Source organism: Miniopterus natalensis, chromosome 10, assembly GCF_054644295.1.
Source record: "Miniopterus natalensis isolate mMinNat1 chromosome 10, mMinNat1.hap1, whole genome shotgun sequence".
NCBI classification, from domain to species: domain Eukaryota; kingdom Metazoa; phylum Chordata; class Mammalia; order Chiroptera; family Miniopteridae; genus Miniopterus; species Miniopterus natalensis.
Genome location: NC_142090.1, coordinates 9,670,581 through 9,958,938, shown reverse-complemented (window position 1 = coordinate 9,958,938; position 288,358 = coordinate 9,670,581). Strand labels below are relative to the sequence as shown.

The 288,358-nt window shown below is 46.2% G+C and overlaps 5 protein-coding genes across 5 annotated transcripts; 1 reads left to right on the top strand and 4 right to left on the bottom strand.

Moving 5' to 3' along the window:
- Positions 1-7,453: 7,453 nt before the first annotated feature.
- Positions 7,454-52,473, bottom strand: SVOPL (SVOP like). Its single transcript, XM_087821379.1, has 15 exons — positions 52,392-52,473; positions 52,121-52,212; positions 48,107-48,205; positions 45,849-45,920; positions 42,145-42,269; positions 38,830-38,893; positions 36,289-36,414; positions 35,291-35,419; positions 27,554-27,627; positions 25,054-25,259; positions 24,323-24,434; positions 23,582-23,663; positions 21,214-21,303; positions 9,223-9,336; positions 7,454-7,585 (listed from the first exon to the last, which is right to left on the bottom strand). Exons 1-15 carry the CDS (start codon positions 52,471-52,473, stop codon positions 7,574-7,576), a joined length of 1,479 nt encoding a protein of 492 aa, XP_087677505.1. The 3' UTR covers positions 7,454-7,573.
- An 8,754-nt stretch (positions 52,474-61,227) lies between these two features.
- On the bottom strand, positions 61,228-97,469 carry ATP6V0A4 (ATPase H+ transporting V0 subunit a4). Its single transcript, XM_016222379.2, has 20 exons — positions 97,338-97,469; positions 96,842-96,920; positions 96,474-96,568; positions 93,774-93,899; positions 93,217-93,311; positions 91,721-91,847; positions 90,125-90,207; positions 89,391-89,484; positions 86,491-86,703; positions 84,306-84,456; positions 83,304-83,443; positions 80,952-81,109; positions 77,541-77,634; positions 73,171-73,289; positions 71,134-71,350; positions 68,860-68,961; positions 66,402-66,512; positions 62,700-62,817; positions 62,388-62,559; positions 61,228-61,321 (listed from the first exon to the last, which is right to left on the bottom strand). Exons 1-20 carry the CDS (start codon positions 97,452-97,454, stop codon positions 61,228-61,230), a joined length of 2,505 nt encoding a protein of 834 aa, XP_016077865.2. The 5' UTR covers positions 97,455-97,469.
- A 20,542-nt stretch (positions 97,470-118,011) lies between these two features.
- TMEM213 (transmembrane protein 213) lies at positions 118,012-123,333 on the top strand. Its single transcript, XM_016221881.2, has 3 exons — positions 118,012-118,144; positions 121,293-121,364; positions 123,164-123,333. Exons 1-3 carry the CDS (start codon positions 118,012-118,014, stop codon positions 123,331-123,333), a joined length of 375 nt encoding a protein of 124 aa, XP_016077367.2.
- Positions 123,334-138,551: 15,218 nt separating this feature from the next.
- KIAA1549 (KIAA1549 ortholog) lies at positions 138,552-250,554 on the bottom strand. Its single transcript, XM_087820993.1, has 20 exons — positions 250,390-250,554; positions 201,377-204,085; positions 198,598-198,686; positions 197,424-197,601; positions 196,074-196,204; positions 193,450-193,633; positions 192,193-192,252; positions 190,396-190,544; positions 183,005-183,182; positions 178,907-179,091; positions 172,071-172,267; positions 170,510-170,598; positions 165,102-165,307; positions 163,041-163,264; positions 161,867-162,020; positions 156,667-156,984; positions 155,487-155,533; positions 151,059-151,216; positions 146,395-146,540; positions 138,552-144,330 (listed from the first exon to the last, which is right to left on the bottom strand). The coding sequence occupies exons 1-20, from the start codon at positions 250,526-250,528 to the stop codon at positions 144,079-144,081; spliced, it is 5,793 nt and encodes a 1,930-aa protein (XP_087677119.1). The 5' UTR covers positions 250,529-250,554; the 3' UTR covers positions 138,552-144,078.
- A 23,373-nt stretch (positions 250,555-273,927) lies between these two features.
- Positions 273,928-280,632, bottom strand: ZC3HAV1L (ZC3HAV1 like). Its single transcript, XM_087820992.1, has 4 exons — positions 280,255-280,632; positions 279,035-279,170; positions 276,339-276,597; positions 273,928-275,109 (listed from the first exon to the last, which is right to left on the bottom strand). Exons 1-4 carry the CDS (start codon positions 280,623-280,625, stop codon positions 274,973-274,975), a joined length of 903 nt encoding a protein of 300 aa, XP_087677118.1. The 5' UTR covers positions 280,626-280,632; the 3' UTR covers positions 273,928-274,972.
- Positions 280,633-288,358: the final 7,726 nt, after the last annotated feature.

Below are 288,358 nucleotides of genomic sequence, written 5' to 3'. Positions count from 1 at the left end.
ATTCATATTACAGAAGGAATTTTTGCCATTATAAACTATGCTCTAAAGAGAGTTACAGAAATTCCCCTGTATGTAAAATTATTTGATTCAGACAGATTCAGCCTTTACTATATTACATAAAACAAAATATGCTTGTACAGAGATTCCAGTTATGTCATTATTGTTTCCAGTACTTCAACAAGTACTGTCTTTTTTTTCATAGGCTGTGAAACCAATCTGAAAGCGTTCTTCCAGGTAAGTGACATGAAATTTGTTGACTTTCTACTAATGACTAACGGTAGAAATATAAGCAAAACACACGCATATATCAGGGATTTCTCAAATTTAGTGTTCAATTAAATTTATGTTATTAGAGTTTGCTGGACACTAATTTAGTGTCTTCTAGGAATCCTGGGTGCTAGACAGTGCTGGACATCACAAAGTTCCTTAAGCCTGGATACCCCCACAGCAATTGAGAGTTCCTGAAATTTGGGAATGTGCTTGAGTACCAGGTTTGTCATTGGTTGACTGGTTTTAATTATAAATTGCTGCTGTCAGCTTTGGAATTTTTTAAATTATTCTCATTTTCAGTTACAGTTGACATATAGCATTATGTTAGTTACAGGTGTACAACTTAGAGATCAAACATTTATGTACCTTATGAAGTGATCCCTCCCAATAAGTCTGGTACCCACCTGACACCATACATAGTTGTTACAATATTATTGACTATATTCCTTATACTGTACTTTACATCCCTGTGACTGTTTTTATAACTGGCAATTTGTATTTCTTAATCCCTTTACCTTTTTGACTCATCCCACCAGCACTCTATCTGGTACCCATAATTTGTTCTCTGTATCTATGAGTTTGTTTTGTTTGTTCATTTAGTTTAATTTTTTGGGTTCCACGTACAAGTGAAATCATATGGTATTTATCTTTTCTCTGTATTACTCATTTCACTTAGCATAACACCCTCTAGGTCCATCATGTTGCAAATGGTAAGATCTCATTCTTTTTATGGCTGAATAGTGTTCCATTTTATATATGTACCACATCTTCTTTATCTAACCATCTTATCAGTAGACACTTAGATTGCTTACATATCCTGTTATAAATAATGCTGCAATGAACATAGGGATACATATATCTTTTTAAATTAGTATTTTAGATTTCTTTGGGTAAATACCCAGAAGTAGGATTGCTGGGTGATACGGTTCTATTTTTAACTTTTTGAGGAACCTCCATACTGTTTTCCACAGTGGCTGCACCAATTTGCAACCCCACCAGCAGTGTAAGAGGGTCCCTTTTCTCCACATCCTCACCAACACTTGATTTATTGATAGCCATCCTGATAGGTGTGAGGTGATACCTTACTATGGTTTAAATTTGCATTTCTCTGATTAGTGACATTGAGCATTTTTTCATATGTCTCTTGGTTATTTGTCATTTTTAGAGAAATGGCCTCTTAGGTCCTCTGCCCATTTTTAATTGTTTGGGGGTTTTGGTATAAGTTCCTTACATATTTTAGATATTAACCCCTTATCAGATGTATCATTGGCAAATACCTTCTTCCATTCAGTTGGTTGTCTTTTCGTTTTATTTCTCTTGCCTGGGGAGTCTTTCTCAAAAAAATACTAAGAGTACCCCAGCAGGGTGGCTCAGTTGGCTGGAGCCGATACGTCTCCTGGTCTTAGTTGAGTGGCCTTATGTAGTAGGTGTCCTGCAGGTGCAACCTCCCTAGTCACCCGAGCTGAGACTCCAGGTGCACCCCTGTGTGGGCTCTTCACACCCTTCTGTTTTAGTTGAGCCTTGGTAGCTATTGGTGTTGCCATGGGAGGGATTTACCCCCAGGCCAGTCAGCTGAGAGGATGGGCTCAAACTACGGCAGAGGAGCATCCCTCCCAGCTCTGAATTGCCCCTGCATGTGTTCCTGACCTGCCTGTTCTGTGACCTTGTTTCTCCTACCAGTCTTGTCGTGGCTGCTGCTTTATATTCTTAGTTGTAGGACTTCGGTTGAGCTAGTCCTTCAGTGGTTCTCAATGACTTCAGATGGCTCTATGATTTAACTGTAGTTTTGATGTCATGGGAAGAGGCCAGCACAGCATTTACCACTACCTCCATCTTGACCAGAATCAGCTTTGGGATTCTCAGTTGTGATTTGTGGTGGGTTGTCTAGCTGACCTTACAGGTATGGCCAATACTTTGCCTTAAAATTTTCTAATAACTACACTAACATGGGTCTGCAATCTTAAAAATGATTAAATAAGACAATTTAGGTGATAAAAACAAACTTTATTTAAACAGTCTACGTTGCCAAGGGTCCAGAGAACTGCAGCCTGGGGCAGAAGATGGGAAGCTTTTACAGGATAAGCAAGCAATGAGGAAGGAAGCTGGAGGCCTAGAGCTGCCTTGCCGTTCTGGGCTGGGCTTGCTGGTTATAGTGCAGTTCTGGTCAAGCAGAGAATTTCCAGGGACACAAAAGTTTTGGTCTGTTGATGTGGCACCCCAGGCAAGAGGGACTCTTTCTTGGGCCTAGAAATTTATCTCAACAGCCCCCACTCCATTTTGGCCATCCTCTTGACCACTCAAGAAGTTTTTGTATTTTTTTTTAAATGTCTTAGTGTGACCCTGTTATTGCCTCATTAGGTCTCAGTGTAATATTCAGAGGAAACGGTGTCAGGCTAGTATTCTTGGAACTGGTTATGTTCTTCAGTTCTCTTGTGTAGTTCCAGTTAGAGAGAGATGGTCTGTTGGCTGGCCAGTAGCTGCCCACATTATTTAAAACTTCTGAGAGAACACAGTGTATTTGGTAGCAGTAATTATTAATGCCCATGGCTTGGAAAGTGTTCTTGAGCCAGGGTTCCCATGTCCTGAACCAACTAGAATCGAGTGAAGAAATGATCCCAAAGAGGATACTTCTCTAAGCCAGTTATCCTGTTTGTGTATTTTGTGTAATTGTCTACTTTTCCAGAAATATTTATTCCGCAAGCTTGTTCTAGAGAAACTGAGGCATTGGAAATCAGAGTAGTGTGTGTTGGAGGCTGGATTACCCTCTGTAATGAATGGCCTGAGATATGTGAACAGTGGCATTATCTTGCTAGGGTAGGGGAAGGCAGAAGGTTGATAGAATTCTAATACCTTTATCATGTGAAAATTAGGGAGAGGATGGTCAGAGGGAGTGGAGAAGTCGTTCTTGAGCCTAAGTCTTGGGAAGAAGCAACCTACCTCGATGCTGGCTACTTCTCTTCATATTGTTTGATTTTGAGGCCTCTATTGTTACATAGTACCAGAAGTCAGGTGGAGCCTTTCTCAGTTATGAAATACAGTGGTACCTCGGTTTTCAAACACACCTCGGAAGTCGAACCTGCCTCGCGGCTTCTGCTGAGGGCAAGATCCTGAGGCCTAGCTGTCATCAGCTGTTGATCCCTTGGTTTTCGAAAGTTTCAGAACTCGAACGGTCTTCCAGAACAGATCACATTCAAAAACCAAGGTACCACTGTACGCACCTAAGATTTGGCAGTGGTCAAGAGTACTTGGTAGGGTCTTTTCCATATATCTTACTTTTGCCAGTGGATCAGAGTAAAGCAATAACTGTAAATCACAGTAATGGAATTGACAAGGAAATGAGGTTATTTCTTTGACATAGGACATTTTAAGATAACATTTTACCAGGATATACCAGGTTTTTAGGAATTTTATGCATTGCAGGAGCCATTTAACATATACCCATACAAATATAACCTAAGGTTAAATAAACATCACTTCTTATTTGACCATGTTTCCTACGTAATTTAACATATCAAATAAGCTTCATTGGTTTAACATTTCTCTTTTTACAGTTGACTCTTGAACATGGGTTTGAACTGTGAGTCCACTTATACAGATTTTTTTTCAGTAAATACTGTAAATGTATTTTCCTTATGAGTTTTTTAAAATAATGTAAGCTAGAGAAAAGAATGTTAAGAATATAGTATATAATACATACAAAATATGTGTTAAGCAACTGTTAATCGGTAAGGCTTCTGTCAATAGTAGACTATTAATAGTTAAGCTTGGGGGAAGTCAAAATTTACAGATTTTCAACTGCATGCTGGAGGGGGGAAAATGGATTAACAACCCCTAATCCCCCTGTGCTGTTCAAGAGTCAGCTGTATAAGGGGCGAGAATAAATCATTTTGGCATTTGTCCAAACATTTCAAGTTAGTTCGAGGTCAAAAAGACTTTACAATTTGATTTGGGGGAATTTTGTTAAAAATATCCATTTAAGCAAAGTGACTTTGAAGTAAATACAGAAAGTCAAATAGTTGTTACAAAAAACATTTTAGCTCTCAAAAGTTCTGATAAAGATAACATGAAGCACAGTGAGTTAATTTTGGTAAGATAAAACCTTTGCTTTCCAGGCAGATTACTTAAAAGCTAGAGAAAAATCTCTATTTGCAATTTCTTATTAAGACCATACCAATAATATAAGGAAATTCTGTCCTTTTTAACAAAGCAAAAACATTCTAATTTTGTACCAGTGTGCTTTTTAAAAATTTTTTTTCTCTTTTTTGATTTTACTTTGCACCAGTGTACTTTTGATATTAAAATTAATTTTTTAAAAACTTGAATCCATTCCAATCTTAGCCAGCTTGATCACATAGAAAATTCCTTTCCCATAAACATCATACAACTTTTAAAAAATATATCCATTCAGGTTTTATCTCCTGTTTTGTTTCTCTACCAGGCACTGTGGAGATCTGGAGAGCTGACTTTGGTAAGAATTCTCACCAGATTCTGCTCATTTTCCCAGCATCCCATTTGCAGGCTCCGTAGTGAGTAGAGTTTAAGGTAGAAGTTGTAGCTCTGATATCAACCAGAATTTAGCAAGGTTTTTGTTTCAATTTCCCCTTAGCTGTTTAACGGATTCACATCAGTTTTGGGGGAGCCCATCTGGGGGCCCTCCTTTGAGCGTTGAAGTTGGTATGGGATGGATTTCACAGAACCTTCAAGGACACTTTTCCAGTGTCCCAGTTGATTACAAATGACATGCCATTTTTAGGGGCAGTGTTTTGATGATGGCTTTGGGGCTGGCAGGTCCACTAACTTGGTGGACTTCTGTTCATGGTCTTCAGAGTGGAAAGACGATTCCAATAGACTATAGCTATAGCAGACTGAGTACTCAGGCAGAGGAGGGTAGGAGGAGTCACATCAGTCTTTGTGTAGGTACTTCTTGTGTCTTTAATTTTTCATTTAGCCTTTTGCAATGAATCTTTCAATGAAGCAGTTTTGGAATTTTGAATACTTTGGGGGGTGTTCTGCATACCAATTAAAACAGGCATTCCATTCTGATTGTTGATTTGGAAACCCCTTACTTTCATGTGCACTTCTTACGTGAATGATCTTTAACTGTAACATTCGCTATAATGGCCATTGTGATTTTAGGTTGTTGCAATAAGAGTTTGCCAGTTTTGTAGATATATAGTTCTGAGACATAAAATAAGCGGGTATGCCAGAAAGTGGAACACGCAATTCTTTAACACTTTGAGGATACCACCCTAGCCTGTTGAGTGGACTGAAGGGTCCCAGGTTTGATTCCTGCCAAGGACACCTACCCCGGCTGCAGGCACATGCAGAAGACAGCCAATTGATGTATTTCTCCCTTCTGATCTCTGAGAAGCCGTGGAAAAATTATCCTCAGGTGAGGATTTCAAAAAAAACAACCTGAGGATCCCATTTCTTTATCTAAGCTGGGCTGGGGCTTGCGTGGTATTTTACATGTACCTTGTTGCATGGAATTTCACTTGAGATTGGCAGGTGAACTAATTTCAATCTAATCTGTTCCATGACCAACTTATCCTAGCACAGAAGGCTTAAATTTAGGTGGTGAGTGCTCTAACCTCTTAGAAGTTTTTGACCTGTGCCCACCAATTTTTCAGCTTTGGCTTCTGAGATTCCTATTAGCAATAGATTTATTTTTCCATTCCCAAGAAGATTTCTTTAAGTGGCAGACACCCTAATGGCTTTTAATTGTCTGGTTTATTATGCCTACTTTGCTTTAACCAACAGCACAACAAAACCTAATTTCTTAACGTAGTTCATTCTGTGGACTTCCCTCTAGGCTTTATGAGTTTCCTAACAGCTACCACTTCCTGCAGACTCCCAATAGAACTGTCCTGGAACCTTTCTGGGAACGATATATATATTTTTAAATAGTGTTTAGATTGGAGAGCTACACACAAGGGAGTGGAGCTCAAATCCAAGAGGGACTTACCAACGGCCCTCGGCTTTGACAAGAGGAACAGTGAACTCAGGGCTCAGCGCACCCCTCGCCTGTGTGTCGTCCTGTCTCACAGGCCATTAGTAGTCAGCTTCCATCCTTGTCACCAAAAACTGTTTAAAGTGATCAAAGAGGACAATTCAGGTGATCCAAACAAACTTTAACACTTGTGGGCGGCAGAAGGCGGGAAGCTTTTAAAGGGTAAAGTATCAGGGACAAAGTCAGTGTGGAGCCGAGTTGGCCTGGGGTTTGGCTGGCCAGTTCCAGTACACTTCTGGGCAAGGCATCCCTAGGACCCAAAAGTTACTCAAGTTTGAGTTGCTGATGTGGCACCCTAGGCAGGAGCGGCCTTCATCTCGGGCCTAGAAATTTATTTCACCAAAATTCAGCCTATGGGTCCTGCTTTTACACAGCCTCGGAGCTAACAACGTCTTTTACATTTTTAAAGGCTTGTGGAGGGGAAAAGCAACAGAAGATATGTAGCTCACTAAGCCTAAAATATTAACTGTCTGGCCCCTTACAGAAGAGGCTTCCTTGCTGAAAGCCATGTGTGCCTGTGGCTCAAATAGGAACGATTTGCACCCCGTGGAAGCGGGGGAATAAACCCTCTCGTGTGGGGTTTGCTAGTGCAGGGCCACCAGTATGGCTGCAGAATGGGGGCGAGCCACGCGTCCCCAGTTTCCGAGGTCTCCGCAACAAGTCTGAACAGGAATAAAAGACTAAGTATGCATGTAAAAACCTTAGGCGTTTCCACAGACAGTGCAGGATGTGGTAAGCTTGCTGCGCTCCTCATTTGCTTCATCACATAGGAATCCGATTCCCCTGTAAACTAATGGAATTAGAGTAGAAACAGTGTGTGGGGGAAATTGTTTATATTACAAGACTCATACTCATTTAAGCATGTCGTTTTATGAATAAGCAATTTTCATTAATAAACTATGGAGGCCACAATTTTAATATGCTCGTTTATATTGTAAATTTGATGACTATTTGAAGGCTTTGATGATACCGTCCCAAGTTCTTGTCTTAGCTACAAAATTTCTAACTTTTGCTGTAGACCTCATGGGAGTATATATGTGTTTTGTCTGAGAATTATTCACCTAAAGGTTGAGACTTGAGTATATTTCATACAAGTTCTATGTATATTGGCCCTCAGGAAGAAAGCAATATGCAGTTAACCCACCTTATTCTCGTGTGCCTTATTTTTAAAAACTAATCAGTTTCTTAATTACCAAGTAGCAGAAATAAAACCAGGTTTTTAAAAATGTCCCACTGTTCTTTGTGAAGACAAAATGTGTTTTTCTTCTTTGGTAGACATAGGTTTTCGCGTCTTCATTTAATTTGCTGGAAAAGTAAGTTATTTAATAGATCAATACATTTAGTAAAAAGTCTCTCCATTTATACTCAGCTGTCTGGCACTAGAAACTAGTAATAAAGGCGCTTTAATAAACTTATAAAGAATTTATCTTTGTACCTGACAACAATGTAATGCTTGCTGTTTAATTCAGTTATTCTAGTGCAATGCAGGCATCATTCAGGGAAAAAATCATGTTATAAATATCCATTTTCAGGAGTTTATTTTTTAGTTTACCAGGCTCATCAAAATAATTCTGAAGAAGAATTACTATTAACCAGGTTGGTTCATCCAGTCAAATTGTTGGGGGTTAAATTTTTTTGGCATGTTTTAAACATTACTAGTTTTATTGTGAGTCACTAGACAGTTTCATATGTTAAGTGTTCACGAGACTGCAAGATACAGGCACCTTTTAAGATTTTTCCAAAGACATAGCCACTCAGTGGCTCTTTGTGCCCAATTGTATTTATTGAACATACATGTTAAAGTTGTAAGGAAGATATATTTAAAAGGCTTATAAACAGACATAAAATGATGCCACCACAATGCTAAAATCAAGTCCCAGTCAACAGAAGAGGGAGTGTTCTTTTCAAGTGGATATGGCTTTAATTGGAAATTCATACAGCACATTAGATGGTGAGCCTGGTTTCCTTTTATATGTGGTGTTACTACTTAAGTCTGGAAAATTAGATAAGATTTAGCATCACTTAATTTTGCAATCTGTTTTAAATTCCAGTCCTACTATTGGCTTGTTCCTTTATACAAGTTACTCAACTTGCCTTAGTTTCCTCATTTGTGTGAAGGATGCAATAATCCCTTTACATAAGATGAAAAGGTATCATATGAATCATGGAATTTAGTCTCTGGCTTCAAGCATCAATAAATGGGTTACCTTTCTAGGTATGGAACCCAAGCACAGCCTTAAATTTGTAATTACATGACAGGTTATCTAATCAGTGATTAAAATACATACCTTAAAGGTAAGCCAGGGATTTAAAAGCGTGGACAGGGCCCCCTTGCGTTCCAGCCACAAGCTCTGTGTTTAAGGCAGGAAACGTCAGTGCTGGCACCTGTGCTGTGATGAGAGGCCCCGTTTTCCACACCTTTGCCCGCGGGAGCAGACCTTGCACTTCGCGAAATCCAGGAAGCAGCCAGTGTCTACTGACCCGCGGGTGTGCCCAGCGGGGGGGGGCACAGCTGAAGCTTTGACGCTTAGCACGGGTGGCCGACACCAGGGGAAAGGGAGCTGGACCAGTGCGCACACACCGGTCATTCTCAAGGCAACAAGCAGCTCCTCCTGCCCCTCTGGCCGCCTTTAGTTCTGCGGCAATGCTTACACCCAGGTGGGAAAGCGGGACGGGGCAATGCTGAGGCTGCAGCAGCTGTCATTCTCCCTGGGCCCGGGACCGAGCTGTAACTGCCACGGGGAGCAGAGGTCTGAAGTGGACCATCAGTTACTTGAACTTCAGTGCTTCTCACAGTTACATGGGGGAAATGGATACCCAGTTTTTCTGTTGGACACGCTAAACAAATATCTGTCAGCACAGGAATATCATCTTGTCTGCTTAAAAGGATTTCCATCTCTTAAGTTCATGTTCTTTGTTCCAAAGATCCCTGCATCACTTACCTGTAGGGCGCGACCTTTCGTCTCAATGGGGAGAGTAAATGCAGAAACGGCACATAGGACACAGACCGATGAGAAGAGGCACAGGGCCCCCAGCAGTGAGGTGCTCATCAGAACCTGCAAGTCAAAGGAGGACTTGATTTATTGTACCCTAGGCACTTCTAAACTGATCCTCACATCAAAGGGGAAAGAGGGACTCACCAGTGAAGCCTGAAAAAGGTTTTTTGGAAGAAATACAATCTCAGGGTCTCTGAAAAGATCATGTGTCTTGTCCATTATGCTTCACTTCATGTGTGACAAAACTATCTGGTGACCTTTTTCCCACAGTCAGAATGGATTTCTGCCACTCTAGACACATCCTTTGGCCCGGATCCTCTCACCCTAGTAGTGCCGAGTTCAGACAGGCCATCTCCATGTCAGTTTCTGCAGGACTGTGCCCAAAGTTAGCAAAAAGCCAAGCACCTGGTACTTGTCAACTCATCTTACAAAAATGAACTAATTAAGGAATCTAGTTATAGAATATTGCAATTTGGAGAGGCCTAGAAACTCTGGTCTAGTTCAACCTCCTAACTTTACAGATGAGCTTAGCGTCCGAGCTCAGTGGCTACTTGTCCAAAGTCGCACGCAGACTCCTGACAGCGCCATTACCGCCCCCAAGTTCCTGTAAGACAGTTTGAGAGCCCATCCTTTACACAAGGCCTGCTGCCTTCCAGTAACTCATTCCATTTGGCATGCCCATAATATTAGCCTCGTTAACTGTTTTGTAGTTGGCCTAGCAAATAACAGGTACCATTTTTTACTTTATTTCCCAAAACAGGAGTCATAAATATTGTGTGTGTGAATCCATTTATAAGACTGGGAAGCTAGCCTCAAAAAAGGGCAAGTGTGCAGAAACCAAGAGACCAGGCAGCCTGAATCATGAGCACACCATGCCAGAGTTAGGCTTGTGTCTAAATTCTGCCATTGCTGCCCCTTTTACTTTTGAACATCAAAATTCTCACCACCAAAAAAATGAATTTTAAACTGTCCCCACCTCTGGGACCCGGGGTGGGTTGAGTTTAGCTCAAACTGCTCAACCAGCTAGGATCAGGGAGAGCAACTGCTTTGTCGTCGGCTTTCCTAGAGGGGTACAGGGTTCTGCTTCCTAGCCGGGCTTGAGCACTCTAGGGGATGTTACTGGATATTCTTACAATAAATTTTAAGTTAACCCAAGTCAATTTCTACTGTTTGCAAGTGAGTAATATCTGATTATAAAAATCGTCTGGGAAGTTTGTTAAAATGCTGGTCTCAGGCCCTACTCTAGATTAACTATCAAAATGAAAGATCTGATAATCTCTACTTCTAAAAATCAGCCCAGACCAAGGACTGTAAGAACATTACCTAATAAAGTTTCAGTCCAACAAGACAATCCTAAAAGTTTATACACCAAACAAAAGAGCCTCAAAATGCATTCAGTAAAAACAAAGAAATAGATAAATCCACATACAGTCGGGAGATTTCAGTGCCCTTCTCTCAGCAATTGATAGAACTAGATACAAAATAAGCCAAGTTTTTTTAAAAAGCTATTCAACACCATCAGCATCCAGAATCTAATTGACATACAACACATTGCCCAACAACAGCAGAATATATATTCTTTTCTAGCCCGTGGAGCATTCACCAAACAGACCATATTCTGGGCCATAAAATGAACCTCAAAAGATTTTAAAGGATTAAAATTATAGAATGGGTTCAAGCTATAAATAACAAAGACAACAGCAAAATCTCAAAGCTTTTAAACTGTGTCAAGGGAGTCTCAAAAATTAAAATATATAGAATGTTATGAAAATACAGTAAGTTTGTGAGACACAGCTAATGATAAAAATAGGAATAAATGGATTAGACATGAAAATTATAACTATTAAGGGACATGAAGAATTGAGTATTTCTTAGATGGAAAAATACATTTTTATTATATAACATAATTCTCACCAAAGTAATCTGTAATTAATTCTAATGGATTTCAAAATCCCACTAGGATTTTTAAAAAATCAATTTTGGGGAAGAATTGTTTCTATCTAAAGTTAATTTGAAAGAATTAAAAAGTCAGGAAACCTGAAAACATGCGTGAGGGTGGGAGAGTCTGAGGGAGGTTATTAGCCTAAGAGGCGTTAAACTTTCAGTCATTAGCAGTGTCACTGGTGCCAAAATAGATACAAGTATCTATGGAAATTTGGTTTATTATAATAGGGGCGTAGTAAATCAGTTGAGAGGAGCCAAACAGCAGGATGATTCGTGGCCTGGGAACAACCATCTGGGCATTGTTCTGTTGCTTTTTAAAGCTGGGTCCTGACCTCAGGCTTAAGCATAAATTGACTTTCAGTGTTTTAGAAATATGGATAAACAAGTGGTGAAGGGCATTAAACATGACACAAAACATTAACTCAAGTGAAAATAATTGATAAATTCACTACAAAAATATTTTAAATTTTGTGTGCCAGTAAAATCAAAAAGCAAACCACAATATCTGTATTATAGTAATAACTGGCTAATTGCAAATCACGTAAATAATTTACAGAAAAATACAAATGGGTAATAAAAGGTGCATAGCCTTACTAAAAATGAACAAATTGCAGATTAAGATGATATAATGTATTTTGCACCATATCAAAAGAGGTTTAAAAGAAAAGGATATATCCCTTTTGGTGATAATGGATAGAAACAGATGCTCGTTTAAGAACATGTTAATATATCAGGGAATGTATAAATTTTTAAAAAAGACAATTTGACAAGATCACAATTTGAAATGTCCGATCTAAAAATTATCCAGTAGTTTTTCTACAAAATTCTGCTTTTCCCTCGACATCTGCCAGCCACTCTGAGGCCCCCGCCCTGTGGTAGAGGCCCCCTAACCACCCTGTAAAGCAGACCCTCATCACGGTCTCCTTCCCGGTCTTGTACGTTTGCACAGCATTCCTCACGTCTCACATATTAAACTGCCCCGTGTCCTTTCTCCACTAAATGGAACTTCAGAGAATCTGGGGCCTTGACTTGTGCAGTCCCCGGAGCGTAGAAGAGCTTGATGACTGTTGAATGAATGACAGTTGTTGCACACATACAAAGGTGTGTGTGTGATGTTCAGTGTCCCACTGTGAAACCAACGAGAAATAACATGGAAGCAACTTATTCACAAACAAGCTAATGACAATGGCACATGGGCGGGGCAGAGATCTATGCACATGCTTGAAAGCATGGGGCTCATCCACACCCGTGACATGGGAGGATTAAGGAGAAAAGGCAGTTGCAGTGTGGGTGTGGGTGTGTCCACATATATATATATATGGATGTGGGGGGGGTGGGTTTGTGATTGTATGTTATACACGGGCCTATCTACATACACACACACATAGTGCCAAGAGGAGTCTGGCTCCACTTGATGGCTACTGACAGCCTTTAAGCCTCACCCTTCTCTCTTCCCCTTGTTCCCCAACTTCTGGACAAACTAATAAAAAAGCCTGAATGCTCCTTCCTGTGGTGCTAGCCGGAGATTTCAATTACACGAGCCCCTGCCCTAGCATGGAACCCTCACTACCGACAATAGAAACCCCCGCCAAGCTTCTTTCCTTGCCCTCAGGCCATTTCAGGTTTGTGAGAGGCCTGCCCTCTCCCAGAGGCTTGAAATAGGTCATTAAGTAAAAAGTATATCTACACATAGACACACGCTGTAAATATGTAAAAAATAAATATGCGTATTTACATATATACAAATGCTGCTGGTACCCAGGTATATCAAGGGAGACAAACATATACCTTGAAAAGCATTTGGAAGAATATACCCCAAACTATTGAGAGACAGTGTTTATCTCTGGTGATCAAATTACAAAGAATTTTTCCATTCTTGGTTATACATTTCTGTATTTGAAGTTTTACAACATTTTTATATTCAGAAAAAAAAAATCCCAAAATGATTGTAAGTCTTGTCAATAAAAATAAACACTGAACTATGTCTGACTCAAGAAGTAAAAAGTTAATCTAAGAAACTAGTGCAAAAGAATTCATAAAAACAAAAGCCTAAATGAATAAATTAAAAACAGATGAACTGATCCAAGAGCTATTTTAGAAAACTAGTTATGAAAGTGACAAAATCCTAAGTGCATGGAATTAAGAATGTGAAAGGAAATAGTCACTAATACAGGGGATGAAAAGAGCCATAGCAATTCTACCCCCAGTTCTTTGCTTATAAATTTGAATAAGTAGATATTCAATAAAAATGTTTCCTGGCATTTACTCAAGGATATAAAACCAATAGAAAGAACCAGAGAAGAGCGACTTAAAAAGCACATCCTTGCCCAGCCAGCGTGTTTGAGTGTCGACCCTTGATCCAGGCGATCGGGGTTCGATTCCCGGTCAGGGCCCATGCCCGGGTTGTGGGCTCGATCCCAGGCGGGGGTGTGCAGGAGGCAGCCGGCCAATGACACATCATTGACATTTCTATCTTTCCCCTCCCTCCCTCTCTCTCTCTCAAATCAATAAAAAATACTAAAAAAAATTAAAAGTACATCCGTACCTTCTCAAAAGGCCCAGGATGCACTTTCATAGACCAGTTCTTCCAAATCTCTAAGGAACAGTCCAGGGAAAGAAGAAACATTTTTCATGAAATCTGGATGACAGTGAGAACCCAGGAAAGATAAAACACAAACACCAACCCGCCACCTCATGTATGAGTACTGATTCAAGATCTATAAGTAAAACGCTGGGACATAAAACTCCGCGCTTCACCTGGAGAGAGAACAGGCTAAATGAGGTCCTCGCCCCTGTCACACCTTTATCGTGATCTGAAAGCTCTCCTTGCCCACGCCTGCGCCCTCCCACTGGCCCTTCCAGGTACTTCCCTATAAACCTCTTGGATATGTAACTCCATGGTGGCATCTGCTTTTCTGAGGACCCGAACTATTTCAATAAAATAGTTGGATACAAAAAAGTAAAAATAATGCATTTTCTTTTTATAAGAAATAGCCAGTTAGGAACATCACTCACAGAATGTTCTGAGTACCCAGTATATGCCAGGCCCTGGAGAAAGGAGCTAGGAATAAAAAATTAACAAAATATATACATATCCCTGCCCTCGTGGGGCCTAAAGTCTACTGGAACGGAGAGATTTTAAATAGCCTGACAAATAGGTAACCACAATCAATATGCAATATGAAGGAACATGGCAAAGTGTCAAAAGAGCTCCTAACGGAGACTAAATTTGGGGCAAGAGGGAGGGCTTTCCTAAGCAGGGGACGAGTCAGCTAACCGGAGGCGGGGCTGGGGTGGGAGGGGTGAGGGCTTCCACAAAAGGGAAAAGGCAACCTTCGGAATGGGAGAAACTATTTGCAAATCATATCTGATAAGGGCGTAATATCCAAAATATATAAACGTTTACGACTCAATAAAAGACAAGTCATTTAAAAGCGGGCGGAGCCCCGGATGGGTAGCTCAGCTGGTTAGAGCGTCGTCCCGATACGGCAAGGTTATGAGTTCGATCCCTGGTCAGGGCACATTCAAGAAGCAACCAAAGAACGAATAAATAAGTGGAACAACAAATCGATGTGTCTGTCTGCCTGTCTCAATATTTTTTAAAATATTTTTTAAGTTACCTTTATTAAAAAAAAAAAAAAAAGTGGGCAGAGGATCCGAATAGACATTTTTCCAAAGAAGAGATACAGATGGTCAACAGGTACTTGAAAAGTTGGTTGCTCAACATCAGTAATCTTCAGGGAAATGTAAAACAAAATCACAGCGAGATATCACCTCACACCTGTCAGAATGGCTGTTATCAAAAGACAAGAGGCAACAAGTGTGGGCAAGGATGTGAAGAAAGGGGAACCCTTGTGCGCTGCTGGTGGGAATACGTGGTGCGGCCACTGTGGAAATCAGCAGAGAGAGTCCTCAAAAAGTTAGAAATAGAGCTACCATGTGACCCAGCCATCCTGTTTCTGGATATTTATCCAAAAGAACCAAAAACGTTAACTCGAAGACGTATCTGCTCTCCTGTGTTGGTTGCAGCATTATTTACAATAGCCGAGACACAGAAACAAAGTAAGTGTCCACTGGTGGGTGAATGCGTAAAGAAAATGCGCTATACGCATGCGATGGAATACTAGCCACACAAAAGGGGGAAATCCTGGCACTTGAAACAGCGTAGGTGGATCTTGAGAGCACTGTGCTAAGAGAAAGGAGCCGGGCGGAGAAAGACAAATATGTCTCACTTATGTGTGGAATCTAAAAACAAACAAAGGAACAAAAAGTCTGAACTCAGATTGATGGTTGTAAGAGGGGGTGGTGGGTGGAGAAGGAGGCAAAATAGATGAAGGGGGTCAAAAGATACAAGTTTCCAGTTACAAAATAAGTCCTGGGGATATAACATACAGCATGACATGCACAGGTAATAATACCGTATTGTATAGTTGAAAGTTGCTCAGATAGTAAATCTTAAAAATTCCCATCACAAGAAAACTGTATAACTATGAGTGGTGATGGATGTTAACTAGACTCACCGTGTGACCATTTTGTGATACATACATATATCAAATTGTTATATCAAATACCTGAAACTAATATACTGTTATATATAAAGTATATCTCAGTTAAAAAAGTATGAGCAATGATCTAATTTGCATAAATGTATATGCATATTTATACATACATATACTTAACTATATTGAAAGAGCTTCATTAAAATATTTCTATTTCTTATCTCCAGTAAAAGACCAGGTAAGTGAAATTTTAATTTTAGTTTTTTTATTTTTAGCAAAGAAGGAAAAAATCACAGCTGGTCAAAATTGCCTTTGGAAATCGCTTAAATCACTCAAAATACAATAAACACAAATACATTTATGAGCCACACTTGACACTGACAAAGACTCTCCTTGCCCAAGCTCCAGCCAGGCTCCTCCAAGCCTCTCCTGGCCTGGGCCTCAGCCTCTGTCTGCAGAGACTCGGTTCCCAAAAGCTCAGGGCCGCACCCCGGGACGACCCGAGCCCCCTGCAGGCGCCGCCTGAGATAACTCGGGCGCCCGGAGAATTTACCGCCTGTTCAGCCAACGCCCGAAAAGAGGGCCCTGTCTGGCCTCACATGGGCCAAGCTCCCTCCCTGCTTTTTGCAATTTTTCATTTCCCTGACTACCAGACCCCGCAAGCCGCCCTTTAAAACAGCCAGTCAGCCCTGGCCAGCATCGCTCAGTGGTTAGTGTCAGCCGCACACTGAAGGGTCCCGGGTTCGAGTCCATAGCTGGGTTGCAGGTTTGCTCCCCGGCCCCACTCGGGGCACGTTCGGGAGGCAACCAATCGATGTGTGTCTCTCATGTGGTTTCTCTTTCTCCCTCCCTCCCTCCCTTCTCTAAAACTCAACGGAAAAAATATCCTTGGGTGAAGATTAACAACAACAACAAAAAATGCTCAGTCACCTCTGTATAAATCTAAGTTGAATTCTGTTCACACTGGACTCTTTCCCCTATTGCAATAGTTATTACTGATCAAAATTTGTCTTTACTTTAGTTCCCAGGTTTATCTTTAACACTATAGTTTCTTGATAAATTTATGGCCCGTTAGAAATCACTTATGAACATATAAAACGGATGATCTTTCATTCCGTGAACTTGTGAAGCCCTGGGGACCATCTTCTGCACTGACTGATCGGGTTTTCATGCTGCTGGAGATAAGGGATTTGGTAGGACGAGAATCGTTGCTCAGCTGTGACAATTCCATTAGAGCTTTTTGAGACCCTTGAAAGATAAAGGTGTGTCTTGTATCCTTATTTTTCTGTGCAGAAATTTAAAGTTTTTATGCAGTCTTTTCCTGTATCTTTGCACTATACAAGAAAGGGTTTTCTGGAATCTTCCTTTTCATGTGACTAGTACATGGCAGTGTAAAATTAGGGTTTTATTATGAGCTTGTTCCACCCCTATCCTCCCCTCTTTGCCCCCCCCAAGTCACTATATAAGCAACCAGAGTGTTTTTTTTAAATGCAAAACTGACTGCCTCACTCACCTGCTTAAAACCCTTAAATTTCCTACTACCCCTAAGGAAAAAATCCAAAGTCCTCAATAGGTCTGTCTGCAGGGACATTCTCCCCGCACATCTGTCCGCTTGCTCACTACAGCCGTTTCCTATTCCTGGAATAAGCCAATACCTGTCCCATCGCCAGGTCCTTGTACCAGCTGCCATCCTACTTGAAATGCTATTTCCCTTTATGAACTGTCAACTCCCCATATTTCAGTCTCAACCCCAGAGAGCCCAGCCTAAAAGACCTGTCACCCCTCTTACTCAATATATTACCTCCAAGGCACTGTCCACAACCTGAAATTATCTTAGCCATGTGCATATTTGTAAAGTACCCAACCTGAATGTGAGTCTCTTGAGGGCAGGAGTCTCGTGCAGGTATGGTGCCCAGGGTCTGACAACATGCTTTCCCAAAACAGAAAGCCCTGACAGTAGCACTTGCCAATGCCCATGGTATAAAAACTACCACACTGTTAATTGCAAGCTACAATGTGACCTCAACCAGCTTATAACATGACATTAACAAATAAATAGAACTGGAACAATGCCAGGCACAGGGTAAGCGTGCAATAAAGGCTACTTGAATGGTGAAATGAGATAAAATAATTCAATTCTATTTTATCAATTATAGATTGTAGCTAATTGAGTCCTTTGTGGTGGTCTAACTGCCAAACTATATAAGAGGGTATCTAGAATTTGTAGAGGATTACTCCAAAAACAACTTGTCGAATGAGTCACGAAAATAGGTTCTTAAATGAAGGAATTCTTCTGCCTCCTAAGAAAGAGTCTGTGTATCCAGCTTCTTTTGAATCCCGAGAGGCTATATGATTTCAGTTAGGAGGGGCAGAGAGCTCCTGGAGAGACAGCCAAGAGCTCTGGAGGCTGTAGAAGGGGCCAGAGAAGAGCTAGTTCGGGCTGTGTTTCATAGTTTGAACTTTGAGGGGTGATGAGATTGAGGGGACGAGACTGGAGATCAGGGACAACTGCTATGCCATTGGGGACAACGCAAGTGAGGCAGGCAAAGAAGTTTTTAAGATTTAATTGATTTTTAGAGAGAGGAAGGGAGGGAAAGAGAAACATCAATGTAAGAGCAAGACATCAACGGGCTGCCTCCTGCATGCCCGGGAACCGAACCGGCAACCTTTTGGTGTCTGGGATGACACCCAACCGAGCCACACCAGCCAGGGCAGAAAAGTGGATTTTTGAAGGTTTTGCTGGGAGTTACGAATTGACTTCCCCATTGGCACCTCTCTAAGAGGCTTACTGTAAAGATTTAAACTGTTTTCAATGCTTTTATTGGATGCTGGACTGTGTTTCGATGTGACACCATGCAAGCCTGGCCACAGGAAAACAGTCTTAGTTGTGTTACCCAGACCCCGTAGTCCCCACAGCTACATGGCCATGGCTAGATGGGCCTATATTGCAAACCTGGGGTGAAGTCCAAAGCCACGTACATGCAGGAGGACCTTACCCGACGTCGCAGAACCCAGGCAGGCCCGGCTAAGGCACCGGAAGGCAGTCCCTGATCGCGGGGAAGGACCCGGTACTGGTCCCATCTGTACTTGAACCTTTAAAACTCCTATTTATTTCTATATCATTAAAGCTTCTAACTGCCAAACATCTTGAAACATTCATTTTAAAGAGATTTTTAAATTAAATGTATAGAGTCATTAAGTGTGTAAACATTTTACTAATTAATAAGCAAATACTGTAATTGGTTTAATAGCCTGTTTTAGGGCAGGAAGAGAGCCAAGTGAAATTAGAAGCTAATCTCCCAGCTGGTACCTTCCCTGTAGGTGGTGGTGCCCCTCAGAGGGTGGGCCACAGACCAACTGCCTCAGATTCACTCAGGGCACTTGTTAGAAATACAGGTGATGGTCCCATATACAGAATCAGTCTTTGGGTAGTCATGAATCTCCACGTTACCAAGTTACCCTGGTAATTCTGACACGCCCTGAAGCTTGAGCACCGTGTCCATGGGAAGGATGACCGACTAGCTCAGGAGTGACACCAAGCCCTGCTGTCCAGGGCAGCTCACCCCACCCCAAACCCAGACAGATATCCTAGCAACAAACAAAACTTTCCAGATGCTAAACCTCCCATTCCTAACCTGTAAGGAAAGCAAAGCACCCCAATCGCATAGTGATTGATAGAACCTATTTATATATATATGTATACATATATAAACTTAAATTTTTAGCAATAACAAAAATACTTTTATTTGAATATTTAGCCTTTTGCCTCGACTGTTATTGGTGGTTGTTATTAGCTAACATTTATTGAGTGCTTACTGTGTTTCAGATGTTGGGCTACGTGCTTTACATGTGTTACTCTTATTTAATGCTCAGAACAAACCTATGCAGTGGGTGCTATTATTTATCTTCATTTGTAAAATTAGGGTGGCATAGATAAATGAGTGACCTACCTGTAAAGAAGGTAAGAAGAGCAGAGCTTTATGGCCGAGGGAGACCTGGTCCCAGTTGGGGATCATTTCTGATCCGTAAACCCACCAAATGCCTTGTGGCCTCAGGATAAATACCCACAAACACCCAGAGAAAGTGTTGCCAGTGGTTGAGAACCGAGAGACTCAATCCCTGATTGAACCTTGGAAAATGAACCATCCCCTGATCTGATCACCCAGAAACAGGATTGTAGTCTTCTGCTGTCTTTCACCATCACATCCTTTTTTTGGGAAATGGTGAAAAAGTAAGAAAGAACTCTGAAAGCAAAGTCACAAGACAAAAGCTGGCCCCATTTTTCCTAAAGACAAATGGGCAAAACCCTTGCAAGACGGTAGAAAGTTCATGCTGAGTTACAGGAAATACTGTACGTGTTAGAGTCTGCTCAGCCCATGACACACCCTTTGTCTGAGAACTGCACCCCTATTTGGGGTTCTGCACCCAATTACCACATGTGGCAAGGGGGTTTCCCCCACACCACTAAGCCAACTCAGTTCTGACACCATCTCCCTGGAGGTGGGCTCAGTCCCGCAAGACTGCGCCCCACTTCAGGTGCCAGTCACAGTCCTGGTTGTCATCTGTGCTTCTACCACCTGGCTGTAAATCAGAGGTTCCCACAACCCCACCTTTGGGTTTGGTTAATGTGCTAGCGCAGCTCCCATGACTCAGAAACCTGTTTACTCACTAAGCTGTTGGTTTATAACAAAGGATATTAGAGAACATCAATCAAAAGCCAGATGAAGAAAATACATAGGGCGAGGTCTCCCACAAAGAAACCTTTGTCCTTGTGGAGTTTGGGGCCCAGCACAGTGGCACATAAAGCATTCTGGTTCCCCAACCTGAATGCTCTCCAAACCCTCCCTTGTGGGTTTTTATAGAGACTTCATTACACATGGCCATTGGTGACTAATTCAACCTCCAGTTCCTCTCCCTTCCCCAGAGGTTGAGGCGGTGGGACTGAAATTCCCAACCCTCTAATTACATGGTTGGTTCCCCGGCAACCAGTCCACATCTTTAGGTACAATCCAAAAGTCACCTCATCAACATAAGGAGACATCCTTGTGGCCCTCATCATTTAGGAAATCACATGTGTTTTAGGAGAAACCAGGACCAAGACCAAATACATCTTTCCTGTTCTAAAATCACATCATCGCAAACCCCCTTCGGCCACATCTGTACAAAACCTTCTTGGCCATGACTGATTTAGCTCAAGTATGAACAATTAACTAGCCAAGCTCCTATGTCACCCATTTCTTCCTTACCCTCCCCCATCAAAACCCAACAAAATCCAAACCCTGCTCACAATGCAGTACCTGCTGTGGACCGACTAGAATCCTGGTGCAGTAATTTAGCTTCCTCCCCTATCCAAATTCCCCAAATGAGGGAAAAATGGCACAAGAAAACTCATTTAAAACAGAAATCCTGGTTATACCCTTAACCTGAAGGGACCCAGGGTCCCTCTTCACCCACCTCCCTTAGGCCCACCCTCCCTGCAGACTTCTGGGTGTACCTGAGATATAAATGGTGCCACCATTGCTCCAATGCGACACAGGGAGCCGCTGGTCCCCATCCCCAAAGCGCGCATCGTGGTGGGGTAGACCTGGAGGGCGGGGCACAGAGCATCAGGTCAGGCCCTTCCTTCTCATCTGCATTTCCCTCCCCAGATCAGGCTTTGGTATATGCAGGGGAGGGCAAAAGCGGGGAAATTAGCACCCATTGTTACCTAAAACATACATCATAGGTAAGGACAGGAATATAATAATACAAATAATACAAATTAATAATAATAAAAGAAACTTTCACATATTCACAACTATAAATCTACTTTTGCCCACTCCTGTATATTAAACCCCAAATATTCTATAAGGATATAGAATAGAAGACATTCATTTTCTCAAGTACACAACTTTGAATTTTTAAACCATAACTATCACAAAAAGAACAAACACTTAGAGCCTGGGGAGGGGGTGGGAGCAGGGTGGAGGGGGTCAATGGGGGTTAAAAAAAAAAGGGGGGGACATCTTTAATACTTCCAACAATGAAGATAAATTTAAAAACAAAGATAAAAACAAAAAATAAAAAGAGAACAAACACTTAGAGCCTGGGGAGGGTATGGGAGCAGGGTGGAGAGGGTCAATGGGGGTTTAAAAAAAAAAAGGGGGGGGGACATCTTTAATACTTTCAACAATAAAGATAAATTTAAACACAAAAAATAAAAAAAGAACAAACACTTAGAAATTATCCTTTAAGTGAGCAAATTCCAAACTATGTGCTTAACTGAATATGCAACATTTAATTTTAGAAAAGCAAGCTCTGGAATCAGATTTCCACTGTAGAGCTATAAATGCATAAAGGTGGTTCTAGAGAAAGAAAATATTCCCCGAATAATGCTTCAAAGAAACCTTAAATAGACTGCCAGATACAGGCTGCACCCCTCACCCTGTTCCCTGCTTGCTGCAACTTTCTAACATTTATAGTAAACACTCAGTCTGTGCTCCATTAATTCAGAATTCTTACAGCAACTGGCATAAGTAAGCAAATGTTATTTAACAAATGAGATTAGAGGGGTAATATATGAAAGTGGTTTTTTGAAACTCTGGAGAATTTTCTCTCAATACATACACCACCAAAAAACCAGCTTTTGTCATTTTACTAAAACAAAGCGTGCAGCCCCTTTCCTAGGCCACATTTTGATAGCCACGGTCTGTCAAGTGCAAAAGCGACCTGCTGTCCTGCCGGGCGGCCACTGGGCCACTGCTAGTTTATAGAAGGGGGGGGCCTCCGCCGGTAGCTTGCTCTCTCTAGTAAATGAGGCTGTGACCGCACCCGAGAGCAGTGGATTCAGCTCCATGGTGGTGGTCTTTTCTCTATATAAGATTAACAAAGTCTTTTGTTCATATTTTGACAATTTAGGGAGATGGAATAGGTGATTTTTAAAATATGTATCAGGAAAAAATACAACCTTTAAATGAAGAAATTCCAAAGTGTTAAATTGAGTATTTCGAATATAGCTTTAGAAGTATAGCATATTACACACCGATTCCTAGGCCCATAAATTCACAAAATAATTTTAGAAACTGTTGTTAATGGAATTAAAAGAAGTGTTACGTATATGTCAAATATGTCAATTTCCTATTTTTACCTGGGCGGGGAGACTATTTCTCTGTGGTTTAATGTTTTGACATGTCACGTCTGTAACCTGAGGAGCCTTCTCCATTTCCAGAAATGGAAACAAAGGCAGCTCTATCGGTCCCCATAGCATTTATTTCTCCAGCTCAATGAATGACAGGAGCATTTAAATACTAAGCTTCCTCTACAGAAACTGTTCATTTCTCAGGATATTAGTTCTTTAGAGTGAAGGCTAATACGAAGAGCCTCTAGCTCCCTGGGGCCATGCCTTGCATGTAGTAGATGTATCAATTCAATAAATTAGGAAAGAATAAACTATTCCATTTCAATGTAAGCTACGTGCAGCAAATAACGATGAAGGGGGTGTGATCTTTCAAAGGAATAAAGGTGAAAAATACATTCTAATTTCAAAAGAGAAATCGGGACTTTCACATGTTAACAGTAATGGGCCCTGTTTCTTCTGGAAGCACAGTGCTATGATGATGAATTGGTTTTTATATTTTTTATATGAACGCTGCTTAGAAAGAAAAGGAGAAGGTCCTATCTTCTCAGACAGTGGCTTTCACTAGACTCAGAGGGGCAGGGGAATCTCCCAACCACATAAACCTTCTGGCATTATTTTAATGGCATGTTTTTAGAAAATCATCAGAAGTCAACAGAAGCCAGGGATGTGTTATCTATGGACGGACACCCTCTCTAAGTAGCAAGTCTTACAGCCCCTGATGGACCAACCCCTTCCCCACACTAACCTCAGCAGTGTAAATGTAGATGGTGTTGAAGTTGGCTGCCACCAAAGCCCTCAGCACGAAGAGAAAGCCAATGAGGCCGGCACTGGGGGACAGGAAGCGAGAGTTGACCAAGGGCGCGCGGAGGCCTTCCGTGGCCCCCACCCGCAGCCAGCCAGCCGCTTCTCAGCTGCCTCGCTGTGCGGTCCTGAAGCAAAGGCCTCATCAGACCTTCAGTCCTACGCCTGCCCTCTCCACTCCCCCGGGTGCCATTCCAGCCTGGCCCCACCGCCGAAAAAGGGTGCAGTTTGCAGGATGAGTGATTTATATTATAACCAAGGCCACTCTAGGGTCGAAAACTAAGAGTGAAATGAATGTTCACAACACAAGTATATTGTATGATATATAATATTACATATCACTAAACTGTCTTCACTATGGTCAGGACAATTTGGTTACCAACTAGAGTCCCGTTTCTCCAGGAAGCTTTGCATGAAGATCCTAAATATTTTGGTAGGTGAAGTGAGTACCCCACACTGATACCCATATCCTGTGATAGCTGAAGAGGGGCCGGGGCCGTGGGAAGAGGGAAGTGCCAGGGTAGATGCCAGGCAAGATCATCCTAGACGACAAGCAGCCCGTTCTCTACTCTCCTGGTGAAAGGGACTTGACCCTGAAGCCCGATGAACACTGGGGATTAGAAGACCCCATCCTAAAACCACCACACAAAATTCAATTACTGTGAAACAACCAGAGAGAAAATACCTTGAGGTGCAAATATTGAGGAGCAGGAAGAATAACGCCGTGCAGCCCATGGTGATAGACAGGCTCAGCCGTCTGCCCAGGAAATTTATGCCCAAGATATTTAGAGGATTCACTGGAAAGCAAATGACAAAGACAATTTCTAGACCCTTGGAACCAAGTGACATAGAGTCCTCCTTGTCATTTCAGAAAGAAATGACAAACCTCGTGTGTCTTCCGACCGAGACCCAGTCACACGGTCATCAACCTTTGACGTACTTTCCCGACGTGGGTCCAAGAATGACAAGCACTGGGGTATATAAAGGACATTTCATGCCCAGCATACCTGTCACGTAGACTTCCTACTGCTAGACCGATATTTCAAATATTTCATACTGTTTTTCATCAAATTCAAGGTGCCGTCGAATTTTAAGCACCATTATTTTATGTCTACTAAAACAGGAACAGAACTGCAACTTAAAATCTAACGCGCCACTGTAAGACACATCCCAATTTCAGAGATGTTGACGTGGGAAGGGAAAATGCATCTTAGAATCCATAAGGTTTAATCATTCAAAGCTGGGCCCCTCCAGACTTCCCCTCCCCACCCCAATCCACAAGGCCGCCGCCAGCAGGACTCGGGAGCTGCTCAGGTCTGCCCGGCAGGAGCCAAGTCTGTGAAGGGTCACGCTCTGTCCCCTGGGGCTCTGAGCTGACTGTCCCCCACCCGAAACAGAGAAAGGAGACACACTTACAGGCAATTTCACCAACAGTGCTGATGATCATGGTCCTGTAGTCAGAGGGGGCAAACATGTGGCAGTAGCAGGGGCTCTGGCCCTCCTCGGAGACCCCCCCGCTCACCCCCACCTTGGACTCCGAATCCGAGCCACAGACCAGGTCCCGCTCCAGCAGCTCGGCACTGGCCAGGATGACACCGTAGTAGGCGAAAGAGATGCCCAGCCTGGAAGGGACAGAAGATGGACATGAGGAAAGGCTGGTGCCGCCAAGAGCTGCAGGGAGAAGGGAGAGAGCTTCAGGAGAAGGCAGATGGGGGGGGGGGTGGGAAGGGGGGAGGAGGAAGAAAGCTGGGCTCACATATCTGGGGGGACTGGAGGCCACACAGTGGGAAACCGATTTACAAGAGCAGGAGGGGCCGGGTTAGGAGGACCCCACAGGCCAGGTGAAGGAGTTTGAAGCCCGGATTCATTTTCCGTTGCTGCTGTAACAAGTTGGCACAGACTTTGTGGCTTAAAACGTCACACGGTTCGTATCTCACAGTTCTGGAGGTGAAAGCTGTGTGGGGCTGGCGGACTCCTCTGCTCCGAGTCTCGGGCAGAAGGGAAGGTGTGGGCAGGGCCTCTCTGGGGGGAAGGACCCATTCTCCAAGCTCAGCCGGGTGGTGGGCAGAGCTGAGCCCCATGCGGCCGCAGAACGCACCTCGTTTCCTTGCTGGCTGGTCACCAGTGTCCTCAGCTTCTACCTGCTTCCCTCGGTCCTTGTCTTCAAAGCCAGCAGCCCAGGGACAAGTCCCTCTCACGCTCTGAGGTCCTCACCTTTTCTCCCTCCCAGCTCCCTGATCCCAGCTGGAGCCGTTTCTCTACTTTTAAGGACTCAAGTGATTCGATGGGGCCCACCTGCCGAATCCAGGACCATCTCCCCATTTTAAGGCCCCTGATCCTAATTACATCTACGCAGTCCCTTCACATTAGCATCTAATTAGCGCTTGGTGGAGTCACCAGGAGTTGGGGTCATCCTGGGGTCACTTTAGAATCCTGCCTCTCCCAAAGGGCCTTTAGCAGGCCAGGAGAGCCACGGAAGGCTTTTGTATTTGCTTTCTATTTTATTCCCATCTTTTAATAGATGACTTTGATGAGATAGAAAAATAACATCCAGAAAAGTTCATATATCAAAGTCAAGAAAAAAAATATCAGCCTCCCCAGAACCCCCTTGTGTCCTTCTGTTTTGCAGAAAAGGCTGTAGAAGCCATATGGGGACGATCAGGGGAAATCACATATGTTCTGAGTATTGGATGATATTAAGGTGATGGTTCTTGTCAGTGTGATCAGAGGACTGGAGTCATCTAAGAAAATGTCCTCAAGTAGTTGAGACTCTTAATGAAGTATCTGGGGATGAAATGTCAGAAGCCTGGGGTTTGCTCGAAAATAATTCAGCACAGGGAAAATGTAGCTGAATATCCATGACCGTCCGATCTGGGTGAGGAGCGAACCCGAGTTCGTCACACATCCTCTCTACCTACATGTGCATTTGGAAATTTTCCTAACAAGATATTTAAAAAGAAAACAAGCAAAATGCCCCCCCCTTGTTATTAAAGTAGCTTTGATTTGTTCAATTCCCAAATATTAACGGTATTTTAAAAATTAAAAAGCCTGAAGGGGAGACATACCAACCTATTAATAATGATTATATCTGAAGAAGGCAGATGGACCACCACTTTCCTGAACTCAAACACTAAAGATGAGTTTGGCCTATTTTCTATCTTTATATAAATGGAATCACATAATGTGTATTTTGTGTGTCTGGCTCCCTTCGCTCATTATTATCTTTATAAGATTTAGCTATGTCAAGTGTCGACTACTAGTTTTCTCATCTCATTTATTGTATAGTATTCCATTTTATGACTGCAACACAATTTATCAATTATACTGTTGATGGACATTTGGGTTGTTTGTAGTTTGGGGCTGTTATAAATAAAATAATGCTATGGACGTTCATGTAAATGTCTTTTGGTAAATGTATGTATGCATTTCTGTTGGGTAGAAGCCCAGGAGCAGAATTGCATATTTTCAACTGTCATAGATATCTCCCAACAGTTTTCCAAAGTGGCTGAACTAACTTGAATTCTGATCAGCAGTGTATGTAACAGTTCCGGTTACTCTACACCCTTCCCAACACTTGGTACAGTCAGTCTTTAATTTTAACCCTTTAGGTGGATTTGTAATGGTGAACCAGACCTCAGAGGGTTAGAAAGTGAGCTCCTATGTTCAGATGAAAAATAAAAAACTGTTCGTAGACGATTAGGATTCTTTTCTTTCTCTCCTGTTTTAAAAATTGTTATTTTACATATTTCTTTGGTTAGTGGTGTTAGTAGAAAGATAAGAGGTTGCTGGGGTGTTTTTCTCCCCACTAGCATTCAGAGTGGATTTACTTTAGTAGGCTTTCTCCAGATACTTCTTTCTTTAAAACTCATTTTGAAATAACTGCATTTTTCTTTTTCTGAAATAACTACATTCTTACCATATGACCCAGATCTGTAATGTGGTCCGTAAATATTTAGCATCCAATAGGTCTGCAAACCTTCCTCTTTTTTCCTGGGGTAATGAAAAGAGGGAGACAAAAATAGATTTAGTGGGTTAAGGCCAAACAAAGATGTCTCTAATATTTTAGAGATTAAATATTAATAAAATATCAAAAAATGAGGACAATATAGGATGTGGGGAGGAGAGATAACCACTGTGCTGAGTACACCCCACCCAAACCCATGATCATTTTTAACACATTCATCCCAGCCAGTCATGGGCAAGTACCCAAAGTCATTGAGTTTGTGATTCTAACCCTTTCACTCGCCCTCTGCTCCCGGGTGCCGGTGAGGGTATGGTGGAGAACAGGAAGATACATGAAAACCACTGTAAACTCATGGGAGATTCTTTTCATAAGAATATTAAAATGAAAAACCTAACATTTAAAAAGAGTGTGAGGCTTTTGTAAGGAAAAAAAAAGTCATAAACTTGAAAAGAAGACAGAACACCCAATTTCTTTTTGTGTCTTTAAGGTAATTAGCAAAAGTTCTTATCCACAGTCAGTACCTAGTAAATACTTTTGGATAAAAATAACTAAGGCTGGAGCTCTGGCCAGGTAGCTCAGTTGGTTAGAGCGTAATCCTGATACACCAAGGTTGTGGTTTCGATCTCCAGTCCGGGCACATGCAAGAAGCAACCAGTGAGTGCCTAAGTGGAACAACAAATTGATATTGCTCTCTCTCTCTCCTCCCTCCCCCCCTCTAAAATCTCTAAATAAATAAAAATTACCAAAAAAATAAATAAAGGATGAGTTCTATATTATTGACAGTAATGGATTTTATGTAAAGTTAGGAAAGCTTTGGGGGTTCTCAGCTGAAAACCATTAACTCCTCTCTCACAAATAGACCTGAGATCACAGGACCCCTTAAGAGAGACGAGTGTGGTCTGGGAGCCCAGGGTTTTGTTCTCACAGAGAGAGCTTGAAGGAATTTAGAGGCCTTTTGCTCCAGGAACCTGGAGGTCATTGTGGGTGGACTGAAGCAACTGACACTTCACTTTCACCAGCTTTGCATATTGGGGCCCTGGTTACTCATCAATGGAAACCTCTGATCGAGTCCTAACCTCCCACTGTCTAACACAGAATATGTGGCCCAGAGAGGTTAAGTAACTTGCCCAAGGTCACACAGCTGTTTGAAGGCAGAGCCAGCCAGGAGTCCAGGTCCGCAGAGCACCAGTCCTGAGTACTGGCCATCTAACTCTCTGCTATGTCCCCTTAGGTTTAGAGGTGACTATGGTCCCTCACCTCCCTAAGTTCACTGGAGATGCAGAAAGCTGAATCTGTAGTGAATCCCAATTAATCATACATTTTATCCTAATAAGTTATTTGGTGCTGAACCTTTGGGTACAGTCCAAATGGGTGGACTCATTTACCTCTTCCATGGTGTGGCCCTTCCTCAAACAGTCCCCGAGGCTGCAGAGGCTCCACTGCCCACAGCATCCTGCCCAGGCTCCTCTGCGTGGCTTCCGACGGCAGCAGAGTGGCCGAACCCACTGCACATCCCTGCCCCCGGTCTCAGCTGCCTCTGGCCGCCTCCTCCCTCCCCTTTCCTTGCTCAGTCTGTGCCTCACGTCTGCCCGAAAGCGGCCTGCGCGCCTCACGGTCTCCACCGCCTGCACGGCCGCCTGCTTCTCGGCGTCTGGCCTCTGCTGGGATCGATTCTTTCCCAGGTGAGTCTGTCTGTCTAACCAGGTTGCAAAAGGCTGCAAAACGCAGGGTCTCCTGCTTGCACGCCTGTAGCCACAGAGCCTCGCCACAGATGACTGCGGACAAGATCATTTAAGGGGCATGCCGGGCGGGCTGCAAGCTGGAGGCGACAGGCAGGCAGAAGGAAGGGAGAGGAGGAAGAAAGGGTATCAGGGGGTTGGGGGGATGGCCGGCTGTTACGGGAACTGTCTCCCCAAAATGCACAGGTTGAAGTTGTGGCCTCCAGGATGTGACTGTATTTGGACATAAGGCCTTAAAGAGGTAATTAAGTTAGAATGAGGTCATTTGGGTGGACCGTATCCAATATGCCTGATGTTTCTACAAAAAGAGATTAGGACACAGACAGACAGACAGCGGGCAGATGAAGTGAAGATACGAGGAGACGGCCATGCACAAGCCGAGGAGAGGGGCCTCAGAAGAAGCCAACTCTGCGACACCTGGAGCTTAGACTCCTGGCCTCCAGGACACTGAGAAAGCACCTCTCCGTGGTTTGAGCCCCTCTGTCTATGGGAAGGGAGAGGAGCGAACTGGGCCTCGGAGCTCTTCAGTCCTGGGGCGACCACTCCGCCCCACTTCGGAAGCCCACCCCGAAAGCGGTTGCAGTTGGGGCCTCGTGGTCACACAGCTGTTGTGGTTTTGAGTGAATTGCCCCTGCCAAGTATTTTTCACTTTGCCGCCAATTACTTTTTATACTATTGACAATCAAAATTTCATAGCCACCTCACCATCGTGTGCCAGTCTCTACCAAGCAGATTAGCTCCCTTGATTTAACCACAGTTGCCTGGCAACTAATTAGTCTTCCCACCACGCTTTGGGTCATGAGATGCGATGGTCAGTATCTTGGTGGGAAGGCAGGAGACAGCTGACACTGCCTTGTCGTAGCTTCCTGTCCTCTGAACCACGAGAGCTTATTTCCAAAATTCAGAAAATAAATGAGAAGAACAGAATCATCCTTAACCCTTTAGAAGAAAGCTTGGGTTTGTTGTTTCACAGTTAGGTTTTGAGGCACGTGTAATAAATTAGCAGTAACACTCCACAAAGAAAAATGAGAAGGCCTTACCAAAATGCAATTGTGAGTGGGGTTTGGGGGGATCTTTAATCCTCACAGTTTTTGCACTATTAATGAGCACACGCTATCCCACAGTAAGGTGTTCAGCAGCAGGCCAGGGGACAGGGAGATTACAGTGCTTTTGTCATCAATGATGTCCTGGGAAACCAATCGGACTGGCCCATCTCTCTCTCACTTGAGCGTAGGACACTTCAGAACTGCACACCTGGACACCACCTGACCTTCTGTGGCTACATGATCCCCAATATACTAAGATCTTGGTGGAGGGGGGTTCAAAGAGCTGTTGCTGCTCTGGACCCCTCCCCCATTAGATACAGAGCAAGATCTGGGTAAAGAACAGGATCCTCAACAACCTGGTGCAGCCACCGTGGAAAACAGACCGGGGGTTCCTCAAAACATTAAAAATAAAACTACCATATGACCCAGCAATCCCACTTCTGGGAATATATTCAAAGGAAATAAAGACTGGATCTGAAAAAGATATCCACACTCCCATGTTCATTGCCGCACTACTCGCAATAACATATATATAAAACAATGGGATATTATCCAGCCATGAGAAAGAAGGAAAACCTGCCATTTGTGACAACATAGATGGACCTCGAGGGCAATTATGTTAAGTGAAATAAGTCAGACAAAGACTATATGATCTCACTTAAATATGGAATTTTTAAAAAACCCAAACCTGTAGAAACAGAGAGTAGAATGGTGGTTACCAGGGGCTGGGGAGTGAAGGAAATAAAGAGATGTCCGTCAAAGCACACAAACTTCCAGTTAGAAGGTGCGTAAGTTCTGGGATTTAATATATAGCATGGTGACCATAGTTAACAATGCTCTGTCACGTCCTTGAAAGCTGCTAGGACAGTATGTGGCCCGAGAGGAGGGCTGAACGCTGAGGCACAGCTGAGTCCGGCAGCCCGTCGGGGCCGCGCACAGCCCCAGGCGTGCCCGGTCCTCGTGTGTTAAAGACGCTTCTTGCTGTTCCCCGGAGAAATGTTTTCTTCAACAGGTTCGCAAGGAATTCTATTAACACGGTGCCACTCAGCAAGCAAGAAACTGGCATGTACTACTGACAGGAGGGTTACGAAGCTGGGAAAAATATCTCAGAGGACAACTACAAAAATAAAAGAGCCCTACGCACAGAAATTAAAAGAGGTGAACCAGATAGAAAAGTAATAATTTTTAAAACTCCATTTAAAAAGTCATTTTTGAAAACATAAAGGAGATAGGAATAAATTTTATAAAAGATGTGCCAGATTTATATAAATAACTATAAAATCCAGCTGAGGAATATGAAAAGGCCTGACTAAGCAGGAAAATATACTTGTATCTGACCAGGAATATTCAATATTATAATATAAATACTCAGTAGTCTCTCTGTATTAACCCATAACTTCAACACAGTCCCAATTAAACTCTCACAGGGTTTTTTTTGGTGGGGAGGGTGGGGAGATCTTGAAAAAGTGACTTCAAAGTTGGTCTAGAAAAACAGGACTGAGAAAAATCGCTTGGGAAATTCTGAAAAAGAACTTTGACAGGGGGTACCCGCCCTAGACAGGAAGAATGTACTGCAACATCCTGTAATTAAACCATGACATATTGGACCAACAATTAACCTGTGTCCTTCCCCCAACAATATAAAATGCCTTGTTTAGTATATAATAAGCCCCCATATATATTTGAATCTACAAATGTATCATTAGAACACAACAGAAAATTTAAGCCCTGGCTGGTGTGGCTCAACTGGTTCCGTGGACCGAAAGGTCACGGGTTCAATTCCCAGTCAGGGCACATACTCAGGCTGTGGGTTCAATTCCCAGTCAGGGCACATACTCAGGCTGTGGGTTCAATCCCCAGTCAGGGCACATACTCAGGCTGTGGGTTCAATCCCCAGTCAGGGCACATACTCAGGCTGTGGGTTCAGTCCCCAGTCAGGGCACATACTCAGGCTGTGGGTTCAGTCCCCAGCCAGGGCACGAATAGGAGGCAACTGACCGGTGTTTCTCTCTCGTATGAATGTTTCTCTCTCTCTGTCTCTTTCTCTCTCTTTCCCTCCTCCCTCCCTCCCTCTCTCCCTCTCCCTTCCTTTCTCTCTAGAATCAATGAAAAACATATCCTTGGGTGAAGATTCTTTTAAAAAAATAAAAATAGATTCAAATATATAAGGGATGGATTATTCAATAAAAACATATGAGTGCAACTGGTGAGCCAGGCGGATGTGACAAAGCAGATCTGATCTATGTTTCTTATACCAGTTAAACCCGGACAGATCAATATTATCTAATTAAGTATGAAACCAAATTAACCCAATAGAGAGGAGAGGGATACATGAATGTTGCTGTAAAAAATAAGTTAGACACCAATAAAAAAAGACAATAGTAAAAACATTAATAAATCTAAATACAGCCTTAAAAATAACGTCTAAGTTATGGAAACTTATGAACAAAGTGAAACTAAAATACCAGACAAAAGGGATTTGGATGAGACTGGGGCAGATCAGAATTAGCATCTTTTAAGGTCCTGATATTGATCAGAAGGCAGATGAAATTACCAAATAACATTAGATATTCTAGGTATACTTTTTCAATAGTTAAGGGCTACCTGTAATGATAAAAGAAACAGAGTACATAAATCCCAAGCCAGTAGAAGGAAATATAGAGGTGGGGAAAAGATAAAGAAAGCAGAAAAGGAAAGACACAGTTAAGAGGAAATTTAAAATAACAGAAGCAAATCCAAATACATCAGCGATCACCATACATCTAAACGGATTGAACTCATTATTAACTGAGTAAAAAAAAAAAAAAATAAGCATCAGCTATATATTTACAAGAGATACATTTAAAGCACAGCAGTATAGAAGGTTATCGGAAAGGGCTGGAAAAAGATACACCAGGAAAATATTAACCAAAGCCAGTGTGGATATGTGAATGTGAAAGAAAACAGAATCTGAGGCCCGAAGCAATATAGGGATAAAGAAATACTTCAAATAATAAGATTCACCCACATACAGAATAAGCCAGTCATATACTAGGATGCAACAATAGAGCCTCAAAATATATGCAGGAAATGCCTCCCCTATAAGTAGCAATGAACAAAGCCATCACCTTACTGGGAAACTGTTAAGCAGGCAAAATCTAGACCAAGTATCATATATTTATATGATACAATTAAATATAAATATATATGTAAATATAAAATATAAATATAAATGTAAATATAAATATAAATAATATAAATGTAAATGCAAATGTAAATAATATAAATATAAATAATTAAATCCAATGAGAACACACATTTTCTTCTGTTAGGGACAGGAAAAACATGTATTGTATTTATTTTTGTATCCCAAGAGCTAGATAATGCATGTCACATAACAGGCTTTCATAAATATTTGTAGATAAGTGAATACAGGCAGGTCAGCCATATCTTCCCCACATCCCTAGTGCACTAAGTCTTGGTTCTACCCCAACCCATCCCCATCCCCAAGGTGGGTGTTATCTCTCTGCCTGAGTAATACACAGTCAGTAGATTAATACCTATTAATACCAACTCTTCAAATAGTACCTCGGGATTTTTTTCTTTTTTTTAAATTTAATTTAAGAACACAATCTTTTTAAGGACACTCAGAACATTAATAAAAAGTCACTAGGTAGGGGACAAAAGGAAAGTCTCAATAAATCCCAAATAACTGAAGACATCTTCTGACCAAAAAAAATGCAATTAAATTCAAAACAAAGAATAAAGATTATTAACAGATAGCTCACTGGTTAAAGAGAAGCTGGTAACAGTTACAAAATAGAAATAAAAATAAAATCACTCTGTAAGAAAACTTGCTGAATGCAGCTTAATGATTTATTAAAATAAGAAGGACTGGAAATAAATAAACTAAGTACTGGTCTCAAGAACCAGAGGTTAGGAGAACACACAAGCCAAGGAAGAAAACACAATGAGGAGAAGTTGATAAGACCACCAAAAAAATCAATAAAGAGAACACAACTGAAAAACAATCTTGTTCTTTGAGGTTTAATGAAACAGACAAACCTCTACTAAGACAGACCAAGAAAAACGAGAAAGGCACAAAGAAATGATATTTAAAAATGAAAAAACAAATCTCACACAGATTTCTCACAAGACACTAGGAACAATTTCTATCAATTTGAAAACCTAGATGAGTCAGACAATTTTTAAAATACATGTATTACCCAAATTGACTCAATTAAAAGCGTTAAACATAAGTAGACTCTAACCCTTAGGTAAATTTAAAATGGTTTTAAAAACTCCTTCTAACACCCCCTAATTTCCCCCGCCACTCACCTCAAAATAAATACTAGGTGTAAACTGCTTTATAGGCGAGTTTTAGTAAACACTCAAAAGAGGTTCATTCCTCTCTTGCAGATACTATTGTTGAGATGTCGAGAGACAGGTGAGGAAGGCGGGACAGGTAAGGAAAGTGACTTTGGTCAACTCCTCCAGGGGCCTGTGACTGAGCCGCCTGCAGGTGGGTGAAGCGGGTGTCTGGGCTGGTGTGTGAAATGAAAGCAGATTTCCCTGAGAGCCCTGGAACCATGAGATTTTTAAATGCCAAATTTTGTTTTTTAAAAATCATTTAATGAGGTTTATAACTTTGATGTCAAAATAAGACAAGGCCAGTATAAGAAAATTAAGTTAGAAAACAATCTCTCACCTATAAACAATGATGCCAATCCTGTGACTAGCTGGGCAAGGTGGGGTCTTATGCCCATTTTATTGATGAGGAAAGTGAAGGTAGGTAACTGACCAGGCTCCCTAGGCCATCCAGGGGCAAAACTAGAGAGCTAAGGCCCCTTCCCTCTAGCCGTCCACGACGAAGGGGATTTCTGGTGGCCCCCACCGCGGGTGAAGCCCGCCCTCTGGGCACTCACCAGGATGGGCTCCACCAGCTGTCCCTCGGGCATGTCGGAACGGTTCATCCTGGCGATGTGTTGCAGCGTAGCCAGGGCAGCCTGCGTGTTCCCCGTGGAGACATTGAAGCGAGCAGATTCGGGAATGAACTGGGCACCGGTGACAAAGAACATCAGAGTTGCAGCTGCTATGAACCCCAGGGGCACGGCTCATGCTGGCTCAACATACTTGTTAATACAACGAAATTCTTACATCCAGTTAGTAAATATTCACTCCCCGAGGCTCCCAGTGCCCCTCCACTGCTCTGTCACCCAGTCCTTTGCAGGACTCCCAGGATGTCCCCACAAGGCAACTGCCTGAAGGGTGACCATGGGCAGGCGCCTCCAGCGCCCACAGGGTGGAGGAATCAGCCCTGACTGTCGAGGCCCTTACCCCGCTGATTGCTGTGTATTTTGACACCACACTGGGCACCGTACAGGCCTCCACCGAAGCTGGGACCTGGACAATCAACTTGGCCTGCGCCCTGCCACTGGTGCCTCATACCCAGTCTAGGCCCATTGGTCCTTCCTCCGAAAAGCATCTCCCCCAGGAGCACCCCGCCCCCCATTCCCACGGCCAGTGGGCAACGAGGTCCTCCTCGTCTCGCACTGGGATTATCCTGGTACTTTAACTGCTTTTCTGCCCTCTCCTGCCCAGGCTCCAGCCAGCCCTGTGCCAGCTTCCCAGCACGTAGCCCTCCTCACGCCTCCAGCGCCCCTGGCCTGCGACGCCCTTCCTGATCTGGGCACAGGCCGGTCTTCCAGGCCTCCCCCCAGCACCCTCCCCCCAGCCACCTGCTCTCCCCCCCCTTCCCCCTCGGCCAAATTCTGCACATTCACACCTCGGACAGGCCTTGCACATGAGCCGCCAAAATGCCCTTTCCACACAGGCTGATTGATATGGATACTTAAATAAAGGAAAGAGGCGGGTGTGGGGCCAGCTGGAGGGCAGGAGGAGGGGGCCCCGGGAGCTCCCTCACCTTGAAGGCCAAGATGAGGACGATGCCGGGAATGGAGGCGATGCGGATGAGCCAGCGCCACCCGATGGTGGGGATGACCACAGAGGCCAGGCCTATGATGAGCAGGGAGCCCGCCAGCCAGAAAACCTGGGGCAAGAGCGCAAGGTGAAATCCCTCCTTCCCCGACGGGCTCCACTCTTCTCTCGGGAGATGCCCCCTCCTGCATTTTACGGCCGGAGAGGGTGAGATGGGAGGAGGGTCTTTGACTGAGGAGCCAGGGTTCAGGTTCTACTCAGGACCTGGATGAATGCAGAAGTGACTTCACTTCTCCACGGCTTCGTTTGCTTGTCTGTGAGCAGGAGTCTCAGCTAGACAGAGGGTCAGTGTCACCAAAGTTTTACAAATCTGGGACCCCAGACATTGAGGTTTTCTTCCCCTTGAATAACTAATTCTCTGATTCATAACTCAAGGTACAAAGGAAAACACTGTGAAGAGATTTTCTTCTCCTACCTTCCTGCCATCCAGTTTCTCCTCTCAGAAGGCATCAGCACTCAGTTCCCTACAACCTTCTAAAGCTGTTCTAAACATATCCAAGCCAATAAGAGTATAGTATTATGTGCTTCTCTTTGTTCACAAATAGTATAAATAATGCCTGCACTTTGCTTTTCACACTAAAAATATAGCATGGAGATCATTTCATATCAATAAATAGCATGGCAGCCGGTTCTGACCAGACCCCATTTGTTGGAATTAGGACAATTCTGAGTGTTCGGCCTCAACATAATTTCCCATCCGGAAGACAGAGTATAAATGACGACTCCATTCCACCCCACAGAGATGGGGAGAAGATGATACCATAAACGACCCTTTGGGGGACTACTTAGGGGTGACTACTTCATCGCCAAGGAATTCTGTTACAAAAAAAACAAATAAGATTATTTCAGGCAGTGATAAGCTCAAAAAAAAGAGTAATGTGATGGCGAGGGACTTGAGTGATCAGGGAGGACCTTTCTGAAGGGGCAACAGATTTCCTATCTGTAGCAAACCTTTGCAGTAGACCAGGTGACAGTTGATGGGCATTGAACGGGATTTTAGTCGTGAAATGGCCAAAAAAAAATTAACTTATGGATATGGCACACATTTTAGAGGTCAAGGGGACAGGACTGATGGACACTGCGGTTGAGGGTCCAGTGATAGGGGATGAATCTGTAGGACTTGGTGAGTCACTGACCGGGAGTGAGGGAAAGGGAAGGGTACAGGGAGGTTCTTGAGTTTGTGGCTCAGGTCACTGAAGGGACAGCATTTGCTATCAGCTGGAAGTAGGCAAGAGTCTTCAGAGGAAGATGAAGAGGTTAGTTCTATGAATGTGTGTTTGAGGAACCTGTAGGATGCTCAAGTCGCCATTGAGTAATTGGCCACCGGGGTCTGAAGTTCAAGGAGGTGCTCTTGGTGGTGGATAAAGATGTTGGGGGTCATACGCACATAGGTGGCTAAGACATTGGAGTAAATTAGCTGACCCAAAGAGACCTGGAAAATAAGACGAGCAAGGAGAACACAGGACCAGGAAGCACGCTGAGGAGTGAGTGGCAGGTGCGAGAGAAAACGTCCACAGGTGACCTTGAGGGGACCGTACCAATTACATAAATTAGACGTGAAATCCAGCCCCTAAGTAGTAAAAGTGTGTGTGTCCATCTCAACAAAGATCAGAGGAAGAACTCTGGGGGGAAGGCAAAGAGCTATTCAGTGTTTGTTAGGCTCTAATTTGCTGTTGTTGTTGCCTAAATTTAGTGTCAGAAAAATTAAAAATAAACTTAAAAGCAGTATCCAACTACTTTATGTGTTGTCAAATATATAATGCGTCAGCGGGAAGGGTTGTCTCTTTCCTGGGACCTCTGAAAGGTCAGCGCTTTTGGACAACGATGGCATCAAAGACGGTTCAAGGGCACCTAGATTGACGCAGCTTCTGGATGCAAAACCTCTCAGCAGTGACCAGCAGGGCCGGAGGGGGGCTTGAGAGCTTCCTAATCTCACCGGGACAAACGGCTCATCCGGGAGGTGGCAGGATGACATGTTCCCATGGGCACGGGTCAGTTACAGATTTGCAGACACACTGGTATCCCTGGGAGGGGAGACACCCTAAAAGGGGTGGGGGCTGTGTCCCGCCATAGAAGATGTCATCCCAGAGGCCTCCCTGGGCTTCTGTCGTCCCAATGAGATCGGCACTGCAGTGTTTCCTGGTTATGGAGGGAGGGGTGCTGTTTTCTTTTCTTTTCTTTTTTTTCCCACACTAATGACATTTTTTTTTTTTTTTTTTTTTTTTAAATTTAATTTAATTTTTTTTAAGGGGTGCTGTTTTCTACGTGCTCTGCTGGGTGATACACAACTAGACCTGGCTCAGAAAACCCTGGAAGCTCTGCTGTCAAGCTTTCCTAATGCTCTCTGGTTGGGACCGAGCAATAGGCAAAGCGCTATTCAAAGACCAACCAGCCAGCCAGAAGGAAAATCGTGCGCCTCCTGTCCCCTAGGGTCAGAAGACTGGATAGAGTTCCTGTGTTACCTTACCTGGGACAAGGGGAGCATGTAGCCTCGATATTTCGTAGGCAAAAATTCAGTCTTTATGATCAGCCTAAACAGAGAGAGGAGAAAAATTAATTTTGTTTTTAGAAAACCAAATAACTTCTTTCAACAATTGTACTTTTTCTTGTCACAGAGATAAAGAATCAGAAATCGTGGCCATTCATCGTTGTGAAATGGTAAGAAAGACGCCTGCTGTTCTCTGCCCTGGTTCCCGCCAGTGTTTGGGCTTTGGCTCTGCTTTCCTGACACGAGCTCCTAAGACCCTTGAAATTTCCCAGGTGATGGTGATGCCAGGCGGCACCCGGGGGCCAAAGGGAGGCCTCAGCCTGAGCCAGGGCCTTGTGCTGAGTGAGATGGAATTCAAGAGCGTGACAAAGACCTAGCAAAGCACAGGAAGTTTATCAAAGCGACAGCACGCACTCGAGAAGTGAGAGCAGGCGACCTCGGAGAAAGAGATGCGCGGGGGTGTCTGGGTGGCAGGGTTTTATTAAACATGGGCAAGGGTGGGGGACAGGGTGGTCCTCTGCTCTGACGCTGGTGGGGTGACTGTCTACACGGCTCGTCTTTGTCTCTCCTCTCCAGATAGCGATTTCTTTTTGGTCCTTCCAATTCCAGGACATTGGGGAGGGGGGGAGGGAAACAGGTGGTCAGTGAAGGTTGCGTCTGTGACCTTCCTTGGCTCCCTGTCCTAACTTTCCTGCCTCAGTAGGACCATCTTCTGTTCTAATGAGGTAACTCTCGGTGGGCTCCTCGGTGGGGGCTGGTCACTAGAAAGGCTAAGCCATGATGAGGAAGGTGGCACGCCCAGGCCCACCCCGTCCCTCCAGAGAAGGAGAGGGATTGGAAAACGAGTTAAGTGACACCTCCATAAAATCTCTAAAGTGTGGCCTTCAAAGACCTTCGGGTTGGTGAGCGCATCCCAACTCCACAGGGACTCAGGAACCCCCTGGGCTCAGAACCCACCCTCCTGGGCCTCTCGCCCTGCGTGTATCTTTATCTGGCTGCTCATTTATATCCTTTGAAATATCTTTTGTAATAAATAATCCTCTTGCAATAGTAAGTGAACTGTTTTCCTTGGTTCTGGCAGCCACTTAGCAAATTCTCAAACCCGAGAGGGGGGTTTGTGGGAGCTTCCGATTTGTAGCCAAGTCAGACAGAGGTTGTGGGTAAGCTGAGGACCTACTATGGGCAAGTGGTGTGTGAAGTGGGGGGGGGGGCAGGCTTGTGGAACTGGACCTTTAACCTGTGGGACCTGCACGAACTCTAGCGAGGGTCAGAACCGAACTGAACTGTAGGACATCCAGCTGGTGCCAGAGACTTGGTGGTGGGGGGAAAACAATCCACACAGCTGGTGTCAGAAATATTGTCAGAAACAGTGAGTGCAGGCGTTGAAGGAAAACAGAAGAGAGTTTTTCCTGGACAATCATACATCAAAATATCATCGTGACAGCTGGAAAAAGGAATATACACGGAGCCACTTCTAAATGGAGTTGGAGCTCCCATCCCGGAGGGACCGCCCTGCGCATCTCACTCCACAATCCTCTGGAACGTGGAAACCGTGAAAACTGGGCCAAATGACCTTTGGACGGAGCCTGGGGCAGCGTTGCATCCAAACAACTGTTTGCAAAGATAACAGGAAGGCGGCAAATTAAAGTCCATCTTCAGGTCAGTCCCTGCGTTGGCTTATCTGCGCCCGTAGGAATTCCTCCGTGGCTTCTGGGGCCGCAGGAATCCTTCCTTCTAGGCAGTAACCGTCCCCTTCCCTTTCTCATAAATGCTGCGGCCCTCACCTAACGGGAACTAGGATTTTCCCTTGGCTCAAATAAACATTTGTTGCCTGTTGCTGTGGCTTTTTATTTTCAGGTTAACAACAGCTAATATCCACATAGGAAGGCAAGGAGTAAACTTAAAAACTGCTCCTCTGTCTACTTTTTGATGCGTGATGCTATGGGATGCTTCTATTCCCAGCATTACTGGGAGTCAGCGTTGTTGGTTTCCGGTTCTCTCTTACTATTTGAGAGGTATGGGTCTATCTCTTTTGCCGAGAGAAATGTTGGACATACGTCTTCCCAAGTCTGAGTCTCTTTTCTAAAATGTACTTGGGAAATTAAAATACAACCAAGAGCAGGTAGCTCCCTCAACTAATAATGACAGTCAAAGCATAGGTTTCTAATTAAGTACGTATTAATTCTGTGAATGGAATAAATGAGCTCACATTCCAGCAGCCTTCTGTTGCAGTTATTAGCAAAGGTTTGGGGTTTTTAATGTAGGTATTTATTGGGCTACCCTCCGAGGGATGTTTTAAAGTTCTTCTAACTTGACTCCTCCAGGCGCCAAAGAACAAGTGATGCTTAACCCACGCCCCAGGGAAGAACAGTTCCTTCCCTAAAGGTAACAATTAGGTGCTTTGAGGTCTCCTAATATATTCCAAGGGAACTTGTTCCAAAGCACCCAGGAGAGAAACCTGAGGGGCCCTGTTAATTTAAGGGAGGCTCCAAACTGCTGAAAATTTAGCATCAGCCCTCTCACATGCACACACAAGATACCGCTCACTCATCCAAGGGTATCTTTCAATACGGCACACCCTGCTGTGCAAATTCATTTGACACTCTCTTAAATTACAGGGCAATCACGCTTTTAAACGGCTATTCCTAAATGTCCCAGGTGCTTGTGGTCAAACTAAACTCTTCCAACAAATCCTCAAGGAATGAATAGGTTGTGTTTGGCTTGATGTTTTTGTTGCCAACCTCCTACGGCACTTTTTGTTTAGCATTTAGTCTAACAAAATAGTATTTATTTTAAAAATAATGAGCCCTGGCTGGTTGGAGCATCACCCCAAACTCCGAGGGATGGCAGGTTCAATCCCTGGTCAGGGAGCATGCGGGAGGCCACCACCTACCGATGTTTCTCCCTCACATTGATCTCTCTCTCTCTTTCCTTTCCTCCCTCCCCTCCCTCCCATCTTTCTTTCCTCTCTGAAAAAAATCAATGGAAAGCATTTCCTCAGGTGAGGGAAAAATCATAATATAATGAGCAGCCTTAGGAACAAGAAAGCTGAAAGCTGACACCCACTCAATCCAGCCGTCTGCTGGCCTGACTATCGGTCATCGTTTTGATGAGCCAATAGCAACCAGAGAAATAAGCAATCATCATTTAAGAAAAATTTGTTTTAAAAGCTCAAAACTAATTAGCACAGATGAAATCCATAGATGTACCACTTATTGATGCTATCAGTTAAGCACAGCGTGTGTGCCAGGGCACGTGGGTGTATGTGCCTCTCCCTTGGGGTGAAGACTTTACCCTTGGGAGTGGCCGGACACACCGCAGCCCACCATCGCCCGCAGGAACACAAACCAGACGTAGGAGGGAGAGAAGGAGGTCAGCAAGGAGAAGTAGGCGCCCCACAGGAACGACAGGAACAGGATCTGAAGCAACAAAGAGGTTAGTAATGGGACCCGCCCCCAGGGAGCATGGGGGCACCTCACTGCCGAAGGCCATTCCCGTCCAGAGGTTTGCTTCTCCGGGGGGCTGGCCTGCAGCGAGCTCACTGACCCGCCCCCATCATCAAACAGCACGACCCCCGACTTTCTATTGTCCGAAAGCCCAGGCCACCCGGGGACCTGAGACCCTCCGAACCTGCAGAGAATTTTTCTGAGTTTGTTTGAGGCAAACTGATGACATCTGGCAGGGAGCAAGATCTCACATGCTCTGGGCTTCCTTCCATACATTTGGAGTTAAGGAGGGAAGGGAAGGGGGATGTCGTGGAGGCGAGAGAAAGCAAGGAGGGGAAATCTCTGCGGGTGGGATGCAGGATAGCTCTGTGCTCCCGGAGGGCGGTGGAAGGACCACTGGGGCGTTTCAAAGGGGTGGTGACCCAGATGCACAAGAACAATGCCAGGGCCTGCTTAAGGAAGTTAGAGGCCGGGGACATGCCTGCCCACCATGACCGGCCCAGTTAGGAATTTGTGATCACGTCACCCTGTGAGGTCACTTTTGTTCACTGGACATGCCAGCTTTATGAAAGCCCCTTTTCCACTCACCATTCTAAGTTTAGCCCATCCTTTGAAATCCCAGACCTGCGTAGAGAAGGCAGAAACTTGCCCTCCCTGCTCGCAGGATGCCAGGAGCACAGGAAGCCTTGTGTTAGGATGGGTATAAGGAGGGAAATTAAGGTATTTGCCTTTTCTCTAATTGTAAGAATAATACAAGTTCATAGTAGAAAGTATGGGGGGGGAAAAAAGAAACAGAAATAAAAACATTTAAATCACCCTTGATTCTCTAACCCAGAGAAAAATACCGTGGATATGATTTTATCCTATTTTTCCTGTTTGGAAGGGAAAACATTTTTAAAATTGATTTTGAGAGAGAGAGAGAGAAACATCAATGATGAGAGAGTCATTGATGGGCTGCCTCCTGCACGCCCCCTACTGGGGATCGAGCCTGCAACCCGGGCATGTGCCTTGACCGGGAATTGAACCATGATCTCCTGGATCCTGGGTCAATGCTCAACCGCTGAGCCACACCCAGCCGGGCCAGAAAACTTATATTTCTAATGGCTGTAAAATATGCCGTTGGAAACATGTACTACGCCACATATAATATAATGCATAAACCTTTCCCCTATCATTGAACGTTGAAGTGATTTCACATTTTCTATTAAAATGAGCTGGGACGGTGAACGTGCATAAATCTTTGTGCTTCTCCGATGATCTCAACAGGCTAGGTTTCTGGAATGACAACTGTCAGATGAGGATAGATGTTCTCAAGGTCCTTTTTAAAAAATATATTTTTATTGATTTTTAAAGAGAGACGAAGGGAGAGGGAGAGCGAGAGAGAAACATCGATGTAAGAGTGGATGGATTGGCTGCCTCTTGCACGCCCCCTTACCTAGGATAGATCCCTGCCGGGGGAATTGAACCAGCAACCTTTTGGTGCACAGGGCAATGCCCAACCAACTGAGCCATACTGGCCAAGGCTCAAGGTTCTTGATTCACACTGACAAACTGACGGTCAGAAAAACGATACCAATAGTATGAGAGGGCATCTATACACTTGCAGGCTTCTCTAAGAATGAAAGAATTTGATGTTTGAAATAAATTTGATAAGGAAAGAATTATATCTGGCTTTTGAGGAAATAAACAGGTGCTTAAGCTAGTCTGGCTAAAGCAGTAACCACGAGCCTCCTTGAGTTCCTCACTGAGGCCCACCGTGGGGGCTGGCCTCCACACCTTCTGCAGAATTTCAAACCCAAAGGTCAGTGATGACAGAAAACAGTGTCTGTTCTTTCAATATCCACATGAAAATGCATCTTAGACAGTTCCAAGGCCGCTTAATTGCTTCCAGACCCAACCTTATCTTTCCTATCCATTCTCTCCAGGGGCACCGCTATGACCCAACCTATCTTTCTGGTGCATTCCTTCCACTTGATGTAAAACTGTCGCACTGAGTTGCACACGCCCTAGCTGAAGCTCCGGACCTGCCAGATGTACTTCTGCTTATTTTTCTGCCTACCTGAGCGCCGCCCACCTCTCCAAAGTTAGAGCAGTTCTGGGCCTCTTGAAGCTTTGCTCCTGGGCTGTGGCCCTCAGAAAGGCCCAAATGAAATTCTTTGTTAAATTTACAGAGATTCCGTTTTCTTTTCATCGATGCTACATAATTTTGCTTCTGACAACTCCTGTGATTGAATGTTTTTCAAGGTCTCTTAACCATGTGTACTTCTTTTGTGAGAAGTACAAAAGAGCACATGCCTTTTTGTGCTCTTTACATTTTTTTTTTTTTGAGATACTTGTGTTTCCATAAGTGCCTATGATATTTATTTTGTGTACTTCAAAACAGCAGCCAATTCTATTAATGTTTTCCTCTGGGGCTTCTCCCTTTGAGTTTATGCTTCCAGGGGCCTTCCCCATGAGAAAACAGACAAGAAAAGAAGAGAGACCTGGGTTTGTAATCAGAAGACATCGATTTGTCTTAACGTTTAATCATCGCAGGTACATGACCGTGAGCTAGTGGCTCAGTTCCAATGTGAAGCTGCTATGTTTCTATGTGTATTCCCACATTCTAACATGTTCTAACTATGCACATCCACCAACTCCATACCTGAACCACAGGGACCAAGTATGGGGACAGGTACCTCAGGAAAGCTGAGAAAGTAAGAAGACAGGCCTGGAATTTGGCCATGTGATGTCAGAGGAGGGCATTTCTACACGTTTTTAAAAAACATTTTTATTGATTTGAGAGAGAGAGAAAGGGAGAGGGAGAGAGAGAAACATCAATGTGAGAGAGGAACATCAATCAGTCTGCCCCCCATACCACCCAGACTGGGGATCAAACCCACAACCTGGGCGTGTGCCCCGACCTGAAATCAAACCAATGACCTTCTGGTACCTGGGCCGATGCTCAGCCAACTAAGCCACACCGGCCAGGGCCATTTCTGCACTTTCTATCTTGGGTGTTGATAGAGAAATGTCCACTAAAGAGAAGCAGTGGTCCCCTGGCCAGTGTGGTGCAGTTAGCTGAGTGTCATTCCACGCACCGGGAGGTCTCCGGTTCGAGTCCCCACCCAGTCAGGACATGTGCCCTCGTTGCGGGCTCCATCCCCAGTAGGGGGCATGCAGGAGGCAGCCACTGATGTTTCTCTCTCTCTCCCTCTCCCTTCCTCACTCTCTAAAAAATCAATAAAAACCTATTTTTAAAAAGAGAGAAGCAGCCCAGCTGGAGTGGCTCAGCGGTTGAGCATCGACCTAGGATCCAGGCAATCGGGGTTCGATTCCTGGTCAGGGCACATGCCCAGGTTGTGCGCTCAACCCCCAGTAGGGGGCTTGCAGGAGGCAGCTAATCAATGACTCTCGTCATTGATGTTTCTCTCTCCCTCTCCCTTCCTCTCTCTGAAATCAATAAAAATATATTTTTTTAAAAAAAGAGGAAGAGAGAGAGAAGCAGAGGTGACATGGCCACAAAACAACACACAAAAGAAAATTGCAAATCACCCTTCCAGGCCAACCTACCTTCCGGCGGCCGTATCTGTCAGCCAGGAGGCCAAAGAGGATGCTGAAGACCATGTAGCCGAAAAACACCATCTGGAGGCGGGGGTGAGAAATATTGTCCTCTGAGCAGAGTTGTGCTAACCTGCTAATTCACTGCACTAAGCACCCATCCACCTCAATTACAGGTAGATTAGAAATGTGCACGCGTGGGGGCGCAGAAGGGGTTTTCACAGAGATCTCCCCTGCCTCCCTGGAGCCTGTTCAGGGCTTCCCCAGGCTGAGGCTTCCCCTTGGGGGACCTCACACCTGGAAACCCTGCCACCAGGTGGAAGAACAGGCGACTGCTTTCCCTCCCACCCAGCGGGACAGCATTGGCCCTACTCCACGCAGATGTACAACTGTGAATTTCCATTTTAGTAACTTGGGAAACTCCATTCACTCGTGCTCTCATTCCACACACGAGGTGAGACTTCCAGAAGCAGTCTCCTTTATGTTATTACAGGCAAACAGAAACTTTAAACAAATACCCAAAGCGATCATTCTTTTAGGAACACTCCTCGAATCTAATCCAAACCTACCTCTTTTCCTTACTTGTTCTCACGATGACCTGTCCTAAATAAAACTCAAGACCCTGGATATAATACAGCGGTGCCTCGGTTTCCGAATGGGATCCGTTCAGAAGCCCGTTTGAGCTCTGAAACGTTTAGAAACCAAGGGATCCGCAGCCGACAGCCCGGCCTCGGGACCTTGCCCTTAGCAGAAGCCGCGGGGCATGTTCGACTTCCGAGGCGGGTTCGAAACCCGAAGGATTTCCTCCCGGGTTTACGGCGTTCGTAACCCGAAATGTTTGTCAACGGAGACATTTGAAAACCAAGGCACCATTGTACCAGCATTTTAACTCGGCCTGAGTGATAATCTGACGTCCATGCCTTCAGCAGCTCCAACCTTCTAGAAAGATCCCTGCTTGCTTCCAGGGCAATCGAAGGCAAGGTGGTGGCTGGCATTTCTAACACGTTTTCAGTGAAGATCTGTTTCCCTCCGCTCCCGCTTTGCTTTCCCTTCCTCTGTTTCTTCCTTGCCCTTCCTAAGGGACCCTCAGGCCCATTTCTTCCACGGGGAACTATAAAAAAACATTGCATCTATTCTCCAATGACAGAAGCCATGCATTTCCTCTGGTTTTAAAAGCCAGTGGTTTCTAAATGCCAGTCCTGGGGTACATGCTTCGCCAGAACAAAATCTAATCAGTCCTCTGCAAAGTTGGTAAAACCAAGGACAATGGGACACGTTTTGCATAAATCTAAATTTATTAAACAGGAAGGGCTCTTTTTATTCTGGAATAATTTGCTTTCTGATTGTTGGTAATAGTGGGCCCTTCTGTTTTTGAAAGACGACAGTTGTTGACGGCAAGATTTTCTGCCTCCTTCCCTTCTTCTTCTAATGACCTCACTTGCCAAATATATATGTGTTTTAATGTCAATTTTTTAAAAATTATATCAGTTGGTGAATCCCAAAATTTGGGTTCCCCTGGAATTAAGTCTCTACAGTCAGGCACCACTTAGTGGTCAGGACACACTCTGAGAAATGCATTGTCAGGTGATCCTGTCATCATGCTAACCCCACAGCGGGCACGGACATAAACCCAGATGGCACAGCCTCCTCCGCACCGAGGCCGCATGGAATAGCCTAGAGCTCCCGGCCACAAGCCTGCACAGCCTGTTACTGTCCAATCAACACAAGATTAAATCACGCACAAGGGAATGTGACACAGGCCAGACACGAGGTAAACACGAGATGGACAAGGCTGCTGCTGGTGTAACACCCACACTGGTCTACAGCAAACTTACTTCCACTTTGCAGCAAAATTTGGTGTGCAATTCCTAACGCTATCCATATGGGCTCTGAGAAAGGTTGCATGTGTAACGCAAGCAATTCAGTTTGGTGACTGGTTAAGTCACTATGGCCACGCGAAGTAGTCTCTTAGTGATCTGAACTAATAGTTAATAGTTAAAGCGTATCTAACCCATGGCTTAAGTGTTACCTTCTCTAATTTGCATTTTTCTCTTTGGGGCTTTTGCTAGGAGCTGGAAATAAGCAATTCAAAGTTATGCTCTCCAGGAGAAAATAAAGATGCTAGTTGGGGCCTGCAAACCCACGAGCTTTGAAAGCCAAAAGACCAAGTGGTGGGGTATCCTTTGGCTCTCGGCCCTGTGGATGGGGAAGGGGGGTGGAAGCCCTGGTCCTCAGTTGGCTCATCTGCAGCACAGGAAACAGGCACTCACCGTGGTCACTAATGCCACCTGCCAGTTCTCCAGCTGCCATTCACAGCGGATGACAGGAGACACAACCGCTATTAGCATGATCTCCATGGCCTCTGCAACCTAAAGAAGGAGGGAAAACACCATGTCCGAGTGCCAGCCTGTCATCGCTTCTTCCCACGTCCACCTATTCATCAGCTTTCTGGCACTAACCGCTTCCTTCCCCTCCCCCATTTAGGGAGCACCCATTGCACACCCACTTCTCACTACCTGGACACTTTTAAATGGCCCCCAGACTTATGGCACATGTTCCCTCGCGATGGGGGGTTCGTGCATTTGCACTGCGACACTCTGAGGGTGTTGTGCGGAGGCCAGTCACTCAGCCAGTGGCTCGCCACCACCATCCACACCAACTAGCTTTGTTGTTTTATACTAATCATCAGGAAGCTGCCAGGGCATACCCCTTGCAAAGGATGGATTTTTCAACTAGTCCCTTATTCAACAAGTTGGGGTGGGGAGACAGGGTTCATGAAAGCTAGAAAACAATAAAGCGACAAAGACACACAATACGAGGTCGTCATCAGGAAGAGTGTCTACTTAGCACACTTCGTGTACGATGTGCTACTAAATATTTCTTGCAATAGGAAGTTTAATTATCACCCTCTGTCCATATCTTGCTGTCCGTTAGGGGGTGAGTTTATCTCCCAGGGTAATGAAGTCAATGGTAGGAAGGAATTGATGGAATAAATAGAAATAGATCATAGGAATCTGGCTCAGAATAACAAAGAAGGAAGTCAAAGGTAATTCTGAGGTTTTGTGCCTGGAGGGTGGGATGAAAAAAGGGCGTCAGGTGGAAATAAAAGGAAGGGAAGGGGGAAATGAATTTATTTGGGACATGTTCTATTGGAAGCAATAAGGCATTTGTATGGGGATTTATTATAGTACTATTTGTATATTTGTATTTGTGTAACTTAGAGATCTGGGATGGAAAAGGTACAGTGATGTGAGCTAATGTGTGGGGATTCGAAGTATATCGTAACAGCTCGGCTGCCCTCGAAGAGTATTACAGTCATGTTTGGAGTTTATACAGCGAGTATGTTTTAGCCCAAAAGGAGGTAGCACGTTTGATTCTCTGTACAAAGTTGGATTTATTAAACTTATCTCACTCGGTAACGTGAGAGCACTTGGGTCAATATTAATCAGGACTCCACTCCTGATTGGGAGTAGAATCTTAGGGAGAAATAAGCCAAAAATACAGGGTAGGGCAAAAGTTGGTTTTCAGTTGTGAGTACACGAAACACACAGTTTTTTCTTGTATTATTACTTGTTAATTATTGTGTTATTTTCCATCTGAACAACTGCCAAACCTACTTTTGCCCCACCCTGTATAATAGCCTTAGGGCAGAGGGACCAGCCAGGAGCTAGAGAGGGGGGCATGGAGGAGCAGCACCATATAAGAAGATCTTAGAAGACCTCATGGAAGACCTTAGAGAAAACCAGGACTCCCGGTCACGGACTGAGGGGTCTCTGCTGCTGTGATGCTCTCACATACATCCCGGTCCTATGAGGCCCGGAAACCCCGCTCCCAATGCCTGTGAACAAGAGCCGGCACAGGCCACGGCCAGTAGAGGCTCACCCATCACTGTCAACACCCCTGTTCTGATGAGAAGATCCTGGTCCACAAAGCAGCCCATCCCAAAACCAGGGGAGGGATTTGGTTACCACACCCAAATAAGCACTTCTCTTTTATTTTGTGTGTGTGGGGGGGGGGGGGGGGGGGTCCTGGTAAACAGCCCTTTCTAGCTGATGGGCTGGAAAGGATTGGAGCAGCCTGTAAACACTAAAAATTAAAGACCAGAAGCCATTTGACAACATCAAGTGTAAAGGTGCCCTAGACATACGATCTCCATGGATATGGACTGGAGACGGGTTACCTGTAGAGAGGTGATACAATGGAAAGGAGGCACATGGCATTGTCGTTCTAAAATAAACAATAACTAACAGAGAATGCACTTCCTTTATATGGGGGGTTTGGTTGATATATGGAGAGGTAAAAATTTTCTTCACTTTCTTTTCACTTGCTAGGGGGCTGTAATGAAAGAAAAAATTGGTTCCCGACATATTTGAAGGTAAAAAATGCAGAGAGTTTCTAATATTGTTTAAGCAAAGGGACCATGAAATACACATACTAGAAGTCAAATACGCCAAAAAAAGGAGAGATATTCTGGGTCAAAGGGGAGGAGACATGATTATAAGACCCTACTATCCACACCTACCTGTCCCTCGAAATATGGAATCCTAAAAATTCAGAGCCTAGGTGAGACCTTATTTTATAGATGAGGAAATGTTTGACACTCTACTATTGGTGACTATAAAAGTAGGGCTAGGATGTGGCCCCGCCTTTTTCTCTTTCTCTACTAGACCACCTCCTGAGAGTGCGAGGCTCTTGAGAGGCCTCAGAACTTGTCCTGTTACCTCCAGCTCACATCCTTCTAAATCCATGTAGCCGAACAATGATGGTCAGGACTCTCTAGCGTTTATCTTGCTCTCTCTCTCTTTTTAAGGGAGTGACTTTTAGAGAGAGAAGAAGGGAAGGAGGGAGAGAGAGAAACATCAATTTGTCGTTCCACTTATTTATGTATTCATTGGTTGGTTCTTAAGTGTGCCCTGACGAGGGATCAAACCTGCAACCTTGCTGTAGGGGATGGTGCCCTAACCAACTGAGCCACCTGGCCAGGGACTGGTCTCCCCCTTAGTTACCTCTTCTCCTGCCTGAAACCATTGTTGTTGCCCACTTGTCTCGGGTCTTCCATCCGGTCTCTATCATTATGCGTCTCCACAAGGCGTTCTTACCATATTTTCACTCCGCTTGCAAAAGGAGGACGCAGCAGAGGCTTCCTGGACATCCCACTGTGAAAGCCCCCAGGCTGAGCTGTCCCCCTTTTCGTCAGACTAACAAACGGTAAATAACAGAACGAGTCGCCCCAAGATATAGTAGGTAGATTACTTTGAACTAAAGGCAATTTTAGCTCCAGGCTCAAGAGAAACTTCTGGCCCTCCCTTTAACCTAGAAGAATTTGAATCTGGGGCCTTGCCCATAAAGAGATGATCAGAGATAACTTCTTTTTTTTAATTTGTTTTTACTGATTTCAGTGAGAGGAAGGAAGAGGGAGAGATAGAAACATCAATGATGGGAGAGAAACATTGATTGGCTGCCTCCTACATGCCTCCTACTGGGGACTGAACCCACAATCGGGGCATGTGCCCTGACCAGGAATCAAACCGTGACCTCCTGGTTCATAGGTCAACACTCAACCACTGGGCAACATCGGCTGGGCCAGAGATGACTTCTTTTGACTTATCTGTAGGGCAGGGCAAGCTTCTGTTTCTGTTCTTACCATCTGCAATGGCCCCTTGAGGCCTCCAAGGTACACTACCTCATCCCTAGCTCAGGATGTCACCATCCCCCTTCCTATCTGGGGTCCTCTCCCGCATGTGGGGTCTCTGACTCTCATGTATTCAAGGTTGCCATACATACATATGCATGAAATTTGGTTTTTTCTCTTGCTAATCTCTGTTTCATGTCTATGTAATAGACCAGCCAGAAGAGCCTAGAGGGTAGAGAAAGTTTGTTCCTCCCCTACACCTTCATCAGCGCCCTTAAAAGATCTGGAAATCTGCAACTACAACAGGCACCTACCCAAGTGCTTCTTATGCAAAAATGCTTAAGAATCGTGTTTCTAATTTAACTTCGAACAATACCATCATTTTCTCCTCCCTTCCCAGTACCTCACTTTAAACCTTTTTTAAACATGGGTATTGAATTCACAGAACACAGATATTCCTTTGCTGGTAACCAAACACCTGCCAAAGAGAGGTGAAAATTATTTTTGGATTGTTCACCTCACAAAGCCCCTGTTCCCTTTCACACCCCACCCTGAATGGACAGACAGCCCTGAGCTGGAGTCAGTGGGAGACTCCGTGTGGCCCGCAGTGAAATAGCTTCAGAGACTCAACCGACCTCCAAGCAGCACTCACCCCAGTGCTGCCCATGATCAGAAACAGGGCGATGTGGAAACGTCCGAATCCGATGGTCTCCACGGCATCTTCCACGGTGAAGGTCTTTGGCTCTAACGAGGAAGGACAGAGTGGAAAGAGCGGCCTCTGTGGGTGGGCAACGTGAGTGGACTATGGCTCACCCCAGAGGATGCTGGCAAACCAACTCGGTGTGATAAAAACTAGTAAAGACGGGGCAGTGGGGTGGAATTAAGCTACAGCTTGAGCGTCAGGGACTTCTAGATCACCTCACCTTTCGGCTGTGGCTCGGGGGGCCCCAGGCTCAGCTTCCGCAGGCTGATGATGGTGACCGGCTCCACCTGCTTGGTTGGCATCTTCTGAACGGTTCCGATTTCCCACCCAGCTTCGCCGATGGATGCAGGAGAGGGAGGGAGGAAAGAATTATAATTGAGTACATAGTTTTCTTTCATCTTCACAGGAAATCTGTGGAGTAGGTTTTATAATTTATCCCTGTTTTGCATATTAATGAACCTGAAACAGAGAGGTTAAATGGCCAAATGAGATCACTGGGCCCCAGGGGCTAGTCATCGACCCTGCACTGGGGCTGGGGCCAGGCGAGCTCTTGGCAATTTGACCGGTAGCATCCTTGGCCTGAGTGGAAGGTGGGCTTTGCTACAGAGAAGTGATCCCAATGGCAGACCCTCCCGCTTCCATTGGCCCTCTACTCACAGTGTAACCACATGTTACAGCGTGCTTTCTGGTGTATTATATTTTTTCTTAATTCTTACCCAGGATATTTTTCCATTGATTTTTTTTTTTGGGGGGGAGGGGGGTAGAGAGAGAGGGAGTGAAACATTGATGTGAGAGAAGCATGTAGATCAGTTGCCTCCCACACATGGGGCTGGGGATCAAACTTGCAACCCATGTATGTAATCTTGGCTGGGAATCGAACCCACAACCCTTTGGTGTGCAAGCCAACACCCTAACCACTGAGAAACACCGCCAGGGCCTTGTGTATTATTTTCATTTACTACCAACAGAAACCCATGGAGCCCTTCTTTTCATCCCCCCCTTTTGTATTTAATCCTAAAAAATGATTCTTAATCCCCCCAAATCAAAAGAAAAATAAACCAAAGAAAGCCGAGGATGAAGTTAATAAAATGTTTTGCAAACGACTTCAAGACGTGGGCATGGAACTCTACATCCCTAGTGGGATGAACAGAACTCCTAACCTGTTCTCAGTGATTATACTGTTAGTAATAAGATTGGTAGCGTTATGTTGATACTAGCACAGACTGTAGGTTCCTTTTACTGCCCTCTGCTTTTACAGATGTGCAACATTTTTCAAAATAAATAGCTTAAAAAATGAGATTCTGAAATCCCTCTTCCAATGTCACCAGCTAGTGAGCAGCAGCCAGAACTCAGGCAGCCCGTCGGGGTCATTAAAGTTTGCATTATTTGTTGCGCAGGCTCTGCCTTTTGTGTTGCATGGGCTCCTGCGGGGACTTGGAAGGATTGTCTGGCATGTTCCTCGCCCTTAGGAGTTTCTCATCTAGTTGGGGACACCAAAGATACACATAAAAACAACTATGCTGCAGTGCAGACGTTGTTTGTGTTCTTAAAACACTGTCACAGTGACAGACCAATAATGCTCAGAAATAAGTCCAGGAGACCCCTCTTCCCAAGAGACACCAGAAAAAGCATAAAAAGTTATTATTTTCAGAGTGGAGAGAGGAAAAATAATTGGTATCTCAGCCTGAAAGGCATGAACAAAGGCTGTTCTAGAAACTATCACGGTTTCCTTGTTTCCTTCCAGACATTGTCCAAACAAACACCCTTTGGAAGGGTGTTCTTTATCTGGTAACTTTTAAATAAAATAAAGTGGTTAGCAGAAAAATGACCTTTTGATTATAAAGAAGACCTCAGTACACATTGAAAATTGGGTATGACTGAATATCATGTTTCTAGATGGAAAGATTAACTACAGATTTACAGAAAAACATGAAAGCATGACCATTCGGTGAGAATTAAATAGTGGCGGTGTTTGTATGACCTTGTGACTGTACTAAAAATCACTGAATTATAGACACTGTAAAGTGGTGAATTTTATTGTATGTAAATTATACAAATTTTTTTTCTTAAAAATAGTCATGCAAATCACAGCAGCAAACTTAAAAACCAAAAGTGACTCTACTCTTGCCATTTGTAGTGTTAGAGAATGAAACAATTTAGTTGGGTGGGGAAATATTTTTTTTAATCCCAGTAAGTTCATCTTAAATTCAGTTACAACTAAATGCCCAACAGTAAATTCAGTCTTCACTCAACATATAACCTCTTCTACCAGCCAAGTTTATGACTTCTCATAGCAATGTAAACGTTTTACAATTGTGACATTCGGAAAGACAGCCTTTGAGTAATGAAACAATGTGCAGTAAGTCTCCTGCTATTTGTATTGCTTGGCAAGAAAAGAGACCCAGGAAATCTGCCACTTGCTGAGCAGAACAAGCTTTAATCTGAGGTGTGTTTTAACCTGATTATGTAGCCATATGGGTCCTAAATATCCTATATACTTCTCTCATCAGCAAAGAGGTGTTACATCCAAGATAGTGGCCTCACAGATCTCGTAATTAAAGCTGATCCCATAAAAAAATAATAAAAATAAAATAAACTGATCCCATAAAGGGAGATTCACAGTTGCGATGTCATAGTTTCCTTTTTTTGTTCTTACTCACTTTTTCTTTCATTTTTTTCTCCTGTAAATGTTTGTAGTAGACATAACCACAAATTATAAGAAAAAAAAAAATAAGATCCTAATAAATTAATGGGCAAGTCACATGAACAGGCAATTCCCAAGAGGATATATAATATAAACAAAACTGGAAAACTGTTCACCTTCTGTAATAACTAACAAAATGAGAGTAACAGAAAGCTTTAGGAATCACTATATAAGTGCCAAATGGACAAACACAGGAAGGAAAGAAGGAAGGACAGAGGGAGGGCGCAGGAAGGAAGGGGAGAGTGGGGATGGAGGAGGGAGAGAAGAATGAGAAGAGGGGGGAAGGAGGCAGGAAGGGAGAGAGCAAAAAGTCAGCAGCCATGGTGAGGCCCAGATTGAACTGGCTCCATTTCTACATCCATCTGCTCACCTGGAAATAACACCACCAGCGACCCGGGGGGGAACAGCTAGCTGGCTGCCTTCACCCCAACGAGCCTTCCCTTGGGCCTGGTTCATGGGTGGCCACTGAGCTGAGGGTGGAGGCTGTTGGAGGTGGGGGGCGCCTTCTGAGAAAGCCCTTTTCACCCCCCTTCCCTCGTCCTCCTGCCTTTTTCCAGGTCATGGAGACATGGTGGCTGACGCTCCAGCAGGGGTCCCGGGTGGTGACACAAACATGAGGGTGGAGAGTGTGGGCTGGGTCCGGCGGGGCGAGCCTGGGGCCTGAGAGGCGACGCTCCCCTACAGCCTTGGTCTACTTACCTCCAGGCGTCCTCGTGGCAAAGAAAATAAAGCTCTGGCGTGTCTAAAACACTGCTCTTTCTGGTTTCTGTTGCTTACTTGCCATTGGGTACAATTCTTTTTCTTTTTGAGGCTGCTCGAGTGACACAGTGGGCGGAACGAGGAAACCTATAACTAACCGGCCGTGATGAACTGTGGACGCCACTTGCCCCGGCCACTGGTGCACAGTTCCTAAGTGACACGCCGCCCCCAGTCTGTCCCGAGGATTACATGAGCCGGTGTTTGTGTAACAGCACAGTGCCCGCTGCAACGTCAGCACTCATGGCGGTAGGTATCGTTTCTCATCTCTGAATGGAGGTATCAACTGAGTTTCTAAAATTTCACCACAGCCACAAACCAGACGCACTCAGGGTCCGTTCTTAAGTGTCTGCGTAGCTGGCACACATACATGGCTCCAGAGGCATTCAATGCTAATATTCTGCTAACATTAGAACACCTTTGGCTCAAATGAAACCACCCAAATGGAAGAAAACTTGCTTTCTCAAATAGACTGCTCTTGTCTCAAGGGCAAATGGAAGTGGGTTATGAACCCCCCCCACCCAGGTGCAATGTGCCCATTAGACAAGAAGACCTGAAACCGCTCCAACCCCCTGAAACACTGCTATTCACCCAAACCAGTCGCCTCATCTCACTCATGAACAGCACTTGAACAAAGGGGTAATTTTCACTAACAGTACCCTGTTGTTCTATATTGCTTTATATGTGTAATTAGCATATTTTAGAGAAAGAAGAACCTTCCAAGCCCCACTTTGGAACGGCCTCGTTGATGTGGGGGTGAGGGGGTGGAGGAAAGGGGCGGCAGTGATGTGCAACTCACTCAAACTCCACTCACAGCAGCAAACCTGGCCCTTGCCCAGCCACCAGCACAGGGAAACACCCACCTTTCTAATGCCCAGCCCTTGAAGATGGTCAAGGCCCCGTGGGTTCCCAATGTCAGGGGAGGCGGCCAAAGGATGGAAAAAACAAAGATACAAGTCACCGGCAACAGAGAAAGTTCTCGTTCCTGCGTTCCTGGTTCCTGCCCTAGGGGGTGTCACAGGATCTTCAACAACAGGATTCCTTCAGCCTGGGCATGTTGGTGGGGGTGCAGAGGTGTGGATGGAGTGTCAGGACCTGGGCATTTATATCTGTGCATTTATATCTGTGCATTTACATTCCAGATCAGTCAGAGACACTCAAACACCAACTGAAAGTTAACAGGCACAGAAAGTATTCGCTTAGGACTTTCTAGAGTTTCAGCCAAGAGTTTCATAAAGAAATGGTTTCACACAAAAAAGGGACAAGATGTTTCCGAGAGAGAGACAAGGATCGTTACTGAGAGACAGAGTTTATAATCTCAGCTCTGAAATGAAATGTTGGAAAAGCTGACTTGGCATCTTCTATTGTTTGGCTTCCTAAGTCATTCGAAATCCCTTCTTACCTAGGAAGAGCATGGATGGATGGATGGGTGGGTGGGTGGAGGGAGGGAGGGAGGGAGGGAAGGAGGGAGGGGTCAGTGGAAGGGTGGGTGGATGAGTGGATGGATAGGTGGATGGATGGGTGGGTGGATGGATGGATGATCAGGCCAATTCAGGAAAACAGGGAATAACATCGAGAAGAATGCTTCACAGCCCTATCAGTTCCTTAAAAACTACAATGGGGAAGTAACCCATGACATACCTTCAAAAATGTCTAATAAAAGAACTGACATATTAGGGACTTACTCTGAAACTCAAAGGCTCAGATGGAGCTCAAGCTTCATTAAAACAAATTCTAGGCGGACATTTTATTCTACTCCACTTTGCTATACTAAAGTTTTCAGCCAGAAATAATCGGGCCACTAAACTTTGTGTGTATGTGTGTGATGTAATTTGTTTTGCAATGTCATCAATAAGAAGAGAGAAAGTTTCATGCTCCGTTTGCCTTCGGACAGGCACTCATGGTCCAACCCTCCTACCACCCCAGAGCAAGAGAAATAATCCAGAGCCATGTCGCCTGTTGGAGTTTCTTACCTCTGTATATTTCTTGGATATCTTTCCAGCTTGGGGCTCTTTTGCTTCCCCTTGACAGCAGCCAAATCCCATGTAGAAGTTGGACCACTGATGGCTTCTGGATTTACCTTCCCAAGAAACCTGGCTCCCAGGTCTTCTCCTCCCCTTTTGGCTCAGTTCTGTGAACAGGATTATTTAAGGAACAACCTTGCATCCTGGACAAGTGAGTGACATCCAGGTCACACCCCCTTCTCAGTCAGCCCTTCACCTGATCCCTTTACAAAGGGGAAATTACATCTCTATGGAAATGGAAAGAGGCTGCCAAACTTTGGAGGATACTAATATGTTGTTCTCAAGAAGGCTGGGGGCATTTCTGAAAGAGCAGGAGTCTAGGCAAGGTACAGAGGGAAGTTCTGCCTCTTCAGACCTTTACTTGCAGCCATTGCTGTTTAGAATTAAAGGGCCAAGGGTCGGGGATCCTTCTTAGTGGAGGATATTTTTAGAGAGTTGTTGAGAAGGGCAATAGTGAGCTGAGAACCTTGAAACTGTCCAGTGACCTTGGCAGCATGGGGTCAACGTCACTGAGTGAATGCCCTGTCCATGCCCAGTGCTTTACAGCCCGGGGTGGAGATCACTATCCCCACTTTGGCAATAAGGGTGTTGAACAGCTCCATGTCCTGTCTGAGGGCACACACAATAAAGTACAGGGGTTGGAACTCAAAGATATACATCTTCTGATTCCAAATGTCATTCCTGGGCTAAGCCTGTTTTAATCATTACATGAATATTTGTTGAGCATCTAACTGTGCCTTAAGTTGTGCCAGACAAGCCTGGCTGGAGTGGCTCAGGAGTTGAGCATCAACCTATGAACCAGGAGATCATGGTTCGATTCTCAGTCAGGTCACATGCCCGGCTTGCAGGCTCGATCCCCTGTAGGGGGCGTGCACGAGGCTCTCATTATTGATGTCTCTATCTCGCTCCCTTCCACCCTCTGAAAACATTTTAAAAAAAATTTGTTTTTAAAAAGTTGTGCTGGACAAGTCATGACATTGATGTGAAAGGTGGCAGGGAAGCCCCCTTGGGTATGAGCAATGACACTGCCATAAGCACCAGTCAACCCAATACACAGAGGGGAAGGTGGGGCTGAAAAAAGAGACCTGCCCAAAGGTCTCTTAAATTTTGTCAGGTCTTCTGGAATCTTGTATTTAGATCTAGATACTATGTGGAAGTGCTTTGTAAATTAAGTTGTAAAGCATCATATATATATATATATATATATACATATACATACACACACACACATACACACACATATATACACACACACGCACACACACACACATATATATATATTCCCACCAGCAGTGCTTTACAATTTATTTATATATAGTAGACTTCATTCTACCAGGATAGTTACCATAGAGGTTATAATTAACTTGGATAAAGGTCATTCAGAGTAAACAGTTGATGGAACAACAATCTTTCTTAAAATTAAATTTATTGGGGTAACATGTTCTGGGTGTACAACTCCCTAATATATGATCTGTATATTACACTGTGCGCTCACCCTGCCCCAAAGTCTAGTTACCTTCCCTCACCACCTATTTGACCCCTTCACCCTCTTCATCCCCCCACCTCCACCCCGCACCTCTCTGGTCACCACCACACTGATGCCTGTGTCCACGAGTTTGTCTTTCCATTTGTTGCTTTCTGTTTATACCCACAGAGTAAAGTCACGTGGTTCTTGCCCTTTCCCGTCTGACTTATTTCACTTAGCATAATACCCTCGAGGTCCACCCACGCTGTCACAATGGCAGTATTTCATAATTTCTTATGGCTGAGTAGTATTTTATTATATGTATGTCCCACAGCTTCTTTATCCAGTCATCAGCTGAAGGACACTTTGGTTGCTTCCATATCTTGGCCACCGTGACTGATGCTGCAATGCATATAGGGGTGCACATCTCTTTGTGAATACATGTTTTCAATTTTGGGGGGTAGATACCCAGATGAGGGGTTGCTGGGTCATACGGTAGCTCTACTCTTAATTTTTTGAGGAACCTCCAGACTGTTTTCCTTAGAGGCCGTACCAGGTAACACTCCCAGCAGCAGTGAACGAGGGTTCCCTTTTCGCCCCATTCTCGCCAACATATTTTTTATCTTATTGATGACGGCCATTCTAACAGTGTGAGCCGGTACCTCGTTGTGGTTTTCATTTGCACTTTCCTAATAACTAGTGAAGCTGAGTGTCTTTTCATGTATCTATTGGCCATGCATATGTCTCCTTGGGGAAAGTGTCTATTTAGGTCCTCTGCCCGTTTTTTAATTTGATTGTTTGTTTTTGTTGTTGAGTTGGATGAGTTTTTAAATACATTTTGGATACTAGCCCCTCACTGGAGATATTGTTTACAAGTAACTTCTTCCATTTGGTTGGTTGCCTTTTTGTTTTGTTGATGGTTTCTTTTGCTGGGCAGAAGCTTTTTAGTTTGATGTAGTTCCACTCATTTATTTTTGCTTTTACTTCCCTGGCCGTTGGGGTCAAGTTCACAAAAGCTCCTCTGAGACCAAGGTCTGCAAGTTTAGTACCTATGTGTTCTTTTATGTATCCCACTGTCTCAGTTCTTATATCCAAGCCTTTAATTCATTTTGAGTTAATTTTTATGTATGCTGTCCAACAGTAGTCTAGTTTCATCCCTTTGCATGTGGCCTTCCAATTTCCCCAGCGTATTTATCGAAGAGGCGTTCTACTTTCCATTGTATGATTCTGGCTCCTTGTCACCTCTATTAGTCTGTGTGTCTATTTGGAACGATCTTACTCTACACCTGGCCCTTAGGAGTTTGCCAGTTCAGGTGCCCTAAGAAATGACTTTGGGGATGACCGAACCAGAGAGTCAGGACAGACTGGCTGGCAGTCTCCTTTCTGGTACCCCATTTTCCAGAACTTGTCCAAGCCTACAGATCTCTTTCTCCAGTTACTCTGGCATAATGTGCTCTCAGAGCAAACAAAGCTGCTGCTGATGCCATGTTGTCACACTCCAATCCAGGGGACTGAACAGAGCAGAGAGCCACAGGGGGGCCAGCCCTCCATGCAACCGAGAGCATTGCCTGCTCTTCCTCACCCGGAGAGGGAATCTATGAGAAAGTTCCCGATCTTGTCAAGCTTAGCCCTAGACGCAGAAAGGAGGCGTTTGAGGAAGCAGGAAGTGAAGGGATTGAGTAACCAACACAATCCTTCTTTGGGAGTTGGTCATGTAACCCTATTGTTTAACTTTGCCCTGAGACGATCAACACTACATTTTACGAAATAATTTCAAACACAGACATCTTAAAGGGAAAGTGAATAGCCCCAGAAGTTTATTTTCTTAAATATAATACTTCAACTAAGACAAGAAAGCATCAGTTTAGCAACCCCTCCCCAATTTCTCAATTGTTTTAGCATCTGACAGTTAAGACCCCCAGGAGGCTGAGATGACTTGCCCATGTCTGTTCCTCTATGACCCGTGGCGTCGGATCAAATCCCAGGGCTTGGAACTAAATAACACTTGGCTCCTGCCTCCGGGTGGCCAAGAGCAATGATCCCACTGACCACCCGGCACAGGCTGATGTTGAAGACGAGGCTGATAGGAAGGTGGTGGAACCCGCAGCTACTCCTCGGCCGTCCCCTCCAGGATGTGTTTAAAGGAAAATGGAGAGAACTTGTACCCAGCCCCGACGTAGAACTTGTTCTGGAACTCCACCCTGTTGTTGGGGTGAGAAAAGGGGCATCAAACACATAGCTGGAGGCTGGCAGCTGGAGCAAGGAAGCACGTGTCAAACCCAGCGCAGGGTCAGGAGGCGTGGGGGGAGGAACCCTCCCTGGTGCTGCCCCAGGGGTCCTCTGAGCATTTTCATAACCCTTCTCTCTTCATACCGACCCTTCCTCCCCCCCAGTCCTCCAGGCCTCCGCTAGGGCCTCACAGACCAGCCCACCAGCAAAGAGGCCCTCACTCTGCACCCCTGTCCAATGTGCCAGCGAGGGGAGTGCTGGGCAGGTTAGACGTGCTCTTTCGTTTTCATCCTGATCCCAAATTTCAGGGCTGACACTATCACCGAACAACCAGAATCTTGGCTTATATTTTTATAACGTATAGAACAGATATCGCGTATGATCATTTCTGTTTATGGCGTTGGCAGAGATCCCTTCCTGATGACAGGGACAGAAATGATGCTGTCACCTGAGGCAGCGGGCGCTGCGGCTCTCAACTCAATACGTGAAGTGTAAAATCTTTTCTTACGAAGAGCAGGAACAGAGGGAGGTGAAAGCTGAAGGTGGGCTTTGTCCCGGACACATCTGTGAATGTCACGGGCCTCCTGCGTGTGCCTTCTCCCTTGCGGGACCCTCCTTCTGTTTCCACTTTCTGGAGAGTCTGGAAGCCTGTACTATGGTGTAACTCCTGCACCCAGCACCAAGGGCCAAAGGTCCCAGACTCCCTTAGCAGGCCTTCCGTGAGCCTATTTCAGATCTGCCACCTTACCAACACTTGCAGGTGTCCCTTATTTTAAAGCCAATTGTAATATAACAAATGGAAATTTAAAAGAGGAATCAATAGGAACTAACATTTGTCACAGGGCAGCCATTATATATGCACACGTACAGGATGTCAATGAACATGACACCAACAGGTATCTACACAAAGGTTCCAGAAAGGTATGTTAGTCACTCATGTCACACAACAAGGTGAGGGTTTGAATCCAGCTGGCCGGCCCAACAGCCCAACCTCCCACCCTGGAGCCCGTGGAAGGCCCGCCGCCCTGCCACGCTCACCAGTGCAGTCGCAGGGCGTGCAGGAAAGCGGAAAGCCCCTCCATGATCAGAAGGATGGCTACTGTCAGGACAGCAAATATGGCAAAGATGATGAAGACCCCGATGAGCCCTCCCCAGCCGCTCACGCGCAGGCCGATGTTCATCACCATGGTCCAGAGCACTTCGGACAGTTCTGCAAGACCCAAGAGCAACAGCACGGGTTTAGCTGGCAAATGCAGACTATTCCCAAGAAAAAAGAGCCCGAAATAACCCCGGGAAGGCGCTGTCCCAAGTGCATGCTCTGAGCACGACCCTGATGGGGGGCTCACTCACCGGCATGCGCCAGGCTGAGGGCCCAGAGGCGGAGGTAAGAGGCTGTGTTTGAAATGCAGCCCAGGCAGTACTCGATCGTGTGGATGGCCTGATGCACGAATATGTCTCCAAAGTCGAACTGAAAGAGGGTATTTTTGTTCTATTTCATTAAGTACTTTCTACACAAAAGGTAGTACAAATGATACACAGGTGAGTAAGACATGGGCTTCGCTGTTAAGATATTTCCAGTTGAACTAGGGGGAAATAAATATTAACATACTTATAGAAAGAATTAGCAGCACAAAGCAGGATGTGGTACATGTGCAGTAACATTTTGCAGAAATTGTTGAAAATGGTTCTGAAAAGAAGAGAGGCTGGTTGGTAAGGGGAGTTGTCACAGGAGGTGGTGAGATTTGTGCTGGGCCATATGGACGGAGAGGCATCTGGAAGTCAAAGAGAAGCGAGGCCCTGATCAGGCAGCTCAGCTGGTTAGAGCATCCTCCTGATACGCCAAGGTTGTGGGTTCGATCCCCAGTCAGGGCACATACAAGAATCAACCAATGACTGCGCCAATAAGTGGAACAACAAATCGATGTTTCTCTCTCACACATCAACAACGACGAAAAAGAAAAAGAGAGAAGCAGGATCCCTCCTGGTAAAGAAAATGACTCCCAGCCCTGGCTGGCGTGGCTCAGTTGGTTGGCATCATCCCGCGCACTGAGGGGTTGCTGGTTCGATTCCTGGTCAGGGCACCTGCCCAGGTTGCAGGCCCGATCCCCAGTCGGGAGCGTGCAGGAGGCAGCCGCTGGATGGTTTGCTCTCATGTCGATGTTTCTCTCTCCCTCTCCCTTCCTCTCTCTCTAAAAATTAATAAAAATATTTGAAAAACAACAAAGAAAGAAAAAGATTAATCTGGTAGCAAAATGGAGCAGTGAAGGGACAGTCTGTAAGCAAAAAAAGCCAGTGCGCTGGTTAACTTAGTGAGCCGGGCGTGAGGGGGAACAGCGACGGCCCACCGTCTCCCTCACGCACTCCGATGCCGGGGGGGAAACGGAACGACCGGCACCGTCACTGCCCTGGAGCAGCTCTCGGTCTAATAGGAAGGCCATGCAGACAGACAGTCACCACGCAGCGGTGTGGCAAGTGCCGTCATCAGGAATGCAGCAGCGCTGTGGGAACCCAGGGAAGCGCCCCTTCCCAGCAGGGGCCAGGGTCGCACAGGGCTCTGAGGCTCTTGAGTCTGAGGAGCGAAAAGAGCGGCACTGACAGAAATGGATCAACCGGAGGGGATGCACAGGTGACCCTCAGGTGTGTCAGGTGCCAGGTCACGGCTGTCCATACAAGCAGAATCTCCCCGCACACAATGGTAGAGGCGGGACACGCTCAGAAGGAAAGTCCAGGCTAGAAATGGACCCCTGGGAGGAGCGACAGCGGGAACTGGGAGGGCTGAGAAGATCCATAGGAAGAGCTCTCAGCCTCGGGAAACATCTTCATGCAGAGACAAGAAAGAAAGAAGCTGCTGCTGAGAGGGAAAGTCAGAACCAGGAGGAGCCACGTGGCTGCAGTCCAGGGTGGAGAGATGTCCAGGGAGGAACGGGGGGGGGGGGGGGGGGGGGGGAGGTGTCAAGCACATTAGTTGCTAAGGAGAAAAGGCAAAAATCACTGCTTCCCAATGTGGCGGTGCAAACAGCTAGGAGGAACTGCAGGGTGGGGATGAGCCGAGAGGGACAGGCCGGGGAGAGGGAGTCGAGGAAGAATGCGTCCTGAAGAATTACCCCCACCCAAAGAGAGGCCCGGCTTCGGCCTGGCCCCTGGAAGGCAACCTCTAAGTCCTTGTCATTTCCCAAGTGAAGGAAAGGTCTTTGCTATTTTTGGTGAGCCCTCGGGACCACATCTGATCACTGACGCGGGGGGCTGGCCACACCAGAAAGGCCAACCATGTGGTTAGAGTTGAGACTTGGGGCCCCACGTCATCAGTCCCATTCCCGGGCAGGGGAGGGCGCTGGAGATGGAGTATAACACCTGGGTTGCATCAGGTCAATCGTGCCTGCATAACGACACCCCAATAAAACGCGAGACACCGAGGCGCAGGTGAGCTTCCCGGGCCGGCGATGCTGCGCGCATGTCACCGCATGTCAACCGCATGTCAACGCTGGGAGGAAACGCAGCCCTGCGGACACACACGCTGCGCCTGGAGCCCTCCCCGGGGTCCCGCCTGTGCCTCTGCCTCTGGCTGGTTCTGATCTGTATACTTTTGCTACAATAAAACTGTAAGCATCGGACTTCCCTGAGATCTATGAGTCGGTCTATAGGTTACTGAACCCAAGGCAGTCCGCGGGGACCCTGAATTTGTAACTGGCTGGCCTGCAGTGAGGGTGGTCCTGGGGGGTCCCAAACTTGGGGCTAGTGTCAGAAGGCTTGGGCAGACTGCGCAGTCTGGGGAACTGTGTCCTTAACCTTGAGTTTGGTGCCGAGAGAGGTACAAGAGGACTTTGAGGGGCAGGCGGAGCCAAGTCTGTGTTTACCTGGCGAAGGGGGACCACCCACGACTGTACCAGGGGGAGGAGCCTACAAATGGAACCTGACGTTGGCCACACAAGGGCAGCCAGGTCACGGTGGTGGTGACCGGGGGACATGGACTGGATGTATGCTGAGGGCACAAGGTGAACACGTGATGGAGACTGTACTGGACACGCTGGGACTTGGTGAGTGTGAAGATGGAGATATGTGGGCTGGATTCTAAGACATTCCAGCAAGTCTAACGAACTTAGTGATGTCAGTAGCCACTAATATGGGTTACTCTCTGTACCTGGAGTCTTGGAGGAACAGTTGTCCATAATCCAGATTTTTTTTTTCATTAAATCTAATTGACCATCCACTAATTCAAATGAAATTTTTTTTTTAGTAATTAACATCACAAACGGAGCTACCCAGCATCCCTCAGGCCTCGCAGGACCCTGTCCCCACTCCAGAATCGGAATAGAGCCCCAGTAAACCCCCAGCCCATTCGGTCCTGGCATAGAGGCAGCAGCTGCCTCCAGTCTGGGGAAATGTGGCACATTCCTCAGCGGGGAGTGGCTGCCCTTGGACAGAAAGGGGCGGGGAGCGGGGAGGAAACAAAATAATTCCTGAATTTGGAGGAGAGGCAGATAATATTACAAAGGTTAATCAAGGAAGTCACGCCACAGCAGGGTCCAGGCAAGAGGAGGCGATCAAGCTGTGCATGCTTGTGTCCGGAGCGGGGCTGGAAAGAAACGATCCACTTTTTGCTTCAATATCCAGAGCTACATTTGGGCTCTGCTCTCATGGTTTGAGGGGCCCTGATGGGAAAGCTGCCAGGGGCCCAGTGCTGAACCAAGGAGGCATTGGTATCATTGATGGCCTCCTAGGTCACTAGATCTGAAGGCTGACGTTCACCTCATGCTCACAGATGCTGCAGCATTGGGCTAAAATATTACAATATTCCTACCATGGCTGGTTGTTCTGATCCTGCAGGCACCCCCCTCCCCTAGGACGTCCCCAGCTTCCCGTGACTCAGCAATTACAGGACTGCCACCAGCAGGGTCCCCTTGAGCCAACCAGCTGCATTGCCTAAGTTCATTCTGATAGGCTGGTTCCCACGCCCGAGTGGCTCTTAAATACTTGACTATTGTCCCTGACTCCATCCACTTCTAGAATCTGTACAAACTGGGAAGTCTTCATAGGGCGTCGAATCCCAAATACCTCTTCTTCCTGGTCCTCCTGGTCCCTGTGAGCAGCTGATCTCCTGGGAGGGTTTGAGTTGTCACCTTCAGCATCTTCAGTGGCATGTTCTTGGAGCATGGATGCCTGCAGCTGTCAGCAAGCAAGGAAAGGAAGTGCTTGACTCAGGCTTAGAATCAGAATCACAACTCTATGCCAAATAAAGGCTTTCATTAAATATTATCTACCTACCAACCATTGTTCTAAACTCTCTCTGCATTATCTCACTTAGCCTTCATAACAATCTTTTTACATAAGTATAGTCATCGCCCCATTTGACAGAGGTAAACTATAGCACAGAAAGGTTAAGGAATGTGCCCAGGATCACACAGGTGGAAAGGCTCCTTAGCAGCAGAGCCAGGATTCAAACCCAGGCAGGGATTCCAGAGCATGCGCTCTTCTCCATGGTGCTCCAGAGGTGCCAAATCAATCAGTCTTTACAGTAAACCAATTCACATACAAGAGTGCCTTTCTATTTTAAAAAAGAGTGAGAGAGAGTCATAAAACCATCCGTTGTACCTTTGACATACTTAGTGCCTTGTGACCAAAACATCCAGATTTCTAAGTACAAAATTAGGAGATTAATGACTGCTATGGTCTGAATGTTTCTGTCTCCCTCTAAAATTAATATGTTGAAATCCCAACCCCCCAAAGATGACAGTATTAGAAGGTGGGGCCTTTGGGGGTTGGTTAGGTCATGAGGGTGGAGCCCTCAGGAATGGGACTAGTGCCCTTATAAAAGGGACTCCAGAGAGCTCCTCACCCCTTCCACTATGTGAGGACACAGTGAGAAGGTGCCATCTATGAACCAGGATGGGGCCCCAACCAGAAGATGAACATACTGGAGCCTCCTTCATCTTGGACTTCCAAGCCTCCAGGACTGTGAGAAATAAATGTCTGTTTTTTAAAAGTGCCACCCAGTCTGTGGTACTTTGTTATAGCAGCCCGAACAGACTAAGACAATGACTTTTCTAACACAAATATACTTTTCTAAAACAGAACACCACTTTATAAAAAACAGCTAGGAAAATAATCTGTAGGAAAAAGATCTAGGTGCAGTCGCCATTCAGTTTGGCCTGGTTTTACCCCTGAGTTTAAATAGAATATTTCTTTCAAGTTGCTGTGAAACTTAATGTCCTATGTTGAAGGTTATTCCTAGAATGATTTCATGGGTGACATGTGGCACATTAGGCATGCAAGTATCTCTACCTTTCCTTCTTCAACGAGTCTGCAACTAATATTTGCAGGCCCCCGGGCGAAGGTCACAATGGAAGTCCACAAGCCATATGTTCAAATATTTAAAACTATAAATTAAGCCAACAAACTCTTAAATAAAATATGTTCCAGCCTCCTATCTTGATAAACAAATCTTCGTAAGAACTTGAAAGACCAGGTTCAAATTCAGAGTCTCGGGAGAGCTGGCCCTGCACAATGACATGCCACCCCCTCCTCTCCATCTCTGGTTCTGTCCCACAGCTGGAAGGCCTGTATGCGCACGCGTGGATACTCCCCCCAATGTCCACATTCACCCACACTCCCCACAGACAGCAGCCCTGTGGCCACACCAGGATCTAGTGGTGCCAGCGGTGTAGTTGAGCTTTGTAGGGCCCGCAAGTGGGCTTGGTGCATCTGGACAGGAATCCGGGGTGCCGGGTACTAAGGGAGGCTCTGGGCAAGGCTCTCCCCTTGGCTGATAGTTCCTTGCCCCAGGGTGAGGGATGGGACTCAAAGCAACATTGTCTGTCTCCTTCAAACCCTAGTTCCTCTCCCCATCAACTTAAGGGAGAAAATACCAAAGAAGAAATGGAAGGTAACTTCTCCATTTCCATCTCTAACTCTAGGCATTTCTGGTCTTACGCCAGAATTGGTTGAAGTAAACATGAATAATTTTATAGAAGCATGATACTGGACTTTGTGAATCTTAGTGACTCTTCTCAGTCAGAATACACTTTGCAGTCAGTTCCCTTAGCTAAGCATCTAATGATGTTTGAGCTAAATGCTGTCTGAAATAAAATAATTTTAAATTAGTTACTTGCAGCTTTCTAAAAACACATGTGCCAAAGGACGTGCACAAAGAGGTTTATAGAAGCACTATTTGTAATTACTAAAACTGGAAACAAGCCAAATAACTATCAGTATGCGAATGGTAACTAAATTGTGGTATATTTATGCAAGGGAGAGTTATAGCCATCACACACACATGCACGCACAAGCAGAGTTTGCAAGACCTAAGATTTAAATCTGCTTGCCCTTAACAGAACATTATTCTGGAAAAGTCAAACTCTACAGAAGAGAACACATCTGGGGAGGGCCAGCTGCCCACCTCAACACTGTCCTTCTGGCCCGGTCAGCCCAGCGCGCTCGCTCAACCCCTGACTTCTACTCCCAAGGAACCCACATTCCTGCGCATGGTGAGTGAACTGAAATGAATGACTCTTACCTGGGATTTCCGATGATTGGCTCTAAGAATAAACGGCTTAATCAGGAGCATCCACGGCACAGAAATCAAAGCCATAATAACAAAGAAAATTTGGACTTCTTGCTGCAAGATCAGAATGGCAAGATCTTATCATTTTAAGGTGACCATACAGCCTACAAAGGTATGATAAAAATGCTAAATATGGGTCACTTCAGTTGCATTTTATTTTGAAAGATCTAAAGCCTTTCAGTGAATTAATTCGCCTTCACACCATGGAATATTCCAGCTGCAGACAGAGAAATGTCAATCCAGTGGTTCCCAGTGTCCAATACTGGGAAACCAGCCAACTCCCAATGACGTTTCCAAAGGGCAAAAGCTGGAAAAGCCATTCACTGCATGTTCCAGACTAAGCGAGGACTCGGTCTTCGTGAAAAGGGCTATTAGCACATGAACTCTGGTGAATTTCAGTCCTTGGCCTAAAAGAGGAGACTTGTCTGGAAAATCCAAGTAAACGTTCATTTATACTCAAGCAGTGAGTAAACAAACCTTCCAAATATGTTCATTTAATGCTAAAGGCTAGGGGCGGTTCAAGGTCACCTCTGATGTATAAAAAGGTAGGCTACCACAAGAGAGCTTTTGGAGGTATATGTCTTCTCTGGTTAGCATCTAAAATTGTCTCTTATTTTTCATTAAAAACAAAAAGGCCCATCGCAAGGCATTTTTCAAAAATATTTTTAAAAATATGTCTGTATTGATTTCAGAGGGAGGAATGGAGAAGGAGAGGGAAATAGAAACCTCAGTGACGAGAGAGTCTTTGATCGGTTGCCTCCTGCACGCCCCCTGCTGGGGATCGAGCCCGCAACCCGGGCGTGTGCCCTGATTAGGAATCGAACCAGGATCTCCTGGATCATAGGTCGATGCTCAACCATTGAGCCACGCTGGCCTGGCACGAGGCATTTTTTTCCTCTTGTTATTTGCTGCTTCTGTAGGGAAGGAGACTACAACTAGGGATCAAACTGGTGAGGACATGCATGGCCATAGGAGAAACCTGACTGTAACTAGGACACCCAGGATGCGCAATCGCTGTCAGGTACAGGGACGCCACAGGTCACCTGGCATTGGGAAACTCACCCTAGAACTTAATGCAGAGGAATCAGAACCTACATACGTGGGCCTTCCTTCGGTGAAAAATCTACCTCCAAGCAATATTATCAGGTTAATCGCTGGGAGAGCCCAGAGGAAGAGAGCTATTTGTGTTACCAAAGAATGACTCACTGAGAGACATTTATATCCAGCTCCCATGGAACATTAGTACTTTGTAAAAATAAAATAGTCAGTTGAGAATGAAGCTGAAAGAAATGGAAGGAAGCAATGGAGTCTGGCTGCTGGGCGGTCCTGTCCCCGAAAGGGCCCAAACGAAAAACAGAGATGAAATGCCCCTCCGATGAGCCAGTGGGGCTCCCAGGGGAGCCTGAGCTCGGACCACAATTTTCAGAAAACCCACTAACCACGGGAACAGAGCGACTCCACTCCTGACCCTATTTCCACTCTCTGTCTTATACACCTTAACTGGAGTTTACCTTTAGAATAAAAGATTATTGCCCGGCCGGGCGTGGCTCAGTGGTTGAGCGTTGACCTGGGATCCAGGCGATAGGGGTTCGATTCCCGGTCAGGGCACATGCCCAGTTGTGGGCTCGATCAATGGCTCTCTCATCATTGATGTTTCTGTCTCTCTCCCTCTCCTTTCCTCTCTCTGAAATCAATAAAGATATATATATTTTTAAAAATAGAATAAAAGATTATTAAATGTTAGGGCGCTACACAGAACATTTACGGCTCCAAGCCAGTAAATTGAAGCATTGGTTTTTCTTTTTTCACAGACACTGAACAAGTCCATTTCTTTCTGTTTTTGTTTTGTTTTTTAAAATTTTTTTTAAATTGATTTTGGAGGGCAGGAGAGGGAGAGAGATAAAGAGAGACACAGAGAGAATCAATGTGTTATTCCACTTACTCAACCCTTCATTGGCTGCTTCTCGTATGTAGCCTGACCGGGGATCGAACCGGCCACCTTGGCGTATCCGGACAACGCTCTAACCCACTGAGCTACCCGACGAGTCCTTTTTGAACCCCATCGCAATAACCCTCTCGTGGATCGGAACAGCTGGAGCTGCTGCTAGGCTGGGCACCCTGGCCTGGGTGCCGAGGTGGCTCAGTCTCGCGGATAACTAGCCTGTGCGGGGCCGGAGGGCGTGAGAGCTCTGCCGCAAGCAGCGCATAAGAGAAGCCCCTTGGTACCTGATGCTCGTACAGCGGAGCGTTCGAGGCGTCGCTGTAGTTGAACATGAACATGTTGATGAAGTGGATTAGGATGCTGGGCGCCTTCCGGGACACGTGGACATCGAAGGAGCACCACTTGAAAATGATCATGAAGACCAGGTATCCAAACAGACACAGCATAAAAATCATCTCCGGAATGAACTGCAGGAGGATGTTGATGGTCTTTCGGAAGTATCTGCGGGTGGGCAACACACACACAGGAGAGAACCTTGAGAAAAAAATACCAGTAACCAGTAATTCTCCCCCAAAGCACAACATGTGGACCGCGTCCACTCCCCGGGGAAGCAGCGGGCGTGCACGGGTGGAAAGGAAAGTGCTTTCGCACAAGAGGGCTGGAGAGAGCCAAGGGCTGAAGGTCAAGCCTGCAGCAAAGGTCACGCCACACAGTCCGCTGGCGGTTTGGCCGAAGCTTCAAATGCAGGCCCAGCTCATACCGACACACTGAAAGTACACGGATGCACAAGGGCGACTAGGAAGCTTTCTCTTGAGAATGCCTAAAAATAAGGGGGGCAAAGTAGGGCCCTTGGGCCATACTGAGCCCACCGTCACCCGTTTCCATACAGCCTACAGGTTAAAAAATGATTTTCATATTTAAAATGGCTGGGAAGGGCAATCAACAGAATAATAATATTTCATGAATATATAAAATTCAAATTTCAGCATTCATTAATAAAGTTTTATTGGCACAGAGTCACACTCATCCGCTTACGTATTGTCAATGGCAACTTTCACGTTCCAACGCCAGAAATGAGTAGTTGAGACAAGAGACCTGAAAAGCCTAGTAGACTTACTATTGAGCCTTTACAGAGAAAGTGTGCCAACTCCAGCTCTAAGGCCCAAAGGAGCACAGGCTAAGTTTCGGGCCCCCAAGTTAAAATGTCAGAAAGGGCGCCCAAACCCTTTGTAAATTGCAAGAGCTAGAAAAGGAAATCCCATGGGGAAAAAAAAACAAAAAATGGGGTTATCAGAGACCTGAGGCCAGCCTGACACATATGATGCCTAATAAGGTCTAGTCCAGAAGGTACTCCCGGGGATTCTCTCTCATTGAGTCCTCATAGTGCTCCCAGATGGGCACTCGTACCAGGGTGCTTGGCATTAGTTTGCACACCAAATACCTCTGACTTTTCCGTAGAATTGTACTTCTTTGGCCTTTCAGATCTGGGATCACCATGTGACTGGCTCTGGCCAATAAAATGGGATCAGAAGTGGCAGGTGTCACTTTGGGGTGGATGCTTAAGAATCACCGTATAATTGACCACTCTCCTTCTGCCACAGCAACTGGCAGTGTCTCAGCTTGTGGCGGCCCATCAGCCCAGGTCTCAGTGTGAGAATGACAGACACAGAGCCCCCGGTGGGCATGTCTCATAGTCTTGAGCTGAGCCACTGAGACTTGGGAGTTGTTTGTTACCTCACAGTAACCTAACTCATTCTGACTACTAACTTCCCATTCTATAAAAGAAAGTCTCAGAGATGACAAGCAACATGACCATGGTCACACAGCTATGGAACCAGTACTTAAAACTTCTGATTCCAAGCCCTGCGTGGTGTCTGTGGCCCCATGCTTCCCTCACTTCCTCCCAGTCTACACGGCAGCAACCCCTACCAGCTGCCAGGTCCACACAGGGTGCCTCTGAACAGGCACTTGGAAGCTGTTCTCAAAGATTTACACCTGCAGCGGAAGCAAGTTAGAGAAGTTGTCCAGAGGGTATTTGATCAAAGGTTTCTGATCAATGTACAGAAACAAGCCTTCAGGGGCACAAAGCACTGCGGGCTTGCCAGCCTCATTCTGAACCCTCAGATATTTCTGAGATGAAAGGTGCACTCACCTTTGAGGAGACACAGAGGGGCCATTTCTGGCCACTAGCTTGTCCTAGCTCATGCCAAGAGACACAGGGAAGCTCTCCCATAGGAAGGAGCCTCGCACAGAGGGACACAGGACCCAACCCATCGTCAGTGGGGTCAGACCAACAGGAAGGCAGTGACTCATAAACTCACATGTGATTGAAAAGGCTGAGAATGACGCCAAAAGTCATCTGGACGATGCCCAGGATCACGGACATCTTCATTTTATAGGAGTTCAAGAATGTCAGCTTGTTTGAAGCCAGGTTCCAAATCTGGGTGGGGAAGGTGAAGAATGCGTGAGGCCAGAATCCAGATGTCCTACCCGGAGTGGGGACCACAGCACCATTTCCCCTGGGAAGTCGCGCTGGGAACCCCAGTCTCAAGTCTCAGTCCAGTTCCACTCATGCATTTTAGGTTCAGAAAAGGACCGCGTCCCTTATAAATGCAACTCTGGTGACATTAGTGCCAGTAAAATATCATGTGGCTGAAGGGAAACGGGGGAGGAAAACCCTATGTGATTTTTCCTTTGTTCGAAGTGAAAAGAAATCCTGAAGTATTATGAAGATCCCAGACTTGCCTCAGTTCCCTTAATAAAGGTGTAGGTCTGTGGCCCATGAACTTATCCAATCCTTCTTAATAATAAAAGCATGGCCCACCCGGCTGGTGTGGCTAAGCAGTTGAGCAACAACCTAGGATCCAAGAGATCGGGGTTCGCTTCCCGGTCAGGGCACAGGCCGGGTTGCAGGCTCGATCCCCAGTCGGGGGCGTGCAGGAGGCAGCCGATCAATGACTCTCATCATTGATGTTCCTCTCTCTCCCTCTCCCTTCTTCTCTCTGAAATCAATAAAGATATATATATTTTTTAAAAACTGCTTTAAATAACAAACATCATGTTTTATTTTGAATTTCTATAGCTCTTCACATTACAAAGCATCTTCCAGGCCCTTCTCAAAAAGTCACTCCCATAGTCAATATTTATAGCACTATGGGTAAGACATGGTCCCCGCCTTCTCTGAGGTCCCTGTCTGTCAACTTGCAAAGTGACAGACACGTGTACCTGCCTGCCCCACAGGAGAAGGACACAGAGAGCAAGCACTCGCAGGGTCGGGGCTGGCAGGGTCTCATGCTGCTTAGTGCCCCCAGCCCCCAAGGCGCATCTTCCCCACAGAAATCTTAAACCCCACTGAGGCTTCCAATCCCCACCCGCATGCAAAGGACCCAAGTCCTGGCAACTACGTCTGAAGCCTCTCCCACTTTACATCCCCAACTGCCTGTCAACCCATCTGGAGGGTCTGCCACACTGCATGTCAAAGGTAACAAAGCCACAAAGTTCTCCTCGACCCTCCTGCAGTGAGTGCCTCGGGGTCAGCACCCGCCTAGGCACAGTCTCAGTGCACAGTCCCCTGCCCTGTCCCCTGGGCGCCCACAGGGCCAGGGACCGCATTTCCCTGATTCTTTCTTTACAGTGTTCTGGGTGGCTGCCAGCTGGACGATCGCTAAGGCGGCTGCTGGGGAGGGGACAGCAGGGACGTCAGTGATGCTGCTCACACACCAGAGGGGCCTCCTCCATCCGCCCCGGGTGCCCTGACCTCTAGGCTGCAGCAGGCTTGCCCTGCACGCTCTGCTCTTCCTTCGCCCACCGGGTTGGCCCAGCCTGCAGGATCCCTCAGCATTAGGAGGGTAACCAGCACCCCCAGAGCCAGCCAAATCTGATAAACAAAATGAGCTCATGATTAAGTACCAGGCACACACTAAGCTTCTTGAATGCGTTTCTCCCATCTCACAAAACCACTAGGAGATCGAGACAGCAGTCCCCCCTTCTCTACGGTCTTACTTGCCTGCGGTCGACTGCGGTCTGAAAATATTAAGTGGAAAATCCCAGAAATAAACAATTCGTAAGTTTTCAGCTGTGCACCGTTCTGAGCAGTGTGATGAAATCTCACACCGTCCCCTTCCGTCCGTCCTGCGTCGCGAGCCATCCCTTCGTCCAGCATCTCCCCTGTACCTGCTCCGCACTCGGTCACTTAGTAGCCGTCTCAGCTATCAGCTTGACTGCCACAGTACCCCAGTGCTGTGTTCAAGTCACCCTTATTTCACTTAATAAGGACGGGCCCCAAAGCCCAAGAGTAGTGATGCTGGCAATTGGGATACGCCAGAGAGATGCCACAAAGTGCTTCCCTGAAGTGAAAAGGTGAGCACAGTACCACGAGATATTGTGAGAGAGAGATCATACTAACATAACTTTTATTACAATATATCATTATCATTGATGTATTTTATTATTAGTTATTGTTAATGTCTTACGGTGTCTAATTTGTAAATTAAACTTTATCATAGGCATGTATGTATCGTAACATAGATTCAGTACTATCCATGATTTCAGGCATCCCCTGGGGGTCTTGGAACACATCCCTGTGAACAAGGGAGGACTACTGGATAAGGATTCCCATTTTACAGATAAGGGACTTTATCTTAATTTCAGGGAGATTAAGTTACTTAAACACCCAGGAAGAAGTAATATTATAACAAATGGAGCATTTACTCCATTTATGCACCAGACTCTTTCTAGGTGTTTTACATGTGAAAATCATTTAATCTTGTTATCAGAGAAAAAGGAGTCTTGACTTCCCCCATTGCTAGTGGGAGTGGAATTCTTGGGGTACCACTGGATAAGCATTTCTGGGGGCCCCCACGGGAGGATGTGATATAGCAGAAAGCTTTATTTCCATGCAATTACATCCCTGGTTTCCAAAGTCCTATTTTCCTTTGTCCAGTCACAGAAGTAGTTGGGGTCTCAGTAGAGCTAAAATCAGAGCCAGTGTCCAGTGTTTCAGGCCAGTTAAACACAAACTGTCTGATTCCAAAGTGTGGGCTTTTAACCACTGTTATGTTCATTTATCATAAAATATTTACAGGCACCTTTAGAAAGACCTCTCAGCTCCGATAGCCAAATATTTCATGATCTGATTCAAAACAGATGCTGCACACAGTCAATAAACGCAGCTGTAGAAATTTATATTATGTAAAAGTCAAACCCTTCATTAATAAACGTAAGTGCTGACATAGGCATGGAGATGTTCTGTTTAACAGGTTATCTCTGAGAAACAACAGGACTGCAGGAACTGAGGAGGTGGGAAAGGCAACTCTTTCTTTTCATTTTCATGATATTTTGTATTATATGGACTTTAATCACCTCTATTATTATTCTATAATAAAAAGACCAGAAAATTTCAAAAACCTACGTGTTACCTGGAAAAAAAATTATTTTCGACATCCCACCTTTTCTTTCACCCTCACATCTCCCTTTCTTTCCTGACTACTGGACAGATGACAAATGGCACACAGAGCAGAAACTGCGGACCGCTCAGGCCTGAGATGTGACATGTGTCTCCCTTTGAGGAGCAGAATCGGGCAGACAGGACTGGCCACTGAGTTAGATGTGAGGGAGGAGAGTAGGAGCAATACGACTCAAAGCGAGGTCAGCCAGGCCCTAAAATCAGCCCCCTCTGCGCTCGCTAATCATGAAACTCCTAAGACCAAAGAGAAAACCCTCCTGTCGAGGAAAATAACAACTCGCATTTGTTTTTAGCACTTGGAAGCTCACAAACCAGCTTTCAAGGACTACTTCTTTTGATAAAACTTGGAATGCAAGTGCCCCTGGGCAGCAAGTATAAACAAATCCTGGGTAATCCTCTGTTTTTACAGGGCAGGGGAGGAGGGCAGACAGTGGGGGGACCCAGGAAAACAGAAGAGGGGATCACTCAAGAGATAGGAGAGAGCAGAGAACCAATGTTGGGGCCGGTGCTGTTCACTCCCACCCGGCAGCAACTAAAACTGAGGCTTCAGGTTCCCTCCCACAGAAGGAGCTGAGAAGAAAGACTGAGGGAAGGCATCTGCCAAGCTCAGTCTAGACGGCCCATGTCATTTAAAGCACAACACCACCACCTCGTGGCGGTGTGCACCGGGCCACCGTGTGTGAGTGTCTTCTGGAAATCCCTTCCTACCTAAAGGCTGTGTGAGGAAGCCCCTGGGTTTGGCTTGGCTCGGGTCCAACTGAGATGTTTATAACAAACAAAGAAAAGTTGACAACCTTTTTTTTTTTTTTTACTTAATTATACACAATAAAATAAAACCCAAATAAAAGTAAATCCATATTTTTCTAGGGATGAAAAACTGTTACCCCATTGCATTGACTAGGATGCTAAATTGCTGATCTAACACACATACTTTCCAGGCAACCGGGCCTTTTAAAGAAGCAGTCATTACCCGCCGGGGTGTAAGTGATAGAGGCAGAGGCAGATGCTTGGGGAATCGTATGGAAAATGACCCAGGGGCTGCTAGGACACTTACTTGAATTCAGCCCAGTGTGTCACAAAAACCTCCCATCCAGGTAATTCTATCTCAATATAAGTTGGTAGATTTGACAAGTTCTGGCGCTTTCTTTCCCCTCCCCCTCCCCGGCCCCAGATCTCCTTAGCAAGACATTCAACTAGTAACTATTTAAGTCAAGAGGACATTGTTACCGGATCGATCCCAAAGGGGTATGGATTCCCAGAGTACACTCCTGGAATGGCGGGGTTCAGCTGTAAGAGCGGATTTGTTTCGATCGTTTTCATACTACAGGGGGAGAGAGGAGAAACAAAAGCAAAGCCAGTGAGCAACCAAAGGCAGGAAAAAATCCCAGGGTGCCATCCGTCAAGCCAACCAAAGCCTAACTGTGGGTGCATCTCACCCATTTGGCTCACTCGGCTATTCCATGAATGGGTCCCAAATCCCCACTGTGTGCCAGGTACACCATCCTGGGCGCTGAGGCGACAGGAACGACCCGCTAACCCCCAAGGAGTTTTCAAAGCACTCCCAGCCTGATGGGGTATATACAGTAAAGAAAAAGTTTCACTACATCAGAAAAAAAGGTAGGAGAGTGGATGAAGGAGCCTATGGGAGCTAGATCCCAGCCCAGGGACAAGCCTGGGAGCTCTCCCCTGGGAGCACGTGGGCTGATCCTGGAGGAGAGATCTGGCTTCCACCCAGGGACCCTGATCTCTGTGAAACTTGGCCCTCAACAGTTGGGGTCCATGAGTGTCTTTAAATCTGTGTCCCATTTTTACCCAGAAGCACACATCTATAGAGAGCCCCAGAAATGAGTATTGGAAATGGTGAGGGACAGAGTAGTGGCAATGCTGATAGGCTGTCTGGAAACACACTCCTTCCCTCCTGCCACTGAGGGGCCAGAGGGCATTTGGTAACAGAGAGGATTAGGGAGTCCGATCATGCCCCCCAGGCCCTCCATGTGCAGGGAACACAGCTGGCCCTGACTGGCCATCTTAGACACACACAGGCCCCTGTCCTAGCAACGTGCCTCAGGGCAAATGGTTGGGTTTCACTAGCAGAGGCGTGTTTGTGTGTCCACACACCACAAAGCTGCCCCTGACGAGAGGGAACCGGCCGGGTACCTGCGGCTAAGCCTGCTGTTGAGCATAAACAATTTCGCAGAACACAGACATCAGACAAGGCCACCCTGTGACCGCGGTGGATCAAGACGAAAGCAAGACCGCTCCACGACCAGATCTGAGATTGAAACATGGACATATCAACAGAAGGACAGTATCCAAACCACAGAAATGACCGGAGATAACCTTTATCCTCTGAGAGGCCAAATCCCCTAAGTCAGTCCTTTCTGACACCCTCTTCCAAGATGCCCATTGTCCCCAGGGCTGTGCCATCTCTCTCACTGAGTCAATAAGCCCAATTTGGGGTGATGGTAGGCATGTGTCTGGTGCTCTTTGTGGCTGAAGGACATTGTGACAACGTCCCTAGTCAATTGTCAGGGAAAGTGGGCCCAAGATCTAGCTCGAGGCCGGTGACCAGAGTCAGCCTGCTGTGTATCCTTGCCACTCTGATGGATCCTACAATTTCCTTTTGCCTCGCTGCTGATGAGGTTCTGCTCTGTGCCACTGACCCCCGAGCATGTGGCTGAGCTTCCCTGAGACTGGGCTTGGCCTTGAAGTGCCTGGAATGGGGCAGAGGTAATTCACACAGGCCTAAAACAACAGCATTTTGACCCACATTTGCAGAGTGATAACAAGACAGTTGACTTGGTCCTTTCACAATCACACTCCAGGGTTAACACAATTCTGTGTTGGTAGTTTGGTGAAATTACGCTGATTTAACACATGTCAAAGTCCATCGCTGTGCTTACAAGTTTACATCTGAAGAGCAGAACTAAGTAATTCGTCTTTAAATTTCTTAAAGTTTTGTTCCTTTAGGTATCTCTTCGGGATCCTAATTGCAAAGCAAAACAAAGCAGTGAAGAACCCCACAGATGTAGCCATCTGTAATTCTGGAAAACGTTTTCGTCTTCATTTTATTGAATTACTTGTAGCATCCCTGTCCTCTACTACAGGGGACTTGGACCCAGCAGAGAAACTGGAAAGGAATGCACTGAAGCTCCATGGCCCACCCCCACTGGGACAGTCCCTCTGAGCCCACCTGTGCCTCCATCAGCATCAAGCCCTTCGAGTGCACGTGGGACAGCTTCAAGTCAAAACAAATCCTGGATTGAATCTTTTCTACTGAAAAATCCTTGGATGAGGCTGATGGCTTATTCTCCCCCCAATGATGATGTTAGCAGAGATTTCGGGAAGCAGGTAAAACCCCTGAAGTACCTTAAATAGAAACTTAGAGTCCTACCCTGCTTGGGAGAGGAAAGGTGGGAAGTGAGGTTGTAAAAACGTTCACACATCTCTGACTCCACTTCCTTCCAGTTCCCTTCTGTTCCAGGGTGAGACAGAGAAACCTGAAGCTGACCCGAACAAGCTGGGCAGACAGACATGAGGAAACGTCACCTGTGACTTTTAGGCTGTGCAAATTTGCCCTGAAATTACTGTGCTTACTATCTCAGATCTGTGATGCAGGCAGCAAAGAGCCCCAAAGATCACAGGGCCGTCACGATTTCTATTTGTTTCCTTTGCAACCCCTTATCCCCCACTGCCCTTCATCAACTGACCTATCTCTCAAACTCTCAACTCTTCCCCTCTCCTCACAAAAGTGTCCATTCCTGAAGCGTTGTGTTTCCATTCTGATGACTGTTCATCTGATTAACTGCATAAAATAACTGGATGCTTATGGGAGGTGTGGTCCATGGGGACATAGAGAGCTTCCAAGTCTCACTTTCCTGCAGCCAGCACACCTCAGCAGCCACCCCACTACCCCTAACCACCACACCTGTGTGCGTCTCCATCGCCCACAAGGCAACTACAGAGAACTCGGATAACAAAACTAACCATCTTTGTTTTTAACAAGCTGCCTGATCAGTTAAAGAAAATGCCCTTCTGCTGAGTATGCAGCCTTGAATACTGGAAAAGTTATAAAGTCCAACACCTACACCAGCCTTTCGTAAAGCAAAGCCCAAGTCCTCAATATATAGATGTCAAAAAAATGGAAGCATATACCATGCTCATGGATAGGAAGAATTAACATCATTAAAATGTCCATACTACCCAAAGCAATCTATAGATTCAATGCAATCCTCATCAAAATACCAAGGGCATTTTCACAGTAGAACACAGTCCCCTGCCAGAGCTCACAAATTTCACATCCCACCTGGTCCTCCAGGAAGCCTAGTAGCCGCTATCACTGCTACTAGGACTCCCAGTTTACACCTGCCCATCCTTGTTTTCACAGTAGTGCCTGGCACGTGGCACGCACTCCATGACATAGACTTAGCTGAGCTCAAGTTTTAAAAACTATTTCCATGAGTTATAGTTACCAGCAGTTACTAAGGAGGTGGCACAAGGTCTCGGACTCAGTTGAGGAAATGGAATTATTTGGCGCACCTCTGGGCCAAGCCAGGTGTAGACTCGCCCAGCCATGAAAACCGTCACTGAGGCCACCTGGATGGCTGGAGAGCGACCTGTCCCTGTCTGTGAACTTACTTCCACGTGCCATTTCTGAACATGGGTTGGACGCTCCAGGAAGAGCCGAAGATGTTGAAAGCCTTGGAGAAGCAGTCGTTGTAAATGAAGCCCGTGTAAATGGAGAAGATGCCCATGAGGAGGATAAGGTAGCGCCCATGGAAGAAGGTGTTCCAAATCTGGCTTGGGAGACACAGAAGCAGCTGTCAGGGGGCTCTGAGCCAGGCCCGGACGCATGTGTGACAGGGTGTCTCTTCAGCAAGGCACGCAAGCCTGTGCAGAGGGCCACACGACCAGGCGCACATCAACACCACCCAAATACCGACCGCACACACATCATGACTTCCCGGAGCTTCTACAGGTGACTCAGAAAAGCTCTGGACTGGTAGTTGCTACTGTGGAAACAAAACCTAGAAGTCTCATATTCTTGAGTTCAGCCTTGGTTAGAAAACGTAACTAAAGCAGAAACTGAGGCCTCACCTGTGAAAGAAGGGACTTAAAGAAGGGTGGCTGTTGTCTCAAGCACTTCCAGGAGGTCAGCACTGAGCTAAATTTTACAGCAAGTCAAATCTATACTCATTTTGGGTCTTCATTGTAAAGTTGAGTTTCTAAGTACATCCACCAAGAAGAGAAAGTGCTTCCCCCTAATACTGTATGATGTATAACAACCATCCTCAGAACTGCTGAGTCTTCAAATATTTATTACAGGAAACTACATCTATTAAAATGCTTGTCATACCCAGCTGGCATGGCTCAGTGGTTGAACGTCACAGTTCAATTCTTGGTCAGGGCACATGCCCAAATTGTGGGCTCCCTCCCTGTAGGGGGCGTGCAGAAGGCAGCCGATCAATGACTCTCTCTCATCATTGATGTTTCTATCTCTCTTTCCCTCTCCCTTCCTCTCTCTGAAAGGAAAACATTATATATATTAAAAATAAATAAAATAAAATAAAATGCTTGTCATGAGCCCTGACTGGGTAGCTCAGTTGGTTAGAGCATCACCCCAATATGCCAAGGTTGTGGGTTCAATCCCCCATGAATGCAAAAATAAGTGGAGCAACACATTGATGTTTCTCTCCCTTCTTCTCTTTCTAAAATCAATCAATCAATAACAATTCTTGCACCCTGGCAGGCATGGCTCAGTGGTTAGAGCATCAGCCTGCACACCAGAGGGTCACGGGTTCAATTCTGGTCAGGGGCATGTGCCTGGGTTGAAGGTTCGATCCCCAGCCCTGAGCGTGTGGGAGGCAACCGGTCGATGTGTCTCTCTCACATCAATGTTTCTCTCTTTTCCTCCTCTCTCTCTCCTCCTCCCCCTTCTCTTCCACTCTCTCTAAAAATCAATGGAAAATATACTTTCATTCCTTGGATGAGGATTTTTTTTAAAAGTGCTTGTCATGAAAAACAATATTGGTCATAGGTTAATTTATCACCAACCTTGCTTATGATTAACTCACTATGACATCACTGAACTAGCTCTAGTTAAGTCAACCTGTAAAAAGAAATTGCAGATAGTCTTAAAATTCAGAACATAGTCAAAAGCATGTTTCCATTTTGTAAAATGCAGTAACAGTGGCCATAAAGTGACACCAGCCGATTAACTTTGAAACAATGCAGACTCTTGAGTTGTCTCAACCTTCAATCACTCTGAAGGAACTTCATGGAAGGTGTTGAAACTGCAAGTGTAAAAGTGAAGGCACGGTATTTGGGAGGTCTCAGTGTTTCACAAGAACACTGGCGTGGGCTTGTGGAAAAAGGACTTTGCCATGAGAAAATATTTGTGATATTTTTTATATGTTTTTTTATTGATTTTTAGAGAGAGAGGGAGGGATTGAACCTGCGACCTTTCTGTGTACAGGACGATGCTCCAACCAACTGAGCCACACTGGCCAGGTCTGTGACATTTTTTTAAGTGAAAACAGGGAGGCTACAAATTAATATGCGCTATTTGATCCTAATTTTTGAAAATTATATATTTTTGTATAACCACAGAAAAGAAACAAGAAAGCTAATACAAAAACAATTTTAATTTTTTCTAGGCAGATGTATTTTCCCAATGAACACATACTGCTTTTGTAATCAAAGAGGGGGAAAATCAATGTTAAAAAAAAAAAAAAAAAAAGGAAAGATGGGTGCCTGGCCAAGCAATGTACAAAAAAAATGAAACTGCTAAAAGGAACTGCACCAAACCATCCAAAGGATTGACCTATGACCAGGACTTTTTATGTTGAATTTTGGCCCTTTTTTACTTTCCATTTTCCCCTTACTTTTCATAAAAACATGCTGCTCCTCTGGCGAAAACAACACACACACATTTTAAATGTCCTACTTACAATCCCGAGGAAATCAGGGGGACATCGGGTGGCCACCCACCTCGTTGTCCGTCTTCTGGGCGAGCAAGCGTCTCTCGTTGTGGACCATCCAGAGGGCCGCCAGGAGCATCACGGTTCCGTGGCCACAGTCCCCAAACATCACGGCGAAGAGGAAGGGGAAAGTGATGATGGTATAGGGGGCTGCAGGCGACACCGCGGCAGCCTGAGTCTCCCCGACAGCCCTCGGGGCTCCCCACGAAGACTCCTCCACACGCTCCTTGTCACATGCTGGCTGCCTTGTGTCTTTCAGATTCTGTCACCTCTCAACATCCACACCCCTGACACTTGCTCGGCTCCCACATACATCCGCTCATCGATGAAGAAACAGTATTATCCCCCCATTTACAGATGAGCTGAGTTTGGGAGCGGTTAAGTGACTCGCCCAAGACCACAAAGGCCAATGGGATTGAAAATCAGTTCTCTAAGTGCCTTCTGGTCTCGTTCCGCTTCCACCTTTTGTCTGTTTCTGCACCATTCGCACGGACCATATACCCCCAGCAGTTACTCACAGGACCCTCAACCGATGGGGCCCCTGCATTAGGGGTCACGAGTTAGATTGGGACTCAGGCTGGACAAGAACAGCATCATGAACTGCTTGGCTAAAGGGCATCTGGTCTACCCCTTTATTTTACAGTCCAGGCCACCAACCTCACAGTTCATGTCACTAAGAATCTGACTCCAAGTTCTGCATGTTCCCACCTCTCCACACAACTATGAGGCCATGAAGATGTCTAGAGATGACCCTCACTGAATTGTTAAGCAAACAAAAACAGAATTTGGCTGCCTAATAAGGCTACAGTTTAAGGGAAAATAGGTGAAATCCTGACAAGGAACGAATCTTCCACTAATCACCTTCACAGGGGACAATGCAGAGCATTTAAAAACCAAAGAAGATTTCAGGAAAGTTAGTTTTAAGCAACTCACCCCCTGGGCTGCCACCGTGAGGGTAAATCTTACCCAATTTTCATTTTCAAGCAGCTCGGGCATGCAACAGACCCTTTACCTGGGTTTATCTCCCGGTAATTGCCTACACCATACGCATCTACAATGTTCTGGAAGCCAGCGGTGAATTTATTGGTCCTGTTAAACGTGGGAGGCGCTGTTTTAGACTGCACTGCTGTCAGGATGGGGGCCATGGAGGAGCCGCTCAGTTCCTGCAAAAAAGAGCGTGTGGCAAAACCGTGAGGAGGGGAACCTTGGGCTGGGCATCGGCACATGGATTGCAGGGCAACTCCTGCCTTCACTTGCTGGGTGAACGTGGGATAATTACTTGACCTCTCTGAGACTCATGATCTCTTCTGTCAAAGTTATTACCTTCCTAACACTTATCTAACTTATCTTGCAGGAGAGACGTCAAGAGAGTAGAGTTCCTCCTGATTCTCTGGCGATTTCCATTCTCCTGCTCCTGGAATGCATATTTACGCCCCAGTTCTGGGGCTGGCTCTACTTTTCCTTTCCGTCCACTTACTCCCTCAAGAGTTCATCGCCTTTCCAAATTTCGTTTCCATCTTCCAAATGGCCCTGACCCTCTCCTAAGTTTCGATTCTTTTTTCATTGCCTGCCTAGGCTTTCAAACTCTCATGTCCCAGCAACCCCACATACTCCAGGACTGGATTCATCAACTTGCCCTGAAGCCAGCCTGCTCCTTCGGCAGTCTCCATTCTCCAAATTCCCAAAACTATGGGATCTGCAGACTTTTCCCTTCTCCTGATTCAATCAACCAACCTCCAAATCTTGCAAGCTGAGCTGAGCCCCAGCCTCCCCACCTTCCCCCATCTCCTTCCCAATTACTTTACACTCCAGACTACATAATCCTTCTTTTAATAAAACTAAACAGGCAAAAAGCACTACTTTAGTCATGTTACCCTCTGACTCAAAAACCTTCAAAGGCTTCCCATTACGTAGAGAATGAAACCAGGACTCTTTAGCCTCAGAATCGAGACTTCTTTACAACTTTAGCTTAATCCTCTATTCACACCTTCACCCCACTGCTTCTCCCCGGAAACCAGCCAACCCCACACTGGCCACCTCCCCTGTTCACTCGCCCAAGTAGCAACCACTCTCCAAGCTCACTCCCAGGAACCTTCTGGTCACTCCAGACTCCACCAGCATTTACTACCTAACACCATGAGGTAGGGATCGGGAGCCCCACTTTAGAGGTGAGGAAACTAAGGTACAGAGAGGTTAAGGACCTTCCCCAAGCTTACACACAGGTAGAGGAGTCCTTCCTCTCTGATTACATCTCCTGCCCCGTGAGTGATATGACCTTCTTGAGGTCAAGGACTGTGGCTTCCTCCTTTCTCTCTAACATGCCCCCCAGCAGGAGATAAAATAGTAGCCCAGTCTAAGTATTTTTTGCATATTGTTGATAATAATAGCTATAGGGCCTTCTACTCCTACCAGGGGAAATACTTTGATTCTTTCAGAGGCTGAAGAGACTGTAGAAAGAGCCCTAAGCAGCCTTGTAGAACTTTGACCCCTTCGTGATTACAGAACAACACTGTTCAGTGAAATCCTTGCCTTAGGACAACTCTCCCAAGGCTCCCCCTGGGAGTTTCTAAGATGCAAACTGGATCACGTCACCCAGCAGGGAGTAAAATCAGCTCCCTCGCACCCCTGTGCTCCTTCAGGACCTGCCCTGCAGCCTCTCCGTGACCTGCTCCCATTCCTTAGGCCGCTGCACTCTCTCTCCAGCCACTAGTCTGCACCGCACACTCCCCACCTCTCCTCTGACCACCCTGCGAGGTTCAGCGCACGCATCACTTCCTCCAGGGAGTCCCATTTGGGGAGTTACTGGACCATCATGTGGGGACATACAAGTCCTGCCTCCTAGCTACAGGACCATAGCCAAGTTACCTCCACTCTTGTGCCTCAGTTTCCTCATCTGTATAATGGGGATAAAGACAGCTCCCATCTCTTAGTCCCATCCCACTTCAAGGCCTTTACCTTCCAACCCTTCAGCCTGAAAGATGAAAGAAACTGTGACTAACTGTCAGACGCCGGGAAGATAAGGAGTTTCTGACATGTGCCCTACCCCCAGGTTACAAACTGAAGATACAAAGACAAAGGGGACCGTCCTACCAGCAAGTCACTTATTAAGTTCACATGACTCAGTGCCCTGGCGGGGGGGGGCTGCCAAGGCTAGACATGACTCATCTGGCCCCTTCCCTGCTCCACCTGCCACTCACCATGCCTTGTTCCAACGCCTTCTTGATGCGCCTGGCGTCTGCCACTGGGAACCAGATCTCAGCGATGACGCACTGCTGGGTGACATCGATGTTGCACATGTTCAGGATGTGATAGATGGCCTTCATCTTCTGCACCTTGATGACCCAGGAGTGCCAGCTGGCAGCTGCTTCTTGCAGGAGGCTCTGACGGTGACGCTCGGTTTGTGTTATAACCTGGACAGAAAACAACCCACAGAAAAACAAGGAACACTCCCAAAATGCTTGGAAATGTGGCAAAGACGGGGTTCCTCAGCCGCAGTGGCTTCCTTTGCTCTGGGCTCCCTCCTCTGGCCTGTGGCTCTCACTGGGCCTTGAACTCTCATGAGCAGTTATCTCCCTTACCAGAGGTTAAAACCCTCAGGCAAAGTTTTTCTATTTCTTCTAAATTCCTTCCAGTACTATTGTTCTGTGTTGTATCCTGTGTCCCCCAAAATAAGTTAAAGTCCTAACCCCTGATAACTGTGATCTTATTTGGAAATAGGGTCTTTGCAGATGCAATCAAGTTAAGATGAAGTCATGCTGGAGTAGGTCCGGGCTACTCCAACGTGACTGGTGTCCTTATAAGAAATTTGGACATCGAGGCACATAGAGAACGCCTGTGTGGATGGAGGCAAAGACTCAATGAAACCAAGGAAACCCAGGAATGCCAAGGACTGCCAGGAAGATGTTCTAGTTCATTAGGGCTACTACAGTAAAATACCGCAGACTGGGTGGCTTATAAACAACAGAAATGTATTCTCACAGTTCTGGAGGCTGAAGGAGATCAAGGTGTCAGCATGTTTGGTGAGGGGCCTCCTCTGGGTTGCAGACTTCAAATTCTATCCTCACATGGCGAAATGGGCAAGCAAGCTCCAGGGGGCTCCTTTTATAAGGGCACTAATCCCATTCATCAGGGCTCCACCCTCATGACCTAATTACCTCCCGAAGGCCCCACCTCCTAACACCATTCACCTTTTAGCATTGGGTTTTCAACACATGAATTTGGGGGGAACCCAAAGATTCAGATCATAGCAGAACAGGCAAGGAAGGGTCCTTTCCTAGAGCCTTCAGAGGAAGCATGGCTCTACTGTAGCCTTGATTTCAGACTTCTGGCCTCTAGAGCTGTGAGAATAAATTTCTGGGGTTTTTATTTGTTTGTTTTAATATTTTTTAATTGATCTTTAGAGTGAGAGGAAGGGAGAGGGAGAAAAACATTGATGTGAGAGCAAAACATCAATCTGCTGCTTCTTGCACACCCCCTACCAGGCAGGGACAGAGCCTGCAACCCCGGCAAGTGCTCTGACTGGGAATCAAACCGGTGCCCAGGATGACACTCCAACCAACTGAGCCACACCAGTAAGGGCAAATTTCTGTTGCTTTAAGACACCCAGTTTGTGCTGATTTGTTACAGCAGCCCAAGGAAACTAATCCACTTGTGAAAAATGCTTTACATACATAATCCCTCCAAAAAATGGCAAGTGAATTAAGGAATGAGGCGATGAATGGAGGTTTGGCCCACGAAGAATTTATTTAATGGAGTCAGTGTTTGCTCTGGTGGAACAATAGAGTAAGCCTTTTCATTCGCCTTTGCATGTGGCTACCCAGGTCACACTAAACGCAGCATATGTTTGGCATAGCTTCTTTTCCATTCTCCTCATGAAGTATTTGGGGGAAAGGGCCTTAAGAGAAACACAATCTCCTTGACAAGTGACAAAGGGCAAATAAAGAGAATTAAAGAAATCAAACAGATTTTTCTTGGAGGGTGAAAATGTCTTCTGTTAGCTTAAGAGTTTTGAAACACACACACCTAATTTCTAAAGACAGCACTGCGGATCTAGAACTGTGCTGACCAGTACATCAGCCGCACGGAGCCACTAGAATTTAAATTTAATTAACATTAAATAAATATGAGAATTCAGTTTCTCAGTTGCACTAGTCATGCCCCAAGAGCTCAATGGTCACACTGGCATGTGTGATATATATATATATATATATAGATATAGGTATAGATATAGATATCTATATAGATATATAGATATATAGATATGGGTTATATAATGTTTCCACCACCACTGAGGTTCCGTTGGGCAGCACTGATGGAGAATTTACAATATGCTGCAGGACCAGGTGCTCTTAGTGATTACTTTCAAAGCTTATTAAAGAAAGTGCTCTAATGATGTAGGTGTTGAGTGCCACCCTGGGTGATGACAGACTTTATAAGAGGATATGGCCCGGCTGGCATAGCTCAGTAGTTAAGCATCGACCTATGATCCAGGAGATCGTGGTTTGATTCCCAGTCAGGGCACATGCCCGGGTTGCGGGCTCGATCCCCAATCGGGGTCGTGCAGGAGGCAGCTGATCAATGGCTCTCTCATCATTGATGTTTCTATCTCTCTCTCCCTCCCTCTCCCTGAAATCAATAAAGACATATTTGGGAAAAAAAAAAAAAAAAAGAGGAGATGAACCTGGGGTGAGTTCACATGGCGAAACCAGACTGGCTATTTTTACAGAATTAATTGGTCGATTCAAACAACTGGGCGACTCAGCAGAAAAAGAATCGGTCAGACTGGTTGTTCAACCTAATTGGCTAGTTCGTTGTATCGTAGGCGAGGCCGGGCTGGCAACCGAAGGCTCCTTTCATCAGGCCGCGGTGGCCTCGGGCTGTGGTCAGTTCTAACTCCAAAGCATTACTGACGGCAGGGTCATGAGCTCTAGCCCGTGGAGCAGTTTCTTAACTATGAAATCTGCACCAGGAGCTGCAGGAGCCCAGCCAGCATCCCAGCCAGCGCTCCAGCCAGGGCCCCAGCACAGGGCTTATTCGGCAGCTGGAGAGGTGGCCCAGCCGCAGTGCCCCCGGGTGACACGCCTGAGCCCTCACTCACGGTGGTTAAGTCTTCCAGCCTCGTGTTGATACCAGCCAGCAGCTCCTTGCGCTCCGCCGCGGGCTCCGGGCAGGGGTGAATGGTGGCTCGGAACCTGTGGCCAGTGCATTCCAAAGGGACACGTGGTTAAGCTCAAAAGCCTCCTGCCTAAGATCTTCTTCTGCTAAGTCACCATTTGCTGGCTTCAGTGAGGCGGCCACCTTTTCCCAGAATAACCCTCCCCGTGGCCGTCAATAAATGAACCCCATGACAAGGGCTCCCGACACATGGCTCACGGTCTGAATTAAAGCTGGGGTTCTATTACAGGAATGAGCTTCATTCAAACCATAAAGCCTGTGAGCTGTTATTTAAATAAAACTGCCAGCTGAACTCGTCCCTTCCTCCCCCCCAGAATTTATTAATGCGCTAATGTGAGATGATCTTGTAACATTAGAAACAGCTTAGCATGTGGTTTGCCTGCGAGCAGGGACACGCTGCAGTGGTTAAAACGCCCGCTTTTAGTTACCTTTCAACTTTGCCTATTTAAGTTCTCTCTGTTCCTGTTTCCACGGCTACTCCAAGTCAGTTGCATTTTTTTACACTATCTTGTCCAATGCCAGAAAGTTATTCTAGATCCCTAAACGGACCTCAAAGAGGCCCCGGCCGATCGATCAATCGTGTATTCGGCATTGCACGCCTCTTGGCCCACTCCCGACCCAAGGCGCTGATGGAAGAGCCACTGCCAGTCTCCTTACCCCTCGCAGATCTTCCTGATCTTCTGCCTAAGCTGCTCTCCTTGATAAAATATGATGAACATGTTCTTTTTCATTTCTTCTTTCTGGAAAATCAGAACAAGGGAAAAATATTCATTTTGCTTTCTCGTTAGACAATCATCAGAATGTAAAATTCTGGTCTTAGGTATTTAAAAATATATAAATTTTAAACAGGAACACTTCAATTTCTCACGGTTGATCTGAGTTCATAATTCATTATGGTTGAGGGCAGGGCCACCGAGGCAGGCTGTTCGGGGCCAGCAGGGGGACCAATGAAGCCTTAAAGGGACAGCTCCACTACTGGCTACACGAGTTGGTCGTTTCTGAATCTCTTAGGTTCTTTTGTCCCTTGACCCACCAACATCAAGAATCCATTCTGATCTCTGGTCATCTGCTCAGTGGACCTTCAAGGTCAACAGGCATCTTTTTCCAGATGCTCACTTAGAAATACTCTCCCTCTACCATGACTATTCACACCAAAACACGATTATCAAAGTGATGTTTCAATGTCAAATTCTAATATTCATAAAGGAAAGTAGCAATGCAGAGGGAAAATTATACCATCTAAATGAAGGGAAGGTAGAAAATGATTTCCATGTTATTACTACAACCACATTAAATTATACCTGCCTACCTATGGCTACAGACTAGAGAAAAACAGCACGAGAGAAAAACAAAAATAAAATTAAAGTGAAAGTGGTGAGGGTTTGTGGGGTTTTTACCTAATAAGTTTTCATCTTATTTTAAATTTTATTTAACTATGAAGATGTTTTCTATAAAATAAAACTTAAAAATTAATTTTGTCTAGCCCCTACTGAAAAGATTATGACTTTTACAAATAAGCCTAGCTTCTCAGAATTAAAGTACAAGTGGATTTAAATACCAGCCAGAAGGCTAGAGGCCCTACGTAATTAATAGCAATAAATGTGTGTCCCCCAGTGAAGACCACTCTTGACATCCCATTTGAAGTGTGTGGGCTGTTGACTACCAGCATCAGCGAGCTTGTTAAAATGGAGACTCTCAAGCCCCCCCTGCAGACCCACTGAAGCAGAATTTGCATTTTAACTAGACCCCCCAGGTCATTTTTATGCTCGTGTGCACACTGGAACATGAGGCACACTGACCTAAATCAGTTTGGTTCTTTGTGATTAAGACTCAGCCTGGCCAGGTAGCTCAGTTGGTTAGAGCATCGTCACAATACGCCAAGGTTGCAGGTTCGATCCCTGGTCAGGGCACATACAAGAAGCAACCAATGATGCATGAATAAGTGGAACAACAAATCGATGTTTCTCTCTCTCTCTCTCAAATCAATTTTTTAAAAATCATGACCAAAAAAGCCAAAGAAACAAAACAGCTGCTGCCTAGTGTGGAAAGAGTATAGCTAAGTTTCTTGAAGGAATGAATTAATAAGAATCAGCCTTTGACTTGACCTTTCAAAGGTATAAAAAAAGAAGAGAAAGAAAGGATATAGATAACTGGCTTCGTAGAACTAGAGGCTCGGTGTTGGAAGGAACGAAAGCCCTCTGGTGAGGCTACAGGACATTGAAGAGAAAGTTATGTGCAGCCTGAGATACCCACTGTGACCGGATCCTCCAGAACCATGTCCATCTCACTGAACTTCAAGTAGATGTTTCCTCGGCAAACTCGCCACAGCAGCCTCTCAAAGGAAGCCATCCTCTCCCTGTTTATCACACCAGCCGTGAACCTGGTGTCAACAGTCAGAAGAGGAGACATTACTGAGGTACAGGGAGTGGGGGGCAGGGAGAAGGCTCTGGAAGACGTGAAGGTGTGGAACCACTGAAGGGCCACTTCCCCCTGAGCAGGACGTGGTGACACAGCTCCACCTGGCACTCTGCATCCCAGCCCTAATTTGCCTGAAGTCCCTTGTGACCTGTTTTCTTTGACATGGTGAGGTTTCCTTAAGCATCCCAATATTATGCATTCAATTATTTTCAATTAAAAATATGACAGACCATTCATTATAGCACTAGAGATGCTCAAAATGCTCAACGATGGTTCCTGTGTACTTTTACAAATAATGTACTGAGAGCGAAACACATACATGGATTTATATATGCCTTTACTCTTACCATCATCCAGGTATCTAGATAATTTCTGACTTAAACTTTACCCTTTAACCTTAAGATGGTTACTTTCACTGGTCTATGATTTTAAATGTTCACTGGCCTATTAATCTAAATATACTTAAATATTTAAGTTAAATATTTCAATATTTAAAATATTATTTTAAATGTGATCCTATATTGCTTTCTTTTTTTAAATATACTACTTTCTGCTAAAATATTTCCAATATTTTTTTCCATTTCAAATTCAATGCCTAGAATCTCCCATAGCAGGCCCTCAGGTATCTATTGAATAAAAAACTAGAATTGCAAAACTCAGCACTCTGATCAATTCATCAGTTCTGCTTGGACACTGTGTGAAAGCCATCATTTTGAATCAGCACACATTTCGATGGGCCTCATTACACTGTGCCACCACTACTTGCGAATGACTTGATCGCATAACTATCTCATTTCTACTCAGACTTCAAACTTCAAAGTCCAAATCTCTTTTCTTATCAAATCAGTATTTCAAAGTTAAAGAAAAAAAAAACATGTATCTCATAAGTCTGTTCCAAAGCCAGGGAACAGTTAAGAAAACCTATTAAAATGATTATCCCTGCCCTGGCTGGGTAGCTCAGTTGGTTAGAGCATCATCCCGATACACCAAGGTTGCAGGTTCGATCCCCAGTCAGGGCACATACAAGAATCAATCAATGAATGCATGAATAAGTGGAACAACAAATCGGTGTCTCTCTCTCTCCCCCTAAAAATCAATTTAAAAATCAATTTTAAAAAATTATTATCCCCACATCTTTCCCATGTGGGGACAATACAAACATTGCACTCTTTGGGCTCATTCCAGTGGCTATTCGTTCAGCCGGTCATTCATTCATTCATGCATTCATGCATTCATTCATTCTCACGCAGGGAAATCCATCACACGCCAGGCACTGAGCTACCAACCAAGGACCCGTTTCCACATAACTTTCAGAGCCGAGTTACACTAACCCCAGCTTCCCGGCCATGTACGCAGGCATCGCTCGTAATTCCAGGAGACCAGAAGTGTCCTCAGTAAAGAAATCATCAGGTAAGTTGGTTTCCGTCTGAAAGTTAAATGATCAATATTTTCATTTAAATGTATTTAACCTGCCTTAAAAGCCTCCGCACCTCAAGCTTTCTTCTGTTTTTATGGAAGCTTGAATTTTCCAGAAATAATTAACAGAATTCAAAAAGTAGAGCACTCCGTGCCCCCTCAGAAAGCTTCCCCAGTCTCTTCCTACCCAAACCCCCAATCCACTCAAACGAACTGTTCTGCTGTGTTCTGACTTCCACTTCTGCCGGGCCCTGGGGGGCCCATACCTGTTAATAAGCGTCACTGTATGTTTGCACTGAATTCAACCAGCGCCACTGACTGCACCCAGGACACTCTCCCCTCACCCATGGCCTCGCCAAGGGACAGAACGGTGGCTGGTTCACATTCCAAAGCAGACAGCTTTCAAAACCGAAATTTGAGGTTCTGGGAGGTGGGGGGAGGGCCCTTTACCAAGTAGTCCCCAAATAGTGACCTCAAAAAAGTCCTGGGTTTTCTTCAGGAGGTATTTGAATTCAGTCAGTTCTAGGAAGCTTCTCTTCAACGCCTGATGGTTCTGGTTGGCTTCCTGTAACTCCCCTTCCAGTTTTTCTAGAGCGGTCTGTAAGGAGGGACAGAAAGTCCAGACAGAAAGTCCTATGGCATTTACTGTACATTAACCACACGGGTAAGTAAATAGAAAAGAGATATTCAGGGCATCATAGTGTAGTTTGGGGCTGCATGGCCCATGCAGTCGTTAACTCATTGTGACTGCCAAGCTATGGGCAGGAGCCACAGTCTCTCTCCCAAGTCCCATCTTCATGGGGGGGGGGGGGGGTGACAAGACACTCTGGGGGACAGAAAGGCAGTTTCATGAGGAAGTCAAGGCATTTTGGCAAATTGCCTGTCTCTTCCCCATTTAAATCGCTGAAGAGGGGAGCTGAAGTGAATTTACATGTTGAGAATTCCTTCTGCCCGAATGCATTGTAATAATAACAAAATACAACAAGAGAAACCTAGTGTCACCCACCCACCCACCAGTTATGGGTTGGAGTCTGGAGAGCCAGGTACAAGCAAGAGCAAAAAGGGGACGAGGAGGGTAGGCACAGAAGAGGAGAAGACAAAAACAAAGGACAGAGCCACCTCCCTTCCAAAGTGAGCATGCAAACAGACGAAGGTCATGAAGAAATCTAGGGCCTGCCCTGTCTCAGCAGCGGGCAGCGGGCATGAGCCATCGGCCCCTCCAGGGCGACACAGCTCTCACCAAGGGACCAAGCACCCCAGGCACCCTGGGACACTATCGGTCAGCCAGTGCCGAGGACACCCAGGAATTCAGCGATGTGGGGAGGACCCCTGAGACCCTCAGCAAGAACTCCCACAGTGCTCGGCAGGGGGGGGGAGGAGACACCCCGAAAAGTCACTGGTTCGATTCCTAGTCAGGGCACATACCCAGGTTGTGGGTTCATTCCCTTGTTGGGGTGCATACAGGAGGCAACTGATTAATGTTTCTGTCTAAAATCAATAAAAATACATTTAAAAAAAAATAATCAGGAAGGAAGGAAGGAAGGGAGGGAGGGAGGGAGGGAGGGAGGGAGGGAGGGAGGGAGGGAGGGAGGGAGGGAGGGAGGGAGGGAGGGAAGGAGGAAGAAACAAGCCCAAGAAGAGTGGAGGATTTGAGAGGTAGGAGAGCAGGCTTGGTGGCCAAGTGGGACCTGCCATTGGTGAGAAGGGGACCATCCTACATTCCTGAACAAGGGAGTGGCGAGGCAAAGCAATACCGTGACAAAAACGAGGCCGCTGGCAGGAGGCAGAACAGATCGGAACGGTTAAGAAGCTGGAAGACCTAGCCAACTTCTGCCAAAACTCAGACACAAGACTGGGGTGTGAAAGTGTCGACCGGGATGACACCTCTCCCAAGAACAGGTGATAAAGAAAGTGGCAGGCGTGCTGGTGGCAGGGGAGCCGTTAACAAACAGGGCTGGTATTAGGAGGCCAGCGAGAAGAGAGAAGGTGGAGGGGACTTGATGGAGACCCTATTCATAGCTTTTTGGTTAAGAGCTTTCTCCCAAAATATCCAGGTTTTAATATGACAAGATCCAAAATATTTTCTAGGGGAGCTGCCAGTCTCCTATCTCTATTAGACTATCTAGATGTATCCTGCTGATGATTCCAACAACTTCAGGCTTCTGTTATCTTAAAAGAATTCAAATGGAGCTGAGTGAAATGTCCCCCTACCTGCCAGCCTCCCTTAGGGAACTCTTCTGCCCTGAGGATGAAAAGCTCCAATTTTTTTTATTTTTTCTTTTAAATCAAGACAGGATCAACAGGGCCTTCCACGATCTCTTCCTCCACTGCCCATCCCTTCCTCCCCTCACCATCTACACTAGAAGCTCCCAGAGGGCATGGCTATGTTTTGTTCCTCTCTAAGGTGCCTTGAGCATGGCAGGAACTGGGCGTTTTATAAAGAAAGTAGACAGAGAGAGGAAAGAAAGAGGGAGCCAGCCCCCACCAGCTATAACATCCTTGGCTAAAGGAAGCTGCCACCTTCCCACACTTGCTCCGAAGCCAGTCTGGGAGGCCTCAGCCTGGAATGAACTCAATGCATCGGACGTTTCCCACCAGATAATTAGGAAACACCCCACTGGATCCAGGAATTCCACTTCTGGGTATTTATCCAAAGGAAATGAAATCATCTCAAAAGTCTATCTGCATCCCCATGTTAACTGCAGAATTATTTACTTGGCACAGGCAGAGGGTGAGATGGGTGGGTGAAATGGGTGGGGGTGGCCAAAAGGTGCAAACTGCCAGTTATAAGGTACCTAAGCCCTGGGGATGGGACGTACAGCATGGTGATGGGAGGGACGGAGGGACGGACCCACTGTGCCAGCATAAGTCCTGTTCAGTGGCACCATACAGATAACACTTTGCTGCCTATAAGAACATTTGCCCACAGAGGAAACCAGTCTCCCTAGGGCTGCACTGGGAGAGAAAACGAGCTCTCCAGGACCGGGAGCAGTGACTCCAAAAACTGCACAGTGGAAGTTTCCTGGGGAAGGAACACCAATAAACGGAAAACCACATATATATCCCCCCCCCCACCGGGCTTCAGCAACTGGGCAATGGACCCATGAGTGGCTCTATGAGCTCCCAGGACACAGGCTTCCTGCCCCGCCTCGCAAAGCAGGGAGGAACCTACCTCCAGGGCAATCATTTCCCGAGGCAGAGGGGTCGGTGGGGACTTCTCCAGCCATTGAACCTCAATCTCATTTTTCATCTCATCTTCCAGAAAACCTGAGTGAAGAAACCCCACCAGACAGCCCAAGGTGATTATATACTCTCCTATCTAAGAAATGGGGTCAGGCACGACAGGTGGCTTTCGGCTAGCTCAGTCACCTGGATTGTCCCAGGGACCTGCCACGGTACCTGGATCCAACCTCTAACCTCCCCCACCCTACCTCCAGATCACCTTGAAAAGCACAAACAGGGATCCATTTGTTGACCAGGACCTGCGCTCCATTTACGTCCCCCCAGCTCACAGGTAGAGTAGGTAGGAAACTGGCTTACGGAGGATCCTCTCCATTGACTCGCACCTTCTGACTTCATTCACGAATTTCCTCTGGAAGCTGCTCACATTCACGTTTAACTGGAGGGGGGGACAGCACCCAGCACACATTAGAAGCAACAGATGCCATCATACGCCCTTTGGTTATTTTATTCTATGTTTTAATGCTAGAGAATGTCACTGAAATCGTCTTGGAAATAGGTATTTCCATACATACCCAAGACAGATTTCCAGGCAAAACACACCTTGATGTATCTATGCTCAAGCCCCAAATGCCTCAGCTCTGGCCTCCTTACCCTTCTAAGGGAAATAAAGTCCTCCCACAGTTAAGGTTTCCTTACTTACTTTAGCTGCATTTATTATCCAAATGAGCCTTAAAACCCTCAATGGAGTCACAAATATGATGGGACCCTGAAAACTGCACAGCCCCAAGCAATGTATCCTGGTCACCAACGCCCACTCCACCTTCCTCTGGCCTCCAAAGAATGCAGAACTTACATCTTTGAACTGAACCAGCCCAAGCTCTCCCAGCTCTGCGACACAGCAATACGCAGCCTCCACCTGGAGAAATAGTTGTGACAAACACATCTCCTCACTTCGAAACACAGACGCCATCCTCACCCAGCTTGGTCTGCAGGAGACACAGATATCGGAGGCAGCAAATGTGTGAAAACCTCAGGATAAAAACTTTTTTGTTGACCTAAATTAAACTCAACAGGGGGGAAAAAAATCCAACAAGAATCATCCACGATTTGAAAAACAGAACTTGGGGTAGTGAACACACAATATAACATATAGATGATGTATTATAGGATTGGACACCTAAAACCAATATAATTTTATTAACCAATGTCACCCCAATAAATTCAATAAAAATTTTATATTACTCACATTTATGACCCAAGATTTCCATAAGAAAGTTTCAATAATATTGTACATAATATGTGGGTATAATAAATGGATCTCACCTAGATACCCGTCAACAGGGGAATGATTAAACCGATACAACAGAACCCTGTGCAGTGGGTAGAAATGAAATAAATTTGTTCGTCCTCTGTATGGAATAAGGTATTTATCTAGAATCCATTTCCATCAAAGACCCTCTACACTGCCCTACTGCTGCCAAACCAAGTTTTTTCCCTGAAGTCCAACCTTCTAGAAGAACCATCTCACTTTCAGAGTGGGCTACTCTTCCTCATGTCATTTTATAACATATAGAGTATCTACTATTTGCCAGACACTGGGTTTATCCCTCTTATTCCAATCCTTCCATTGTTCCATTTTCCCACAGGAAAAACTCTAAATCCCTTGACCTGGCCAACAAAGGGCGGCATAATCTGGCCTCTGCCTCCCCTCTAGCTTCATTGCTCCTCACACTGCTCTGCAGACACGGAATTTCTCCCCGAGCCCCTTCCTGCCTCAGGACCTTTGTCCATGCTTTCCCCTAGATTTAGAACCTCAACCCTTTCCTCCCTGCCCTATATCTGTCATTCCTCTCGACTCAGTGTAAGGAACCTCTTCTCCCATAAGCCTTTCCAGACCACCACCAACACCCCCTGAAACTAAGCCCCCTCCTATATGTCCCCAGGATATCAATCATCTGCAGTTATTTGTACTGTCTGTATTGCCCACTAGCCAGAAAAATCCATGAGGTTAGAAATCTGTATGTTTTTCACTTTATCACCAGTCTAGCTCAACCACGTGTTTCCAGATTTATCGACTAGATGCTAAAAGAGAAGACATTTGCTTCATGCAGCCCAAAAGGCACAGCCTCCTACCCCAGCTTCTTCGGAGCAGGTCCTGGGTGAGGGCTGGAGCTGCGGCTCTCTGGTGACTCCCTTCCACCGACCCGAGCAGGGAGCCTCTGGCTGCAGCAGCCGGCCGGTGGGACCAGTCTGGCTGGGGATTCCACAGGTGGCCTCCCTGCAGTGAGTGACGCCGGGAGTGACCGGGGTTCTCCTCCTCCCCAGGGGCCGCGGTGCAGGGAGGCAGCTCTTGTTGTAGCAACATCAGCCTAGGTGAGCTGGTTCCAACCCCCTCCCGACTTCCCTGTCCCATACCTGTGCCTCTGATGACCAGGAAGCAGTGACAGTCTTGTCGAGGGAAAGTAACAGCCTCCCTTCCCCCACCCCCTCCCCCACTGTGAGAGCAGGGTTTGGGAGGAGAGCTCTTGAGGCCTCAGGGGGCCCTGAGACAGCCTTCCAATGCATGGGCCAAGCACACCGGAGCACTCCTTTCATGGTAACAATGAAATAACATAAAAACTAGTTTTGGAAAACAAAAATATATCACACTCATCCTCCCATCATCAATTAATTTCTAAAACCACTTTACTTTGAAAGGACAGACAAATCTTTACAAACACCCAACGGCTAAAATTCCACCTCCATGTGACCCAGGTAAGAAGAGACAGGGCCACACGTGAGGCTGACCCTGATCTTCCTGGAGATTACTGACTCCCCATTTGTTTGGTGGAGGGGTAAAGGGACTGAGTGAGCCAATTCCATGCATTTCTCGTGGCCCAGGGATTACTCCGCTGGGGCCGCCTGAGTTCCCATTAACCAGCTTGGCAGAGCAGTTTCTCCAAGTGGGGTGGGCAGATCCCCCGCATGCATCCACCTGGGGTGCCTGTAAAACGTATCCCTGACCAAGGGGTGCTTTCTGTTTTGTTTTGTCCACTTTTTATTATAGAAAAATTTAAGCATCTGCAAAAGTACAGGGAACAGAATAAGGAACCCCCATGCACAGACCACTTAGCATCAACAATTGTTCAATTTTATATCATCTATATGCTTCTACCTGCCCCAGATTATTCTGAAGTAAACCCCATACATCATATTATTTCTTTCAAAATATTTTAGTATGTTTCTCGAAAAGTATTTCACTTATATATGTGTACACACATGCTCACGCACACACACACAGTAGACTCTTGAATAACTCAGGGTTGGGGTGCCAACCCCTCCCCTACTCTCGCTCTCTCCTCTTCCCCTCCCCCCACCCTGCCACTGCTACTCTGCATATAGCTATAGACTCCCCCAGAACTTGACTACTAATAGCCTACTATTGACCTGAAGCCTTACCATAACTTAAACAGTCAATTAACATATTACAGGCAATATGTATCATATGCTATAATCTTACAATAAAAATAAGCTAGAGAAAACTTTTTGTCTAACCACAGTGCTGTACACCTGAAACTAATACAATACCGAATTTAAAGTCCTTTGGTTATATGAAAAAAAGAAAACGTTATTTCCTCTATTTCTCTAAAATCAATCAATAAATTTTTCTTTTTAAAGAAAATCGTAAGGAAGAGAAAATCCAGGGTGTCCCCCCCAAAATGTATACACACTTTAACAGCTGAAGTGTATACATTTGGGGGGACACCCTGTACATTTACAGTACTGTATGTATTTACTGAAAAAGGTCTGCATATAAATGGACCCACGCAGTTCAAACCCACGTTGTTCAAGGGTCAACTATATATATATAGTACCATGGTCACGCCTAAAATTCCGCAATAAGTCCTTAATATCAAATATCCTGTCAGTGTTCAAATTTCCCAGCTTGTCTGAGATCTGCTTTTTCTTTTTAAAAAAATATGTCTTTATTGATTTCAGAGAGAGGAAGGGAGAGGGAGAGACATAGAAACATCAATGATGAGAGAGTCATTGATCGGCTGCCTCCTGCACGCCCCCAACTGGGGATCAAGCCCACAACCCGGGCCTGTGCCCTGACCGGGAATTGAACTGCGATCTCCTGGATCCTAGGTCGATGCTCAACCACTGGGCCATGCCGGAAGGGCAAGATCTGCCTTTTCAATAAGGCCCTGAGATGATCCTTACGTGTGATCAAATGAGAACCACTGCTCTGAGAACACAGGGTGAAGAATCGAACTTGAGACTGGAGGCAGCAGGGAAGAGCAGGGTGCAGGCATTTTGGGGAACCATCAGCTCAGATGCAGGATTTTGGAACTGGGGCAGTGAAAGCCAGGTTTCTGAGGGGGCAGGGGGCCTGTAAGGAGGCCCTGCAGGAAAAGCACTGCTTGGGTTTCTTAAGAAGCTGAGCTTGCCCTGGCCGGGTAGCTCAATTGGTTAGAGTGTCGCTCCCATTCACCAAGGTTTCGGGTTCAATCTCCGGTCAGAGCACATACAAGAATCAACCAATAAATGCATAAAAAACAAGTGGAACAACAAATCAATGTTTCTCCCTCCCTCCCTCTCTCTCTCTCACCCCCCCAAAGAAAAAAATCGATTAAAAAAGACAAAAAAGAAGAACTTGTTGGCACCCACCCATCGCTGCAGGGCAGATCCATTCAAAAGTTCAGACTCACCTGGGCAAAGCTCCAAAGACTGAACTCAGGATTCGCAGAGCAAGAAGCTGATTAGCACTGGAAACTGCAGAAGGAAACACAAGATCAGATGAGCTCTGGTGACAGGAGGCGCCCCTGGCCAGTTAGTGCCACCCTCCCTTCCCTCCCCCTGCCCACCTCTCTTGCAGCTCTTCACCCGAGCCGGGCTTTGCTGTCTTCCCTCAGCTGGGGAGCAGTAGTCGTTCTCAAATGTCCCGGTGCCCAGGAATCACTGAGGAACATACAGAGAAAAAAGTGCATCTTGGCGGTCAAGGGCGGAGTCCAGAGCAGAACCGCCTGAGTCAGGATCCGGGGCTGCTGTTCACCACACGTGACCCTGGGGAAGCTACTTAACTGCAGGGCCTCAGTGTCCTTATCTGTGAGATCTTAGACATTTGTTTAGAAGGTGGAAGCATAGGAGACAGGTCATTTTAAAGTTTGCTTTTTTCCTCCTAAAGCCCCAAGTCAAAGGTGCAAAAGGCCAGCATACTCCGGGCCCCCAGGCAGGACTATAAACGAGCAGAATCTCTCGGAGAGGCAACTGGCATGTCCTTTGACCCGGTAGCCCCACTTGAGGAAGTTCATCCGAAAACAAAATGTTAAGAATGTGAACCAAAATTTAACTCCAATAATGTCTCCGGTAGCACTGTTTGTAATAAGTGTGTAGCTGTCAGCAACCCGAGGTCTTTCGTCCATTCAGTACGTCCTGAGAGTCTGCGGGTCACTGTGTCTGGGCTCTGAGGACAGGGCAGTACATGGAAACAAGGCGGCCCCTCGTGACACTTAGTTCCACGTGGAAGGAGACAGCAGGAAACAAGGAATCAGCCAGATACTGCAGGTTATGGAAAGTGTGATGGGTCCTGGAAAGATAGGCTTCAGAGACATGGAAGCTGCTTTAGATACGTGGCCAGGAAAGGCCTCTCTCAGAGGCAGCATTTGAACTGAGGCCCAGAGGATTGAAACAAAAAGGAAGCTGCGGGAAAGGTATTCCAGGCAGCAGGAACAGCAAAGCAAAAGCAAAGGAGTGACGTCCGCACTTGAGCTCATGCATCTATGGAGCGTCTCTGTGAGCTGGGCACTGTCCTCACAACTTCAGAATACATTTAAGGGCCTGACACGCATTAACCCACTTAACCTTCTCAACAGCCCTATGAGGTGGGTGGTATTCTCACTCTCATGTTACACGAGGAAACGGAGGCACCAAGAAGCTAAGCGATTTGCCCAAGGTCACAGGGTCACCCACAAGAGTCCATCTGACACCAGAGTCCTTGTTTATAATGACTGCAGGATATTGTCTCCTAGTATTAAAAGCCAGCCTGCTCAGGAAACTGGGAGCCCTTGTTAAATCTGAGGCCGGGGAGTGACACTGCTTGATTCACTTTTTTTTTTTTTTTTTTAATTACTTTGACTTTTCGCTTCTGGAAAGATGGAGTACAAATACATTTTCTTCTCAATAAGAAACACTAAAAACCCTGGCCTGGCCAGTGTGGCTCAGTTGGTTGAGCACTGTCCCATGGACCCAGAGGTCGCTGGTTCGGTTCCCAGTCAGGGCACATGCCGGGGGTGTGGGCTCATTCCCAGCAGGTATGCAGGGGGCAGGCAGCTGGTCTCCCTCTCCCTTCTTCTCTCTCTCTAAAATTAATAAAAACTTTTTTTTTTAATTTTATTTTTGTTTAAAATATTACACATGTCCCTTTTTCTTAAAAAAACACACACTAAAAGCCCTTAACAATCTATATAGAACAATTTATTAAGAGTCTAAAAGGTGGAGAGAAGGACCTTATAGATTGAGGTCTCTGGGTCTGTTTCATTCTGTTTTTTATTGTTGCTGCCTCATATATTCTCATCTTGACGCTACAGAAGCCAGCAAGCTACGCAAAGAAATGCTCCAAAGAAAGCCAGCTCTAGACAAAGGAAGAGGAAAGGGCAGCCCAGGAGAAAAGACGACTTTCGGGCAATGATCACACTAACACAGCCAAACATCGAGGAAAAACCTGTGGTCCCAACACCAGCAAAGCCCAAGTGGAAAGCCTGGACTTCTATCCTCGCCTAGCTGGACCAAAGCAACACCCCCGGGGGGGGTCAGAGGCGGCCAGTGGGGACCCTGATCTCCCAGCCCCACCCTGTGGTAACCAGGCACCCCTCATTAACCTGTGTTGGGCTGGTGTCAAAAGGGACAGAATCAGAACCTTCGAGAATGGATGGGGGGGGCGAGGGGAGGCTCAAAGCAGCAGCGGGCAGACCAGCAATGAGACTAGGGCAGTGGTCCAGGCAAAAGATGAAATGTTTATTTTTAATATACTGTGTGACGGAATGGAAACTACACATAGAGCACCTCTGTAGCATAAAAAAGTAAGGAAAGGGACTGTTTGAGCTGCACACAGATCAGCTGCTATTTCCACGGACACCACTTTCACTTAGAACAGCCGACCGACTGTGGTCACTCAGACCTCAGCACTTACTCGGCTGATGTTTTCTCAAAAATGACCCAAATGATTCTGTCACTTCAAAGGAAAACAACTGATGGGGTTTGTTGCCAATGATAAAATTCTAGCTTTCGAGCAACAGTTAAAAATTTGAAAAACTTATCTCTGCCACCATGAAGTTCACACCAAAACTTTTCTGATGAGGATATTTCTGGGGGCATATTTCTCAATGGGATTTTTTTTAATGTGTTATATAAGGAAATGTGACAACATTGGGAAGGTCTGCATAACTCAGTGAGCCAGTATTTTCCAAATGACCAATGCAGGTTACAAAACCATGTATGGGGAAGTGATTCAGCAAGACTGCATGATTAATCAAAGGATTTCAATGAAAAGGTCACTGATTTGGTTTCAGATTCCACACTGCAACTATGCTTTTAAAAACAACTACTTGTTACCTGGCCGGCGTGAGCGTCAACCTTTGATCCAGGAGGTTGAGGTTCAATCCCCGGTCAGGGCACATGCCCCGGTTGCGGGCTCAACCCCCAGTCGGAGGCGGGCAGGAGGCAGCCGATCAATGACTCTCATCATTGATGTTTCTCTCTCTCTCTCTCCCTCTCTATTCTTCTCTCTGAAATCAATAAAGACTTTTTTTTTTAATTACTACTTGTTAAGTTCTGGTGTAGTATCAAAGAAAAATACACAACCATCTGAAAGGGCTAGTAAAACATGTTTCCCTTTTTAAAACTACACATCTTTGTGAGGCCAGACTTTCTTATACTTCAAAAAAAAATAACATATAGTAGCCGATGGAATGCGAAAATAGGCATGCAAAAGACAATCAGCAGGAATTCTGTTAGACAGAGAGCCTTGCAAAATAAAACAATGCCACTCTTCTTACTAAAATTATTGGTTTAGAAAGTAAACTTATTTTCATAAAATATGTATTCATATCAATATATAACAGGCTTATTACAGTATTATTTTAAATGAGCTAATATAAAGTATTTTTAAATTTTCTGAGTTTTAATATCTAGTGTGGTAAATATTGGTAGATAGACTCTACCTAAACCACAGCTCCTTGGGGTTCTCAATAATTTTTAAAAGTATAAAGGGGCCCCAGACCAAAACATTGGTGCAACACTGGCCTGGGAGAGAACAGAGGGGTGTACTAGCTTGCTAGGGCTGCCTCAACAAGGTGCCACACCCCGGGCGGCTAAAACAACAGAATTTATCATCTAACAATTCTGGAGGCTGGAAGTCTGAGATCAAGGTGTCTTCAGGGCTGGTGCCTTCTGAAGGCTGTGAGGCGGGATCTGGTCCAGGCCTCTCTCTGAGCTGCTGCTGGTTTGCTGGCCAGCTCTGGGGCTCCTTGGCTTGGAGAAGCATCACCCAATCTCTGCCTTCATGTTCGCTCGTGTGTCTGTGTCCAAATCTCCCCCATAAGGACACCGCTCATAATGGGTTAGGAATCCAGCCTATTCCAGTATGAGTGTGACCTCATCTTAACTAATGACCTCTGCAAAAACCTTACTTCCAAATAAGGTCGCATTACCTGAGGTCCTGGGGTTTCGGGGGAGGGGGAGAGACACAGTTCGGTGCCTAACAACGGGAAGCAATAAAGACAGGTCTGAGCGTGCAGGACTCAAAGGTTTCAGGGCAGGGCTGAAGAGCTGAGCGAAAAACGAAGGGAGAGAACGTGTCTCAATTGTCTCAAGAATCGTGGCGCGGTCATGCAAGACGAGGACCCAGGAGCAACTGGAGGTTACCGGTGATTGAAAGATCTGCTTCAGAGGAATGAAAGGGGCTGAATTCAAAGCCAAGACCCGAGCTGGGAAGTCAGTGGCTGGTGAAAAGGAGACAGGGAAGGAGGGAACAGGGCAGCAGCTGATGGGAAAACGAAGCACCACCGGAGCGTTTTATTTCTTTTTTCAAAGGAAGAGACAGGTGCAGAGAGCATCTGGAAAATGATGTGTACTTTTGAGACAATCACTTTGAACCATACGAAGACATCTTCCATTTTTCTGCAAGTCTCCTGAGAATTCTGTATGCAACATTTTATAGCATTGACTTACCCAAAGCCAGACAGTACACTCCCATTTCTTTAATTACTGTGTCACTGACTTTTTTTTAAAGCAAGTAAGTCTCCTACTGATCATTAAATATATGTATTTTATATACTCTCAAAATCCACAACTCAATACTTTGTAGGAAATGACACAAATTTGGCATTAGGTCTTGAGAGAAACTTCCTGCTTAGGGCAGAGTCAGCCCCCTGATTATCCAAGAGGACGCTGCTTTTGACATTTTAGTGTTTAATGTCACTAAATGTTTAGATGAGACTGGGCCACAGTGCCTGCTGCAGCCACCATCCAGGTCCACGCCTGTCTCCGGGAGGCACTTTTGTGCCCCAAGGACTATGGCTCCTGTGGACTAAAGAGGGAGCCACTCCGCCTACACCCCTTCAAACTGGGCATTCCTTTTAACAAAGGGCCTCCTTTGTCCTCACATCCCTGTGCCCAGGATTAGGACAACACTGTGCATAACATGTCCAGCTGTACAGGATCAACTTACAGGAGATCAGCATAACTTAACAAATGAGAGGGGTAAGTGGAGAGCAAGCCCAAATGCCTGCGAGAGATGTGATCCAAAAATAATAACCTAACCGCAGAAGTAACAACCAGATATTCTCAAAAGAGAGGCTAACTTTTCCGAACTGAATTCTGGCCGGATCACCTTCATTCAAATAACTGATTTTACTATCCACTTCCCTAGCACCTCTCCCCCACTGGCAGGCACTGAGCCCACCACCCACAATCCTTCCCGACGTGCGCTAATAGAGAAAGTGCTAGGGACAGAAAGAAAACGGTTTGAGGTTGCTAAGAGAGGGAATTGTATATTCAACTTCACACACACGCACAATTAGATGCAACTTGTGAGCAGTAACGTCTAAGAGTTCGCGTTATCAGCACGCTGAGGTCAGTGTGATCAGCTGGGCCCAGCATCATCCCTGCCGCACCCACCCCCGCTCCCTCCCGGCCACGGACCTTCTCCGGTGATGACTCCCAGTGCCCAACGGCACCATCGGCCACCAGCCTGGCCCTCACTGTGGCTCTGCAGCTTCCAGTCCTCTAGGCCGTGCGCTGAAAGCTTTCCCGAGGCTCTCAGGCACCTGCCTTCTCCTCCCACCTCCATCCCGTCCCACCGGCTCCCACTCAGCACATGGCTACCTCGTTCCCTCCGAGAAGACCCACCAACAGAGCCCTGCAGCTTCCCTCTTCTCCACCTCCACAAATCTTGGTCTTGTCTCTCTGCTCCCCTTTTCTCCGGAGACCCTTTCATCCCTGCAGTCCCTGGCCAAGTCAGATTTCACCCTGAAGAGAACAGAATGCCTCCGAGTTTCTCACGCTCTTTCAGCTGGGAGCAGCTCCCAGTTTGTTGCCTTTTCTATAATAATATTCACTCTAAACTCTATTAAAGAATTTCTTTATAGCATGATTTCTGCCTCTGCTTTCTATATATAAAGACTTTATTAGTTTGTTTCTCTCCTTTCTCCATTTAATATAATGTATTGAGCACAGAGGCATGGACTTCTACCACTAGAAGAAAACTTCAAGATCACCTAATCCAATTCCTTTATTTAAAAAAAATTTTTGATTGATTTGAGAGAGAGACAAACATCGATTTGTTGTTCCACTTATTCATTGGTTGCTTCTTATATGTGCCCTGACCATGGATCGAACCCACAACCTTGGTGTATCGGCACTCTAACCAACTGAGCGACCCAGCAAGGGCCCAATCCCTTTACTTTAGAGGTGTGGAAACAACCCTGGGGAGGTAAAGAGATTTACCTCCTGCCAATTAGTGCAGATCTGGAAACAGAACCCAGGGCTCCTGGCTCTCAGGGTCTTTTCACGGTTTCTCACAGGACGTAATACCGCTTTCTGTGGGAGTCCTGAGGACCCCAGACAGAGGTCTTCCCCAAAGAACTGAAGGCAGCATCTCCCTGGATTTTTCCCCTTGTGTTCCCTTCCCAGAGAGCCCCTGCCATATCTCTCAGGTAGTATCATCACCAAGGTTATGTGACTTCCCCCAAGGTCACACAGGAAGTGACAACATGAAAACTGGAATCCAGAACTCCTGAGTCAGGGTGGTTGTGTTGACCCCCAAGGGGCTCTGGGCAGTGTGGACAAGAGAGAAGAGAGAAAGAGAGACAGAGGGCAAAAGAAAGTTCTAGAAGAAGCCAGAAAAGCCCAGTGGGAGAGAAGTTGGATGTTGGGAAGAGACGGCCAACAATCTCTGACTCGACTATCTGGTCCTTTTTAGTTTCATGTGGACAAAACTGGTAAAAAATACTGGCTGAGTGTTGACCACAACCATGCAGCTCATTTTCCAAAAACCTTAGCTTAAAATTACTCTTTTGAGAATACACATCTCTGTTTATCAAACAAAAAGTAAATCTGACCACAAGCCCTGTTGTGCCAACAGAAATATTTTGCACAAATGGTAAGACTGGACATTGAAGGGAGCCAGAAATTGCCAATCACAGAGTCGTGGAACTGAACAGATCCTCCCCTCCCATTGTTTATTAGCTTCACCTTAAAATGCCCTTACCTGTTTGATGTAGTAACTCACTAACTTCTCTAACAGTGAGAGCTATCCCACAGTGGAACTGGCTGCCTTAAATTAGTAAGAAAATTGTCACTTGAGGTAGCAGAAGTCCAAGCAACAGCCTTGAGAAGCAGGCAAGGTCAAATGCAGCCACACCAAACTCTTTAACATATTCCTTTCTGTGCAGGAGAGTATTCTTACTAGGTTAAGGGTTGGGCGCGATGGCCTCCAGGTGACATTCCAACACTGAGATTCTATGGTTTTTTTCTGTCTTCTAGTTGTCTCTGTGTCTTGAACATTCTTGGGTGTGTCTGTACATTGTTGCACACCTTGAGCACCCCAAAAGCACAGGTTGTCAATATGCAGTTCTCTGCACTACATACAACTTACGCTTCAGATTTTTTTAAATGGAAAAGATTCCCTGACACTGAAACTTTTCTCCAGGCAATCAAACAGGTACTATAAAATATCATCTACCTGCTCCACTGTGACTGTATTGCTTTCCTATGAAATACTCTTTTAAAAAATGTATTAACTTCATTTTATTTACTGATTTTAAAAGTAATACAGATTCACTGCAGAGAATTTGAAAGGCATAAAAAAATGTAAAGGAGAAAATGAAAACCATCCCAGATTGTATATTTTCGATATGCCCACTAACGTTGGATAGCAGGTTTTTTCAAACCTTTTTCTTTGTATATGTGTATTACAAAACTGAAATCATACTGAATATATAGTTTTATATCCTGCTTTTTCTCTTTGTATTGCATGGCAAATGTTCTTCCAAATAATTAAATGTGTATTTTATGTTCCCTCTGTTCATGAAGCTGAAAAACAAGACTTAATAACCAAAAGCTATCAAAAGACAAAATAGAAATTCTGGAACTAAAATTATACAATTGAAATTAAGAACCCAATGGGTAGTTATTATTGAAATAAATTTCAGGTCCAAGATGGAGCTACTGCTGCCCAGCGTGCAAACCGTAATTTAGTTAACTTTCATGTCCCTGTAAATGCTCCACTTGACCAGAAATGCAGTGTATTCAGTCAGCCAAATACCAAGCTGACTCTGGGCCTTTTCACCCCAAACAAGGTTGACTCTGTCACCCCAGCCAATCAGATATTTTCTTTTTGTCTCTCCTTTGTTCTTTATCCTATAAAATTTCTTTCCGTTATTTTTTGCAGTTCTCCAAAAGGAGGCTGTCCACTTCATGAAGTGTTAAAGTTTGTTGACATTACCTAAATTGTCTTCTTTGATCATTTTTTAAAATTAGGGCAGAGATGTCAAGATTTAATAAAAGATAGGGCAGAAGAAAATATCCAGAATAAAGCATATAAAAAACAAAAGAATGGATAATAAAGAAGGTGGCAGAGAACCACAGGACACAGTGGGAAAGTCTAACCAATGTGTAATTGGAATCTCAGAAGCAGAGAAAAGAACAAGACAGAAGTAGTATTTGATGGCTGAGAACTTTTCAAAATTGATGAAAGACATCAAACTCCATATTCAATTGCCTACAAACCCCAAGCAAGACAAATAAAATGAAATTCATATCTGAGCACACCAGAATAAAAGTGCTGAAAACTAAAGACAACACAAAACTCTTAGAAACAACCAAAGGAAAAAAGAGGCAAATTACCTACAAGGAAGCACCAATTAGATGGACAAAAACAATGGAAGTCAAAAGAAATAGAATGAGGCACACTTGGTGAACACCAAAGCCCCACTGAAGTAAATCCTGCTCCATAGGGGTGTCTCCAGCACAGCGGCTCTTTGGCTGTAGTTGCAGCTGGTCCTCACAGCCAATTGGCCTGGGGGGTCAATTCCTCCCAGTGACGCCAACAGCAACCAAAGCTCAACTACAACAGGACAGTGCACACAGCCCACACAGGGGAGCACCTAGAAGGCTAAGCTCAGGTGACTGGGGAGGCTAAGCCACTGGACCCTACAGGACACCTACTACACAAAGCCACTCTACAAATTCCAGGAGACATAGCAGCTCTACCTAATACATAGAAACAAACACCTGGAAGCAGCCAAAATGTGGAGGCAAAGAAACATGTCACAAAGGAAAGAACAGAAGAAATCTCTAGAAGAGGAACTAAATGAAATAGATCCAAGCAAGCTAACAGATACAGAGTTCAGAATTTTGTTTATAAGGATGTTTAAGCAGACTATTAGGGAAATAACTGAGAAAATCGATAACAAAGTACCAATTTGAAATGAAGGCTACACAAACTGAAACGAAGAATAATTTACAAGGAATCAACAGTAGAGTAGAGGACACTGAGAATCAAATCAGCAATTTGTAATATGAGGAAACAAAAAACACCCAACCAGAAGAGCAAAAAGGAAAAAGAATCCAGAAATATGAACATAGTATAAGGAGCCTCTGAGACAACTTCAAGAGACCCAACATTTGTATTATTTGGGTACTAGAAGGGGAAGAAAGAGAGCAAGAAAGTGAAAACCTATTTGAAAAAATAATTACAGAAAACTTCTCCTACCTGGAGAAAGAAATAGACTTACAAGTCAGGAAGCACAGAGGGTCCCAAACAAGAGGAACCCAAAGAGGCCCACAGCAAGACACATCATAATTAAAATGCCTAAGGTTAAAGACAAAGAGAGAATCTTAAAAGCAGCAAGAGAAAAGCAATTAGTTACCTACAAGGGAGCACCCATAGGACTGTCAGCTGATTTCTCAACAGAAACCTTGCAGGCCAGAAGGGAGTGGCAAGAAATATTCAAAGTGATGAAAAACATGGAACTACAACCAATATTGTTCTACCCAGCAAAGCTATAATTTAGAATTGAAGGTCAGATAAAGAGCTTCCCAGACAAGGAAAAGCTAAAGGAGTTCATCACCACCAGACCAGCACTACAGGAAAAGCTGAAGGGTCTTCTTTAAGAAGCTAATGAACAAAAGAATCTGACAAACTAAATAGATCCAGAGACACTGAGCAGGCAACAGATGATCATATTTCAGAGGAAAGAGGGAAGGGGGTGGAGGGTGGGAAGAGATTAACCAAAGAAGTTATATGCATATAAGCATAACCCATGGACACAGTCAATAACGGAGTGAAGGCCTGGGGAGGGGGTGGGAGCGAAGTGGAGGGGGTCAATTGGGGAGAAAAATGGGACACCGGTAATACTCTCAACAATAAAGATAAATTTTTTAAAAAAATAGAATGATATCTTTAGCACTGAAAAAAACTGTAAACCTAGAATTCTATACCTAGTGAAAATGTCTTTCAAGAATGAAGAATAAAAACATATCTAGACAAAACGTGAGATCAGTCATCACTTACTGAGGAAATACTAAAAAGGAGAAAGAAATGATTGCAGGTGGAAAAACATACATGAAGAAAAAAATCAAGAACAATAAATTGGTACCTATGTGGATAAATTTAAACATTCACTGTATAAAATAATGACTTATTGAGTTAAAATGTATATAGTTAAAATATATGACTATAATAGTATAAAAATCAAGAGTGGATAAGTAAAGTTAAAGTTCCAAACCCTTCATATTACCTGTGAAGACAGTAAGAGAATCAATGAAAAGAAAAAAAAACAGAACAATAGAGAGACGAGAAAACCAGAGAGCACTTGGTTAGGTGGAGATGCAAAACTAAATCTATCAGTAAATATATTCCACATAAATCGATTCAGTGGCCAAATTAAAGACAAAGATAGTCAGGCTGGGTTTTTAAAAATATCCTACACTATGTTTTATAAGATGCATATCTAAAACATAATAAGGGTTTAGAAAAGTTGAAAGAAATGATGGAACAAGATATAGCATCCAAAACTAAGTAAAAGGCATGTGGTATGGCCACATGTGAGTTCTTAATGAATATCAAAAAACAGAAATCACCAAAATGTGTTTGCAGACTGCAATATAATTAAGCTAGAAATCAGTAACAAAAAGATAACTAGAAAACCTCCATACGTTTGGAAATGAAGAAATATACCTCTGAGAAGGTGGAGGGTAATGAGATCCAGGGCCCAGGTAGAAGATGGCTTTGGCCATGAGGAAGTCCCAATCTTCTTGACCGCACTTCAATCCAGGCAGGGGTCACGGTACCCCCTAATGCAATTGTGGATTAAGCGCAAGCTGAATGAATCACCCTGGGAACTGTTCAGAAACGGCTCCAAATGGTGGGCTCCAAGCTTCGTTCACTTTGTTGCCTTCATTAACTCCACAGCATGATCTCAAAGTTGGACTCTGTGTGGCTCTCCATCTTTCTTACAAGGGTGCCTCTCACCATCTCCAAACTATAGACCCATAACCGAGTGGTAGCGAGGGAGGTTACCCTCGAAGGTCTAGATGTTTCAGTCCCGCAAGTAACTAGAGACTGGCATTATTTTCTGAAATAAAAGCCACCTGCAGGGAGAACCATGGACCCCGTCTCTGCTTCAAAGTTAGGGAACAGCAGGCACAAGGTGATTAGGGCCATGGCTCTCCTCAGAGTGGCTTAACTGGAATGCAAGCCCCAAGCTCAAGGCCAGTGGTCTCTTCCCAGAGATGGAGGCGGTAGAAGGGCCTATCAGACTCACAAGGGAGGTTTCCTCAACATAAAATACCCTCCCCACAGGCAGAGGCCATTCCAGGCCACGGAGGGCTGGTTTCCAATCTTTTAGCCCTGGACACACTCTTCTTTTTCAAATGAAATCACAGCAGGCCAAACAGATAAAACTGGAGGCAGTGAGGGCCCTGGAACCCCACGCTCTTGGCCAACCCCAACCACCACCGTGGAGACTGGCCGCAAGTATGTTAGCCTGGACTTCTTAAAAGTATGTGTAACCAAATACCTATCTCGACCATTAAAAAAAAGTCTTGAGAAAGTTCCCGCAGACTGTCTCAGGTAGAGCAAGGCAACTTCCTGGTACACCTTCCAAAGCAAACCTGGTAGAAAACATAGCAAGAGCTTCTCGGTGAGTTAACCAGCTACACGGGGCAATTAACTACAGATCTGCTTTGTAAAAACAGGAAAATGGCAAAGCTTGTGAAATAGTTACCACGCAGCCCTTCCTTTGGGAATTCACGAGTTACCAGAGACCAGTCCAGTCCATCCTGTCTTACGATAATAAAATCCTTTGATCTGTAAAGAGAATGCTCATTTTTTTTTTTTTCATACTCACTGAGAATATGTTTTTATTGATTTGAGAGAGAGGAAGGGAGAGAGAGAAACATCAACGTAAGAGAGAAACACTGATTTGCTGCCTCCTGTACACGCCCCACCCGGGGATCAAACCTGCAACCCAGTTGTGGGCCCTGACTGGGAGTCGAACCCAGGGCAGGGCAAGAATGCTTATCTTTTGATTGACTTGCAAACACTACCTAAAACAGTCCCAAATCAAATAACAATGTATTCAAAAGGAGAGCGCTGGCTGGGTGGCTCAGTTGGCCGGAGCATCGCCCTGTGCACCACAAGGTGGTGAGTTCAATTCCCGGTCAGGGCACATGGCCAGGTTTTGGGTTCAACCCCCAGTCAGGGAGTGTGCAAGAGGCAATCGATGTTCCTCTCTCTCTAAAATCAATTTTTAAAAAGTATTCTTTAAAAACAGAAGGAGAGAGAGGACAGGCTATTATCTTTGCCCTCTATATGCACACTGTCCAGAAGTTTTTTTCAATGGTATGATCTGACATGATGCTCTCAGCTTAGATAGGTGGACACTATTCAACCCACCATCACAACAACCCTGGGCAGGACTCTTTTAAATCTTTCTGTGTCCCAGGCTCTTATCACTTCAGAGGGACACTCTGCTTACATCAAACACATTCAAATGCGCCTAACAGCCTACACGAAATGGTTTCTGTTTAAATGACTTGTATACCTTTGCTTTTGAAATAACTACTCCTCTTGATTGCACAGTTTTGCTGTTGTTCATATTTTGGATCTGAGAACATTTTTTCAGGTCTCAAACAATTTTTAAAGACTCTCAGTGACCCCACGCACTGCTGGTATCTCCAGAGCCCATTGGATAGATCAGCCCCAAACTATGAAGCTTCCGGGGGCTACAGGGAGGAAACTGTCAAGAACCATGTTCATCCTATTAAGTAATGTCATCTCCATGGGGATTTTGGTATCAAGAGCAGTGTGCTTCTCCTGTTGTTTTGTCTTGTGAGGCTGTGAATCACAGACGTGACAGTGTGACTCTCTTCCCACTGGCTACCAGAAAGCTCAGAAAACAAGCGTGTCATTTGGTAACTTAAACTCGCTCACAGCTCCTCCTCATAGTTCCTACCCTAACTTTCTCTTTGCCTCATGTCTTCTCATTTATTTTCAATTTATTTGACCTAGCTTCATTAATGATATGTATGCTTCCTTAAATGCTTTTTCGACCAAGACAGGATATAAATAAATCAATACATAAATAGCATTCTTTTCCCCTAAAGTGCCTTTCTCGCATATTTTCTACTTGTGATGGCCCTTCTTTAAAGTGGGAGTTAACATTCACTGAGCGCTTACCATCAGCTGGCACTACATGAAGCACTTGCCATGGATAATACCTCCTGAGATGGGTACTTCTGTCCTATTGAGGCAGGACAGTAAGAAGCTAGGAAAATTCCTTGGCAAGTGGAATGGGGAAACTGAGACAGAGTGCTGAAAAACTGGCCGAGCAATCTACAGGTAGGTACAGAAGGTCACCAGGGGTGAAAGTCCCTAGCAACAGGCAAAACAATGCTGGACCTCCCCCCTAGCACGGCCTTTCCTCCTCCAGCATATCACTGGTGGTGCATTTTAGATCCACTGATCTTTCATATCACTGGTTATGTGGTTTAGACCCCTGACCTCTCCTCCCTAGGGATAACATCTAGGCCTCAGTTGTATTTCAACGCCAGGCCCAGAAAAGCAACAAAGCCACAAGGGTGACACCAGGACCAGCTACACTGACTAATGAGCCCCTGCCCTGTCATTGACCAATCAGTGGAGACCACAATCCTGAAAGGACACACCTGGAAAAGCTGATGAATATTCTATTGACCCTCCCTTAAAACCTCCCCTAAACACCCAGCCTTTAAAAACCCTACAACTGAAGGTCCCAGTGCTCTCTCCCTCCCAGGAGCATGCCCACGCCTTTCCCTTCTCTGTCTTCTAGAATCCTCTACTGGTGTGCATCTCCTAAACTCTAAGGGAGCCCACGAGACTTGCAACCAGGGGAACAATGAGCAGCTGCAGCTCATCCCAGGCTAACCCCCTAACCTGTCCCCAAGGCCCCTTTTCTCTGACTCCAGTAAGCTGACAGCAGCCCCGCCTTGGCTCACTTCTTTCCCATAGCATTTTCCCGTAACGTTTGTAGCCAAAATAGGCCCACCTAAGATCTCCCCTGTTGCTTCTCCTATCCCAGGCCCTTCCTTGTTTCACTGCCCCCAACTTTAGAAAACATACTCATAGTCACCTGGACTCGTATTGTGAAATCTTTCCTGCACAAAGTCAAGAATCCACACACTACCAGCTGGCCTTAGGCAGGCCCATTCTGGGCACGGTCCACTTTCAAGTAACACTATTACTTTTCAGATAAAGAACCCAAGGCTTGGATGTATGAAGTCACTTTCCAGGGCCACTCAGACATCAGAGGCAGGGCTGGAATTCCACCCAAAGGTGGCCCCGTGGCCACTGTCTCACCTCAGCTAGAAACCTTGCTTTCATCCTGAAGGCCTTTTCCTGGAGTCCCTTCTGTGTTTGTTGTTGTTTTTAATCGTCACCCAAGGATATTTTTTCCATTGCTTTTTAGAGAGAGTAGAAGGGAAGGAGAGAAACATCGACGCGAGAGAAACTCATCAATTGGTTGCCTCCCGCATGCACCCTGACCAGGGCTGGGGATCAAGCCTGCCACCAAGGCACATGTCCTTGGCCCGGAATCAAACCCGAGACCCTTCATTCCGCAGGCTGATGCTCTAACCACTGAGCCAAACCAGCCAGTCCCTTCTGTTGATTTGGGCCCCCAAGTGCCTCTTGATTCTCTTCCCCTCTCCTCTATCCTCAGTCCAACCTCTTAGTTCAGGGCCTTTTTTGATCTGCTGGGATTTTTGCAATAGCTCCTTAGAAGATTTCCCTGAATCCAGGCCCAGCCTGAGAATCTGTTCTGCATGCTTCTGAAATACAAAGGCGTCTACAAGTTCCTGGGAGGGTGTCCCAATTGTAGGACAAAGCCCAGTTTCCCTGTCTGCCATGCAGGACCATTACAGTCTGTCCCTGGCCTGACCAGACACACCATAACCAATCCCATGCTCCCAGGAGTCATCACTTCCCAAACAAGGGTGACAGGAGCATTCCTCGGAGGCCTTCATGTAGCTTCCTTCTTCGGCCTGGAAAATCACACACCTTTCACATTTCAGGTCAAAATGCCATCTCCATTGTAAAATATCCTCTGAGTCTCCATGAATTTCCGAGCGGGAGAGACCTCCCCACCACTCATTATTTATGTCCTTGTTTTTTTGTCAGTGACCCTTACTGGACCCTGAGCTCCTGGAGGACAGAAACTGTGTGCTGTCTTACCCACCTTGGGCCCCCCACCCCCATCCCAAGGGCCCAGCACACAGCAGTTACTCAATAACTGTTGAGTGTTCAACCAAGTGGTAGGTCTAAACTGCATTTTTGTGCACTGCCAGAAAATCAGCCTCCCTACAGCACTCCTGCCCCCCAACGCCTAAACCCAAAAAGAAAGGGCTGCCACTAATTTGCAGCTTTGGGCAAATTAGAAAAAAGTGCCTGCTCTCGGATGCCCAGCCTGAACATCACGTGCTCCGCGGGTGCTTCCCCCGAGCCTCTCAGGCCTGTTTTCGAGCCCCCTAACTGTGAAGACACCCACATTGGAGTCTTACCATGTTACAGCTCAGTTTTTTCTGCACTGCTTGGCCTCACTGCTGGGCTGTAAGCAGGGAAAGTGGGGATCATGGCTTAGCCACCGTTGAGTCTCAAATGCCTTAGGATGATGCCTTTCATAGCCACGGGGGGTTTTCAGTAAATGCTCCAGACTGAAGGCAGAGCTCCAATCAAGCTACTCCTCAGTTCAAAATCTTCACAGAGCCTCCCATCTGCCTCCTGACTGTTTCAAACCCCCCAGCCTGGCCCACCAGACGCTCAGCCTCACGGCTCTCCATTCACCTCCCCACCTCCTCCTCGGGTCACCTACACTCATCTTGCTGCGGGGACAGTGGGCTTCTGAGCACCTCTTACCTCAGGGCCTTCGCTCACCTGTCCCTCTGCCTACAATGCCCTCCTCCTCTTTGCTTGTCACAATTCTATCCATCTTTCAAGACCCAACTCAAATGCCATCTCCTCCCTGGAGCATCCCACTGGTGATGTGGCCTCTTGCTACTGAGATGCAACATACTTTGTCCCTCCCAAGTCATTCCCGAAACAATGCTCTGTTTGAAAGGCGTGTTTGTGCTTAAAGCGTTTTGAGGGCAGTTTTTCCCAGACTTTATTCAGTGCACACAGTAAGTGCTCAGTAAATACTGGGCTGACAGAAAGGAATCCAGCACTGCACCTGCACTTGGCCAAGGCAGCAAACTCACCCTCAAGGAACCAGCAGGACACAGGCCTCCCCCCGCCTCTGCTCAGTACCTGCAAAACCTGAGCTCAGGGAAGAGCTGCATAAATCGCCCCTCCCTTCCCGCCCCCAGCCAACGGAGCTTGGTCCCTTCTAGAGGTAAGAGAAAGGTGTGACAGCTGAACTTGCTTTGCTCCACCCTCTCTCTTTTCCCCAAAACAGAGCAGAAATTCACCTCTGACAGCATTGCTTTCAAGCTCCCGCGGGACAGGACACATGGCACCGGGCACTCAGCACGCCTCCCCTGCGGTGCAGGCAGAAGCCCTGCTGCCCAGCATGAAGCCCGTGCCCCCGGCTGCCCTGGTCCTCAGCCTGGTCTTCGCCTCCTTCCACTCGGCTTGCTTGGCAGGTGGGACTATGAGCTTGCTTCTTGGCCACGCTGGGAGGGGAAGGGAGGGAGGAGGGGGGAAGGAAGGAGGAGGGTTCCTTGGCTGGGGTTGGTCCTGCACAAAGAGGAAACAGTCCTTTCTCATCTGAAGGACTGGGCAGGGGTGGGGGAGAGGTTTCTTAAATTTACTCCTGTCCTCAGCTAGGACTGGGGCAGCCACCTCTGGTGTCCTCTGCCACAAAGAAAGAAGAAAAAGCGGGGTACAGAGCCTCTCCCAGCAGGGGACCAAATCAGCCTAAAATGGCATCTTTGGGGTGCTGCTTCTCAGTGCCCCGAGCTGCTGGGCATTGCAATGCTCCCTCCCCTCCCCTAAGGCCCGTGACCCTCCCTTGCCCCTCTGCTTTCTTGCAACTTTCCCGAAACCTTAAAGCATGAAAGCTGCCAGGTGCTGTCGAGCAGCCAGTCTGCCCCCCGGACGCGGGGATGTTGGGCTATTGCCTCGTGGGGGCTGCAGGGGTTGAGGCCACGCCGTCAGGCTCTCCCGGGCTGGGCTCTGAGCCTCATGCCGAGGCCTCCCTTACACTCCCGTGCTCCTGACTTTTGCCTCTGGCTTTGATCTTGCTACTCAACTCCAGAGAACACCATCTGCCCTGCTCCCTCCATCTGTCTCTGTCCGTCTGTCTGTCTCTCTCAAAACCATTCCTCACTGCACCCCCACCCCCGGCCAGCCTGTATCTGTCTCTCTCATCCTCACAGTCTCTCCTGCGCAGGTCTGGAAGGCGTGGGCTCTCAAAGCCAGTGAGCCTCAACACTGGTTTGCACAACCTACTAGCTGTGTGACCTTGAGCAAATTATTTACCCTTTCTGTGCCCCAGCCCCAGTTTCCTTATTTATAACATGGGGATAATCATGGTGCTTATATATATATATGGGGTTGTTGTAAAGATGAAATGAGGTGATGGCAGGTAAATACCTTTGAATAAACTAGCTCATGGTAAACAGTTAATGAATGTTACCATGTCCATTTGTCCAGTATAATTCCTCCCCAAATAAGACTGTTTTGCACCTTTCTGTTTACCCTACAGTGCCTTGTATAGGGTAGGGCCTCAAAAAAACTTGACAATCTTAATTGCACTGAATAGTTGGGTCTTCCCAGCAGCCTTTACTTTGGAAGTGACCCCAAGTGGGACCAGTCCCTGGCTGGCCTTGCTTATGAGGGTGATATTTAAATTCTTAGGGGGTGGAGGGAGGCAGAAAAAGATAAAGGGAGGGAAATGGTGACAGAAAGAGACATGACTTGGAGTGGTCGACACACAATAAATATATAGATGATGTATTATAAAATTACATGCCTGAATCCTATGTAATTTTGTTAACCAATGTAACCCCAATAAATTCAATTAAAAAAATGGAAAATATCCTTAGGAACTTATAACTAGGCTAATCAGTTTGAACCATATAAAATTGCTGAATAATTCTTGACCTACAGAAATGGCAATTCCATATGGTTTCACCTAATACTAGCATCCAGGTAACTCGGTTTTTTCCACTCACTTGTTCCTGACGGGGACCACTTCCATTCCAGAGTAGAGGGGAGTTGAAAGTCAGGGCCAAGGAAGTTATTTGGGTTATAAGGGACATTAAAATGTTGAGGAATCAATTTCTCCAAAACAAACAAAGAGCAAGCTCTAAGTCATTTAGCTGTAAATAATTTACAGTACCAATCAGATTGCATCAAGGTAATTACTATACTTTCGGCAGCACACTGGAGTGGCTTGGGGGCAGGTGGCATAACATTAGTCTGAGCAGCAATTTCGTAGCTTTGGCTATTTAAGAAGTTTCCTCCTAACTTGTCCTGCTATGTGACACCAAGCTCCTTTGAAGGACATGCTGACCTAGACTCTGTGGGGCCTTGAGAGTTTCCAAACCAGTTTTGGTTTTTTGCATTCCCAAGCAGCAGACTGAAAAGCCTATAATTTCCAAGAAAGAGTCTTCAAAATTGGTCTCTTGGTCTTGTTCTACCTAGATTAGCACTAACAGAACATGTGTGTGTGTGTTTGCTGACAGAAATTCTGCATATCCGTGCTATACTTCCAATATGGTAGCCACTAACCACATACGGTGATTGAGCGCTTGAAATGTAGCTAATATGATCAAGAAGCTGAAATTTTAATTTATTTTAAGGCATTTAAATAGCCACCAGTGGCTGCCGTACAGGACAGAACAGATGAAGATCATCTCTCCTCTTACTCTGCTATGAGAGGGAGTGTGGGCAATGGGTTTTCTTCCTTGGAGATCCTTATGTTCACCTCCATAACCCTAGCTCACCCCCCGAACTCTGATAGGACTTTAAGAATTCCTGATGAAGCTCCTTTTCTCATTGGGCTCCATGCTTCTTAATCAGACAATTGGAGGTGCTGCAAATTCTGGCAACCTAGACTTGCTCAATTTTTTTCCCTGATAACCATCTTGCTGAGTAATACCAGTATCTCTGTCAGAAATCAAGAATCAAGGTCAGATTTCAGTGTCTATTTGTTCAAGGTTTTGGAGGGAATTGAAAGAGGATTATGAAAAGATACTCCAGATTTTTAAATGACTAGGTTACTATATACTAGAAAAACCCTTTTCTATGCATCTATTTGCACAGAATGCCGCCAATTAGAGGTTTGGAAAGCTGCAGATAGCAGGCCCTGGGTAACTAAAAGACAATGTGAAATGGAAATAAATCATCTCAGAATGAGAATAAAAGGGGACATGTTCATTTTCTAGGGCTGCCATAACAAAGAAGTCCAAGATCAAAGTGTTGGCAGGGCTGGTTTCTCCTGAGGTCTCCCTCCTCAGCTTGTAGACGGCCACCTTCTCAGTATCCTCAGATGGCTTTCCTCTGTGTGCACATCCCTGGCGTTTCCTCCTCTTCATATAAGGACACCAGTCAGATTAGGGCCCACACCCATGACCCCGCTTCACTTTACAGTGACCTCTTTAAAGGCTTTATTTCCAAATGCAGTCATTACTGGGGGCTTAGGACTTCAACATCAGGATTTGGGGGAGACACAATTCAGCCCATAACAGGGGTTAGCTTCGCTGCATGGAACCTAGACTGAAACTTCTATAATATTTTCACAATACTCACTACTAATCTGAGACTGTTTCCTGTCTTGTCTTCCAGAAGCAAACAGTGCCAACAACTCAACCCTGACCAACCACCACGCAGGCCCTGAGACTCTGGAACAGTGCCCCAGTAAGTTTCTGCCAACTGCTTGAACCCCAGAGCTGGCCCTGGGTCTGGGAGGGAAACACTAGCCTCCTGGCTTTCCGCTCATCAGTGTGGGGGGCTGGGTGCCGTGCCGGGCCAGCCTTCCTGGGTGCTGGTGTGGTTTGTTCACGGCCTCCAGAGCTGTTTGCAGAGTCTGTCCAAAAAGCTATCTTGGCCTTGACCCCCGTCTGGGCTCACAATCTTTGGCACAGATGGCTTTAATGACCCATCCCCACGACAGGAGCCAAAGAGGCCCGGAGTTCAAAGGTTTGCAGAAGTTTGCCAGTGGAAAGGCCACAAAACTCAGCGAGTCCATTTCTGCCCAAGGCGGGAGCTTCATTTTCTTACTCTTTGCATATTTCCCTTCTCCCTCAACCTGAACACTTCTAGCCACAAGGAGGCCGGTACGTCATAAAACCACCACTATCACAAGTCTGATTAATCAAAAGGATTGCTTCATTCGAAGTCTGGCTTCCTTTAGCCTGCCCTGGCGAATGGCCAAACGTGTTCACTTCTGGGCACTTACAGAGAACACGGCTTGGGGGTCCTGCAGACACGGGCCTGAGTTCTAGTTCTGCCATCCCGTGACCTTGGGCGAGTTACAGCCTCGGGCTCTTCCTGAGTGATGGGAGTAATAGTTGCACCTATGACTTTGCGAGGAAGAAACACGGTAACGGGTAGAGCATTTAGCCCAGCGCGTGGCGTGCTGTCGTCAAGGCCAAGTCCTGGACTATGACCGCCGTTCCCTTTGCTGTGACTGTTAGAGAAGGGGGCCGCTGTGACGCTCTCCCTTCCCGTTCCCTTTGCTGTGACTGTTAGAGAAGGGGGCCGCTGTGACGCTCTCCCTTCCCGTTCCCTTTGCTGTGACTGTTAGAGAAGGGGGCCGGTGTGACGCTCTCTTCCCGTTCCCTTTGCTGTGACTGTTAGAGAAGGGGGCCGCTGTGACGCTCTCTCTTCCCGTTCCCTTTGCTGTGACTGTTAGAGAAGGGGGCCGCTGTGACGCTCTCTCTTCCCGTTCCCTTTGCTGTGGCTGTTAGAGAAGGGGGCCGCTGTGACGCTCTCTCTTCCCGTTCCCTTTGCTGTGACTGTTAGAGAAGGGGGCCGCTGTGACGCTCTCTTCCCGTTCCCTTTGCTGTGACTGTTAGAGAAGGGGGCCGCTGTGACGCTCTCTCTTCCCGTTCCCTTTGCTGTGACTGTTAGAGAAGGGGGCCGCTGTGACACTCTCCCTTCCCGTTCCCTTTGCTGTGACTGTTAGAGAAGGGGGCCGCTGTGACGCTCTCTCTTCCCGTTCCCTTTGCTGTGACTGTTAGAGAAGGGGGCCGGTGTGACGCTCTCCCTTCCCGTTCCCTTTGCTGTGGCTGTTAGAGAAGGGGGCCGCTGTGACGCTCTCCCTTCCCGTTCCCTTTGCTGTGACTGTTAGAGAAGGGGGCCGCTGTGACGCTCTCCCTTCCCGTTCCCTTTGCTGTGACTGTTAGAGAAGGGGGCCGCTGTGACGCTCTCTCTTCCCGTTCCCTTTGCTGTGACTGTTAGAGAAGGAGGCCGCTGTGACGCTCTCTCTTCCCGTTCCCTTTGCTGTGACTGTTAGAGAAGGGGGCCGCTGTGACGCTCTCTCTTCCCGTTCCCTTTGCTGTGACTGTTAGAGAAGGGGGCCGCTGTGACGCTCTCTCTTCCCGTTCCCTTTGCTGTGACTGTTAGAGAAGGGGGCCGCTGTGACGCTCTCTTCCCGTTCCCTTTGCTGTGACTGTTAGAGAAGGGGGCCGCTGTGACGCTCTCTCTTCCCGCAGACGCGGACCTCTGCCTGCAAGCGTCCCGGTGCTGCCACCTGGGAGTGGATGAGTACGGCTGGGTGGCCGCCGCCGTGGGCTGGAGCCTCTGGTTCCTCACGCTCATCCTGCTCTGCGTGGACAAACTGACCAAGCTGTCTTCAGACGAGCCCAAGGACCCGCAAGCCTGAGACGCAGGGTCGCCCCGAGGACGCCAGCCCCCCCCCCCCCCCCCCCCCCCCACTGCGGCCGCAGGCTCGGGCGGCGCCCGCGTGCTGTCTCATGAAGCCCTTTTCCCCTTCGAACTTCAGTCCTTTTAAAAGGGGAGGAGGGAAGGAAGGGGTTCCAGCCGAGGGCTGCCCCCTTCAAGAGGCACGTGGGCCTCTGAGCCCCGATAACCTCCTTTCTCGAGACAGTCTCCATGGGCACTGCTTCCTTCTGGGCTCCCAGGGTGGTGGCTCGAGAACCCTGAGCCTTGGTCTCTCAGCCAACACATCTGAAATTAAACTTACAACCTTCTCACCAAACACAGGTCGTTGTCATCTGTCCCTCACTTGAGTCAAGGGCATCACCCTCACTTCGAAATGCAAGGGTCACCTCTGACGCCCCCGCTGTGCCCACCCTCACGCCCAGTGCTTCTCCAGCTCTGTTCTGTCCTCAGCGGCACCTTCCGCGGCCACCCTGTCCCACCCTCCCTGCCAGCAGCCTGCCCTGGCCCTCGCCACGCCATCCCCGCATTATTTCGGGGTATTTCCTTTGGTTCTCACGGCCTTCGGGGGCTTTCTCCCCAGCTCGCCACTCCCCACGGGCAGCCGCCACACAGCCTGGCGCTGAGCCTTCGCAGGAGCCCAGCCACCCGACGCCCAGCACAGGGGTGACGGGTGCTGACCGGGACGCCCCTAGCTGGGTGGATGTCCCCCACGTCCCCGCCTCCCGGCCCCGCCTCCAGCACGAGGGCCACTGCTCCGCCTGGAGCCTCCCTGACCCTCTTGGGGACCTGGAGCTGCAGCCGTCACCACCTGCTCACGGTCAGTTTATCCTCCTGGGGCACAGCACGCTCCTCGTGACGTTTGTCCCGTGAAAGAACGAACGAATGAGTCCTTGGCCCAGATGAACTTACAACCACCATTCTGCATTCAGAGCCTCCATCTCTCTAGAAATAGTTAAAATAACCAACCTTCCAAAGAAGCCAGTTGGTTGGGTTCCTGTTCTCTCAGGGGCCCCCTTAGCCCGAGGATGTCGCCTGCGCTGTGAAGTCCGGCGGTGGGTCCGGAGGAGAGGAGGTGGGTTCATCAGAAGAAAGGAGAAAACAGCTCTTTCCTTCTGAAACAAGTTCTGCCCTTGGTTAGGAGCCATGTATTTATATTGGATCAACTCTAAATAATCAAAATACAAAAAAGAAAAGTGAGAGTCCCTGAAATAGGAGGAAACACAGTTGTGCAAAGGCGGCAAATGAAGCAAAGCTGCCCAAGGCCCTTGCAGAAAATCGAAATAAATTTCCCTGACAATGGAACGAAAGGGATCTCCTGGCTCACTCTGAAGGGCCAGATAGTTTTAGAACCTCAGTTGCCAAATCAGTAAAATGGGGAGGATTTTTTTTTTTTTTTCTTTTTAAAAATATATCTTTATTGGTTTCAGAGAGAGAAAAGGAGAGGGAGAGAGAGAGAAACATCAATGACGAGAGAGTCATTGATCGGCTGCCTCCTGCACACCCCCGACTGGGGATTAAGCCCGCAACCCGGGCATGTGCCCTGACCGGGAATCGAACCCGGATCGCCTGGATCCTAGGTCAGCGCTCAACTGCTGAGCCACGCCCGGCCAGGCTGGGGAGGATTTTTTTATGCCTAAGTGTTAAATAATCTCGTGAACAAAAGTGTCTGCAGGATGCCTGGTATGTTGGGGACAAATACATCAGTCTGTGTGCCACCTTTTCAGGGATTCATGGAGTTTCCACAATACGTGATTGTTTAATTCCTTAGAGACCCAGAGAGTCCATGATGAGGACACTTGGGTTTCATACCTGCAAATATTTTTGAAACAAAACAGTATGACAGAGTGGAAAGAGAACCAGCTCCAAAAAGAAAAGAAAGAAGGGAAATTAAGTCTACTTCTGGCCAATGGGAACAAAAACAAGACACTGCCTTGCTGACCATCAGTCTTCTAAGTGAAAAAATGTAAGATTTGGACCAATCAGTGGCTGCAGACTCCTAGAGCTCTCTGCGTGGAGGGGTGAGCATGAGGCCCGTCTCTCTAGCCAGAGCCCGGGTTCTGGTCTCTTTCATGTATCAGGCCCCTGTGGTGAGATTTAATTTGCTGCCTTAAAAAGCTGAGAATCCGCGCACCAGCTGGTGTCTGAGATCTCCTCCAGCTGGGGCCACGTGTAGATTCTTAGACTGCATGGAAGTGAATTGTGTGTAGATGCTCCGCCATGTCACATTAAAGTTTAGGTAATTTGTTAATTGCTTTTCTTTCATCTGCCCAAGAGGAAGGCAGACCCAATCCAAACAATCGTTCTTTTCTTTGAGACAGGAAAGAAAGATGGTTATATAACTTGACAGCTCTGCTTCCCAGATGCTGGATCTCTGATTGGTTCTCAGCATGGAATCTATTCTAGCAAAATAAAGATTTGTCAATAAATTAAAAAACCAAGTATCAACTTCCAGGGATCTAAGAGCTTCCTGGTAGAGAGCAGCAGGGCCTGCCTAATGGTAGATGTAGCTTTCATTTAAAATTTTTGCCTGTAGTAGTCATTGCTGTCCTCAGCACAGTTAGACTGCATGACACAGAGCTCATGATGTTCCAGACATCTCAGTATCAAAATGTCCTATGCAGAAATAGTAAGTGAACACTGAGGTGTGGCATAATTATCTGACTTTAAAAGTCATCACTTTAAAAGCTATTCCTTTTTATGTGCATGATACCCGAGGACAAATAAACTAAATATAGAATTTTATATGTGGAATGAAATGTTGCGCCATACAAAATTAATCAAAAACAAGTCTTAGGCTAGCTTTGGCCTCTTTTCCACCAAAATAAATGTAAGCACATTTTTAAACTTAGAGAAAGACCAGTCTAGAAATGTCTGACAAGGAACAGCTCTGTCTGTCTGAATCCTGGCATCCGTTTTGAGGTCATAGGTGTGATTCCACGGTCTTCGTTGATGAGTGGTAGAGGTGCCCTGTCCTACCTGGTGTTACAACCAGCCTTACCAGGCTCTAGCCCATTCACACTTCTGCCCAGCGTGGCCTTTCTATTACATGTATAAGTGATCAAGTCACTCTTCTACCTAAAGTCCCCCAGTGACTCCTCGCAGTGGGCAGAGTAAAATCCATACTCTTGAGATGACCCATAATATCTTCTATAATCAGATCCCCAACATTTCTCTACTTCACCTCTTGCGTATCCTGCAAGAAGCCCAGCTTTGAATTTTTTCAGTTCCCTAAACATGCCAGGCTGTCTCTATTCTCCATGCTTTCCTCCTTGCTGTTCACATAGCCTGGAACATACCTTCCCAAGAAGCAGGCTTGCAGTGAACCAAGAGGAGATTAAACTTTGGGTCCCCTTACCTGCATGCCCCAGCCACACCCACCATGAGGCCCTCAACCTAACTTTGTAATTCATTTTTTAAAGGAAGGCCCTCTAGCCCAACCAGTTTTGCTCAGTGGTTAGAGTGTGGGCTTTCAGACTGGGGGGTCCCAGGTTCAATTCTAGCCAAGGGCACTTAAAAAAAAAAAAAGGAAGGCCCTCTAAAGGTATGTGTTTTAGGCCCCATAAACCTGGACCTGCCCTTGTTCTTAGGCCCCCCTTCTCTCTCCTGATTGGGTTCATTTGGTTCACTGGGATTGATCTTCCAACTCAGGTTGTCCCTTCCTCCCTGGATGCACACGCACGTGCACATACACACACACACGAACACATGCCCACCTCAATGGCCTATGCTTACCTCCAGGACAGTACTGTGACAAGGACTCTGTCTTTGACCAAAGCTCCCCTGAGCTCACTTCTTGACTAGGCTTCAACTTTGGCCTGTAAAAACTATAGCCTCTCAACACAAATGATTTTGTCCAGCCCCTGCCCACACATTAAAAGACTTAAACACTAACACGGTTTCTAACAACTCAAGGCCATATCTCTAGGATGACCCCAGCGCCCCCTTAAACTGCCCGGGACAGCTCGGGCTGCCAGAAGAATTCACCGTTTGTTGTGACCAATGTCTGACAATTTACCGTTTGTTGTGACCAATGTCTGAAGAATTTACCGTTTGTTGTGACCAATGTCCCTTTCTTAGAGCATTTACTCAAATGTGCTCACAGTTATGAATTGAAATGTCTGTGCCTATCTATCATCTATCTATCTGTCTCCCTATCTATATCTATATCTATAATCTCTTCATCCGACCATCCATCCACCCTACAACTCAGGACCTTTAAAGTTTAAACTGTCATCAGGAAGGACAGGGCCTCTGTCCCCAGTCTCATGGGAGGGCAGATCCTAACTTTGAGGACTGCCAGCTAGCAGACGGGCTGGCCTACTCAGCCTTTACACTGACCGACTCTAATTTCTCACTTCCCTGACTCTACGGAGCCCCCACTCACACCCCAACCCCACTCCTTCACTGTCCTTGTAAAACACCCAGCCTTCTCTACACAAACCAAAGTTTGAGTTCAGCTCCCACTGGACTCCCTTCCCATGGCGACCGTATATTATTGATTAAAATCTGTCGTTATCAATTTAGTGTCCACTTCATCTTTGACAGCTGAGCTCTTTGGAATATTGTATCTGCCTTTTGTCTTTCTCACTGATCTCTCCGAAGGCAGGGACTGTCTTTAACCTCTGATTCCTTCCACCAGCACCTGGGTCCTGGGTATGCAGCAAAACTCAGTAAATGTTTGATGAATCCGTGAATCAGAGGAGACCCAGACACATGGGCTGTGCAAATAGCCACAGTGGAGCAACCGAGCTCTGAGGACAAAGGAGGCGGCTCCTGGGAAAACTTGGGGTTTCAAGGTTGGAAAAAATGTAAATTATTGTTTCTATAAGTTTATAATTATACATATTTTAAGCCCTTTGTGGAAACGAGTAACTGGCGGGTCTACCCAACAAGTTAATTCTATGATGAGAGACTAAATATACAAATGGACAAGGGCCAGGCCAGATCTAAAAATAGAACCCTGACCCGCAATCTGTAGCAACCAGCCCAGGAAGCCAACCCACCGCCCACAGCAACTTGTCCAGAAGTCGAACCACTCTCTCTGCAGCGACCAGGCCAGGAGCCAAACAGCAGCCTCCACAGCGATCGGCCCCAACAGCCAGGATTTGGTGAATAACTGACAACTTCAGTTCACTGAATTAATATCTGTGCCCACTTCCAACTTAGGACCAACCAGAGAAAGCCAAATATGCACCCCTCACCCAGCATACATGCCCGCCCACAGCGGCTCCAGGCCAGCAGCCTCCGGTCAGGGCCCCTGAAGACCTGAGGCCTAACTCTTTTCCTCTAAAAAGCTTTCCCACTCCCCTGCCTGCCTGAGCCTCTGCCAAACGTGGTGGTGGCCGACCCCTTCCTAAGGCAAGCTCTGAAAAATAGCTTCGGCTTGTTCCCATTTGGGTGGTCTTTGTTTATTTCCGTACTATTATTTGTCAACCTCTTTGTTGAAACATTTGTCCTGTTCTTTGTACCTTGAAAAAGATCTTTTTTTACCTCGGAAATTCCTCTCATCGGGTCAAAATGAGGGGAGCTGCTGAGAGGGGAGTGTTGTGGGATGAATTGTGCCCCCCCAAATTCCTGTGCTGAAGCCCTAACCCCAGTACCTCAGAAAGTGACCTGATTTGGAAATAGGGTCATTGCAGATATAGTGAAGATGGGTCACCCTCACTGAATCTGTCCTTGTATAAAGGGGGGATTCAGACACAGACAGGCACACAGGGAGAATGCCACGTGAACATGAAGACAGATCAGGTGACACTTCTCCAAGCCAAGGAACCCCAGAGCTGGCGAGCAAACCAGCAGCAGCTCAGGGAGAGGCCTGGACCAGACCGTCCCTCACAGCCCTCAGACCTCCAGAGTCCAGAATTGCGGGACAATATATTTTTATGGTCTCAGCCACCCAATTTGCGGCACATTGTTACAGCATCCCTAGCAAACTAATACAAGGAATATTTTGAAAAAAACAGCAGTTTCAACTTGAAACCAAGTGTAGCCTTGTGCTCAAGAGCTTGCAACGTATGGACCACAGACGTGGAGCAACTAGACAAACAGATTGCAGTCCCCTATGCAGCTTCCAGCCATGAGAGTGCAGGGTGACTCACCCTCGGTCCCAGGCAGCCTTCCTGCACCTCCCTTGGCCCATCACAGCTCTCCTCTCCCGCATCACACACTACCTGCCCAAGAACAGGTCAGGCGGTGGAGACCCTGCCTTGGGAAACATGACTGGAGGTGACAGATACCAGCCCCAGGGTCACACACGTCCAGTCTACCATGCACGCATACCAGCACCCTGTCCCCACCATGCTCTGGGGTCCCTGAGCTCACTCCCCACACCCAGTCCTGGCTGCCTGACACTGCCAAGCAGGATTCCGTCCCTGCCTGGCTCTGGGTGGCCAGGGAGATGACAGAGGCCAACACAGGGTGCCCTGGGGCCACAGGCACAGGTGAGAGCGTGTCAGGGATGGGGGCCAAGCCTGCTTGCTGCCCACTGGGATGGGGAAAGCCCTTCTAGAGTAGTTCAGGTTGTTCATAACTCACTCAGTTTTCCTTGAGGAATGGGCACCTTTTTAAATTTGCACAGAGGTGTCCTAAGGGCTGCTAAAACCTGAGAAAAAAGAAATGACACATAAGATGTAAAAATTGGCTTCAATTACAGGTTTGTCTGGTACAAAACACACTTGCTAGGTAACATTTGCAAACGAGTTGTTTAAATAAATAAATTGCAGCCCTAGCCGGTTTGGCTCAGTGGTTAGAGTGTCGGCCCACAGACCAAAGGTTCCCAGGTTCGATTCCGGCCAAGGGCACGTGCCTCAGTTGCAGGCTCGATCCCCTGCCCCGGTTGGGTGCGTGCAGGAGGCAACCAATTGATGTGTCTCTCTCTCATTGATGTCTCTCTCCCTCTCTCTCCCCTCCCTCACCTCCCTTTCAATCTCTCTCTGAAACAGCAATGGAAAAAATATCCTCGGTGAGAATTAAAAATAAATAAGTAAATAAATAAATAATCGTATGGGAAAGAAAGGGCTAAAGTTAAAAACAAACAAAAACAAGCTTGATTACAGGCCCTGGCCGGGTGGTTCAGTTGGTTAGAGCATTTTCCTGATACACCGAGGGTCCCTTCTCCATTATCTGGGAGACACATCCCTAGGTTGGCTCCAAGCATCACGTCCACGTCACACGGCTACAGAAGCCCTCACATGCTCTTTGTGGGTCTGTGAATATATTTCCCTGGATAAGATTGCCAGATGGAGTAATGCTGGGTCATAGAAGAAACACATTCTTAATTAAAAAGAAGTATTGTGGAATAACCTGCTTTTGCAGTCAGCGTGTGGAGATTTCATTCAGTTGTCGCAGAAATTGCAATTGACTTTTCAGTTTCTATGTCCCTGTTCCAGGACAGACATCAATCATGCCCATGCCTCACCCAAGCATAAGATACACAGCATCCTGCTGCTAGAGACTGCATTCGATTTACTGAATTCAATTCCATTTTGAACCTGAAGAAAACACTGCTATTGATTTGTATCACTTAGCATTTTTCTTTTAATGTGGTATTTTTAAAGGTTGGGCTATAAATAAAACTCCAGGTAAGTGTGCACTTTAGCTGAATTAAAAAAATAAAATTTACTGCCCTGTTCAGTCCTGGCTCCAGGCAGCTTTTTCATCTGCAGATGTGCAGGGTCATGCCAGGTCTGGAGAAATGTAGAAAAGAGATTAACTCTGCCATTGACATTTCTGGAACTATGAGTGAGGCCACAGTGTTTTTTCCTAGAAATGAACCAAAATGTAGATGCTACTGGTCAGCTCTGCAACTCTGTCCTAGCGGCGAGAACATACAATTGAGCGGGTTACAAGGCTGGGTGACAGGCATGCTCCGCGCTGGGATGCTGAGAAAACCACGGGCATCGTGACCTACGAGGTTTATACTGAGAATCTTTCAGACCACGTTATTCCATAAAACACCAGAATGTAGGTGCCAGGGATGCAGAGGTTTTAAAACATTTTTTAAATTATTTTTAATATTTTAAAATAATTTTTCCAGACTGCATACACTGCTGTAAGAGCTGTTTTTCCAGCAGACAAATGGAGCGTCCCGCAGTCTCCCAGCATCTCCAGCTGGCATTCAGGACGGCAGCCTTCCTTCCCATCCCTGGGTAACGCAGGGAAGGCACCAGCTCAACAGGAGCAAGCAAACCTCTCACCTCCCGCCTGCCCAAGGGCAGCTCCCTGTGAAGAGCCCTGGGCTGGGGGGGGTGGCAAACAACCTATGGGGTGGGAGGAATTGGCATGTAAGGCAAAGCCGATGTCCCTGATGGTCTAAGGGTGATAACATTTAAATGTTTTTTAACCCCAAGGTATTTATTTATTTAAAATATGACTTTCTTGATTTCAGAGAGAGGGAGGGAGAGATATAGAAATGTCAGTGGTGAGAGGGTCATTGATCGGCTGCCTCCTGCACGCCCCCTATTGGGGATCGAGCCCCCAATGCAGGCATGTGCCCTGACCGGGAATCGGCTGGGAATCAAACCGCCATCTCCTAGATCATAGATCGATGCTCAACCACTGAGCCACAAGGGCCAGGCTACCCCAAGATATTTAGTTTAACATTTAATGCGATTTACAGAAGTTGTTTTTACCTGCATCTGTGGATTTCCAAGAAACCCACGAAGATAATGAGTTGGCTAGTGATGTCAGTCTAAACAACTCAGCATGGATTAAAAAATATTTAATATACATATTCTCTCCAAGCTTGAAATTCTCTGCTTTAAATTTTTAAAAAATATATATATCTTTATTGATTTCAGAGAGAGGAAAGGAGAGGGAGAGAGAGAGACAGAAACATCAATGATGAGAGAGTCACTGATCGAGCCCGCAACCCGGGCATGTGCCCTGACCGGGAATCGAACCCCGATCGCCTGGATCCCAGGTCGACGCTCAACCGCCGAGCCACGCCCGGCTGGGCTGCTTTAAATTCTTATCTGCAAGACTGCCTGGGTTACTGGGACAATAGTGACTCACAGAATTGGAGCTGGAAGGAATCTTAGAAGCCAATGGGTCCCACCACCTCCTCCCTCTCCCTCTCTCTCTCTCTCTCTCTTACACACACACACACACACTCTCTCTCACACTTAACCACACCTCACAGAGGGATGGCCTGTCCTTGCCTGGTGACTTCCAGTAAATGATGTTCACCACACTATGAGAGAGCCCCTTAAAATCCATACATACGGAAAATATCCCCATCTTATGACCTACTGCTGATTATTTGTCTAATAGAAAAATAAATCAAAGGATAAAAAGCTAGCAAATAGTCTGGTAAAGTAACAGTTGTTTACAATACTTTGCTATTCTAGATCATGTAACATAATTGGGAAAAGAACCCTAAATACCAAAGGGCAAGGAAATGGTGAGGTAACATTGCTATGGGATGTTATTTAGATGTGAAATGGTAACTATGAAAGTTATTATTTAATGCTGGGGGGGGGACACAATGAGACGCATCCTAAAAATGGACAATGGCGATAAAAAACTGGCTCATGATTCTGAAAAATAATTGATAATATGGAATAGGACCCTTTCAATCTATTCAGACCATTTGCCTCAGTAACTGCAACTCTAGAAACTTATTCTAAGGAAATAATCTGAAAATTAGGCCATTTATACAGAAGCATATTTAGACACCATTATTTATCATAGTAAAACATCAGCAACAACCAAGTGTTTAACATTAGGGGAATGGTTAAATTATGCAGAAAAGACATACAGCCCTTCCCGCCATGTGAGGATACAATGAGAAATCTGCAAGCTGGAAAAGGTCCCTCTCCCTACCAGGCTGTCACCCTGATCTCCGACTTCCACCCCCAGAGCCTATCACACGCCTCACATTCAACCAAGAATGGCGGAGTCAGCAATTCCTCCGCTGAAATGTTAAAGGAGCTGGGAGTGCCAACCGCATTCAGAGAAACAAACGTAATCAGGTTGCTAAAGAAAAAAAGTTTTTAGTAAAGAAATAAACTCAGATACACGGGAGCTATAAGATAAATACTAAATTACACAAGAATTTGGAAAAATGTATATACAGACATAAAATCATGCTAAAAATAAGTCTTTAATGATAGGAGAATATATTTATGACAGTGCTAGTGAAGAAAGGATAGAAAATTGTATGTCCCTCAATGAGGTAAAATAAAATACATACATAGGAGATGTATTCCCGGCAGGAATTTTACCAAAATGTTGAGGGCTGTTTGAGTTGGTTGCACAGTAACCTTGGGCAACACTCCGGGGAACCGTGTATGTCTGAGTAGCACACGTGTATGTGTATTTAACTGTGAATTAAAAACCACCATATCTTCTGGGTTTCAGTCCAACATATAAAGAGCTTGGAACTTGTACTACCTGTAAAGCACTATAGTGTTATTTGCAAATGGATTTGGATTAGTTGTAAATGTGTACTGCAAACTCCAGGACAACTGCTTAAAAATAAAAAATTGACGTAAAATTGATATAGTAAGAGAGGAGAGAAGATGGAAGGATATAAAATGCTCACAAAACCAGAAAAGGCAGAAAAAGAGTAGAAGACAAGAAAAACAAGAAACAAAAAGCCAGAAACAAAGAAAAGGTCCATGAATGAAAACAGTAACAAAGATGCCAGACAGTAACCCAACCGTATCAATCATCACTTTAAATGTGAATGGTCTAAGCGCACCAATTAAAAGACCGCGACTACCAGAATGGATTAAAAAAACAAGAACCCAACTATATATTGTCTACAAGAAATCCACTTGAAATACAAAGACAAAGATAGAGTTAAGGTAAAGGGATGGTGAGAGATATGCCATACTCATATTAATCAAAAGACAGGCGGAGTAGCTATATGAATTTTAGAGCAGACTTCAGGGCAAGGAAATCTACCAGAGATAAAGAGAAGCGTTACGAAATGATAAAGGAGCCCGATTTCCAAGACATACATGTATATATTCTTAATAACAGAGTAAGAAAAAATGTGAGGCAAATACTCATAGAACCTGCAAGGAGAAACAGATGAACCTGCTGTTACAGCGGAGCCTTCCAACAGCGCTCTCTCAGCCACCGGCGGGCCCGCAAGCAGAGAACCAGCCAGGACATAGCTGAACTGAACAGCACCATCAGCCAGCCGGATCTAATTGACATTTATAGACGACGATATCCAACGATAGCAGGTTACACATTCTTCTCATGCTCACGTGCAACATTCACCAAGAAAGGCCACATTCTGGTCCAGAAAACACACACACTTAAAAGAATAAATGCCACCGTGTTCCTCAGTCATTATGTTCCCCTAAATAACAGGCACTATTAACCTGCATTAGGTGCTGGCCTGAATCTGAATGTATTTTACGAGCCATGGAAAATGAAGCAGAGTTCATCTTTAAACGAGCAACAAAGTTAGACAATTTACTGTGAATTAATGTTTTGCTGCCTACTTAAAAAATCCCTGAACCTATCAATCTAAAGAAATGGTAACAAATGCACTTGAAATTGTTTTTGCTTTTTGTTTTCCAGAACCAAACAGGCTGTGAGTTTTTGCAGACCTGCAGACTCACCTGCACCTGTGCTGTTCTGTTTTCCTTCCTTTGCACTGTGAAAATATCCTCTCCTCCAAGGCCAGTTTGCCCATCACACTCTGAATCCCAGCCCCCCTCTCTTTCTTCTCTGGTTTCTACATTATCAATACCCACCTCCGCCACTCCACGGACCCCCCATTGGCACACAACACTGACACCCGTCATTTCCAGTCAGCAAATGAAAATAGACACCGGGGTAAATTCGAATGCCAGGTAAGCAACAAATAATATTTTCGTGTGTGTGTCCCATGCACTATTTAAGACACGCTTAAACTAAAAAAAATCTATTCCTGGTTTATCTGACATTCAAATTGGGCGCCCTATATTTTACTGGGCACCCCTATGTCATCTACCCTACACCCCCACCTGCCAGTTACCACCTTCTCCGCCGCCCTTCTCAGCAAAACATCAGAAGCGTTGGCTGAATTCGCTGTTGTCTCCATTCCCATGGCCTAGTCTTCGCCCCCACTCCACTCGAGCTTCTTTCTCCAGCACCCCACTGAGGCTGCTCTTGTCAAGGTCACGATGGCCTCCATGCTGATTACTGACGGCCTCCCACTGGAGCAGGAGCTGGGGGCCTGTCTGTCCCACTCCCCGACGCGCCCTAAATTCCCAGGGCTTACGCCCACCGCACGTCTGTACTGAATGAACATGGTTAAGGAACGCCTTCACGCATCATCACCACCGCACAATCTAGTCACTTTTCAGCGAGTTGATTTGCTGCTGCATGAGATTCTCAACGCTGGAATTAAGATCCTTCGCAGTTATGCACAATAAAACATGTTCTGACTGGACCTCTATAAACCATTCGACTTCATTCATCACTGCCTTTCCAAGACATACCAAACGGCATCATCTTCCCCCTTGGTTTTATGGCATAACCGAACGTTATGGAGCACTTCTCAAGGTCATGGTGTCACTGTCCTCCGGCAGTTAGAAAATGCCGCCCACCCTTCCTTCCAGGTTATCTCCCGCACCAAGTCTAAGGCCCTCTCCCTGCCCTTGTCTGCTTTGAATCCAAATCAACAGCTTACTGCGAGATCAATTAGAAAGCAAATCTCCTGACCAGTCCCAATCGCCAAACAAGATTAAGTTGGCTACTTATTAAAAAAGAAAAAAGAACAAAAAAAAGAACAAAACTTACTAAAAGTTTGATTGCAGTATCTCTGATGGTGGAGTTCCAGTGGTTTTTATTCCCTTCTTTTTTGCTAATCTGCATTTGGACCAGGAAAGGTAGAGCGAAAACGGTCAGGATTAATGGGCTACATATAGTCATATGATGTTCTGACTTAAATTTGGCTCATTAGATGTTTTTAAAAACTTGATTCCTAATTCGTGTCTCACAAGGAACCCAGGCAGAACAGTACCAGGGAAATACAAAACAGCTATCCAAACACACGCAGGCTCTTGGCCTCAAAGGCAGCAGTGAGTCCTCTCGTCTCTCAGAGTCTTAGGAGGACCTGAGGGGAATCCTGAGCTCCGCTAAAAACAACGTCCCTGCGGCTCTTCATAGGTGGCCACGGTGCAGAATGACTGTTGGGGGGGGAGTTTAACATCCACTTGCACTGAAACGCAGCAACCCCATTTTAGCTCCTAAGCCATTCTTTTTAAAAAATTCTTTGTACTAGTATTTCCTTTAGAACCATCTCAGGATTTTAAAAATGCTGAAATACAATAAAATGCTGAAGGAAGCCACTTATTTGCGGTATATCATCACATCACAGAATCAAGATCTAAGTCCTTAGGCTAATGCGTGTTCAACCATCCAAGACCCAGCCACTCTAAACCTTATAATGTGAGTTTTCCAGAGATGTTGTTTTACGCGTCTGTAATGCTATCCTTTGGCACAAGTACAACAAATAATAGTTTAACTACACAAATGTGGATTATCTAGACTTGGGGCCATAATTTTTCAAATCCCCAACGCCAGAGAAAGCAACCACCACCCCTCATGAACTCCCCAGAAGGGTGTAAACAAGGAAAGTGTGGGGGATCTTGGAGGAAGAGAGTTAGCAGATAAATAGTGCACGATCCAACAACAATCAAAACATTTCATTAATCTAATTCCAGCACTGCAGAAAAAAAAAGAAAAAAAAGAGCTGTCTTCATATTTGCTATTGTTTATGGTTAACTTGCCTTAAGCTGTGCTTGGCAGGTGCAACACTGAACAGGCCAAAGAGGGTTGTCCAATTATGCCAACTATGGTTTAAACTCATATGCACGTCAGCTCCGTATTGAGGCTCCGGGCGTGGGAATTCAGCCTGACCTTTCTTCTCAGCCTTAGCTGCTCCTCGTAACTCCCTGTTCTTTTACCATTTCGAGCCTATTTACATCGAAGGCACATAGGATCCCTTAGGGGACCGAGTTGTACCAGCTGGCCTACACTGTGTTGCTTTTTGTTTTCAATCTAAAGCTGTATGAAACATAATGTAAAGATACATTAAAACGGTCACAATTACTTCCTCAGCTCTTTCTACTATCTGACCATTGTGTGTATACGTTATGTTTTTACATTATTTTCCCTTCAAGGGTTAATTTTTCTTTTTGTCAAATGTGCTTAAACTTTCAGAATAGCCTATTCTGTTCTTTACTGGTTTTCTTTTTTAAACACTTGAAACATACTTTCTTTACAGTCTCTTTCATAGTGGTCTATTTTCTTTCATTTTTAGGTTCAAATTCTCCTTCTGGTTGATCCTTGGCCCTAAAGTCTCCTTCATGAAGGTTTATTTTCAGCCAAGACATACAACTGTTAATTGTGGTTTCGTCATCAGCAAGAGCTGGCTGCCCTGAGAAGTATGGAAGGTTCTAGGTTGTGGATGCCCAGGGCAGGCTCATATGAGCCTCAGGGGTGGGGAGGAGGCTATGGGCTTTACCTGGGCCAGATTAATTTGTTTCCCTATTTTTTAAAATTTTTTCCCAATTTTTAAATAATTTTAGATTTAGAGAAAAGCTGCAAAAATAATGCAGTGTTTCTATATACCTTTCCTATAGCTCCCCCTAATATGAAAGTCCTGAGAGCCACAGCAAAGCCGGCAAAAGCAATAAATTAACCTTTGCATAAACTGGTAACCACACTATGGACTTTATTTGGGTTTCACCACTTCCCCACCCATTACCTTTTTGGTGGTTGTGTCAGGATCCTCTCCAGGGGTCCACGTTTCATTTCGTTAGGTCCCACTGTGTTTCACAGGCCCTTTGCTTTGCTCAGTTTCAAGGGGTTATTTTCTTGGGTTTCGTAAGTAGCTCCAGGTTCACACTATTACCTTTCCAGGTTGTCCAGACTTTGAACTTCTCATTTATCTTTCTAGACTGTAGAGTCCTAATCTTTTAATTCCAAAATGAATTTGCCCTCAGTGGAAGCACTGATTTGATTAGTGGGTAGTAGAAGGGAGTCGCACCAGCCAACGTGAGCGAAAACAATTCTGCCAATTCCACACACTAAATAGATGACTTTCAAGTCAAATGCTTGGAAAATGAAAGTCCTAGGTTTTCTCACCAGCAACACAAAAATTAGAGAATGGAAAGAAAAAAAAAAATCATCTCATTCAACCTGCACATTTTATGTCGCGTTGCAAAGGAAATAAACAGAAAATACCGCTTGACACCAATTCGTAGCATTTATTGACATTTCCATTTAAAATGCTAGGAAAGCTGTATAAATTGTAAACATGGAAACCAAACACTTGCATAAATTATTTCCAAAACTCTACAGCACATTAGAAAACAGTGCAGCTAATTGAAGGGTAGAAACATAACTGACAAAGAGAAGGAAGGATTCAATTACTAAATCATAGACCCATACCAAAATTTAAGTGCCCGTTTGAGACCAGCAAACCATGATTGTCAAGTTCAAGTTGCAGTACTGATGCCACGAGTGGCCTCAATGTCCTCTGCGTATTTTCGTACATTAACACTCATAATCTCGGAATGAGAGTGCAGGGAGGGTCAGGAGAATATGGACCTTGACAAAGTAGGAGGGGACAAGTGGGCATCCCAGGGCGGCTCTACTAAGCAACCTTTCCTGTAAGGGTAAGGCTAGCCCGATCTGCATGCTCCCTGGACGATGCTCTGGAGGAGAGAAAAGCTCAGTCTACTCCCCTCTTCTGAAATGAGCCCTCTGGTGTTTAGACCAACTGAGTTCGTTGGTGGAGCTTCCGATCCTCTAGCACCTCCTTCCTTCCCCACATCTGTAGGAACAGCGCAGGGGTCCGGCTTGAACTCGAGCCTGTACTATTCCTAACTCAGAGGGTCAAGTTGTGAATGCATGAAATCTGGTGGGCATGAGGCTCCAAGTTGTCCAGAACGGTTGCACGGAATCAGGGCCTACAAGACCAAAATCGCTTACATCTCTCTGGCCCTTCCCCCTTCCCCCCTTTAAATTCAAAGTGGCCCCCGGAGCAGAAAAACCTGGAAAAGCAAGCCCCCTGCATCAGGATCTACCCTGTGGGAAACTAACTTGGACTAGAGTTCCTCAGTTTCAGACATTCATTCCTTCTCACTTGCTGGCCGCCGGGTTCCTAACTTTGTTTCGTGTTTCCAAAGGCATTTCAATGTTCTTTTCCTAAATTTCAATGCTGCTGCGTGTTCTTAAGATCAACTCTCAAGTGTACCATTACACACACACAAGCACGGAGTTAGGTTCGTACCGTGAGGTTTCGGTTTTCAAGTCTTTTTAATACAAAGGAGTCCTCGTTTAAACACTGAAAATCATCTCCAAAAATATCAAAAGAAACCTGAAATGTACACACTCCTAGTTCACTACGTACTAAGTGTCGGCCTATGACATTTTATGAATATGTTACAGCAGCTGCTCGTAGAAACCCCTCTCACCCGTTACAAGAATATGTCAATGTGTTGGATTAAAGGTAAAAACGAAGTTCAAGTTACCATCCCAGAGAAATGGGTTGTGTGGCCAATGGTCTGTTTGCAGGTATGAGTGGACTTTCTCCCACTCCTGTCTGGGACGAATGCAGACAAGCAGGCTCTGGAGGCTGGCTTTGGAGACTCGCTCTGGAGGTAGAAATGAAATGGCTAAAATTCAACTAGAGCTAAAGACAGTGTGGTAGTTAAGACTAGAGGTGCCCATCCCCCTGCCCAGAACCGCAACCAGCTTTCCTTCCAACCAACACACTCATTCATGTCTAAGAATCTAGTACGAAGGGGATAGAGAAGTTTATTTAATGATTAACTCGTGAGTTACCGCAAATGCCAACCAGTGTCCGAGTGATTGGTCTGGTCACTGGAGCAGTAAGAAGCTGTGCAGTGCAGTCAGCGCTGACCCTGCTCACAGGTAAACAGAGGCTCATAAAGCACAGAATTGCTTGCTTCAGCCCACAGCCCTCAGGCAGACCTGCACCTGCGCTTTGCACACACCTCATGCCCTGAAAAGACTGATTGGCAAAAAACCCACTTAGTCTGCTGCTCAAAACCCATGTGCCACCGAAATCAAAACATACTCTGAGATTAAATAAAATTGGGAGAAAAACATGTAGGTGGCTGTTAAGAAGTCAAATGTATGTACTTATAAACTATTATGCTACACTAAGGATTCAATGTGGCCCAATGGCAGGCCACTGAGATCCACTCTGAGCACTGGAGCAGATGGTGGCGTCCTTACCGCTATTTTCATGCTTTACATCGGGTCCTCTGGCAGAGCTTGGTACACTCCCCTTCTCTCCAGAATGGATCTCTTCCTCCGTAGACTTCACAGGCCTGGTCATTTTCTCGTTATGTTTCTCCAAATGTGTACTCACACCACCACTTCCTCACCTTACAAAACTCCCTAAGCAGTGTGGTTAGGAATTCTGTCCTCATATTGTAGATCAGAATCAAGTTCACTCTCAGTGACGGCTTCACCCACTTACTCCATCCTTCCTCAGGTCCACTCTAGGCTTCCCCGCGCCATCTCACCATTTCCCCAGGCAGCTCCCCGTCTTCACTCAGGTAGCTGCCGAAGTGGACTTCTCCCCAAGATCCTGTTTCCAAATATGAACCTTTCCACTTCTTCTGCTGAGTACCTAATGCACTTGTTCACTTTAAACAAATTTTACTGACGTTTAAACCATGTTATTTATGTGTACGTCCCATCTTTTATACCCATCTGTATTATCCAACTTAGATTCTAAGATCCCAGAAGGCAGGGTTCATGTTTGACCTTTTTGGGGCCAGAAACAGCAGAAAATCAGGAGCATGAAAGGAGTTTAGTAAATGTTGCTTAAAAGTTAATGGAAAAGGAAGTGAATTTAAAGCAAAAACAGGAGAGAGGAAGAGTCACATGAGGCCTTTAGTTTTGCTATGGGTACTTCCATGTGAACTCATTCACCGGTGGGTCACAGCATTTCAGATCGTCCATCCCAGCATAATCATACAGATAATATTTTACATTTTCACAGTGCTTTGTGCACCCTTCTCAAGGGACGCTTGCACACATGATCACATCTGATTCTCACAATAAGAAATCCTAGGAAGGGGGCAAGGGAGGTCTGTCCTCTTTTGGCTGACGGGGACAATGAGGCTCAGAGAAGGGACCTGACATAGGGAGTTCATGACAAAGTAGAATCTGAAAATGATCATTTCTCCAACAGTACTCTCTAAAATACTGACTCAAATTTACAGCTTGTGATTCAAATTTACATTACCACTGGAACTTTGAAAATAGGAAAAAAGGAGAGACATAAAATTCAACTTTTCATTTTAGAGTGCTTCAAATAAATGGAACTCCAAAGCACACATGATGGACCTTCCTTTTAAGCGGGTCACATTGGCTGAGTGTCTGCAGACCCATGTGGGTGTGGTGCTCCCCATGACAGCTAGTCTGTCCTGAGTTTGGTGACTGGTAAAACTTTGGTGGCAAGTGTTTAGAGAAAACACGAGCAACCTGGGTGTGCTTTACAACCAACACAGGAGTGCTGGTGATCCCACGGGCCTGCTCACACCACACCACACCCCACCAGTTATTATATGTTCTCTTTGGTCTTGACATTGGTTTAAAAGTGTATCAGTTCCAAGAATACAGGTTGATCCTTTTATGCTAGTTTGAAAGGCATCACAATCGCCATTGCAGCCCCCTTTACAACAGAGGCCCATTTCTTCAATGTCCAAAGGAGGTAACTATTTTTCGTGCACTCTTGGTGCAAACACCGACCACACCGGGCAGAACGGGAGAAGATGGGCCTGCATTCAGTCCACTTGCTGTCATGTGACCTGAATTCACTGTATGGTGTCCATAATATAATTCTGCTTGGATGCCTGAAGTTCTTAATATATGTTTCAGGAAACCTGGTATTTCTGAATGACATGCAAAGAGAATCCTCCACTGTGGGTATTAAACCAAGACCGAGGGTCAGAAATCAAGCCCAGAAGGAGGCCTTCGCTCCCACGCTCTTGGAGCTTGTGAGGGCTGCCTGGAAAGGAGTCCCTTTCCCTAACTTAACATCCTTTAGAGACTTAAGCCCCAACCCTCCTCTTTCAGAGGCCGACAGATGAAGAGTGGCTGCAACCTCACGTCCCAGAAACTGCTGCCCTGAACTCTAAGGCTGTAGACAGGCTTAAGGAACCAAATGCAGAAACATGGCTCTGGAACAACGATTACACTGCAGAAATCGATTTTAGCTGTTTCAAGGTTCCTAAAGGTGACACAGATTTTGATTAGAGCCCCCCAATTCTGCCTGCTTATCTGCTGTTTAAAATATTAGCTGATCTAATAAAAAAGGACTCATAGTAGCAATGTGTAATCTAAGTCTGTTTTTCTTCTGAGTTTTACTCAGGTTCCAGAAAACGAAACAGCCCTTGTTATTCCAACCCTCGCTCTAACGTGGGGGCGGGGAGTGGTGACCTCAGGAGTAAACCTCGAGGGAGATGATGCCCCCGGTCAGGCCCACAGCACGTAGATGGTTTCAAGTCACTGAGCAGAGTCAAGCACAATGAAATCACACATTCAGAATGACCCTCTCCTTCCCCTTGTTCCCAAAGCTCTTCACATTTCCTGATTGAGCAGAGGGGCTGCCAAGAACTGAGTTTCATTTCTAGGTCTTGAACACACAGAGAATGTGACCACTAGGAACGTATTCGTGAATCCCAATTTGGTGGCCCTAGGAAATGGTTAAACATAATTTTTGCTTATACACCGTTTCTCATTCAAACGTAATTTGTGAGGAATTCCTCTGCAAAGCGCAGGAACTGGTTGGCCCTCCTGAAAACCTCTTTCTATAGGACTGGCCTTGAGGATGGTACCTGCTGAAGTGGGAAGCTCTCAAGAGTCCCATGTGCCCAATTAAAAACCAGCAAATACAACTAAGAATGTAAATCTAAACTTTGATATGTATTTTGAATAAACAAATAAATATTAAGCTTTCTCCCCTCATCTGGGAGGTGTTTTTGTTTTCTTTTTCCTTTCTAGAACAAAATGAAACCTTTAACATATTCTTCCATTGCAAAAGCCAAAGTCGCATTTCACAGACACAGAGGGGAAGGGCCCTCGGAGCAGTAGCACCAGAAGTAGAAGGGAAAATGCAGGGGATGGCTTCATGTGGAATCTTGGGCTCTACAATCTATCATTTGGTTTCTCACTAGTAGCTTTTTAAATTCCCGAACAGTCTTAGTATCCTTGTTGTTAATATCACTAATAAAATAAGTTCCTATGGAGAAAAAGAGGGAAATAAGCTGTTAACAAAACGTCTTCAAATCTCTTCTCTCGGAAAACAAAGCAGCAGGTTCTCCGTACAAACCAGCCTCAAACACGCCTTCCCGTGGAAATGCTGGGTGCCCTTCAGCCCTATACATTCCCTACGTGGGCATCTTTCGCCTTGAAAAAGGAGACCAACTTCTAATCCCATTAGCTTAGGTTTGTGGTTTGTCTTTCGTGAAGTGCTGCTGGCTTTTGGCCGAAAGTCCAGAAATCTCAACGGGAACCCAAGTGGTCAGCACGTTGCCAGCTTAATAAAAGCATCGTGAGCTTCACGTGACTTATGGCATCTGGCATCTTCTCAAATTGCAACTTGCTCCCTTGCTCGGGGGGCCCCCAGCCCTGGGGGCGCCGGTCCTCTTGCTGACACCCCCTCGGCTGGTCCCCTCTGAGTCTTGCTTCCACGGGAAGCGGATACTTGGCAAATGCAAGGCGAGGCCCATCAGCTGTGGAAGTTGTGCGCGGAGGTCTGTTTTTGGGACAGCCGCAGGAGCTCCTCGCGGATGGCCTTGATGAGGGACGCGGACGAGTGGCCGGGCTGGAGGTCCTCCGTGGAGCTGGTGGCGTAGGCCAGCCCCGCGCCCTGCAGCCCCCTGTGCGGGGCGTTCCCGGGGGGAGCGGAGGGCTCCCTGCCTGAAGTCCTTGGCACCTGGAACAGCGGTGAAGAATACTCCTGATGTCCCAGCACGTGTGTCTGAAAAACACGGCAGAGGGCCCTGTACTTGCCACATGAGAACAGGAGGGAAAAGTCAGGTTCAAACCCAAAAACTCAGCCCTCCTGTAGGAAAACCTTGGGCTGGAAAGGAGGGTAGTAACCGTGGCGAAATCAGTCAGGGGACAGCAGTGCAATCAAGAAGCCCTTGCACTTGACCTTAACAGGGGCCTCAGAAATACAGAATGACAGAAAGGGTACTCGGGTCAGCCACGTCTGTGTGTCTGTGTGCGTGGAGCTGAGTGGCCGCTGGGAGGACAGGAAGGGACCCCGAGAGCTGAGAAGGAAGGGAGGCTGGAGCACCCCGTGGAGGAGGAAGGTCAGAGGAGGGTACCTGAGAGCTGGAAGGGATAAGCAGGTTCTGGCAGGGGGACTGACAAAGACCACGGAAAGGGAGCGAGATCCAAAATCACTGTCCATTTTATCTGTCTGTCTACTGAGCGCTCTGTAGAGCCCTTTCTTTAAAAAGTTATCCGCACTGAAACCTTTCACAGTTTTGCTTATATGTCCATTATACAGGGTGGGGCAAAAGTAGGTTTACAGTTGCTCATCTGGAAAATACTACAATAATTAATAAATAATAACACTAGAATAAGCTCTGTGTTTCATGCACTCACAACTGTAAACCCACCTGTGCCCCACCCTCTAGAACAGGGTGTTTGGCAAGAATTATTATACTTTTCAGTGATCTTTTTTCATATTTTTTTCACTGAAAAATCTCTCTTTGCATATACGTGAGTTCTAAATCTGCGGTTCCACCTATGCTAAGAGTAAGCTACTAGCCTGGTGAACGTGGCATTCGAGCTCTAGCACATTTCACTTCTCCAAATGGGATAGGGAGGAACGCTGACGTGACCATTGGATTTGACAGGAAAATCCAAATACCTGATGAAACCAAGTTGGCACAATGAAGGCAGGAAAGGAAAGATGTCAGTAAATAGAAGGCCAACGCCCGAGATCTATAATAATGCATCTTTTAGGAAAAAGTTATAGTCTACTGTTAATTTCCCTTCATTAAGTAAAAGCATCCAGTCATTAAAGGAATTTAGCGTATTTGTTAAAAAACACGTAAATGCAATGAGGATGAGGACCAATGAAAGGTATTATTTTGGTTTGTATTTTCAAATTCATATATTTATTCCCTGTGGATATAAAATTCTTGAGAAAAAGCAAAGGAAAGCACTTGTAGAAATTACCTGTGTCTGTACTGATTCTGTGCTTATAAAGGAGGGACCAGAGTGACGAGAAACCTCCAAACTAAACCCTGTGCCTTGAAAGGCCCCAAACTGTGCGCTCATGGCAAAAGCATTTATTCCCAGTGCTCGTAACGGACACGATATTAATAAACCCACAAGAAAGCACAGCAGTGAGCCAGGAGGGCGTAAGGTCAGGCACATTTATACAGCCATCGCACCAAAGACCAGGTCCAGATTTCAGTCACCTACAGGTTCACATTCACTACTTAAAAGTCAAAATCACAGGCACAGAAAGGAGAACGGTGGCTGCCTAGAGCTGGGGAGAGAGACAAATGGGAAGTTAGGGTTTAATGAGGATAGTTTCAGTTTTACAAGATGAAAAGAGATGGAAATGGATGGTGGTGACGGCTGTAAACCAGTAGGGATGTATTAAAAACCAGGAACTAACTTAAAATGGTTAAGATGGTAAACTATGTTATATGTATTTTACCACAATAGAAAAATGGAAAAAAATTTTGAAAAATTGTTTACTTAGGTCTCTGTCCAGATTTTCTGTAATAAACACTGACTTTATTAATTTTTAAAATGTTATTTTTTTTTAAGACTTCAAGCCTAAAATCTGCTTCAAGAAAAAGTATATACTTTCCAAAAGTGCAATGCAAATACTCTCCCACTCTGGGTCGGAGGGAACCTATCATCTAAAAACTGCAGGCAAAAATACACTCAACGGGGGAAAACTGAGCGAGGTTAGAAGTTTTGGCTCGTGCAGGTTTTTATCCCCAGAGCAGAAGCAGCTGAATTCAGTGATTACGCCTGACTTCTCAGCGGTGACCCCGCACCAGATACTCACGGCCTCTCTGCGGCCCGCCTCGTCCTCTCCGTACGAAGGCCAGCCCGGTCCCCCGTACTGGCCGCCTCTGCTTGGTGGCATCTCCACTGGCTGAGCTCCGATTCTGCTGGCAATTCCCACCTGGGTCAGGTGCTGAATCTGGGAGCCTGAGGGGACAAAATGGAACAGCCTGGTCACCACCGGCAGGAGAGCGAGGCCGCGCGGGAAGGCTGTTTGGTTGTGACCACCACCCTCCCTTGGGGACAGGAATATGAGCATCGTTCAAATGCGGCACCAATTCTGTCTCCAGAGAATGACATTTCCTAAGAAAACCAGACCCTGAGCTGGGTTCACGGGCTTTCGCTTCCTTTGAATAGAGTGGCTGATGGTGACGGTCTTATTTTCTGGCTAGACATCAAAGGGTGGGAAGAAAGGGTTTAACTAAACGACCCTTCCATTCATTTCTGCAGAGGTTACAAACAAGGACAAATTTATTTATTGAGAAAAAAGGCCTCAAAGGTTTAGGAGCCGCCATCAAGAAGCCAAAATCCAGCTCCTCTTGCTCGTGGCTTTGAGACTCACAAGGAGCCAAAAACACAATACACTTTTTTTTTTTTCTTAAAAGGCAGGGTGCGTGTTTATTTTAATTCAGACTGTTAAAGTATATTTTCATTATACTCACATTGTTCCTATAACTTAGCTATATCACAGTTAAAACTTTAAAGCCACCCACCCAACCTGGTGAGGTGCACTGATGGCAAAGCCAGAAGGTTCTCTGAGCTCAGTCCTACACTCACACGTGCTGTGGCTCATGTGGCTAGGAAGACCGGGCTCGAACCAATTTATTTTTTTTCCCCATCAACTTCTGGCATATGGCAACATCCCTAATCTGCAGATTAAAGGAGGAAAAAAGTGATCTTTAAGCACTGTGAAATAAAATGACTTATTTCCAAATGCCCCTGGGGTCACCAAATTCATCTGTGATGCTCAGGCCAGTCCTATAAAGATTCAGAGATTTCAGAGGTCAGGGAGGCAGTTCTCTCCATCTTCAAGTCTCTTCCTCCTCTCCTTGTCTGATTAACAGCCTCCCTTAAGCAAATACTTTTTTTTTTTTTTTAAAGAAAAAGAGCTCCTCCGCTTTTTATTTGGATATACAATAAAAACCAAAAACCAAAGGTCAGAAAAAAACTTCCAGGCTCCTGTCAGAACAATGTACTTTGCGGGCACGCTTGTCAGTTACTGAAGATTCGTAACAGTATTAAAATGATTGGGACTATCAGTTCTGTTTGCCCAACAGACATCATTTGAGCGAATCTTGCAAAGAACATAAATGCAGCACAGTGCTCCATTATTTACAAAGATTCAGACAACTGCAGGGGGAGAAAAGAACACCTTTGTGTTGAGACCGAGACCGTAGTTGGTATCACATTTCAGACACATTATGTATCTTGCTTTGTTCACTTAACCAGGCTTCCCCATGATTCAACGTGGGACATCACGCCCAACAACCTGGGTTTGCATCCCAGCCCAGCCCTGGAGGCCCCACGACCTTGAGCACCCAGCTATCGCTCCTGCTGGGCCCCAACGCCTCGCCTCTCCAATGGGATAAAAAGAAACCTACCTCGTGGTGTTATTTCAAGGATTAAAAGAGATAAAGTAGGTCAAGTACCAAACACAGAGGAGGCAACCCAGAAATCTTAAATTCCCTTTTTCTGGCTCTTTCTGAGCTCTTCATTTTAAAAAGCTACACCATTTCCTCACTGATGCCCTTATTACTGGCTATTTAGGGAGCTCACAATTATTTGCTCTTTTGAATAATTCTCTGATAAACATCTTTGCCCAGGTAGTTTTTCTCCAATATTTTGGATATGGGGGGAGAAGGGGAGCCTAGATTCCCAGAAGTGGAATTACCAAACCAAAAGCTCATTAAGTCATTGACAAGCTGCTTTCCAAAAGTTTAATGATTTACACGAACACCAGAAATAATGTAATAGTGTTCTTCATACATTTATTTTCATATGGTACACACACATTTCTTTTGTGTATTTTCTTCCTATACTTTGGCCATTTATCTTTCCTACCCTTTGAGGTCTGTCCATTTATCAATTTACATGAGCCATCCTCTGTAATAAAAAAACCTCTTGGTCATATCTGCTGTAAATCTTCCCCAGGTACTACTATCCTCTTGCTTTTGGTAATTTTCAGACATATATATGTTTGATAATTTTACACAGTCAGAAAGGGAACTCTTCTAGTATCTTAGTATTTTTTTCATTACAAGTTTTTACACAATTTAATCTATTAGAAAGTATTCGAAAATAATTTCTTCAAATGTTTCTTACATATAATTTCTATATTCTTGTAGATTAAAAATGAACATGTCTGAATTTTCTTTGGCATACGTGCTATGCAACAATTAACAGAAGAAACAAGACTCACTGCAAGGCACAGTACCTGTAAAGTATGCGACACCCTGTAGGATGTCAGGATATGTTATTTGTTTAGTTGACAGGCAGACAGACAATGAAAAATACAAGAACTACCAAGGAGACCATGGATAATTATCCACCAATTATTGCAAATTTGGAATTGGCCTACACTGATTTTTTTTTTTTTTAAATAATATGTACTTACTGATTTCAGAGAGAGGGAGAGGGAGAGAGAGATTGAAACAACAATGATGAGAGTCACTGATTAGCCTCCTGCACACCCCCCTCTGGGGATCAAGCCCGAAACCCGGGCATGTGCCCTGACCGAGAATTGAACCTTGATCTCCTTGATCATCGGTCAATGCTCAACCACTGAACAACACTGGCCTGGCTAAACTAATTTCAAGTATATATTCTCTTCCCTCTGAGAATCATCAGTCTGTTGTATGCTTCCATGTCTCTGAATCTATCTCAGAAGGAAGGGGAGAGGGGGAAAAGAGATTTACCAAAGAACTTATATGTGTACATGCATTACCCATGGACACAGACAATAGTGCAGTGAAGGCCCAGAGAGGGGGCTGGCGGGGGGGGGGGGGGGGGACATTTGTAATACTTTCAACAATAAAGATAAATTTTTAAAAATAATAAAGGTATACATTCTCTAGAAAGTTAGAAAATAGCAGAATACATCATTTAACATGAATGGCACCTGTTATTAAAGCTTCAGTTTTCAAAAGGGAGAGTGAAGAAATGAGTGGGGAAAATAGAGTGACTGTGAGCCCTTGTAATAAAACGCGGTAAGATGAGTGGTGACAGGATTTTCCAGAGTACGCAGAGCTAGCTGTACAAGGAACGGAAAGCACTCAGCATCTTAAGCTACACAGATGCCTTAGGAACGCTGAACAACATTCACAAACACAGCATTATGCTATCAGCTAGCCATGAGATGATGTCTGGCGACATAAAGAGTAATCTGTAATTTTGGGGTACGACTGGATCTCAGGTAAACTGGTGGGGCAGACTAGCCAGCTGCCATATAGGAACCAGCTCAATCAGCCTTGTCGGGTGCTGCGGCTCTCACTGCGGGTCTGCAGGAGCTCTCTTAGCTTGTCCACTTACACTTCCCTTGGACCCATTAAGGAAACCAAGTGGAAGGTACAGCAGCATTTGAAAATCTGGGGATTTATAAGATCTCGGGACAAATCACTCCAACGTCAAGCATGTACTGAACTTGATGAGAATTTGTTCTGAGTTCAAATATTAACACAAGCCCTGGCCGGTGTGCTCAGTGGTTAGAGCATGGGCTCACGCTCCGAAGGGCTGCAGGTTCAATTCCCAGTCCAGGGCACGTACCTGGGTTGCAGGTTCAATTCCCGGCCCTGGTCGGGGCACATGCAGGAGGAAACCAATCAATGTTTCCTATGCAGAGATACTCTGGTATAAATTTTTATTTCAATTTCGACAGGTAATTAAAGTAACCTAAATACTAAAAGGAAAGAAGAGCTATGTGCAAACACTTAAAGGTCTTATAATGAATTTGTAGACCACTTTAGAAAAAGTGGTCTTTCACTGTTGAATTATTAAGAGTGGCACTGGTTACCCACAAATGACACTAAGACAGTTTTTTTAATGAGGGCTGGAAAGAGGAGCAGAAAGGAGCTACCATGGTTCCAAGTGGCTACCTGCTTCCCCGGGGGCCACATGTCTGGCAGCAGGGAGGAGATAGCAGCACCCAGGCACAGAGGCATGAAAAAATGACATGAAATTTTTAAAAGGGAAGATGATCATATTAACAAAGGTAGAAGGGAAACAATGAGGGAGGTGAGGCTCAAGGAGTAATCAGTGGTTGTACCCTCCCAGAAGTGACCAAATAAAACAAAAATCTCCACCCTAGTCACTGACCAGTAGCTTTTAGAGTTGTTTCTTACAAGCTGGAAAAGTGCTCTCTGTAAAACAAATACCTGTTTTAATGCCATAACAAGTGCTCAGACATAGATCTATCCGTTTAACCCTAAGAATTTAGAACTGTTTTCCCCAGAAGAGGTGTGCTGTGAATTCCATGCGAAGGGGAGCTTTTGAGATGCTGATTCAGGAAAGAATCAGCAGCCGGCAGTCATGGGATCTCAGCCCCTCCCTCTGTTCCCACCTCCCCGGCCTACATCTCACCAGGGTCACAGGGAAAGCAGCTCTGCCAGAATTTAGCCAAAAAGCAAGCATCTTCTAGTTCAGAAACGCAAGCTAAATAGCCACATGTACCTGTGGTGCCCCCGACAGGCCGGGGCCGGGCCACCGATGGCATGTCCTCAGAGTAGATCCCTCGGGCAGCAAATGGGGCTTCAGCTGATGCCTGTGGCTGCTGGGGCTCGGGAGGCACCAGCTCCGAAGACTGCAGCAAACCAGGGCCAAAACCGGGTCTGAAAGCAAAGCACACCAAGCACATCAGGACCACATTGCACCCTGGCCCTGGTGTTGGATCAGCTGCACCCTGAGTCCTACAGAAAAACAAGACCTATTTGGCTACTGGCCTATTGTCCATCTCCTCTCCTGAGACAGGGACTTTTCCTATTTGCTCACGGCTGAGTCTCCAGCCCTCAGATCAGTGGCCAGAATTAGCAGATGCTTGAAAAATCTCTGTCGGATGATGAAAGAAGAAATACTTTAGTTTACAGGTCGAGAGAAGGTGCAGTCAAGGGCCAGGGCTGCTCATCTCCAGCATTGAACTAAAGGGGTGGTCATCAAGTTGGCTACACGTTAGCATTGCTTGAGGGGCTTTTAAAGGCCCCGATGCCCACACTGTACCCCAGACCAATTAAAACAGAATCTCTAGAAGTGGGGCCCAGACATTGGTAGTTTTTAAAGTTCCAGTGATGATCCTGAAGTTCAAGGCAGAAAACCAGTGCTCGAAAGCAGTGCTTCTTAAGCTTACGGCCTCAGGATCCCCTTACACTCATAAAAAATAGTGAAGATTCCCAGAGCTTTTATTTGTATGTATTGTATCTATAGATATCTATTGTATTTGAAATTAAAACTTAGAAATTTTTTCAATACCTATTTCTTAAATTCACTTAAAATAACACTATTAAATGTATTACATGTTAACATTTTCCCTGAAATTAACTATATTTCCCCAAAAAAAAAATTAGCAAGAAAATTTTTACTACTTTTTCAAACTTCCTTTAGAGAAGACATGTGGATTCTTATATACTTTGTATTTAATCAGTTGCCATAAGTAAGTAGGGGGGAAAGGGAGGGATATTTTAATAGCCTTTTCAGCTAATATTCAATATTTCAGATAAACCTTCTTCTTTGATACCACACCAATACTCAACGAAGTTTCCTTAAGGGTCAGTGGCGATGTGGCATCTGAAACAATGAACTTGAACTTTCTATATTCTATTACATTAAAACCCACTGGTGGTCTGTCTTGCACTTGGAATGGATCCACGCATGACTTTATGACACTGGTCATTTGGAAAATATTAGTTCGCTGCGTTCTGAAGTCTTTCTAGATATTGATACATTCCATTTCACAGTATTAAAAATATCACACTCATTAATATCACCATTGAGCTCATCAGCAGCGTCTTTAAGGACCAGAGCGCTGTCAAGTTCACGGTGGCAGACAAAAGCCTCCAAAACTGTAATTTTATCCCTGGCAACAGATACTGTCAGGTGTTTTTCTTGAAGTGACAGGCCCACCTAGTTCACGTTTAAGACAGTGTCTGCCAAACACCCAAGTCTGAATTACGATGTCTGCTGGTTGTTGGTTCCAGTAAAAACACGGAGCGGTTAGTTCGGTTCTCAGCTCAAACACCTGAACTCAAAACACCTTCAAAATTCCATGTTCAGCAAAGTACTGTATTTGAATTTCCTCTTTTGTCACACAGACTATTAAAGACTCAAGGCTTTCAGTTTAATAAAATTAATCACTTTTACTATGCCATCAAGGACATCCTAACATAAAAGTGGCATTTTTTGGAAACGGCAATTGTGCCGCAGTGAAGACGACAACGACCTAGTACGATTCGGGGCCACTGCCCTGATTCCTGCTGAAGCACCAGCGTGTGCACCCGCCATCGCTCCCACACCTCAGTGCAAATGATGAAAAATGTCCAATGACATCTTAGCACTATCATGAAAATAGTTTTGACTTCACAGAGCCCCCTGAAAGGGTCGCAAGGACCCTCCAGGGGTCTCAGAATCCCACTTGAGAGCCACTCCTCTAAAGAAAGTCAAGAATTTACAAAGATGAGGGTCTAAGTACAATTCTTTGCAAATAACAGTCGACCCGTAATTAACAGATCAAACCAGTTCGATGAGAAAGCAGACTGACTTGCCCTCATTCCACGGTGTTATTTCTGGAGTGTATCTCAGGAACTGGCACCCAGGCCATCTATATTCCTCTTTAAATAACTGCTGCTGTTTTACACTGACCTCAGGGAGAGACGGTGACATCGCTGACCTTACAGATCTACGAGGTTAACATAAGGCGAGATCTGTCCACTGGAGCTCACCTGGCCTCATTCTGTTCTCTGGCCCATCCACCCATGGACGAGCTCTCACTCTTTACTTCATTACTGCTACTTGACACAGACGGTTAGCCCCCTCCTGCCTACATGTGCGGCTCTTTTCTCCTAAACTGTGCATTCCGGGGTTCGGTCTGATCCACACATTCTGGATTCCTTCAGCTTGGGTGACCATAAAGTTTGTCATCCAAACCAGAACACCTTGGAGAGTGGAAGTTATTCATAATTATGCTGGACAACAGGTATGAACCAGAACTGAACTGGGAGAACCAGATCGTACGGTCGCCTGTCATTAAGTACCTCCCCGGGTCACCCCGCCTGTGTTGTTCTGGGACCACAACGCAGTGCCTGGGCGGGGGAGCGGGGCTGGGGGAAATAAAACAAGCCCTTCTGAAAATGAGGGCGGATGCAGAAAACTAACAGAAAAAGTGCCGAGGAAGCATACAGCGTTCCCACTCCTGTGAGGCTCCTGGTCACTGAAGGGAAGCTGCATATAATTTCTGCGACCGTTCTCCTGCAATTCCTTCTCGGTAATAAATCAGCTGTCCACTCACGTGTAGGTCTGTTTATAGACTTTCTGGTCTATCCAACTGGTCTACGTTTCTAGCTTTACAGCAACACCACACAGTCTTAATTACTTGACAGTAATTTATAAACATTTAGAATAGTCCTAACATCTCTGTATTTCCACATAAATTTTAGATTCAGCGTGTCAGTTTCCATGGATTTAAAAAGAACAAAACAGTGAACTACTGGGGTTTTGAAAGGGACCGCAACGAACCTGTTGATCACTTGGGGAGAACTGACATTTAAAAGATACTGAGTGTCCAACCCATGAACACCTTTCTTGACAGGGCCTGAATATCTTCAGTTATATTTACTCTGAGGTATTTTATATTTTTGAACGATATTTTATATAGTATCTTTAAATTTTTTTATTTTCTGTCTGTTGCTTATAAACATAAAAATTATACCAGAATCATTGGCTTATTACAAGCTAACCTAAATTAGTACTCTTACATCTTCCCAGGCAGTGGGTTTTAACTCTATATTAGGCATAATTATTTTTATTTACTTACTTATTTATTTATTTATTTTGTTGATTTCAGAGAGAGGAAGGGGAGAGGGGGAGAGAGAGAGAAACATCGATGATGAGAGTCACTGATCGGCTGCCTCCTGCACGCCCCCGACTGGGGATGGAGCCCACAACCCAGGCATGTGCCCCGACTGGAAACTGAATCTCAATCTCCTGGATCCTAGGTCAGTGTTCAACCGCTGAGCCATGCCGGCCAGGCTAAACACAATTACTTTAAAATCTGTGTTCAGTACCTCCAATACCTGGATCCCTTCTAATTCCTTTTTTACTGTTGGCTTCTCTTTACTTTTTTAAAATCATACTTTCTTTTCTTCTCATATGCCTAGTCGTGTGTGTCTATGTGTGTGTGTGTCTGTCTGTGTATCTGACCTCATGCAAAACTATGACGATACTGGGAGGCCTAATATGGTATTATCTTCCCATAAAGGAGAGTTAACATTTGTTTCTGCCAGGCAGCTGGAGGGACATCTGGTCACCTCAATCCAATGAGGGAGTCAGACCATCCAAAGCCGAGTTTGGTCCTTGTAGGGAACCCTGTACCTACCGTTACCCCTTACTCCAAGGTATAGCCCCTAAGGGTCTGAGCGCAAGCCTCTGGGTGCTCACAAGGGCCTCTGCTGATCCTCCCAGCCCCGGGAGCCTGTCAGAAGCTTTGCTCAGCTTCTCAGCCGCCTCCTCCAAAATCAGCAGGTGCCTCCTCCAAAATCAGCAGGTGCCCCTGGGAGGGAGCGGCTCAGAAGGCAGGGCTACCTCCCGGGATTTCCCAGACCCTGGGCCCATACTGCTCCACTGCCGTTAGCTCTCTGGGTTCTGTATTTTTATTTTAAAACCTTGTCTAACTTTTCCAGCTGTCCTCAGCAAATGATCTATTCTGCCATTACTGGAAGCAGAACTTAAATTCTAACTTCTTCCCTCCTCTTCTAGTTAGGTCAAGAGAATACAACTCAGAGTTTTGCATCTGCTCATATTACATTAAAAAAAAGTTTACAAAATTAAATTTTTAAGAAAAGAAAAACAGCCTGTGCGAGGATTCCTAATACATTTTCTCCTGAGAACTTTTACCTTGGCAATGGGCCTGATGGGGGAGTCATTCCATAGTCATCATATCTCTGGAAGAAATTCAAAATAAGATGAAGATTAATAGTTAATACTTATTAGAAGGTGACAACAGCAAACTTATAAATTGAGGTTTATGGGATCACCTTTCAGGAGAATTATTTTCTCATAAAAAGTTAGCATGCTACTTGGGCATTCCACCATCACTTAACCCAGAAGGTTCAGTTTGGGGAACTGGGCTACCAGACTTTAAAACACAAACACAAACACAAACACACACACAAACACAAACACACACACACAAACACAAACACAAACACACACACACACACAAACACACACACACACACACACACACACACACACACACACCCCTTGCCCTGGCCGGTGTGGCTCAGTGGTCGAGCGTTGACCTATAAACCAGGAAATCACAGTTCGATTCCGGTCAGGGCACAAGCCTGGCTTGAGGGCTTGATCCCCAGCAGGAGGCAGCCAATCAATCACTCTCTCTCATCATTGGTGTTTCTCTCTCTCATCTTTTTAAAAAATAATAAAAAAATCAAACAGACTCATAGATACAGAGAACAGAGGGGAGGGAGCTGGGGAGGGTGAAAAAGGTGAAGGACTGAGAAGTACAGCTTGGTAGTTACAAAACAGTCATGGGGACGTAAAGCCCAGCATAGGGACTATAGTCAATAATATTGTGATAACTATGTACGGGGCCAGGTGGGTACTGGAAATATCAGGGGGAACATTTTGTAAAGTACCTGATTGTCTAACCACTATGCTGTACACCTGAAACGAATATAAAATAATACTGAATGTCAGCTGTAATGGGAAAAAATTAAGAAAAACAAAAAGTGAAAACGCAAGACTCAGAGGCTCCTGGTAGGTCTTCATCTTCATTCCAAGACCTCCTGTCACCCAGAGGACCCATCTCATCTTAGCCTCTCGGCTCGCTGGCCCGATCAACACCAATAGCATTTCATTTGTCAGCCACCCCCCCCCCCCCCCCCCCGGCACCCTACTCCAAAGACCAGAGGCAGGGAAACAATGAGAAAGTTCTTGCAATAATCTCGGTGAGAGGGGACGGTGGCCCTAACTGGCATTTAATGCAGCGGGAGGAATTCGAAAGGAGGCATCTACAGAGCTCCAGGCTGGAGGATTCCAGGAGGCCCACACTTACGCCGCTGCAGGGATTGCTGGCTGTCTGAGCCGGGCTGTAGAAGGACCCCCACTGGGCCGCTCGCCTCTCTTCCCGGGCGGGGGTGCTGCTGGCCGGCAGGCCGGCTGGGCCCCCGGGGCCCGCGGCCGCGCCGGCGGGCTGGCTGCTGGGGGCCACCAGGGCGAAGGCGTCGTCCAGGAGGGAGTGCATGGTCTGGCGGGCCTCCTCGATGGACGGCTGCGGCGGGGCGTACTGCAGGGCCGGGAAGGGCAGGGCCGGGTAGCGGCCCAGCTCAGCCGACGACGGCGTCGGCACGTCTGCCGGCAGGTCGGGGTCGGACTGCAGAGGGCACACGGCGGAGAGACGGACAATCAGACACAGGCGGCGGTGGCCCGAGCACAAAACTCCCATCGAGGGCCAGAGCGCAAGTGATCGGTTTTCACTGACGTTGAGGAAAAGGTGCCCGTAAGAATTTTTAAGACGACAGCGGAGAGGAGCGTGTTAGCTCTCACGGGTGCGAGAAGTTTGAATCAGGGATAAAGGAGAAAATGAAAACATTCAACAATCGGTCCGCCAAAACTCCTGCAACCGTCGGAGACGCAGTTCGGTGCCTGGAAGTATACATTTTTATTGAAAGCCCCTAAGTAACCAAAACTGATGTCGCAGAGTCGACTCACTGAAACAGCTAGTCAACTTTCCGGAGACGTAGAAATGAAAACTAAAGCGGTCTATTAACAATAGGAAAAAATAGCCCTACACACCCCCGAGAGTTCAAAGTCACCACCGTATTACAACTGTGTGCATACAAATAATTTTACACCTATTACGACAACGGTTTACCGCAGTAAATAGTATTTATTTATTCAGAAACTGTCTTTCAGATGGAGGTATCTCTGGATAACATGAGTCATCCAGACAGGTTTAAACATCTTCCAGACCCACTAAGAGGCAGGGGTATAAGTAATAATTAGGGTTTTTTAAAAATCTTACTTTCTGATGCTACCTTATGAGCAAAAGGCTGTCATCATATACACTTAGGTGAACAGTAAGGGGCAAAGCAGGGAACCAAGGGGAAAAGGGGCCCTTGCGGTCCCAGTGGCTCTGGAAGCCCAACCACCACAGTCGCTCCACTGACACTGAAGCAAGCAGAGGGTCTGCAGGACGGGCTGGTGGCCCCGTGCCCTCCAGGAGGAAGGGTGGGCAGCTCCTATCGAGAAGGCTCTGCTGGCCCTGCCAGTCCACGGTTCAGCTCAGCTGGCTGACCACCCGACCAAAGGGGCCACCGGAGACCCTGCCGCATCTGTGTGGACTCGGCGAGTCTCTCACAAAGAGAAACCTTTTCCACAGACACATCCTCACTCTTAGCCAACTGCCTGGAAAACGCTTTCTAATGAAAACGGTCCGTCCAGCAGACGATCAGGTATTATCCACGCCAGCGTCACCCACTTCAGGGCAGCAGCTGCTGAACTCCACACAGACAGAAAACCACTCTACAAACTGGCAAACCCACAAACAGCCCACAGACCTGTTTTGTTTGGCCCAGGCAGAGTTTTTAAAAACATACTTAGCCACTATTTTAAAAATCTGAAAATTTCCTATTAAACCTCAGATTTCTGGATTCTCTTGGCAGGATCTGAGGCTCCGACTGCCCTCCTGAGATGGGGCAGGCGCTCTCCCCTCCCCTGGTCCTGTAAGTCTGCTTCTCCAATACTGCAATGAGCCAGTAAAGGTCCTACTAAGTGACATTTGTCATCAAGGAATCCTTTTGGTTTTTAATGTTTTGTTTTATTTTTTTTATGTCTTTATTGATTTCAGAGAAGAAGGGAGAGAGATAGAAACATCAATGATGAGAGAGTCATTGATCAGCTGCCTCCTGCATGTCCCCTGCTGTGGATCGAGCCCGCAACCTGGGCGTGTGCCCTGACTGGGAATCAAGCCTCGATCTCCTGGATCATAGGTAGATGCTCAACCGCTGAGCCACACAGGCTGGGCTGTTTTTTGTTTTTTAACTAAAGAGAGCTGAACATAGTTTTTTGTTTTTGTTTTTCTATCAAGGAATCTAAGTAAGGATTCTGGGCTCCAAAGGGGGTCTCTGCTTTATCACGTAGCACTGAATAAACTCTGTGTTCTTTTTCTTTGGAGGTGAACAAAAGGTCCACATGCAAGCCCTCCCCCTATTACTGGTTTTTCTTGAGGAACAGATAGGAAAACCTGTGGTCAGCAGTGTGCCAACAACCTAACAGTTCCTGGTGGAGAAATGGAAACATGTGTCTGGAAACACATCCTATTGGTAAGTAAGAAGGTCTCTCCAGGGACAGAGGTGATGCTCCTGGGGGTGTTCCAGTAGCTGACGAGGTGACTGTATCACAAGGAAGCGAGTGGTGGGACCACGGACACAGCCACAAACCCAAACTGAGACTCCACCGGGGGGAGGAAAACTTACACACACTTGAGGAGAGTCCAGAGCTACAGTCACTGCCAATCTCACCCTTATGGTCATACTTTTAGAGAAGCTTTAACTTTGATGACAGCAAGAGAGAGATTCTCTGAAGACGGGAGGGAAGGGTCCCTTGGATTCCCACTGGCCCCAAGGGTCCTGCCAAGAAGGCCCAGAGCTCCACGACCAGGATGTCAGAGCCTCTTGTTCTTTCATCCTGTGGCCTCCTCATTTCACAGGCTAGACTGTCGGAACTTGCAGGCCAAGGCAGGTCATCTTCATTTTCTGTATCTCAACATGGAGCACAGTGTTTCACGTACAGATGGTACTCAATAAAAAATGAAAAAGGGCAATTATGTACAAAAGTGAGTACTTCTCCAAGATCCCCGAGCTGGAATTTGAATTCCAGTCTCCTGAATCACAGACAATTCATTATACTCAGTTAGTTTCCTTTGCAAAGATACATGTTCATCTATCGCTCCTCTGAAATATATACGAACCTTTTTACATTTAATCACCAGAGATGATGTGTTCTGGCGCCTATTCTGCAATCCTTTGTGGGTATTACACTCGCTGGTTGGCCCAGGAGAATCTCGGTTTATGCCTGTTATCCTTTCACTCTCACAGCGTCTGGTTTGAATGATCAATTATGTCAGAGGTTGACAAACATTCTCCAGAAAGGGCCAGACCGGTAAATATTTTAGGCTTTGTGAATCATGTAAGTGTCTGCTGCAACTAACTCAACTCTGCCCTGTAGCAAGAGCAGCCACAGGTAATATGCAAATGAATGGGCACGGCTGTGTTCCAATAAAACTTTATTTCTAAAAGCTGGTTGGATTGGCTGAGGGCCGAAGTTTGCCTAGGCCGGATTATAAACATAACCTTAGTTGTAAGAAATCCAGGAATATTTTTTTCACTTTAGGAGAACAGAGCTCTCAAGGAGATGATGATATGTTGAGGGGGGAAAGTGTAAAAGTCAAGATAATTCAAAAACACGTATGCCTAGTACACTACCCAAGAGAAGGTGAGTTCTGAAAAAGGCATTATTTTTGAAAATCCGTGTTTCAGAATTTTTAGGGAGGGTAAGTAAGAAGTGCATCTGGGGAAGATTTTCATTTTAAGGCATCTTTGAAAAACAAACCCACTGGAGAGAAGCGGTTGACAGGTGGCACTCTCCAGGCAAGGGTTTCTTCCTACCAGCTGAAGGAGGAACCCCTGCGCTTTCTGCTGAAAACAAAAAACAAAAATAAAAAGATGGTTGGGGCCACCAGGAAAGCGGCCTGATCTAGGGTCATGGATGACGGCAAGGTAGAGAAAGCAGGTTAGTCCCTGCACCCGACTCCATGGCATTGTGACGGCACTCAGGGCTGCTAAAAAAAATAAAAAATTTAAAAAGACACTGGGACTGAAAAGGGTCCCCTGCAAATTCCTTTGAGAGAATGAGCCCACTGGTCAGGGAAGTGGAAGGGGGAGAAACGCTCTTTCTCCCTGTTTGTTAGTGTCACCGCATGACTCTCCTGGGGGGCCAGGGGACAGCCCTCCCCAACAGCAAATCAAGGACCACAGACGCCCAGACAACCACCTGCCTGAAAACAGCAGTGCAAGAACGCCATCTACTGTAGGAACTGCCAGGGCTGGTTCCCGACCTTGGGAATTCATTCCCAGCACGCAGGAAGGCCTCCCCATCTCCCATCGCCCATCGCCCATCGCCCAAGAGGGCGAAGCAGTCTGACTTGTTGACCTGCCAACTCCCTGGAATCACTCCAGCCCTCAGGAGGAGGGAGGAGGGACACAGTCAGTCTTAAGGCTCCCAAAGAAAAGCAGGGCTCTTTCAGATGGTCACCAAGGTCAGCATGGTGTTTGGCACATTTGTATAACTGTATGCAGTGTCTGGCAGTGTTAGTTATTAGTGTAATTTAGGAGACAAAATATAAAACTCAAGTAAGTGGCTAGTTGCGTAAGCTCTGTCTAAAGGGATCATGTGCCCCTTCTCCAAGGACGTGCTTGTTGCTAATTCCCCTCTACACAAGGACGGCTGTGTGAGTTGCCTCCGGCGGAGGAGGGGGTCTGGTGCAAGAAGACAGGCCACACCCTGGCGCAGGGCTGCAGGCGCCCGCATCTGGCGCTCCCTGTCTCGGGTGCCTGTGTGTCTGTATCTCTCCCGGCCCCTTGGGGAGGCTGGCCCTCTCTTCCCTACTCAATGGGGTCTGTGTGTCTTAAAGCTATCAATGTCTGCCTTTTACACTTCAAGCAACTCTGTCTGTGTCCTTTCTGTTTGAAAAAAAATGTTTAATTCCGTATTTCTTAACTTCCAGTAAGCTCTCTCTCCCATTAAAATAAAAAATATACATTATGAGCAAATACAATACCTTCCTAGCACTCCAGAAACAGAAGGGAGGGACAAAACCCTAAATATCCCTCCTATCACCAAGAAACCCGAAAAAAGCTCTGGCCAGGGAGATAAAAGACAACCTTCTGGATATTTCTGTCTGTGTTCCAGTTACCCTGAAGAAGTGTCCACACTGAAGCCCAAGGGGAGAGGACTCGCACACAGAAAGGAAAAACACGCACTACGCTTCACCCCGCAGCCCCGGCTCACATGACCTAAGTCTCCGCTCCAACGAGCAGCCCACTCCCTACCCTTCCCTGCAGGCCTCCCAGCCCAGCTGCCCCGGAGCGCCAGCCACTGGGCACCGACCCCACGGGGCGGCAGCCCCCACTGTTCATCTTTCTCCCGAAGAGCCACCCAACACTGGCGCCAGGAGGAAGGGCCGGCATACGCACCGGGCAGCCAATGTAGGCGGAGTTGTGGACGCCGGGGGGCCGCTTGTAGGTGCCGTCGCTGTCTGTGGTGATGAGCCTGTCCTTCTCCGCGTCCCCGGGGCAACCGTTGACCTGGTGCTTCCGGCGGGGCTTCGGAGAACGTTTTATCCGCGAGCTGCCAGGGAAAAAAGAGGTTATCCTCATAGGAAATAGACCTTCCTGCCACCCGCTTATCAACTAAACACCAGGCATTTTTGTGAACACCTGCGACGTGCTGGCCACTGCGGCAAACACCCACTGCATAAAAACAATGTGTGAGCCACAGTCTTGGCTCCAAGGAGGCTCACCATCCTCCTGGACAGACTACAGCAACACACAAGGAACAACAGAGAACAATCCGAGGCCACACACGCACGGTGTCACTTATTCATACAGACGTTGGGAAAAGGGTGCAGTCAGTGTGAGCGACTGATTCATCGAAGGCTGCAGGGGCCTGAGCTGGCTCTTGAAGAGCAAACAGGGTCTACAGACAGGGAGGGGTGCGAGGTGTAGGCACAACCGCACCCAGGGCCAGAAATGGGAATGCAGAAGGAGGTTTGGGGGCGACGAGGCCACCCACTCACGGAGTGGCAGGTCTGTCTACGCCGCTGTGCGGTGCACAGGTGGCCCTGCCTGTTGCCTGTTACGGGCACACAGGCGACACACGGAACCATCACAGGTTCTAAGCAGAGAAAGATGAAACTGAGAGCAGTTTAAGAAAATGCATCTGTGTTAGGGGCAGGAGTCCGAGAGGCAAAGGGGAAGGTAGGACCCAAAACTCTGACGGTGGCTGTGGGACAGGAAGGAGGCATCCACCCGCTCTGACCTGGGTGAGCAGACCAGGAGGTGAGCAGGCTGAGAGGATGAGGAGGGCCCAGGCCGATGGGGAGGGGTGGGTCTCGGGAGGGGGGGGTGACCAGGAGACATTAGCTCAGGGAAGCGTTCTGAGGCCATGGAGGTCCAGGCAGGGGAATGAGAGCAGCCTTCCTGCAGACAAGTGGCCACCCACAAAGGATCAAAGCCACCCCCGGAGCCTGCACAGCCTTTCTGTGCATAAGCCTCTTGCATCTGTTTTCAGAGACGTTTCCCTTAAAAACGGGCAGGCCCTCCCAGCAGCCCTGACAGCAGAGGCGGCCGGCTCTGCGCCGGGTCCCACCTCTTCCTGGGCTCTATGAACACCGAGGGCACGCTGGCCGTGGGGTCCAGGATCTTGTCGATCTGCATCTGCGCCCTGCGGTACACCCGGTGCCGCTCCCGCGTGTCGCCCGACGACAGGTCGTCCACCACCGGGAACTCGTAGTGCCCGCGGCGCTTGGCCCGGAGCCGGATTTTGTTCCGATGGTGCTCGATCTCCGACTTGTGTCGCAGCGCCGTCTGGATCTGCAGGGCGAGGTGGCAGGAACCAGACAACAGGAATGTGCTGAGGGTCTGTGGCACCCAGGCTCAGAAAGCATTTTGGGAAGGCCTTCCTGCCACGTTCCTTGCCCCCTAGATGGCTGTCCCAAGCTCCCACGAGGCCAAAGGGTGTGACAATGGGCGAGCACACCCATACAGGGCTCAGGGGACCTGCCCTCGCCCAGCCGGCTCTAACCCCAAACTCACCCACTGTGTGTGAGGGGGAAGCCTGGTCCTGGCCCCCAAAGATAACCCAAACCTGGGAGACGGGCCATGGCAACTCTGAAGACACTAAGGGGCACTGACAACTAAATAGAGTATAGTATTTCCTGAGAGAACAAATGTTTTCCGTACCCAATAATCACCTTAGAGGCTCTTAAATGAAGACAGATTCAAAGACGTTATTTGCATTATACAACAGAATCCCCGTTTACTGACAATTATCTTGTGTCACCAAAACAAGTCCTCTGACATGAGACGCCCCCCTCCCCAAGAGAAGATCCTCACGTATGGAAACACATCACCGCTGGCTCTGTGGGGCCTGAGCTAGGTCTTGAGGAGCATGTAGGACCTGAAGAGGAGGGAGTGGGGAAAGGGTGAGGGCCAGAAACCGGAATGCAGAGGAATGCTTGGGGGCAAGGAGGCGACCTACGGCAGTGGCAGCTCTGCTGTGCTGGGGTGCAGTGCAGACAGACGGGCTCGCTGGGAATCTGGGAGGAGAGAGCAGGATGCAGGCCAAAATAAAATGGAACAATCCTGGCTGTGCCGCACACATACTTCTTTGAGACTGAGAAGGGTGGTCAGTCGCATGAGGCTCTCGGACACTTACCAGCAGGACCGTTAGGAAAGCCCCTCCTAGCCCCAGCCAGGTGGCTCAGTTGGTTGGAGCACTGTCCCGTACACCAAAAAGGTTTCGGATTCAATCCCAGGTGCGTACAGGAGGCAGTCAATTGATGTTTCTGTAGCATCAATGTTTCTCTCTCTCTCAAATCAATAAGCATATCCCCAGGTGGGAGGGGAGAGGAGGGGAGGAGATTCATTAGAAAAGGCTTTTTCTAAGAATTTCTAGAGCCTTGGCGCCAGAACAGATCTATGAGGAAGCACAAAGTCTACCATGGTTCCAAGACCACCCCAGGTTCAATGATTCACTAGGAGAACTCACAGGACTCAGCCTCTAGCCCCAGTTATTATAGCAAAAGAATACAAAGCAAAATCAGCAAAGGGAAATGGCACTTGGGGCAAAGTCTGGAGGAGACCAGGCACCAGCTTCCAAGAGTCCTCTCCCAGTGGGGTCACACAGGCTGTGCTTAATTCCTCCAGCACTGAGCTGTGGCAACACGTGTGAAAGTCCACCAGGGAAGCTTGTCAGACACTCAACACCCAGGGTTTTTAACGGGGGCTGGTCACCCCCTCTGCCTGGCATGTGCCGAAATTCCAAACTCTCAGAAGGAAAACAGATACTCAGCCTAAATCATATTGTCTGCGCAGTTTTGGCACAGCGAGCCACGCTGTTCTGCAAATGACGGGCACCTTTTAAACATTCAAGTTCCCTAAACCAACCACACTGGGTGAAGCAGGGCTTCGAAGGATAGCAGTCTGGGGTCTCTTTTCCACACATCTGCGAATGCACCTAACAGTGGCCCTGAACAGTTTCTGATCTTAAAGAAACTAAGTATAATTTTAAATTTAAAATGAAGAATACCTGTCAGCAGCTCATACCTTTAGCTATCTTCTGACACTTTAACTTTCACTCATTTTTAAGCAATAACCAAATCGGCATGAGAGCTTTTGTCTTTACGTGCCTTTTAATGAAAACAAATACCTCTTTGTTAATTTTGTTGGTTTCTGCCACTCGGTCGGCCAGGACGGGGTGGTGAGCTGGAGGTGCAGGGATCGGCTGCATGGCGATCAGCTGGATCTTACTGGGGACCCGGCGACTGGCCTCAGAGGAGCGGGAGATCCTGTCCACGTGCTCGAAGATGGAGGCGGATGAGTGCTGCTCGTTCCCTGAACTGGGCGGTGGAGGCCCTGGAACAGAAGGAAAAGAAGGAAAATAAATATATAAAGTCATCCTAAAGAAACCGCAAATAACCAAAATTATGGATTAATCCTTAAAGAATCCACAGATGGGCTCCTGACCAAAAACACATCCCTACTTTGTGGCCTATGTGAGCTTAAATTATCTGGGTTCAGGATCATCTCTTTCAGCCTCATTAAGTTACAAATATCATTAGAAAAGATTATGGGAAAATCCTTACGACACTTTGTGCCAAAAACTGCCCTGTTTTGTCTACAGGGATTTCAAAGTCTTCAGTAAGAGAGGGCAAAGGGCAGAAGGAGCCTGAAGTTGCTCAGTCAATCGCAATTTGTGGAACTTACAGCAGCTCTGATCTTCCACTCTCATTTGCAACGATTTACATTTAGCTGCCAAGGCAATTACACTAAAGACGCGGGGACTGTGGACATGCAGGCATTCGCTGATGAACAGTGAACCCTGCTGGGTCTTCTAATCTGATGCAGAAAGAAAATTAAGTTGAAGAGGCATGAGAAGAAAAAGCTGTTGCCTGGAGGAAATTCATTCCCACTTTAAAAAGAGATGACAGGCCCGACCTGTGTGGCTCAGTGGTTGAGCGTCAACCTATGAACGAGGAGGTCACGGATCGATTCCCGGTCAGGGCACATGCCCAGGTTGTGGGCTCGATCCCCAGTAGGGAGCGCGCAGGAGGCAGCCGATCAATGACTCTCATCATTGTTTCTCCCTCTCCCTTCCTCTCTCTGAAATCAATAAAAACATATTTTTAAAAATTTTTTTAAATAATAAAAAGAGATGATGAATATACTAAAAAATGGTTAAAAGGGGGAAAATTATTTTAAATAATTTTTTTTATGAGTAAAAGAGTAAATGTATGGCATGTATGTTTTACCACAAATGAATTTTTTTTTAAGTAACCAGAACCGCAAAAAGAAAAAAATTTAAATGTATAGATAGAAAAGAAACAACTTAAAATGTTAACAAACTAAATCTTGGTATAATGGGCGATTTTCTCCAATTTCTTGTATTTTCTCTAATGAGTATTACTTTTATAGTGGAAATAATCCTAATGAACTTTCATTTTAAGAAGTCAAAAAAGGAGATGGAGAGAGAGACAGATGAGAGGGGCAGAATACATGAAAGACCTCCACAGAGCTACTTAGACGCACGAAGATCACTGATGTCCCTCTGATAAGCCACAGTTACCTCCGGGAGGTCCGGATCCTGCTTTAAATTAAGTGGATGGCAAGCCAAGAGAAGGAGTGAGCACAAAGGAACTGTCTTCAAACAAAAGCCTGAGGTTTGAAACCTCAAGCGTAACTGGAAATTATGGAGGTTTCTCCTCATAAAGTTGAACAAAGCAGTAAGAAATAATAGTTGATATTTGATATAAGCAATGCACACCGATGCTATGTAAGTCTCGGTATTTCCTCTCCATTTACATTCTATTCCTTTGTTGCCCCAAGCGATTAGAAATGATATATACAGCTGTGAGTGAGCACCGTCTCTCGCCGCGAGGAGGCCTAGCTGTCCGGATTCCGGCTTTCTTCCCTATTTGTCAGTGCAAGCGGCCAGGCAACCACCACACATCTGGTGGCAGCTTCTCAAGTTGCAGGCACAAGGCCTAAAAGGAGATCATAAGCTGCACCAGAGAGCCTGGCCTTGCTAGCCTCATAAAGTGATAGCAAGCTCATAAAGTGATGGCAAATGTCACAAAGGACAGCCCGTTAAGCACCTGATACCTACAGGTGCGGTCACTTTCCTCCAGGATGGTAAAAAGACCGGGGTGCAGAGAGCTCCAAGTGGCTGCAACGCAAAGGGGGAGAAGGAAGGACGGCCCCTCCCCCTGTGCTGTCTGCCCGCCTGGGTACCACAGAGCTGCAGGCCTGTGGCTGGCTCCTGTCCACGCTCCATCCCACCCCCACTGCGGTCACAGATCCTCGCTCTATAATTCACCAACTGCAACCGCAGAAGAGGGGATGCACAGGAAACCCTCAGGCTTCCAAACTGCCCAGAGCCCAGCCCTTCTGATGGCTGAAAAGAGGGGTTTATTTAATTTGTCATATACGTATATATCTGTCACATATAGGATGTATGTGTGCATGTATAAACACACGCCCCAGTTTCTATCTATATGTTTATGTATTTTATTACTTGCTATGCATTGCACATTTAAAAAAAAAAAACTACCTGTAAAATAATGGCCAATGGAAAACAATGCATACGCAGAGATTAATGCAGTGTGAATCCTGCCTTAAGACAAGAAGGGACTTTGGATTAAAATACCTTTCTCTTTAAATATAACATAAACAAAAAAATATGATAGAAATTACAGCATCAGATAATATCAACAAAAAAGAATTACAGAGGAGCAGGTGATCTGAATAACAGGAATGCACGAGCAATAGGACATTTTTAAAGAAATATTATTTCATCACCTCTAGGTAAATACAGTCCCACTGCCTTATTTTCAATGCCTGTGACCCACGTTAGCATCCTGTGAGGCAGGGGCCACGCGCATCTTCTTCATCCTATCCTAGCACCTGCCCATCACAGGCACTTAGTAAACGTTCGCTGAGCGGATGACCAGTCCCCTCAACTAAGTTGATAAAATGTTACCTCAAAGAGGCCTCTGGAAATCTGCCCTAATGAAAAGATAACTTACGATGTCAATCATTTTGTAAATGGATGCTCCACAATTTCTTGAAAAACTTTGGTGTTACATGTAGTCAAAATAGCCGCCGTGCAATTGAGTTAAAAATCTAATTTGCTTTGCAGACTCTTTAGCAGGTGTCAAGGTAGGTGTCAGCCTAGTTCCTATGTGACAGCCTAGAATTTGGACTCTGTGGATGTCATATCAATGAACTTCTACTTACTTGAAAAATTGGCCCCTTGTTCACATGCAACCTACGGAGAGTGTCAAGAAAACACTCCACGCACTGCTGGGAATATTCCTGATACAGGAGAGAGGGGAGCATCATGTCTGGCACAGCAGGGCCGCTCCACAGGCCACCTCCACTCGGGGAAGGCGTGCGCCTCCTCCTCGACCCGGTCCTCACAGCTAGTGGCACTGATGTGACTTATTCTAAACCTGCAATGACTGTGAGCACGGTGACATTTGCATAAATCATCTCGTAGGGGTCTTTTTCAAATATTTCTTCCAAATGGTCAGCTGGGAAGGGAACCACAGCACAGCCTCAAATCGACCGAAATCCAAACAATGGTCTCTTCTGCGCTGCAGGCGCAAGGTGGGTCCTGAAAACCCCAGACAACGGCGACGGCCCTGCCACCCCCTGTGGAGAGAGGGGACGCTGGTCCCCGGGCAACACGGACGAGGGTCCCAGAACGGTCTCAAGCAACCGCCTGCCTTCACTGATCTGTATTTCAGCGTGACTCACACATTTTATGTGAATTATAGAATAATTCAAAGGCTATGGTTATAAGCTCGGAATCCTTTTACAGGGGATTTAACTGAGTTCTATGTAAGCATAAAATGCCTGTGTGGCAGGCGGCGCTATCCCTTTAAGGAAGTAAACAGAGTTTTAAAAGTGAATTGATATTTGCAATGAGAAAACCGTCTTCCTAAAACATGGAAATAATGCACAGATTCTGGTGTCTTCAGATCGGAGCTTCTAATACTCACAAGAACATCTAATCCACTTGTCCCCTCCCACTGTCACCTCTGTCCCAAAGCTGACATGCCCACTACTGGGATTTTGAATATACATTAAGAGCAATACTGATTTTTGTTAGGTGTGTAGAACAGACTTGTTGTAATCCTATCAGTAAGGAGTTAAATGTGGGAACTAAAAGCAAGACTTTCTCAGGTACACAAAGAAATCGAGAAACTCCAGAGCTGACTCTCTTTTTCAAATATTTCTTTCCCAGGATCAAAAAATGAGATTTCAATCCTCTCTCTCTCTGAAACAGTGCACCTGTTACCATGGTGCTAAGTCATTTTTAAGATTCTGTGAAACTGGATCCAAAGAAAAACCTCTTCCCTTTATTCTGCGGGGAAGATTAACATCGAAATGAAACACCTGAGAGGAGCTGGCAGGGACCTCAGAAATCAGCTCCTTTAGTCTCACAGACGCCCCAGAGGCCAAGGGACTTACTTGCAAGGTCACAAGCATGACAATGACAGAACAGGCCCTCTGGCTTCCGTCCCAAAACCAATCCCTCTGTACCGCATTTTCATACAGAGAAACTTGTGAAGAAAAATACAAGCATAGGCATTACTATTAAAAATCACGTCCCAAGGCACCCGGTTTTCTCTCTGTTACAGAAACATCCATAATCTCCAGCAAACACGAGGGCTACACTAGCACTTTTGTTAACAGAATCTATTGACCTAAGACCCAGCCACCTGTCATCATGCCAGAAAATGCTTCCAAGTCTGTAAGACCCACGGGGTTCATTTTTTTAAAGGGCATGAGGTTCACGGTTCTACCACTTAGAACGGGAGTGAAGTTCATTTTGGACCTGGCCGAAGAAGCTACAGCACCTCACTACAGACACAAAGATGCTGAAACATCCGATCACACTGGACTATCCACCAGAGGGAAAACCAGGACCAAATCATGTACACTCGGACCTACGACAAATGCACAACTTCCTGACAGCGAGGGCTGTGGCGTCCTTGAATTGGATGCTAAGGAGGTCACTGCAGCCTGGAGGCAGTTTTTGAGACGCTGGTTTTAGCCAGATTCTTCATTGTCCTTCAGGAAGGAAAATCATTAGAACTGGAAGGTAGAATGAAACATGGCTATGAGCCTCAGAACACCCCCGGGAGTCCCTAACCTCCAGCAAGCACCCCCGGCCTGTCCCACCCACCCCGCCTCAGCGCAGACACCAGCCCCTGCCAGACAGTGACCCGCGATGCCGAGGCCTTCGCCACGCGGACCATGAAGGCTCCACTGCACGGGTTATCTTTCTAAGGCCAGCATTTGAAGAATAAAACCCTCGCCTCCTGGGACCTCATCACTATCACTTGGAGCCTGGAGAGCGAGGAGGGTCACAGGCCGCTCTGTGGGCTCTGTGGGGCTCTGGGGGACTCTGTGGGGCGCTGTGGGGCTCTGGGGGACTCTGTGGGGCGCTGTGGGGCTCTGGGGGACTCTGTGGGGCTCTGTGGGGCGCTGTGGGGCTCTGTGGGATTCTCTGGGGCTCTGGGGGGCTCTGGGGGGCTCTGCGGGACTTGCCGTCATTCCCCGCGCCCGGCGTCTTGTCTCCCGCTTCCCTCTCGCTGGACTCTTCGCTTACGGTGGAGTCGGCATCCGAGGGCGAAACTCTGCAGACACGGAACAAACGTCAGGGTTAGGAAACGGAAAGAAAAGGGGGGACGGTCACGTTCATCTGGATGTGGAAGTCGGGCCTCCAGGCAAGACTGGTAGAAACGGGGACAATCCAAAAAATGATTTCATGCCGCGACATCTTCAAGGACATCCATAGCACTTGGTTACCTCCTGCAGGCAGTGTAACCACACAGGACAGGGCCCAGCAGGCTGCATTTCAACAAATGCTAGGCAACTAGGGGCCGGATTAGGGGACGGTCCCTCAGCTACCAGGGCAGTCTGGGTCTGGCATGGGTCGGGTCAGAAGATCTGGAGCTCGGGCCTGGCACAGGGTGACCTGGGTCTGCGGGATCTCTAGGAAGCCAGGGGTGTGCGGCACTCACCCCACAGAGCTCCAGGTCTTTGGAAGGAGCCTACGCTTACATCCCCACTGAGATTTGATTCCGTATCTAAAGAGCAAGGGCAGTGGGGAGCCAGGGGGCACCGGGCTAGTAAAGATCCTTCCCCAGTGGGCACCCCTCTCTTGGTGCTGCCTGGCTTAAACAGCAGGCTGACATGCCAGCATATTCTGGTGCCCGTGAGGGAGGCTGAGACGTTACATTAACCACACAGGCCATCGAGATGTCGTGACTACATGTTTAGGATGAGACTACAAGGGAAGGAGAAAGACTGCAAAATTGTACTCGCAAATCCTTAACGATTTATGCTTAGCCTGCGAGATAATTAAGCAAATAACATGTCTCTCCATAATGCAGTTTCTTTTGTAAAGATCACGTTCTAGCATCCATTAAATTCTTAAAACTAGGCCAGAACCCCCGGGTAGGTTTTCTGATGTCAGAAATTATAACATCGTTTCAAATCTTGGTATGATCACACACTTTTTCCTTCGGCGGAAAATCGGGATTCGGGGCATCGAAGCTCAACGGAAGGCTGATAACTTGAGGGTTTAATAGCCAAAGCTAGACTGTGCAATGATCTAAAGTCACCTTGACGAAGCCTGATTCTGAACCTGATCTCCTCTAACAGAGCTGTGGTCCTTGTCACAAAAAGATGTGATGAAGGTCACCTGCGGACGGTGCAATGAAGGGACAACAGGCCAGAACAAAGCCAGTACTGGGTGTGTATCATGTGCTATGTGCCTTTAAGACATTATTTCTGATATTTCCAGAGGCCAAGCATGCTCACACCAGAATATATACTCTTGAGCTGGCCAATCCCTAATCACAGGGGGACCGCCAAACCACAATGGACAGTGATTCATACTCTTAAGTGCCTTGGGGAAAGAAAGGGACAGCGTCCTTTGCTAGTCGGTTCGAGTGGCTCAAGAGCCCTTGGGTTCGCTGGCTTCGGCAGGCTGTGGCCAGTCTCCTGGGCTGCAGACCTGGGCAACACTCACCGTCAGCCCTTCGGACACTGAAAGGGAAACATGCTCCGAGACAGAGGACGATGCAGAAAGCCCAGCACGAACCTTCCTCGGTGACGGACGTTCTTGGAGGGGACTGTGGCCTTGGGGCTCGGGACGTCTCCGTTTTCCGAGGGCGTGGTGTGGTCCTTCACAGGTCCCGGCAGTGGAGCCGGCTCGTGGATGATCAGGATGTCGTCCTTACTGTGCTGGCCCAGGTGCTGCTTGGCAAAATCGAAGCCCTTCACGCTGGGGATCTGCAGCTGAAACACACAGGCGAGGGGCCACCTGAACTCCGGCGACTGTAAACGAGACTGTGCGGGCTGGCGAGGTTGTGCCTGCCATCCCACCAACCTAATACCGCAAGCATCTCTAAAACGACTCGAGCGTGCAGAGTGCCATTTGTACCTCAAGTTTACAGAAAAAATAAGTATTTGCCAAAAATTAAAGAAGGGTACAAGGATTAAATAGCTAGACCATAATACAAAAGAAATCACAAGACGATACCTGGCCCACTGTCATAGTAGCATTTTGCGATTCCAGAGAGAGTGACACGGGCACAATATTCCACAGAGAGAAATGGGGACTTGTGGCAGGACTTGGAGGACAGACAGAACTTAGAAATAAAAAGAGCGCCCAGCCAGCGTGGCTCAGCAGTTGAGCATCGACTTATGATCCAGGAGGTCATGGTTCGATTCCCGGTCAGGGCACATGGCTGGGGGTTTCAGGCTCAACCCCCAGTGAGGGACATGCAGGAGGCAGCCGATCGATGACTCTCTCTTATCATTGATGTTTCTCTCTCTATTCCTCTCCCTCCCTCTCTCTGAAATCAATAAAGACATATTTTTTAAAAAGACATAAAAAGAGGTAGCAACACAGAGTGTGTTCTGGGTTGTGTTGGGGACCAGAGAACCCTAGCAGCTGGAAAGAGATCTCATTAGCTGCCCTAGAAGGGTAGGAATATAGGGAGTAAGAGAAGACTGGCCTACAGGGGGACAACTCCAAATGCCAGCTTCTAGAGCACTAAATATCTCTAAAGAGGCAGTTTCTAAAATCCAAGCAGGACACAAAGGGACCAGGAAGAGGGCCCAACAATACCAGATGCATGGAATGACGAGAGCCGGAGCCCAAAGTCTTAGCAAAGAAGGAAAGGAAGGAATGAACCTCGCTAGAGATCAGGCAGGAAGGCCTGGAAGCCGAACAGATGCAAGTGGCAAAGGAGAGAAAGAACCAGTGACGACCAGGACGGAAGACTGCAGTGGAGGTGACACTCAGGGAGAGAGGTGACCCATGAAGGAACGATGACTTGAGGAAATAAAAATACAGGTTGTGCTTTAAACATGCTTGGGTTGAAATGGCAAAAAAAAAAAAAAAAAAAAAGCTCCAAAGGAAAGCAGCTCTGTGGCTGGATTCGGAGAACAAAAGCTTGGGGGGACTTCCAGGCTTGAGATGTGACTTTGAGAGCATCTATCTAGAAGGCGACATGTGGGGGAGTTGACATTTTTTTAAAGATGAAAATAGTCTATGAATAAAATGTTGGAGGACATCTAATAGTTTGGGGACTCAGAGAGAAAAAAGGAAGCCAGGAACAAAATAGACGCTGACTTAAAAAAAAGGGAAGAATTTGGACCATTCAATGTAACAGAAGGCAAGGGGATAAAGAATTTCTAGAAAGGAGTGGCTGACAGAAGTAATCGGGGCACAATGATAAAGGGGAAAGAGGTCTTCTGTCACACTGGCAGATGCAGGAGGCACCTGGGGACACGAGGTACCAAGACCAAATTCACAACCAAGACCCCACCAGCCTGCAACCAGAGCCTGGGCCTCAGCTTCTCCGCCTGGACTAAGACAGGAGAGGTGCTCAAAATATACGGATACGTGGACGGTAAAGGTGGGACACCACTGGGGATTGACAGTTTCCTTAATTAACAGTTTCCTTAACCCTTGCAGAGCGTAGGAAAATAAACTGCAAGCCCGAGCCCTCCGGCCAGGCTGTGTCCCACACCTACAAACAGTCCTATCAGTCAACAGACGCAGGTAAACCCACCTGAGGAGTTAGCTTAGACAAGAAACTATGTGTAGAAGCAACAGGTTTGGGCGCATTTATGCTAAGTTTAGGCACAGATGAGTAACACCACCAATGGCCTAGATGTGTGATCTCTAACGTCTTGTTAGCACTAAACAGCCAGGATTGATGGGGTAGGAGAGCAACCTGCAATCGTGACTATGCCAGCAGAGGGAGACAAAACTTACAGTAAATATAGTTTACAAAGATGTTGCTTGGAAACAAAAGGCAAAGACTGGCCTGCCTACATTTCCTAAATTAATGAGATCGTGTTTCAAGAGCAGGCGACTCCACCACACACAGGCAGTTTGTGACTGGCACACACCCCTCGGCTCAGGAATGTTGTTTCGAAAACAATAAACTCAAACCTGCTGCTCCATGGCTCCCCACCCACCCACCTACCCAGAATAAATGGATTTCCTCAATGACCTTCAATGGGGCCCCCCCCAAATCCGTGGGGTGCACACCTTCCTAGAGGCAGGTAGCCCTCTTAAGGGAATCAAATTCCAGATGGACAACCTCCATCTATGCTCTCACCTAAATGTGATTTTCCTGAGAGCACCAGTGGCCCAGGCACCACGCTGGTCCCCCTATCCAGCCTCCTTTCATAAGTGATCAGCTACTTACAGAACCGAGAGACACTCTCACCCACGCGGCCGCTTTCCCCCCAGCGGCACCTCATTTTAGCTCCACAAACAAGGTGCCTCTAAATGAAAGAGTAACAGTTACAATAATCAAGGGTCATCTAACCATCACCATCAACATCACCTTACCGATCCTGGTACACACCTTTTTGGTCTATTTCCCAGTAAGCAAGGAAATACCTCTAGCGATTGGGAAACTCTTTTTTGCAAGGTAGGTGATTTGCTTTGTCAAAACCGAAGGAGGAGCCACAGACTGGAGACCTCCTGTAAGCAAAGTTCTCCAAAGTTCCCCTTGAACAAAGGGAAAATACAAACCACACCATCTCTACGGGGCAGCCTGTGTACCCCACGTCTAGGCACGAAAGCCCTTCCCTGACAAACTCTCAGAGGGGCTCGTGTAACAACCAAATTCATGTATACGTCCAAATGCTTCACAAATGCCCAAGTACCTTATAAATGAGACTAGCAGCATCGTTATTGCTCTTGGTTGATAAGCATTAAGCAGTTAACACACACAGTCAGCTAAGAGCTCTCAGGCACCAGATGAAGCCACAGATATAAATTCAGACATGAAAGTCTGTAATTCAGCAACAGCATGTGACACATGGCACACCCTCAATAAGGCTGATGATGGAATGAATTTCAAAAAGGTCAGTGGAAGCATCAAACTTATTGGAAGATACATCCATCATAGCCTTGAAGTGCTGTTGGCTATTGTTGATTCCAACTAACATCTCTATATATACCCATTGGATCTTTACACTTCTCCCAGGCTGGGTGAGTCACCACCTCCTGCAACAATAGAAATTTGGCAACTAATCCGGGCTTAGGCACAAAACAAAAGACATTTACACACAGAAGGAAAAAATTAGAGAAATCACTGCCCCCCTCACTTCTGGAATCAGCTACTTTTGTTTCATCCCTGCTTTCTGGTACATTTTTTGTAGTTTCTTTTTTTTAAAAAAAAATCTAGCATTAAGTTCTGGCTGTATTGAAAAAACCTGAATCAGTATTTCATAAAAGAGCAGTGATTAATTTAGAGCCTTAATCGTCGCATTAGGACCCAGTTACTTCTGAGGAAGGACGTCTCTTTTGTTCCTTCTTTCTTTACTAGATCACAAAAGGGACAGGCCCCAGGGTCAGTACCCTACCAGGATGTCACCAAAAGTCAGGGAGGCCTGGTAGAGCAGGTCGGCCGAGTAACAGCAGAGATGCCCGATGAGTTCTAAAACACGTGAGCCATAAACCTAACGCGACCCAGATGGAACAAGACAGGGTGAGGTCCCCAGCCCTCGGCGAGCCTGAACCCCGGGAAGGAGCACTAAGATGACAACAGAAACCACAGAGCAAATCCCAGCAGTGTCTGGGATCGAAGAGATCCCCATTGCTTAAGCGTTTACAGTTTGGTGGCTGTGACCTGCGGAAGCTCATCAGGACCACTGTGATGTTTAATAACCAGGGGACGTTATTGCCATGTGTGCGTGTCCGCCCGGGCGCCACAGCCCGGCATGCAGGACTCCAAGGCTCTCCCGTCCCTAGCACAGCAGGTCACAGCCACCCCACATCACCTCCCAGCCAGGATCTACGGTCCCGCACCAACAACAAGGTGTGCACTGTCCCCAACAGAAGACACAAGTTTCCATGGGACCAGCAGCAGGTAGCCAACGCCATTCGTATCTTTAAATAGAACCTCTGCGGGGCGAGGCAGGGTGCAAGCTGCAGTTTTTTTGGGAACAGTGACAAGGGATGACTTCTTGGGCTACGGATGAAAGAGAATGCAGATAAAAAGAAAGACACGGGTTAGCGGTTTTTTTTTTCTTTATTATTAGAAATAAAAAAGGAGCCTGCTTCAGAATATGGCAGAAAGGCCTTTCCTTCTTATCATATTTCAGAACTAATCTCCTCCCAGACAATCTGAAGAGGTTTCCTTCTCGTTACAGGGGAAGGGAGTGTGGATTTTTGGTCACCGGATTTATTGCTTCCAGATGTTCGTAGCTCTGGGATTTGCTACAAGATTTCAGAGCGTAGCAGGGAGGCAGCATCAGGGGCGGGGTGAGCAGAACAGAGAGAGAGAAAACTGAAAGGCACCCGAAAAGGAGGGGAACTCCTCCGGGGAGACAGCACCCTTTCCATCTGCCCCAAGGAACAGGCGAGAGGCCCTTGGCTACTGCCAGGTAATCTCAGAAGCAGCGCTTATGAAGTGGAGAAATGTGTTTTTCAACTAGGTGGAGATTGTCGTTTTCTTATTGCAAACACTGGACAAGATCTACACGGTGGGCTCCTGCGCTAGCAAAACAAAGCCCGTGCTTCTGAAACGGGGAGGCAGAGCCCCCTGAACACGAGGGAAGCTCCATGCAGACGACCTTTCCTGCAAATCTGCTGTAAGAATGTATGAGCGGCTCCAAAGGACAGAGGCTCTGCTTGAAACTCTGCCCGTCTGACTTACAGCCACGTCTGGGATGGGACACTATTTCGGAAGGAGATGGAGAAAGCTTGGGGACTCTCCTGTTTTGAACTCCAGGGACGCTGTCCTCTGACAGCTTCTGGAAGTAACAGATAATGGATGGGCTTCCCCAATGAGTGTTTACATTAGGAACTGAGGGACACACGAGACCTAAGTACGTAACCGTCTGAAACTGTGCTCTCGCACCCGAACGAAAACATCTCCAGACCTACTGCTGATCTCGTTACGGTGAAATTCACACTCTGAATCATTTAGCAAGCACTTTTTTTTTTCCAAGTTTTTTCCATGCCTTTCATTAGCCTAATAACAAAACAACCTTGGCAGACGAGGTAAATAATAAATGAAGCCACATCACAAATATAATTATCGATGTATAAAATGCTCCCACTCTACTTGATAACCATACGCTTGCAATTTAATCAAGATTTCTGCATTTCTTATTCAATCCTTAAGAAAAAAAGAAGTCTCCACTTACTTTTACAAAAGTGAAATGAATTTAAAAACAGTACTTATTTTTTTATTCAGCAGGTCTAGGTTTGTAGTGCACAGACATTTTTATACCCACCCGATCAGAGTAAAATTCAAAGGTGAGTCAGGCTATTCTTTATTTCTTATCTGCTTTTTCTTACCCAGTTTTTAGAGCTGAGGGACTCCTTTAAATTTTTGAGACCCCCTAGAGGGTCTATTAACAAATAGAGCAGACTCATGGCCGCTTTCCATTCCCTCAGTCACGGCCGATCTCAAGCTGTGCTAAATGTCGGCGGGTAGCGAGTTCGCTGGCGCCTGGCATGTTTTGGCTCACACCAGGCGAGCTAGGTATTGACCGAGAATCGATATCCTTGCTCTGAAACCTGTATGTGACAATTAAATACTGCACGAACTGTTGAAACATGGCAGAGGCGAATTGCTATCGCTATAAAAACTAAACTGAATGCTTTGGAAAGACGTGGGCGAGGAGCTGCTAAAACACTGCTGTCAAATTGGGAGCAGGCGAGTTACCGAGCAAAGACTGCGGAGCAGGGCGGGCTGGGGCAGGGTTAACAGACAGACCTACAGAATCTGGCACTCAGGTTGCTTTGCTCTTGTCTAAGGAAACCCAAACTGGAAACTGCACTTGATGCATTATGGGTATTTATTATAATAAATAATACAGGGAATTCCTCTCCATAGACACACACACACACCAATGGAGGTATGCGGAAAGATCGGAAACTAAGCCCTATTCATATATTTTAAGTGAAAATGTTCATGGCGTGTGTTGGACCATCTCCGATGATTAAGTGGCCTCGGTCAAGGCGGACACGTGGCCTTGCGATAGGTGGGTGGAAAAGAAAGGAGCCGTCCAGTGAAGTTTCGTAGGAAAGAGACAGACACACAGATCAGAGAAAAATCTCCCTTCGGTCCCGTTCTCTGAAGATATCCAGGGTTAAGAGAGATCAGAATTCATACCCAAAATAGCTGTGATCTTCTAACTGATGGTCTCAAAAAACGAAATCACAGTGGAACTCAGAGGCTCTCCAAGGCATGGCTAAGCGTCTACACAGCTTCATCTTCTTGGCGTGTAGTTCACACTACAGAACTGGGGTCTCAGTAAGCAAGGGGAAGGCAAAGGGCCGCCCCCTTTAACGCCAGATTCCCCTACCAGCTCCCTCGGCGCCAAGAGCCCCAGCTCCCCACCCTGCCTGCCGGGTGTGGCTTCGGACGCCACGGCCGGGGACCTGCCCCTTACCTTCTGCCGCTGCTGAATGTTGGCCACGGTGTCGGGCTGGAAGTCCAGCTTGTCTGTGCGGCAGAGCTTCCAGTAGAGGATGACAACAATCACCATCACCACCAGCACGGGAATGACCACGCCGACGACGACCCACAGGCTGCTGCTCTGGGACTCGGGCGGCGGCCTCTTCACCCTGTCCACGGCTGCGCACAAGGAAGGGTCTCTCAGTAACCCCTCTGCTGGACAGCCCCTCTGGGCAGTGACGTGTCTTCTTCTACGAGGAACCGGGGAGGTCCCTGTCACTGCAGCTCAAGACAACTGGTTAGAGGCTGTGATCTCCTGATGCCAGGAAAGGCCACCAAGTAAACAAACACAACACAGGTTACATCAACGACACATCGGGGATCACGGTGACAGACCGAATGTGTCTACACATGGCTAATTCAATGGCAAAGCTACGTGAACTCCGGGTCTCCTGCCTTTGTTTACTCTACAAGCTCATCCTCAATTCTCACCAAAAATGAGAAATCCTAAATGTAGTCTACAAGCCCTGCCTTAATTTCCTCACCAGTCTCTCCCTAAACCCTTGAAACATGGCTTTTGATCGAAATGGCTTTACTTAAGGTCCCAGCTGTGACTTTTTAAATCACATTAAATCACTTCCTTTCTGGCTCCCCAGGGATCCTGGTGGCTGCTGTGGGTTGGGGGGTCATCCCATACCCAACGCAGGAAGACGGTGGCCAAAAAGAAGACAGAGAGTCACTGGAGTCGATCAACTCGAGGCTCCAACTCGTTTTGAAAAGTGGGAACAAGCAGACTCTGAAGATGACCAGACAAGGCAAAGCGAACTGGTCACCCTCGCCAGCACCTGCCCAGCCTGGAGGAAATCGGAGAGAACAGACTACACCATGCTGGCCAACACTGGGCCCCATCGCTGCAGCAGCCGGAGGACCGAGGTGGGCACACCGGCTAGCATCGACCCAGGGGGCTCTGATACCATCAGAAGCTGCCAGGACAGACTGGTGAGAAGTAAATCATGCAAAACCGTCCTTTAGTAAAACAGGCCAGAGCTTGTTTTAAAAAAATAATAATAGCATGGCCGGTCGTGGCTCAGGCGTTGAGCGTCGACCTGGGATCCAGGTGATCGGGGTTCGATTCCCAGTCAGGGCACACGCCCGGGTTGCGGGCTTGATCCCCAGTCGGGGGTGTGAAGGAGGCAGCCGATCAATGACTCTCTCATCACTGATGTTTCTATCTCTCCCCCTCTCCTTTCCTCTCTCTAAAATCAATATATATATATATTTTTTAATAAAATAAAATATAAAATAAAAAAATAATAATAGTTAAGTAAAATTGAATCAAACTTACTTGGAATCTGCCGCCCCCCCCCCCCCATGGCCTTGGACAATTATGGTTCAGTCACTGTCCTGCCAGTGTCCTGCCCCAGCTCCTTCCCCAGCCCCGCCTCCCAGCAGCGGCCCTCGCCCTTCACTCCCCCTGCACTCCCTACTCACCGCCCCAGAGGGCTCAGCTCTTCTGAAAGCTCAGGCTCCAGTCACTAGGCTCCAAAAACCAAAACGCCCTCCTCTCTGCCCAAACTCCTCACCCGTTAGGGCTGACTCCCAACAACCTCCCTGTGACACCACCAGTTTCTCTTTGGTCTTTTGTCCTGGCTGCGTGTGTCTTGCGGGCGGTACCTTATGATTTCTTTTGAGATGCATTTTACTACACAAACGTACCACACTGGGGTACTCGAACTACCCTGCTCTTTAATATGGTCATGGCTCTAAGTCTCTCCTATTCAAACACATCTCGGGGACCACGCTTCATGCCCTTTTCGCATCCAATAACGGTCAACACGTGCCCTGGGATCGAAAGGCTTCTGCTCAAAGACGTAACGATGAAAACGATTCTCGGTGCTGCTTTTAGTTTGGGTTGAGGCTCCAGAGAGAGTGACAGGGGAGGGGACCCAGCTCTCTACAGCGCACACTATGCAGGATGCACGAATCACAGAGCAGAGACTAGGCGGGAAACGGGAAAGGTGACGGAGTGATAGGACGTTATACTTTTATTTATTTATTTTAATTATTTTAATTTTTTTTAAAAAAATTATGTATTGATTTTAGAGAGGGGATGAAGGGGGGAAACGGGGGGGTAGGTCAATTTGTTGTTCCACTTACTTGTGCACTCATCGGTTGGTTTTGGTTTGTGCCCTGACTGGGGCTCAGACTATAACCTTGGTGTATCCGGACGATGCTCTCAACAACTGAGCTATCCCGGCCAGGGCGAAGTTTATATTTTTTAATTTGGCCTAAAGATAGCTCATTTTGCATGAAAACAACTAAAATACAGAAGGAGGGACAGAATCACACCGAGGGGCTAGGGCAGCTGGATGCTCTTCTTAATTCTAAGCTAGTAAAACCCTGTGAGAGGCACAGTGGATCGAAACGGGGCCCACAGCTGCCCTGGTGTTGGCTGGGGCTTCCAATCCCAGGGCTGTCACCCCTGAGGTTTTTAGCACGAAAGGGAGGAAAGAGAGGCGCAAAGGGCAGATGGAAGTGGGCTGGAAAGGTGCCCATACCCTACCCTACTGCAGTTCATCTTTTTAAAAGGTCAAGTGTTTATCTGGAGTGGGGCACCTCTCCGACAACCAGAAATGTCATATGTGAAAAAAATGTTAAGTACGTGCTTTATTTTTTCTCACTGCTTTGGAACAGAGCACACTAATATACAATCATATCTCAAACACACACACACCACCGACGGCTGTTTGCTGAAAGTCGCCCAGCACCTTCTATAAAATGGAGAGAGTGTGCCCATCGGCCCTCGTCCTGGTAAGTGTCCAGGGACCAGTGCAGATTTCACGAAGAATCTCCCACTGCCGAGGATAATTCTGAAGCTGTCATTTTTTTTGAAACGGCCTTTGTCACCTATGTGTTCACTCTACAGAGTTTCCCAATGTTCTCTGATGCTGAATTCCTTCTAAACATTGACTTACCCTTTATGTCGGGAGCGAGCATCCCTGAGCTTTTACAAGGACTGCTCTCAGGATCATAAAGGAAAAACAGTCACATTAAAATAGCAGTCTGATTCATAAAGGTATATTTAGAGAAATCCACCCTTCCATGCCACTCTTTTTCTTAATTTTAAATATCCAAAATCGGTTAGTTGGAAAAAAGGCGCTGAGAGCAGCCCTTGCCAGGGGCACAGGGGCCTACTATCTTCCAAAAATAATAAAGAAATATCAAAATAACCTCATTCTAAATTGCGGAGTGGTGTGAGGCTAGGGTGGGAGAGAAACAGGATTGAAAACGGTAAGGACCAAGGACTTCTTTGTGTTAAAAGACCCAGAAGGAAGCCAATAAATGCAGAGGGCACCTCCCAGCTTCCTGCGTGACTCACTGTCCCCACCAACGTTCAAAATATGACATGTAAGGTTTTGGAATAAATACAGAGAAAACATGTTATTTTACCTAAGACAAGTTTTCAAAAAGAGAAATAGGACAGGAGTGGGGGGGGGGGGGGATTAAAGTTAACTTGAGCTACTATAACTCACTCGAACGCTATGAATACAAAATACTAGGTAGGAAAAACAGCAGTGAAGGCTACAACTACCAGCAGTGGAAAGAAAGGTCTTTTCAAATCAATTTTAACAGCTAACCTCTTATGTAAGTGCCACTTAATAATATGGGTGTAAGACATACGTCTGTTACACCCCGAGAAGAATGCTTCGACTTCAGAGTTCAGTACTGGCCAGCGTGCTCCATGGTCAGAGCACTGGCCCATGCACCCAAGGGTCACGGGTTCGATTTCTGGTCAAGGGCACCTACCCAGGTTGCAGGCTCGATCCACAGCCCCAGTCGGGGCACACAGGGGAGGCAATAGATCAGTGTGTCTCTCTCACGTCGATGATTCTCTCTCTTTTTCTCTCTCTCCCCCTCCCTCCCTTTCTACTCTCTCTAAAAAGCAGTGGAAAAAATATCCTTGGGCAAGGATTAGCCAAAAAATATATAAATAAATAAGTGAATTCCAAGTTCACTGTCAGAAAAAGACTGCCCTTTGACCCCAGCACAGCACTGACAGCTACTCGGGGGGCACCAAGCCTCAGGCACTTACGCTGGGCGACGGCGCCCTGAATTCGGTAACCCAAGATAATGGCTGCTCTCTGGATGTCTATCTTGTTAATCAGATCTGAAGACTTGACTGCGCTGAGTCTTTCTCCGTGTTGATCTTCCACAAAGTAGATGAGCTGCACGGGATCGTCCTCTCCCTCCAGCCTGGACACGTTTACCACCTGGAAGATAACGGTAACCATCAGCATTTTAGAAGCGCGTGTGTCCAGCTGCCCCTTCCTCTGGGCACTCAGCCGTGAGTGTGTTAATCACTATATATTCCAGTCCTCGTGATCAGCTCCTTACCCTATCCCGGGTTCCAGAATGCCCCCGATGCTCTCTTGATGGAAAGAGGGAGGCAGTTAAAACAAAAGATCCTCTGTGCAGAATAGCAAAGGAGCTTCATCTTGCTCAAAGTCTTCTCTGAGGCAAAGGGCCAGTAGGATACACAGACCATAGGGCTGCCAAGTCCAGGAGTCTAGACTTGCTCCCAAGAAGCTCCATGATGTTATAACATCAACCGCAAAGGCGAGGTACACCCCTGGTCGCCTGGTCTATCCAATCCCTTCTTGAATCTATTAGCATTTTCTCCCTGCTCTTCTGGGATGGGGTTTCTCAACCTTGGTACTATTGCCATTTTGGTCCAGAGAATTCTTCGATGTGGGGGCCTGTACTGAGCACTGTAAGATGTTTAGAAGCAGCCCTTCCCTCTACTCATCAGCTGTGACAAGCAGAATGTCTCCAGACAGTGCCAAAATGTGCCCTAGGGGGCAAAAATCACTGCCGGTTGAGAACCACTGCTCTTGGGCTAATGACTCTCTCAAATTCTTTCATACCGCATCCCCAATAATGGATAGATCATTCAGAGAAATGATCAATAAGGAAATAGCAGATCTGAACACCATTACGGACCAAATAAACCTAAGAGACATATGCAGAACATTCCATCCAATGGCAGAATACACATTCTTCTCAAGTGCACACATAGCATTTTCTAGGGTAGACCATATTTGAGGCCACAAAAATAGTCTCAACAAATTCAAGAAGACAGAAATTTTATCAAGTGTCTTTTCCAACCACAATGATATGAAACTAGAATCAATAATAGGAGGAAAGCTGGAAAATTCACAAGTACACAGAAATTAACAACACACTCCTGAAACAACCAATGGACCCAAGAAGAAATCCAAAGAAAAAATAAGAAAATATCTTAAAACAAATGAAAATGGAAACACAACATACCAAAACTTATGAGAAGCAGCAAAAACAGTTATAAGAAGTTCATAATTATAAATGTATACACCAAGAAAAAAGAAAGATCTCAAATACATAATCTAATTTACACCTCAAAGAACTAGAAAATGAAGAAAAAACTGAGACCAAAGTTAGCAAAAAGAAGGAAATAATAAAGATTACAGCAGAAATAAATCAAATAGAGAACAGGAAAACAACAGAAGAGATTAACAAAATAAGAGTTGGTTCTTTGAATAGATAAACAAAATTAACAAACCTTTAGCTACACTAACCAGGAAAAAGAGAGTTCTCAAAAATTATAAATGAGAGAGGAGAAATTACAAAAGATACCACAGAAGCAGAAAGGATAAAAAGAGACTACCATAAATAATTATACACCAAATTGGACAACCTAGAAGAAATGAATTAATTCCTAAACTATACACCCTACCAAAACTGAATCATGAAGAAACAGAAAATCTGAACAGACCAGTAACAAGTAAGGAGATTGAATCAGTAATCAAAAAATTTCCAATAAATAAAAGCCCAGGACCAGATGGTTTCACTGACAAATTCTACCAGACATTTAAAGAAGAGTTAATGCCAATCCTTCTCAAAATTTTCCCAACAACTGATGAGTAGGCAATGCTCCCAAACTCATTTTATGAGACCAACATTATCCTGATACCAACGCCAGGTAAGGACACTATAAGAGAAGTAAATTACAGATCAATATCTCTGATGAACATAGATGCAAAAATGTCTCAATAAAATACTAGCAAACCAAATTCAACAGCACAATAAAAGCATCATACACCATGATTAAGTAAGATTCATCCCTAAGATTCAAGGATGGGTCAACATTTGCAAATCAATAAATGTGATACATCACATTAATAATTGAAAGATAAAAATCATAAGACCATTCAATAGAAACAGAAAAAGCATTTGGCAAAATTTAACATTCATTCATGATAAAAACTCTCAACAAACTGAATATAGAAGAACCAAACCTCAACATAGTAAAAGACATATATGACAAACCCACAGCTAACATCATGCTCAATAACAAAAGGTTGAAAGCTTTTCCTCTAAGATCAGGAACAAGGAAGGCAAGGGTGCTGACTCTCACCACTCCTATTCAACACAGTACTAGAAGTCCTGGCCATAGCAATCAGGCAAGAAAAAGAAATACAAGTCATCCAAATCAGAAAGGAAGAAATAAAACTGTCTCTGCTTGCAGATGATACAATCTTATATATTTTTAAAAACCTAAAGGCTCTACCAAAAACTATTACAACTCATAAATGAATTAGTAACTTTGCAGAATACAAAATCAGCACAATGGAATCAGTTGTACTTCGATAAACTAACAATGAACTATCTGAAAAAGAAATTTTAAAAACAGTGCTGTTCACAATAGCATCAAAAACAATAAAATACTTCGGAATAAATTTAACCAAGGAAGTGAAAAATTGTAAGACATTGGTGATTAAAGAAGACGCAAATAAATGGGAAGATATCCCATGTTCACAGATTGGAAGAATTAATATTGTTAAAATGTCTGTATCACCCAAAGCCACCTGCAGACTCAATGCAATCCCTATCAAAATTCCAATGGCATTTTTTTACAGAAATAGAGAAAACAACCCAAAAGTTTATATGGAACCACAAAAGATCCTGCTGACAAAGGAGCCAAGAACACTCAATGGAGAAAAGACAGTCTCTTTGATTAATGATGTTGGGAAAACTGAATATTCACATGCAAAACAATAAAACTGGACTATCTTACACCACTCACAAAATTAGTTCTAAATGGAAAGACTTAAATATAAGGCTTGAAACCATAAAATTCCTAGAAGAAAGTATAGGGGGGAAAACTCCTTAACATTGCTCTTGGCAAAGATCTTTTGGACATGAGGCCCAAAGCACTTGCAACAAAAGCAAAAATAAACAAGTGGAACTACATCAAACTAAAACGTTTCTGCATGGCAAAAGAAACAATCAACAAAAATAAAAAGGCAACCTATGGAATGAGAGAAAATATTTGCAAATCAAACATCTGTAAAGGTTTCATATCCAAAATATAAAAGGAACTCATATATCTCAAGAGCAAAAAAAATACATCTATTTTTAAATAGACATTTTTCTAAAGAAGACATACAAATGACAGCGGGCATATGAAAAGGTGTTCAACATCTTAATCATCAGGGAAATGCAAATCAAAACCACAATGAGATATCACCTCATACCTGAATGAGATATCACCTCATATTAGAATAGCTAATATCAAAAAACAAGAGATAAGTGTTGGTGGGGTGTGGAAAAAAGGGAACCCTTGTGCACTGTTGGTGGGAATGCAAATTGGTACAGCCATTATGGAAAATAATATGGAAGTTCCTCTGAAATTTAAAAATAGAACTACCACATATAACCCAACAATTACACTTCTGGTTAAATATCCAAAGGAAAAGAACTCATTACCTCAAAGAGATATCTGCACCCCATGTTCACTGAAGAATTGTTAACAATAGCCAAGACATGGAAACAATATAAGTGTCTATATATGGGTGAATAAAGAAAATGTTATAGTCTGGCTGGCGTGGCTCAATGATTGAGCATCGACCTAGGATCCAGGAGATCACAGTTCGATTCCCACTCGGGGCACATGCCTGGGTTGTGGGCTCGATCCCCAGAGGGGGGCATGCAGAAGGCAGCCAATCAATGACTCTCTCATCATTGATGTTTCTCTCTCTCTCTCTCCCCCTCTCCCTTCCCCTCTCTGAAATCAATAAAGATATATTTAAAAGAAAAAAGAAAATGTTATATATATATATATATATATATATATATATATATGTGTGTGTGTATATATATATATGTGTGTGTGTGTATATATATATATATATACACACACATACACACCTTCACACATACACACACGAAATGATATTCACCCATAAAACCAGAAGGAAATCCTGCCATCTGTAACATGGATGGTCCTAGAGAGTATCGTGTTAACACATACTATATGATCTCACCTATCTGCGAAACCTTAAAAAAAACAAACTCATAGAAACAGAGAGTAGATCGGTGGTTGCCTAGAAGCTGGGCATGGGAGAAATGGCTCGAGGTTGTCAGAGGGCACAGACTTCCAGTTATAAGTCTAGGGATTTAATATACAGCAGGGTGAACAGTTAGTAATACTGTACTATATACCTGAAAGTTGCTAAAAGATCTTAATAGTTCTCACCACACACATACACAAACCTTATTGTGGTCATCATTTCGCAATATGTATTTATATCAAATCATCACACTGTGCACCTTAAACTCACACAGTGTGGTATGTCAGGTCTCTCTCAACCAAGCTGGAAAAAATTCTCATACATTCATAATCTGCTGCATCAAGCAGTACTTTGATTTGTTCCAAAATGTATGCTCTCTCTGGTGTTCAGGGTGGCCCTTTACATTAGTACTTCAGAATCTAGAACATTTGTAAACAAATACAGCTTTCTGTTCTCCTGCCATTTCTCTCATTAACACGCAACCATTTTACTGCCCCTTCGGACTCCAGCAGAACGCTGGCTGATGTTCTGAGTAAAGGATCAGCAATGACGCCGAGCCCCCCATTTTACACACGCAGTTTGAATCTTTGCTCTCCACAGCTGTCATTGGCAAAATAGCTGCCACTTCTCTAGCCACGTGTCCAGGACCGTAACACTGCTCCGCACGCTTGACATGGCTGCTGGACTCAGGATTTCACTGTGAGCGCCTTCTTCCAGGTCACAGATAGAGATTCTTAACACAGGTTGCAGCCCGCAGCCCTGGAGAAACTGTTCTTTGTGCGTCTCCCTCCTGAGCTGGGTTCCCCTGGCCTGCCCTTTGTTTGGTGTTTCTAGGCCAGTTCCCTGACCACTTCTGTTCCCTAGCCACCTACTCCCTGCCCCCGAACGGTGCTGCACTAATTTTTTATTAGCCTTTAGAATGGATACTAACAAAGGGCTACTAAAAAGCAAGTCGATTACACCCTTGTGTCCTCCTACCTATGTGCCTATTTATTCCATTAAAATGTTCTGATACATTTTTTTAAAGATTTTTTAATTCATTTCTAAAGGGAGAGAGAGAGAGAGAAATATCGATGTGAGAACGAATTAAGCCCGCAACCCTGGCATGTGCCCTGACCAGGAATGGAACTGGCAACGTCCCAGGTGCACAGGACAAAGCCCAACCAACTGAGCCACACCAGCCGGGGCTGTTCTGATAAATTTTAGAAGCGGTTTCTTCTTGCAGGAACCATATTTCCGATTTCCAATGATATCCACCTTATTTAAAGATCCTACAAGCTTGGCCAATCTGAAAATAACAGTCAGTGAAATCTAAGTCCAGCATCCTTTCTGGATGACTCTTATCGGACTCCTCTCTGGAATCCATACAACCATGGTGTGATGGAGTCATCATTCTGGGCAACATTTTCTATTTCATTTTTAAAATGACTTGCTGACTAAAATCACATGCTCACTATAAAAATTACACGTTCATTGGAGACATTTTTAAAAGCACAAAGAAAAATGTATAACAAATAAAATTAAAGTCACCTCAAATTCAACCAACCGTAGGAAGCCGCTGTAAATATTTTAGCATATTTCCTCCCATTCATTTTTTTCATGAGTTTTACATTAATATTCGGATTATATTGCATAACATTCTTTTATAGCCTCTCTTCACTTGAAGATTTTTCTATATCACTAATTCAAAAAAATGGTAACAGCTGCACATATATTCTAACAGATATAGATTCATGACAATTTATTCACCCATTCCCCAACTGCTGGACATTTCGATCATTTTAATACTTGCACTTTTGCAAATGATGTCTGCTGAAGAGTCCTATGCCCGGCACATAAGTCCTTGTCTCTGATGCAGACGAGCAGCAGGGCACGGTTTCCAAGCAACCCATCAGATGGCACCGTTACCGTGGGGTGGCTTGGTTAACGTTCACAAATCCAATATTCCTACCTCATGGAGCTTTCCAATCGAATCTAGCACCTGGTCGTGTCGTATGGTGCTTTATAACTGTTTTATGGGCATCTATTAACCTCCGCCCAGACCCTGAGTTGCATGAAGCCAGGGTCACTGAACAAGGCCAAGCTTTTATAACTCACCTTCATTTTTATTTTTCGTTTTATATTCATGTAAATATATATTTATTTGTTTTATATTTATATTAATTAATATAACTCTCAAATTGACTAGTTCTTAAATTGCTCTGTATTCTATTGCATCTGGCAAAGGAACTGTTTTAGAAACCTAACCACCGTGTCTGTGGGAGGGGAAATTAAAAGCAATGCGTACGGGGGAAAACCTGGTGGAAGAGCTGGGGGATGACGGTGCCAGCTCTAGGCCAACTGCCAGCATCAACTCTGCAGTCTTCTCCCTCATGCCCCTAAACCACCCACCTCCTCGCCCCTGCCCTTCCGGGTCCCACCCGGTTTCCTGTCTCCGGACGCACAGCTCCAAACATCCCACTTTCCTAGCTCCACAGGCCAGCAGCTGGTAAAGGAAAATATCCGAAATAACATGAATGCACACGGAGATGGGGATAAATCACAGCCCCAGCCTCCAAAGTGCTGGGAGCCTGTGCACTTCAAAATGGGTCACTTTTCGATTCAAATGAATCTGTCATTTGTAACTTTTCTGCTCATCGACAGGGTGAAGAGCATTTTGGGTGACATGAGACCACCAGGGGTGGCGGGAGGAGGCAGGATGAGGTGCTAGGGTAGAGGGCGGAAAATTTTCCGCTTTCTGCTCTCTTAAGGTCTCTTCCAGATGAATGGTTATGTCTGTGATGATATGAGTAACATTACCATCCCATAACTGACTACATCTGGGGTATTAAAAGATGACTTTTTGAAAAATGAGGTCATCCGCTGGCATGGCAACCCAATGACACAATTATTTTCACTGTGGTCCCCACAAGGTCCATTCCTGCACCGACCACTTACTGAGGACTCGGGAAGTATTTGCTAGACTCTAGCTGATCTGAAATGCTGCCCAATTCGGTCGCCACCTGAGGCCGCATTCCACCGAAATCAGAATTCCCTGGTGGCATTCCCCATGTCGTGACAACGCCCCCGCCCCTGCTCGGGCCTCCTTGGCTACCTGCACCACGCTGTTCCCGGCAGCCACGGTGGCCCTTCTCCACACCCGCCTTCTCGTGGAAACCTCGCTCAGCAGCTGGGCCAGTTTGCGCTCCATCTCAGCTTGAAACACTTCATTCTGAAGCTGCTTCTCAACAACGCCCAGGAGGACTACATTTAAATTAAAACACACACAGGCCCAAAACAAGTTAGCGGTGGAAGCAAAAAGGGTGCGTGTATAAGAGAAATTAATACAGGGTTACTGGAAAGGGCCAATCCCTAGAGCAGCGATTTTCAACCTTTTTCATCTCGTGGCACACATAAACTAATTATTAAAATTCTGCAGCACACCAAAGAGTGTATTTTTTGCTGATCTGACCAAAAAAGAAAAGGTAATAATTCTGACTCATTCACACCAGAGTTACTGTTGTGTTGGCTGTTGTCATTTTTTTAAAATAAGTTTTTATTGATTTTAGAGCGAGAGGAAGGGAGAGGGAGAGAGAGATATAAACACTGCTGAGAAACATCGATCAGCTGCCTCCTGCATACCCCCAAGTGGAAATTGAACCCACAACCTGGGCATGTGCCCTGACTGGGAATCGAACCGATGACCTCTTGGTGCATGGGAACATGCTCAACCAACTCATCCGCACCGGCCAGGCAGCTGTTGTCATTTTTTTTTTGACAATCTAAGGGAAAAGAGGTCAGTGCTCAATAGTCAGGTATTGCATGTTTTAAAAATTCTTGCAGCACACCAGTTGAAAATCACTGCCCTAGAGTGGAGACATTAAAAGGGGGAAAAGCAAGGGAGGATCCAGGAAGTGCTGCTCATGGGTCTTATCTTCAGTTCCAAGCTCTGCGTGTTACAAAGACTGGTGGCCAGAAGTCCCAGAAACTCAGCGATGCACGGGGGCTTTGGGGCTAAGATGGCCTGCGCAAGATCAAACATTTTGTCTGCACTTATTTCAAAATTTCTGGAAATGGTTTAAGTTCATATCTTATCTGGACTCATAAACTGACTCCAGATAAGGTGCCTGTCTTCAGCCAGCTGCTGTAAACAAGATTATCTACAGAGACAATCTGCCAGATTTTCTTTTCGGCCAGCTTGGCTCAAATCCCCTCTGAGATAGAACCGCGGGCAAGTTACTTAACGGCTATGAAAACTATCTGGGAAATGAGGCCTCAGGACCACGCCGAGAGGTGGGCCCTGCACGTGGAATGTTGTATGTGAAGACGTGCAGGTACAGGAATCCACAAATGGTGACTGTCACCATTCCACTTGCTTTCTCGCCATGACCAGCTGCACTGCGCTCCTCACTCTCTGGGCACCGGTAAGCATGGTCCTACCTCTTACACTTTTGTACAACGAGGTCAGAAAGTCTTATTTGGCAATGCCATAGCTGTAAATATCCGTCCCAGGCCCGCAAGACTTTAAAAAAAGCTCCTTATTTGCTCACCAAGTTACCTTACTTGTCCTTTGAAAACCAAATAAATAAGACTTTTAGGAGAGAAAAAAAAATCCTCGCTTCAGAACCTCGCCCTGTTCTGGGTCTGAAAGCTGTCAACTCCTGTTAGGCTGCCCCGGACTCGATGCGTGAATTTTAGAGAAGGCCAGCGCTTTTTGTGCTCTAACTCAGTGGGACCCGTTCCCACCGTCCAATCTGAATTCTTTTTCTCATTCATTCTTTGCCAAGAATTTAAGGGACGCTTTGCCCTGAATTTAGGACTGAGAAACGGGAAAGGCGGGATCAATTCTTCATACGCCGGCACAGACTTTTTAGTCTAACAGTTCCCGAAACACGACGGAAGTGACACGTACCTGTTCTTACCCAAGAGGACTTCAACAGCTGCGACAGGTTGAGCTGCGGATACTGGAAGGCTACAAGGGGGGAAGGGGTAGGGAAAGAGACAAATCTGTCAAAAGCATTTTTGCAACAGTCTGAAAGGGCAGAGTCCCGGGAGACACTGGTTAAGTCACAGGCATTGCCTTTCCTGTACGATTCAGCACTAAACGGGGAAGAAACAGCTTCTCGGCGTATCCCTTTCAAGGAGAAAGAGGGACGAAAAGAAATTAGGGCTTGCTCCAGGGGCACCGCGGGACACTGCCTCACAGGACCACCCACATGTCACTGCCGCAGGGCAATGAGCTTTCACACGGTGCTCCTCAGGGCTCCAGGTTTCCCAGCAGTGACTCGGGGCCAAGCGGCCCTACGTCCTGGCTGGCGTGGAACAGTCCTGGCTACACCTGCTGTCCAGCATATTATTTTATTCACATCTTCATATACATAGTCAAAAGTTGCTCGACATAAATAACGAATTTTACCCGTCCACTGCTGCATTTGACAGTTCCTCTTTTTCATTTAATTCACATTACACTAAATACATTAAGAATCATTGGACCATTTGGTTGTTCCATTTTGGAAAAAAAAAAGTATTTATTTATGTTTTTATTTTTTTATTTTTTTATTTTGGCCTGACTTCAACTCTGGAATCTACTGCTTTTTTTATTTTGTTTTTGGTGTTGTTTTTAAGTAAATGTCTCTCTCACCCCCACCCCATTCCATTTGCACTGTGAATCTAACTGCCAGGAAGAAAGGTTTTGTATGCCTTTATTATTCTTTTTTTAGGTGTACACAAAATAAAATTCACTCTTTTGGGGGATCTAGTTTTATGGGTTTTGACAAATGCATAGAGTCATGTAACCACCACCACAATAAAGACATACAACAATCTCGTTGCCCCCCAAAATCGCCTCCTCTACCCTTTGTGGTCTAGCTTTCCTCCCACCCTTCACCCCTGGCAACCACAGATCTGTTCTCCACCCCTCTGGTTTCCCCTCTTCCAGGACTGGTCTCATCTTTAATGGGACCCCTTTCCTTAGAAACGAGAATAAATTGAGGCCCAGTGGGTGAGGAGGGCTCTGGAGGCCCACCCTGGCTTGACTGACTCTGAGAAGCTCCAGTGTCATCTGATATATATTCTGGTTTTCAGCTAAATATGCCACTTGAGAAAAAGGTCCACCAGCGAAACACCCATGGCAGCATCCCCAGCGCCGTCGGGGGGGGGGGGTACTCACGTTCGGCGATCTGGAGCACGGGGTAGCCCAGGTAGAAGCTGAACTCCACCTCGCTCAGGTTCCTGAGCAGCTCGCTCACTTGGGTCCCGTTCCAAAACCCCTGCGCGCCTCTCACGGCGAAGACGATGTTCACGGGGCCCCGGCGGGGCGCCACCCGCGGAGAGCCCACGGTGATATTCAAGATCTGAAAGGAGGAAGCCGGAGTCAGCTTCTAAATCAAGTGAAAACGTTCCGCTGAAAGTCTGACTGTGGTTTCCCTCTCACAGTTTCTCTCACCGAAATTCAAAAAGAGGGAACATTTTTAGCCCCAGCCATGTGGCTCAGTTGGTTGGAGCATCACCCCGTGCACCGAAAGGTTGCAGGTTCAGCCCTCACTGGTGTTGCTCAGTGGTTAGAACGTCAGCCGGCATACCAAATGGTCACAGGTTCGATTCCTAGTGAAGGGCATGTACCTCGGTTACGGGTTCACTCTCCACCCCTGGTTGGGGCGAGTGCAGGAGGCAACCAGCCAATGTGTCTCTATCGCATCGATGTTTCTCTCTCTCTTTCTCTGTCTCTCTCTCCCTCCATCTCCTCCCTTCCACTCTTTCTGAAAAGCAATGAAAAAAATATCCTCAGGTGAGGATTAACCGTAAATTAAAAAAAAAAAGGTTACAGCTTCTATTCCCAGTCAGGGCACATACCTAGGTTGCGGGTTTGACCCCCGGTCAGGGTGTGTACAGGAGGCACCCAAGCAATGTTTCTCTCTCACACTGATGTTTCTCTCTCTCTCTCCCTCAAATAAATAAACATATCCTCGGGGGAGGATTTAAAAAAAAAAAAAAAAAAGAGGGAACATTTTTAAAGGAAGAGTAAACGGGCTTTAATGACCTGGTTCCCTTCTGCAATACTTTAAATCCTCAGGATACCGAAGATGTTTTTTACATTAAGTGATGAACTGAGCACATGCATCTAGAGTCGTGTCCCTCCCCTCCCCCTCCCCCTCCTGATCCCACAGAAAGAGCAATAAAGCTGAGCAAAGAGGAATACGTGCACAACAGCGCTGAGAAAGGGTAAAAACCTGAGGTCCTTTAAAATGTCTGGAAAATGGAAAGGTTGGAATCATGTTGTTTTAAACCAGAAAGGTGGGACCAAGACCCAACACACACACAGGCACAGGCCACAGTGGAGCTGAGAGCCGTTCTCCCAGGCTCCACAGTCGGGATCCACAGGAACCAAGAGCCGGCTGCCCTAATTAATTAAAGGCTGTGTGCCAAAGAGCCCAGGCAATTTCCTCCCTCCTCTTTCCCTTCTAACTGCCACACCCAGGCCAACACAGAGGTGCCAACAGCAGCCACATCTCCACCCAGAATAGCCCAAAGTACTGCTCCCTAAGGACAGTGAGCTTCCTGCCTGAGAAGACCAAGAGACTTTGCCCCAGGTTAGATCCCCAAGCAAGGAGGTGGGTAGAGACTGCTCACAAGAGACAGAGGAGGAGAGACAATGAAAGAAAAAGCACCTCTGCCATGAAAAACACACTGACTTGCCCCATCCTGGGGTACAACCTCCCTACCTTGCACTGGGGGCAGGAGTCCCTGTCTGCCCGTCTCTGACAGCCCCAAAAAGAAGCTCACCGCAGACAGTCTGCCCAGTGCCCAGCGCTCCACTGAATCTCCCATCAGGACACAGGGCTGACGTGGAAACAGACTCGACAGCTGAAGGGGAAAGCCAACCAAGCTTCCAAAAATCAACCACCTGCTCCTTCATTCCTAACACCAACCCACCAACCGTCTCCAGGAATCTGCAGAAAACTAATAGCGCAAAAGCAAAGGACCAAGATTGACACAGCACCGTGGCTGCAGAGAAAATCGAGATAACTTAGCACACAGAAGACAACTTCTAAAAAACTCTAATGTCCTCAGAGACTTTCAAGGTGATATCACACCCTCATGCAAGATAATGCTTCATCATTGCAGAGAAAGGCTGCAATAAAAAAAAGAGCAGAGAACAATGAAAAAAGTGATGGCTTAAAGAAAATTCAATAGAGGGGCTGAGTAACACAATAAATGCGGCTGAAGAGTAAATTAATGACTTGGATGACAAAGTTTAGAAAATCTGTAAAAACAGGGATTTGTAAGAGATTAAAAATATAAGAAAAATAAGAAATATGAAAAGTGAATCCAAGAGGACCAAAATCTATTTACTATGAATTCCAGAAAGAGAAAACAAAAAATATGAAGGAAAAAATATTGAAGAAATATAAAAACAGCAGCAGTTTCCATACAATACATCCACAGCCTGTTCTTTGATTAGTAGCTATACTCCCCAGATTTAGAGGGACGCACTGCCTTTCTGCTATTCCATAAAAGGAAACAACAGTGTATTTAGGGCACTCCCCCCACTGGATATGCTATAAGTTGATAAGGTTCCTTTGTAGAACATTCTTGAATTTCCTGCATATGCTCCTCTCGGCTCACCGTATCTGAGCTCCCTGGTTACCCCACCCAAACGCCATGGAAAGAGATCAACCCTGATCTACAGGAACAGAACCTCCTCCACTGAAGGGAATTAGCAAGAGCACATGCACCTTCAACGATACATTATGAAGCGAGTTCCTCCGGAAAGGCACTCGGTGCTCTTCTCACCTGCACCGTGAGGTTATAGGTGCCCTGCTGGTGCTTCCTCACTTCGGAGAGAGCTATCATCAGGCCTTTCTCGATGCGCTGGGTGAAGTTGCAGAAGCCAGTATCCACGCTCGGAGGCACAAACTGGAGGACTGAAAGAAAACAGCGAGCACAGGCCCATGAATGAGGCTCTCGTTTCTCTAGCAGAGAGGAGTGAGGAGACAGAGAAACAGAACCTAAATCAACCAACAGTGCCAAAGCGACGTTATCATTTTTAAAAGGGAAAATGCTTAACTGACTGAAACATTTCACATGTATGTGAATTAGAGATGAATTCTTGAGTATTTATAGGTGAAATGACATGACATCTGGTATTGCTTTAAAACACTCTGGCTTCCTCAAAAAACGTGTGGGGATAGATCAAACAGAATTGGGAAAATGTTGATAATGTTTTAAGCTTAGTGACGGGCCCATGTGGGCTTATATGTTATTCTCACTACTTTTGTATGTTTGGAAAATGCCCATAATAAAAAGTTAAATATGACAGAAATAATTACTGCGAATTTTAGGGGGTGAGATGATATTATTGACAGATATGTATGTATGCATGCATGCAGATATGGATACGTGTATATGTGTGTATGCGCACGCATGTATTATATATGTTTAAGAATCCTTATCTTTAGAGACATAGGCTGAAATACTTATGAATGAGATGATAAGACATCATAGCAAAATAATGTGAGATATTCGCGAGATCGATCCACGCTGTCGCAAATGTCAATATTTCAGAAATAAGTCGGACAGGAAAAGTCAAGAACCAGGATTTCACCCTTGGTTATAAAACTGAAAGCAACAAATGAGCAAACAAGATCAAACAAATCTCACAGGCACAGACAACTATGTTGGTTACCGGAGGGAAGGGGGGTGGGGGGTAGTAGAGGGTAGAGGGGGTCAAACACACGGTGACAGAGGAGACCTGACTGGGGGGGGCACACAATGCAATATACGGATGATGTATCATAGAACTGTACCCTTGAAACCTATGTAATTTTATTAACCAACGTCACCCCAATAAACTGAATGGAAAAAAAACAAACAAAAAAGAAAGTAATGTGAGAGGAGGGGATGTGGATGGGGCATGGATGTAACAAGGAGTTGAAAATTGTTGAAACCGTGTGATAGGTACAGGGGGTTCATTAAACTATTCTGTGTACTTTTGTATATGCTGGACATTTTCCTTGATTATAAAGTTTTTGAAATTTTAAATATTTTTAAATCTTCCCCAATTAAAAATATATATATATATTATTTTAAAAAGAGCGAAATTCAATTTACAAGTCAGAACAACTGTGTGGTCAGTGTTCTCACCCGTTTGAACTTGGAACCTGGACTCCGGTACCAGGAAGGAGGGTTTCACGGCCAGGATTAAAGGAGTCTGGTCACGCACAAGTTTACTATTTATAAGCACATTTATGACTGATATTGCCGTGTAAACGAAAGGACCAGATGTTACCAGGAAAGTGAAGTCAGCGAACAGTTCATAAACCTATAAAAATAAAAAATGACAAAAGATAATAATTATCAAATTACTGAATCGAATTACCATCAACGAAATGAACAGGAAGTTGTATAGAGTAGAAAAATAATAAAGTAAGGTAAAAAAAATAAATAGCTGGTTTTACAGGAAGGGCTAGTGGTTCACAGACAGCCAGATTTTTATTTTAGCCATTACTTTTACACATCTGCTATCCTCGAAAACAGCACAGAATTACAAGAGCAAGGATGGCGAGAAAGAAGAGCCAACATGAGCTGAATAAGGAATTATGGGGAATTCAATGTGTTTGCTGTGTTTAACCCACATATAAAGAAATAGTCATTCTATTGAGCGGTGTTGGCCAAAAGAAATATGTGAGCCCCACATGCAATTATAAAATTTCTAGAAGCCACATTAAAAAAATAACAATAACATAAAAAGAAACATGAAATTAATTTTAAAGACATTTTACTTAACCCAAGATACCTATCATTTCAATGTAAATTACTAGTGAGATACTTTACATTCCTTTTTTTCACTAAGCCTATAAAATCCAGTGTGTATTTGGCACTGACAGACCACATCAACTCAGATGAGCCCCTTTTCACAGGCTCAATAGCCACATGCGGCTTGTGGCTCCCACTGGGAAGGTGAGGGGTCTAAGCGTGGCTTCCGAGCTCATCAGGGGAGAGGAGACACTAGCACAGTGCCCACCACAGAACATCTGGAAATGTATCTCTATCCCACTGAATGTGCAGAAACACGCATACGCACTCTCTCTAAAATCCAGTTTCAACTCTACTCCAAGTCCTTTCAGGTAAATCAAGCACAATCATTAGGGTCATTACCCCAAACTCTGATCTTGGAGGCCCTTTTTTTCCAACTCTGTCAACACATCCCTCTGATTGGACTGACTAAACCTGGCCCAGTCTGGGGTCAGGAAGGGCTTCCACTACACTGTGCCTTCACCTGGGCTCCCGAGTCAGACCCCCAGCCTCAGGGACCCACCTTGAGCTCCACGGCGCGGTTGAAGTGAATTCTCAGCACCTCCTTGATGGACGTAATGATGTACTCCTGCACAGCTCTCCTGGCCAGCACTGCAAATCAAAGACACCAGCAAATGCAGGTTAGTGTCACTGTGAACAAGGCAGGCCTTCCATTTCTGGACCCCAGGGCAGAGCCAGTGCTGTGCCGAAGTGTAGCAGTGGTTCCAAAATTCGTTTTGTAAATAAGGCCCCAATGAGGAAAAGAACATAGTGGATCTTGAAGGTACCAGGTCAAGCACACACAGCATCAGCTCAACACGCTAAGAAAGCCCTCAACGCTTTGCCTCCGCAGGTGAGAGCAGGAATCTGATTCTGTGGCCAACCCCGGGGACAGAGCATGGAGTTCTCGTGTCCAGCAAGAGTCAAGTTCCTTCAGCAACCCATAAACGTCATAAAAAATGACGTTACTCAGGTCCTGCTGCATTACTCTAAATAGTCCCCCATGACCCACCACCCTAACCTCCACCTTCTCGAACTGATCAGAGTAAGACCCAAAACTGCAACACTGGGATATGAGTCCAAGAATCTTTGGGAGGAAAAGATCATCAACAAATACCTTACAGTTTCTCCAAATATCTAGGGTTTCCCCAGAGCCAAGAGAGGTGAGAAAGAGCTTTGAGGAGGCCTGGGGTCAGGTCGGCCCTGTGTGCGAAGGGCAACCTCCCACAATGGGTACGTGTGGTCAGTGCCTTCCTAAGAATCCGTCATGGGTGCACGGAGAACACGCTCCCTTTCAGTACAGAGCTGCCTTTTAAAAGGACCCTTTCAGAGGACAAATAATCACCCCGGCCCTCTTTTCTCTGATATTGAATTACAAAAAAAAAAAAAAAAAAAGTAAAAATCTAAATGAAGATTCTAAATGAGATATTACTTCCTGTGGTCAAAAGTATCACTGAGAGCAAAGACGGCGTTCATCTCTACTTAAAAATACCATATAACAAACAACATTTGTAATACTGCCAACAATAAAATATATATATAAATAACAGTAAATTAAAAACACCATATAACAGTATGGATACTTCTGCACAACTCTGCACATTTACTAAAACTGTTCACGTGTACATTTACAATGGGTGAATTCTACCCCAAAACGCTATGAAAAATACATGGATCCCTAACAAAGGATATCAAACTCATTAAATGTATGTCATACATGAAAGCTAATCTATGCTACCTATGGTTGATATTCTTAGAGATACTTCTAAAATGGTTTCTAATTATATGTAGACTAATAAACTCTAAAAGACACATTAGAACCGTGAGTATCATAAATGTCATAGGATCCCAGAAATAAAGAAGCTTTCAGTAGTTCTTTTAATAAGCTTCTTGTAACTGACCACTTTGTAACTATTGTGTAACAACTGTGTAGGAAGAAAGAAAAGTATCTTGTCCATTAGAAACTCTTTTCTGTCCCCGCTGGACTGCTGGAATCCCAGATGAAGTTCACCACTAGGTCCCAGCCTCCTTTCCTGCATAATTACCTCCTCCCATTACACAGTCCAATCAATGACCAGCCAAGCTGAATGTCCCGGGGCTGTCCGACTGCCCCACCTGTGCGCACACCCTCAACCTGGAGGACGCTTGCTTCCATCTTCGGATGACAGCCTTTCACTCAACCTCTAACGTCACCTCCGATTCATCCCAAATAGTCACTCAGCGAGCTCTGCTTCAACCATTCTCGGTGCAGCTACAAGGCTCAGCGTCAGCCCTACTAGACTCTAAGAGCCTCGAGGGACCGAGGGACGGAGGGACAGGGCCACGTCATTCATCTCTACATCCTGGAGAGCTTCTAAAGGCCCTCCACGCACACTCCGAGCGAGCGCCACAGCTCCTTGTCACCTGGGTTAACAAATGGCTGTCGCATTTGGGGCGGGCACGGTGAGGAGAGCGAAGGCTTCAGCTGCTCCCAGCCCTCTCGGAGGCGGCAGCAGCCCCGTGGCGGGCGGAGGAAACACGGCTCACGTCCCTCGTCACTGGGCACAGAGGACAAAGCCCAAGCACCCTCCTTCTCCTTCCCACCCCCACCTTCCCTGTTCCTCCCTCCCTCGTCCACGCCGCTCCTGCTCTGCCCAGCTTCTTCCCCTGTCCACCTCCACCCCTCATCCCCACCAGAATCAACCCCAGAGCCGGCCGCTCATCAACACTGTGCTGTAAGTACATGGGCGCAGGTCCCGGCCTTCACGCACGCCTGTCATCTCCCACGGAGAACGGCTGGCCTGCGTGATCGGCCCTCCGGTCTCATGGGACAGGCAAGGGAAGGTGCCACTTGTCCGCCAGTCACTCAGGTTTGTTTCAACCGTGTCTCCTAAGCACCCACTGGGTGGGGAGATCCAAAGACACATCCTAGCAAAGGCTTCTAAGGTTTAAATCTTCTATTTGTTCTTATTGCTACCACTAACTACTACGCAGTATTTTGGGGGTGCTCCTTACATGCCAGGTACTGGGTTGAGTATTTTATATGCATTAATGCACATTTAAATCTTTACAATAACCCAATGAAGTGGGTGCCGGTATCGTTCTTGTTTAAAGTGGGGGAAACGGAGGCTCAGCGAGGGCGAATGACTGTCTGAAGGGCTCACAGGTGGCCAGCAAAGGAGTGAGGATCGCGAACCCAGGAGATCTCCGGGCCTCAAGCCTCTCTCCACTCTTTGCCACGATGCCGCACATCACACAAGCATTTCAAACAGCACCTTAGAAAGGTCACCCCAACCGAGAGAGACGACGAAGGAGGGCCTTACCAGTTGTGATCAAATAGGCATCAGGAACTGTAATGTCGCACACATACGGCGGCCTGGTGGCCACCACTGCCGGAGTAGTGACCACGGCTTCGGGAGCGGAGGTGGGCCCCGGATGAAGGGGTGCCGAGGGAAGAGCCGTGCTGCTCTCGGGGGGATTCTGACTCTGGGGTACGCTGTTCGGCACGGTGTCCGCAGCATGGTCGGGGGCGGCACTGGTACGAGACGCGCTCAGCTCCCTGGAGGTGCTCATCGGCGACTCTGTGCGTGGGAGAGATGGGCCCACAGACAGTGGGTCTGTAGGTACCGGTGAGGGGACCACTTCAGAAACAAATGAGGATGCTGGCGGCAGGGACACGGCGGTGACCAATACTGCGGTGGTAGGAACGACTTTGGAGAGAGAGGGTAAGACAGATGTGTGATCACCCAGAGCACTGATGTCGCCATCGGAAGACGCTGGAGTTGAAAAGAGAGATGATTCCGTCAGAGTGGGTGTCGTGTGAAAGGCAGTCGAGAGTGACACTGAGTGAGTGCCAGCGGTGAAAACGTCCAGGAGGGGCTCCGACCCGGAGGGCACCGGCGTGGCGACTGCAGATTCGTAGGACGTGAGCGGAGACTCAAAGGAGGAGGTAGTTTCCGAGAGAGCTGAGGTAAAGTGAGCTTCGGAATCTGTCAGCGAAACTGCTGATGCTCCAGAGAGCTTGGGAGACTCGGAGGAGAAGCCTGAGAGAGGTGGCATTTCTGAGTAACTAGGCAGAAAAGTGGATGCATTTAAAAGGAGGTCTGAGCTGGGCCAGAGCTGAGAAAAGTCAAGGTTTGTGGAATTAGGGACAGAGAGCCAAGGTGGCTGCAGATGGAGAGAGTCAGACAACGTAAGTGTCTCGACCAGGGTGGAAGAGGCCTGAGAAATGGACGCTGACAAATCGCTCGACGTGAGAGGTGGGACCGCAAGTGCTTCTGAAGGTGACAGGGCCGAGCGGCCGGCCTCCAGCGGGGGAGTTGAGAAGAAGCTGGAAGCAAACTCCCAGTGGCTTCTGGTTTCATGCTGGGAACAGCTGGAAGGCTCTCGGTCAGGAAAAAGTGAGGCCTCCACCGAAGGCTCCAAAGTGTAAGATGGGGAAAGAGTTGGGTCCCTGGTAGCCAGCGACGGCGAGTTTCCATTTGCTGAGACGGAGAAAGATGAGTCGAGGAGGACCCCGGGGCTGGCCGAGGGGAACCCAGCTGTCACACTGGACGGCGTTGCTTGAGTTTCAATGGCAGAGAAGGAGCCGGAGGACGCAGTATCAAGTGACAGGGGCAGGGAGGGGCGGCCGTGGGAAGGATACGCGTGTGTGATCACGGCGCTACTCACGTCCACCGCAGCTGCAAGGCCCGTGCTTGTTTCTGAGGTTCCCACGGACCGAGAAGACAGCGGAACCATTGGTCTTGAGGGGAAAAGTCGGTTATATTCTTGAGTATCTTCCTCAAATTCAGAGAAGTCGGCGACTACGCTGCTCGGGGGAGGAGAGATACTGCTCGCTTCCGATAGGGTCATGGTCTCGGCCCCGTCGCCCGATCCCATGTCTTTCTCCATGAGGCTGGTGGACAGCCCGTGCCGCGGTGACACCGCGGTGCAGGACACACACCACGTGTACGGTCGGAGCGGAGGCGCTGGGCTCCAGACGGGAGTGTCGTCCGCATGACTTGGGGCCACTGAACTGCCAGGCAATTGGGACGCTTCCCTGGAGCTGCCGGGAAACACGGGGTCATAGGAAACGTCGGCCGATGGAACAGGAAAGGACACAAACGCAAGAGGGGTTGAAAACAGAGCTGGATTTACGCTGAGGCTGCTGCTCCTGAAAGCAAGGGCCGCCTGTGATGCAGCTGCAGCAGGAGATGTGCTTGGAGACATGGTTTCTTTCAGGCTCCGACTCCACACAGTGGTCACATCGGGGTATCCGCCTGTACCTGGGACCAGAACATCCTTTGGAGGCACTGAGACCTCCGCCGAGGTGGGGAATGGCTGTTGGGTAATGCGATCGCCTAACGGCTCAGGCACTGAAGACGTCGAGCTAAAGAGGAGGGTTTCTATGCCCCCTGCTCCTGAAGCCACGACCTCCAGCAAAGTCCTGCTCGATGAGCGCCCATAAGGGTCAGTAGGATAAAGCACCAGATTCCTACTAGGGGTTGGAATCATGCCCTCGGAAGTAAGAAGAGTCGACCAAAAAGCACTGCAGTGCCCGGGGAACTCGGCACACGCTGTCAGTTGTTGTGCTGTGCCTGGCCAGGCGGATGTCACTGCTTCGTCTCGTGGAGAAACACTGGGCAAGGATGGCGTCGGCGCAGAGTCCAGTGTTTCCTCGGGCAACCCTGGTGGGCTGGCTGTGACGTACTGTAAGGGAGAAACCACGCGGGAGGAGGTCCACTGAGCTTCTGGCAAAAAGTTATCCATTTCATCGTCATCGATGACCACCTCGTTGCTCGTCGCGGCCACGGAATTTGCCACAAAGACGCTGTGATCTGTTGTGCTTTGGGTCAGGTCTCCTGGGCTAAAAAAGGCTGTAACAAAAGTAGCGGCGGATGGAGGTGACAGGAGGCGGAGAGAGCTGCCCTGCTGGGACCCTGGGGCAGTCTCTGGTAAGGCCACATGTGCAGTGCTGTGCACGGTGCTCTCCTTCAGTGCGAGCTCCACGGAGGGCGAGGAAAGGTTGTGCTGGTCCGGAGAAAGCTCACCTACAAGGCAAACAACAGCTGGGTCAGTGGAGAGGCCACGCAAGTCACACTGCTCACCTCTGGATTTGGATATAAAAACGTATACTCTTTCAACCAATACCCACTCACTGAGAATATCCACGATTCATAGACATCAAACAGCTCATTGGAAGCCACAAATTGCCAGCACTACTGTCAGGGTAACAACTGCAAACAGTCACACACTTGAGCTCCGGCCTTACTTAAGCTTGTGTGTATGTACACAATGGCATTTTTTTAAATGTCTTCATTGATTTCAGAGAGAGAAAGATAGAAATATCAATGATGAAACAGAATCATCAATCGGCTGCCTTCTGCACGCCCCCTACTGGGAATTGAGCCCAAAACCGGGGCATGTGCCCCGACTGGGAATTGAACCGGCGACCTCCTGGTGCATGGGATGGCGCTCAACCAACTGAGCAACGCCAGCCAGGCCACAATGGCATTTTTTTCTCTTGCTTTCTAACGTCACCAACAGAATGGAGGTGGCCTTGGGAAACTGTCTAGTCCATTCTCTCATTTATCACAGGAAAAAGAGAGGTTCAGAGAAGGTAAACTAAAATCAATTACATGCTCCCCCAGACAGAGGTGGAGCTGGAATCTGAATGTAAACCTGAACTCCCAAGCCCATGTTCTTTCTCTTCCATAGAGCTGGCTCTTGAGATAAATGAACATGACAACTCCGACAGCGTCACTCACTCCCAGGTAAGAGAGTTCAACAGTTTCCTAGTTAGACGGCCTTCCACATTTAGGCCTCGGCTACCTCCAGGCTCAGCTCTCACGGCTCACTGCTTCAGTCTCACAACTTCCTGACTATGCTCTGGCCAAAGGAGCTATCTGCAACTCCCTGAACCCAAATTCTCTCTGGCTCAGTACTTTGCACATTCTGGTCCCTCTGCCTGCAATGCTCTTCCCTAGCTCTACACCTGGATGATGGATGACTACTGGTCCTGCAGATGCAGCACAGATACCACCTCCCTCCTCAAGTTGGGTTACTACCTCTCCCCGGCTTCTACTGTCATATCCTTTTATCATGCCCCACTGAAATCAACTGTGTGCCCATTACACGGCGAGCTTCATGAGGGACGGTTGATCTGTTTCCCTTACATAAAGTAAGAGCCAATAAGCATCTGTTAAATGAATGAGTGAGTGGTGTCTTAGGACCAAGTTCTGACATGTACCGAAAGGATCCTCTCATCCTCTCAAAATTTTGCATTCTCTGTCCTTGTGACAGCTCTCATGATCATATAAGTGGTTTAGGCATCTCCACCTCTGATCCAGATACAACGCATAGAGAAGCAGGACACATGGTGGCCGAGAACCCTGGTAAAGGCCCAGGGTACTGTCCACTGCAGCACAGGCTGGGGACTGAGCAGCTATCATGACTCATAACATCCACCTCTCACTTACCCAGGCAGTCTAACAGAACACGAGTGTGTGAATTAGTATAGGGATCATCTTGAATTCACTCCTTTTATTTTTCAAAAGTAAATTATTTCTACTTTATGTTATTCCTGGCAATATGGCAGGCTAGAAAACTCAAAGCCTTCCCAACTTAGTAACAATTATGCTTAACAAAACTCCAAAAACATCCTCTTACGTGACTGAGTGAGCCTGCAAGACAATAAATAGGGGGACATGTGTCGAGCATAGGAGCAAAGCAGGAGCTGGACATTGGAGGTCATCAAATGCTGAAGTCACCAGATAGCCTAGAAGGACACTAGACCACGAAGCCTAATGCTTAGGCCATCGATTGTCAACTTTTCTCATCTCATGGCACACATAAACTAATTACTAAAATTCTGCGGCACATCAAAAAATATATATATTTTGCAGATCTGACCAAAAATTAGGTATAATTTTGATTCATTCACATCGGACAGCTATTGTTGTGTTGGCTGCTGTCATTTTTTTATTTGACAATCTAAGGGAAAAGAGGTCAGTGCCCCAAACTAAAAAGTCAAGTATTGCATGTTTTAAAAAGCCTTGTGGCACACCAGTTGAAAATCGCTGGCTTAGGCCGTGGGAGAACGAGGGACAAACGTTGGTTCTGGACAAGTGAAGAACCTAACTGAAGACCATCTCCAAAAAGTAGAGACCCAGGAAGTGCCAGAGTCTCAGGGAAAACATGACTTAGGAAGAAAATGATCCATCTCTCAAAGGACGGCAAGAAAAAGTATCTGTTACAACTCTGACTTTGTGCAAATATTTTATAAAAAGTCTCCCCAAGTTTGGAACTTATACTATTTGTATGGTTCAAAAAAGTATGTGCTGAGAATCATAATTGAAAGTGGACCAGGTCTCCAACACCTATCAGAGCTAACATAAATCATCTCCAGAAGAACACACTCTCAAACTAAGCATCAAAGTATTCTGCAGCTAGAACTCCAAAAAATTATTGCAAAATTTAAAATTAACAAAACACATGAGGAAATAAGGAACTATGGGAAAAAAGTCAAGAAACCACCCAAAAGAGGAAAAACAAAAACAAAAAACACACAAATAGTATCAAATCTGTAAAGACTTCAGATACTGGAATTATGAAATATTTTTAAAAGTATCTTAATACATTTAAAAGAATAAAGATGGGACAGGAAACATGAGTAAGGAGCAAGAGACTATGAAAAGTAGCCAAAAAGAATTGGGGGAGGGGGGGACAAAGAACATTTAGAAAGAAAAAATATATAATAATTTATATAATTTATATATATTATATAAAAATATATAATAATTTTAAAACTCGATATACAATATATAATAAACGATAAACATCAATTTAGACACAGCTGAAGAGAAATTTAGTGAACTGGAGGATAGATCTAAAAATTACTATGAACAAAGCACAGAGAAACAAAAGACTGAGAAATATAAAAAAAGAGACATTAAGAGACATGAATGATAGAATGAAATAGTCCAACATACATTTGATCAAAGTTTTAAAAAGAAGTGACAGAGGGAACTGGGTAGAGACAATATTCAAAGATAGCACTAAGAATTGTCCAAAATTAATTAAGATACATGAATCTTTCCATTCAGGAAGACCAAGAAATCCCAAGCAAGGTGAATGTTTTAAAAACCTATACCTACACACGTGATCATACCACAGACTACCAAAGACAAAAAGAAATCATAAATGCAGTCAGAGAACAGAAATGGCAATTACACCATCAGATACCTACTTCACAGAACTAGGGGCCAAGTGACATTGAAATAAACTTTAAAATGCTAAGTACAAAATACCTGACATCTTAGATTTGAATAAACAGCATTACTCTCTTAGTTAAAATAAGGACATTTTCAGATCAGCAAAAAGTGGTCATACCAACAGAAAACTCAGTAGAGAAGTCTCTCTAAACAAGAATAATTCTCAACATCACTGATAGGTTCTGCAGCTTTAAGGAAAACAATGTATCAGTTTTACCATAGGCTAAAAGTTATAAACAAGAGTTAAATTCCTACAGCATCTCACCAATATTATAACTAAATGACATGGATCAAAACAATGTTATGTGAGGACCTGCTATACTTCAAGAGGAAAGGTAATTATCCCAGAAGGAAGACCTGAAAAGAGGGAACAGAGAATAAATAAATGATAAAGGTAGTATGGTTAAATCTAAACAAATTCTGATGGTATAAATGAACAAATAATACTGTGTAATCCGTGAGGTTACAAAAGGTATAATACAGAATTAAAATAGAGTATTACAATCATAAAGAAGCTGAAAGGGGGCATCCAGAGGTATTTGTGACTCTAGCAGAGGTGGAAATCAAGAGTGAAGACAAATTCTGTGAATAGATTTTTGTGTATATAAACTAAAATTTTTGAAAATGATATTTAGCCATATGTTGATATAGGTAAAATATTTCTCGTTGGTTCCATTAGCATCTGAAAATGACAAACTTACACCAGATAAAAGCTGCTTACTTTGAAGGGTCACATTCCTTTCTATGTAATGTCTTTTAAAAATGAACAATAAAAGAAAAAGAAAACCATTTCTTAGAGATTTTAAGTTGTTTCATAGCAATCTTACTCAGCATTTGCTGTCTTCTATACAACCTGACTCTAGGATTTCTTGCCTATGTGCTTTTTGCATTTACCTGTCGCATTCCAAGCATGCAAAAGAGCAAACATGATACTGATTACACCAGGCAGAGTAGCAGCTGTTCTTTTCTACGGTAAAGGCTGAAGTTATACATTTAAGAGGTCATTAAATCAACATTCTGTCCACCTACGTAGCAGACAGATGTGAACCTTTTCCTAAGGATAAATCATTTATGTGTCTGTTTTAAAACTGCTATGACATAATTTATTTTGTTATATAACATCTGAACAGGGAGGGAGATTTCTTTTTAAATGAATCAGAAACATATTTATAAGTGCACCGGAAGACTGCAAGAGATAAAATAACAAAGAAAAGCACCATTTAGTGGCTAATTTATAAACCCAAGTATCTGATGTAAATTAGAATTCAATAAACGCAGTCTTCAAAGGACAGGGAACAGGGAAGACAAAGTGGTTAAAGGGATGAAAAATTCTGAAACTTCCAATTAAGAAAGTGAGGTGTGCCAAGCTGTGATGCTTTTTTTTTCTTGGCCAAGCCCCAGGAGAGACACAGCAGCTGAAATGCTATGGGGAATTACTTCTGGAATTAATTCAGGAAGAGGCTAGAAAGCCCAGGTGAGTCCCTCTCCCAGCAGAAAAGGCTTCGGGGACTCCAATTTCAAGCCCTGGAGATCAATTTTCAAGCTCGAAAGCGTTAGTACACAAAAGGTTTCCTCTGTGATGACAGCAAGAAAGGAACAGTGTTGGGCAATCCGGTGCTCCTCAGATTTTGCGTGCACACAAGTGACACGGGGGACCTTGTTTAAATGCAGGTGGTGTCCATCGGGGCGGGGGTGGGTGCTGAGCTTTTATGCTGTTCCCAGGGTGGGCAGGTCTGCAAGCACACTCTGAATGGCAAGTGCTGAGGCTTCTCCCGTGGAGACCACAACAACACATGCTTTCTGGGTGCCTACCTTACACCTCGCCCTGGGTTAGGTGCCTGCCACACCGTTTCACAGCAACTGAGCAGGAAGTGCCCTCCTGCCAGGCTGAGGAACAGTGACTGACATTCACAAGGCAGCCCAGCAGGGCATGACACAGTGGCTGAGCATCGACCTAGGATCCAGGAGATCGCGGTTCGATTCCCGGTCAGGGCTCATGCCCAGCTTGCTGGCTCCATCCCCAGTCGGGGGCAGGCAGGAGGCAGCCGATCAATGATGTTTCTCTCTCATCATTGATGTTTCTATCTCTCCCTCTCCCTGCCTCTCTCTGAAATCAGTAAAGACATATTTTTAAAAAAAAGAAACTCACAAGGCAAACCCACAGAATGCACAACACTCAGAGTGAACTCCAAGCTAAGGTAAACTAGGGACTTCGGGTGACAGTGCTGCGTCAATGTGGGTTCATAGCACTCTGATGGGGGATGGTAATCACGGAGGAGGCCGAGCATGTGTGGGGGCAGGGGGCACATGGGAAATCTCTGCACCTCCCCCTCAATTTTGCTGTGAACCTAAAATTGCTCTTAAAAATCATTTTTAAAATATAGATAATATTGAATGGCAGCTGTAATTTTAAAAATATATTTTTTTAAATTTTAAATATATAAAGCATTTTTTAAAAGCTTTGTAATATATAATATCACTTTTTAAAAGTCTTTGAAAAGCTTTACGATAGGCCTTGGCCAGGTAGGTCGGTTGGTTGGAGCATCATCCAGATACCACCAAGGTTGCGGGTTTGCTCCCTGGTCAGGGCACATACAAGAATCAACCAATGAATGCATAAATAAGTGGAACAACAAATCCATGTTTCTCTCTCTCTCTAAAATTAATAAAAATAAAGCTTTATTATATATAAGCTTTATTATGTAATATGTAATAAAGCTTTTTTAAAACTTATAAAAAGAGAGATGCCTATCCCTAGGAACTTCTTGGTGTTACACATGCAAGATAATTTGGTGTTTTATTGAACTTTGTCATATTTTCCTATTTAAAAATCTCCCCTAAATATAATAATCAGAGAATCATGGACTTCTCAAGCTGAATGAATCCTTTAAGACCGTGGCCAATCCCCTCCCATTGCAAAAGAGGCTCAAAGAGTTTAAGCAGACTTGCTTAAAATAGCACTGAGCAGAGCCAGCCTACAAAGGCAGGTTCATAAGTACTCAGAGGTTGAACACACTTCACACCATCCCATGTTGTCAAATTAGTCCATTTCATTAAACCTGCTAGTGAAGAAATTACATTGAAACACGTTATGTTCATTATAATGTGGCTGAGAGCACATGCTCAGTTCTGTCACTGAAACCTCTGAGCTGTGAGGCCCCACCGTCCACCTGGGGACAGCTCGCAGCTGCAGACATGGGCACTCGGAGAACAAAACACCCTCTGAGGGCTGGCCTGCAACACCCAAGGGACAGCGGAATCAAAAATCTCTAAAGAGCTTTAGTTCAAACAGAACCATTATTTTTGCTTCTTTGCTAAATTGTGGAGTTTTCAAAATGTGATGAGTCATCTCCACTCTCTGTGGATAGTGAACCTACCACAAAACAAGGGCCCTTAGAGTTCCTACGAGTTTAGAAACACAAGGCCGCTGGTCAGATCATTCAACCATTACCCGCTTTGGCAACTCTTTAGGAACTTTCCTTCTGCTTCTAGTTCTCAGGTTGTCCTAAGAGGGGACTTCAGTGACTGCCGTTATCAAAACCACCCTTCCCCATTTCTTCATTTTTCTTCCTGGTTTAGAAAATAGTGTCTTTCTTCCCTCTCTTTCTCCCACCCCAGCTGTGCACTAACTAATACCTTCTACCAGGTTACTCTTCCTTCCAACTGGTTTTATTATCAAATATCAAATAGATAAGAAAACTATAAAATTAGAGAGAACCTACAGATAGCTGTCAGAGGGGAGTGGAATTGGGGGCTGGGTGAAAAAGGTGAAGGGATTAAGGAAAAAACTCATAGACACAGACAACACCATGGTGAGTACCAAAGGGGGAGGGGGATAGGGAAGGTGGAAGACGGTATAGGAGGGATAAAATTAAAAAACAAAATTATATTTACCAGGTATATAAATAATAATATAAAAAACACCTGAATTCCCATCATCCAGTTTATAAGTATGTGTTTTTGTATATGTGTATTTGTCTGCATATACATGTGTGTGCAATATGTGTGAAGCATGTATGCAGATATTCATGCATGCATGGGAACAGAACAAGAAGACAGCGAATTCCTTTTTCAGGGTATTATGTAGTCCCAAATTTTTGTGCTCTTGCAGTGGCCACGCCCATTCTGGCCAACCATCGTCTGTCCCCAGGTTTGTTTGACAGGCAAGTACCTTCCCTAGTCCCCCCAACTTTACTGGGTATATGTATATCTTCCCTTTGTTGGATCCCTCCTCCTGATGTATTGCAGGGAATAGGCCGCTGTTCCCTGAGGAGTGTGAAATTGCAGCTTCCTAGTGAAGCTGCCCAAACGACTTGCCTATAATGTCTGGCTTCCCTCTTTGCTCCTTTCCTGTTATTAATAACTAGCTAATCACAATGGTATCACCTCCTGCTGCAGTGCAGAGAACAGGTTAATGGGGGCCAGAGGAGATGTGGAGAGATCAGTTATATGGTCACAGTAATTGAAGCTTGAGATGGTTTAGATTAGAGTGGGGTTTTTTAGAACTTTGTCACTCTGAGTGTGGCCCATAGACCAGCAGCAGCACCTGGGAGTTTCTCAGAAATGCAGCCTCTTGGGCCCATTGACCCCTACTGTATTTGAAACTGCTTTTATCAAGATCCCAGGAGATTCATATGCCTGTTAAAGTTTGAGAAGCACTAGCCTGAGATTTTGTTTTAGAAAAATCCACATGGAGATATCAAGTTTGCAAGCAGATATATGAGCCTGGAGATAAGTAAACCTGGAAAAGAGGAGAAGGTCCAAGAAGCAGGGGAAAACCAGGAATGTGAGATGACAAGAAAACAGCAAAGATGTTTAGGATTCACACAGGACTCACCTGTGTGGGTGGAATGACCCTGAGAGGTCAAGAAAAGGATGGGTGAGAAACAACTCCTAGATGTGACAGCAGATATCTTTGGCCTTCTGTTGGCAGAAGCCAGGTTGCCATGGGTTGAAGAGTGAATGACAGGTGACAAAGTGGGGATTATATACAGACAACTCTTTGGAGAGGTTTAGCTGTGTCGTGAAGGGAGGGATAAGAAGGCAACTGGAAGGGTCCAAAAAAGGTTGTTTGGTTCTCAGACAACAGATAAGAATCACCAAGGAGCTCATTAAAGATACAGGCTTCTAAAAAAAAAAACCTAAAAAAAAACACACAAAACATCAATGTAATCAAGGGAAAACATCAGACAACCCCAGAGACAGTCTCTTGGCTCTTCAAAGATCTCAAGGTCATAAAAGACTATCACAGACTATGAAGACTAAGGAGATGTGACAACCAAATGTGATGTGGGAATCTGGACTGGATTCTAGAACAAGAAAAAGTGGGGATACCAGTGAAATCCTATAAAGTCTGTAGTCTAGTTAACAGAACTGTACCAATGTTAAATTCTGAGTTCTGGTGACTCTCCTATGATTATATAGTTAATATTAAGGAAAGCTGAACAAATGGTATATTCGAACTCTGTAATAACTCTGCAACTTTACTATATGTCTAAAATTCTTTCAAAATAAAACCTAAAATAACTCAGCTCATCCGGGTGGCTGGGCCTGGGGCTCAGGAATCGGTGGGTATGTTTGCGTTTACGCCTGTTCTTGTTGTCTTGGAATCTATGCTTTGAACCAGCGCCAACGATAATTTCAATGCAAGTACAGGAACCTTTCTTTGAAAAGTGCTGGACTAGAAAAATGCTGATGGAACAGAAGATGTGAAGGAGAAGTGATGAGCCCAGATGGCTGAGAAGAAATGGAATCCAGAGGGGAACTGGCCTTTGATCCTCAGCTGGAGGAGAGACTGAGAGGGTGAGAGCAGAAAGTGGTCAACTGCACAGATTTGCTAGTGAAAAGGGAGTTGTGTCTGGGGCAGCGTGCACCAGGACAGCGGAGGGCGTGTGAAGTACACATGGAGAGCAGGGGGAGGAGGCTACCTCCAGACATGAAATCAGAAGGCCAGGCTCTACCACGGGAACTGCAGCCTGAAACCAGAAAGCAGGCTCCACACGGCCCATGTGAGGAAAAACTGGCGCCCAAATCAACACTTCAGGCTACAACTGGCTCTGGGGACTTACCTAAAGGACCATCACTAGTGAGCTCTTTGCAGAGAAAAGTATCAACCTCAGGCCGAATGACAAGTAACTGACTGCCAATCCCAGTATTTTAAGATATCAATACTATGTATTGATTTCTCTTAGAAATCTCCCTTTGGCATCCTTTGTTTCTCAACTTTTCTTAAGTCACAGACAATATTAAAATGTCTGGACTGCCATATTCCACATCTGGTATGGAATGAATTGTGTGTCCCCTCCAGACTTGTGTGTTGAAGGTCTAACCACCCCCCATGTGACTGTATTTGGGGAAAGGGCCCTTTAGGAGGTAATTAATATTACATGAGCTCCTTGAGGGTGGGCTCTGATCCAATGAACTGGCATCCTCAGAAGAAGAGAGAGAGAAAGACACCAGAGTCCGCTCTCTTGGTCACTCTGCCAGAGAAAAGGGCCTGGAAGAACACAGCAAGAAGGCACCACCTGGAAGCAGAGAGAGGCCTCACCAGAAGCCAGTCCCACAGGCATCTTAATCTTGGACTTCCAGCCTCCAGAACTATGAGAAAATAAATTTCTGTTGTTGAAGCCACACAGTCTGTGGTACATTTATGACAGCCCTAGTGACTAAGAGGACATCTGTCCGTCTTTTCTGATTCCAACAAGAGGCACTGTGGACAGAGATGATCAGAAACAATACCTGCAGGCCTCAGGTCTCACCTGGCCCACCCCAGGTTACCTAACTGCCAACCTTGTGTAACTCATTTCACACTCATGGGTCTCAGTTCCCTCTTCTGCTAATAAGGTATAGGGTTCCTGCTCTGGACCATGTGGCTCAGTTGGTTGGAGCGTCTTCTCATACAATGGAAGGTCTCGGGTTCAATTCCTGGTCAGGGCACAAACGCAGGATGTGGGTTCAATCCCTGGTCAGGGTGCATCTGGGAGGCAACTGATCTATGTTTCTCTCTCACATCGATGTTTCCCCCCGCCCAAAAAAAATCAATAAAAACATATCCTTGGGTGAGGATTTTTTTTTAAAAAGGCAGGCCAGCGTGGCTCAGCGGTTGAGCTTCGACCTAGGATCCGGCAGATCACAGTTCAATTCCCAATCAGGGCACATGCCCGGGTTATGGGCTCAGTCCCCAGTGGGGGACTTGCAGGAGGCAGCCGATCAATGACCTTCTCATCATTGATGTTTCTATCTCTCCCTCTCCCTTCCTCTCTCTCTGAAATCAATAAAGACATATTTTTTTAAAAAGATACAGAGTTCCTGAGAATTACCACCAGAAGAATGGGTGTTAAAGTGTTGACTTTCTATGGATAGGCAAGAAATATGACCCTATGCTAGTGTTCTAAGGTTTTCTCCATCAGTGCTCTGTGGTTTGCAATGGAAACAACTCTGGCTACATAAGCAGAAGTGGGGTTTGATGGAAGGATACCAGAGGGTCCACGGAATGGATAGGGCAGCTCAGGTTCAGAACACTATTGAGAGCCAAGGCCACAGAGAAGCCCTCGGGGATGTCACTACTAGGAGTGTCCACCAGACACCAAGCTGGGGCTGCCACTGGCACAGCTCCAATGGACCCTTCACTCCCCTGCTTCATGGTGGCACTCCCCCAAAATTCAAAGTCCAACTGCGAGTGTCCCCTGATCACACGTAGGTCATATGCCACATTACCCGGTCAACCCTGCAGCCCTCTGACCCTCACACAATGAAGGCTTCCCCAGAAAGGGGGAAGGTAATCCCCCAAATGACAAATGGCCCCTGCATCAGTAGTGGGGAGCTTCAGCGTTAGCTAATGAAATGTACAACTCTTCAGCAACAGGGCCAAAGTTCCAGAACATTCCAGAGAGAACAGAAGAACTGGGTCCTGTTCTATCTCAGACTTGCTCAGTTCCCCAGGAGAAATCCCTTATAACTAGTCACACCTTTCCTTTCCTTTCCTCCTCTAGAGATGGGGACACAGATAACTAGTGACTTCACTGAAACATGAAGAGAACCAATGAGTAACTTCAGGGGGAAAAAAACTGCAATCAAAAAACACTGAAATATTGGTACCACGAAGCCTTCGAAAAACGCATACTGTTAGTTAAAGCATCAGTGCAGGCTTCGTGGTAGAGTTTAGGGACTCCCTGTTTCTTCGCATGACTTTCTCATTTAAGGAGAGAAGAATATTAAAACGTCGGTTTAATTCAAAGCGTGGCACAGAGCACTTGTCGAAAGATGTTGAGCTTCACTTTGTTCTGTTTCATTCTTTCCCGAGGAAAACGCGAGCCTCTTTACCAACCTGCAGAGCAAGCCCGTCAGCACCCCGCGTAACCAAAACAAACTCAACTAAATACTCGATTCACTGAGAACAAAGGAGAAAAAATTCCCAGGCAGCCATCTGTTCCTAAAATAATTTAATTCAAAACACAGTCCCATAACAGGGAAAAGGACACCACCGGCTTCGAGATAATCTCCTGTCTCCGATTACTCCCGGGGCTGGAATGGCACACGACATCCTGTGACGAAGCATGAGGAGGCACTTTCCCCCCAGGCCCCGGAGCCAGCAGCCACCAGCCTCCACACGGGGCCCGAGCCCAGGACACAGCGACCGAGGGCCATCGTTGTCTCAGAGGGTGGGTCTAACTCCAACACACAGTACAGAGCTTCTGCTACAGGTTCGGTCCCTTAATTCAGCTCCAACATAAGCTTTTATTTTATATCAAGGGAGCAGAACACTTAAAAGGGAGAAGAGGGGGGAGGGGAGGGGGCATCCCGGCCAGAAGCGGCCGCGTGGACAAAGGCTCCAGGTCTAGACAATGCGGGATGTGTCTGTGTAACAAAACAGCAGTGGCTCCATGGGTTGCGGAGAATGCCAGCAGGAGAGCTGGCCGAGGAGTGTGAGAACGTCGGTAGACAACAGGGAGACACCCGATATTTTGAGCAAAGTGATCTTTTTGTCAAAGTTATGCTGCGGAAGAACCGGCCTGGGGCAGTGAAGCACAAAAAAGTGACCGACCTTACGCTCAGGTACACGGTGGGGGGGCCAGGGGCATGGAGGGAATGATCAGACAGGAACGGAAAAGTTGTTCTTAAGTAAAAGAAACCACACAAAGGTCAAACAGATGGTAAGACTTAGCTGATGGGACGGATGGGCCAAGAGAGAAGAAGTCCAAGGTGATTATTTTTTTATTGATTTTGAGAGACAGAGGAAGGGAGAGGGAGAGAGAGAGAAAAACATTGATCGGCTGCCTCCTGCACACCACCCCCTCCCCCCCCCAGGGGATCAAGCCTGCAACCGGGCACGTGCTCTGACCAGGAACCAAATCAGCAACCTTTTGGTGCACAGGAAAATGCCCAACCAACTGAGCCACACTGGCCAGGGCTCCGAGGTGGTTCTGAGTCATAGATTCAACTACCCACTATAGAGAACTACACTTAAGTATCTAACCAGCCCTTTAAAAAAGCCCTGATCCTCCCTCATATGCCAGTTAATAACTCATTCTCACAGTCAGCTCTTCTAGTTATGTCCCAAATCTCTTCCCTTATCACCACTCCTTGGTTTGGGCCCTTGTCATTACTTGCTCAGAACATGGCCTCACTCAGCCCCCATGAGGAGACGGGCTTTCTGGGTGCAGGAGGCACAGGGGTCTGAGACACTGGACACCGACCCTGCTTCCGTACTCACTCTGAATTCGGTTCAAGTACCAGGAGAGCCCAGAGCATCCATAAACATTCCTTCACATGACAAATAAGTTGCTTCGGTGCTTCTTGAGTGATGTCATACGCCCGGGCACAAAGGGTGGCAGGCAGCCCAGCAAGAGCTGAGCACCTCCAACATGACACTCTCCACTTGTGCACGGTGCCATTCGAGCTGTGTGACACCACCTCCCACGCATCCTGACCCCTGGGCTCTAAAGTCAAGGAAAGCTGTGTTGGGAAAGGTTGTTAACTACCTCTAGCCTGATCAAAAGTGTGTTCCTGGCCACAGAAATCAGTCCGGGCTCTGGTCTCTCCCCACCATGACCCACCCTAAACCCTGAAGCTACCTCTAGCCCCTCCGAACCATCTGGAGTTTTCTAACATGCAGACCTGATCTACCCCTATCTGTCTATCTGAAGTTTATCAAGGTTTATCACTCCAGTTCTAAGATCCTCCAATGGTTTGTAACAGCCTTTAGAAATTCAAAGTCCTCAGCTGTCACACAAGAGCCTTCAAGTCCCAGTCACTGCAGTCTTGCTGGTGTCACCGCCCCCGCAACCAGCCCACGCTCCAGCCACTCAACGCTTCCTCTGACCACCATGCTGTGCAAAGGCTGTTCCCTCTCCTGGGAATACCTGTCCCTTCTTTCCCTAACTCCTATCGTGCCCCCAGACTTCCCATTTTCCACCCTTCCCAGAGCCCTATATGTGCTTTTCTCATAAAACTTAAATTGTCATTTTGGGCTTGCCGGTCTGCCTCCCTAGCAGACTATGTACAATGAGCTGCTTGAAGGAAAAGACTGTATCTTTTGTGAGCCTGTTTCCCGCGTCTAGCTCAAAGCCCTGACATGTTCATTCACTCATTCAATCATTCATAAATCCAACAAATATCTTCTGATCGCATAAGCTAAGGGCAGAGTATGAAGTGTCAACCAAGGCAGAAGGGTCCCCGCTCATAGGCCTTACAGTGGAGGAGAGGAGACAGGCACAGTAATTATAAAATGAGATGACTAAGGACATGAGCAAGGTCTGTGACTGAGGATGACCAGAGAAGGTCAGGAAAGGTGGCTCTGAAGAGGTAATGTCTGTGCCCAGACCTGATGAGGAGCCAGGTGAAAAAGAGAGTGGGGGGCTGCTCCGGGCAGGGGGACAGCGTGTGCAAAGGCCTCCGCGGGAAAGATCTTGACAGATGTGAAAACAGCTGGAGTGCACGGCTCGGAGCCAGCAAGGGGAGCCTGGCTCGGGCGAGGCTGGCGTGGGAGGCGGGGAGCCAATGCCAGGTGGGTGGAGATGTGATTCTGGCGCTCGAGAGAGCAATTTGGGCTGAAGATACGGATTGGGTGATTATCTGCAGAAAGATGATCATTGAAGTCAAATGAGCCCATAAAGGAAGAGCGAGAGAAAAGTTCACCTCCCACTCCCTAGAGAGCTGCGTTCGTTTAAGGGGTGGCAGGAGAACCGAACATTCTGCAACAGCCAGAAGGGGCCATCCCGCCAAATAAAGTGCTATTTACATGTACTTCTTCCACAGCCCAGTTCAGTCGAGCACACAAATTATTCTCCCCCTTACTTATTTACATTCGCTGACAGTCTTTCCCAGACCCCCTCTTCTGTCTGCGTATTGGTATGAAGAGCCTACTGATTAGCAATTACCCATGGCGTTAACTCTCTAAGTATCTATAATTATGACTTCTGTTGGTTTATTTGAGGCCTCCTTGGGACTCCGGGAGAAGGAAAAACATGAAGCTAATGTAAACACCAATTTGCCAAGAAACTCACCAGCCCAAATATACAGATAAGCCAAAAGGTAATTTTCCCGAAACTGGGGTTCTAACAGTATAAAGAGTTCCATATTTGTTTTTCCTATTTAAAGTGTTTAAATGCCACCAATAAACCAACTTCAGCATTTTTAACTTTAGTATGAAATTTTCAAACATACACAAAGTTGAAGGACTAGTAGAGCCCACTACCCAGCTTCAACACCAACTTTCTGCCATGCTCGCTTCGTCAATGCCCAACTTTATATATTTTTTTTAAATATATCTTTATTGATTTCAGGGAGAGGAGAGGAGAAAGGGGGAGAGAGAGATAGAAACATCAATGATGAGAGAGTCATTGATCGAACCCGCAACCCGGGCATGTGCCCTGACTGGGAATCGAACCCCGATAGCCTAGATCCCAGGTTGACGCTCAACCGCTGGGCCCAACTTTATTTTTTTTAAAGCAAATCCCAGACACCATTCATTTCACTAATAAATACTTCAGCACCCCTGATAAGGGCTTTTAAAAATCAGAACCACAATCATTATCACAGCCAACAAAATGAAAAATAATTCCTAACATCATCTAGGTATCCATTCCATACTTAGTTTTCCTTGATGGCCTCAAAATATTTTTGTACAATTGCTGTTTTCAAATCAGGACCTACCCAGGGGAACACATGGCTTCGGTCAATGTGTCCCCAAAGTCTCTTTAACTCTGGAACAGTTTTCCCCTTTCTTTCTTTCTTTTTTTAAGCTCTCACTACTTACTTGTTAAAGAGAAAGGTCTTCTGTCCTTATAGAACGCCATAATCTATATTCGGCTGACTATATTCTCATGGCGTCATCTAACATGTTCTTCTAACCCCCAAATCTATAAACTGATCATTAAATGAAGATTGAGAGCCTTCATTAGATTCAGGATCAGTACTTTTGGCAAGAATACTTTGTAGGTGGTCCTCGGCATTCCTGCTGCATCAATCGCATCAGGAGGTGCCTAACACCTGGCTGTCCCACTCTGAGTGACACTAAACTTCATGAGGGGCTTTAGGTGGGGACAGCCTGCTCTGTCCATTATGAGGCTCCTGACCAACTCTTGCCTAAGATAAAACGGACACGATGATCCTTGCTTGCGTCCATTATGTCATTAGAGGGGTTGGTTTTTTAAAGTCTGTGTTAATTAAAGGTATTCCTAACACTCAGAGATATAATTATAGAAAGAATAATTATTTGGTATCTGAAACAATAACGTGTGTGTGTGTGTGTGTGTGTGTGTGTGTGTGTGTGTTTGAGAACCTTTCTTGAGTCACCTGATTAGGGATTCAATACAAAGATGCTGATTTCTGTACTGTCCTTTCCAAAGATTACAGATAAATTACTGGCTCTGCATGTATTAGAGTAAAACACTCTCTCTCTCTCTCTCTCTCTGATATTCCAAGTTCCATAAAGATGGTGAGTACAGAATAAAGGAAATTTGAAGACTGTGACAATGATGAAGGAGGGGAAAAGGAAATAGGAGTGTCAGAATCTTTCCAAAGCAGCACATTCATTTTAGCCCCTTTCCAAAGGAGAGATTAATGAAGTACTAAAATAACCTGAAAACATGATGCTTAAACAGCTCCAATTTCTACTTCTTCCCAAACCCTTAACTCAAGTTTCTAGAAAACAGCTAGAAAGAATCCTTTTCTTCCCCACCCATAGTCAGAGGAGTGTGAATAAATAGAATCGCTGTGTGGACTGAAGCAAGAACCCTCCGACTGCCTCCAAAGCCAGAGACTAGTTATTGCTTTCAGCAGAATCCTCTAACGACCCTGAGAAACCTCTATTAATAGCAGACCTCCCAGGGCTCCCTGGTTCCCCTGGGTTAGGTATCTGCAGCTCACAGAGCAGCGTGGGGAAGGGGGGAGCCCTGCCCTCAGATATGGTAATGAGGGAGCCTGAGCTCCCCAAAGAAAGAACAGGAAAGGTTAAAAATGTTGCAATGAATGCCACTGAGCTGTATACTCAAAAATTATTAAAATGGCAAATTTTGTTATGTATATTTTACTGCAAAAAAAAAGGTCAACTGAGAGGCTTACGAGCCAATAACTGCCACTCTGTGCCAGGCGCTCCATTACCCTCCTCACTTTGTTGCTGAAAAAACGGAGGCTCCGAAAGATGAATTGCGTAACTTGTTCGAGGCCCACAACTGGTAAGTGCTGAGGTCAGCATTTGAACCCAGCTCCGTCCCCACCAAGACCCCTTGCTCTCCCCACACCACCACACTGCCTCTCTCGGGAGGTGGGTCTTGAACTGCACCCTAGAGTTTTCTAGATTACGGTTCTTGAACAGCTGTGCTCAACGTCTTCACAATTACACAGCAAACAAGAATCTATATATTAAAAACAGCTTCCCAGTTTGAAAACTATGCTCATTGCACCTCAACACAGACCTACAAACTTGGGTTGCATTAAACATTAATTTTTTTAAAATGACACAGTAAAAATAACATCTCAGACACTAAATTCATAGGGGCACGAGGCCAGCACCCGGGGTCAGCTCTGCATCAGGACCGTGAGTGGGTGCTGCCACGGGAGGGCCAGCCCTGTACCTGGTTAAGGGTGCTCAGGCCCATGGGGAGCCCTGAAGGGGGGATAGGTGAGGGAGTCGGGAACTTTCCCAGGGATGGTCTTTCCCAGACACCGTGCTGCTAACACATTCACTCCTTACCTGCAGAGGTTAAGTTCAAGGTTGGGCCTGATGTGGGGAAAACTCAAGCAAGGAAGGCAAAGGACCTGTGAGCTCTGGGAGCCTAGAAACGGCTCCCTGGGGCCTCACAGAGCAGACGGGCAACTAAAGTGTGTCCCTTCAGGCTGTCCATCCTCAGCGCCGAGGAAGTTAAGGCAGCTTAGCATGCCTGACCCCCGGGAAAGAAGCTCGGAGATGATGACAGATCTCCTCATTTGTGACAGCGATGACGACAACGGCTCCAGGGGGCTCACTCTGTGCCTGGACGCTTCACGTGTCCCCCTCAGTTCTTACCAAGTCCTACGGGAAGGTCCTGTGATCACCCCCTCGCCCACAGGAAAGGCAAGCCCAAGGGTTCCAGTTCACCCAGGGCCTGGCAAGAGCCAGGAGCGGGACTGCGGGCTGTCTGCCTCCGGCACCTGCGTCCCAGTCGCAACATACAAAGCTACTGCCCTGGACTAAGAGAGCCGTGCCCATCGGAATCAGTTTTAACTTAAAAGCAATGTAACTGCCAGCAAGCATGGGAAAAGATGCTCAATGTCATGAATCACTAAGGAAATGCAAATCAAAATCACAATGAATACCAATTCACACCCACTAGGATGGCCTTAATTAAAAAAAAAAAAAACAACAGAAAGGAAACAAGTGATGGAGAGGATGTAACGAAGTCCTTTGGTTATATGCTGCTGCTGCACACCCCAAAGAACTGGAAGGTGTTCAAACAAAAACTCGTACAGGAGCCCAGCTGGGGTGGCTCAGTGGTTGAGGGTCAACCCATGAACCAAGAGGTCACCAGTTCGATTCCTGGTCAGGCCACATGCCCGGGTTGCGGGCTCGATCTCCGGGGGGGGCATGCAGGAGGCAGGGAGCGATGATGTTTCTCTCTCACTGGTGTTTCTATCTCCCTCTCCCTCTCCCTTGCCCTCTAAAATCAATAAAAACTTTTTTTTTTTTTTAAACTTGTACAGGAATGTTCACAGCAGCACTACTGACAATAGCCGACAGGTGGAAACCACCCAAATGTCCATCAACTAATGAATGGATATACAGAATGTGGTTTTTCTGTCCGATGAAATAGAATTCAGCCATAAAAGAGAATGAAGCACGGACACATGCTTCAACACAAACGAAACCTGAAACCACTATGCAGAACGAAAGCTGCCAGACACACACACACAAGCACATACTGTAGTTCTATTTACATGAAATACCCAGAAGCAACACTAGACAGTGGAGATGGTTACACAACATTGTGACTGTACTTAATGCCACTGAGCCGCACACTTTAAAACGGTTAAAAGAGTAATTACAGATTATGTGCATTTTACTACCATTTTTTTTTAAAGGTAATCAATGTAAGAGCTCAAATACAAAAGCTCCTAGGTACAAAGTAAACACCCTCTCCCGATTTAACTTTACTGAGCTCGTATCATCCTAAAGCTGGCTCTCCTTCAGACCAGTACAGTGATTCTCAGAATGGTCTTGCTTGAGGATCTTTTAAAACTATGGGCTTCCAGGCCTCTCCCCAGACTCTCCAAGGGGGTGGGACCCAGACCAGGAATGCACGTGTTAACTCAGCCCCAAGGCCTCAGCACTAAGACTCCCATTCTGGGTCCTTCCAGCCAATTCCCGGAGCTTCTCAGAAGGAAGGTGCTAATGACCTCTCTCTGCATGCTCACAGCCGCTGTCGGGGTGCTACCTCTGAGCTGTGAGCATCTGCTGTGTTCGGCTCTCAGCTGCATTTTCCAAGTCAAGCCCCTCTACCAGGCAGAAGGTGACCCTCACCCGGCTAACTATTCAGGGTTCTGTGCCATTCCTGGTCCCCAGAGTGGCTTATCTTGCTTCTGAGACGGGTGAGACTTCTTGGTGTTCTATGTGTGTGTGCTTCATCTATCAGCTTTATGTTATTTAAAGTACAGTTCATATTTAAAGCATGAACTCACACGTGCCACCTTGCCCAAAGACTGTGATTTCTGACCATCCTGATTTTAAAACCACATTGCTAACGTATTCCCCTGCTACACATATTAAAATTATCCTTTAAGTCAAAACAATTTTCAAATAAGATTATAAAGCGTTCTTTGACGAGAGTGGCAATTTTAAAATATATCCTCAGTGTAGGTCAACAGCAAGCTTTGACAAGAAACATGTCTGAGCTGGTTCCCCCCATCTCTGAGCTTACGAAATCTCCCTCTCCGCCCCCATCCCTCCCCCACCGCTCTCCATTTCCGAGCCTCTCCCCAGTCCCTGTGCTCTTATCTGCCTCTCATTTTCTGTCTGTCCCCAACAGGTTTCACGTAAGAATATGTCACCAAATAAGACATCATATTTATTGTTACATTTACTGAGTTTTTGTTTTTTTTTAATTCTCTGCTTTAAAACAATGGTTATAATTTGTTCTTTAAATAAAGCAGGGTTTTTTCCTGCTTGTACGTAAGCCTTGGTTGATTTCTCCAGAGGAATCTGTGGCCTCTAAGAGAAAAGGACTCTTGACTACTGACGCTATTTAAACAAGGGACACAGGGCATCCTCAGTGAGAATTTTCAACCACTCTCTGTCCTACTACAATTACTCCTTTTTTTAGGGGCAGGGAGAAAAGCCTCTCACAGACCAAAGATATTCTAACACAGAACTTTCACTTAATAAAAATAATAAGGGCCTTACAGCAGCCCTATAGGCAGGCATCTAGAGATCCCCGTTGGAATCCCTGACCCCACCCATTGTCTATAATGTCCCCTGTGTTCTGACAGTGACACCAGATGCCCCCGCAGGTGCTGCCGCCCAGCTGAGAACCGGTGACATGCGCTGTATCTTCACAGGGTGGCCCGGGGACAGCGGCTGATGAGGACAGGTGACAGCCCCCAGCCACCCCGGCAGCCCCGTCTCCTGGCGCAGGAAAAACCAAGAGAAACCCGAAACCCTCATTTTGACACGAAATCTCACCATCTTTTCATGTGGGCAATTCTTTAAACATTTCAAAAAATAAATAAATAAATCTGCAGGCCCATGAACCCATTTCCTCAGGCTCGAGCTTGAAAGATGAGTGCCAAGAAACGCTGGCCTCGACATTAAGAGTTCCTCAGGTTACCCAACGACCGTGTGTGTTCCCTGGGATGAATGCAGAGGCCCGGGGGCGCCAAGGATCTGGGACAGGTTCCAGAACTGCCTATGACACAGCAGGCTCCCAGAGACCCACGGGTGTGTCACGCAGAGCGAACAAATGCATCTGAGCCAGCCCCCGGCAGGAACGGGGGCAGCGTGTGTGAGTTCACGAGAGCAACGGACGGGCTGTGCCAAGCCACAGGCCTCTGATTAATGCCACGTTTTCCAGACAATGGCTGAGCCCATCTCATTGCAAGATCTGCACAAAAACAAGTTACCCGGCGACTCAAGCTAACACTTTGGGGGACGCCACTGTGTTCAGATTTGTGTGTGACATGATTACACACCCTAATTTAATATTTCCGCTTGAAATCGGACAAGGATTACCTGGGGGCAGGGGCCTGAGAGTGGAAGGGGGCACCGAGCTTCTGAAGGGGTCAGGCAACGTCCTGTTTCGTGATCTCAGTGGTGTTACACAGCTGTATTCCGTTTGTGCAAATCCATCCAGCAAGGCACTTAAGGGTACTTTTCTGTACCTATATTGTACACTAAGTCACAAGTAAAAGGTGTCGATAGACAGAGATGTATAAAATTTCAAAAGCTAAATTTCTATCAAACTTGCAAAACCCTTAAAACACTTCTAACAGATCCACCAAACACTCAAACTAAGCCGGTCGCTTAGCTTCAGCCACTCAACTAAGCTGTCAAAAGAGGCAAGGCTGCCTCTTAACCTTCCTCCCGGCCTCCCTGGTCTTCAGGAAAAGAGTATGTTCTGTGAGCTTGAATTTGTGTGAGGGGACGAATTCTTGAAAAGCTGAATGGAAACCACCTCTGCAATCTGAATTATACCTAATTGCTACTTAAAAGGGACCGGGGGCCCTGGCCAGTGTGGCTCCGTCGCTTGGGCGCCGTCCCGTGCACCGAAAGGTTGCTGGTTCAAGTCCAGGTCTGCACGCCTGGGCTGCAGGCTTGATCCCGGGAGGGGGTGTGCAGGAGGCAGCCCATTGATGTTCTCCTCTCACATCCGTGTCTTTCTCTCTCCCCCTCGCTCTCTAAAAATCAATTAAAAAAGCCTTTAACGGGGCCTGGACACTGAAGGACTGTATGGCACAGGAATAATCACTTCCACTTGATCGGCCAGTGCTGCCCCCACCGTCCCGTTGCCTGGCTGCAGGCAGAGGGGACCGGGCCACCAGCTCAGCGAGCTCCCTCCTCATGTGGCCACTCTGCTCCTGCTCTCCCCTGGGGCTGAAGCCTCACCCTCTCATCAGATCACCTCTCCTACTCTGCTGAAATGATCAGCACCATGTCACATGAGGTCCCCCATCACCCGCACTTCAGCCCACCTCTGCCCCAGCTCCCTATCAGTCCTTCATCCCCAAGGCCAGGGGCGCCTCTCCCCTCCGCCACCCACACCCCTTCCTCTCGGAGTATCCCGACTCCCAAACTGGGCGGCAAGGGGTGCGGGCTTCCTGACCTTCCCTCTCCAGCATCATCATCTCTCCCCTTCTCTCCCTGTAACAGTCTCTCCTCGACCCTGTGGCTGCCCAGCCCGGTTTCCCTTCCCCTTCCCTCTCCTTCCCGGGCCTTTCCTGGGATGCGCAGGTGGCATCCCTCTGCGGCTCCTTGGGGACAGGGACTGGGACGGGTCTGCACTCACAGGCTGGCCCCAGGGACTGTCTATGGCCATCTCTGCAGTTCGGAGAACAGCTCCCAGGTGAACCACCTCGCTGGCTTAACCGACAAACCCACTTGTTCGACGGCAGCACCCACTTTCTCCTCAAAAATAACTGACTTCAAATAACTACAAATCTTAAGAAAGCGCCCAAAACTTAACAAGTCACTAGGATCATTCAGGAACCCTCTGAGTTAGCAAAGGGCCAACTTGGCAAACACTCCTGCGCCGCAATGGGAAGCCCATACATCACGATGAGCCAATTACGAGAGGAAAGAGCCCGACGCAGACGTCTGCACAACAGCCGGGGCTTCAGAAGTGCTTCCCGAATCGATGTGGGAGTTACCTTGATAAATATTGCAGAAGGCAACCGCTTTGTTTTCATCAAACCGTCTGGCTCGAAGGCATAACTAATGTGTATTAAAAGAACGGCGTCTGGAATCAGATGAGCTGGACTGGAGTGTCCACAAACGCTGGGGTAATCAGCCCTGTCCCCGGTGCTTCTGTCTATGAAACAATGACAAGAATACACGCCCCTCGGCGAGTATTAGTCATTAGGTAAATGAGATAATGCACGGGAAGGGCTAACCTTGGCTGCCCGTGAGAAGCACCTGGGGCGCTGTGGCAACGACCGATGCCAGGCTTCCACTCCTAGAGCTTCACTCATCTGGGTAGAGCTGGAATTTTAAAACCTTCCCGGTGATTCTAATGTGCACAAGGTCAAGAGCCACTGAACTCACACGTGGCAAGCTTTCAAAAAATGCCAACTATTAGTGTAATGATTAATAATATGGCCTAGAAAAGTTAAGAATTCAGGGTTCTAGGTCTAAACAAGATTAGGCACGTAAAAGGCATCAGGCTAAGGCAAGGGAGTATTTTAATAATCAGGACGCTTACGTGGTAAACAGATGTGAAGGCAAGTAAAAACAAACATGCTTTCTTGCCCTGCCCTTCTCAGCAAGTAAAATCTGTAAATGAGTTCCCAGGAATAAATGAAGTGATGTTCGTGAAGGTCACTCACAGCTACGCAAGGGGAACTTATAAATTGTTGATGGGAATTTCCAGGGCCTGAAGCTCTAACCAGCTGCTCTAATAATCACCTAATGGGCTACTTTTGCAAAATATTTATACTCTAGTCTAAAAATGTATTTTTTACCCGTGGAAATTTGCACCTCGCATTAGAGGCACTAACTCTTGCTTTTATCACTTGTCACTCTGTGATAATCTTGAGATGTTTGGAGCCTAAGGAAATGTTCTAGGAGGTTCCATGAGTTGAGGTCTTTAAAATAAGGGTCGCCCTTCCTACATGAAACACTGCCCCCCATCAAAAAAAAAACAACAACAAACAAGCTGAAAAATCTACAGTGAAAAACAACAATATGAAAGAAACATGAATGAAATAAAACGAGGAAAGCCACCTTAGGAAAGAACATAGTGCTAAATTCAAAAGGAAAAGCAGCAGGATTCAGTCCCAAGACAAAAATCAACGGGAATTTAATGTGGAATTTTCACAATATGAAAATTTAAGGCCATTTCCTATAACATTTATAAACTTTCTTATCTACCTTCCACATAACACAAATATGCACACAATGGAACAAAATAAACTGGGCAAGCACTGATTTCACACCTATTGTGATTCATCCATCCAAACGCTGTCTTTTTTTCACATCCTAAGGCATCTGAAATTAGCATGCACTTACAACCAAGGGTGTGCCACGGGAAGGGGCAGCTTTTGTGTTTTTTCTTTCTCAGAGGTACAGAAAATAATTGGTCCATCACACTGTCAGCGGCACCCTAGCTTCAATGAAGCAGTGTATTAGTAATCAGCAGTAATGTACAATGTGCGATGCTTTACGCCGCCAAGGAGCTAACACTCCAAGTAGGGAGACAGGATGTGTGCATAAAAACTTAGATTAACAAGAATAAAAATGAGCTCTAATCAGGGCCAATGAATGTCGGGGAAAATGCTGAAAGGATATGAAGCAGAGAGCGGGCATTCATGCAATTTAATTCAATCACAGCAGCCATGGAGTGCTCAAGCCACGGTGCCAGAGAGGCTAATGGTGCCACAAAGAGGGACAGGGAAGGCCCCACACGGTACAACCACGACTCAGACTGTCACCACACACATGGCCCTCCTCTGAAGTACCCTCAGGCAGCTCTGCCATCTCTCCATTCAAACACTGACGAACTCCTACTGTATGCCAGAGACGGCACCAGATTCCTGGGATCTGGCCACACTGTCCCTGACTCACAGGTGCTCACAGTCTGGTAGTAAAAACAATTAAAAATAAGTCACTGTAAGCCTGGCTGGCATGGTTCAGTGGTTGAGCACCAACATATGAACCAGGAGGTCACTGGCTCGATTCCCGGTCAGGGCACAGGCCCAGGTTGAAGGCTCCATCCCCAGTCGGGGGCGTGCAGGAGGCAGCCGATCAATGACTCTCTCATCATTGATGTTTCTCTTTCTCTCCCTCTCCTTTCCTCTCTCTAAAATCAATAAAAACATTTTTTTCTCTCTATTAATCCTCACCTGAGGATATTTTTTTCCATTGCTTTTCAGAAAAAGTGGGAGAGAAGAAGAGAGGGAGAGACAGACAGACAGACACTGATTGGTTGCCTCCTGTATGCGCCCCGCACGTACCCAGGGATCGAGCCTGCAACCGAGGTACGTGCCCTTGGCCAGAATCAAACCTGAGACCTCAGTCCGCAGGCTGACGCTCTGGCCACTGAGCCAAACCAGCCAGGGCAAAACATATTTTAAACAAACAAACAAACAACATTATAGCATGGAAAATATCTACAAGAAAATGTAAACTGCATGCTGCAAAATTATATAGACAGTATAGCCCCATTTTATAAAAAAGGCAAGTCTTGACTTTTCGGTAACTGAATCCACATTCAGTTATGTGCATATGAAGGTACATTTTTAAAAGATCAGGAAGACGCTTATCAAATTGTTTACAAAACAGTCATTGTTAGACGGTAGAAATAAAGACGTTTGTTTTCTTCTAACTGTATTTCCATATTTTCCAAAATCTCAACAAATGAGTATTATTTATCATCAGAGACAAACAAACCTTTCCTACCCCAACAGAGAGGAAATCAACATGCAAGGGACTCGGACATCGATAGTACTGAGTTTAAAATGACAGCTAAGTTAGCAAGATGCACATTTGAGGTTCAACCCATGGAGGCGACTGATGAAGGCCTTCGAGAAAGAAGAGAGGATATAAAAAGCAGTTCTCAGTCACAATTCAGGTAAGGGGCTGTGAAAGATAAAGGGAAGCCCAGCTTTATAAATCCCTTATGAGCCCAGGGTGTTGAACTCAGCAAGTCATTACACATTCTGGTGCATTCAGTCGTTCATACAATCATCCATTCATTTATAGCATCGGTCCTTCCTTCAACCGCCCATTTGACTATTCAACAAAGGTTTATTGAAGGCCACACATGGTGCTAGGTGGTGAGGATACAAACTGGAATAACACACCCTCCCTACCCTCGAGAAGCCTTCGATCTAATTAGAAACAATTACAGCACTGAGGGGTCAGGGCTACAAGAGGGATGCATGTGAACGAATGACAAATAAACCATTCTGGGGTTTCTGGAAGGCTTCCTGGAGGAGATGATGTCTGGGCTGAGACTTCTGAGGGAGGATGGGAACCAGGCAAATGAGAAGAGCATTCCAAGAAGAAGGAACAACATAGGAACCTAATGTGCACAGCATGTGCAAAGGCACAGAGGCATAAAAGAAGTCGGCATGGTTCCCTTTATGGGAGACGACCGTATGGCCAGGGCGGTGTGGTGGCAGGGCAGGCAGGAAAGGGGGACAGGGCTGTTCCCCTAATACAGCGAGTATGAGTATTAGATCAAGGAAAACGAGGGCTGAACGAACCAGGGACACTGCCACCGTGGCATCTGTGGCATCACACTGTCATTCTGATCAAATGAACTTAGTGCACACACAAGGAACAGAGCCGAGAGGCCCATGGAGAAGAACACAAGCAGAAGCCCAAAGCCAAATTACAAGCCTTGGCAACCACCCTGTTAAAGCACGTACCTCTGGATCCGTGTCCCACATCACTTGCTGTCCCCTCCTCTCTACTGGCCCTCCACTCCCTCTCCTTCGCAGCCTTCCCGCCTCTGCTCATTTTCTCTCCAGGCACCACGCGCTTTGCTGTGAACATGGGCTCGTGAGTCTAAATTGGTGTGCGCACTTCCATGCGAATATCAATATATTCGCTACAAGTACACGCTATTGCCTGTATACTTGTACACGCGATGCTTCTGGATGTACTCGTGTGTCCGCATATTTTGTATTTGTCTGTGAAAATGTCTGTTACTACACATTACTGTCTTTCCTCACCTTTGCATGGGCGTCTTCCTCTAGATACATGTGCATGTTTATCTACGATTATGTGTGCACGTGTGTGTGTCTACAGGTGAAAAGCCGTGTTGTGCATAGTGGACATGTGACTCGCACGCAGGCCAGAGGAGTGGTCTGGGTTTCAGCCTGCCCAACACCCGCTCCCCCGGTCTTGCTTTGGGGAACGTTCCCTCCACCTCCATCGCGATACATGACCCAGGTGTGTGCCACCCAAGATGCCCATTCTCTCCTGGCCATGGAGCGGGCACCCACCCCAAGCCCCAGGCTCTCTCCCCAGAATTTGAATCTTGACAGAAAACTGGCTGAAATTCATCCTGCTGGTTACACCCCGAAGGAAGAGGCTTCGACCCCTACAGGCTGGATCCTGAAGGTGCAGGTCCTGGGACCCCTTGTCAGGGCCACAGAGGTCAAAAATGACATATGAGTGAGTATTTATATTACTTCCCAGCTGTGCAGTTCTATGACTCAGGGCCTATTTTACAATCTGTCACATACTTCCCATAATGACGGCTTTGCCTGGGGTTGTCTTTAAAACTGTCTCCCCCCCCCCCCCCCCCCCCCCCCGGTTCAGTTTATTGCTGCTCCACGATCCCACATCAGCTGCTCTTCCTCTCCCCGTCCAGAGAGGGCCAGCTTCTGCCGAGCATCCCCCAACTAACGTGGATCGCAAACGCTCCTGGGTCGCTCAGCAACGATGCAATACAATCTAAACAGTCATATGGCTCAGGACCTGCTCCTGTCCAGGTAAGCGTACAAGTTACACTATTCAAGAAATACAGATCTGTTTTTGCACTATGGCCAAAAGCACTAATGCAAAATTTTTTAAACAATCTTATTGTATATTAATTCTTTCCCTCTTGGCAGTTAACCAACCATCAAAACTAAAAGGTGCCCGGCTGGGCATGGCTAAGCGGTTAAGCCTCGACCTAGGATGCAGGAGGTCACGGCTGGATTCCCAGTCAGGGCACATGCCCGGGATGTGGGCTCAATCCCCGGTCAGGGGAGTGCAGGAGGCAGCCGATCAATGACAAGTCTCTCATCATTGATGTTTCTCTCTCTCTCTCTCCCTTTCCCTTCCTCTCTCTGAAATCAATAAAGATACATATATATTTTTAATTCTTTTAACTAAAAGACTACCACAAATCATCTACTGGTTCAAGGCTCTGTGTTAGGCACTGTGGAGTAAATAGGTAACTAACAGGCTGCCCACCGTGGGAAAGGGAGTGGGGGTTTACCGTGGGGAGGCCCAACTGCACAGGGCAAAGGGTCTTTACATTTATTTCCCATGAAAAGCCTGAAATTAGGACCCAGATTTTACAAACAGAGAAAATGTAATCACTGTCAGATCATTTGTGACCCTGATGTTGGTTATCAATTATTTTAGCATGAAATATGTCTTGAAAGTTTGGTTACAAAATAAGATTTATTTAAGATGGGAGAGGTTTTGGGGCTGGGTAAAGGAGGTGAAGGAATTAAGAGGTACAAATTGGTAGTTACAGAACAGTCCCGGGGATGTAAAATGTAGCATAGGGAATAGAGTCAATAATATTGTAATAACTGTGTATGGTGCCAGGTGGGTACTAGACTTACCGGGAGAATCATTTTAAAGGTTATAAAAAATGTCTAACCACTACGCTGTACACCTGGAACTAACATAATATTGAATGTCAAATGTAATGGAAAAAATTAAAAAGCATATTTAAAGTTAAATTAGAGACATAACTTTTCTTGATCAGAGCATCTATTAAGAAATCTCTTTATAGCCCTGGCCGGTTTGGCTCAGTGGTTAGAGAGTCGGCCTACAGACTGAAAGGTCTCAGGTTCAATTCCGGCCAAGGGCACGTACCTCAGTTACAGGCTCGATCCCCAGACCTAGTTGGGGCGCATGCAGGAGGCAACCTATCAATGTGTCTCTCTCACATTGATGTTTCTCTCTCTCTCTCTTTCCCCCCTCCCCCCTTTCCACTCTCTCTGAAAAGCAACAGAAAAATATCCTCAGAATTTAAAAAAAAGAAAAGAAAAAAAAAGAAATCTCTTCATAAGTATGTAAATTTTACTGTCAAAGAGTTAAAACTTGCCCGGCCGGTGTGGCTCAGCAGTTGAGCATCGACCTATAATCCAGGAGATTGAGGTTCGATGCCGGGTCAGGGCAGATGCCCAGGTTGTGGGCTCGATTCCCAGTGGGGGGCATGCAGGTGGCAGCAGATCAATGACTCTCTCATCATTAATGTTTCTATCTCTCTCTCTTTCCCTTTCTCTCTCTGAAATCAATAAAGATATATATATTTAAAAAAAAAAAAAAAAGAGTTGTAAGTTAGTAAATTCCTAAGAGCTGAACTGATGGGTCAAAGGGTATGGGGCCAACCTCACGTGTGATGATCACAGAACAAATGTTTAGGGAGCTGTGCCTGTGGATCAGATATGGCCCTTCTTTAAACACCTGTAACAACTTTCAACTCCAAATGTCATGGCCATGTCATATCGGGTCAGATCTCAACCCGAGGACAAGATAGAGGAGGCTGCTGGCCCCTTGACATGGATGAGATCTGGTCTGGTCAAAGGCTTCAGCTGACACCACAGACGCTAATCCAAGATAGGACGAATCAAAGCAGGAATTCGAGTGATGTCTCAACTTCAACTGGCCAAAGGTTCACTGGGCCGCTGGGGTCCAGGAGAAACAGAATTCAGCCCCTGGAGCTCTGTGGCTTAAGCGACAGTGCAAATGTTGTGCAGAAGATACACACTAAAATGTTTCCGACCCCAGCAAAAGGCTGAATGTCTCAGAAAGCCCAGCCTGGAGCCCAAGCTGCATGGCAGGCCGTCGCAGGAGTGCATCTGGAGGCTTCTGTCTTGAATGTGCTTTTCCCAAGAAAAGCTTTCTAAGGTGCTCTGTGTAGGACGAGAAAGACATGTGGTGATGCCTTCTGGAGTTTCCAAAGAGATCAACTATGAGGAAGATACCCCTCTATGACTCAGTCTCCAAGGACATGAGTGATAAGAGTGCTGGGAAACTGCACACCCCACCCAATATTGGTGATTAAAGGGATGGATGAGACAAAATGCAGTCTCCCCCTCAGCGCCCTCATAACCTCTCCCTGTGCGGTTCTGTGGACAAGCGGGACCCTTGCAGGCCACCAGCACCGCCTGAGGAGCAGGAGCCATCTGCCCCTCACTTTGATATGGGTGACAGTCATTGCCCACACCCTTTATTCCATCAAAAAGAGTAGAGTCTCCTCTGGGAGCACAGTGGGTAGATAAAATCCCATTCAAAGTGGTCCTGGGGCAGTCTCAAGACTTGACGTTTGGCAATTGAAGGGTTCCTTGAATAGGCTCCCAATTAAAGGTCAAAAATCATTTGTAGGGTCAATGCAGGGGAATGCCTGGCACTCGTTTCAAACCTAGGGTGGAAATGCTGCTTTTTGAGAGCTACTGGGGAAATCCTGTGGGACTGAGGCAATCACAGCAGCTGGAGAGGAAACAGATCTTTAAACATTCTACTAGACTTTGAACATGGGCTGAAACAGCCACTTTGGGATCAGCCCCATGATATATCTTCTCCACCTGACAAACCCTGCTGCAGAAACCCCCACAGGTCCATGGGAGGATGCTGCACATGAATGGTCCTCACCTCCGTGGGCCCTGGACCACTCAACAATCCCTTTCTGCTATGATCCACAGATACTACAATTATAAGCCACTTTTTTTTCACAGAGCCCAACCTGCCCGGCCCCACAGGACCCACACTTAAGTAATAACCATACCACCATCGATAAGAAAAAAAAAGAGATTGGACATTAACTTCTTCAACAGCATCATCCTCCCACCCCTCGCCTGCACCCACCCACACCTGCAGCCGTCACTCCATTCCCACTGTCTCAGTGGAAGAGGCACCATTCTTCCTGTGCAAGGGCGCCTGGAGTTTGGACCCCCCGCCCCACTTACTAGCTGTGTGACCTAAGGAAAATTACTTCATCTCCTGTACATGTTTCCTCCTCTGTAAAATGGAGTTAATAATTGTACCTGACAGGGTTGTTGTCAGGATTAAATAAGTTAATATAATTCATACATGTCGAGTGCCTAGAAGAAGGCCTGGCATATGGTAAGTGCACATTAAATGTTACTAATTAGTTATTACAATACCTGCTGTTATCACTTACTCCCGCCTCCTCTGAGACCTGGCTTTGGTAACTGTACCTTTTTCTCCATATCTTCAATCATTTTGTGCTTGTGGTAGGTCATCTCCAAAGATGACCCCCATCAATTCCTAAGCGTACACTACCTCACTCACCAATGAGGCAGCTCCTCTTCCCTCCCGCCCCCTGAAGCTGGGCAGGACTTGTGACTTCCTCTGGCCAACAGAATGCAGCAGGGACAACATTCTGGTTGCTCTTTTGGAGAACTTTTGAGTCTAGGATCTTAAGAAAGCTGGAAGCTTCTGCTTCACCCCTCTTGGAAGCCTGCTGCCAACTATGAAGTCTATTCCTCTGAGGCCACTGTGCTTTGAGGGAGGAGGAGGGAGAGTATGTGGAAGAGCATCAAGATACTAGACACATGCGGGAAACCCTCTTGGACCTTCCAGGCCAGTCCTCATGCCAACCAAACGCAGCCAAGTGAGTGACCTCAGTCGAGGCTACGTTGAGCAGAAGAATCTCCCATCTGAACCCTGTCCAAATTCCTAAACCACAGAATTGCAAGAAATAATATATCATTATTGTTCTAAGCAACTTAATTTTGGGCTGATTTGTTACACAGCAATAGCTAACTGAAACAGTGCTCCTCTTCAACACTAGAAGGCTCCATCCTGCATCCTATCTGAAAGCAAAATCTCCCACACAGTTCTTCACTCCTACATCCACCACGTTACTGCCTTGTTTGTATCACCAATGCAGTCCTTATTATAGCACTTGGCACCCTGTGGGACAGTTATTCACGCATAGGACTCTCTCTCCTACTGGAGGAAGCTCCCTGAGGGCCATGACTGACTGTCGTATTTATCTCAGTGTCCCAAAATCTAGCCTGGCACTCAGCACATGGCAGTCAAAGCTCACAAAATGCTAGCTGAATAATGCATGCATGCGTGAACGCATGGGACCTCCACACAACAGGCAGGCATTCTGGTGCTGGAAAGCCCAAGACAAGGAAAAAACACAGGATCCAGGTAAGCAAAAGTTCCAGAACCAGACAAAATCCAAAAGGTGCAGGAAGGAGAAAAAGAGATCAGCACGGTGAGTCAGAAGTCACAGCTGCAATCCACTGAGATCTGGCGCCTGTTTCTGCAGCACAACTAGCTGATCTTGACCCATAAAATAGACCTTCCACAGGGCACGTTGCTTTCCACTCATCGGCGCTGAACCCGGAATTGGAAGAGGGAGACAGGGAACTTGTCAATGAGTAAAAGCAATATGGACCGTGATTAAAAAAACAGAACAGCCTGGCCGGGCGTGGCTCAGCGGTTGAGCATCGACCTGGGATCCAGGAGATCGCAGTTCAATTCCTGGTCAGGGCTCATGCCAGGGTTGCGGGCTCGATCCCCAGTGGGGGGTGTGAGGGAGGCAGCCGATCAATGACTCTCTCATCATTGATGTTTCTCTCTCTCCCTCTTCTTCTCCCTCCCTCTCTCTGAAGTCAATAAAGATATATTAAAATATATATATATATAGAACAGTTTCAGGTCTAAAATTTTTGGAAATTATTTACAAGGTTAAACTTTACCACCAGATCCAGGCAAAAACTCAAGGCGTTAATACAATGTGTTTTATGAAGAGTGAAAAGGCTCGAGGGGCATATAAAACAATGGAAGTAGGACACACCAGTTGGGTTTTGAACAAGGTCTTTATTTTAAGGCATCAACTTCCTCCCACCAAAATTTCAAAGTTAATGAGAAATTGATTTTAAACCAGTGGAATACACCAATTTATTAACAAAAGGGATGAATTACAGCCACACACTCTGCCGTCGGAAACAAACCACAGGGAAATGATATGGTCAAAACAAAATACGAATATAATCGAAACCACAGGGATATGATCCAGGACATGATCAGAGAGGAAACGCAGTAAGAAAATTTGGTATAAAGAAAAATATTACCCTCTGTGCTGGAGGATATGGAATATGGGTCCATAAGATGAATTTCTAACTCCCTGAAATTTTTTATTTTTAAAATTTTAATTATTCATCTGCTGAAATAAAACAAAATGGCACCACCGCACAATACTTCAGCTTTCAGGAGCCTGCCTCTTTCATTTCTCTTACCCAGTATTCAGTGAGCACCTTCTATGTGCTGGGCCCTGTGTGCACCATCACAGCCAGGACTTCTGTCCACAGGATCCCCCCGAGCAACCGAGAAAAGCCTGTGAGCAGGCACTCCAATGGTAGAGATCATAGTCAGTCATTCTTTAATTTTTGTTGAATTTATTGGGGTGACATTGGTTAATAAAATTATTTATGTTTCAGGTATACAATTCTACAAACATCATCTTTTTTCTATATTTTAGAGAGGGAGAGGAAAGGGGAGAGAGAGAAACATCGATTTGTGGCTCCACTTATTTCTGCATTCACTGGTTGCTTCTTGTATGTGCCCTGACCGGGATCGAGTCCACAATCGTGGCATATCGGGATGGTGCTCTAACCAACTGAGCTACCCAGCCGGGGCTACAGTCATTCTTTTTTTAAAATACATGTTTATCGATTTGAGAGAGACGAAGGGAGAAGGAGAGAGAGAGAGAGAGAAACATCAACAATGAGACAGTCATTGATCGGCTGCCTCCTGCACGCCCCCGACTGGGGATCGAGCCCGCAACCTGGGCATGTGCCCTGACTGGGAATCGAACCTCGATCTTCTGGATCCTAGGTCTATGCTCAACTGCTGAGCCACACCAGCCCGGCTATAGAGCCATTCTTAAATATGGACCCAGAGCGAAGGAAACCCTGGCTGGGAGATGCACATCCCCAACCCCTAGGGTTATAAGGACTCCTACTAGTTATGTGACCTCTCTAACCTTTATCTTCCTCATCTGTAAAATGGGGGTAATAACAATGCCTACGTAGTGGAGTTCTTGTCTAGATTAAACAAGATACACTGTGCCTAGCATGGTGTTTGGCACATGGCTAGCACTGTGTAATTGTTGGATAATTATTCCCAGGTCAGCCCTGAGATTTCTAGAGAAAACCAGAGAAAGGAGTGCAAAGGGGATCCTGATGCCAATTAGCAATCAAAGAAATGCAACTTTAAAGGAGGTATTTTTTAACCTATGAGTCTGGGAAAGATAACAATGATTAGTAACAGCCTGTATTACAGAGGGGGGAAGCACGCGGCACTGATTCATTGCTAGAGAGAATGTCAATAGCTTCAAACTTTCTAGAGAGCAACTTGGCAATACATATCAAAACTGAACACATGAATACCGCCTAGTCCAGCAGTTCTATTTCTGGGAACGGATCCTGAGGAGATAATTAGAAAGGTGTGTAAAGAGAGATGTACAAAGGTCCTCAGAGCAGTGTTTTCACCACAGCAGAAGTTGGAAGGAATATAATTCTCCATCGGCAGGGAACTGGTTCCATAACGCCTGGCACACCCACAGCGTGGAGTAAAGCCGTGGAGTGGGGCCATCTCGCCAGTGATGCAGAGATTCTAGGAGAGAGTGTGAAGTGAAAAAGGCAAGCCAGCCAACACGCGGCGTATGAGACCAGTACTTTGCGTGTGCATGTGTGTGTGTGTGTGTGTGCGCGCGTGTGCTTATGTGAGTAGGAAAATAAAGTCTGAAAAGAGAAACACTGAAATGGCAGTGTTTCTCTCTAGTGGTGGGATTTTTCACTTTCCACCTTACATCTTTTTGTACCATCTGAATTCATTTCATGTGCAATAAATTTTCTATTTCAAGCCTCGTCACATCACTCCTCTGCTCTAAGCCCTCAACTGCTCCCCACCTTACCCACCCCCAGCACCCACTTCCCCTCACACTGGCCCCCTCCCCCTCCCCCAGCACCAGGCACCCTGCTGCTTCTACACTGGCTACTCCACCTGCTGGGAACACTGTCCTCCAAAACCCTGCATGGTTTGTCCCTGTATCTCCTTCAGATTTTAGATGAAAAGTCACGGTTAGTTAAACTATGTCCCCCCAAAATCCCTACGTTAAAGTCCTAAGCCCCAGTACGCCAGAATGGGACCTTATTTGGAAACAGGAGCACTGCAGATGCAAGCAGTTTAGATGAGGTCATACTGGAGGAGGGTGGACCCTACTCAGTAACTCTCCTATAACAAAGAGAAATCTGGACGCAGTCACGCATACGGGGAGAATGCCACGTGAAGAGGGCAGCTATGGGGCCACAAGCCAAGGACTGCCAGAAGCCAGGGGAGAGGCCTGGAGTACAGCCTCCCCTGGCACCTGCGGAGGGCGCATGGCCCCTCGACCTCTATCTGGAACTGCTAGCCTCCAGAACCATGCGACAGGAAACTTCTCTTATTTAAGCCATTCGGTCTGTGGCACTGTTATGGCAGCCCCCGCAACTAATACAGTCACCTTGTCCATGAGGCCTCCCACGCCACCCTGATGAAAACTTCAGCTCCTCACTGCCAAGCCCTTCGTCTGCGCCAGTTTCATGGTAAGTCATCACCCAGAAACGCCCATGTAATTAACTCTGTCCCTGACGCATCCCGAGGGACCAGCACAGGGCCTGCACAGAGCAGGCATTCAAGAAAGATCCGCTGGACGAATGAACACCACGGGCCAAAACAGATGAATTCTGCCCTGGTGGAGGGACGCAGAGAAGGGGCAGACAGATACAAGATGTGACTGGCGCCATGGGGGAAAATAAAGCAGCGTCAGGAGCAAGGAATTACGGAGGAGGCTGTTTTTAAAAAAAACATGGGTAGGAAGGCCTCTCTGACTGGGAGATGTGAGCAGAGACCTGAAGGAAGGGACGCAGTAAACCATGTAGATAATATCTGAGATAAGAATGTTCTTGGCTGAGGGAACAGTAAGTACAAATTATTGCAATGAACACATATCACTTTTATAATCAGGAAAAAGGCAGTAAAGTTATTGTAATCTTGAAAATGCACTAAAAACATTTCAAAGCCGAATTTCAAGGGCTAGGAAGAATTTGATTTTCTAAATTGCTGAGACTGTATTCAGGCCCAGGTTGAAAACTCCAACCTCTTCCAAGAATCCCCTTCCCCAGCCCTGGCCCCCATCCCATCCTCCATCAAATGACTCGCCAGGGAAAAACACCCACGAATGCAAGGTTGGGGAGGGGGCAGGAGGGAGGTCAGGCAAGAGGTGAGGCAGTCCTGAGGCACAAAAGCCTGGACATCCTTCGTGGTGCCACGGAGCAAAGTGATTCTGTCCCAGACACCAGACACTGACTTGCTCCCCTCAACCCGCCACCACTCCCCCCACCCAGCCAGATCTGCCCTGTGCTATTGCCTTTCCGTCCCAGCCTGTCACCTGCCTCAGCCCGCCTGTTCCCAACCTGTCTTCCGTGTGCTCCAGCCCTGTCCCCAGACCACTGTGGTCCCGGCTCTGACCAATGCTCACTCCTGCTAACCGACCAGCTGGATCCCACTCAGCCTCAGTTTGGTTTTGTTTTTCTAATAATTGTGGGGTTTTTTTTAAAAAAAACCACATAGCATCAATTTACCCTATTAACCATTTCTAAGTTTACAGCTAAATAGTGTTAAGTATTTTCACACTTTTGTACAACCAACTCTCCTCATTTTGCATAACTGAAACTCTGTACCCCATTAAACACTCACCCCCCGTTCCTGCCACCCCCTGCCCCTGGCAACCACCACTCTACTTCTGTCTCCATGATTCTGACGACTCTAGGCCCCTCATATAAGTGGAATCGTACAGTGCGTGTCTTTTTGTGACAGGCTTATCTCACTCAGCATAATGCCAAGGCCCATCCGTATTGGAGCACATGTCAGAATGCCCCTCTTTCCTAAGAAGAGATCAGGATTCCACTGTATGGATGTACCACCTTTTATTCATCCGTATCAATCGATGGACACTTGGGCTGCTTCCAGCGCCACCTCAGTGCTGACACCTGTTTGCTTCAACTATCTCCAGATGCTTTCGAAATCCCCGGCAGTCACCCACCCTGACTCCTGCCGAGACCAGTGCAGGAAAACCCAGGACTGGACAGAGGCTTCCAAAGGCACTCAGGCTGCCCATCCAGCCAGACACCAGCTCGGCTCTGAACCTGCTGCTGCTGCTCCGTTTTCCCAATCACCTTGAAATAGGGGTGGAATTTTTCTCCCCACCAATTAGGTAACAATCAAAAATCTTTGAAAGGCACCCAGCCTCAATGAGACACTGCCTACTTGGCCAGAGCTCCTCAACCCTTAGTGTGCCTGCAAATCACCGGGAGATGCTCTTAAAGGGAAGATTCCGGGCGGGACCTGAGTGTCTGCCTTTGTAACAAGCTCTGGGGTGTTGTTGACACCGCTGGTCCTCAGGCCACACCTGTCTCCTGGGCTTTGCCCAAGTGGCCCTAGAAGCTGGCTTCAGCAGATGGTTTGTTTGGTATGTTGGAGGCTTCCGCCTTTGAGAGCTTCCCAGCAGTACTTACCCGGTGTTTCAGAGCAGCCCTGCAGGCTGTCTGGCTCCACAGTGAACCCAGCACCCAAAACAGCAGCGATGGGGGGTCCTGCCACAGGCCCCAACAGGAGACCAGGGAACAAAGAAAGGAGGAGTTTCCAAGTGACTCCACAGGGCTCTGAACTGCCTGCCAAACACCAGGAGGAGCCCTCAAAGTCCCTGACCTCCCGCCTAGACACCGTCACCTGGGCAGGGACCCAGGACCACTGTCACCTGCTCATTGCCCGCCAAGGCTCGGGCCACTCAGGGCTGCTGGAAAGGCGAGCAGAGAGCAACGGTCAGAACTTCCAACTTCAGCCAGGCCTCTTCTCAGTCTCCCAGGAAACCAGCTGTACTTTCTCCCACTCCCAGCTCCACCTCGCACTTGCCCCCCTCTCTAAAGATGGTCTCATCCACCACTCTCCACGAAGTCACTCGCTCCTCAAAGCCCGTCTCCAGATCCAGCCTCCTACATCTTTTTTCCTGCTCTTCTCTAAAAGGAATCGCTGGTCCCATCCCCTCCAAATCCCAGACACTTCACCCCTGCCCTCACTGCCTCCCTCTCCAGCAACATCTGTCTCCTCCAACCCCACCCTTACTGGCTCACTCCCCTCCACCTCCTCCCCTGCACAGGTGGCCCTCCCTACCACCCTCTAACTCACGTCTTACGTCACTGCCAGAGCACACACAGCATCTCCCAAGGCGGACGCTGGCCCCCTGGCAGCTGCTGCAATGTCCCCGTAAAGCACACCCAGGGGTTGAAAAGTGATGTCTGTCTCTGCTGCTGGCCCTCAATCCGAGGAGGGCAAAACTCAGTCTTCAAATCACATCACTTTCCCTCTCTCACTGGTCCCTTTCAGCACCAACATTTTGCTTTTGTTTTTGTTACTGTTGTTTTTTTAAAGATTTTTTAATTGATATCTGAGAGAGAGAGGAAGGGAAAGAGAGAGAAAAACATCGATGTGAGAGCAAAACATCCATCGGCTGCCTCTTACATGCCCCCTAATGGGGCTCGAGCCTGCAACCCGGGCAGGGGCCCTGACCGGGAATTGAACTGAATTGAACCAGAGGCCGTTCAGTGCATGGAACGAGGCCCAACCAACTGAGCCACGCTGCCCAGAGCAAGCACCAACGTCCTGAATGGTCTGCGCCCAAAGTGGGCATTTTCTCACAAGCCCCTACACTCAGATCCCCATTCCCAGTCACCCCGTAAACCTAGAACCTGAGGACTCAGACTTGGAGCACCATGAAACCATGGGCAGCCGGCACAGACGTTTAAAGAAGCTGGAAGTGCAGAGCGGACGTTTCTGCGAAGGAAGCTCCAGCTGAAGGTGGAGGGTGGGGCGGGTGGAGCCAGAGGCGTGGAGGCCGCGTCGGTAACCCGGAGGAGATGTGGGGCTTGACTGATGGGGCAGTGGGGTGGCAGAGAAAAGGGGCAGAATACAGAGGTTTTTCCTCCCGTCAGGAGTCGTCGTTGGGTCGCTTCCCTTCGTTCCCTGAGGACTTGGTGTCCCACTCACAGTCCTTTCTACCTCGCTCTTGGCAAATCCAACATCCACAGATCACTCACCCAAAGGCCTTCATCCACATAACCGAGCCCAAGCGCAGAGGGGATCCCTTCCGAAACCTTAAATGCCAACACCGCCAGTCCCTCCAGCCCCCGCCCCACCTCTCTGCTCCTCCACTGCTTCGGGTCCCACCTCATCCAGCCTGAGGCCACCGAGCAGCATCCAGACCCCAGCTCCCCTAGCCTGTCACCACACCTGCCCTGGGACTCCCAGCCCTGACTCAGCCAGTCGCCTGCCCTTCCCTGGCCACATCTGGAATGTCAGACGCTGCTGGACGAAATCACATCACGGGGGCACTGGCATCACTACAAATCCCCCCCAACGCCTTAGACTTCACTCCAAACCTCCCACCAGCCCCTCCAATTCCTTCTCCCAATACTCTCTCTCCCCACCCCTGCTTGTCGCTTGTCGTCAGCCTGCCTGCCCACATGAACGTCCTCACTGGGGGTGAATTATCCCTCGGTTACCTCTTCTCCTCCTCAAATTTTCAACCACTCCTTCTTTACCAGTTCTTCCTGGAAGCCTATAACATGGTCAGGTCTCTAACCTGTTTCTAAAAGCTCCACCAACCCCAGGCCACCTTCAGGTTACAGGGGTAATAAACCTCACAGGCATGAGAATCACCTGAGGAGCGTACTGAACGTTTCAGGACTACAAAACCTCCAGCACCCCCTAACTCAGTAGGTCTAGCTTGGCCATGAGTCCAGGTTTTTAATAAGAACCTCAGGGGATTCTGACCGAGTGGCCCTCACACCATCCTCTGAGGAAGTTTCCTGCAGCAGGATTGGACACGATGTGACAACTACCTATATAAAAGCTCTCCCCTCCCTTGGTTGTCAGGACAGTTTCCTCTGTGGGCTCCCTTCTCCTCCCCTGTCCTGAACATTAGTCTCCTGGGCGTCTGTCCTTGGCCTCTTTCTCTTGCAATTACATGCTCTTTCTCAGTAGGGTGGCCTAGGTCTGTAACTTCAACTACCATCAAATGTATCCGCTTAACACACTTTTTTAGAAGTCCTAGATGAGGGGGGAGGGAGGGAGGGAGGGAGGGAGGGAGGGAAGGAGGGAGGGACTGATGATACTCAACGCAGTACACAACAGGTGGGCATTCGAAATGACCAGCCATGTGAAATGACCAACCCAAGGCATGCTGTTCTACAGCAAAGTCCTGAGGTTCCCGCTAGCTGGGCATTAACCCTTCAGTTGCTGGACCTTGGGAAGGTTGATAGGGAAGTGGTCCTAAGAGAAGAATCCTGAGGCAGGTCATGAAGACCCAAGGAATTTAGGGGAATGAGGGATGCTCGGTACAGCAGCTTTCCAACCGATCATGCTGCCTGGGCATGTGAAGGAATGTCGATCCCAAAGGCAGGTGTATCTCAAGGTCTCTGAAGATCTGGATGGGCTCCAGCGTAGTCTGGGCTGACTCAGGCCCTGGCGAGCCAACACCACTTACTCCCAGAAGGTTGGAACGGGAGTCATTACCGCTTAGCCCAGTGCTTCTCAAACTTTAAGTGTGTGTGCGCGATCACCCAAGGGCCTTGTGAAATGCAGCCTCTGACTCTGAAGGTCCGGGGTGGGGCCTGAGACTCTGCATTTCTAACAAGATCCCAGATGGCAAGGATGCTGCAGGTCTGTGGACCACACTTTCAGGAGCAAGGCTAGATTTTCACCAATGAGGAAAAGCAATGCGCAGAGCTGTGTGCCATAGCACTAGCATACCTAGAGCATTACCGAGCAAGATGTGGGGGAGAGACAAAGAGAAAGATTAAGTAGATTAAGAGCAAAGTAGCCCAGCCCGCGTGGCTCAGCAGTTGAGCGTCGACCTAGGATCCAGGAGATTGCGGTTCAATTCCCGGTCAGGGCACATGCCCGAGTTGCGAGCTCGATCCCCAGCATGGGGCGTGCAGGAGGCAGCCGATCAATGACTCTCTCATCATTGATGTTTCTGTCTCTCTCTCCCCTTCTCCCTTCCTCTCTCTGAAATCAATAAAGGTATATTTTTTAAAAAGGGGGGGCATGCAAGAGAGAACAAAGTAGGTGTGCTGGGGGTGGGGATGCAAGAGGGAGAGTAGATGGTTTATTCCCTGGACCAGAACATCTACAGAACAGTGGGATGGCAGCACCCACGAGCATTCAATGGACACAGGACACTTACTATCTATAGCAAGCACATTCCAAGGCAGCCAACACATGGGCTGGAGGTGTAAGAGCTGAAAGAGAACTCGGCGATCGTCACAGCAACCCCATCTCACACTGATGAAGAAACCCAGGACAAGGTAACTTGTCCACAGCCACAAAGCCACTTATCAGCAGAAAAGAGCACCCGCAGGTTCGCCCGCTCGCCGTCCAACGTGCTTCCCAACAGATCACGCAGCCTGAGCGTGTGAAGGAGAAATCCTGTCTCTGCCGCAGATGAAAAGTGGGTGGTCACAACTTGGCAACAAATTAGATCAGTTAGAACAGCATCTTCCTATCTGAGAAAATCAACCCAGTGTGAGTATAATTACAGTAATTAGCTGCCTCCAGCACCCGGGGCCCTGAGAGAAAAACCTGTGGCTCCCAGGTCCCAGGCGACTTTTAACAACACCCTGCCTGGGCTCTGTTTTCAGGATTAAGGGAGGTATTTCCTGACAAAGACTGCAACAGCTGTTCCCAAGGGAACGGGAGTGAGAATTTAAAATGAAGCCCTCCATGTCCTTTGACTCCCAAACCAAAGAAAACTAAGCCAACAAGATATAACAAGAAAAAAAAACCTGTTTCAATGTCATGATCTTAAATCAACTGTTCTAACGGTAGAAAAAAAACTGCAAGATATTAAGTGCCATACCCCCAAAATGCTATGAATTCAGTTACTGGATTTATAATATCTGGATCAGTGGTTCCAAAATGCCTTAAAATCAGCTGTGAACTTGTTAAAAAGGAAGATGCCCAGGCACCCCCACCAAAAATTCTAACGTGGGTCAAGGGTGAGTCCCAGAGATCTAAATTCTTACCAAGCAACTCCCCCATCCCCAAGTTGTTGACGCGGAAGATAGAGGTATGACACTTTTGAGACATTTATCTTAGTTCTTGTTTATAGGATACTAAACCACTCAAAAAGTATAACAAATATTCACCTCGAAATGGCTAATAAATAGCACATCGAGTAAGATTAAAATTTAAACTGCCATAAGTATAAATGCAATGAAAAAAATACAAAAAGAAAAACAGCCTGGCCGGCGTGGCTCAGCGGTTGACCATCAACCTAGGACCCAGGAGATCAAGGTTTGATTCCCGGTCAGGGCACATGCCCGGGTTGCGGGCTCGATCCCCAGCAAGGAGTGTGCAGGAGGCAGCCGATCAATGACTCTCATCATTGGTGTTTCTCTCTCTCTCCCCCTTCCTCTCTCTGAAATCAATAAAAATATACATTTTTTAAAAAGGCATTCATTCAAAAAGAAAAACAAAACGGCTAATTTTGCTAATCAAAATAATCAAAAACTTCTAAATTTCAAAATTACATAAAAATTTTTTTAAACTCCATTGGGCCCGGCTGGGCGTGGCTCAGCGGTTGAGCGTCGACCTAGGATCCAGGCGATCGGGGTTCGATTCCCAGTCAGGGCACATGCCCGGGTTGCAGGCTCCATCCCCAGTCAGGGGCGTGCAGGAGGCAGCCGATCAATGACTCTCTCATCATTGATGTTTCTATCTCTCTCTCCCTCTCCTTTCCTCTCTCTGAAATCAATAAAGATATATTTTAAAAAAAAAACTCCATTGGAAGGGGAAAGTGCTAACACATAGAAAAAAATGGTTGCCATCCATATATACAGAAAGATTTAAATATATATGCCACAACAGATACATGAGCAAAAACACAGAAAATTCATGGACTACAAATACAAAATAAACACAAAATATTCAACTCAAAAGTAATACAAAATTAAAGCAATGTATTACAAATTTATTTAACACGGGATTTTAAAAATAATATTCAATATTAGTGAGGACGACGTGAATCAGGCCACTGCTAGGCTTTATCCAGCGTTACAGCCTCATTAAAAAGTTGATTCATTCAACAACCACTTACTGAGCACCTATTAGGTACCCACCACACTGACCAAAACATGCAGAGATCCAGCCTGGTGGGCCTTAGATTTAAGTTACACCCTAATTTCCCTTCTAGAAATGTAGACTTTAAAAAAACAAAAAACTGACACACAAAGAAATATAGACAAAGCCTTACCTATACAGCTATTCATCATAGCATTGTTTATAACAGCCAAAAAAGCCAAGAATAATAAAGGGATAATTAAGTGATTATTAGGATGGAAAATTGTGTTTTCAAAACAATTACTGAATAGGGAAATGCTTAAGTTAATTATTGAGTGGAAAAAGGTAAATACAATTGGGCATATGATTCCGTTTTCCCTTTTTTTTCAGTGTTAACAAAGAAAAGACAAAACTATTGACAGTGTTATCTGTGGATTGTGGAAGCATGAGTAGCTGTTTTCTATACTTTCTAATAATTTCCAAATTCTTTACAAAGTTATCAGTTTCATAATAACTATTATTTTGAGAAAGACTTATAACTGAATACGATGAAGGAATGGGCACGATTCTTTCTTTTTATGCTGTGGGCGTAGGATCTCCTAAAAGCACAACATTCAAAAGCAAGTCCAAAGTATTACAAATTGTTTCCACAACAGTGAACAGTCAAGACCAAACTCACAAATGTTTACACAAACAAAAAAGGGCACATTCAAAATGCTGAATGAAATGGAAATAGACAAGAAATTGAAGAAACATAGAAATTTAAATAAAGACTGAACTAAGGGGACCAACTGGAAGGGGGACTCCATCTGACAGAAGTTAACAAGGAAAGAGAAACCTCCTGAAAGAGGACGGAGTTTGCAGCCAGCCACAGAAGGAGCTGGTGTCTAACCTAGGAAATCCAAAACGGGATTAAGGCAGAACATTTTCTGACTAATACCACTTACTCTTCAGAAAGAGAACCACCATGTCAGAGTTCAGCAAAGCCTCCCCCGTCCCCACTCTGATGGTGAAAATACAACACTCGGGACTCGGGGCCAGAGGGTCCTAGTGGCACAGAGAGGAGGCCAGGGCTAAACCACTGAAATGCAATCTCTTCTCAGCCACCACTCACCATGCGTCAGGAAGCCACCCTTCACCCATGCCACTCCTCACGGCCTTCAAGAAGTGGGCCACCTCTGGCAGGTCTTCCCTGGAGCACCTTCGCTCACTGCCTGTCTCGCCCATGAACAGTCCATGCAGGGGTCTGTGCTTGCTTGTGCAGGGCTTCGTGCTTCAATCGGGTCCTTGAGGACAGCTGCTTCCTAGCCTAGTGCCCAGCCTAGAAGCAGCTGCGCAAAGCCGAGGAGCCCGGGGCACAAATTAGCAGAAGGGTGAAGTCTCTGCTTCCGTGAGGCCGGCTCGAGAGTGCTCATACAGCTCATTTCATGTCTCCAGGCTGAATGCAGCCATGCCTCGGAGATGCTGCGGCCTCGCTCGGCTCCAGACCACCATAATAAAGCGAGTCATAATCTTTTTGCTGGTGGAGGGTGTTGCCTTCAATTTGTACCCAAAAAAAGAAAAGGCAACACCTGTGAAGGGCAATAAAGCGGTGCGCCATAAAACAGGGATCCGCCTGTGTTTGTATCATGGGTTGACAAGAAACAGGAATGGACTTCTAAAGAAGAAAAAGTTTTTAAAAAAAAGAAAAAGTTATGGAGGAACAGAACAAACAGCTCCACTACTGATACCAGATTTATCAAAAGAATTACTTATATCCCTCCACTTCTGCAATATATCCAGATGGCCACATTCGCCCGGGGAAGCTGTTACAGAGGTGAAGCGCATGGAGTTTGGAGTCAAACTAACCTAAAGACCCTGCAGCCTTAGTTTCCTCATCTGTAAAATGGGGACAATGATGCCTAACCCACAAGGAAACTGGATCTTGTGTGTAAAACGTAGCACCCGGGACACAGTAAATGGAAATGATTCGTTTGCCTGTCCCGCAGCTGGTGACTCCATTAGTATCAGGTGGGCTTTCTTTGTTGACTAAAGCCAAGGGCAGTCTTCATGATCATCTCACAGAAAGCCCAGGGGCTCCTGTCCTCTCTGGACACACAGGGCTGGAACATGCAGGGAGCAGAACTGTGACCTGGGGGGCTACGTTAGGCAAAGTTGTTTGCACCCTGGGTGTACTGCCAGCAAGAAGCCCACGGCTCCGGTGTGGCTTTCTGAGGCAGGGTTCCACCCAGCTGTGGGAAATCTTTGTGGAGGCCTCAGGTGTGTACAAGCCTGCGGGTCAGGGCAGCAGCGAGACTGAAAAGTCATGACTCTGCACAAACTAGCCTGTGACCTTGACCAAGTCACTTCTCTACGTCAGTTTCCTCTTTAGTAAAAGTGCTTCCATTCTATGATCCCTGAAGTCTCTTCCCGGGCTTCTACGGGACCATCCCCTACATGGCGCTGGTTATATTTCCAACAGTGAGGTCCAAGGGACACCTTCAAATGTGTTCCGTTTCCTTTCAAAGCCGCTTGGCAGCCTTCTGGCCCTCCTCCCGAGAAGGGAGGATTAGGCTTTCTGTTTTTGCCCCGTGTCCACCCAGCGTGGCTCATTCCACCTTTCCTTTCCTGCCCACAAAGTGGTCAAGTGTGTGTGCACCGGGGGCAACCGCTGGCTTAGGGCCTGTCAGCTCTGAGATGGTTTCCAGACCATCCTGTGTGTATGCTCAGGGTGGACAAATAAACATTTCAGAGAAGCAAAATGAATTAAATCATTTCCTCAACAACAAAACCCGCCCACAGGCTTCTTCATAAATCATGCCTCTTAATTCCATGCTGACGACCCGTCAGTAAACTGCATCTATTATAAAAACAACCCTGACTCCTTTCATGCCCTGACACTTCAGGATCACAATATTTTCACACTCTATTGTACTAATGCCTTTGCAGAAGTAAAAGCAATACAGCTAGCTCCCTGGAAAGACCCGGGGCCAGGGCGCTTTCCAAGAGATGTTCTTTGAATGTTCTTTGTGTCCTGGTGCACTGGGGGGACACCGCCAGCCTCCCTGTATCTGGGGGGCGCAGGGCTACTCAGAGTAACGCAACGCCCGTTCTTAAACCACACACACACCCCGAATGTCCCCCTCCAGCCCGACAATAAAGTGTCCCCAAACATTTGATGTAACACACTGATACAGCCATGCACAAATACAATTCCACTGCCTGCATTTTGCAGAAAACAACAAAAAAAATAATAATAAGGGCACGTTCGGAGATGAAGCCGCCAGACCCGCCTCGGGGTCCGAGGACAGCAGGATAGCTTTGCAGATCGTCATTAGCCAGATTGGCCACAATCCGCTCGCTTTTGATTTTTCTCAGCGCCTTTATCTGCTGGGCCCGAGAAGAATGGAAAAGCATCTCGAGAAAGGAGGGCGAGGGAGCGGCGGAGAATAAAAGAGTATGGGCGGGGAGAGCAGGGTTTTGAAAACGGCGGCGAGGAAGGCAGGCAGGGTCGCGGCGGCGGCCCGCGGGTCCCCGCGGCGCTTACCTGGGGCGCACGAGGCCGGCCGGGCGAGCAGCAGCAGCCAGAGCCCGGGCAGCAGCAGCCGCGGGCGGCGGCCGGCGGAAGGCCCGCGGCCGCTCGGCCCCGGGGCCGGCGCGACCCCGGCGCGGGTCTTCCCGTCCATGGCCGCGCTCGGCGTCGGCGCCGCGCCCCCGGCGGTCCCGGCCGGCGCCCGGCCCGGCCTCGCGGCTCGGCGCGCTCGGACGCGGCGGAGGCGGCCGCTGGGCTGCGGCTGGGACGGGGCGCCGCGCACCGGCGCGGAGGGAGGCCGGCGAGGCGGGGGCGGGCCGGGGGCCGGAACCGCGGACAGGGGCCGCCAGCCGCACGCCGGCCTCGCCGCTCCGCCCCCTTCGGAGCCTCGCGGCCGCTGCCCGGCAACGCGCGGGCCCGGGCGCGGGGAGGCGAGCACCACCTCCCGGCCGGCCGGGCGCCTGCCTGCCTGCGCGCTGGCCCGGCGAAGGCGCGGGGCGCGGGGGCGCCGGGTCCTCCCCCAGGGCCCGCCTCCCGGGAGGGGGCGCGGGGGCGCGGGAGGCCTGGGCCCGGCCGGGAGCCGGCGCCGCCCCGGCCCGCACCCCACGCCGGGTCCCGCCGCCTGGGGGCCCCGCGCGCGCCCCCGGGGAGAGCAGGAGGCCCGCCTGCAGGGCTCCGAGCCGGAAACCTGGCGGCCCGGGCGCGGCGGGCCTCTGCCCGACTGTGTGCGGGGCGGCAGGTGTGAGCCGGGCGCCTGCGCTTGCAGGACAGCCTCGGGGCTGCGAGGGGACAAAGCCGAGGGCAGGTCGCGCCCGCTTCCCAGGAGCCTGGCAGGCAGCAGACGGGGCGAGAGAAGCGCGACGCAGCTCGACCCATCCTCTCCCCTTAGAGGCTCTGCCTCCTGCCCGGGTCGTGGGGACAGGACGCTCCCGGCCCGGGGCGCCCGCACACCCGGCACGTAGTAGGCTTTCAGAAGGCGCCCGCCGACCCGAGTTGAAGTGGAGCTGGAGAGAACCGCGCACGTCCAGGCCCTTTGGGGGAGAGCAGCGCTCTCGGGAGGTGGAGGGGATGTCAGAGGGTTAGCGTCTGGGGCTAGGGATCCCCGGGGAAAGCGAAGAAGGGAGGTAGCGTTTGGCCAAGGACCCGCGTTGGCCCAGGCATCTCACTCTGAAACGCTCGGGGGTTCAAGGTCTTGCAACGTGGAACCGGCAGTTCTGAATCTTCGCGTCCTGTTGCGGTGCACTAGGCGTGGGACGAAAGGCCTGAGTGGGGGGCACTGTCTTACCGCCTGGGATACTGTGGGGGACAGTAACAAAGGTGAATCATCCACAGGGACAAAAGGGTCGGTGTTGTGCTCCTGCCCCGTTCCCCCGGGAGGCCCATCCTTGCAACCCTTCTAGGCAGGAACAGCCCCATCTCAGAAGGCTGAGCGCATTCCTCTGCACACATGCCTGTTAGTTTCCAGGAAGAGGACTGAGAATAAAGGTTGAAGACAGCTTTGGTTCGTGTTCCTAATGTGTATTTTATTATTCCTCCGCATCATAAGCAGTCCCTGTTCCTAGCAACTTGTCCCCCTACCTGAGCTTTGCAGACTTTGCCCCAGCTCATAAACTCCAGGTGAGGACACTGTGGAGACACTGCCCCTGGGATGGGATGGCCCCAGGTCTGGGACCTCTACTCACACTTCACTTCATTCTCTGAACTCACTGTGTAAAACTTCATTTGACCGCAGACTGCTACCTTGAGGTGATTAAGTTGCCTCGTCCTGTTATTGTATCTTCTCTGAAATTATGCTGTGCCTCTCCAACCAAATTAATATAAAGTTTGAAGCTGCTGGCACCCTGCTTAGGGTTTCCCACAGCACCGGCAAACCCTCATTATACATTTGTGGACTTGAACCAGAGCACCCACCTGCCCAGGAAAGAGGTTTAACCTTTTCGATTTGGCCCCAGCCTCCAGTAAGCACCCACCTACACTAGAACCCAGGGTACTAGAAAAAGGAAGCTCCCTCTCAGGTCTCAGGCAATTCAGGGAAATTAAATGTTTACCCAGCCATTAAGAAGGGTTTGACAGCAGTCGGAAATAAAAATCGCAACTTCGAGATAATACAAAAGACTCGAGATCACTAACTTTCTAAGGAAAGTGAGATCCCCTGGGTCCCATAGTCTCCGAGCTCTGAAGGCATAAAACTAAATATTACCTCTGTTAGGACCTAGAGCATTCTGCCTCAGTGTTTGGAAAAACGTCTCTCAGGGCTCTAACAGTTCAGCTGGTAAGTTGTGTGACTCGGAGTCCAAGACGGACTGAGTGGCACAAGGTAGGATGTATATATGTGTGTGCGCGCGCACACATACATGCCCCCACATGTATACGCACACACCTACACACATTTGTCTGATATGAGAAGGGAGTAAGCCAAGGCCTTAAGGCTTCATACTAAAGAACACTTCTGAGCTCCTATTATGGCCTGTTAAAGATATCTCATCCACTTCTCATTTTATAGATTTTTAAAAAGCCAAAGAAGTCAGTTTATTTACCTCAGGCTCAGCCCCCATCTCCCATTTTTTCAGTTAAACCACATAACCTCTAGGAGAGGGGGAGAAATGGCCTGGGTCCTCGAAAGGCTTACAGTCTGGTTTGGGGAGGAGACAGAAGATCAATCCCCCTTGAGACAGAGAATCAATCCCCCTTAGGCTGATGCAAAGCAGGCCCCAGCTTGCGAGGGCCCCACTCAGGGCCTCCTCCAACTGCACCCTCCCCAAAGTGCAAGGAGCCTGAGAGGCCAAGGGGACGGACGCCCCACCAGGAGCCAGAATCCCCTGTCCACTCGGCCCCAGGCTCACTTCCAGGACCCGTGTGGCCTCTTTATCCCAAAGGGTGGGCCAGCAGCTGGTGCGTGTGGTCCCAAGGGGTGGCCAAGGGTAGCTGTCTAAAGGGAAATGGTGGAGCTTGGACATGCAGGTAGGTGAGAGAAGCACATGGATCCTACAAGAGTGAAGCAAAGAACAAGGTGTGGGAAGAGAAGGGGAAATACGCCCCATCTTCCTGTGGCAACTTAGCTGCCATATTCCTGCTCAGAGCTCCAAGAATCTGAGAATTACCTGATGATGACGTGACAATGCCCACCTTGCCCGAAGGGGATTGTTATAAGGATTATACAAAATAAGATAAATGTCCATAACGTTCATTCATTAAACTCAAGGAATATTTTCAGGGCACTTACTATATGCCAGGCACTGCCTTGGGTACTATGGATATAACAGCAAACAAAATAAAGGCCCGTTCTCGTGGAGCTTACATTCCAGTGAGAGGAGACAAGCAATAAACAAAGAAGTGACTAAGTATGTCACTCTAACGAGGTGACAGTGAGCCATGGGGATATCTGGGGAAGGGGTTCCAGGAAGAGGCAGCAAAATGTGCCAAGCGAAGAAGCTAGAATAGAGTACACATTTAAAGAATAGTGACTGAGCCCGGCCGGGCGTGGCTCAGCGGTTGAGCGTCGACCTAGGATCCAGGCGATTGGGGTTCGATTCCCGGTCAGGGCACATGCCCAGGTTGCGGGTTCGAACTCCAGCTGGGGGCGTGCAGGAGGCAGCCGATCAATGACGACTCTCCATCAATGATATTTCTATTTCACTCTCTCCCTCTCCCTTCCTCTCTCTGAAATCAATAAAGGCATATTTTAAATAAATAAATAAATACATAAATAAATAAATATAACGGTGTTGCAAAGTAGCCCATGATAAGTGTCAGAAGGAAGTTACAGAATGTCCGCAGAAGGGAGAAATCCTCTTTGACGGGGGAATCAGGAAACTTCACGTTGGAGTTGCAGGTGCGTTGGGCCTTCTGGGGTCCTTAAGGGACAAGGAGGATTTGGGCAGCTAAGGAGGGCAGGACAGGATTCCCAGGTGGAGGGGTTGGTATGAACAAGGACATCATGGGAGGAAGGCATGGGGTTTATCTAGCCAGTGTACTGGGTCAGTGGGAACAGTGGTTCACAGCTCTGGCTGCGTCATAAAATCATAGGGAGTCCAAAAAACAGAACAAAACAATAAAAAGTGCCCCAGGCCATACCTCATACCAATTAAATCCAAATCTCTGCAGGTGAGGCCTGGGCAATCTTTAAAAAGCTCCCCAGGATTCTGATGTGCAGTCAGGAGCAAGAACCATAGAAAAGATTAGGAGGGCTCTTCAAAAAATTAAAACTAGGCCCAGCCAGAGTGGCTCGGTTGGTTGAGAGTCATCCTGTGCCCTGAAAGGTCACCTGTTCAATTCCTGGTCATGGCACATACCTGGTTTGTGGGTTTAATCCCTGTTTGAGGCATGTATGGAAGGCAACCGATTGACGTTTCTCACATCCATCTCTCTCTCTCTCCCTTCCCCTCCCTAAGCATGTCCTCATGTGAGGAATAAAAAATAAAAAAAAATTAAAACTAGAACTACCATGTGATAGAAATAACTACCACAAAGAGATATCTGCACAGCCCCCCACGCTCATCGCAGCCTTGTTCACAGTAGCCAAGACATGGAAATAACCTAAGTGTCCATCGATGGAGGACTGGACAAAGACATTGTAATATATATATACACACATATATGAATATTATTCAGCTATGAAAAAGATGGAAATCATGTCATTTTTAACAACATGGATGGACCGTAAAGGCATTATGCTGATTGAAATAAGTCAGACAGAGAAACACGCACACTGTAAGCTCTCACTTAGATGTGGGATCTAAAAACATCAAAGTCATGGAAACAGAGAGCAGAGTGGTGGTTATCAGGGACTAAGGAGAGATGTTGGTAAAGGGTAAAACGTCCAGTTACAAGGTGAATAAGTTCCGGGGATCTAATCTACAGCGTGGTGACTGTAGTTAACAACACCGGATTGTTTACTTGTGAGAGTAGAGCTTTAATGTTCTCGCCATAACAACATCAAAATGGTAATCGTATGAGGTGAAGGAGGTGTCATCCAGCCTTACCCTGGCAAACACTTCCCAATATATACATGTATCAGATCATGACACCGGGCACCTTAAGCTTACACAACGCTACATGTCAATTATATCACAATAAAGCTAGAAAAAGGTCAAGACAGTATTAGACACGAGACATTAGGTGAGCTGGAACACAGCAGGCTCAAACATCGAGCTAGCGGTCTAGACTTCATTTTGTGGGCAAAGGGGTGTCATTAATAATTTTTTCAAGATATTATTAGAACTAAGCACAAGAAGGATTACTCTATTAACAATATATAAGGTGATTTGGAGAGAAAAAAGGCTGCAAGTAGAGAGACCAATTAGGACAGGATCTTAGCAGTGTGTGCCAGAGCTATCAAGGGTCATAACATTTTCCACCATCACACAGACAGAACTTTTTAAAAATTGATACTATCCATTTGTGCCAGAGTGTGGGCAAATAGGCATTCTCTGACTGTACTGTGGAGGTGTAAATTGGTATAGTCATCCTGGAGGATAATTTGGCTTTATCTATTGAAATTTAAAATCAGCGCACCATCTGGTGCAGAAAATTCCACTTCAAAATATATATGTGTTTCTGCTATTGCTTCTTTCCTCCTTCCTCTTTCTTTCTTCCTTTCTTTCTTTCTTTCTTTCTTTCTTTCTTTCTTTCTTTCTTTCTTTCTTTCTTTCTTTCTTTTTCTTTCTTTTTCTTTCTTTCTTTCCTTTCTTTCTTTCTTTCTTTCTTTCTTTCTTTCTTTCTTTCTTTCTTTCTTTCTTTCTTTCTTTCTTTCTTTCTTTCCTTTCTTTTTCTTTCTCTTTCTTTCTTTTCTTTTTTTCTTTCTCTTCCTTTCTTTTTCTTTCTTCCCTTCCTTCTTTTATTCTTTTAAGGTCAGGCTTAATTCAGGTAGGGAGATTCAGTCAGGTCATTCAACCAGATAAAATTTACCTTTTTAAAAGTGTACAGTTCAATTAATTTTGATAAATGTGTGAAGTCCTGTAACCACCACCACATTCAAGATATAGAACATATTTTTGCCCTAACAAGTTCCCTTGTACCGGCTTGCAGTCTACCCCCTGCCCCTCCACCAGTCCCTGGCCACCATTGGTCTGATTTCTGTTTCTATAGCTTTGACTTTCCTAGAATTTCATATATATGGAGTCATACAGTATGTAGCCCTTTGTGTCTGGTGTCTTTTACTTAGCAAACTGTCTTTGAGGTTCACCCAAGTTTCTGCATGTGTAGGTAACTTGTTCCTTTCTATTGCTAAGTAGTATTCCATTGAATGGATATACCACAATTTGTTTATCCACTGGGAAGAGAAACAGTATGTGGAGAGAGTTTGGAGAGTAAATTCATGAAGAGAAATGTTCACTTTTATGAAAAGGAATGTTCACTTTTTGCCCTATATATTAATATATCTGATTACAATAGTATTACATCCAATTAATACAGTTGATATCATTTGAATTTTTAACATAAGCACATACAAACTTTGCATTTAATTTTTTTTTAAATAAAAACTGTGGGTTTGAATGGAAATTTGAAAATGATGAGACACATTCTGGATGTTAAATCAACTAGTGAAATATGAGAAGAGGAAAGAATAAAGGTGATTCAGAGGTTTTGAGGCCACATATACAGGGAGAGATAAAGGGAAGTCAGCTGGAGAGGCTGGGTTAGGGGGAAAGAAACCTTAAGTATTGAATGCATTGGCTGTGAGGAGCTGGGCCAGCACCTGGGAGCAAGGTGAAGGCAAGCAGTGGGTGGTAGAGGTAAGGCTCAGGCTGGGGAGATAGGCCGGTAGGGCTAAAAATGCAGATCTGGAAATCACCTGCATAGAGTTATTAGGTTAAGCCATGAGAGTGAATGACTGTGCCTGGGAAGAGAGGAGAGCAGGAAAAGAAGACTGAGAATAGGCCCTTGAGAAAGACCTTCATTTTGGAAGAGCTGAAGAGGAGTCGATGAGAAAGGTGGAAAAAGACCGAGAGAAAGCTGAGGAGCACAGCAAAACATGATGTCACCCAAGGCCCGGGAGGGGAGTTTCCAAAGGGAATGGTCAATGTCAGAAACAATGAGGACTGTGAGAAAATCTCTTTGGACTTGATGTGTAGTCATTAAGAAGAAAGTGGGGAGAGGCAAATAATATGTGGGAAGGAATGAGCTGGTTGGGAAATAAGGGAGGCTACAGAGAATGGTATCTAGCAGGACTCAGAGATATTTTAGGATAGAAAGACTGAAAACACCTGCAGACAGAAGAGAAGATGTCTGAAGGAAGAGAAAGAGTGAAATGCAAGGGAGGGATAATTGTTAGAATAAATTCTCGGAGCTAAGAGGAGATGGAATCAAGAGTAACACGTATGCCCTGGCCGGTTTGGCCCAGTGGTTAGAGCGTCGGCTTGCAGATTGAAGGGTCTCGGGTTTCGCTCTGGTCAAGGGCACGTACCTTGGTTGCAGGCTCGATCCCCATCTTGGGTCGGGGCAGGTTGGGGCACATGTGGGAGGCAACCAATAGACGTGTCTCTCTCACATCAATGTTTCTCTCCCTCTCTCTCCCTCCCCCCCTTCCACTTTCTCTGAAAAGCAATGGGGGAGGAAACTCCGGTGAGGATTTAAAAGGAAAAAAAAAGAGTAACACGTAATTCTTTTGAAAAGGCAGAGCCAGCAACCCAAGGTTTAGTATCAGAGTGGCCTGAAAAAAATGACATTACAGCCACGAGAGAGAATGTTATGCTTCTGTTACAGTCACTGTGTAAAAACACAGGGCATGTTTGGGTTATAATGTTAAATGGGGGGGAAAAATAAAACTAAACATAAAATGGTTTATGAGCTGATATAAAACTATGTATGACTAGAAAGGAATTTTGCAATACTTCAAATTGTTGTATTAAGATAACAGAATTGTTACCAGAAAGGGGACTGGGCCTTTGGTGGTTCTGCCCAGGGCCAGCTGGTAGGTAGTGTGTGGGTTCTTGCAGGAAAAATTTCACCACATGAATCCAGGTGAATTTTAGAGCATGGTTACTAAAGCTGGGGACAGTGGAACAAGAAAGGGCCTAGGATAGCAGGAGAGAGACTCGGCTCGGCTGCTTTGGCTCACTAAGAAGTCTGAGAAAAGGGGGCCTTGGGGACAGGTTCAGGGGTTTGCTTGGGACAAACTGACACTGCCCATTACTGCCCTGGTTGCAAGTCTTGTGGGGTCCCTTAGAGTTTAGGAGACGTGTGCCTGTGGGGAAAGAAGGGGGAGGGGAGGCACAGGCATGTTCCTAGGAGGGAGAGCCCGCCCTGGGGTCTTCCTTTTGAGGGGTTTTAAGGCTGGGTGTTTAGGGGAGGTCTTACGGGAGGATCTCAATGGACTAGTCAGCAGTTTTATGCCGCCCTACTAAAATGAGATTTATTCTCTTAACTGCATCGGTCCTGGGGTGTGGTTGACAAATGGCCCTAATTGGATCTCTGCTCTCTCCCTGAGTAGTGAGATTTAAGCTATTTACCCTCTGGCTGGGGAGGAGAAATGCAAACCATTTACTCTCAAGTGTCCTTGGTTTAGGGAAGACAGGATTTACCAGGTGGCTGCAAACTGCTGTTTACCAGTCTCAGTTTCCCTGTTCCACTTGGCTGGCTTACTAGCCTGTCTCAAAATTTTGAGCATTCTGTCCTTTAATGTTGTTATATTTGTCTTTTCAGTTAAAAAAAAAAAAAAAGTGTAGAAGGCACTGTCTTCCTCCAAGAGGAGACAGAAAGTGAGATGACTTGGGTCAAGATGGATGAGACCTTAGGTGGTCCCCAAAGTGATTTCTCCCCCAGCACAGTGGTAAACAGCAGGATTTTGACTATAAATATGAAAACCCAAAAAGTGGGGAAACAGCAGAGTGAGCTACAGTAGGTAGGGAGGTTTCACAGGCTGCGTGGGGCCTAAGCAGGGTCCTGGACAATGGAACAACGTTAAAGGGGGGAAAGTGCGGGCGAGGGGCCACTGCAGAGAAATTAAAGGTAGGAGGCGAGTTAGAAACTGAAGAAACAGGAGGTGGAAGCGAACAGAATGCGCCCCTTGCCTCACTGGAGGAAAAGCTACTTTATAAGGAATTAGGGGGGAAATTCCGATTTGGAGCAAGCAGAGTGTAGACCGGCCATGGCTATGGTCTAAACTAAGTCAGTTTAACTCAATCCTCGCGAAGAGCTCCTGCTTATCCAAGGGAAGCCAGCGGGAGAGAGAGACGGCCTCAAAGCGCCCAGGACTACAGATACGAGGTTTAAAACCACGATCTGGCCCGGCCGGGCGTGGCTCAGCAGTTAAGCGTCGAGCTAGGATCCAGGCGATCAGGGTTCGATTCCCGGTCAGGGCACATGACCCGGTTGTGGGCTGTAGCCCATCAATGACTCTCTCATCATTACTGTTTCTAGCTCTCTCTCCCTCTCCTTTCCTCTCTCTGAAATCAATATATATAAAAAAACACACCAAAAAAAACCCACGATCTGTCTGGCAAGGAATCGGCTGGAAATGTCTGTCTCTCTCACAGAGTTTGGTAACAATACTGGCAAATAAGACTGTTCCTGAGGCGGGTTCCAGGCCTCGCCTCTCTGTTGTAGTTTCCCTCACTCCTTTCCCCCAAATTCCGGCCCCCCACAAACAGGCTGCCACAGATCGGCTGGCTCAGCCCTCTGCCCACTCTGTCCACCGTCACTTCCCACGACAGCCCGAAGCCACGCAGCTCCCCCCGAGGGACACCAGAAAGCCACCGTCGGGTGTCGGCAGCAGTTGGTGAAAGCTGTTTTTAGACTCTCCCTCCTTCTTTGGCATCCGACTACCTCCAACTCGATGTGACTGTGTTCCGAAACGCATCGAGTCTGGCTCAGGTTCAGAATGAGCATCCTGACTGCGGCCTAGCTCACCTTGCCGCGCGTTTGGGTCAACGACGTGAATAAATACAGCCAAACCCACACTCACTGCATAGCTGTCCTAATTTCCTGGCTTCTCTGGAAAACTCTGTGCTCACTCGGATTCTAGATGAACGTCCTTCCTGGGAGAGATCACTGCTCTTGAGGCTCCTGCTGTGGGCAGGGCATCTCCCCAAGCTGAGTGTGTTGCCCTTCCTTTGTGTCCCCATAAGTCCCTGTGATACTTCTGTCACCGCACTGACCACGTAGAATAAATCTCCATGTGTCTGTAAGTCTATCCAGGGCAGAGACCTTCTTGTTTTTCTCTCTTTACCCCCCAGTGCCTAACACAGTGTTTGGCCGGTTGTAGGGCTCCATTCGTGCTTGTTGAATGAATACACGAAGTACAAAGACTAAGCTCTAAGCTGGTCTCTTCCCTCACTTCACCTCTCCCTGGTCCCTGATAAATAATTAACCTAATTAGCTCTGGCCGGTGTGCTCAGTGGTTAGAGCATCAGCCCCCGGACTGAAGGGTCCCAGGTTCAATTCCCGGTCAAGGGCACATACCTCGGTTGCAGGCTCCATCCCTTCCCAGTCAGAGCGAGTGCGGCAACCAATCGATGTGTCTCACGTAGATGTTTCCCTCTCTCTCTCTCCCTTCCACTCTCATTGAAAAGCAATAGAAAAAATATCCTCAAATGAAGATTTTTTAAAAACAAATATAATCAACCTAATTAATTAATTAGAAGAGCAGGAGTTTGTCCACATATATTTGGCGCCAGAGCCAGACCGGATGGGGCACGTCCGTAACCGTCCTTACTCCGACAGGGTAACTCCTTGGACTTTAAAGTTTGTCCAGAAATGCTGGACTCCTCTGCTACATACCATGAGAGCAGCTGGACACTGCTTAAAAGCATGCAGGGTCATGCCAGACACGACATTAACCTGGCCTTGGACAGCACTTGGTGCACTATCATAAACTGGTACCATCAAGTGGCCACTCAGTTTAGTGACCGAAAGCTCTTCACAGAAATAGAGGAAGAACACAGTCTCTGCCCCTTAGGAAATGTCAGCCTGCAAACAATAAAAAATGTGCTTACAAAATTGGAATTTCACAGGCTCTGGATGAAAACTGTGAGAAGCTGGATGATAAAATTATCTCCCCACAAACAACTCTGGGTGGAACTCATCCACCACTTAAAGGAGCAAATTATGAAATGTCTTGACCGGTGCTGTCCAGAACTTTCTGCGATGATGGAGCTGTTCTATAAATCTGTATTGTCATGGTGTGGTTGAGAACATTGGGTTTAGAGGAAGACAGACCTGACTTTGAATATTGTTTCACCATTTAATAGCCATGAAATTTTGGACATGATTTTTCTGAGCCAGGGTCTCCTCACTTAAAAATGGAAACGTTAATGCCTACTTCATAATGTTGCATGAAAATAATTGAATTGGGTGAGTCCCTCAGCAGTGTAACTTGCATCTAATTGTATACAGTGATAATTACTATTGCTCAATTCTTTGCCAGAATTTTATTTAAGAATTTTGTAACTACGCTCAAAAATGAAATTGGCTTCTAATGGAATTTTTAAAGAAATTTCCCTTTTGAAAGGGACATCTGTAATACTTTCAACAAAGATAATTTTTTAAAAAAAATTTTAAATAAAATGAGAAGAAGAAAAAAGAAATTTTCCTTTTGCCCTAGCCAATTTCGCTCAGCGGTTAGAGCATCAGCCCAAGGACTGAAGGGTCCCGGGTTCAATTCCGGCCAAGGGCACATACCATGGTTGCAGGCCTGATCCCCAGCCCTGGTTGTGGCATGTGCAGGAGGCAACCTATCGGTGTCTCTCTCTTACATTGATATTTCTCTCTCTCTCCCTCTCTCCCTCTCTCTCCCTCTCTCCCTCTCTCTCCCTCTCTCCCTCTCTCTCCCTCCCTCCCTCCCTTCCACTCTCTCTGAAAAGCAATGGAAAAGATGTCCTTGGGTGAGAATTAAAAACAAAACAAAAATTCCTTTTTAGTGTTAAGACTAGCACCTATTTAACTCACAGAATTAGTTTGGGATCGTGCCATATTTCTCATTTTCCTAAAAAGAACTTTAATTTATTTTCCATTGTAAGAAAAGCAGACTGTACAGAATAGCAAAGTTATGAATATGAAGATTATCTGTAATCTCATCACCTCAAAAGAAGCACTGTTAACATTAGATCATATGTTCTTCCAGGTACTCTCAATGCATAAATGCTCACACATACACACACACATACAATACGGGTAGAGAACTGGGATCTGAATATACCTAAATTTTTTTTTCACTCAATAATATATATAAATTTATCTTTTCAACTTTTAAATATTGCCGAAACATTCTTTTTAATGGTGGCATTGTATTTCAAGATATTAACCTATCCTAAGTTGTTCAGCAAATCCCCTTACATGGGACACTTGGGTGGTTCCCAATATTTTACTTTTATAAACAATGCTACATCAAACATTGTGCTCTATATGTTTATTAGCCCGTGGTCCCTGCTATTTGCTCCAGGAAGCTGACCTTTGTAAGAATGAATCATGGGGCTTCTATCCTCTCTGGCTTCCTGTGGGTTTGGCCAGTGGGTGGGGGCACCAGCAAGAAATCTGATAATGGGAAAAGACAGGGACAAGGGTATTTATTCCCCCAGCTCCCTCCCTGAAGCACTACTACTTGGCTGTGTCCTTGAGCATAAGTCCTTGGAGGCATCTGGCAGGAGGTTCTCTTCTAGGCTAGGAACCTCCCAGGGAGGCTCTCTGCTGGGTTCCTGCAATAGCTCCTTCCCACTTGCACCTTCAGGCTTAGGGTGACAGGGTGTCCCCTTCACTGCCAGTCCAAGCACTAGGCCATTGTCTGGTTCCCCTGAACCCCACCCAGGCCTTTATAAACAGTCCTTCATTACATTCTCCACACTTACCCAGGTTAAGCATACCATCTGCTTCTTGCCAGGACCCCAACGAATGCGAACAGCTTTGTAGGTAAATTCCTCTGCTCATCTTTTATCATCACATGATAAACTTCTAAAACTGGAATTAGTGGATCAAAGAGCATGTGTATGTATTTTTAAGTCCTTTTATAATATTGCCAACTTGTCTTCTAATACACTCTTCCTCCAGCAGTATATGAGTCAGCCTTCAGGCCCCCTGTCCGAGTGGGTATTTCTTTTGAATTTCAGGCTCGGCTTACTTTTTGTTTCCAGTGCTAGAAAATGCTCTTCTATTACCACCCTGATTAAGCTCCTAGTCTAGTACTTCCTCAAATTCCTACTGTAAAAAAAATAAAGCATTTCTGAAAATATAGTTCTACATATTTTTGTTAAACAAAAAGTTTAACTTCCACGTCTGAAGGGGTTTATTGGCCCATTGCTGGCAGAAAGAAGACAGGTCTTGGGGTGCCAAGTCTAAACCACCAGCAGCAAGGCTAGCAGGAAAGACAGCCATGTCCTTTGTCCTTAGTCCTGGAGTTTCGCAAGAGTTTTTTTTTTTTTGGGGGGGGGGGATGTAAGCCAGTCTGAAAGGATTTAATTAGCTGGCTACAGACAAACGGGATGGCTGGGAGGAGGGGAGCGGGACTAGTTGTGGGATAGGTGCAGCAGGGTTGGTAAACAAGAAGTGGAGGCTCCTGGGGTTCGGTGGGCTGGCTATTCTCTCTTTCTAGATCATCTCAGAAATAGCCAGCCACCTGGACTTAATTTAATAACTCCAACACACACTGAAGAGTGTGAGCTGTTTTTATTGGTTTTGCACTGCAGCTGTTAACTGAATAACCCCTTGTCTCTTCCGTCCACCCTCTGTAATTTAATTTAGGACATCTCAGACTTTTCTCCTTGGCACTTTTAACAAAAAAATATATATGTAACAAAAAGCACATCTAAAATATATCTACCCATTTAGAAAAGCAAACGAACTCACAGGAAGGCTACAGCAGAGCATTCATCATTGCTCACAGATCTGCAGGTCAACTGGGCAGTTGTTCTGGTCTTGGATGGACTCACTCAACTGCAGGGCCAGGAGGCAGCTCTGCTAATGTTGGCTGAGCTCTCTTGCTTGTTTGGGGAAGAGCAGGCTAGAGGCTGGTCTAGAATGGCCTCAGCCGGGCCAAGGAGACTCTCCTCCAGGTCGTCTCACCCTACAGCAGGCTAGTCTAGGCTTCTTTATAGGGGGGTTCCAAGAGAATGAATGGAAGTGTCCAAGGCCTCTGAAATCCTAGACCATCACTTCCTTGCATTCTGTTCATCAAAACAAGTCACACGGGCTACCCAGAATCAAGGGATGGGGGAAGAAACTCCCTCTTGACTGGAGGAGCTAGAAAGTCAACATGGCAAAGAGCATGGATATAGGGAGGGGTAGAGCATTGGGCCATTTTTCATTATAGATGCCATCTACAGTACTGGTGCATTAAGGGTGATAGCTATTATTATGGATGACCAGGCAACAAGCCCAGAGCCAAGTGACTACCTTTATATCACCCGATATTGGATTTGGGTGGATGACTCATGCCAAGTCTTGCCTGTGAAGGACTGAAGGTGTTTAAAATACTGTATTACCATGTTTTTTAGTTTCTATACCTAAAATTTTGACATCTGGGGCCTTGTAGACTAGAGAGGGATTGCCCCTCCCAGGGTTGGAGGGTTCCTAAGACTCCTAGAGAGAGAAAAGCACCTCCTCCCCCTCCTGTCCCTACTCTCTCTCCTTTGAGTAGTATACAAGCTAACCAACCCAGAGCCCATATCCCCCCACCTCCTGCTTTTTTTGCTCTGACATTATCCTTCCGCCCCATCACCCCAGAGCTAAGCATCAGACAACTGGAGGCAACCCCTACACCCGAGGGCCCAATGTCGTTACTCAAACTAACCAACCATAAACCTCCTTAACCTACTCATCCACCCGTTTCTCTGCCTCTCCATCTCCCTCCCTCTCTCTCCTTTCTCTGCCTCTGCCTGTGACTGGCCTTGGTGTTCTTTCTCGTGGCTCTGTGTGGTGTGTCTTGTCCCCTCCTCTCAGGAACTGTGAGTGGTACACTGTCTTTTTCTCCCGACCTGGCGGCCTCGGCATACCTGAATAAAAACAAAATCTACATTTTAAACCAAACACTGCTTGCCTTGGATGCAGGAACTCTAGCACAGCTGTGTGATGCATGAGCAGAGTCAAGATTAGCAGGAAAAACCACTGACAAGAGTTGACCAGCACCCACTAGTCTGAACAAAAGTCAAAAGCCCAAGGTCAGGAAGGAGGCCTAGGACCCAGGATCAGAGTGTTGCACCCATCAGGAGAAAGGAACGTGGACTTGGCTTCAGGCATTTGAATTTACTCCAGCTACTTGCCTCCTTCTCAACCAAAACTTCTTAAAACTGGACACAGAGACATCCAGTCAACATAGAGCCAAAAAACGAAGGAGTTGACAGGCGAGCAAAGTTGTGAACAGGTAGTTTTTAGCCTATTGGGAGTGAGAAGGGAAGACAATTGAGAGGGGAGAGATAAAGAAGAGGGAGGAATAAAGATGCCTGACCTCTCCATATAATACATTACATATACAGAGAGAGGTCTATGTCAGTTTATATATGTCATATAAAACATGTTACATATATACATATGTTTATACATGATATATATTTATGATTAAATAGGTTATTTACATTGGGACTATTCAAATTACAGAAAAGTTTATTCAGAACATGTTCTACCAATAACGGACACCTCTAATGCACTTACATATTTGTTTATAGATCAAAAGCAGCTTGACAGAGAAGCCACAGGACAGAAAAAAATAAAACTTATTATGTTTAATACGCACCAATCCTCCAAGGTCAGGCAAAAAAACAGCAATTTCCAAATATGAGAAAATGGACTTTGTCATCTCCAACTTATACAGTTAGTTTTGACATATACTTAGGGGAGGTGGAGAGATAAGCTCTGACTTCTAAATGAGCCAAATACCCAGAGGCTTAACGAAAAGTTTGGACAGCAGATACAAGCCTTTCGTCTGTCAAAGATACAGACTTTATAGGGCAAATATAAACCTCTTCTCAGAGACAAAAAAGGGAACAGTGCCTACAAGCGGACTGATGTCTTCGTTTGGCCTCCTGGCAGCCACGCCTATGGGGGCTCCTGGAGTGTAACCCACGCGGCTGGATCAGGCCCCCGCAAGGGCTGACCTAACTTCCCTGGCTCTCAGAGCTGGAACAGCAGTCCTCATGCAAGTTGACAGGATGGCAGTAGTGAGCACACCGTCAACGGGAGAAGTACAAGGTTCTGTTACTCACCAACCCCGAGTGGAGTGAGTGCTGAGAAACGGACTGAACCACCGTCTTATCTGGAGAACGTGTAGCAGCAGAAGTGCGCCTCTGAAACTCAGCCACTATTTTCCTTCTTGCCACAGAACGATGGCAGGGCCAGGCAGACCAGGGTACAGAGTCGGGAATGAGGTGGCTGGAAGTCCACGGAAGTGGGCACCTTCCTCCATAAACCGAGTGGCAGCGGCCGGTGCCCACGGAGGGTCAGGGCAGAGGGTGGGTCAGGATGTTATCACAAAGCTGGTGATCACAGGAGGGCTTGGGGGAGGGGACAGTGCCCGGGTCCGTGATGAAGTCCTTTTGCTGGTAAACCTTTGACATTCAGCGGTTCCGAATGCGTGGTGTCTCAAGATCTTGGCCAGCTATCTGCCAGTTGTCCCTGCCCTGTTATCTTTAGAAGCAAAAAGAGGCCAGAGGCGTGGGGTGGCATCAATCATCACCACATTATGGTTTTTTATAGGGCAACTCTGTTTCGGTTTGCTAGCCTGTGGTAGTTTACAACTAGCATCAATTCCTCATTGGATGAACCATAAGCAATATCCATTCCCACAGGATGAGCTTTTCTTTACCGAGAAAGGTACGGGCTTGCACACATACGCCTTCCCAGGCCTTGCTGACTCGGTCAGGAGTTATAAATGCTTACACAGTGCGTCAACCTGCCTCCCCACCGAGCTTCACAAGAAGCCATCATTGAAAAGGAGCAACACAAAGAGCACCTAAAGTAGGGTGACCAACTGCCCTGCTGCTGTTCTAGGAAACCCCTCAGCTCTGGGCACACAGGGACCGTCGGTCACCGGAGCCTAAGCCACGCCTCGGCCCGAAGGACACAGCCACTCTGCCCCACGGCCAAGCCTTGCCTGAACCAGGCGCTCTGCTGATCTGGGCCCTGCAGCTGCTGGCCAGAACCAGAACTCTGCAGCATCTCCGTCTGCCTCCGTTGTCAGCACTGGCCGTGTTTAGCACATCTTGGTGGAAGCAGTAAAATTATGCCAATGTCAGAAATTCTCCAGCATCCTTAAAGGGAATTGCGCCCCGCCCCGCCCCCAGCAGCACAAGGAAGGCTGCCCCTGTGGGTGACTGTGTTATACAATTAACAGTATTTACCGCCTGAGGGTGCATTGTCGTCCCTGCCCATTGACATTAGGCTTGGCCATGTGACCTGCCATACCCCCGGTGTAGGATTGTATGTCCCTGCCCTGTTGTGCACAGGGTGGCCACATGATTTGCTTTGCCAATGCAATGACAGTAAACCCTGTAAGACCCACCTTGGAGTTTCTTCCTACCCGGATACCAGCACTGGTCCCGATGGGGGCTACTCTGTCAACCTGGGTCCCACAGTAAAAAGGACATGGGACAGGAACTGAAACTGACCATGATGAACACAAGTGAAAAGTAAATCTCTGTTGGTATGTCATGAGGTTTGATGGTAGTTTTGGTGCAGCAAACCCTAACCTATCTTGATGATATCTTTACATTATGCGTGAGCCCCGATTGGTGCTGATCTCTGACTTGGAGCAGCCTGGACACTCACTGGATTCTCTACAGAGTCCTGGGGGGGAAGAAGAGGGTGCTGGTGGGGACTGTGCCGGGCTCCATCACCCAGGTAACTAACACAGAGCGATGTGCCCATGGAGCCGGCAGTCTCCTGTCACATCTCGGCCAGCTAGGTGAGTGATGGGGCGCCCAGGAACGCAGCCTCTTGGGAAATTCCTTCCCATCTCAGCTGATAGGCTCGGTGTGAGGAATGGGGTTAAAGTGGGAGCAGGGGCTATGGCTGGAGATGCAGGGATCAAAAGGAGCCCAGCTAGAACATTGTTTCAGAAAGCAAGACTCAGGTGTCAGGAACCCCAACACCTGGAGAGACCAGAGGGAGCAACATGAACATATGGAGCCGAGAGATCAAATGAGGAAAATGCTTTAAGGAACATCTGTCTGTTTTCTGGTGTGATTTGAGGGGCCTGGAGAAGATCATGAGCCAAAGGAAGGTTTGTCTGAGGCATTTTCAAGTTTTCCTTGGCCAGAGTAGCGCCTCCGAAACTTGAAAGCAGACACAGTCAACTCAGGTTAGCAGACACTTCACTGAACCGAGAGCCTGCCGTGTGCGCTAGAGGGAGGCAGTTTCACTTCTGGATAAAACAAAAATGCATCTGGGAGATAAACATCTGAGAGTGAACACTTCTGAGGCACCATGAGAATAAAATTCTACCCTTGTAAGATAAATGCATGATCAGTTCACACATACACACACAAACTGACCATGCAAATGTCAAGCAAAAAGGAAATCTCAGTAAAGATAAAACTGCACACAACATAATCATGGCATTGCATAATAGATTAAAATATAGCCTTTAATGTGTAATTAAGCAGCAATTAGTACCAATGTATTTTTCTAAATATATGCCCAGAAGAACTGTTTAGGAACAAAAGGTACCCTGTCCCTTCCCTCAGAACAAGCCTATAGCACATGCTGTTGAAGAGCGGCTACCCCAAGCTGCTGAGTGTGTCAATGGTCCAGCCACTCTGGTAGACAATTTTGAAATATATATTTTTTATATATGTCTTTTATTGATTTCAGAGAGAGGGAGAGAGAGAGAGCTGAAACATCAATGATGAGAGAGTCGTCATTGATCGGCTGCCTCCTGCACGTCCCCTGCTGGGGATCGAGCCTGCAACCCGGGCATGTGCCCTGCCCAGGAATCAAACCAAGATCTCCTGGATCCTAGGTCAATGCTCAACCGCTGAGCCACGCCTGGCTGGGCTGAAATATATTTTTTTAAATATGTTTTCATTGATTTTTAGAAAGAGAGGAAGGGAGAGGGAGAGAGAGATAGAAACATTGGTGAGAGAAACATCACCGATCATCTGCCTCCTGCCCCGCCCGCCGCTGGGGATCGAGCCTGAAACCCCGGGATGTGCCCTGACCAGGGATTAAACCATGGCTTCCTAGTTCATAGGTCGACGCTCAACCACTGAACCACACTGGCCTGACTTGAAGTACTTTTTTGATTATTAAAATATTCTTATCTCTGGAACAGTATATTCACATCTAGAAATCTATTCTAAGAAAATAATAAGAAATGCAGACACAGATTTATGTACCAAAATATAGTAAACAATAAATATCCAACAATAGGGCTGTGATTAAATAAATGATACATAAAAAAAAAATACAACCATCAAGTATAATTAGGAATGCTTTCAATTTTGTAGGAAAATGCTTACAAAATGTTATCAACCAAAACAGTGTAATATGAAGTTGTATATATGGTATACCCTCAATATTTAAGATTACGTGGTCCGGCCAGCATGGCTCAGCAGTTGAGCATCGAGGTTCAATTCCCGGTCAGGGCACATGCCCAGGTTGTGGGCTCGACCCCCAGCAGGGGCAAGCAGGAGGCAGCCAATCAATGACGACTCTCATCGTTGACATTTCTATCTCGCTCCCTCTCCCTTCCTCTCTCTGAAATCAACAAAATAAAAAAATAAATAATAAAATAAATAGAAATAGAAGCTGGGGGGAAAAATAGAATATGTGCATGAAAAAAATGACTGAAAAAGATATCCTAAAGTATCAACAGTGCATGAAAAAAATGACTGAAAAAGATATCCTAAAGTATCAACAGTGATTGTCTCTGCACAGTAGTAGTATGGATAATTACTTACCTCTTAATACACTCCAAAAGAGTATTCTCCAAAATTCCCACAATGATAGGTTATTATTTTTCAAAAAAAAAATATTTGGAAAAGTATTCCTAAATAATACCAGAGAGTGTAATTCAATGATCCAATAACACAGTAATGTTAACATAATAATGAATGTGAGGTGATGGATGTGCTAACTAACCTTATTGTGGTGATCATTTCGCAAGCATTCATGCATCAAATCATAGCCTTGCACACCCGCATGGTATATGTCTATTATATGTCAATAAAGCTGGAAAAAATAAAAATGACATTATAAATCAACTTACAAAAACTCAAAAAAGCACTCAGAAAAAAATACTTTGAGTATATAGCAAAGAAAACAAAAAATTACTATACACACACATAAAATATAAATGAATTTTATTTATAAATGTATAGATGTATACACTTAAAAGTTACCAATTGGGTGACAATATATCAAAAGAATATGCCATAATCAAGTAGAGTTTACTCAAAATTTAAGGATGTTTTAATGTAGTAAAAACCATTAATATAATCATATTGGGTGGCTTAAATGATACAAATTATATGATTATATCAAAAGATACCAATTCCTACCAAAAGCTTCTAACAAACAACAGATGGTATTTAAGTAGATAGCATTTGTTTTAATGAAGCAGTATCAAAAAATATCTTTTTATCACCATTTTATTTAACGCAAAATAGAGATACGTAAGAAAAGAAATATTTTTGCAGCTATGATTTTAGAAAAAACAAACAGGCCTCCTAATAACACTGTTAGAACAAAGGCAATTCACTAAAAGAAATATTTTCTTAAAGTGTTCATTCCAGACCTAGACAATTCAAACTGAAGCATTAAAAAGATGTTTACCTTGTATCACACATTCCTTAGGGGGAAAAAGATTGTTTCGAATATTAAAAACATATATGTGAGAAGAAAAAAACCAGTGTAGACCAATATGAGACTGACCCAATGGATTCAAATGCTGAGCTTAACTCGTTATATGCCAAAAAATATCTAACTACCAAGTGCTAGAATTGCTGAGAAGAATAAAGTTTTTGCTCAACGCTAAGGAATGAAAACACAAGGCACTAACGTGAGGAAGTAAGTGCTATGCTACAGATTCGAGAACTCTCTCGGGGCCAGGAAAGGTTAGCTCGCACTGTAAAGAATCTCACTTTACCAGGTTTTAAGGCAGGTGGAGGGAAGAAGAGCGATATAGAGGAAGTGAACTTACAAACACAGTCCCAAGATCAAACGGCCCGTTCCAAAAACCGCAAGGTCAGTACACACGATATTGGTCTGCATTATGAAAACTCAATATTCAAAAATCATAAAATTTCTCATAGCCCAGCCGGGCGTGGCTTGGCGGTGGAGCATCGACCTAGGATCCAGAAGATCACAGCTCGATCCAGGGCACATGCCCAGACTGCAGGCTCAATCCCAGCAGGGGACATACAGGGGGCAGCTGATCAATGACTCTCGCATCATTGATGTTTCTCTCTCTCCCCCCTTTTCCCTTCCTCTCTCTGAAATCAAAGATACACTAAAAAAAAAAATTTAAAAATTTTTTTTCTCATAAATATCTGGATTTCTGGCTTCTTTTGTCGAACTGGACCATATGACAAACTGGACCACGTTTCCCCACATGGAAACGAGGCAGCTGGCCCCTTTCAATGGGACAATTTGCCACAGCACTTCCTCTCCCCCATTCCTCTCACATCCAGCTTACTTCATCCACCAACTCACCTTTCTGGGCCCTGGAGCCACCCGAATTTATGACCCCTACCCTACATGATGGGGACCAATAAAGGTGACAGCAGGAAAATGCAGTATGATTGGGACTGGATTTCAAAAGATCAACCAGGCAGCAGAAGGGAAGGCAGAGAGAAGGGTGGTAAGGAGATCAATGAAATCCACAAAAGTCTATTAGAAATTAAAACGGGGCTACCAGCATTGAAGGGGAGTCCCCTAGCAGCTCCCACAAAAAACTCACAAGACGTGACTTGAAAATCACCGAGTTCTGTAAGAGGTGATGAGGGTTTGAAACAGCGTAGGGAATGGGAAGAAAGGGGCAGAAAAGCATAAAAATTTGAAAGGTTTTTGAGGGGGAAAAATCTCCAACACCTGGTAACCAATTTGATACTGGCAACAAAGAGAAACAAGAGTGTTAGGACAACTGGCAGGTTTTTGGCTTCAGTCACTAGGTGGCGACACTCCAAAATAAAATAACAAAGGGAGGCAGAGTCTGGAGAAAAGGTAACCCTTTGATTTTCAGGATACGATGAATTTGTGGAGCCTAGAGATGTTATAAGCCCCGATAAATCGCCAAAGAAAGCTTATCTCCAAGTCCAAAGTGGTAACTCTGTAACAGCTCATCATCACATGAAAATAAAAAAGACAGGTATGATCACATAAAATATTTCTACAGTATGAATACCAAAGGATTAAGATCAAAATGGAATTTTTGCCCGGCCAGCGTGGCTCAGTGGTTGAGTGTAGACCCATGAACCAGGAGGTTCCCAGTTCGATTCCCAGTCAGGGCACATGCCCAGGTTTCGGGCTAGATCCCAAATGGGGGGCGTGCAGGAGGCAGCCAATCGATGTCTCTCACTGATATCTATCTCTCTCTCTCCCCCCTACTCTCTAAAATCAATGAAAACATACTTTTAAAAAATGGAATATTATAGAATTGAATAAAATATTGCAACAAAGATTACAGAGGGTCAATAACTTCATATATAAACACGTAAATGTAAGATGTATAAAAGAAACACAATAATATAAAAGTCTACCAGGTCTCTTAATGTAAAGGATATGCATTTATATACTATACCACTTCCATTAAGGACTGAAGATGGCTTACAACAAAACTATATGCAGTAAAAGGATTATCATGTAAATGATGATAATAAAATGTAAAAATAATTTTTTTATAAAATTAGCACCAAGAGAAATCAGAACTAGGAAAAAAGAAACGCGAGACGCAGGATGCAAGGGCTTTCAGAAACACCACTGTTGACAACCAAGGTGAAAAGGTGATCAAAAGTTGCGTGACTTTTACTGTCCGTTAGGAGCAAACGCAGCAATTTCTCCCTTTACAAGGGACATTTTTTGGACACCTTCCCCAACAGATAAGACAGAATTTCATGATAAAAATTTTTCTAAATTAAATAAAGTTAGCTTTATGAAAAGCTCACTACCTTGCCCTTATTTCTCAAACATCATGTTACCGAAGGACAGTTAACTATTTCTAGAAACACTTTACACACGGACATTCAGGGATGTTACGACAGCAAACATGGGGGAGGATTCCATAAAGCTGCTCCTCTGTGATACCCTTTGATTAAAACAAAGAACCAAACATCTCAGCATTGATCAATGAAGACGTCTGGGTGGGGGAAGAGAGAGGAGAGGAAGGGAAAGTCAACAGGAAACGGGTGAGGTATATAGAGATCTGATGCTCCATCCTGATCCATAAAAGAATGGATACAGCCCGACCAGCTTGGCTCAGCAGTTGAGCATCGACCTGTGATCCAGGAGATCAAGGCTCGATTCCCGGTCAGAGCACACGCCCGGGTTGCGGGCTCGATCCCCAGTCGGGGCAGTGCAGGAGGCAGCCAATCAATGACTCTCTCTCATCACTAATGTTTCTCTCTCTCTTTCCCTTTCTCTCTCTCTCATCACTGATGTTCCTCTCTCTCCCTCTCCCTTCCTCCCTCTGAAATCAATAAAGACATATTTTAAAAAAAAAAAGAATGGATACAATTTTGAGGAATGGATGAACTACACATCCATCAAACCACAGCAACTGGGCTTTGGTCAAAGTTTCCTAACAGCAGAGTAGAAGTGAGGTAGAAATCTCTGGTGAGCACCCAAAAGTTATGCACTCTCTGTGTTGCCTGAGGATATCGCCACAAGAGTTGGATATTATATGAGCACAGTATGGTTGACATCCTTTTATAAAAATTAAGAAGCCTAACTAAAGGTGATCCCCCATGGGCACAGAGGAGGTAATCACATGCCCCAGTCATTAAAGGGCACATGCAAAATGCACAAAATAAAGACCTACAGACACAGAAAATACTCACTTGCATGTAAATTTAAAGAAATACAAATCAAAAGACAGTATCATTTTAACAATAAGCTAAGCAAAAGACTAAGTTTAAAAATTCAATATTGTGTGGATTTTAAGTCATACGCAAAATTCGTTAAAATCAAAATATCCCAGAATAAGGAAAACAGGTAAGTAAACTAGGATATATTCGTGCTATCTGTGCATAAAAATGATTATGCATGATAAATGTGCACAATATGGGAAGATGCTTATGGCATATTAAGTGGAAAAAATAAAAATCAGAATATGCAGTTTATGTACTCGCACTGTAAATACAGGCACAGAAAAACACGTGGCTGGGTCACAGAGCAAGTCAGCAGACACCAGCCTTTCTAAGAGCTCGGCCAGCAGCGGGGGGAAGCTCAGGAACCGCAGGCAGGAGCTGCCACCTCCAGGGCCTGCCCGGCACTGAGCCCATCTGCACTCAGGTGCTAGCCTCTTTGCCTGCTCAGTGTCCAGCCACATCCCCAATCTTGTCCTCGAAATCTGACAATGTCTTGTTTCCCATCTTCTTCCATTCTCACAACACCCTGTGAGGTAGGTATTTTAAAGAACGAATTCAATGAATGAAGGGTTACAAATCAAAGCTCAACAGCAGCTTTGTTTTCAGACCTTCCAGTTGGACAAGCCTCTTCTTACTTCACAGACAGGCGTCCTCTACGGTTTACCTGCGCATGGCTTCTTGGCCAACTGGGCGGGAGCAGGAGCCAGGGCACGGGCCTCTGCAGCCCCAGGAGTGGGCCCTCCTTGTTTCTCAAGGCCCTGTGGATGCTCAGCAGAAGCAGCTGAATTATCTGAAAGAAAGTGGAAAAAGGTAAGGTTTCCTAAGACATCCTTTTATCGTTTCTAAATCGCACTTTCTATTGGGAGCATCAGTCCAGCACATCAGATCTCAGACAAAACTGTGGGTTTGGAGAGTCTGGGTCTTCTGGATTTAAAATATATTACACACACACACAGAGAAAGCAGAAAAAAACTATTTCATAGTTAGGCGAGAGCCACTAAACAAGAACAGGTGAAAATAACGACAGAGCCCGGGCCGGGCATGGCTCAGCGGTTGAGCGTCAACCTGGGATCTAGGTGATCAGGGTTCGATTCCCGGTCAGGGCACATGCCCGGGTTGTGGGCTCGATCCAATGACTCTCTCATCATTGATGTTTCTGTCTCTCTCTCTCCCTCTCCTTTCCTCTCTCTGAAATCAATAAAGATATATTTAAAAAAAAGAAAAAGAAAATAACGACAAGCCCTACACATAATTGAGAGTAGAAGGTCCCTGCCATCATTCAGGGTTCCCTAGATAGCCTCCAACACTGGTATATGCAGAGCCCTCCCTACCCTCACACCACCTGCCCATGAAGTCGGCCACTACCACCCCAACATAAGAAAAGTCCATAGTAAAAGCTTAGGGACTCTAATTTGATTATCTGGTTTTCCTATCAACAATTCTCCTGAGCCTTCACCCAGTGAAACTGATTTTCAGCTACAGGCAAATCTACTAGAATAAGTAACCTGAATGCACTATACTGAAAAGAACACCAAATCATACTTTATAAACGTTAAACAGTGACACACTAAGCAGTGAAATGGGAAGATGGTTATGACATTGTATAAAGTGACAATTTAAGAGGCTAAAGCAATACACACTTTAACCGCAACTGGACTAGTCTTCGTACAGTAACAAAACTGAAGGGCTTGCAAGTAAATGGTAACAATTACTGTGCATTAAAATGAGTAAAGTCATATGCAATTTTTATTTCTACTCTATCATCCAAATTTTTCTGCGATGTGGTTAAAATTTCCTAACAATTAAAAAAAAGAGAACCATCCCACATTACCCTTACCTTCCTAGTCACTGGCCCACCTCCCTCCTCTGTTTTCCTAATGAAGCTAAGACTGGTCTACCTACTTCCTGACCCCCAACTCCCCAAGGAGCACTAAACACATGAAGTGCTTTCTCCCCAGACTCACTTTCAGGTCAAAACTACATCAGTGATGGAGCTTTGCCGCCCTCTGGCAGTCTCACCTTTATTTTCAAGCATCTTGTGCAGCTTCTCGTGCCTGTAGGTGGAGATTATCTGGAAATTAACAACACTGGAAATATTCAGCCCCTGGTCCTCCAGCAGTTTCAAGGATGACGGATGAATGAGCTGATGCGACCGTTTGCATTTCGGAAGCCTGCACTCGCCCCTGACAAAGGACTTGCACACATGAAACTTGTTGCATTTGTCCTTGAGGATGCAGTAACCATACAGGGCTTCACCTTTGTTGTAGCACAAACACACCTGGCAGAGAAATGAGGCAACACTGAAAACATTGGTTTGCACTGTATTTTTTTAAGCCAATAATAATAATAATAATAATAATAATAATAATAAAAAGGACAGATTTTCTAACTGGCAACTTCTGGTTATCAAAGGCTGTTAAAATCATTGGGTGAGCCCGGCCGGGCGTGGCTCAGCGGTTGAGCATTGACCTCGGATCCAGGCGATCGGGGTTTGATTCCTGGTCAGGGCACATGCCCGGGTTGCGGGCTCACATCCAATCAATGACTCTCATCATTGATGTTTCCATCCCTCCCTCTCCCCCTCTCTTCCTCTCTCTGAAATCAATAAAGACATATTTAAAAAAAAAAAAATCATTGGGTGAGCCCTGGCCAGTGTGGCTAAGTGGTTAGAGCGTTGGTCTGTGCACCAATGGGTCTCAGGTTCGATTCCTAGTCATGGGCACGTACCTCAGTTGTGGGTTCGATCCCTGCCCCCAGTCCGGGCAAGTGTGGGAGGCAACCATTAGATGTGTCCCTCTCACATCGATCTATTTCTCCCATCCCCCATCCCTCCTACTCGCTCTCTGAAAAGCAATGGAAAAAAATAGATATCCTCAGGTGACAATTAACAAAACAAAAAAATCACTGGGTGAAAGGCGGATGGGTAGTGTCACAGTACTCCCTCCAGATCTCCCCCAGTGCTACTAACACACAGCGACCATTCTCTGACTTTGACCCCCGGTTGACCTGCCCCCCTTTCCCCAAGCCTGTAGCCATTAAGGGAATTCTCCGCAGTTACTAAAGGCTGGACACTTGCCTCAAGGCTAGACCAATTCTTCAGTGTACTTTCTGTTCCAGAGCCCTGTCATGAATCAAGTTAGGGCCTGATTTTGCCTTGCTTGTAGCTTTTCCTTCCCTCTAACCTGCTTCCTTCTTTTTTTTACCTTACAAAGTTTTTGCAAGGCGCCCTCCTTCAAGAAATCACACACACCTAAATCCCTATGTCAGGTTCTGCCTCCAGGGAAACCAACCTAGACGGTGGTGTGAACAGGTCATTTATCGGCCAAACAAGGGCATTTTTTTTAGGGAGCACTATTAATAATTACATTAGGGCAACTAATGTAAACCAGGTCTGTCCCAGGCAAACCAAGACCCTCCCGGTGGGGACCACTATAATGATGGGTCAGGCTGTCAGCCCTGAAACCACTAATAGATCTTAACCTCATACACAAAAAAGATAAGACAGTGTGTACCTCTTGGCACCATGGCTGGAATGTACCTGGCTCCTGACATACCAAACCTGGCCTCAAAACGTGAAGAAATGACAAAGGAGATGGATGCCAAGAAGAAACCTGGCTCCTAAGGCTGACTCCGGTGCTGCCTGTGGGTACAAACTGCCGCCTTGAGGGCAGCCTCTGCCATCTGAGCCAAAGGCCCTAGCCTTGGGACCTTCCTTCCTTCTAGACCCTGCAATCTCTTAGAGTTAAGATGGGACCACAATTATGAACCATTCTCCCTTTCCCAACCCCTCCCTTCTTCTCACCCCTCTTCTGGCAACTTGGGAGTGTGACAGAATCACTGTGCCAGATTAGAAAACTCTACTTTTAATAGTTAGTGGTCTCTTATTAAATTTTATTTTGGGATTCCAACTTATTTTTTTAATTATATATTAATTTGAGAGAGAGGAACATCGACCTGCTGTTCTACCCATTTATGTATTAATTGGTTGACTCTTGCATGTGCCCTGACAGGGGATGGAACCTGAAACCTTGGCACATGGGAGGCGATGATCCAACCAACCAAGCTACCTGGCCAGGGTTGGGATTCCAACTATTTTATTTTTAAAAAATTTTTGTGTCCAGCTAAACAGACACAAACATACTAACTTCACCATTATAGCAGTTATAATGGGTATTTTTAAGCATTTGAAACGAAATTGTTCCAAAGCAATTAAAATAAATATCTAAGTCCCCAAAAAGTGTAAATGGGGGAAATACTTGTAACAAATATGACCAGAAAAGGAATTTTTATCATTAGACATCATATATATTAACAAGAAAAGACAAATGTCTCCATTAAAAAAATGGGCAAAAGAATAAATAGGCAATTCACAAAACACAGGCTTCATAGATGTAAATTCAACTCTACCATTTATTATGTGACCTTAGGCAAGTTATTTAATCTGAGACTCAGCTTCCACACCTATAAAATTCGAGCAGATTATTAATGAACTAAGGCATATAAATTGCTTAGCATTTAGTAAGCACTCAGAAAACCAGTAACCTCTATTATTTCTGTACCACGGGGTCCATCACTTCCTGTGTATCAAAGTCCAGTAAAATCATAAGAGACTCCAGAAAGGTCACCACCCCACCCCCATACACCTCAGGCTGTCCTGCTGTCCCCTGACTTCTTTCAGGGGCAGACAATATGAGGGTGGCTCCTTGCTGACTCACCTCTGGTAAAAGGCAGGGGTCATTCTGTAGCAGCAGAATCCGAAGCTGGGCCTCATTGAGGCCAAAAATCCCATGGTTTTTCAGAACTTGGATGTTGACGGGTGTGTGGATATCGTGGGAGAGGGTGCAGGTAGACCTACAACACAAAGCTCTGGATCAGAAGCCCAGGTGAAGAAAAGAACAGTCTGCCCAAGTCTTTGCCTAGGGCCACTTTCAGCTTGCACGTGATGTTAATAAACAATTTGCCAGGAACCCCAGGTACCACCGCCTAATAAGCTCCGGTAATAAGAAAACTGGGTTGAGCCGGGTGGTGTGGCTCAGCGGTTGAGCGGCAATCCATGAACCAAGAGGTTGCTGGTTCGACTCCTGGTCAGGGCACATGCCCGGGGTTGCGGGTTCAATTCCTAGCAGAGGGCGTTCAGGAGGCACTGGACAGACGATTTTTCTCTCTCATTGATGTTCCTCTCTCTCTCTCTCCCTCTCCCTCTAAAAATCAATAAAAACATATTTTTAAAAAAGAAAACTAGGTCGAGCAACTCCCCTCCCAGGGTCATTTTCATTTTCAATGAAGATGCTGTAAAGCCAAGGGTGCCCCCCTCCCCGGTCACCCGCCTGGACAGAAGGTGGCCACCTGTTTTGCAGGTGACTGCACTTGCCTTCTCCACCGCAGACAGCTGCCCACTCGACAGGCCACCAACGTTAAAAAGAAAGCTGCCCCCCATCCCCGCTTTGGGGAGCTTGAGTAAACCAAGGCAGCCTCAGGCGACCTCTCCCAAATCATCCACCCCTCCATTTCCTTCCTGGGGGTCGGACTCCACCGGTCTTTCTAAACCCAGAGCGCACAGGCAGGACTGCCTTCGGGAAAGCTTGTGTTTATGCGGGAAGAGGCAATCTCTGCATCAAGGGGCCAAGGATCGGATGGGATCCGCAAATGCCCCGCAGAGGACCCCTGGGGTATGAACTCCAAAGTCCCAATCCTGCTTTACCGCGGCCTGGCCGTGGGGGACCCGGGGAAGGGGCGGGGGCGGCGACCGAACCAGGCGCAGCGCAGGGGCTGGGAGCGCAGGGCAGGCCTCCCCGAGGACGCGCGGGGCCCCTTCCCCAGGCCTCCCTGCCGCCCTCCCTGAGGGGGTCGCCGGCCCCGGGACACCCGACCCCCCTTTTTCATCTGTTCTGGGTCCCGCTCCCGGCCCGCGCGCCCCGCCCCCGCGGCGCCTCACCAGCAGTCGCGGTTCGGGCACTTGCCCTGCATGTGGCGGCGGCAGAAGTGCAGCTGGTCGCAAGCCTGGCACTCGCCGCGCTGGTAGCGGGCGCAGAGGCGCGCGGAGGACACGGCCACCACCCTCCAGGCCAAGGGGCCGCCGCCGCCCGCGCCGCCCGCGCCGGCCGCCACCTCGGCCTCGGCGTCCCAGGGGCCCTCCTTCATCTCCACCTCCTGCAGCAGAAAGCGGTCGGGCCCCGCCTGGCGCAGCACGTCCCGCAGCCGGGCCTCCGAGAGCTCCACGTGGGCGCGCAGGTCCTGCAGGAACATGCGGCCGCCGTTGGCGCACAGCACCTTGGTGAGGAAGGAGCACACGGTGGGCTCCGCCATGGCCGCGGGCTCGCTGCGCGCCCCGCCCCGCCCCGCAGCCGCGGCCCGCAGGCTCCGCCCCGTCACGTCCGCGACTCCGCACCCGCACCCCGCGCCGTCTGGCCAAGGGCGGCGGCCGTGCGCCCCCGGAGGCCCCGGGCGCGCGCCCGCAGGGACCGTCCTCGCCGAGCGCGTGCGCCTGCGGGGCGCGGATCCGGGGAGCCCCCGCCTCGGGGACTGGTGCGGTCGGGGCGTCGCGACACGCGAGCAAACGAGGATTGGAGAGACTGGCAAGGGCCGCGAAGATGAAGTGGGTAAAGTGAGTTAAACAAAAACATTTAACTTCCAGGACGGAAGCCTTTTTAAAAGAAAGGGTGATGACCCAGCGGGTGTGACGCAGTGGTTGGGGCGTGGGCCCGAGGACTGAGGGTCCCTGGTGCGATTCCAGCCACGGGGCACGGCCCTCCGTTGCAGACTCGGTCCCCAGCCCCCGTTGGGCACGCGTGGGAGACGACCAATTGGATGTGACGCATGGCTGTTTCTCTCTCTCCCTCCTTTCCACTCTCTCTGGAAAAAAATATCCTCCCGAGGGTGCAGATTTTAAAATAAAAATAAAAGAAAAGGTTTATTAGGCCCTTGGTTGCAAAAACATAAGACCAGTGTTGGAGCATGAAGTCTAAACCACCAGCGGCATGCTAGGTAGGAAGGGCAATGTGTCTGTCCTGCTGGAGTTTCGCAAGACTTTGTTTTTGTTGTTTTGTTTTGTTTTGATTTTTTTTTTTTTTTGAGAGAGAGAAACATGGATTTGTTGTTCCATGTCTTTATGCATTCATCGATTGCTTCTTGTATGCGCCCTGATGGAGATCGAACCCACAACCTTGGCTTAGGACCATACTCTAACCAACTGAGTAAGGGGGGGCCAGGGCTTGCAAGCGTTTTCATATGTCAAATGTGGGGAGCAAGATGTAAGCCGGTCTGAAAGGATATTAGCTATAGACGAAGGGACGGGAGAAGGGGAAGGGGTCTAACTGAAGGAAGAAGTGTCTGCTCCTGGGGAAGGGACGGCGGGCACCGTGTCTGACAGGGAAGGCGGCCAGAAGCAGCCCAAGAGGCAGCCCAAGGAGCCAGCGAGGAGAAGGCATTCAAGCAGAAGCCAAAAGGGGAGCCTAAGAAACTTGAGCTGAAAGCTGAGGCCACCAGGAAAGCACCCCCCTCCTGCCACAGGTGGAATTAATAAATCTGGCCAAAAGTGAGTTATTTCTTGTGCCTGGGGCAATAGGTGACCCTCAATTCCATTCCTGTTTGAACATCTGTAGTCCCTGTCATAATCTCTATTGCCACCCATAACTAGATTTGTTAGACGGACATGAGCAGAGCAAGGACGATGGGCCAGGTACAGAACCCCAGGTGTAGAAACTCAGGTACAGAACTCACCAGGGCAGGAAGCCCCGGATGCCTAGCAAGGGGCAAAACTGGGAAAACAAGAACCTGGCCCCCGGGGTAACCTGTCCTTCCCTGGTCATGCGCTGGTCATGCAGTTTGCCCCTCCCCACCTTTCCTCCCTAAAGATAACATCTAGGCCTCAGATGCATTTCAGCTCCAGGCCCAGAAAAGCAGCAAAACCAGACAAGTGACTCTGTGGCTGCCTCAGGACCAGCTACGTTGACTAATGACCCCCGTCCTGGCACGGACCAACAATCAGTGGAGGCCACGACATTCAAAGAGCGCACCTGGAAACTGACGAATATTCTATTGAGACACTCCCCAGACCTGCCCTAAGATTTCTGCCTGCAAGAGAGAGAAATATGCTCAAGACAAAGGACCTAGTGCACACTCCCCACCAGGAGAGCACGCCAGTGCCATCTCCATCCCCCTTCATCCCTCTGAGGGGACCCCACGAGACTTGCAACCATGGGAGCAATGGGCAGTTTGTCCAGGCTTATCCCTTGAACCTATCTCCAGGGTCCCTTTTTCTCTGACTTCTTGGTGAGCCAAAGCAGCCCAGCCAGGCTCTCCTGTTACCTCTTCTATGCACCTTCCTTGTCTCACCTTCCTAAATATATTTTTGCTGCCATCATGGACCCAGTACCCTTTGGCTCAGTGCTGTGTAGCCCTTCCCTTTGGATGTCCCCCATCCCCCATCCCCTTTCCGTAAATAAATTCCATTTTTCTTTATTCACCCTGTAAGATGGCTATTTAACCTACCTGCGAGCCACTGACCTTAACCTTTCAAGAATGAAGTGTTGCCTTGGAGCCAGTTGTACATTTAAGAATAAACTTTTGTTATTAAAAAAAAAAGTGGATTGGCTGTGGGCAGCAGATGGGAAAGTTCATGTGCAGGTAAGAAGCGGAGTTTCCGAGGGGTCTATGGCACCTGGCTTCTCAGGGAATTAATCCTAAATTCCCACAGGTATACAGGAATGTGAGCAATCTTTTGTCAGAGCTGGTCCACAGCTGTCCTATCTCTCTCATGTTCTGTCATGTGGTAGAAGGTGCAGGGTGGGTGGCCTTAGGTAGTCAGCACAGGGAGATTCTCTGAGGAGGTAGCCACTAGCCAGCTGCAAGCAGCTTGAAATGTGGGCCAGTCAAAATTGCGATGTGATGTGTGAAATACACACACTGGAATTTGAAGATTTAGAATGAAAAGAATGCAAAATAGCTCATGAATAACTTTGTTAATAATGTTAAATTGATATTTAAATAAGCCCAGCAGGGCGTGGCTCAGCGGTTGAGCATTGACCTAAGATCCAGGAGATCGAGGTTTGATTCTGTCCGGGCACATGCCTGGGTTGTGGGCTCCATCCCCAGTCGGGGGTGTGCAGAGGCAGCCGGTCAATGACTCTCATCATCGATGTTTCTACCTCTCTCCCCCTCTCCCTTCCTCTCTGAAATCAATGAAGATATATATATATTTTAAATGTTATTACAATTTCATCTGCTTCTTTACTTCTCTAATGTAGCTATGAGAAAATTGTAAATTACCTATGTGGTTTATTTCTGTGGACAGCATGGATCTAGACCTATACATTTGTTAAGCAACTATCCTTGCTACCTAACACCCTGCTCATTTAATGAATATTTATTGAGCCAACTGCCAAAGTGACCTGGTAGACAGATGAGGAAGACATAGCCCCAGAATTCAACCAGTCTAATTGCTATTTTACAGGGTGGTTCTGAGGATTGAGTGAGTTAATGTCATGTAAAGAAACTAGAAGGCGGCCCTGGCTGGTTTGGCTCAATGGTTCGAGTGTCATCCTGCAGACTGAAGGGTTCCAGGTTCGATTCCGGGCATGTGCCTTGGTGGCAGGCTCGATCCCTGGCCCTAGTCAAGGCTGGTGCAGGAGGCAACCAGTCAATGTGTCTCTCTCACATCGATGATGTTTCTCTTCCATGCTCTTTGAAAAGCAATGGAAAAAATATTCAGATGATTAAAAAAAAAAAAACTAGAGGAAAGCAACTGGCCAGATGCCAGAATAACTTACCTGCCATTCTACCAAGCTTGGACTTACACTGTATACTGAAGACTTTGGGAAGGCACTTGAGGAATATCGGTTGACACGTGTGTGTGTGTGTGTGTGTGTGATATGATCCTACCTAGAATCCTTTCCACCAATCTAAAGACCTCTGTTTTGTCATTTAACCCAGAGCTTAGAAGTTCAAGTCTTCTCTTCAGGAAGGCCTTTCCTGACCTCCCAATCTCAAGCAGCTTCCCAGTCCCCACATAGAACTGACCACTGGTAATTTTTCTAGTCGTTTACTTATGTATTTTTAGAAAGCAGGTGCGTGAAAACAGGAATCTCATTTGTCTTGCTCATTGCTTTTTTTTTTTTTAATATATTGATTTCACAGAGAGGAAAGGAGTGGGAGATAGAGAGAAACATCAATGATGAGTCATTGATCACTGCCTAGCCCGCAACCCGGGCATGTGCCCTGACCGGGAATCGAACCCTGATTGCTTGGATCCTAGGTCGATGCTCAATGGCTGAGCCACGCCCGGTCAGGCATGTCTTGCTCATTGCTTGATCCCTAAACTTAAAGGGGTGCCTGGCCAACCTTATAGGATGGGTGTTTTAGAAAGATCCCTGGCAGCAGTTAATGGATTTCGAGAAAAGGGAGACTAGGAGTAACGGGAAGAGCAACAGGATCTGAGAGATGATAAGCTCAGTTTTTATATTACGTTGAGTTTGCAGCGGACAGCCCAAGATCGGATGTTCAGAAGGCAGTTGTATCCTCAGGTCAGGAGTTGAAGAAAGATGGAGGGGAATGCAGGCGAGTGACACCTAAGTATTAGGTAGCTGAAGCTGTGAGAGTTGATAAGATCACTCAGCCACATGAAGAGTGAAAAGCAGAGGAGCCCGGCCGGCCGTGGCTCAGCGGTTGAGCATCGACCTAGGATCCCGGAGATCGCGGCTCGATTCCCGGTCGGGGCACATGCCCGGGTTGCGGGCCCATCCCCCATCGGGGCCTTGCAGGAGGCAGCTGATCAATGACTCTCCCATCGTTTCTATCTCTCTCTCTCCCCCTGAAATCAATAAAGATATATTAAAAAAACAAAAACAAAAACCTGGGCAACAGCAACAACAAACATGTCTGAAAACCCGAGAGCCTGCTCTGACAAAGTAAATAAACAGGCCAAATAGCTACTTGGAAAAACTGAAAACATCTGCTCAGGCTTGGCTTGGCGGCATTTTTGTGCAGCTGAGTGTGGGCGCTCCGAGAGCAACGGGTTGGCTAAACACAGTTTCACTTGCCCTGAGGTCCAGATCACATGGCAATTTTGCCTCCGCTTTTAATCAAATCTACACTGCCACACACAGAGTCTCCTCTCTCTCCATCCACGCTCTGTGATTTAAGAACGAGAAGGGCTTTTAAAGGAGCGACTGTTAGGGAAATTCTGATGACCATTTATTTACATTTTTCACTTTGGTGCCTCAGCCTGGCCCCGGTCCCACCCCTGACCGCACTGGAAGAAAGGTGTCTTAGCAGCTTCCAGCCTCTCCCTCTCTGTATCCCTAAAACAAAAGATGTGCCAACTGACGGCTGGCTTCTCCATCACCCCCACCCTGCCTTCCCCTGGCAGTGTGCCGAAGACTCCATGGTCCCCGAGTTCTGGAATGATAAAGCGGGTGGGACAAAAGCACATTCTCTGTCCCTCATTGAATCAGTTGGTGTCTGCAGTTGACTGTCTTGAGGAGATACCTAGAAATAAAGCAAATAGAGGCAGCAGAGCAAAATTCGTATTTCCTTTTTATTAGTCACAAATTGATCTTGAACAAGAGATACAACTCAACTACTGAAATACAAATATTCGAGCTTGCTTTATTCAAACAAAGTTTATGTTACCAGCGTATGAAGCACTCAGCTAGCCATTCACGGGTCTGGCGCAGCGACCAAGGCAGGCTGGCTGGGCCCTCAAGGAGCTTACACTCTACCGCGGAAAGCAGGCAACCTCCAGTTGGCTAGAGGCAAACAATGAACCAAGCAAGGCACAAAGTACTTTAAAAATGAGGGATGTGGGAGACAAGCATCCAATCTAATCTCTAGGACTCCTTATGGGGGCAGAGAAGCTAATCTCAAGATGCTAGACGTTAACGGAGTCGACAGTTCTCACCAGTGATGTCCTGGAAACGGCTGGGTTGTTGGCTTCATAACTGGGAACTATAACTGGCACTCGGGACGCAGCCAGGGATGACGGGTGTCCTGCAGTGTGGGATAGCCCCACACAACGAAGAATTAGTCTGAACCTATACGACTTTCTAATGTCCTGCTGGACATTTATGTAGAACCTACAGCTCGCCTGAGAGAACATAATAAGTGTTTTCCTCTTAGACAATCTGTAATTTGTCTTGTCCTAGTATCCTTAAAGTAAGGTGATTTCACTCTTTCCCTTACCATATACAGATAAGATCTATGGTGTGTCCTGACTTACCCTAACACTGGTTTTCATTCTAGTGTTACCTGTACCTCTTACCTTTCACTTTCCTGTACTTCTCTACAGGAAGAAGCCTCTGATCGACTCTTAAATCCAAACCTTTTCACTCTACGTGATAGTAAATATCTCATGATGTCATATAGCGTAGTCATGCCGGAGCATTTACATATTGAAATTCAGTTTATTTTTATTACAAACTTCTTTCCTCCTGTTTCTCCATTATCATAGAGTTAGGGCAGTAAATTGAGTTTTCAAGAAATGCATGTAAGTAGATGGCATTATCTCTGAATCATCTCAGGACAGCGAAGGGGGTGTTATAAACTATCTGCTCTGAAAAAGGTAACTAGAGCTGACGGGGTTTGTGGTTGTCACCATCACGGGGGGGGGAGGGGAGGGTGCTACTGGCATTTAGTATGTGAGAGCCAAGTATGCTGAACATTTTGCAATACATCGGACAGCTCCTCACAGTAAGGAGTTACTCTGCACCCTGTACGAATTTTGAATGTCTCACTAGACATTCGTGTATGACCTACAGCTCGTCTGCAAAAATCCATGTCCTCATATTCTCCATTTCGACAATCTGTAGATTTTCTTGCATAGTATCTTTATTTCAGTTAAGGTGTTCTTACAGAAATAAGTATCAGCATATGCAAATAAAGTATTGTATCACTAGTTTTTCTTTGTATTAGCATATGCAAATAAGTTATTATATCACTTGTATCCCTGCTGTTTCATTATCCCACACTTCTTTGTACAAAATAGCTTCTGATCTCCTACCTTCTTTTTAAGTTCAAATTATTCATTGCAAGTAAATGTAAACATCTGACTACTTAATTAGGTCCTCTCATATAGTCGTGCTCAAGTTATGTACTTTCTGTTTTCCTTTTATATTATTAATTTTAAATGTATTCCTAAAATTGTGTGTAGGTAGAGTATGTTACCACTGAACTGCATTTTGAGGACCCTAACACGGATGTTACAAAGTATTTGTCACTAAAAAAAATAAAAAGGCGGGGGTGCTGGTTGAGAACCACTGAGCTCCGGGAAAAGTACCAAAGGGCTAAAGGAAAACCAGAGCAGCTGTGCAGGAGAAAATAAACAGTGGAGGGCAGGGAAGGGAGAGATCATATGGGGCCATGATAATGATTTCTGAACTTCACTCTAAAGGCATGACCAGATTTGTGTTTTACAAAATGATTATTATTGAGCAAAAATTTTAAAAGATGGCCATTCTTGCTAAGTAAAGGCCAATGGAGAAGGAGACAGATACATTTACGAGGGAGAACTTGAGCACAGCTTAGATGCACAGGGGAAGGCAGAGGAAGGGGTCCAGGATGATGCGTGGACTGCTGCTTGAGCAGATGTGTGGAGGGTGCTCTCACCTACTTATACACAGAGCACCGGGGAGGGACTGGTCCATTTGAGGGAGGCAGAGCAAGAATTCCGTTTAGGAACATGCTCAAGTAGAGATGCCTGGGAAACATCCAACTAGAGATGTCCAAAGGGCAGTCAGACAGAGTTGGCTAAATTGCATCCCTACAACATGAGGGTCACGATCAGGAAACGAAAACCCCAAAATGGAAGCTACCATAAAAAAAAAAAAAAAAAAGTAGATGAGAGTAACTATTTGTGGCAAGCCTCCCAGAAAATGACCCTATGCTAAAAACCCCTATACAAGTGTTACTGACGGAGCCCTTTAAGTCAAGAAGTGTGGCGTGTTTTGCACTGACTAAAAAGCTAACCAATATAAAATCTCTAATGCTAATTAATTTTTGTAACATGTCTGCTGGAAGGAACTATAAGGAACATTTGGGAGATTGGA

Bases quoted from the DNA above. Each gene is read 5' to 3' on its own strand.
- ZC3HAV1L (XM_087820992.1), bottom strand. From the start codon at position 280,625: ATGGCGGAGCCCACCGTGTGCTCCTTCCTCACCAAGGTGCTGTGCGCC. The intron at 279,171-280,254 runs GTGAGGCGCCGC...TTTGTGTTGTAG, and splicing joins TGCCCGAACCGCGACTGCTG to GTCTACCTGCACCCTCTCCC. The intron at 275,110-276,338 runs GTGAGACTGCCA...ACTTTCTTTCAG, and splicing joins CAAGATGCTTGAAAATAAAG to ATAATTCAGCTGCTTCTGCT.
- ATP6V0A4 (XM_016222379.2), bottom strand. From the start codon at position 97,454: ATGGCGTCTGTGTTTCGAAGTGAGGAGATGTGTTTGTCACAACTATTT. The intron at 96,569-96,841 runs GTAAGCCAGTTT...TTCTTCACTCAG, and splicing joins GTCAATGGAGAGGATCCTCC to GTTTTCTGGAAGATGAGATG. The intron at 93,900-96,473 runs GTAGGTTCCTCC...CCCTCCTTACAG, and splicing joins GGGAAATGATTGCCCTGGAG to ACCGCTCTAGAAAAACTGGA.
- SVOPL (XM_087821379.1), bottom strand. From the start codon at position 52,473: ATGCCAACCAAGCAGGTGGAGCCGGTCACCATCATCAGCCTGCGGAAG. The intron at 38,894-42,144 runs GTAAAGTCTTCA...CTCTCTGTTTAG, and splicing joins GTGTCCGGCCACTCCCAAGG to GCTGATCATAAAGACTGAAT. The intron at 35,420-36,288 runs GTGAGGGAGCTC...ACCGGTGCCCAG, and splicing joins TCCTCATCTTGGCCTTCAAG to TTCATTCCCGAATCTGCTCG.
- TMEM213 (XM_016221881.2), top strand. From the start codon at position 118,012: ATGGCACCGGGCACTCAGCACGCCTCCCCTGCGGTGCAGGCAGAAGCC. The intron at 118,145-121,292 runs GTGGGACTATGA...CTTGTCTTCCAG, and splicing joins CCACTCGGCTTGCTTGGCAG to AAGCAAACAGTGCCAACAAC. The intron at 121,365-123,163 runs GTAAGTTTCTGC...CTCTTCCCGCAG, and splicing joins GACTCTGGAACAGTGCCCCA to ACGCGGACCTCTGCCTGCAA.
- KIAA1549 (XM_087820993.1), bottom strand. From the start codon at position 250,528: ATGGACGGGAAGACCCGCGCCGGGGTCGCGCCGGCCCCGGGGCCGAGC. The intron at 172,268-178,906 runs GTAAGGGGCAGG...TGTGTGTTTCAG, and splicing joins ACATTCAGCAGCGGCAGAAG to CTGCAGATCCCCAGCGTGAA. The intron at 170,599-172,070 runs GTTCGTGCTGGG...CCGTGTCTGCAG, and splicing joins AACGTCCGTCACCGAGGAAG to AGTTTCGCCCTCGGATGCCG.